Source organism: Stenella coeruleoalba, assembly GCF_951394435.1.
Source record: "Stenella coeruleoalba genome assembly, chromosome: 4".
Lineage (NCBI taxonomy): Eukaryota > Metazoa > Chordata > Mammalia > Artiodactyla > Delphinidae > Stenella > Stenella coeruleoalba.
The window spans coordinates 106,050,954-106,339,311 of NC_137149.1; the positions used below are offsets into that span (position 1 = coordinate 106,050,954).

The following is a 288,358-nucleotide window of genomic DNA, read 5'->3' on the forward strand; positions in this document are numbered from 1 at the left end:
GGTAGTTGTGAGTATTTCTACAGATCTGCTATTTTCTAAGAAGTCTAACTGTTCTTGTTTTCAACTAACAAAAATTGGAAAATAAAGGTTGTGGGAGTATAAAATGAATGCTTGCGATGTTTGTCATTTTTTAAAACCCTAGTTCTGTGGCTCTTGAGTTTTTCTAAGATGACTTCACCTAAAAGCTAAGGCCAAGCCAAAGCCCTTGTAAACAAGTGACAAGGGACATGATAGCTCATAATGAATGCAATCTGGGCTATCCGTGGCATGTTGTGTGGATAAAAAGTAAAAGGCTAATTTTGAACACAAAAGAAAGGAATAAAGCCTCTTGCTACTAAGAAGAGAAGACCGTTGGAAGGCAGAATCATTCTGTGCAGCTGGACCTATATTCTCCCGCAGATTGGCAACCTCGCCATATGGTTAGGAAGTCTGGCTCTTACCCAAGTGGCTCGTATTCAATTCCCCATTTGGGCAAGAGTTGGGAGGAGGTGGAGAAGAGCAGTTAAGACACTGCCTAGATTCAAGTCCTGCCTTTACTACTTATTTGCTATGTGCTTTCTTAATAACCTGAGCACAGAATAACAGTACTTGTCTCATAGGGTTGTTTTAAGATTTAAATGAGATAATCCACATAAAGCATATGGCCTAGCTGGCACATGGTCATCAGTGTGAGATATTATCATGATGAAGATGATGATGATGATGGGTGTCCAGGGAGACACCAGGCCGAATGCACCTGGAATGACCCAGAAGGTTACTGGAAGCCAGGAGTCTGAAATGTGAACCAGGTGACAAGCTTTAGCAGGTGGTTAGAGAATTGAGGGGGTAAGTTGGCAAGGTTATTAAGAACGATATGAGGCAATGCCTGTAAAGTCAAGAGGGGTAAGGGTGCCCTTTTGTCTCCTATGGAACAAAGTGCATCACCTGTCCTAGATCCAAATATTCAAGGGCCTGGACCTCAGCAGAGAAGACATTGAACCCAACTATCATAGATAAGGTCAAATGGGGCAAAGTTATTTTTCTTTTCTGTTTGTCTGGTTTTGAATACTCCTGAAGAGGAATTTTATGGTTTTCACTCTTCTAAGATCGGAATTCTGTATAACGGAAGGAAAACTAGCACTCTAGTAATCCACTCTAAAGCCATACACATACATAATTAAATAAGGAGACCCTGTGTAGGATGATAAGAACGACAGATCTCATCTGACCAAAGCACGAAGGAAATAAATTCCCTTCTAAACATGTTACAGTTATTATATAAGCCATAAAATATATTTCCATAAAATGAGCCATCAATTTGAAAATACCACTACATATAGTTTGCATAATTACTAAACTGGTAATTGAAAAATGTAAAGTTGACAAGACTCAAGAAATAGTTGTGGAGTACCTATTTTGTGCATTATTACATAATGATAGAATCATGCTGTTCTATTGCTTTATGCATTGATTTGCATTGCCTAGTCAATTTCTACCTAATTTCTTCAACCTTCATGAAAAATAATAATCCAGAATCTCCTACTGAGAATACAGTAGCATATATTCATAAATTCATAGCATTTTAGAGCTGGAAGGACTCCCAGAAGAGAATGAAAATCAGTGCCATAGGCTTTCTTCAAAATGCTAGTTAATGTCCCAAGGAGCTTTTGAAATTTTAAAATATTATTTTGAAACCGTCTTATAAAAGAAATTATTTAGTCAAATATGTTAACTCGCTCACTGAATACCCACCTATGATAAGAATTTATTCATCCTAGCAATGTCAATTTTAGGAAGCACAGAATAGAAATTCAGATAACATAAATGATGGATTCAAAGTGAATGGCATGAATCATTCATTAGAGTGAGATGGCAATCAGTAGGGCATCTAGAGAAATAAGGGCTAGCGTTTGACCTGGTTATTTCTGTTCCCAGCTGAAAAATATTTTCTACCTTCTGCCCAGCTCCTCTTGAGGTAGACCAATATTAAAATAGAAAGAAGAGATCATGTGCTTTTGTTTAGTATGGACTCATGGGGAAAGTCCTGTAATATTTACAGCTGGTTGCTACGGAGCCAGCCGACAGCGAGCTCAGCTAATAAATCTGGACTGACATTGTGGGATGGTGCTACAGTGGCATTTAATAGACAACTAAGCATTGGAGTTGTGCCGCAGAGGAAAAGTAAGGCAGGAGGATACTAGCAAAGTTCGCCTAATAGAAAGTCACAAAGTGCACAGAAGAATGGCTGGTTTTCAAACGTCACAAGGTATTTACAAATCCGGGTGAATGAGATAGGCACATTGAGTGCCCATGAACCCTACCGCAAGTAGATATCCCAGGGAGAGAAATTTACCTTCACATTGTAGCCAGGGCACAAGGGGAAGCTGATTAAACTATTTGGGTATTTAGCTGAGCTTTGAAGTAACTTTGAAAACCCATGTTCCAGGCTGGTTGGATTTCTTGAGTTGTCAGGTCTCCACTGCAGAACTTCTGAAAATAATCAGAAGTTCAATTGGAAAGAGTTAAAGAACTAGCTGTCTTCGTTTTGTTTAAATGGGCAATGAAATCACAATGACAGTCATCATTAGCCATTCTCTTCTATGGCTCGGGACAGAACTTTTTTTTCCTGTTCAGCGCTTCGCTTCCTGCTTGGTGTTTGTCTAAGCAGGGAGGAAAGTCATCCTTCAAACTCTGCAGCAACAGATTGCAAGCTAAGGCTTTTCTACACTTTGTTTAATTTTCCTGAAATGTCCTTTTTTCCAGAAATGATTTATTGGTAACCCAGCATGCATTACTTCTTACTCAACACTCCCCTGGGGACATAGTTAAAACACCGCTTAGCTGTAATTCTCCTGGGTGGGGAAGTGGCGGGTGGTGGCAATGAAACCAAAGCCCAGATTTGAGCAACTGTGGGCTGTTGACTTTATGCTAGTCTTTCATGAAGGGAGCCCTCAAAACACCACAGCCATTCAGCAAACAGTGTGCATTTCATCTAAGCCTGGCTAGCTTTGTGCTTGCCTTTCTTTAGGCTAGAATGATCCTAACCAGCAATGTCTTTGTGTCATGATGCAGAAAGTTGGCAAGTGCACACGAGGATAATGCTGAAGTCTAACTTCTGAGTGGGGGAGGGAATCGGAGAGAGAAGTAAGCTCTGCACAATGGCTGGTGGTTCTCTCTCCTGACGTTTGTTCCAAGAGAAGTCAAACATTGTGCATTGTCTTTTTGGAAGTGAATACAGCATATTATTTTTGAGTAAAATTTGAGATTTCTGTTTGTTGTCAAATATATGGAAAATAGAAGCACTCTGTACTTGATTTCTTTCCTTTTATTTAAATGCCTCTTAACGGCATTCTTCTATGTGAAGGAAAATGATGTAATCGGTCTCTAAAGACGAAACTGATTTAACGATAGAAATGTTAAATATTAAATCTACTAGAACTATTAGGATAGGTTACCAAAGTTTTTAAAAAGTTCTCGTATGTAGTGAACTTTGTTGATTGCCTACTCAGCAAAATGTCTTTCCCTTCTTCCCAAAAGAACCTCAATTTTGCTTTCCTCTCATCCAGCCATGTGTCTGGAAGAGATTGATCCCAGCTCCAGAGAGAAGTCTGATTGGTCTGAGTAATGCCAACCCTCTGTCAGTCAACCAATCAGGAGTGGACATGTAATTCAATTCTGGCCAATAAGGTGTAAGCAGAAGTTTACACCTACAGGCGCTGGAAGATTCTGAGAAGTTATCCCTTGCTATTCAGTGAACCATAGGAATCCATCCTTTTCCTCCTTGGATGGAAATAAGAAAGCACATAGGCCCAGTAGGATAGTCATCCTACATCCACAAGAGGAACAAAATTGAGGTCAAAGCTGTGGATGGTCCTTATGACGTCACTGAGCCAGTAGACCAATCAATATACTTCTTTGCTGTTTAAGCCATTCAAGTCAAGCTTATGTTACTGCAGCTGAAGGCATCCTTTGAACACAGAGTGATCTATCTGCCAAACTTCATCCTATGCATCTCTTAGTTTTTTGCTCTCTCTTCTTCTTTCCCTCTCTCTTGTTCACATATGAACCCCAACTTTTGTTTTGACTCACATTATCCCACTCTTCTCTCTATTTTTCTCCCTTTTGCCCTTCTTCCCACTAGTGGTACACATAGGTATGTATTAATCTCATTAGTCCAGGATCAAAGAGTAGAACTACCACTAGGTATAACTCTGGAGCAGGTGGAGTTTTGCTCCTTTTCCTCCTTGTACTTTGGCTATCAACACCCCTCACCTCCCAGTAATTTCCTCCACTGCTCCTTACTTACCTTAACTACCTGTGATGCATTCTGACATTTTCTATTCTCTTGTTTCATTTTTAAAAGTTGCTTGTCTCTACTCGGTAAATTGATTTCATGGGTGGGTTGTAACTACCAAAAACACTGCCTTAACCCACAGCAGAAATTGATGGGCAATATGACAATCTCGCAAGGAAGTCTTTGAGGGTAGTTAAGGTCTTACTCAAACTTGAATAAAATGGCAGCCAACACAAATTGGAAAGGATTCTGTTTATGTGAGCGTCTGTAATATTTTTTTTCCTAAAAAAGCAAAAAGTGAGTAAGACGGTATACAAACGCTGACAACTGATGTGATCCTAGTAATTTGGGGAGCTCTTTCTGAAATGACAAATGTATTTAACAAATACCATCATAGTTATTTCCAAAAGGTAGAGATGTTTTCTTCAAAAGCTGTTGGTGTTCCAGCGTCAACTTACTGATTGCATTTTTATGTGTAACTTCTTAGGGCCTATTAAATACATCTGTTTGTTCATTAATTTGTTGGCATTGCTACTTCTTTAAGAGCTGGGAATTTGATAAAGGAAGATTATCTGTAAGCACCATTTTTATACTGTTGGATTGTGTCCAAACTATGTTGGCTTTCCTGTTGATAACTAGTCGTTATCAGCTGTAACCACTCTTAACAGCCTGTACGTACAAAGGCCGCACATATAGAGTCCATAGAATGCTTGAGGATCTCATGATATCCAGGAAAGCCTTGTTTATAAAGTGCTATGTAAACATAAAATGTGATTATGAATTTTTAAAAGTAAAAAACTCTCTTTGCTTAACAAATCACTCATGAATTTTGATATGGTACTGAGTTCTATGAATTTTTTCCCACAACTCTAATTAATACACACACACATTTGATTTTTAAGCTTATATTCAAAACAATGCATGCTGGTTAATTATCCACAAGCCTTAAGCTCTCCCTTATAGAATATATTAGGAAATAGGTTTTCTTCCATATATAGTTATATTTATAATGTGATACATCCAGAATTGTTAAACGATGTAATGTAGCCTTAATAGTTAAGACAAGGTTTTGGAGACTGAAAGGCTCCAAATGCATATTTATTTCTTACTAACTCTGTGAACTTGGGTGAGTTACTTAACCTCCTAAGGTCTGGAATTTCTCATCTGTAAATTGGGGATAATATAATCCCTTCACAAGGATGTTATGATTGTTCTTATCTCTACCCATTAAATTAATTTCATGATTCTCTAGCGAATCATGACCACCAAAAACACGGCTTTAATCCACAGCATAAACTCTGATATTTAGAATCACGGGCACGTGGTAAATTTGTAGTATGCAGGTGTGTGTGTGTGTGTGTGTCTGTGTGTGTGAGTGTGTGTGTGTGTGTGTGTGTGTGAAGCACTTATCACTGTAATGATACCTAGCAAAAGCTCAGTAAATGGTAGCTTAAGAAATGATATTATTAACAATAATAACTAATGATAATCATGAAATTTTTATCTCATAGCTCCTTTACTATAAGAAATGCAGAAATCTAGAATATGATACTTCTTGCTTTCTCTTTAGTGTTGGGGGTTCTCTCCACTGCTCCCCAATCACCCGTGTGTATAACTAAGGATGTATGTCATGGCCTTTATGCTTGAATTGTGGAAGAATACTGCCATGCACATTTCTAACTCTCCGAGGTGCATGTGTGTGTGTGTGTGTGTGTGTGTGTGTGTGTGTGTGTGTGTGTGTCGGGAGGGACAGGGTGCTGGTCTCAATCTTCTTGCTAAAGGAACTTCCTTGAAAATAAATACGCTGAAAATTAATGACAGGAAACTTCACAAAATCAAAAAGAGGATGTCAGGAAGTACAGGATGTGAGGTTGTTTTCATTTCCTTCAGTGTTTTTCTTATTAATCATATATTTATAACTTTAAAAAGCTGAAAACTTCACTCCTTAAGACCCAGTTTATAAAATTAAAAAGCTGTGATACAAAAAGAACTAGTTTAATACTTCCTGTATTATAAACAGCTTTTAAGTCTCTGATCCTACATTACTGGACATCTGACTAGGGACTTGTCACACTCATTCTCATGCATTTATAAAACCGTTGCACACTCAGGCGCTCCATGCCACTATGGAAAGGGCACAAAAGCAAAGTACTAAATGGTAGAAACTGATAAGGAAAGGTTTGTTTGTTTGTTTCTCTTAAATTCTGATCATTACTTCTTTCCCAGAAGACAACTTTTGAACACAGGGCCCTGGGCAAAGCAACAAATGCTCAAAACTAAAACCTCCTTCTCCCTGTAAGAATCAAGACTACAGAAATATCAGTACTCTCAGTGCTTGAGCGGTCATGTGCCAGATGAGCGTTCTGTGTTTTTCTATATGCAGAGAAAAATGAGCATGTTGCCTGCACATTTTTCTTTATGAAATGAGGATCTGCATCCTGTGGTCGTTACCAAGCAGCACGTTTCCTCTCAGACACTGAAACACAATTTATCTACAAACAAATTTCTTGAGTTCTTATTTGGCTGGAAGCCAAAATAAAAAACAAACAGAAAAAGTTGTTTTACAGCCCTCTGTTTTGCTGAACAGATAGATATGAAGGTTGTAGGTGGGCTTGTCTTTATTATTCTCCTTGACTTATTAACACCTGGGGACTCAAAGCATAAAGTTTAATCCATCTTTTAAAAAATTATGATCTGAGTCAAATAATTCAAAACGTCATAATTTAGCTCCATGCACAGAGTTTAGGTTTGAGAGGCAGAAAGTCTCTTGATAGTAAAAGCAGCCTCTCCTTTACTACTTGATAAAATTCTTGTGACACTGTATGAAGGACATATGTTTCCATCTGCCCAGCATCCCTTGTTCTGGGAAAACACCACTCCCCCTTCCACGTGATTTTAGAGGGGCTGCCAGTAGTGACTGTATCCCACTCCCACAAGTGACACAGATCTGGCCAGTCCTAAAATTTTCATTTCCTGAAATTGAGATATGATGCTGAGGTTGACATGTTTTCTTTCTCCCCGGATGTCAAATTAGGCCAGAGGTCCCAGAGCTACCAGCTGCCAACTTCACCATGCACAGAGGAGATGGAGGGGGCCCAGCTGCAGAGGGAGAGGATGACAGAGACACAGGAGCCAGGAGAGGAGGGGAAGGAGAGGAGAACAGCAAGATAGGGGAGGGGAAGAAGAGACGAAGAAAGAAAGAAGAGAAGAAATTTAATCTAACCTCAATGGAGCTATGATTGAAGCCAGCTGATTCCTGAACTTCCTAGATACTCAACAAATTCCTTCTCTGTTCAAGCCAGTTTAAATGAGGGACCTGCAACTGAGAGAGTCCCACCTGAGACAGTAGCTGATGTTCCATCGTTCATTCATTCAACAAATGTCTATCGCGTGCCTCCTATATGCCAGGTGCTAAACGTGTATGGGGGTGGTGCACACGGTCCTTGCCCCTTTGCCCTCACAGAGCTTATACCCTGGCTGGGGAAATAAACATTACACACATTCCATTTGAATATCTATATTCAATTTTTCATTTTATGGAAGAAAAGAATGGGGTACTGAGAAATAGCACTAGAGGAGAATGAGTTGAAAGTCTACAGTGTTGTTAGAATAATACTTAAAATGGCATGCGTGGATTGAGTTTTGGCAGTGCAGATGAGACAGCTTGGTGGAAATAGAGAAAAATTCATTCATAGTTTGGAGCCCAGGAGCCTCATCCTAGCTCCATCAAAATCTGCCATTTTTGATTTTTTTCATCAGTATTTTATAGTTTTCTGAGTACAGGTATTTTACCTCCTTAGGTAGCTTTATTCCTAGGTATTTTATCCTTTTTGTCATGATGGTCAGTGGGATTGTTTCCTTAATTTCTCTTTCTAATCTTTTGTTGTTAGTGTATAGCAATGCAAGAGACCTAAAGATTGTCATACTGAGTAAAGTAAGTCAGGCAAAGAAAGACAAATATCATATGACATCGCTTATATGTGAAATCTAAAAAAAGGGTACAAATGAACTTATTTACAAAACAGAAATAGAGTCACAGATGTAGAAAACAAACTTATGGTTACCAGGGGAAAAGGCAGGGGAGGGATAAATAGGGAGATTGGGATTGACATATACACACTACTATATATAAAATAGATAACTAATAAGGACCTACTGTATAGAACAGGGAATTCTACTCAATACTCTGTAATGGCCTGTATGGGAAAAGAATCTAAAAAAAAGAGTGAATATATGTATATGTATAACTGATTCACTTTGTTATATCCCTGAATCTAACACAACATTGTAAATCAACTATACTCCAATAAAAATTTAAAAAAAAAAAAACTGCAAGAGCTTTCCTCATCAGCAAAGAGGCAATAACTGTCTTTATTTCTCAAGGATTGTAATGAAAATTGAATGAGAAAACAGCTGACGCACATTTGAAAAGAAGACTGTGGTATAAATCCAGCGTGTGCAGGATAGAAGAATAACAGGACAACCTGGGGCACCTGTTAGGAAGCCTGGGTGTTGTCCTGTCATTGCGGAGGCATTGAAGGGGCCACAGCTGGAAAAATATGTGAAGGTTAGTGGCCCCAAAATGGTCACTAGCAGCATTGTTTGCATACACAAAGGATATGCAACACAATCTTTATTTACTTATTTATTCTAGCCTATGATGTGTTGATGCATATGTTTTAGTTACTAATGTCCAACATTCATTATTGAGCAATATTCTGAGGGAACAGCTCTGAATAATGTTTAACATAATAACAGTTTTTTGAAAACACTTAAGGCATTTCCCAGGTGGCTTTTGTGCTCTCCTTACAAGACGCTTTAGGCCATTTTTTAAAGAAATGCCAAAAACAAAACAGCAAAGAAGGAGTCACCACTATCTCACTAACTATTGAGTTGACTTTTAAAAATCTAATTATTAAAATAACACACTAGTGTTTTGAAAAATTCAAGTACTACAGAAGAACATAAAGTGAAAATTCCCCTTCCCACCCACCCTATTCTCCTTGCCCAGAGGAAGCTAATCTTAACAATTTACTCTGAATCCTTTCACAACTTTCTTTATCTGTATAGTCAGCTGGCTCCGGAAAGCTGAGTAGCAGTCTCCTGGTAGACAAAAAAAGGGAGCTTTTTTCTAGAAGTGGAGAAACAACATGAGCATGCATTGTCATGGGTATGATTGGCTCCCAGTCCACTACTCTTCTAAATTAAGTAGTTCCTTAAAAAACTAAAAATATAATTATCATATGATCCAGCAATCCCACTCCTGGGCGTATATCTGGAGAAAACTCTACTTCGAAAAGATACATGCACCCCAATGTTCATAGCAGCACTGTTCACAATAGCCAAGACATAGAAACAACCTAAATGTCCATTGACAGATGAAGGGACAAAGAAAATGTGGTACACATATACAATAGAATATTACTCAGCCATAAAAAAGAATGAAATAATGCTATTTGCAGCAGCATGAATGGACCTAGGGATTATCATACTAAGTGAAGTCGGTCAGACAAAGACAAATACCGTATGATATCACTTATATTTGGAATCTAAAATATGGCACAAATGAACTTATTTACAAAATAGAAATAGACGCACAGACTTAGAAAACAAACATATCGTTATCAAAGGGGAAAGGGAAGGGGAGGGATAAATTAGGAGGCTGGAGTTAACATTTACACACTACAATATATAAAATAGATAAACAACAAGGACCTACTCTATAGCACAGGGAACTATATTAAATATTTTGTAATGACCTATAATGGAAAAGAATCTGAAAAAGTGTATATATATATATATATATATATATATATATGTGTGTGTGTGTGTGTGTGTGTATGCAGCTGAATCACTTTGCTGTACACCTGAAACTAACACAACATTGTATACTTCAATTAAAAAATTAATTAAGTATAATTTGGCCTGAGATCACCTTGGTAATCAGGCAAAATATTCCATAGTACTCATTTAAGTGACTTTCAGAAATTCATGGGTCTCACTTCGCTATACAGCAGAAACTAACACAACATTGTAAAGCAACTATACTCCAATAAAAATTAAAAAAAAAAAAAGAAAGAAATCCATGGGTCAAAACAAACATCCCAGGAGTATGTTATCCAGAAAAAAATGGGGTTGAGGTGTGAATTTGTGTCTACTTACTACTTACTGCTCTTCAGCATTGGTCCCTGCCCTGTGTGCTATGCTCTGGGCAGGCTCAGTGGTCATCTCCACTGACCACAGGCTGGCCGTGCCTCCATTTATAGCATTCTCCCAGCAGGGTTCTCTTCCTACCATTTGCAAGCTTCAGCCTGAACCTAGGAAGGGCCTTGCCTTCATCCCCTCCCTATCTGGAAGATCCCACAATGCTGGCCTTTTATTTTTTTTTTTTTTGCGGTATGCGGGCCTCTCACCGCTCTGGCCTCTCCCGTTGCAGAGCATAGGCTCCAGACGCACAGGCTCAGCGGCCATGGCTCACGGGCCCAGCCACTCCGCAGCATGTGGGATCTTCCCGGACCGGGGCACGAACCCGCGTCCCCCGCATCAGCAGGCGGACTCCCAACCATTGTGCCACCAGGGAAGCCCGCTGGCCTTTTTTGAGGCAAGATGTTGGTGTGCTAGTCTTTTGTTTTTTAAATTCCTTCATAGGAATTTTGCCTTTATGAAAGGGAAGGCAAAGAGGCAGTAAACAACATCACCCACTGAGAAAACTAGTATTGCAGCGGGCAGAGGGCCCAATGAAGGATGGGAAGCCCAGAAGAGTATGGTTATGGGGGCAGGTGGGGACCTGATTAGAAGTGTCTGTACGGGGGACTTCCCTGGTGGTCCGGTGGGTAAGAATCCACACTCCCAATGCAGGGGCCCGGGGTTCAATCCCTGATCAGGGAACTAGATCCCACATGCTGCAACTAAGAGTTGGCATGCTGCAACTATGAGTCCTCATGGCACACTGAAAGATCCCGCGTGCTGCAACGAAGACCCAGCGCAGCCAACGTAAATAAATAAATAAAATAAATATTAAGAAAACCACAAAATAAAGTTAAAAATGAAATAAAATTCCTTCATCCATTAAAAAAAAAGAAGTGTCTGTACGGTATTCTAATTTGTATTTATATAGGCATTGTGGGGAGGGGATGATGGAAGGCTTTAAACAGAGCAGCAGCAGAAATCAGATTCCCCTTTGAAAAAACAGCTCTGGTGCGAGCAGGAACAGTGGGTTGGAGGGGAACAAGCCTGGAGGCAGTGATACCAGTTCGGGACCATGACAATAGTCAAGAAAAAGATGTTGTGGACACAGCATCTTAATCTCCTCAGGTATCTGAGGGAGTGTCCATTCTATTGGCCTACGATTTGGATCATAGGCCAGTCTCCCGCCATAAAAGACAAGAAAAGCCAGAGGCATGCATTTCTAGCCTTCCTAGAAGCTGGAGGTAGGGCTTCGACAATAATTCACCCTGGTAGTGCTGGTTGAAGAGGCGACAACAGTGATCAGGGCAGCAGTGATAATGGCCAACGTTAAGGCATCCAGCGGCTGCTGGTGGCGGCAGCAGCGTCTTAGCTACAGGGGTTCAGTATAATGATGCTTGGCTGTGGTTCCGGTTGCCTGAACTCCCTACGTTCCCGCCCCTTTTCCAAGCCTGAGATCTCTGAGCAATTTTCATTCGATTTTTAAAATAATCCTCTGAGGCGGTAAGGCAGATGTTATGATTCTCATTAAGGGGAGGAAACAAACTCTGAAAAGATAGGGGATTTGTTTAAGAGCGAAAGCTGGTAAGTGGCATACCGAGGCTCGGATCCAAGTCTTTGCGACGGGGCTCAGTGCTCTCTCCCTTATTTACCCCCTTGCTTATCACACTCGGCAGCTCATAATCCATGGCATATGTGGCAAAGCAAAGGGAAGTGCTAGAAGCTATAGCTTACTCATTGCACAGCTTTCTAGAGTTATGTAGAGGTCTTACTAAAAGTTAAGTTATTTAAGATCATCTATAATGGAGTAAAATGCAAAATCCAAGTACATTTAGCAAATTCAAATAAATTTTACTTTTGTAGGAAATGAGCATCTAGATCCCCCAGAAGTACAAAAGCATTCATCTCTGTGGTGTCTACTTTGGCAGGAATGTATGAGAACTTCTGAAATGAAACATCAGCCAATTCTCAGGCTAGTGTTGCAAATAGCTAAATGTCCCCATTTAACTTAGTAACCACCATATTTAACCCCGCATATCTGATCTATGTGTACATGTATAATATCCTTATTCATACATGTTCTTAAAGCCCAGAAGTCCAGAGCATCTTAATAAGTGTGTGATAAAATTTATTTGACTAAAGATTGGTAGAGATGCAAATGCTAACTAAGCTGCTAAAACTACATGAAACACTCTGGTAAATACCCTACTGAAAGAGAGAGAGAAAATGTCTTTTCCATATCTGCATGTTATACTGAAATGAGTATTTGTCATCTGGAGATAATTATGTGCGATGATTTCATAGTGAGGAAACAAATTCATGTTTCAATGAAAGGGTAAGGCAGATATGAATCATAATCATTCTAAATTATAGTTATTAAAATTCTATAAATTCAAAACATTTCAATTCTATGACTCGGGCAATGAGTCTAGTCCGAGCAGCAGTGACCAAATTTTCAGAAGTTCTAATATATATATATATATATATATATATATATATATATATATATATATATATATATGTTACAGCTGACCACAAAATGTTTCTCTAGATTACTATTACCTGTGCCCATTTACCCATTCTACTATTCATTCAGGCACTGCTATGTCTTAAGGCAAGATAAATCCCACATAAATAAGGAATTATAATATGATGTGATATATAGTAATAGAAGTACATTACAAGGCACAGCATAACCATCAAAGAATAAACTGCCTATTGGCTTCACTGAAGGGCTGACTCACCCTCAGGGTTGGGTCCTAGAGGAAGCATATGAGAACAGCAGTGGACAGCATGCTCAGAGGTGAGAAAGGTGAGCAGACGATAGGATTTCAGACAGAGGGAGTGGCATTCGCAGGGGCGTGGAGATATAAAATAGTTTAATGAGTTCAAAGAATTGCAAGTATTTTGTTGTTTATGGAACCTAACATTGAAAAGCAATGTTGGAAACATTGGCAAACAGGGGACAGCTCATATGAAGTAGCTTAAATAATCATGCTCTATGGGCTTTATTTAATGGACATGAGGCAGATGGTCAGAGTTTCCGGTAAGAGCAGAGCAAGAGAGTATTTACCCTTTGGAAAAATGACTTTGGAGGCACTGTGGAGAAGAGCTTGGAGAGGAAAGAGACAAAGGCAGAGAGTCCAGGTGAAAAGTTATAAAGACCTGTGCAAATACAGATGAAGAAATGAGAAAATATGTGACAGATTTCTATATAACATCAACAGAAATTGATAATAAATTGGATGTGAAGGAAAAAGAGTGGTGAGGACTTAGACACATGGGTTATTATCAAGGCAAGAAACAAAATAGCAAATAGAGAAATAACAGATTTGGTGGATATAAAAAATAAGCTCAGTTTTGGCAAGAATGTGTTCAAGTTGTCTGTGAATTACACAGGTAGACCTATAGGACAGGCAATGGTATACAAGGAAGAGGTCAGGGCTGGTGATACTAATTTAAGTCATTGATCACAAAGGTAGTCATGACAACTATGGGAATGAGATTGCCCAATAGGAAAAAGATGTTCTAAAAAAATATTATGTGTATGCCTGAAGTGTCATTAATGGTTACCACATCTTTGTCAATAACAATTGTTGGAGTGTGTTTTTTCATTCATGCCTAGGAATGTGCACCATGATGTGGTAGAAAGAGTGCAGTACTGGTGAGCAGGAAACTTGGCTCCCAGTCGTGGCTCCCTCAGAAAGTCATTGCATGATGTTGGGCAAGTCACTTAACCATTTCTTTCCTTGGTTTCTTTATCTGTGAGATGAGGCTGAATTCCATGAGCTCTAACACTGTGTAATTCTTTAACCAGCCCTCCAAATCTTGTGATTTTCCCTGATGGGCTCTGATGAAGTTGCCAGTGAGACCTGAAATAACTAAATTATAGACATTGAGGGGGAAATGTGGCCTAGGAAGAGCCACAGACTTTATAATTTTCCCCTGAGTAATGAAAAGCTAACTTTGAAAAAATATTTTTGCTGTAATTTGGGGGCAGTTATTGTAGACTATTATGAAAATGTAGGGCTATTTATTGAAAGGGAATGATATGTGGCCACAGATATTTGGGTTTTGATTGAATGACCTTTTGAGTCCAAGTTTTTCGGAAAATAACTATATAAGATTGTCCCATTTAAAAGCTATCTACTTATAGTTTCATTGCATTAAAGATTGTGTAATAGGTCTGACAATATTTGTCCCTTCTGGCCAATTATGACTGCCTACACGAAATATAGGAATAGAAACCATTTATCGTAATTATACTGCATTAAAATTGTATGTTCGTATGATGGCAGGTGATCGGGCAGAAAGAACTTACTGATAGATGGGCTCATAGGTGCTGAGCTGGCACCCAAACTAAATACATGAAAATCTTTCCCTTTGTGTTCCCCAAAATGTAAGGTACAGCGGATTACAAGCACCGAAGAAACATAGATTGTAGTTCAACTAACAAATCAAACATCTGTGAAGATATTCACTAGCTGTGTTGTGCTATGTGGGTGACAGAGTTTCTGTAAAGTTATTTGTGATTTTGATTGAACTGCAGTCTGGCAGTACCCTTATACTAAGCCTCTGAATTATAATTACTCTCGGAATAGTAGAGGATTATCTTGTATGGAGCCTTGTGCATGCTGTGACTTACAGAAATCATGACACCAAAAACCTCAGAACATAGAGCTTTGCATTGTAAAAGGAAAGTTTATTTGGCTTAATCAGAATTGTGAAAATGTTTAAAAATCAAAGTAGAAGAGTAAAGAGTTAACGAAAGAGGGCTTCCCTGGTGGCGCAGTGGTTGAGAGTCCGCCTGCCGATGCAGGGGACACGGGTTCGTGCCCTGGTCCGGGAGGATCCCACATGCTGCGGAGCGGCTGGGCCCGTGAGCTATGGCCGCTGAGCCTGTGCGTCCGGAGCCTGTGCTCTGCAACGGGAGAGGCCACAGCGGTGAGAGGCCTGCGTACCGCAAAAAAAAAAAAAGAGTTAATGAATGAAAATTAATATATTAAACAAACAAAAACCAGTTGAAAAATGGAAGAGAATACAAAACCAATCCCCAAAAGACATGATACGTAGGAATAAACCTAACAAGAAATGTGCAAGACCTATATGAAGGAAACTTTAAAACACTACTGCATGGTTAATCAACTATCCTCCAATATAAAATAAAAGTTAGGGGCTTCCCTGGTGGTGCAGTGGTTGGGAGTCCGCCTGCCGATGCAGGGGACGCGGGTTCGTGCCCTGGTCCGGGGGGATCCCACATGCTGCGGAGCGGCTGGGCCCGTGAGCCATGGCCGCTGAGCCTGCGCGTCCGGAGCCTGTGCTCTGCAACGGGAGAGGCCACAGCAGTGACAGGCCCGCGTACCGCAAAAAAAAAAATTAAAACAAAACACTACTGCATGATGTCAGAGAAGACTTTGGACAAATGAAAGACTTCTATTTAGAAAGAGATCCCAGGTCCATTATTAGGTAAAATAAACAAGAAGCAGAACAGTAGGTCAAGAATCTTCCTTTTCATATAAAAAAGGAAAAATAAGAACTTACATTTTAATTTACTTGTATATAAAGAAACTCTGAAAAGAGTCATAAAAATGTACCTATGGAGGATATGGAAAATTAGTGGATAAGAGACAAGAGTGGAAGAGAGGATTTTTTTATATCCATTACAGAGCACTTGTTCATTCAATTTTGCAGCTATATAACATTCCATTCTACATTTGTACTATAATTTGTTTTACAGATTTCTGTTGATATTTAAGTTGTTTCCGGTCATTTCCTATTATAATCAATTCTTCAATTCATCATGCAAATGATTACTTTTTCAAAAAAATCAAATTTAAAACCATAAACAAAACTTTCAGCTAAAATATCCAGAAAGAAAAAGCAGACCCCTTCCAATGAAAGCTCTGACTTAAATATAAACAGGGAAGGTCAAAATGGCAGGTCTTAGAAGTGGCCAAGTCCAGGATGAATAGCTAAGCGTCCTCACTCTCCTTTCCTTCTTCCCTTCCCACCACAGACCACACACCCAAACGACAGCAGCTCTCTAGCTTATGATGAAGCAGCGTCCCTGTGTCATCTGTGCATTGGAAAACCTGCTGTGCCCATGAGAAACAAGCCAAGTGATTTCATCCATGCAAGTTGGCACAGGGCTCAAAAGTTGTTCTAGTTCATCAGCTGTCATTATTCTCACCGTGTCTCTTGCCATGGTGGCTACCTTACTAGACTGGTAGGTGTGGCAAGGTGATTTATTACAGTATTAACTTGTGTTGGTTCTCTCTTTAGTTTTCCATCCTGCATTTGAAATAGGTAGCTCAGTTTTTGTTCCCTTGTCTCAGAGGTGTTTTGTAGCTGAATGGAAAGCAGGAGCTTCATGAGAAAAGGCAGCTCCTTTATTTGTAAACACATCAACTCACAGAAGAGAGTATAATAGATGTCCTGAATTGAGGAAAGAGGAAGAGAAGTGTCTTTGACAGTGGCAAGAGGAGAAGAGGGTTAACTTGTCCATCCAGGGCAGGGATAGCAGTCTACAGGTTTGTAAAGTACTATCAGCTCCAGGCTCCCAGTCAGGGCCTCAGGAAGGAGGGCTTTCATGGCTTTGGAGCCCCAGGCACCAGGGTCCCAGCCCGGGTCATTTCCTATGTTCAGAGGCCCAGGAGCAGTTTGTCACTGAATTTCAAGGAACCGTTGGACAATAAATATACCAGCAGCAACCCATGATGGACCGGACAATAGAGATGTTTCCTCTTTGAATCAGTTAGCAATACTTTAAGCTGCAAATAATGAAAAACTCACAATACAGTGGCTTAAACAAGGTGGGTGTTTCTTTTTTCTCTCACAACAAGAAGTTCTGGAAGAAAGTGGATCCTGGAATTGGTTCAGTGGTTCAGTGACATTGGGACCACCAAATCTGCAATTCTCCTGGCCTATTCTTCATGGTTACAAGATGGCTGCTACAATTCCAGATATCACATCCGTATTAACTCAGGAGAAAGAGAGGAAGAGGGAGCCCTAGGATGTTGCATCCATTTTATCAGGAAAGACAAATATATCCTATGCCCCAGCAGAAGTCCCCTTACCTCACATTGGTCAGTACTATCACTTGAATACTTGTCCACCCCTAGCATCAGGAAGGTGGCCCAAGCAGAAGGAGTTTGGAAACATCTGTTGGGTTAGCCAAAACCACACCCAAATTTCTGAGCATTACATAAGCATCCTTGAGTCCTGGGGAGATGAAACCCCAATAATGACAGAGATTCAATTTTCCACCACCCAGAGAATTAGGATGAATTTTAAAGAAACCAATTAAGAAAAAATAAACACATTTTTAAAACAATATCAATAAGAGGTAAAAGGTGATATTTTTTACACATCAGAGTTTGTAGTTGTAAATTTATTACCTTTTATGCAGACACCTGTGATCTTCTCTTTTGATGAGTCATCCTTAAACAAAGTAAAAAGAAAAACCAAAAAACAACCAGTAGTCATAGATGCTTCCTAGCAAGCAGTCACCAAACCTATTCACCATGGACCTGCAAACTCAGCCATGTACATTTGAACACTGGCAATGAATATAAACCTTGCTTATGAGGCACATTTGACTAAAGTCAACATTACTTAAACTTAGTCATAGAGCCTCTAACCTTGGGGGTGCAGGTGGCTGGATATGAACTCTTACCAAATCTCTTAATTGGATAATGCCTATATTTTAAATGTCAGATACTAGTCTTTCTTTATTAAATGTGGTCAGTTTCACTAAAACCTTAATCTTTTTTGGCAGGTGCCCCATATTTCTAAATTTCTGTTCTGTTCTTGCTCTGTGTCCTTTTGGACTTGATTTTCACTTTTTTTTTTTTTTTTTTTTGCGGTACGCGGGCCTCTCACTGTTGTGGCCTCTCCCGTTGCAGAGCACAGGCTCCGGACGCGCAGGCTCAGCGACCATGGCTCAAGGGCCCAACCACTCCGTGGCATGTGGGATCTTCCCGGACCGGGGCACGAACCTGTTTCACCTGCATCGGCAAGCGGACTCCCAACCACTGCGCCACCAGAGAAGCCCTTTCACTTTGTTTTTAACTGACATTAGGCTAGTGAATTCTGTTGTCTCTTAACCCCGGTTCTGGATCCCTCTCTTCTTTCCCTTCTGCACTGTTTATGTTTTCTCTTCTAGTGCTATTCCAAGGAGTATTTGTGTCCTCATCGGCTGTCTTCTCTCCCCAGGGATAGCATAATGGCACTGACTAAGGATAGCATAATGGCACTGGGACCAGGCAAACAAGCTGCTGCTTGTTACAGAGATAGATCATTAACTTCAGATCACTAAATGCAATTCTTCAGCTTATCTCTTGCAAACTTAATATAAGAAAGTCATTTCCCAATGGTAACCACTTGCCAGCTGGAACTTTTACGCATATGATCAGGCTAGATGAAATTGATGGGGACCTTTGAACTCTTCCCAAGGAATTGTCTCTATAATGCGATGGTTTTCTCCATATCACGATCATACTGTTAATATTAACAAGCAGTACTTATAATGGGCTTGGAGTTTCTAAGATGAAAGATGTCACATAAATAGAATGAATCCATCTGGGGAGATAGAATGTGAGTACAAGGAATATCACATACATCATTGAAGGCCTGTGGACTTATTCTCAATGACGTGTAGCTAAGGACAGTGGTCAACATTTGAATGTGGTTTCTCCCATAAGACACAACTTTCCATTTAAAATTTTTAGTTATATCCAGTATTTTGTTGAACATGAACAAGTATATTAGTGACATCATTTAAAATAAATCATTTTATTTGCTTCTCTGGCTTACGGTTAGTTTTGCAGTTAAATCTGGAGGCATTTTAAAATAACCCCTATTGAGGGCAATTCAGCAATAGCTTTAAAAATTATAAATGTATTTGTACAGTTATAAGTTGCCAAATCTACAAAACCATCCAATAGCCAAAGACTGAAAACACCCCAAAAGTTATCAATAAAAAAGACTAGTTAAATAAATTATGGTACATCCATCTGAACACTGTGCAGCTATAAAAAAAAATGAGGAAGTTCTCTATATGCAGATATGGAAAGAGTTCCAAAATATATTGTAAAATAAAGTGTATATATATATATATATATATATATATATATATATATATATATATTGCTGGTTCAGTTCCAGACCACCACAATAAAGCAAATATTGCAATAAAGTGAGTCATATGAATTTTTTGGTTCCCCAGTGCATATAAAAGTTATTTTTACACTATACTGTCATCTATTAAGTGTGCAATAGCGTTATATCTAAAAATACAGTGTACATACTTTAATTAAAAATACTTTATTGCTAAAATAAAGCTAAAGCAATTACAATAGTAACGTCAAAGATCACTGAGCACAGATCACCATAACCAATATAATAATAATAGAAAAGTTTGAAATATTGTGATAATAACAAAAATGTAACACAGAGACACAGTGAGCAAATGCTCTTGGAAAAATGGCACCAATAGACTTGCTTGTTGCAGGGTCGCTACAAACCTTCAATTTGTAAAATACACAGTATCTGAAAAGTGTAATAAAGCAAAGTGAAAAAAAATGAAGTATGCCTGTACATAGTATGCTATATAGTGCAGTAAAAGAGTGGAGGGGGGATAAGAATTTTTATTTACAATTACTTGTATCTGCATAAAGTAATTCTTGACTTTTATATGTTTAAAAATATATTAAAAAAAGAGATTGCCTATGGTAGTGTGAGGTTTGGGAATTGGATAGGTGAGAAATAAGAGTAGAAGTGAGATATTTTACAGTTTTATGTATTCTATATATAATACCATAGGAATGTATTATTCATTCAAAAAGTAAAATCAAGAAAAGAACAAGAAAGTATTTGGATGCTCTGCTCCTGTCTCAGTGTATCTATATTCTTTTAGCCCTCCAGGTATAAGTATCATTATAATGATTTCATGAAGCTTCCCCTGTAGTGGGAATCTTGCCATTCTCTCAACTCCCATGGCACTGTTAGGACAGATCACTCTCCACCATGTGTGATTATCATTTATAGATGTCATTTTCAAGGCTATTCTCTACTTATGTCCTGCCATGCTTACCCCCACCTCTACATGACCTTCACGTTGTCCTTTTCTCGGTTTCTTGAACAGGCTCTGCTCCCTCCCACAGAGAAGCCTCTTCTAATCCCCTTGACTTGGTCAGGTTCCCTTGCTATTCTTTTCTATCCCTGTGCATTCCTTTTCAAAGTACCTGTCTCATTTGTTACTACTTGTCATATCAGTCCTCCCTACCCGAGTCTCGACCAAAAGCTCCATGCAGGACTGGGCTGTATTGTGTCGTTTGCTTCTGTGTCCCTAGTGCTTAATACAGTTCCTAGCAAGGAACTGTATTAAGCAAATATTTGTTGATTGGAAGTGAATGTTATTCCTCCCTTACCAGACAGTGATTTCCTTATGGGTAAGACATGTCATCTTTCTAAAGCCCACATAATATAAAGGACAGCAGGGTGTAGTGGATAAGAGATGGGGGTTCAAATAAGAGCGCTGTTATGCACTCACTCTGGGACCTTAACCTTTTAGCCTCTCTGGGCTTCAGAGTTCTCACCTGTATTAAGTTTTTCATTCATTCTGTCTTTCAATAATATTTACTGATTATCAACATGTGCCAGGCACAGTTCTAGTAACTGTGATACAGTGGTATGCAACACAGAAAAGTGCTGGCTGTCTGCAACACAAATTCTAATTAGGATAGGCAAGGACAGTGTGGAGACAGGCACCAAAAACCCATAAAGCAAATAAAGCCAAATTCCAAGTAGTGACAAAGGCTACCATAGAGCAGCTGACGGTGGCTACTTCAGAGCAGCCAGGGAAGGCCTCGCTGAGCACATAATACTGGAACTGAGTTTTCAAGCAGATTAAATGAGATAGTGTCTGTCAATACCTTAAAATAATGTCTGGCATATAATAAACTTCAATAAATGATAACTCTTAGTATTATTAACAACTTGTCAAAAGAATGAACTGAAAATATGTGAAAATATAAACAGATTGTCTTTAGCATATAAAATACTATAATCACAACATTTATATGTGGATTTATATGTACTTATATAGAGTGTGTGTGTGTGTGTCAGCAAGATCTTTTATGACTGAAAGAATCTCCTTCTTTGATTCTGAATAGTTAATGCTTCCCCCAACCCCCAGAGCAGTACAGTTTATACCCTGGGAGTGATTTAATTACTCACAGCACCTGACTAACAAGGTACTCGGGGAGAAATCCCAGAAACACAAGTAACATTTGTTCTCATAAATGGATTCAATGTTCTCTAAGGTGCCATGAATCTATGACGTTTTCTTTTTTACAGATGTTCGTTACATCTGAGGTGATGAAAAACAATGGTTACAGGTAAAGGTCTGAGAGAGAGAGAGACTATGCATGTGTCAATACAATCCCACTCCAAACTCTAAAAATAATCGCTGACCATTCACATCTTCCTGAGGTGGAAGTAACATCACCGGAGTGTACTGGCTGGTGTGTATCATGGGGTGGCATTGAGAACCTCCTCTGTGTCAGGCGCTGCTCATTTAATCCCCCCAAAACATAGGAAGTTAGTAGCTATCTTAGGCTGGTTCTCAGAAGCTGACCCTTAGATATGGGAAGTGGAAGGGGCTGGGGGGAGTCAGGGTGTGATTTCTAGGTAAAGTCTACTTGGGCTGGAGGTCACAGGGTATTCAGGGGTATGAAATATGTGCCCACTGGAGTTAGGGAGTGGGTGTGTACATGCTCAGAAACAAAAAGTAAGACCCAGGGAATCTGGGTGGAGCTTTGACAGTGTCCTCTAAGGTATTCATATTCCTAATTTACCTAAGAGGAAATGTGGACATTTATGCACTCAGAGAGGTAAATAATTTGCTCAAGGTCACCTACCGGTTAAGTGGCAGAGCTTGGATACAAATTCAGACAGACTTGACCCCATGATTCATGCTTATTCTCCACTACCAAATGTGCTTCCCCTTCTGACCATCCATCAGCCATATATACAGAAACATATTCTGTATTTATATAAACAGATATCCTTACCCAGCTTCCTGAGGCAGAAGTTTATTAGAAATTACCATGAAACATTATATTTAGGAATCTCTAGAAGACCACCGTCCAACAGAAATAGAATGCAAGCCACAGATACAGTTTAAGATTTGCTAGTGTCCACAATAAAAAAGAAACAAGTGAAATGACATTAATAATATACTTTACTTAGCCCAGTATATTAAAAATATCATTATTTTAATATGTAATCAACGTAAAAAATAGATACTTTACATTCTTTTTTCATACAAATTCTTTTTGTATATTTTACACTAAGCTCATCTCAGTTCAGTTGTGAAATGTCATTCGGAAATACTTGATGTGAATTTAGATTTTATAAAATTTACAGTTGAAAAAAGTAGATTCTCGTAGCCAAGTTTAAAGTATTTAAACGTTTTCCACAACAGAATTGAGTATCACTTTTGAATTGAAATCAATTAAAATTCAATGCTAAAAATATTCAGTTCCTCAGTCACACTAGCCACATTTCAAAGGCTAGTAGTTTCATGTGGCTAGAGGCTATCATATTGAACTGGATGGAAAATTTGTCCTATGAGAAGGTACAAGGTCATGAGTCTGTACACCATCAGGAACGGAAACAAATATTGTGTCTGTCATGCTGCACATAGTAGATACAGTGGTAAACAAAACCCCCATGTCCAGGAAGAGTGAACTACAAGGATTTTGCAACTGGAGTTGCTCAAAAGGAGTGAGAATTAGCCCTGTTAATAGTTTGGGATCAGAGCAACTCAGGAAGAAGATGGTGATCTTTGCTAAACCACCTACATGCAACACTTTATTTTCATCTCCAGAGACCTGATTACTCAGTGTCAGTGCATTTTGTAATCTGGTAATCTTCTCTGTGGACAGAGAAGCTCTGCAACAAACCCAAGAGCCCTGACAGGAGGACATTTTGACCCCATAACCTCACCTGTACATGCCAGATGGTGCTGGAAGCACAGCCAGGTGCAAACACATGAAAGTACTAGAAAGACTCAAATCTTTAAATATATGTGAAGATTTATGCTCAAAGGAAATTTCCAAAGGCATGTGCAAAAATGTTCATGGTAGCACTATTCTTAAGCTCCAAAAACTGGAAATTATTCAAACGTACAACAGTAGAATGATTTAATAGATAGTAGAATTTTCTGGAGTATTCATGCAATGAGATACCACATAGCAATGAGAATGAAAAACTTACAGTTATATCCAGTAACACTGATGAATCTTTCAAACATACTGAGTTTGTTTGAGCCAGATAGAAAAAAAGAACAAAATGTAAGATTCCGTTTATACCAAGTTTAAAATTAGGCAAAAGTAATCTATGGTTTCAGAAGTCAGGATAATTATTAAATTTGCTGCAGTGGGGAGGAGGGAGGTTCTGATTAAAAAGTGGCATGAAGGGGGCTACTGGGATACTGGTAAAATTTTGTTTCTTAATCGTAAGCTGGTTATGCAGGTATGTTTGTTTAATGAAAAGACATGGTTGGTACACTTTTCTGTGTATATGTATGCTATAATTTAAATATATATATAATCAATAACTAAATTATTGAAGACCAACAGAGTTTCGTTGCCTACTCTGGAGCTCTAGAGACAAGTTGGGCATGTGTAAAAAAGTCAAAGTTATCATTCCACTCTGTGTTCTACCTTCTTAAAATCACAAATATCTTTCTTGGAGGTAAAGGAAAACCAAGCTGATCATAGGGCCAGGGGAATACAGGAGGATAGAAGGTAACAAAAAAAAGAGAATCTTAGTCCTCGTTGAAGTTCCTCTGCCTGGCATGTCCTTCCCTCACTTCTGCTTAATGAAAACCTAACCTCTTTCAAGTTCCATTTGTGACACCTCCTCCATGAAGGCATCCTTGATTGCCACAAACAAAAAATGATCTCTCTTTCTTCTAAATTTGTAGGGCACTTGTCAGTACTATTCATCATATATTATCATGCATCATAGCAATTTCTAGAAGGAATGCAGTGTAGTGCTTATGAGCTCGTGGGGTGAAGTCAACTAGGCTTCAAGGTCTTCCTCTACCACTTGCTGTGTGAGCTAGAGCAAACTGCCCAATCATCATGCATTTGTTTCCTCAGTTGTAAAATGAAGATGATAAAACTAGAGCCTCCCCAATAGGTTGTTGCGAAGATGAAATGAGATAACGGATGTATAGCTGCTGAAAATCAGTAAGATCTCAGAAAATGTTTATTATTATTATTGAGTATTATCTAATCTAGCGGATAATAGGTTCCTGAAGAATATGGAATATGACTTAGAATATGGAATATGATTTTACAAAGAATAAACTTATTACTCATGAAACCAAGCAGGACCCTGTGGGATCTTCCTGTGGACAGACCTCCACATGTCCCCTGCCTGCCTCTTGTTTGTAGCTTTAGCCTCCTAGTCCTTCCTGAAGTTCCAAAGAGCAAATTGAGTCAGAGAAGTGGGAAAATTCAGAAACAAAGGAAAAGAACCAAGCAAGATGAAATAATAATAGTTTAGCCATAAAACAAACTCAAGGACCTTTTGTTCCTCCTTAAGCGTGATAGATAATATCCTGAGACATATCCTTGTTTTGCAGATACTAAAACCCTCACCAGGAAGACAAAGTTAACTGCATGCTGACCCCAGACTGGTTGGAACCAGAAGGTTGATGACTGAGATTCCTGAAACATCATCCTGTTAACCTCACCACCAGCCAATCAGAAGGATGTACATGAGCTGCTATGCACCCTATGACCCTCTCCCTCACCTTGCCTTAGAAAACCCTCTCCTGAAAGCCATCAGGGACTTAGAACATTTTGAGCATGAGCTGCCCGTTCTCCCTGCTTAGCCTCACGTTGGGCGCCTTGCAATAAATGTTATACTTCCCTTCACCACAATCGGTGTCAGTAGATGGGCATTACTGAGTATTGAGTGAGCAGACCCAACCTTGGTTCAGTAACTCACACAGCCCATGTGGGCTTGCCTTACATGCAGTCATGTTCTTTTCTATGTTTCCCATTAGCATAAGCTCCATAAGAACAGGAACTTATTAATGGTAATATCCTTCGCATTGTATAACTCTGGAATTTAGGCTTTATAGATGCTTGGTAATGGGTTGAATCATCATGCCCTTTCTCATGTGTCAATACTCAAAGCAATCAAAGGAGACTGTCCATAAACTCATACCACAAATCTTCCTATCTCAAGGGTGACCAACTCACTCCCGCTTGCCCTTGGCTGTGCCAGTTTGGGCCCTGAAAGGCTCATAATTGAGGAAACTCCTCAATCCCAGACAAACCAGGAAGGTAGATCCCCCTACCTGAATTTGTGCCCATACATTCGGGCCGGTAGTTGTTTTTATGGATGAACAATATCATGATCCTATCTAAAGCCAAGCCCTCGTTCAGGTCGGCATTTCCTCTGCCTGCTCGAGGACTGGGCTCTTGAAATTCTCCTCTCGCCTTCCTGCATCAGCAATCTTTTCCTCTCCACAGAGCCATTCCCATCAGCATACCAACATGCTGTAATTTTTCCTATTAAAAAAAGTGTTAAAAAATTTAAAAACAGTACCACCACCAACAAAAACCTCAAAACTACATCTCCATCAAGCTACTGCCCATTTCTTGGCTCCTGTTTACAACAAAACTTGAATGAATTGTTTATACACAGTGACCAATTCCAATTCCTCCTTTCCCCAAGGTTTCTGTCCCCAACTCTCCATAGATATATGTCTTATCACAGTTTGCCAACGATTTGAAACCTTCCTAGACCATTGAACTATGAGAAAGAAACTTCTAGTACTGAGCCATTAAATTTTGTCATTTTTTTATTTTACTTTTTTTTTTTAAATTGACGTAGAGTTGATAGTGTCATTTTTTGAAACAGAGGAGTTTATCCTAACTTAAGTAATAATAGAGATTAGAACTTCCATACATATCTTTGGTTTAATATATCTTTGTGTATATCTTCGGTTTAATATATCTTTGGTTTAATATATCTCCTCTGCCCTTCTCACTTGTATATCCAGCTGTCTACTCTGCAACCAACTGAATGCATAGTAAGCATCTCATACTTCATGAGTCAAAACTAGACTTGTAATTTTCCAACCCTAAGCACTCTCCCCCTCTTAGAAAATAACCCTCCATTCTTCTTGCTCAGGCTCCAAACCATGAAGGCATCCCTGACACCTCTTCTTCTCTCCTATTCCACCTCCAGTCCACCAGGAAAGGCCATCATCATCTCTTGCCAGATGACTGCAATAGCTTCCTAACCTGTCTCACTGCTTCCTCCCTGGCCCTGACCCCTCTCAACACAGGAAGCAGAATAATCCTCTAAAAATATAGGGTCAGCGTTAGTCACTCTTCTGCTCAAAGCTTCCCCAAGAGACTTCTCAGCTCATTCAGAATAAAATCCAGGGTCCCCAGCTGGACCTGCAAAGCCAAACGATCTTGTTCGGTTCCCTGTCTGATCTCATCTCCCACCACTGTGTTCTCCATTCCTCTGGCCCACTCACTGGCCGCCTTGCTTTTCCCAAACACCACAGCCATTCCAGCCTCCTGGCTGGCCATGAACTTGCTGCTTCTCCTGTCCAGAAGGCTAATCCCCCAAATAATGGCATGATTCACTCCCACACTTTCTCAGTCTCCCCTCAAATTTTATATTATTTTTTCATCATTTTTATTTTTTAGGCCACAACGTGCACATGTGAGATCTTAATTCCCCGACCAGGGGTCGAACCCGGGCCCCCTGCATTGGAAGCACAGAGTCTTAACCACTGGACTGCCGGGGAAGTCCCTCTCCTCAAATTTTAAACTCTTTCCTTTGCCTGTTAAATCATTCATTTACCAATTTAAGAAATATTTTCCATGCGATAGACACTGTGCTGGGAAGGTGAAGTTGAACATGACATGACCTCTGCCCTTAAGAAACTGCTAAATCAGACTAGAGACTGGGCTTTCCAGGAAGGTTTCCTAGAGGAGGTGGTCCTTAAGATGAATCTTGCAGGAAAAATAGGAGTTGGTGGAGGAAAAGGTGATCAGGCAAGTAAATGCCTTTCAGGGAGGGAGTGTAGCAATTGTTAGCGTGTGTGGGTTTGACATATGCCATATTCAGAGGCTACAGGATCAGCCAGCCTTACCTGTCCCAGAGCCTGGTCATGTGCTATTATGTGAGCATTAGAGATAGCTCAGTTAACTGCAGAGGACGGGAAAGAGAGAAGAAGACCAATACGACCAGCTACTAGGGTGGCCAAGAGCAATGACCAGACACGGGGACTGCAGAGGACTGCCAATGACAAGAGGGGATGTTCAGATGAGCAGTTAGAATGAGCAGAGAGAGGGAGGGATGGCCCAGCATATGGGCAGAATCGAAGAATAGGGATGCCTGCGGCAAGCAACGTTCCAAGATAGTAATAGTGGTGAGAGTCCTTTAAGCTGATGGCTCTCAATGGACCAGTCTCCTGCTATTCATGTCCTCCTCAGCCTCTCCCCTTGAATCTGGACTTGACCTGTGACTCACTGTTAAAGTCTCAACAGGTCTCAACCAGGGGAGATTTTGTTCTCCAGGGGACATCTAACAATGTTTGGAGACAATTTTGTTTGTCACCGGTTAGGGGAATTGGAGGTGCTACTAGCATCTAGTGGGTAGAGGCCAGGGAAGTGTTAAAGGACCAACAATGCACAGTACAGTCCCCACGACAAAGAATTCTCTGGCCCCAAACGTCAATGGTGCCAAGGTTGAAAAACCAATAGAATGCAAGCTAAGTCTTAAGACTTTATTCCTTAAGGACCTAAAGGCTTCCACTTTTGCACCTTTGGAAGCAGGGTAGCCAGTCTTCTTACATGGGCAGCTCAGAAACTCCACCGAGAGACCACGTGAGAGGCCACATGGAGAGGAAGCAGTCCTAACACTGAATGGAGAGCTGACAGCAAGAACCAAGGTCCCAGATATATGACCCCAGGCAAGCTCTTCCAGCCAGCCTCCGACCATCTGAGGAATGTTTGCTAAGATGCCAGACACGTGAGCCAAGATGCTACCGTGGATGTTCCAGCACCAGCAGACATCACAGGGAACAGAGACGAGTTGTCCCCTCCAAGCCCTGCCCAAACTACAGAATCATGAGCAAATAAATAAAATGTCGATTTAAGTCACTAGGTTTGGGGAGAGTTTGTTACACAGCAATAGACGGATGAAACAGCCAACATAATAGGTACTGTGCTAAACGCATTCTGACTACAGCCCTATAAGATGAGACTTGTTATTATCGATACCGCTTTAACTAGGAGGACACCTAAGCACACAGGCATATGTAAGCTAAGTACCCACCCCAAGGTTAACACAACTAGGAGGTAAAAGAGTTGGGCTTTGAACCCAGGTAGCCTGACTCCACAGGCTATATCTTAACTGTCATGTCATACAGCGGGTCTGGTCATTCATTCATTCACTTCTTCAACAAAGACTCATAAAGAACCTACCCTGTGCCAGGCACTACTCTATGCACATAAAATACAACAGAGACCAAAAGAGAAACATTCTGGTCTCACGGAACTTACTTCTAGTAAAGTCTGAGCAGCCACAGAAGTATTGCTTTCAGGTAGTAAGACATCGATTTCTTTCTCGGCTGTCAGGCATCTATTCTAGCACCCCCCATTTCCACTGGAGGACTACCCTTCTTTCTGGATACAGTCTGTTAGGACTGTTACTCAAGGTGGCCAGCCCTTCCCTCACCAAGCGAGGCCACATGTTCCTGTCCTGGCATTTGAATCTTCAGAAAAGTAGCAAAAAGATGGAAACTAGTTGGAACTCATTCATTCCAGGCGTGGCTCTGAGACAGAACTACTGAGAAGCTCTTGGTCCTAGACCTCCAAATCTGCCCTGCGTCCTACCCATTTATAAGCCTTGTTCTAGAAACATCTTGCTGTTCTGTGAGCCATCTGATAACTCCCTAATAAATTCCTATGTTGAGTTAGGCAGAGGCTGGTCCTGATGCTTGTGGTTACAGGACTCTAATTACAAGCCTGGAGTCCAAGAGAAGGTCTCTGGGCCCAGCGGGGAGACTGGCAGGAATAAATAGTAATGATGTTCCCCAATAATCTCCATTAACTTTATCTCTGGTTTCTAGATATGGGCAACTGAGGCTTCCTCCATTTTATGTAAAGTGTTAAGCAAAAACAGTTTCAAGCCTCCTTCTTCAAATCAGATTGCTGTACTGAGACCTTTCTGCGTAGAAATTCTGAAAACACCATTGGAAATAGTTTTTAAGGCAAAGATTCACAGGATACTGGTTAATAGAGCTGTAATAAAGACACAAGACTATTTATAAGTACAACTGGCAGGATTAAGCCTGAGCTCAGAACCAGCGCAGCAGCACATGCCCAAGAAAAAGGAGAGTCCAAGCCCTTATCCCAGACGCCCTAAATCGAATCTCTGGCGTGGGCACTAGGAATTGTCATTTTTGTATCAATTATTCTGTCAACGATTCTGAGGCTTGCTAAGATTTGATAACCACATTGCTCTATGCTGGGCTAGAGCCCCTTAGATTAGTGCTCGTCAAACTTTCACAGGCAGACATGTGGTCTTGCTAAAATGCAGATTCTGATTCAGGAGGTTTGGGGTGGAGCCTGAGATTCTGCGTTTCTAACAGGTGGGCAGATGATGCCCTTGCTGCTCAGATGGGTCATAGTCTAGGTGGGGCAAGGCCTGAAGCTGGGAGGCAAAAGGCACAGACTCAGGAGAGAAGCTGAGAAGTAGACATCCTGGCAGCTTATTCCTTAGCAAACTGACATAAGGGGATCACAGAGCCTGCAAAACCGACTACTAGGTTCTTAGCCCCCGCAGGGCTGCCAATCTGGCTTAACCTGAGCAGCCCCTAAAGCAGCTAGGAGACTCAATCCGTTAATTCAGTCCCTAAACAGCTACTTGGCCTGACTCTTTCTCTCTGATTCCTTGTTCAGCATTACAAGATGAAACAAAAACAGAGATGTGATTCCAAAGTTCGATCTCATGTAATTGGGTGCTTTGTTCTTAGTTAGAGTGCAAAGTACTCCTTTTGCAGGCCACTGTATCTGGGTAAATAATAGTTGCATGTTTACTGTTCTAATAAATACTACTTCTCATTATGATAATAAAAGTGCCTACGCAGCCGACATAGACAGTTTCTAAATGATGGATGAGACAGAATCAAATTATTCTGAAGAGCCTGTGAATATTTAATTACTAGACATGGCCCTTCCCTTTGTTTCACTGATACACTCAACAGCAATCATGGCCCAGGTATTATGCTGAGCATTGACATTGTTATAAGGATTATGTGGTCCCAAAGGCCTGGCCCAAAACTCAGAAATTCAGCCTCTGTATCTTGTTTGATGAAACTCACAGGATCCACTCCATTGTTGGATTTATTTATTAAATGGAAGACTATGTGCAAATCCCTGTTCCATGTCCTCTGGAGGAAACCCAGAAATGAAGGTAGCGTTCCGAATGGTAGGGAATAAACAACAGGTGGTCTGGGCTTTGTTCAAAATGTGAGTCACACTAAAAATGAGTGTGGGGTTTCTTCTTTTAAGAGTCATTTCCACTCTAGATTTCAAAGTGTGATGCTCTACAACATGGGTATTTAATAGCCACCACAGAAGCTGTCTATTAAGGCAAAGCTCTATGGAACTGATATTTTTTTTAAGTGCGAGTAGCATTTGCAGGGCTGAGCAGAGGATCTGAGAAAGGTACTTCTCTTAAAGTCTTTTCTCCCCTATGGACAGAAGGTCATCAAATCAAAAGTTTGAAAACTTCTGGTTTATACTAGAATTATTTCTCAAATAGCAATTTCAAGACAGATGAATAATATTAAAATCATTTAAAAGTAGGTATTAAGCACCCACATGCAAATTCTTTATGACAGGGCTATGCTGTTGAAGGAAACTCCTGGAAATGATTAGGGAGAGAACGTGAGACCGTAGGATGAAGTCCAGAGTGAGGGCAAGCAGAGAAAGCAGGACCATCGTGGGAAGGGCCGAAGGGAAGGATATGTTGACACAAGCTCTAGTTAAGAAGTGTGGTGTAGAGCTTCCCTCGTGGCGCAGTGGTTGAGAGTCCGCCTGCCGATGCAGGGGACACGGGTTCGTGCCCCGGTCCGGGAAGATCCCACATGCCGCGGAGCGGCTGGGCCCGTGAGCCATGGCCGCTGAGCCTGCGCGTCTGGAGCCTGTGCTCCGCAACGGGAGAGGCCACAACAGTGAGAGGCCCCTGTACCGCAAAAATAAATAAATAAAAATTAACAAAGAAGTGTGGTGTAGAATGAGAGGTACAGAAATGGATCACCAGCACCTCGAAAGACTGGAGAAGAAAGTAAAGGCATCACAAGGAGTGTCACCTTATTGGAGAGGCCTTCCGTGACCAATGTGCCCAAAATAAATACTCTCATCTTTATGCATCATTTTCCAACCATTCACACTGCTGTATCTTTTTCCCATGATACTTATTACTACATAACATTGTTTTATGTGCTATGAATATATATTGGTTTGTCTTCTGTTTTCAGTGGCAATGTAAGCCCCATGATGCCAGGAGCCTGGTCTTTTTCACTGCTATATCCCTAAACCTAGAGCAGTGCCTGGCAGTGGCAAGTACTCAACAAAATATGTGTTAAACGAACTAAATGAATGAAAGCAATAAAGGGAGTTGAGGAGGGGAAAAGGCAGAATGCTAGTACAAGTTTTAGAATAGAGATGCAGTGAATCAAGGATGGCAGGGGGAGAGAAAATAAAAGTAGAACAGTTTATTGAAAATTTTAAGATAATAAGATATAGGAGGTCCTAAACGCACCCAAACTCCAGTCTAAGCAGTCTAGAAGCATTGTAAAATAGCTGTGAGCTTTAGAATCGAAGCATCAAATAATTCTCAAGGAGAAAAACTGAGCCCTTGATTCTGGGTAAAATGGCTCATGGACAGCAAAGACCCTCCAACTGCTCCCATCCCAGCAACTTGACTTGCCCCAGGGGTTCAACAAACCCTCCTGGAAAGTCACACTGGAAGGATCATCAGATGTCACTTAGGTGCTGTTCAAGAAAAGAGGAAAGCACAGTTAGTAAGGGGGAGAAATTTTAAAAATCTAGTAACTAGTCAGAAAAGAGAACTCGACTAGCCATCCTCCTGTTCCCCGCAGACAGTGTCTCATTGTTGGGATTATGTTTACTTGAGAAAACACAAAGCCTCAGCTGTGAGTTTGTGGTTGTGCACGCCTAGTACTTATTTTACCAAATGTCTTTGTGCCCGGCAGGAGTGATGCTGAAGGGGCTGGTTCAGGCAAAGGACAAAGGAGCATCTTGTAACTCCACCAAGAAGAGAATGCATTCCAATGCACCTTCTCCATCAGAGCCTTGCATTAATTTGTTCTTGCCTTGTGTGTACTGATTCCCAGCTCTTAATCATCCTCAGACCAACAGGATATACACACAGCAGAATATCTATTCTGTGAAAACAAAATTCAAACACAGGTTGATCTGATAGTGGGGTTTACCTCTGAAGAGTGAAGGGGAAAAGTGAGGGACACTTTATTATTTTATGAAGTCTCAAAAAGTGGTGACATTTGTTGCTTCTTTCCTTGCTTTATTTGTTCCACTTGATATTTTTGAAACTGTAATTTTATTAAGTAAAAAGGGATACATTATGAGTACTTATTTTACTTTCTTTTTTTCCATTTGACATTCCTAATATACATATATTTTTAAGCAAATTAGGTTGTAGGAGAAGATTGTATTAAGAAAAGTTGATGGCCATTCAATTTTAAATGGTTTGAAAATATAACTACTACCACCTCACACCAGTCAGAAAGGCCATCATCAAAAAGTCTACAAATAGGGCTTCCCTGGTGGCGCAGTGGTTGAGAGTCTGCCTGCTAATGCAGGGGACACGGGTTCGAGCCCTGGTCTGGGAGGATCCCACATGCCACGGAGCAACTAGGCCCGTGAGCCACAAGTACTGAGCCTGAACGTCTGGAGCTTGTGCTCCGCAACAAGAGAGGCCGCGACAGTGAGAGGCCCGCGCACCGCGATGAAGAGTGGCCCCTGCTTGCCACAACTAGAGAATGCCCTCGCACAGAAACGAAGACCCAACACAGCAAAAATAAATTAATTTATTAATAAACTCCTACCCCCAACATCTCTTAAAAAAAAAAAAGTCTACAAATAGGGAATTCCCTGATGGTCCCATGGTTAGGACTCAGCGCTTTCACTGCTGGGGCCCAGGCGCAGCCAAAAAAAAAAAAAGTCAATAATAATAAATGCTGAAGAGGGTGTGGAGAAAAGGGAACCCTCCTACACTGTTGGTGGGAAAGTAAATTGGTGCAGCCACTATGGGGGACAGTATGGAGGTTCCCTAAAAATAGAGCTACCATATAATCCTGTGATCCCACTCCTGGACATACAAAACTCTAATTTGAAAAGATACATGCACCCCAATGTTCTTAGCAGCACTATTCACAGTAGCCAAGACATGGAAGCAACGTAAAAGTCCATGGACAGATGAATGGATAAAGATGTAGTATATATAATGTATACAATGGAATACTACTCAGCAGTAAATAAAGAATATAATAATGTCATTTGCAGCGACATGGATGGACCTAGAGATTATCACACTAAGTGAAGTAAGTCAGACAGACAAAGACAAATATCATGATAACACTTATATGTGGAATCTAAAAAATATGATACAAATGAACTTATTTAGAAAACACAGACAGACTCACTGACATAGAAAACAAACTTATGGTTACCAAAGGGGAGGGGAGGGACAAATTAGGAGTTTGAGATGAACATATATGCACTGCTCTATATAAAATAGATAATACCAAGGACCTACTGTATAGCACAGGGAACTATATGCATATCTTGAAATAACCTATAATGGAAGAGAATGTAAAGAAAGAATATATATATATATACACATACATACATATATATATAAATAATTGAATCACTTTGCTGTATACCTGAAACTAACAAACACAACGTTGTAAATCAACTATATTTCAATAAAAATTTTTTAAAAAATACTAAGAACATTGAAGGTATTTGTTTCAAAAAGCAAAGCTGATGTCATGCCTCCTAGTCCCTTTCTAATTTAAGGACCTCGGGAACACAGAGTTTAGTTGATTTTACTCTTTTTTTTTCCATTGCACACTATTTCCACAAGTCCTTGCTAGGCTCCTCTCTAATGAAAAAAATTTTAATGTTTTTCTCCTTTATCCCCCCATTTTCAATCACACTTCTCTTCCTCCTAATATACCTACCCTAGAATATTTAACTGTATAGCACAGGGAACTGTATTCAGTATCTTATATACTTATTTTGAGCTTCTTTCACTCAACATTATGTCTGAGAAAGTCATCTATGTTGTTGTGTGTATTAGTAATTCATTCTTTTTTATTGCTGTATGGTATTCTATTATATGAATATTCTACAATTATCTGTCTATTCTCCTGTTGATGGACTTCTGGGTTGTTTCCAGTTTTTAGTTATTATGAATAAAACTGCTATGAATATTCTTGTTTGTGTTTTTTAAAAATCAAATGCCCTTATTTCTCTTGGGTGTATACTTAAGAGAGCAATTGCTGGCTTATAGAACAGATGTATATTTAGAGTTCATAGATATCGCCAGTTTTCTAAAATGGTTATGCCAGCTTACACTCCCACTAGCAATGCATGAGAGTTCCAGTTGCTCTATATCCTTGCCAACTGTTTGTCATTCTATGGATAGTAGGTGTATAGCGGCATCTCATTGTGGTTTTAATTTGCATTTCCCTGTTAACTAAGAATGTCAAGTGGCTTTTAATATCCTTGTTAGCCATTTGGATATCCGCATATGTAAAGTGCCTTTTAAAATCTTTGCTTATGTTTTTTAATTAGGTGGTTTGTCTTTTTCTCATTGAATTTTAGGAGCTTTTAACACGTTCTTGTTAGGAATCCTTTGTCACATACATGTAATTGGGAATAAATTCTCACAGCCTGGCTTCTCTTTTCATGCTGTTAATGGTGTCTTTTAACACCAAGTCCTTTTCAGGAATTAGGTAATAAATATATTTTATATGACACATATAAAGGAGAGAGTTTATCTTATTAGGTTATCAACATGTACAGGGTAATAAAATTTATGTCAATATCATCAAATAAAATCTATTTTAAATGACCATTTTATTCATTCAAACATACATTTCAATATTCATCCCGAGTTAATTATGTACAAGGCACTGTGTCTTGGGAACACACATGCCTGAGACTCTTCTTGCCCTCAAGGAACTCCATGAGGTTGGCAGAGGATAAACTGCAATAGTGGAATGAGAGAAATGATAATAGATATGTGTACATTTCCATGAGATCAGGCTAGAGTGAATGAATGTACTATAAGGGAGCCCAGTGGGAAGAATATTAAATCAGTTTCACCAAGGGACATTTACCCAGAGCCTTTAATGAAGAGGAAGGAGAAAAACTTTCTGGAAGGGGTATGGAAGGCATGGAGGAGGGGTCAAATGCAAATACTCTGCTCTTGCTAAAGCACTTATTTCTAATATGTGGTTTTCAGACCACCTGAACCAGGTTGACCTGGAGTACTTGTGAAAATTGCGGATTACTTACTGCCTTTTACCCTAGAACTTCTTAATTCAAACCTTTGGATGTAGGACTTGATAATCTGCATTTTAAACACACCCCTTGAGTGGTTGTGGTCTTTTTTACACCCTTATTTTTGAGAACCACTGAACTAGAATGTAGGGGAACCAATATGACACAAGACATGGTGCCTAGAACCAAGTTATGAAGAGCCTTTCCTTGAAGTTCATGCTGAAGAGTTTAGATTAAATCCAAGTGGACAATATGAGGACAATAAAGGAGTTTTTAAAGAGAAGAAATTTAAAAAATCAAGATGAATGATGTTGATAAATTGAGTTCTTTCTACTCCAAGGAGACGGAGAAAATCATCATCAAGGAAATCTGTGTGACCTATCTGATAGTATTTGAACCATGCCTTGACTAAAAGTCAAAGGAGAAAGGAACACTTGTATTTCTTTTTCTAGATCAGGGATCGGCAAATTTATTCTGTAAAAGGCCAGACAGTAAACATTTTATACTTTGCAAGCCACATATTTTCTGTTATACCTACTCAACTCTGCTCTTAGCAGGAAAGCAGCCAAGCAGCCATAGAAAATACATACATGAATGGGCATGACTTGAGTCCCCACAAAACATTATTTACAAAATCAGGCAAGCAAGATTTGGCCCATGAGAATTAGTAGTTTGCCTTCTTTAGTTCTAAATACCTTCACTCGATCTAGTTAAAGGCTTAACATCAAGAAGTTTGACTCGTGGCTCTCTTCTCCCCCAAAATCATGTGCAATACCTGTCGTTTTAAATAAATATAAATCTAAAACAAATCACGATGAAAAAAATTAGCAAAAGCTAGATTGTCATATATTTTACAAGAAAGTGCCCTAAATGCTGAAAATGTAATGAGAAATAAGGGGGAGAAGCAGGAAGACTGTTTTAGTCTAGATTAAATAAAAAAATTGAGACTTTACAACCAAATGTAATGCTTGAAGCTTGATAGGATTCTGGATCAAAAAAGGAAAAAAAAATCTGTAAAGAATATATATATATATGACACCTGGGGAAGTTTGAATATGATCTACATATTAGATGATATTAAATCAATGTTACATTTCTTAGATCAGATAATGATATTGCAGATATGTAGAGAATGTCTTTGTTCGTAGAGATCCAGGCTTATATTTAGGGGTTAGCGTGTTGTGAAAATGGTTCAACAAAAACAGAGAGAGAGGGCTTCCCTGGTGGCGCAGTGGTTGCGAGTCCGCCTGCCGATGCAGGGAACACGGGTTCTGCACCGGTCCGGGAAGATTCCACATGCCGCGTGAGCGGCTGGGCCCATGAGCCATGGCCGCTGAGCCTGCGCGTCCGGAGCCTGTGCTCCGCAACGGGAGAGGCCACAACAGTGAGAGGCCCGCGTACCGCAAAAAAAAGAAACAAAAACAAAAAACAGAGAGAATATGGCAAAATCTTACCAATTGTTAAAGCTAGGTAAAGGGTATATAAATTTCACTGTACTATTATTTCAACTTTTCTGTGGCTTTGGCTTTTTCAAAAAATATAATTGGAGGAAATAAATATTGCAGAGTTCAATATCCAGTACGCTAGTTTCTCCTTTGGAAATGCGAAAGAGGACTGGGCCGCTTCAGAAAAAGTTAATTCCGTATTAGAATTCTATCATAAAGTAATGAAGTCCTCGTAGACACGCTCATTTTCAGGCCTGGAGGTGTCATTTAGAACTTTTGGCTCTGCCTCTCCGCAGACCCACCGCAACCCCATCCGCCGTTGTTTTCTCTTTTTCTTCCCCCAAGTTGCCTGAAGGAGGGATGTGAAAAAAAAAATCCACATTCCACAAGTATATGACATGCCATAAAACTGTGGACTGTGGCCATGCTCAGAGCTCTGCCCCACATCCTTTCTGGCGAGGGTGTCCCATATTGTGGCCCCGACATTGTCGCTGTTGACATGTTGAGTCCCTTCTGTGTGGAGTGTGGGAAGTCGATCAGAAGGGGGTGACAGAGGCAGAGCTGCCAAGGGGACAGAATCATCTGTTTACACAGTTCTCTTCTGTCTCCGGTTTTGAGTCCTCGGCTCTTTTATCGCCCTCTGCTTTCTGGCACAGCCCCGACTCCTCTGGGGGTCATTTCCGGAGTGGAACCCTTGCTCTGTCACTGCGCCTTTCTGTTTCTGTTTCCTTCCCCTTCCCCTGGGCAGTTACAGATCCTTGTGCTTGAAAATCGCTCGAAGGGGGACGGGGTGGTAGGCAGTTGCAAATAACTAAATTTAAATCGTACCAAACATAGCTCTGATTTAGGCTGCAGTATAAATTTATCCTGAAAAAATATATATATATGTATAATATGAAAGGAAAGACAAGTAAGAGTGCTGTTTAAAAAGAACAGAGCTAACAATAACAACCACAAAAGCATCGTACATGTGAAAAAGCATGAGATTTGCCGTTAGGTAGACCTGGACCTGAATCTCTGCAATGCCACTGACTGGCAAATTACTTAACTTCTCTGAACCCCAATTTCCTTATGTCTAAAATGGAACAAGTAACACCTACTTCTTATTAGGATAAAATGTTGCAATATATTCTTTCTTCTTGGCTAAGAAGCTTCTAGATATCTGAACACTGATCTAGTATAACTGCTGGTTCCGCCTAAAGTAATCCTTTATATTCCACAAGGATGATTGAGTACACAGCCAACCTGGGAGAAAGGGGGCAGTTGGATACCTGCCCCTAGGGCAAAGTGGAAAGCCCTTCTTTGAAGTCTTTGCAATTCAAACGCATCCAGATATTATCAGTGTTTCTCAAACCTTTAATGTGAACACAATCACCTGGGGCTCAGGTTAAAATGCAGATTTTTATTCCAAAATCTGGAGTGGGGCCTGAGTTCTGAACTTTTATCACGCTCCCGGAATGCAGCTGCTGCCCTTCCCCAAACCACACGATGATGAGAAGACCCCAGGGTCTGTACTGAATAGGAGATCTCCCAGACTGGGAACTCCTAGGACTTCTTAGCCTCCTTTAATCCATCTTCATTCTCATTTTCATTCTGGGGCAGCAACTCATTTTAATGCCCATATTTTTAGTTTTCTTTCTATTAAATGTGATGTTCCTTCCACCATGTTTTAACGAAGTAAAACTCCTTTTCCAAAATAACTAAAACAGAGTGTGAGCTGCCAGTTGAAGCCTCACTAAGGAATTAAATAAACCATGAGCATCTCCACAAGCATGAAGGAATGAGTTTTGCTGTGGAAAGTTGGGAATGAGAAAGGAAACTTGGCAAACAGCTGCTCAGTGTGCAACCTTGACCCCCGGGGCCCCAAGGGTGGGCAGGAGACCTACAGTCTCTTGCAACTGTGAAAGTGAAAAAAAGGGGAAAGCAAAGCTTTAGAGAGGCGAACCCGTGAACCTGTGCTTTTAGGCTTCTTTCTTCACTTCCCTCTCCAGCCTACAAGTCAGTGCATGCATAGCCCTCCCTCCTGTGGGAGCGACTGGGAGCCCAGGACTTGCCCAGCAGGTTCTGGCCCGTTCAAGACCTCCCTTGGTGAGTCCTGGTGGCTCGCAGGGCCCAGAGATTTTTAAACAGCTTGACTTAGCATATGTTTAATGTCAGTGAGTTGTTAATGTGAAAGAGTTGGCTAAATTTCTCCTCTACAATCACCGAAAGAAGTTTTGAGGTTTTAAAAAAAAATCAACCAAAGCAACAAACACTTACGGAGAGTCCATTAAAAGCTAAGAATTAGGTTAAGGACTGTGGAAAATCAAGTTTAATGAGACACTCCACTGTCTTAAGGAGTTTTCATATTATTAAGGAGATAGACAAGCATTTTAAAAGCCACAAGACATGAATAAATGCTGTAACAGTGAAACGAGTAAGAAGGTACAGCTAATCAGAGATGGAGTCCAGTAAAGTATAGTCTGTTTTTGCCCAGTGAGTGCCACAGGGCTTGTTACGTAAATGCACAACTATTCAGTATAAATGAACAGATGAGTGTGAATAAGTGAATGCAGAACAAGACCTTAATCTCTTAGAAAACTAAACCAGTTTTTTTCCTGTTTCTTTTCTTTTTCTGAACTATCATCTGCTAGCCTCACATGGCATGCAGCCCTCACACTGCGTTCCATCCTCTCCTCTGACAGCAGTTAGGCTTAGAGTACAAATCACCCCTCACTCTGCCTTTAATGGGCTTTGGGGGTGGGGTGCTACTTGTATATTGGTAGCTATATCTGTCAGTCATTTCCCCCGGCTATTAGCAGGTATCCTGAGAGCAGTCCTATAACCCTCGAAACAACTGTTGCCAATTTTCTCATTGAAGAAAACAGGACAAGGAGGAAGAAACAGGAGACAGCATGGGGAAGGTGAACTGACAGTAAAGGACTGAGCTTTTCTGGAAGGACAGTTACCCAGCAACCTGCAGGTGGTCAGTCATGCCTCAGAGCCATGTGGGGCTGAATGAGACCAAAGGCCTGTGCCCTGTTCAAGTGGGAAGGTGCCCTGTTGATTGTGTTTTATTGTGACACTATGTGTGATTAATAACCATCTTTGAGGAAAATTTGCAGAAGACTTTGAAATGGGCAAATTTAAAAAAAAGATTTAGATTTCCAGGTGTCCTTTTAATGCAATACTAGGTGTTGTCGCGTAAGCCCACCTTTCAGGGTTTATCTCATTCTGTAGGGTCTATGCCTTTCATTGTCTTTGAGCTATTTTACAACTCTGTAAGTTGTAGACAACTGACAGCAATGCCAATAATTCCTGTTCATAGAAATGCAACTTTATCAAGGTGAATGTGCTGTTAGTTCCACCATATGGAAGAGGCCAGTTTTGCCTCTATTGGCAAATTTATTTCAGTGCTCCTATTTGCCTGTATATGTATCTGTTCTCTGAAGTCTCCTTTGAACTGGTGTTTACATCTTACTGGTTTCCTCATTAATTGAGTTAAGTAAAATATTTGACACACATCCATTTTATATTTGTATGAAAGTCATGATAACAAGGCATCAGATATTCATACCTCAATGGCAATGGAGAAAATAGATCAGATGCAAGTTTGTAATTATGAAAGATAGTATTTTGTGTACAAAATGAGTATTAAAACTTTATCCACTGGAGCTGATAACTTTAAATACAGCATGTTCAAGTGTGGTAGTTCTAAGAGAACAATTTGACACCTTTACATCTTCTTTTTCTCATTGGTTATCAATGGGAACTCTTTGCAATATCATTGGTGTAGGGGAGGAAAAACTTTTCCTCTACCTTCTTATTGTAAGAGCCTGTGGCCTGCAAACTAAATTGACAAAAGCTAGATTAACCAGAGAAAAGGTTAATTCTGCATGTACACATGGGTTCTACAGAATGAAAAAGTGAAAACCAAAAGAAATGGTTAGGTGAGCAGAAACAGACTCGAAGACTAAGAAAACAAACTTATGGTTACCAAAGAGGAAAGGTGTGGGGGACGGATAAATTAGGAGTTTGAGATTAACATGTACACACGACTATATAAAAAATAGATAATCAACAAGGACCTACAGTATAGCACAGGGAACTCTACTCAGTATTCTGTAATAACCTATAAGAGAAAAGAATCTGAAAAAAAAATAGACATATGTATACGTATAACTGAATCACTTTGCTGTGCATCTGAAACTAACACAACACTGTAAATAAATTATATGCCAATACAAAATAAAAATTAAAAAAAAAGAAAAAGAAGAAATAGTTAGGCCTGGAAAGTTATATACCATATTAATAAAGGGTGTTAAGTTGTGGAGGACTGGTCAACACAAAGTAAAGGAGTTTGGGCTTCTAGGCATGGTAAATTATGGGAAGGTAGATATACGGGGGAGAAAACGAATGGAAGTTAAGGGTTATTTTAGTAAACTTTGTTTATGCAGACTCATCTCAGTTCAGACGTTTTATCTCCTGTGATAAGTGTTGTTTTCCTCCTCCTGGTGCTGGAGAGGGGAGAGGGCCCACCTTCACAAAGGGAATTTAATGCCTTGCTTTAAGTCACAAAGGGGGAGGGCGGAGAGTTCCTGCTGTGTCTATTTCTTAATTGTCATCAGCTCAAAATTATCCTTATGCTAAAGTGGCATATTTTGGCGTGGCGTATTCTGATCCCCCTTCATTGACACAAATTTAATTACTTTATTTATGCCTGCTCCCTGATGTTGCTACAATATGTACATTATTTCTCCTGACGTAATCACTGAAGATCCCCTTTAAAGCTTTCAGAGCCAGGTCTGCACTTCTGCATGGCTGATCTGCCTTACATTATTTTCTCATCACAACTAGTTCCCAAGACTTCTTACCATTAGGGATCCACGAAAGAGAATCTAGATTGGATTGGAACTGTTGCTTTAGCCAAAATAATTAAAGTTATAACCAGTTCAATCTCCAGAGGATTTTGAGAATGATGTAACAACCAACCCTATTTCATTTTCGAAGTATATAGAGCAGTTCTAACATGTAGGTGCTTCACTACTCTTCTAGACTGCACCTTCACGTACTAATATGGAGTGACATATGATATATTAAATGAAAAAAAGCAAAGTGCAGAACAAGGTGTACAATATGCTACCTTTTGTGTAAAAAACGGAGAAAGATCAGAATCTATATTAGAATTTGCTTGTATAGAAAAGATGGGAACAAAACTGGGTATTTTGGAGGCAAAGATAGAAGGGAGATTTTTAGACTATATACCGGTTTATGCTTTATGCTTTTTGAACCTTGTGAGTGTATTATTTATTTTTTTAAAATTAACCATTTTTCAAAAAAATTTTAAGTATAATGTAGCTCATTAGGCTTTTCTTAAGTTCCAGTTTCAACAACATGTTAAAAAATAAAATAAATAGTGAAATAAAATGTGAACTGTAAGATTATGTGTGTATATATTTGCCTGTGCTCTATGTGCCCGAATGATCCATCAGAACAGACTGTGTGCTCCAAACAGATGACCCCTGGCACACCGTGAACACAGTCACTACCGATCAATAACGATATTATGCATAGCCTTTAATTTGCAAGCAAAAGAGGTTTAAAGAATGAGAGATTTGACATATACACACTACTATATATAAAATAGATAACTAATAAGGACCTACTGTATAGCACAGGGAACTCTACTCAATGCTCTATAATGGCCTATATGGGAAAAGAATCTAAAAAAGAGCAGATATATGTGTATGTATAACTGTTTCACTTTCTGTGCAGCAGAAACTAACACAACATTGTAAATCAACTCTACTCCAATAAAAATGTTTTAAAAATTAAAAAAAAAAAAACGAATGAGGGAATTTGTGTTAGGAAAAAAAAAAAGAAAAATTGCAAACATAAGACTAACACCTGACATTCTTCTTCCCTGCTCCCCCATTCTAAATCTCCAAAAGAAAGACCTCAGTTTCCAGGGTACTCAAGCATTTTAGTTACAATTGCAGCTACAATTAAACTATGTTTTAAGATGCTTGGGAGCTTATCAAGTCTTTGGTCTGTATTGGAAGTGCATGGGTCAAATTATTTACACGGGGTTACATAAAGTCTTACAAAAAAGGATACCTCCCACTTTGTAATATTACTGAAATCTTCATTTCACACAGGGCTGGTTAGCACCCATAAAGGAAAGGCCCTAAGCATGGAGCTTCTGACTCTAGGGTCCCTCTAGGGACCTCTAGGGTCCCTCTCCCACATCAATCCAAACAAAAGCAACGCAAATAGAAAATAAATATCAGAAAAGCTGGCAAGTGTTTTATTTTTCCCAAAGTGACCACTCTAGTGCATGTTAAAAATATAAAATGTCTCAAAGCCTTTTCTCTTCTATATTTTGAGGGGGGCGTGCCCTGTTTTGTGAATACCTTCAAGCATGGGCTTCCGTTGCCTGCTGGGTAATCCAACAATAGATTTGCTCTACATCGTTACAGTCAAAACAGTGTTTTCCAGATGTTAAAAGCAGATAAATTTGAATCTTAGCTCCACTATTTACTAATTACACAACCTTGGGCAAGTCAGTTGGCTTTTTTGAATCTCAAGTTCCTCATCTTTTGAAACGTTCAAAATAATACCCACCTCTCAGGCATCTGTGAGAAGTAAGAATAGTTAACACCTATGCTTGCTGTACACCAAGCCCTGCTCTGAGCACTTTAAGTATCACAAGTCATTTAATCATCAAAAAGACTTTAGGAGCTATGTACTCGTGTCAAACCTCAGAGGCCTGAGGGACATTGAATAATTCCCCAAAGTCACACACCTGGCAAGTGTCTGAGCCAGGATTTATACCAAGGCAAGTCTAGATCCAGAATTTATGCTCTTAACCACCACAGAATACTGATAGTGCTTCTGTGATGTGCTGACAGACTAAAGTAATAGTGGATTATATAAGAGAGAATTTCTTTTCTTTCTCAAGCAACAGTCTGTGTATCAGCATTCAAGTCAAGCACCCAGGCTCCTTCTATATTTGTGTTCTTCTGCCTCGACGGAATTGCCTTCATCCATCTGGTCCAGGATGACTCATCATTATACACACATTCCACTCAGTCAGAGGGCTGAAGGGGACAGGCAGGTATGCGTCTTCCCTGCAACAGCATCCCTCTGAAGTTGCACATCTCACCTTAGCAAACTTCCTGTTGCCTAGTATGTGGGCATACAGACACATCTAACTGCAAAAGAGCCTACAAACATAGCTTTCATTCTGAAACAGAGAGGGAGAGGGAAGGTGGTAGAGAGGGAGAGGAAGTAAATGGAGCAAAATGTTTAAAACTTAGACAATCTGGATAAAGGGTGTATGGGTGTTATCTATACTATTCTTGCAATTTTTCTTTTTTAAAACTGAACTGAAAAGTTCAGTTTTAAAGTTTTTAAAAAGTCTATTTATGACAGAGAAAAAAGGCTATATCTACTACTTAGTCAGAACTTAAATTCCAGGCCCTATGCTAAGTACTTGTGGCAAAAACTGCAGTTTTTCCAATCTATTCTTCTTTTCTTCAGAAAGTAATACAACCCTGATCTGGACGGGCGTGTGTGTGTGTGTGTGTGTGTGTGTGTGTGTGTGTGTGTGGCGGGGGGTGGGGGTGGGGGCGGGGGTGGGGGCGGGGGGGGGATTGGCGTATGGGCAAATCCTGCCACCTGTTTTTTAAATGAAGTATTTTGGAGTACAGCCACTTGTTTATATATACATTTTTATGGCTGCTTTTGTGCTACAATGACAGTTAAATAATCTGGCCACAAGGCAGAAAATATTGGCTGTCGGGCCCTTTACAGAAACAGTTTGCTGACTTTTGCTCTAAACCAGTTGGCTTCAAACTTTAATGAGGGGGCTTCCCTCGTGGCGCAATGGTTGAGAGTCCGCCTGCCGATGCAGGGGACGCGGGTTCGTGCCCCGGTCCGGGAAGATCCCACATGCCACGGAGTGGCTGGGCCCGTGAGCCATGGCCGCTGAGCCTGCGCGTCCGGAGCCTGTGCTAAAACTTTAATGAGGATTAGAAACACACACATGCATATACATACAACAGGTATCTTTTCTGAGCCATTTATATCATACTCATTTACCCCTTAATATTTGAGTGTATTTCCCAAGAACATTTCTTGCATAACCACAGTACAGTAATCAAATGCAGGAAATTTAAAATAAATACAATACTTTTTCCAACCAACAGTCTACATTCTGATTTTGTTAATTGTCCCCATAGTGTCCTTTACAGCAAGGGTCCCCAACACCCTTGCCGCGGACCGGTAGCGGTCCCGCCTTTGAGGAACCGGGCCGCACAGCAGGAGGTGAGCGGCGGGCAAGGGAGCGAAGCTTCTCACCGCTTTCCATCGTTTCCCATTGCTTCCCATCGCTCGCATCAACCACCCCGTCCGTGGAAAAATTGTCTTCCACGAAACCGGTCCCTGGTGCCAAAAAGGTTGGGGACCTCTGCTTTACAGCATTTTTCCCCCCTTCCACTGCAGGATCTGATTCAGAATCACATACTGCAGTTTTAAATCTTTTTGGTGAGTTGTTTTTCATGTCTTTCCCCGATTTTCAATAGGCGTAAATTTTTTTCAAAATTCAAAAATTCTTTATTAGAGATATTAACCCTTCATTTCTGATATCCACTGCAAAAATTTTCTTATAATTTGCCATTTGATTTTTGACTCTGCTTATGGTATATTTCTGCCCATGCAACCATGCAAAAGTGTTTCTGTTTTTTAAATGTAATGAAACATCTTTTTGCATCTGGATTTTGAGTCATAGTTAGAAGCTTTTTCCTACACTGAAGTTGAAGGTGGAATTCACCTATGTTTTCTTCCAGTACCTGTATAATTTCATTTTTTACATTTTGATCTCTGATTCATTTGGAGTTTGTTTTCAGGTGAAGTGTGAGGAATGAATCTAATTTCATCTTTTTCCAAATGGCTACCCAGTTGTTTCAACAGCACTTATTAAAAGTCCATCTTTGCCCCAGGGATTTGAGATCCCATAGTTATCATATATGATAACATTCCACATGTAGTTGGGTCTATTTCTGGACTTTTCATTCTATTTCATTGGTCTGTTTGATTACGCATGTGCCGGTATCACACGGTTTTAATTATAGAGGCCTTGCAGTGTAATTCAATAGCAGGCACGCGAGTCCCTCCTTGTAGCTCTTTACTTTGCCATGTTTTCCTAAATATTCCAAAATGTTTATTTTTCCATATGAACTTTATTTCAAATCAACTTGTCTAGCTCCAGAAAAAAAGTGTTGGTGTTTTTGTTGGGATAACATTAAAATTCCGGATTAGGCACAAAACTGATATTTTGAGACTAGAGTAAGGGACTTTTTCCATTTATTTCAATTTTCTTTTGTGTCTTTCAAGAGTGTTTTATGGCTTTCTTTGTATGGGTGTTCAACATTTTTTGTAAAGTCTATTCTAAATATTTTATCTTTTTTGGGTGCCTCTGTAAATAGGCATTAAGAAATTTGAGGTTTAGGAGATTTAAATGTAACATGTTAATTTTATATCCTGTTACCTTACTGAATTACTTCATTGTTATCTAAGTTTTACAATTAATTATCTAGGGCAACACTGTCCAATTGAAATATAATGTAGTCATTCATATAATTTAAAATTTTCTAGTAGCTAAAGTAAAAATTGTTAAAAGAAACAGGTGAAATAAATGTTAAAAATATGCTGTATTTAACTCAAGATATCAAAAATTTAGAACATGTAATCAAGAGTAAAAATAAAATATTTAAAAAATTTTTATATAGGGTCTTCAAAATCCAGTGTGTATTTTATTTATTTACAGAATATTTCAACCTAGACCTTAAACTTTTATCAGAAATATTTTGTGAATTTAGATTTCATAAATTTTACAGTTGGAAGAGTATATTCACATACCCAAATTATTCCAAACATACTTAAAAGTTTTCTTGTGACTGAAGCAAGTACCAAAAAGATCATTTTCTTTTAATATTTGTGTCCACATTGACAAAACTTGTTCTTCTTTAGAAAAACTGACATGACTTTGTAGCAAAAGCATCTATCTGTTAAATAAATTCACTAATTCTTGTGTCAATTCTGTATTACTAACATCAAATTTTAAAAGGTATTTCATAAATTGAAATTCAGCCTTGAAGTGAGGAATTAAAATCTCCCAGGGGTAACTCTCAGCAAATGGGGATAAGAATCTGGATAAATACTCCAGCACACCGTTGTTCAGGTGGGCAATTCTGAAAGCCATTCTGTAGGCTTCGCAGGAGATTACGTGGACCTATCCTCAGGAGTGACCTTGATAATGCACCCTTGCGTCAGCTTTCCCTCCTTCCCCAGCTTATCCCCTCCTGTGTTCACTCTGGCTCCCTGGGACTAGCTTCTCCAAAAGCAGCCTGTACCTAAGTCTTTATCTCAGGCTCTTTTTTTTAAAAGGAAATTCAAGAAAAGACAGAGATCTACCAAGTTTGGAGCATGGGCATGTGTAAATGGTGGAATGCTTGCGGAAAAACAAATTAGAAATATCTGGTGAGTCCTTAAAATATTAATCTGGATTTTGATTGAAAGGTGAGACCTAGAAATATAGATTTAAATGTATTCGTTATTAAATTAAGTAAGGAGAAAGGCAATGTTAAAAACTGTAGTCTGTACTGTGGCTATGTAAGAGAATATTCTTATCTTTAGGCATATACAACTTATTCTTAAAAGTTCAGAAAAATATGTATATGCATATATATGTATCTCCTTATATACATATATGTATACATATATGAAAAGAGAGAGAGAGAGAGGGAAAGAGAGAGAATCTGGGGAAAGAGAGAGAATCTGGGTAAAGAGTATATGTGTGTTCCTTGTACTATTCATGGAGCTTTTCTGTAATAAAATTATTTCCAAATAAAAAGTTAAAAAAAAACTACTATAGAGTTTCTTTTCAAAAACAGCAAACTTCAGTCATATAGCTTCAGGGTCAGCAGCCTTTTATCTTTTTACCACCTACCTATAAAAAAATTTCCTGAAATGCTGACAAGCTAATATTGTCAAAGGCTCCACATTTGGGTTCACTAAGAAAAACAAGGAAACATTCACTCGGAAATGATTATAAACAGTCACACTTTCCCCCACTTGAAAACAAAAGGTAACGTTGGCTATTGCCTTTAAAAACTTGGCTGGCCCTTTCCTTACTGTGATGACCTGGTTTGCAGAGGCACTGAGAAAATTCATTAAAAAATGGTAAAACAGCTGAGATGTTGGATTTGAAGGTCATGTGCTGATGTAATTTCTTCCCTGGATTTCTTGGAAACTTTGCTCAGGAAATCTCTTGCTGAGTTAGTAAATAAAGACAATACAGATATAATGGGGAGAAGGTCTGTTAATGAACCAACAGCACACTGGCCAGCAACTTGAACAAATGCCTGTGAGGCAGCTCTAACATGTCAAGGCTGAAGAACTTTTACAACTGATAGCACACAATTCCTTCACTTGCCAGAGTTTACTATTTGGCAGAGCTCACAACCGTCATCTGTTCTAACTGCTCATCTGCAGTTTTCTGCAGTCTCTAATGGTACCTGTCAGGTCATCATCCGGTCTATGCCTAAATATGTCCATTATGCTTGAAACCGCACTATTATTCTTTCTCCATGTATAAACAATGATGTTCATGGCATTATTTTTAATAGTAATTAACAAATTAGGAAGACCTTAATGTCAGTCAGTAGAAAAACTCATAATTCATTGAAATTCTGAGTATTATTAAAAAGGATCAGTTGGATTTATAGATACTTATTTAGAAGAAAAAAGTTTACAATATATCACTAAGCAAAAAAAAAAAAAAGAGAGATTGTAAAATAGTTTACATAACATCATTCTGATTTTTTTACAAAAAGTTATAAACTTTATCTCCATCTGCCCAAAAAAGTCTGGAAAAATAAATTCCAAACAATTCCAAACCATTAACAATGGTTTCCTGTAGGGAGGATGGTGGAAACAACTTACTCCTACTTCTTGTGTTTCATTGTGGTGAGAGTTTCCCTTACACTTCTGACCTCTTGATTCTTGTTCCTATTCCACTCCTTGGAGGTGTGTGGGCAATATGATGGGATACGCTTATTCTCTCTGACTCTTATTTCCAGGTAAGGAGTAGGCATTAGAGAAATATCACTCCTGGGTGAAGGAGTAGATTGGCAGGTTTGAAGAAGAGCGTTGTCTCTTTCCCTCTGGAATCCGACTCTAGCAGAAACCACCCTTCTGCTCTTTCATCCCATGCTGTAAGTTATGGGGATGGACCCCCCTTAGGTGAGGAGGCCGTGGTTGTAACGGGTTCCCAATAATTCACTGACTTGGGGCAGATAAGTGCTATCCTGGGGTTTGGTATTAGCAAGCCCACTGCTGCCTTCTATCTAGACTGTAGATTATACAGTAGATCTAGCAGTAGCAAATCTGATGTTTTGCTATCTGCCTGATTCCTTATTTCTCATTGGTTCTAAACTTGGATGAGTCATAAGTATCATTCATTGGAAACCCTCAAATGCGAAAACACTATTTTCTTTTTCTTTTTTATGCTTATATATTGTCTGATTTTTTTGTAATGGTGAGCATGTATCAATACTACATAGAGAGATATTGATACCTCTAGATATAGAGGTATAAGATCATAAAATCTATATCCTCAGTTTTTACCTAATATCAGTATTCTTGTTTCCTCTCTGATTTGTATTGTCCTTCATACTTCAGTCGCTTAAAGCAACCACATTGCCTTCCAAGCTTAGGAGGGGTGCTTTTCCTTGATCTACTCTCTACTCCCTTGGTCACTGGACACTAATTCTCTTGTTCCATACATACTTTCCCCTATGATAGAAACCATCTAATTTGGCTTCTCTCAAGAAGATCATTGCCTCTCTATTCCATTAAGTCATTCCTATTCAGACTAGGGAAAAAGCTTTTCCTATTTTTCTAGACCCCCCAGAATAATTTTGCTCTGGTGACAGACTAAGAATGGTCTCCCAAGTATTTATGGAATGTCTCCTTCATTTTCCATATCAAGGACTTCAAATATATAAAATACTATGTCCTCTCAAATCTTTATTTTTCCAGGCAAAATATTTCCACTTTTTTCAGCTATACATCACATGACATGGTTTTGATTCCCTCTAATGTATTGGCCACTCTCCTCTAAATGGCCCCCAGTTTGCTGATAAGCCTCCTAAAAGGCGTTAAGGAATGATACCCACAGAGGAATATAGTTCTCTGGGTGTGATCTGAGCAGTGCTGAACAGAAAAGGGTCACAACCGACTTGTTACAAGGAAGGTACACTCTTAGCACAGTGGGAAGACTGGTGGTATACTTATTGTATGTGCGATATTGGTGATCATGTCAGAGGATCCACTCATATTGGACTTACTGTAATATGAAACACATAAATCACGTTCAGCCATGCTGTTGGTAAAATAGATTCATTCCTCTCAACATACAAACATCTCACGTCACTTCCACACTAAATTATAAACGCCCCCATGTTTTCGACAGTGATCATCTCTTCACAACAAAATATCCTTCCTCCTTTACTGTCTATCACTGCTCAATCCAGGTGATTCTGATCTGAGTACTTTGAAGTTACTCTTATAAATAATGCTAATAAGAAAAATCCAATAGTCTCTTTTCAGGCCCAGTCCTGCCCTCTAGAATGTTGACATTGTTGGCCACTCCCTCATTCTTGGGTTCTAGATTCTACTGCCTTCCAACTCCCATAGCACTTTCAAGGTTCCCTTCCCATTTCAAACAGTTTCTCTTCAGGCTGTCCCACCCATATCTCTGTTATTATCCCACTTAAAACACATCAATGCCTCCTTATAGCAGTTGTTCACAAGCCATTTATATATTGGAACCATCTGGGGAGCTTTTAAACATAGCTAAGTCCAGGCCCCATCCCAGACAAATTGAATCAGAATTAATATAGAGACTCCTGGATTTAAAAACCGTCAGAGATGGCCCCTACTTTTTGGTCCAGCATCACCTCTCATCCCTTACCTAATGATCTAACCATATTAAATAGATTTCTTCAACATGGGCTGTTTTCTCTTTCTAGGTTGTGCACTGTCAGTTTAACTGTCACCTCCTCTGTGAAGCCTTCCCTAGGTCTACATCAACTACACACTATTTTTTCCTTACTATTTAATTCCTTTGACTTGATAGTGAGACAGGGTTTAGGTTGAGTCAAGTTGGTAAAGCTGTAGGTATGCCCAAATCAAGGAGCCAAGAGTAGGGAGGGGTAGAAGGTAGAGTATGAAGAAGGGGTGGTACTCATATCCCTTTCAAAACCTTCACACGCATGTACATAGACACACACACACAGACATACACACACACAGTGAATGAAAGTGGGGTCCTCTTCAAAGACCTTAAATTGCAAAGAAGTGAAAAGAAAGCATTTGGGGAAGAGATAAAGGATGTAGGAGGATTGTTTTATAATTAAAGGATCAAAAGAAAGTAGGATGTAGTCGGCTGGGGATAATAGTGAGGGAGAAGCGATTGTCTTTTGGCAAAGGGCCTTGGGTGACTGGAATGAGAAGTTTGGGGCAGACATGAGGGAGCTTGTGGGATTTACATAGCTGGTGGGGTGAGGGGTGTGTGGTCAGCAGCTGTGGGCAGCTGTCTGCAGCTTCTCAGAACCAGTTTTTGATTCTGAACTAGGATTGATGTAAAGGTCATTGGTCCGTTGTTTGTGGTCAAACTTCTTTCTAGTTTTGAATACTTGTTCTGATTGTTTCAAAAGTTGCCGTCCTGTGATTTCCCTCTTAAACTATCTTAGTATCTTGAAATAGAGAATAATATTGATTGCCTACCCAACACCATTTCCCATTTACTCTTTAAATAACTTCTTTCCCATACAGCTATGTGCTTTAAAGAAACATGATTCCATTCCCACCTCCTTATTATGATTAGTCTAAAGTTTAGAGCAATCTGTGCATGGCGTTTCCCAGGCAACTGTAATTGGTTTGGGGGATGTACCTAACCCCAAATCTAATTGGTTAGGGGATAGGGTTTCTCTTCTTCTGGACACACAGAAGAACTTTTGTAGCCCAGTGACCACTGACAGCCATCTTCCAACAAAGAGAAAAACAAAGGGATAAACCCGCTCCTGAAGACAGCAAAGCAGAGGGATGCAAAGAATCTAAAGCTTTGATGATATCACTGAGCCACTGAATCAGCCAAACTTGGATCCTGCCCTGCCTCTGGACTCTTTGTTATATGAGAAAATAAATGTTATCAGTTAAGCCATTTCTGGTGATGATTTCTGTTATTGTAGCCAAAAGCATCTTAACCTTCATCTGGATATAATTTAAAAAGATTAAATGCCTTAAACTCACATAAATTAAATGATTATCTCCTCAAAATTTCTTCAACCTTCTTGAATCTTGGCCTTAGTTCTCTCTTTCCAATATTGGTTCTAGAACTCTGCATTCAAATATCACTGAGATGCACATACTGCTGCTACCACTCATCTCATAGACCTTCCAGGAAAGCGAGGGAGGACTGAGATGAGAGCTCCTTCCCCTTCCCAAGGCTTGGAAAGGAGTCAGATTGATTTTAACTTACCTAGTACAGGAAGCAAGTTGTTAAAGCTTTTTAAAATTATTATTATAAAATAACATATGCATCTGAGATAGCTCTAGAATGGAATTCCCAAATGATAGGACTGTATGATTTGAAAGAGGAAGAAAAAGTTAATGTGTCATCTGGTGTGTGAATATTTTATTGTCATTGAAAAAAGTTGTAAGTCCATTCATCACACTTGGTTTGCTACTCTATATCCTTTGCTTGTTCTTCAGAGGAAAACAGAATAGTTTTTGTAGCTACAAGAGGCACATCTCTCAGTTCCTGAAAGTTTTGTAGAACAGCAGCAGGAAAGAATTATTTCCAATGATCTCACAATTGACACAAAGTTGTAATTTCATTTCTCTTCAAGAAGGCGGTCTTTCAGATATTGAAATTAGAAGGCTTTTTAAAAAATGATAATACAGAAGAGACAAATTGACACTTTGATGATGATTTTTTGTCTTTCCTGTCACTATTGGCAACACAAGTCACTACTAAGGTGACTTCCAAAAACACTTAACAACTGTAAAAATTACAAATTAATCAAATGAATTAAAACTTAGGAAAGAGAAAGTCCAAGCGATCCTTCTAATTAGGGAATATAGACCAAAAGTAGAATATTTCACAGTCAAATTTAGTATACAAACAATCAAGGAAACATATATTTTGAATTATTTGCATGTCTGCATTAAAAGTTTAAAATATCTTAAAAGTTTAAAATATCTTAAGTGAAAATGATAAAAATACATTCAGAAACTATGGCTTGTGGAATCATTACTTCTCCCTCTTCATAGCAAGAAGACTCTACAATAAGATTAGGCTGTCCCCATCTCCCCGTGTAAATTAAACCTCCCATAATCACTCTCTATCCAATTAACGTTTTATTTTCTTTAGAGCACTTATCGCTCTCCGAAATGTTCTTCTCTATTTGTTGTCTAATTCCACTAGAATGTAAACTCCGCAAAAGCAGAAACCTCATCTAGTGTATTGCTCCTGTGTTCTCAGCAAGGCACTTAGAACATCTAATGCCTTTTAGGGGCTTGGTAAATATCTGTTGCATACATAAATTATGGATAAATAAATCTTGGTGAAAATATGTTTTAATTTACAGGGGAAAAGAAAAGACTCTGTACAGTATATCCTAACTAATTCAATTAATTAAGAAAATTTTCCCCGAGAAGTATTAATAATGTGACATTGTTAACAGATAGGCATGGGCATTTAGAAGCTAGTTATGAAAAAAGAATGCAAATATGTACAGATCCTTTTTAATACAAAAAATATTTACGGAATGATTTGAATTATTTTAAACGTTTCTAAATTTAAATCTTCCCAAGTTGAAAGGTGTTTTACTAAGAAGGACAAATGCCATCTCGAGAATATTTATGATCAGAGATTTCTGACCCAGCCTGAGACCCGGGGCAACAATCACCAAAAGTAATTCTTCTAATTGCCCTAACTAACTAACTACTCTTTCACATGTAGCCAAAATCTCCAAAGATGGTGAAAACTTGCCAAACACAAACTATACTCATTTGTTCAGATTGCTATGACACAGCACCATAAACTGGCTAGCTTATAAACAACAAACATTTATTTTTCACGATTCTGGGAGGATTGGTGAGAGCCCACTTACGACATGGCTGCCCTTCTGCTGTAAACTCACAGCGTGGAAGGGGCGAGAGATCTCTCTGTGGCCTCCCAGATGGGATAAAGGTACCGAACCCATTTATGAGGGCTCTGATCTCATGACATAAGCACCTCCGAAAGACCCCCATCTCCTAATACCCTCACCTTGGTGGCGAGGATTTCAACATATGCATTTTGGGGAGACACAAACATTTGGACCATAGCACAGACAGACAAAAATGGCAGAGCCAAGAGTTGAAATTTCAGGTGTCTAACTTCAAAGCCTGTGCTTTTTTCAATATATAATATTTTCCAGTAAATCAGAGTTTGATGACATGTCAGACATGAAAATGAGATAGAGAGAAGGAACAGTTTAGAATCGTTTGGCATTTACAAAATACCTGCTTTTCATGATCTTAAAATTTTTGTGGTTAATCAAAAAGTGAAGGTCACATTAATAAGGTACTAGATGCGGTCAGACAAAAGTCAGTATCAGGTAATACATACAAACAGCATGTATGACGTTCCATCCAGGGAAGACCATTTCCATCATCATCACCATCAATTATTGAAGAACCTACTGGATGACAAAGCAGGTGTTATACTAAGGAATTAACCCAAGCATTTGAAACAGTAAATTTGATACTCCAAAGATCTTATTTCTTGAGTTAACTACAATTAACTGGAAAGCTCAAATGTGTTGACAGTATGTTAGTGTGAAACAATTAAGATATGCATCTTTGTCAAGCAAATTTCCTCCTCACTTCCATGCATTGGAAGCCAAATGCATGATTAGTACAGATTTGTTCAAAGGATATAAAGTGGCAAAAATGCTGAACTAGTAACTGTATATATTGAAATTAAATGACAAATACTTGCTCTTTCACCTTGAATATTTACAGTAATATTTTGTTTCCTCTATGAGAGTCTTACTGCATGTAATAGAAAAGAAAATAAAAATGTCTTGAAATACAAGAGAATCTGATAAGGTCATTTGTAACATTTCTGAAAAGCTTTGAAATGCGGTCTTTAAAAAAATGCAAGTTTTAAAAAATGTCATCTATCAACATTTATTTCAGATTTATTCCAGCACAGATCAATACCTGATATAACTAAAGCATTGTTTTTCTCAATGCAAATGAAAAAAAAAAAAAAAAAGGAGCTTCAGTTAAAACAAGCCACATAGACCCAAATTTGAGATTCTCATAATTTTTGTCAAGTTCTACTAGAAAGTCTAAAAGTTTTGTTTGGACTTCTAGCTGGACTGGGAGTATAGAGAACTTTGCATTTAGGCACAATATTCCTAGTTACCTTTTTGCCCAAAGCTAAGGTTATCACTTTCGTAATGAGTATTAATACTTCCTGTAAAGCAATCTGCTTTACCACCTGTTGTTGAAAATATTCCATTTTCTTTCACAGTTGCTAGAAGATTCCTCTGCTTACATTTTGATTTCACACAGCTTCTGTGAGCCTTTCATTAGAAAGAAATCAATTCTGTAGCTCAATTAATAGAAAATGTTTGTTTATATTCTAAACAATCTGATCAGGAGTGGTTGAAAGGAGAGCTAAGTGATTCAAAAGAGGGAAATAGAATATGCAGTTTCGAAGCAACCACTGGCCGAAAGCCAAATATATTCCAGGGCTGCTCAGTGACCAGCAAGACACAAATTGATCTTGGTTGTAGTCATAGAGGGCAGGCAGGTGCTTTTGACCCCAAACAGTTGCATTTCTTGGCCTCCTCTGTTCTGGCAGTGTCATCTGTAAGGCCAGGTAGCAGAAGAGCCTGTAGGACTAAACTCTTTGCTGTAACTGACTTGATTCATCTGGTGGGGGAAGCCGGCCCTTTGCTGGATTTCAGCAAACAATTGCTGTGGCACCATCTTTTATAAGCATAACACTCAAGAGAAAATACATATTAAATTTCGAAAGGCTGTTCTTGGGTCTCTAATCTCCATACTTTTCTTTGAAGATCATGCTTTCCATGAATATAATGGAGCATCATGAGAAGTTAAATAATATAAATATTGAATTATAAATTCTTATTAGGAAATGAAATGATGTGACTAAATTTTTAGTTTTGGAGAAATATTTTCTGTTTTAACTGAAAAATAAAAAGTGTACATTTAGGAAAGAGGTATAGAATAGACCCCATCTCAAAATTCATACCAATTTTTAGGAGACACAGAGAAATTAAAACCCACGGCTAAGCCTACATAATTACAAATGCCCATTTAATCACATGAATTCAGCCAACAAAGTAAATTCCATAAAAATCAATAAAAGTCTCTTTAGTTTTCTTTTCAGTCACATAGATGAGATAAACAGTTGACTAGTTGAGGATATTTTTAAATGGCCTTTTAAATAAATATCTGTTGTTCTTTTATTTAATCACAAAAGTAATACATGCTTATTATGGAAATTTTATAAAATATGAAAAGATCCAAAGTACAAAATAAAATTATCCATAAAGCTATTGTTCAAGTATAATCATCATTATGTTTTTATTGTATGTCTTTTGGATTTTTCTATGCATAAATTATATGTATGTTTACAAAAATATTGGGTTAAAATTGTATGCATCATTTTGTGACTTGTTTTCCCCCTCAATATTATACACAGTTTTCCTTTATTCTACTACATTTAATCTCTTATGACTGATATGTAAATTGTTGTCAGTGTTTTGTTAATATAAATACAGCTGCAATAAATGTCTTTGCAAATAAATTTGTATATCTACTTTCCATTATCTCATTAGGGAAATATTAGCACTGGAATTCTAAGATAAACACTTAGCCTTGTAGAAACATTGAAATAAATTATACTCTTACAAATGTGATAATAAGGCTAGTTTGACGATGCCCTAGCTAACACTGGGTGTTATCAACCACCTGTCTTCATATGTAGACAGAGCATAATCTAACAAGTGCAGGAGATGGACAAGTAGATATATTTCCTTGTAAATGGTCCAGAGATTTCCCCTGAGTTTCCTTTATGCTCAATTATAATAAGAGTCAGAACCAAGTCTTCAAAAGCAGGACAAAGGGACTAAATTGACAAGAATTTGGGCCACCATGTCCATAACTTTCCTGTTGACTCATTTGTTCCTGCACACTCATGTGCCTTAGCTCTGAGGCTGCCTTTGTTTCAAGTTACTCAGTAAATCACAAAAGTCAAATCAGCAACAAAAGAAGTGAGTTGGAACACAGTACAGTGGTTGGCACTTTTATCCCTGCAAGTTCAATGTTTTATTAAAGTATATTTGTCTATTTATCCATGAGACTAAAAAGCTGTGATTTGTTCCATCTTTTGTTACCCACAACAAAATCAGTATATTGAAAACAAACAAAACCAAATTAGTTTCCTAAGAAAATTCCAAAGGAATTACACTATCACAGGCATCAACAGTGTTTTCTATAAAGGACCAGATAGTAAATATTTTAGGCCTTGCCAGCCATATGGTCTCTGGCACAATTATTCAACTCTGCCCTTGTAGTATGAAAACAGTAATAGACAATATGTAAGCAGATGAGCGTGTTCCAATAAAACTTTATTTACAAAAATAGGCAGCTGGCTGGATTGGACCCTGAGGCTGTACCCTCAGGCAGACCCTCAGTCTGCCAACCCCTGCTCCATCTTACTATTTGATTGTAAAGAAAAAATACACCAAGGAATGTTTGTATAATTATCTTCCTGAAATGAAATCATTGTTTATATGAAGTGAAATCATTCTTTGCATTAAGATATAATTTTTATTAAACATCTGTTAAGTGTGAGGGATCACATGAGCCCCTGACATTCTAAGAAAGGGCCATAGAAGGGACAAGTCAAAGAAAAGGGCTGAAGGTGAAAGGGTCTCCACAGGGTGCCCTTTGCCTCACCCAAATAAAACTTAATACTGAAACTCTTCTAAAGTATCTTAGAGCTTATAAATCTTCATAGTTAGGAACAATGCTAGACCCCAAAGCAAAAACAGAGCTCTGCTCGGTGAAAAGGGACAGCTGTACCATCACCAGTGAAGAGCGACCATTATCATCTTGATCACTGAGTATTAGTATTGGCAGGTTTGTTGCACATTATCGATTATTTTGGTGCTTATTTGGAGATAATTTTCAAACATTAGCTATCATGGCTAGTAAGAGCAAATAACAAAGGAGTGACGGAACGGCTTGAAAGTGCTTGTGAGAGGCCTGAGATGACAAAAGAAATGTTCAAATGTAAAGTCAGAACTAATACACAGTTCTTTTATAAAACCACTTAATATAGCTGTCAGATTGTATACACTTTTATAGTGTCATTTGGCTCTATGAATAAAAGGACTTATGTATCAATGAGCTAACATGCTCAAAAGTTCAGAAGAGACTTTGTATTCTTTTCCTTCATGACACAAACCTTTCTGCCAAAGAATTTTGGCTTCTGTTGCAGATTAATTATGGCCACAAATCCTTTGACACTTTTACTGAGAGCTGGGCTCTATACTCTCTCAGATTCTCTGACTAAAAGAGTACAATGAAAGCCCCCTTTCTCAGTTTTCAGGCCTAGGTCTCAGGAGCCTACCATTTTCATTTTCTGTTTCTTGTAACACTACACTTGGAACCATGAATGGCTGAGTAAGAAGTCCAGTTACCCTGCTGGAGAGTAGGAAATCCAACTATCTTGGGACACAGAGAGGCCCCAAGACCATATGAAGAGGAATAGGGGCCCAGCTGAGCCCAGCCCTGCAGCCATCCCATCAAGGCATCAGCCATGTAGGCAAAGCCATCTTGGACGCTCAGGACCAATTCAGTGGCCAGAATGTTAGCAGAAGAATCACCCAGCTAAATCTTTTCCAAATTCCTGACTCACAAAATTGTGAGATATAATAAACGTTTTTTGTTGTTTTAATCCACTAAGTTTTGGTGTACTTTGTAATGCAGCAATAGGTAACTTGAGTAGCATACACGAATGACAAACAACAAGAGATACTTATATGCATCCTAGCAATTAATTACTTTGCGTTTCTCTCTTTTATTTTCCGGTTACTTTCAATAAAATACACATCCCCGGTTTTGCACCTCTGGGTGTCGTCATCTGAAAGTTCTGTTTCACTTCCTAAACAATGACCTTCACCAAGAAATATCTAAGATCACTGTTGACACATAATTACCAATAAAAAAATTACTTTTTAAAAATTTAAAATCTGGGGAGATTGGTTCAAGATGGTGGAGTAGAAGGACGTGCTCTCACTCCCTCTTGCAAGAACACTGGAATCACAGCTAACTGCTGAACAATCATTGACAGGAAGACACTGGAACTCACCAAAAAAGATACCCCATATCCAAAGACAAAGGAGAAGCCACAATGAGATGGTAGGAGGGGCGCAATGAAAATAAAATCAAATCCCATAACTGTTGGGTGGGAGACCCACAAACTGGAGAACACTTATACCACAGAAGTCCACCCACTGGAGTGAAGGTTCTGAGCCCCACATCAGGCTTCCCAACCTGGGGGTCCAGCAATGGGAGGAGGAATTCCTAGAGAATCAGATTTTGAAGGCTAGCGGGATTTGATTGCAGGACTTTGACAGGACTGGGGGAAACAGAGACTCCACTCTTGGATGGGCACACACAAAGTAATGTGCGCATCAGGACCCAGGGGAAGGAGCAGTGACCCCATAGAGACTGAACCAGACCTATTTGCTAGTGTTGGGGGGTCTCCTGCAGAGGCGGGGGGTGGCTCTGTCTCACCATGAGGACAAGGACACTGGCAGCAGAAGTTCTGGGAAGTACTCCTTGGCATGAGACCTCCCAGAGTCCACCATTAGCCCCACCAAACAGCCCAGGTAGGCTCTAGTGTTGGGTTGACTCAGGCCAAACAACCAACAGGGCGGGGACACAGCCCCACCCATCAGCAGGCAAGCAGATTAAAGTTTTACTGAGCTCTGCCCACAAGAGCAAAACCAAGGTCTACCCACCACCAGTCCCTCCCATCAGGAAACTGGAACAAGCCTCTTAGATAACCTCACCCACCAGAAGGCAGACAGCAGAAGCAAGAAGAACTGCAATCCTGCAGCCTGTGGAACAAAAACCACATTCACAGAAACATAGACAAGATGAAGAGGCAGAGGGCCATGTACCAGATGAAGGAACAAGATAAAACCCCAGAAAAACAACTAAATGAAGTGGAGATAGGCAACCCTCCAGAAAAAGATTCAGAATAATTATAGTGAAGATGATACAGGAGCTCAGAAAAAGAATGGAGGCAAAGGTCGAGAAGTTGCAAGAAATGTTTCACAAAGATCTAGAAGAATTAAAGAACAAACAAACAGAGATGAACAATACAATAATTGAAATGAAAAATGCACTAGACGGAATCAATAGCAGAAGAACTGAGGCAGTACAACGGATAAGTGGCCTGGAAGACAGAATGGTGGAATTCACTGCTGCAGAACAGAATAAAGAAAAAAGAATGAAAAGAAATGAAGGCAGTCGAAGAGACCTCTGGGACAACATTAAACAAAACAACATTTGCATTATAGGGGTCCCAGAAGGAGAAGAGAGATAGAAAGGACCTGAGAAAATATTTGAAGAGATTATAGTCGAAAACTTCCCTAATATGGGAAAGGAAATAGCCACCCAAGACCAGGAAGTGCAGAGTCCCATACAGGATAAACCCAAGGAGAAACATGCCTAGACACATAGTAATCAAATTGGTAAAAATTAAAGACGAAGAGAATTATTGAAAGCAGCAAGGGAAAAACGACAAATAACATACAAGGGAACTCTCATAAGGTTAACAGCTGATTTCTCAGCAGAAACTCTACAAGCCAGAATGGAGTGGCATGATATACTTATCGTGTTGTAAGGGAAAATCCTATAACCAAGATTACTCTACCCAGCAAGGATCTCATTCAGATTGGATGGAGAAATCAAAAGCTTTGCAGACAAGCAAAAGCTAAGAGAATTCAGCACCACAAAACCAGCTCTGCAACAAATGCTAAAGGAACTTCTCTAAGTCGGAAACACAAGAGAAGAAAAGGACTTACAAAAACAAACCCAAAACAATTAATAAAATGGTAATAGGAACATACATATAGATAATTACCTTAAACGTGAATGGATTAAATGCTCCAAACAAAAGGCACACGCTTGCTGAATGGATACAAAAACAAGACCCATATATATGCTGTCTACAAGAGACCCACTTCAGACCTAGGGACACATACAGACTGAAAGTGAGGGGATGGAAAAATATATTCCATGCAAATGGAAATCAAAAGAAAGCTGGAGTAGCAATTCTCATATCAGATAAAATAGACTTTAAAATAAAGAATGTTACAAGAGACAAGGAAGGACACTACATAATGATCAAGGGATCAATCCAAGAAGAAGACATAACAATTATAAATATATATGCACCCAACATAGGAGCAACTCAGTACATAAGGCAACGGCTAACAGCTATAAAATAGGAAATTGACAGTAACACAATAATAGTGGGGGACTTTAACACCTCACTTACACCAATGAACAGATCATCCAAACAGAAAATTAATAAGGAAACACAAGCTTTAAATGACACAATAGATCAAACAGATTTAATTGATGTTTATAGGACATTCCATCCAAAAACAGCAGATTACACTTCTCAAGTGCACACAGAACATTCTCTAGGATAGATCACATCTTGGATCACAAATCAAGCCTCAGTAAATTTAAGAAAATTGAAATCATATCAAGCATCTTTTCTGACCACAATGCTATAAGATAAGAAATCAATTACAGGGAAAAGAACGTAAAAAAAAACAAACACATGGAGGCTAAACAATATGTTACTAAATAACCAAGAGATACCTGAAGAAATCAAAGAGGAAATCAAAAAATACCTAGAGACAAATGACAATGAAAACATGACAATCCAAAACCTATGAGATGCAGCAAAAGCAGTTCTAAGAGGGAAGTTTATAGTTATACAAGCCTACCTCAAGAAACAAGAAAAATCTCAAATAAACAATCTAGCCTTACACCTAAAGGAACTAGAGAAAGGAGAACAAACAAAACCCAAAGTTAGCAGAAGGAAAGAAATCATAAAGATCAGAGCAGAAATAAATGAAATAGAAACAAAGGAAATGATAGCAAAGATCAATAAAACTAAAGGCTGATTCTTTGAGAAGATAAACAAAATTGATAAACCACTAGCAAGACTCATCAAGAAAAAGAGGGAGAGGACTCAAAATAAATAAAATTAGAAATGAAAAAGGAGAAGTTACAACAGACACTGCAGAAATACAAAGCATCCTAAGAGACTTCTACGAGCAACTCTATGCCAGTAAACTGGACAACCTGGAAGAAATGGACAAATTCTTAGAAAGGTATAACCTCCCAAGACTGAATCAGGAGGAAATAGAAAATATGAACAGACCAATCACATGTAATGAAATTGAAACTGTGATTAAAAATCTTCAAAGAAACAAAAGTCCAGGACCAGATGGCTTCATAGGTGAATTCTATCAAACATTTAGAGAAGAGCTAACACCCATCCTTCTCAAACTCTTCCAAAAAATTGCAGACGAAGGAACACTCCCAAACTCATTCTATGAGGCCACCATCACCCTGATACCAAAACCAGACAAAGATACTACAAAAAAAGAAAATTACAGACCAATATCACTGATGAATATAGATGCAAAAATCCTCAACAAAATACTAGCAAGCAGAAGCCAACAACACATTAAAAGGATCATACACCATGATCAAGTAGGATTCATCCCAGGAATGCAAGAATTCTTCAATATATGCAAATCAATCAATGTGATACACCATATTAACAAATTGAAGAATAAAAACCATGTGATCATCTCAATAGATGCAGAAAAAGCTTTTGACAAAATTCAACACCATTTATGATAAAAACTCTCCAGAAAGTGGTCATAGAGGGAACCGACCTCAAAATAATAATGGCCATTTATGACAAACCCACAGCAAACATCATTCTCAATGGTGAAAAACTGAAAGCATTTCCTCTAAGATCAGGAAATAGACAAGGATGTCCACTCTCACCACTATTATTCAACATAGTTTTGGAAGTCCTAGCCACGGCAATCAGAGAAGAAAAAGAAATAAAAGGAATACAAATTAGAAATGAAGAAGTAAAACTGTCACCGTTTGCAGATGACATGTTACTACACATAGAGAATCCTAAAGATGCCACCAGAAAACTACTAGAGTTAATCAATGAATTTGGTAAGGTTGCAGGATACAAAATTGATGCCCAGAAATCTCTTGCATTCCTATACACCAATGATGAAAAATCTGACAGAGAAATTAAGGAAACACTCCCATTTATCACTGCAACAAAAAGAATAAAATACCTAGGAATAAACCTACCTAGGGAAAAAAAAAAACCTGTATGCAGAAAACTATAAGACACTGATGAAAGAAATTAAAGATGATACCAACAGATAGAGAGATATACCATGTTCTTGGATTGGAAGAATCAATATTGTGAAAATGACTCTATTACCCAAAGCAATCTACAAATTCAATGCAATCCCTATCAAATTACCAATGGCATTTTTTACAGAACTAGAACAAAAAATCTTAAAATTTCTATGGAGACACAAAAGACCCAGAATAGCCAAAGCCGTCTTGAGGGAAAAAAACAGAGCTGGAAGAATCAGGCTCCCTGACTTCAGACTATACTACAAAGCTACAGTAATCAAGACAATATGGTACTGGCAGAAAAACAGAAATGTAGATCAATGGAACAAGGTAGAAAGCCCAGAGATAAACCCACGCACATATGGTCAACTATTCTATGAGAAAGGAGGCAAGGATATACAGTGGAGAAAAGACAGTCTCTTCAATAAGTAGTGTTGGGAAAACTGGACAGCTACATGTTAAAGAATGAAATTAGAACACTCCTTACCACCACACACAAAAAAAAACTCAAAATGGATTAAAGACCTAAGTGTAAGACCAGACACTATAAAACTCTTAGAGGAAAACATAGGAAGAACACTCTTTGACATAAATCACAGCAAGATCTTTTGTGATCCACCTCCTAGAGTAATGGAAATAAAAACAAATGGGACCTAGTGAAACTTAAAAGCTTTTACACAGCAAAGGAACCCATAAACAAGACAAAAAGAGAACCCTCAGAATGGGAGAAAATATTTGCAAACGAATCAAAGGACAAAGGATTAATCTCCAAAATATATAAACAGCTCATGCAGCGCAATATTATAAAAACAAATAACCCAATCCAAAAATGGGCAGAAGACCTAAATAGACATTTCTCCAAAGAAGACATACAGAAGGCCAAGAAGCACATGAAAAGCTGCTCAACATCACTAATTATTAGAGAAATGCAAATCAAAACTACAATGAGGTATCACCTCACACCAGTCAGAATGGGCATCCTCAGAAAATCTACAAGCAACGAATGCTGGAGAGGGTGTGGAGAAAAGGGAACCCTCTTGCACTGTTGGTGGGAATATAAATTGATACATCCACTGTGGAGAACAGAATGGAGGTTCCTTAAAAAACTAAAAATAGAACTACCATATGACCCAGCAATCCCACTACTGGGCATATACCCAGAGAGGACCATAATTCAAAAAGACACATGCACCTCAGTGTTCATTGCAGCACTATTTACAATAGCCAGGTCATGGAAGCAACCTAAATGCCTGACTGATGAATGGGTAAAGAAGATGTGGTACATATACACAATGAAATATTACTCAGCCATAAAAAGGAATGAAATTGGTCATTTGTAGAGACGTGGATGGATCCAGAGACTGTCATACAGAGTGAAGTAAGTTAGAAAGAGAAAAACAAATATTGTATATTAATGCATATATGTGGAACCTAGAAAAATGGTACAGATGAACTGGTTTGCAGGGTAGAAATTGAGACGTAGATGTAGTGTCTTTCCCCCCTTGGTGTCCACAGATGTATGGACACCAAGGGTGGAAAGTGGCGGGGGGATGGGTGTGGTAGTGGGATGAATTGGGAGATTGGGATTGACATGTACACACTGATGTGTATAAAATGGATGACTAATAAGAACCTGCTGTATTAAAAAAATAAATAAAATTAAATTAAAAAAAATTTAAATCTGCCACAGAACCAGTGTGATTTGGCAGACAGATCTTAAAAATAAGCAATGGAGCAAACAGTTTAATATAGTAATTAATTTCATAGCCAAACCCAACTTAATCACCATAGCCAATGATTTCCAATCCTAGTTTTAAAGCATGCCAGCATCATTAATAGATTCAAACAATCACACAATTCTCTTTAATATCTCAAAAAAAATCATTTTCTTTCATTCCCTTTAGAATAAAAATATAAAACATGTCAAACAGCAGGAATCTGGGTAAAGGGTAAATGGTATGATTCATGCATAAATAAACTTCTTCAGAATGTAGAATATGTGCCATAAGAATATGTAAATACTTGTTTATATAAGATTTTTGTATCCCCATTTGGTATTGCCATCTATATAATTCTACAGCAACATTCTATTCTCTTAGGTAAAGAGCCAGGAAGTTTGTTGCATCTCTGTAACCACCTCTCTTATGGTCTCACAAGATGTACCAGTTAACTCATGGGAAAAAAAAAAATTTTTTTATCATGAAGAGAAAGGATAGTTTATGAATGAGAATTCTTTTCTATAGAAATTACTTTCTAACATAGGCTGATGTGGTACGGTATTTCTCAAAGAGGTATATAGGATTTGAACACCTCATGATATTAACATGTATTAATTGAATTAAAAAGTGCCTTTGCAAATAAGGTCAGGAAAATTTAGGAAGGAAATTGTTAAACACGTTTCCTTTTCAGAATTTTCTGGGAAACTTTAATGTACTAAGCTCTATGAACCTCTAAGGGATCCCATGGTGTGCTGAATCAAACATAGATGACTGTGGCATCCTTTTTTGGAAAAGCATTTTGGGGAATGAGTGTGGACTGAAACACACTTTGGGAAATACTGGCAGAGTGGAAAGATCTGGAACTTGGAGCCCAAAGGCCTCGGTTATAATCTTGATCTTCTATTTACTGGCTGAGCAAGTCATTTACCCACTATTAGTGTCAATCTCATCTTATGTAAAAGGATCATTATGCATGCACTTACTGGTACTCCACAGAGTTCTTATGGGAAATAAATGAGAAATTTTAAGTAAAACTTACTAATTCAATGCCTGCCAAAGAGCAGGCCCTCCTGATCAAATGCTGGAGGATGATTGTCTTTGTATGACAACATCTTTAGGTTTTTTAAGGTACTGGTGAGAATTCTGGTGCTGATTTCTTATCAAGTTCAAACATTTACCCTACTTGGATGAGCCTAGATCCAGTTCTCCAAAAATGAACCCCTGCAGCCTCACAACATCTCATGGCAATGACCACAGAACATGATATATTGTCTGCTGAACTGAAGGTCAACTTGGTTTTGTTGTCAAACCCATCTGACAGATAGACAACTAAACTCAGAGATTCTAAGTTAATTTCTCAAGAAAATATAAAATGGAGATGAAACCTATCTTACAGCAGAGGGCTAGTATCAGAAATTCAGAACATGGTCCATCTCTTTGACCCTTTGTTTCCTCACTTATAAATAAAAACAATAATTGCCCCATAGGATTATTTTGAGAAATTTGATATTATGTATGGTAAGTACATTGTGTGGTATAGGATATAATATACAGTTAATAAACTGGCATCAAAAAGATTTTTCATAGAATTATATAATATTGAAATTAAAAGATCGCTTATAGACCACCTAATCCAATTCCTTCCTTTCTAGAATTTAAAAAAAAAAAAAGCTCAGAGGGATGAAGGAATTTAGCCAAAGTCATACTGTTCTTAATGGCAATGCCAGGCAGGAAGTAATAGCTTTCTCCAAATATTCAAAGAAGGAGAATAGATTGGTCCTGTATGACCCCAGGGGATAAAATCGTGTGAAAGCCAGTGCAACATGAAGAAGACATGTCTAAAAATCTCTGTTCCCCTGTTGAAATGGGTTGCCTCGGGCTGTGCTTCCCCCCTATTATGTACTGAAGCTAGCTCTAGGAAGATGAATCAGGCCAGATGTACAGTGATCACTCTCTGGGGTGTATGCATTGGAGATTAATCATATGCATTGTGGCTTGGCCACAATCGTGACTTGGCACATGGTTGACACATTACCTAAGATGGGCCCAGTCCTATGACAGAGCCAGCTCTGGAACTTCTACTTTACAAGAATATAGGAGCCACAATCTCATTGGAAGAAAGGACTCAAAGCTGTAATTTCTCAGCACTTTGCATAAGACTGAGACTATACCAAGTATCCATATCAAAGAGTAGGGTTTCAAGGAGATTAGAGGGAGACTAAATTCCTTTAACCCAGTTGGCATTGCCACTGGGTATATATAGAAGTCTGGTTCGACTCTGCTGGATGATTAACCACAATTTTAGAATCTGTAATTTTCTGTTATCTGTACCAACAGCCTTTTTATGTGGATAATTGAAAATTGGCTGCAATTATGAAATCTGACCACTCAAGACAAACTCGTTGAGCATCACTCTTGAGAAATAATGTGGATTGAGATATTCCACCCACTAGACAACCCAAGTAATGTTTGCTCATGATGAAAGAATGTGCTGTCAATCACAGTACCCCAAACCAAAAACAACAACAAAGAAAGTCCTCTCTTAGAAGCAATCTGAGTGAAACAGGACTGATAGCAGCAACAAAGGAGAAGTGAGAGGTGATTTGAGGAAGTAAGATAAAGTTCAAGTAAAGGCTGGGATATTTCAGTGGAACCTATTAAAAGGGGAACTCCAAGATATGCCTTGCATTTGCTCAGATCTGGACCTGAGTTTGCATATTTTATGATTTCAGAGTGTGTTCTGAATAAAACAGCAAATATACTTAGTATGAGTGGTTAATGAGGCCAGCAGTAAAGTGGGCACATCCTGTTACAGTGCACATAATAATACAAAGCTAACATTAACCAAGCGCTTACCGTGGGCAGGCACTGTGCTAAAACGTTTCACATGAGTTAACTTGTTCAGTCCTCCTAACAGTCTTGTGATGTCAGTACTATTCTTAACCCATTTTCAGGAAACTGAAATTTAGAGAGATTAACTACTTTCCACAGCTGACAAGTGTCTAACCTCAGGTTTGAATCAATGTCTTCTGACCCCAGACCCATACTCTTCACTATTGTACTATAGTGCACTGTAGGCTATACTGTCATTTACCCCTATGACATCTGAAATGAAATCCAGTCTTGTTGCATTAGAGCTGCTGCTTTTGTTCCTGAAGAAGCCCATCATTTACCACCTCGAGTGGCCAGCCTTTGGGGAATGATGTGCCTCATTCATGTCAATCCTTGGAAAAAACCTACCCCAAATAAGTTCTTTTCGCATCAAGGTCATCAGAGATCAAAGATCTACTAAGGATGATAAGCTTGATCAGGAGAAGTGGCATAAATTGAAATATAATCAGGAAAACTTTCTGACCATTATTTCACTTACATTGATAGTTAAGGAGTGGCCCACAGGTGTTGCTGAGGAATCCACTCAAAGGCCCAGCCTATCTGTGGCAGCTCTAACTTTCCTCAACATAAAGAAGGTTGGGTACAAGACCAGCCATATACATGTATAAAGCAGGTGAACTTTCAGGATGCTGAAAAGGGCGCCTGCACCTACATTGTTTTCCTCCAGAATTGCCAACTGGTCTGAAATTCTCACCACTACTATCACTGATTTGGATCAAGCCCCCTGTCTTAGAACATAAATATGTTCTTGAAAAGGTGAATACATTTATACATCAGCATTCACTATAGACCAACCAGTGAGCTGTAGTGATAGGAAAGAGAACTGGGCTTCAAGGGAATGAGACCACGGTAGGTAAATTTTGATGAATAAGACAATTGGAAAGTCACCACGGTGGTTTCCAAACACAGGTCTGCAGATAGAAGTTGGTCCACGGTGAAGTTTTCATTAATTTATGGTGAAACATGAGCAACAAGGACAATGTAGTAACTTTTTAAATTAAAATTGTAAATTCTGAGATGATGTTCTTTTTGGATGGTACTATGTCGTTTCTTTTATAAAGTGATAGTGATAGTAGACGAAGGTTGTGTTTTTTTCCTTAATGTCTTTACTTAGCAAAATAAAAAGCTAGCAACTTTTCGTTCATCTTTAATGTGTACATGCACATGTGCTAAGTACTTCACATTCGATATTTTATTTATCTTCACAATGACCATATGAAGAATATCCTGTGATAATCCCTATTTTATGGATGAGGAATCTCAGGCCTGGAGGATAAATAACTTACCCAATGTAATATAGCTACTGAGTGGCAGAACTGTGATGTATCCTCCTTACTCTTCCAATTTAGGGTAGGGATATTGAGGCCTTTATGGGAGGTATGGGTGCTAAAAACAGAGAGAGAAATGTTAGAGGAACTGAAGTACAGAAGATAAATTTCACCTACTTAATTTTACCATAGGCTCCCTAGAACTTTGCTTCCAAAAATATTTCCCCTTATAGTCAACATTTATAAACTAACATCATAAAATCCTACAGGGCTAAGCAAAAAGAGCCTTAAGGTTTAACTTCTTATTTTTAATAAATGAGGAAACTTAGAGGTAGTGTCTGACTTAAAATTCTAAATACTTGCATTGCACTAGCACTCAGAAGTGTTTATTTAAAGCAAAAGATATAACATAGCTGTTATTGCTACATGTAGAAAAAGAAAATAACAAAAGAAAATGCAGCCTGATCAAATCAGCAAGGTATCTGAATGTGATAAACTCTAGCTCAGCCAACTCAATCATCCATCCCAAATGAAGCGCAGTAAATAGGAAAAAAAGACTCCAAAATACAGCTAATTTCAACTCAGTGCTTTGTACATAGTAAGCACTCAGCAAACAGTCAAGTACTAAAAAGACTGAATGAGTCCCTGATTTTATATTACTCTTCATAACATGGGCAACATGCATCTTTTCTTGTTCTAGAAATGAACATTGAAGACCTGTGAAGACGCTTAACCATGAAATAACTCTTACAAGGCTACGTTTTAATCAACTAAGTCTTGCCACTGACTAGATGTGAAATGAAAATGTGCAAATATGTTAATATAGACATACATAATGCATGCAGTGATTAACTCTTAAGAATGAGTATCATTCATTTGGCATTTTTCCAAACTCTCAACATTTGAAAACATTTTACATTACTGTGCCTTTTTGCCACCAGGGAGCCCAGCTAAGTCCAGAATCGTGCTAACTTCAGGGAGGGAGGTGGAATTCTTAACAACCACAATAACCTTGGCAGGCAGCTCTCTTATGCATGCTCTGGAGCACACTACCAAGAATTAGAATAAAGAATAAAGGATATGCTCAGCATTTCCAAGTACTTATGTACCCCTAATTGGCATCTCCTGTTGACTATGGGACAAATGAGTGAGGAGTCATTTAAATTACTTTTTTGGAGCGTGAGGGTAACTGAAACAGAAGTGTTTTGTGGACTCAGCCCTAAGCTTCAGGAATCCCATTATAACTCATATCTCTAAGCCAAATTGCTAAAGAAGTCCATGTAATGCTTTTGAAAGGCAGGCATTGAGGTGGGGACCCCTCGTCTACCCTGTAGATCAAGATACAACCTATTACAGTGGGAACTCAGGTACCACACTGAGGCACTTCCCACCATGGCTTGGGTTTGTATGAGAAACATGATCAAATGGAATTTGATTCCTGAAAATGTATAGAGACAGGTAATTTTCAAGATGCCTCTTCACTAGGGATGAAACTAGGACTTGGAATTGTGGGTGATGACCAGCATAGTTCACAGGCTCCTCTGAATATGGGGCCAAGGGATTCCTCACTTAAACCCCTGTCCCACATTTCACTCATCCCCTCAAATGGTTGAGGCATTTGGCATCATATTCATTTTTATTGGATTTTTTTTCCTCTTGAAAACTTCTAAGCCAAGATCTAATTACATAATCTCATGATACGTCTATCATATAGGGATATCAAGGCTAACACTGTTGGACTGTATGCTAATCAATAAAAACTAGATCTATTTTAAATAAATAAAAAAATAAAGACCTTGTCTTAATTCTCTCTTTGGCCTCCAGTGCACAGTACATGCTTATTCCATAGTGGACATTTCATAAACGTTTACTGCATTGAAAAGAATTCCTATGGTGAGGAATTTTTACCTTGGTCTTTGTTTGGCTGGATGTAATCATTTCTTGGTATTTTGTCATTTGAAATGTTTTGAACCAGTGAGTAGTAATACTGAGTAGCAACATAATAACAACTGATTTATTTAACTTTTAAGCCAGGAAAATTTGCCCACTCAGGGAGCAAAATTCAGTCATACAATCTACCGAGTATTTGCTTACTTTAATGTCGAATTTCAGCTTCTCTTGAAGTATTCATCAAGGGTGATCATCTGAAACTATTCTGAAACTATCGATTCTATAACTTTTGCCCTTTGATAACAATTGACAATTTGTCAATTAAATTTGTCAATTTAATAACAATTTGATACCAATTGATAACCTTGATAACTCAACTTCCCTGTTATCAATGCCTATTCCCTAGAAATAGGTAGAAGGTTTGTGAGCTACCAGTTAGATATTACTATATACATGCAATTACTATTACTCTCAATGGCAATGATTCAACATGCAAAAGTGTTGAAATAAGTTGTATATTGCAAGCAATAAATGACTAACTTTTAAAAGTGATATACTTTAAACATATTCAAATCTAAGACTATCCCAATAACATATATTCTCACTCATTCTCACTGCCATTTGAGTTGCTTTTCGTTAGTGAGAGAGAACAAGGTGGAATTATAGCCAGGTACCAGGAACTACACATAGCACACAAGGTCTCACTGGTCACTGGTTCACTTATGGGAGTGTGTGACACACGTGAATGCCATCAGCCACATGCATCACAGTGGAGAAAAAATTTGCAAATTCTTGTTCTATAGCCATAGTCTTTTTACGAACCCGTGTCCCCTGCATTGGCAGGTGGACTCTCAACCACTGCACCACCAGGGGAGCCTGCTATAGCCATAGTCTTTTACTGAGAATTAAAATTACCTTTGGAAAATTTACATTTACACATGTTACAGTGTGATTGTTCACCGTTATAAATAAGACAAGAGCTTCCCTGATGAAACTATTTAATAATGCACCTAACTACCTACATTCCTTAGTCTCCTTTTCTGCCTTTATTTTCCTCCATAGGATTTATCTCCATCTGATATACTATATATTTCAATTATCTGTTAATTACCTTCTTTCTAGAATATAAACACTCCTTGAGGACAGGGAGTTTTGTCTTGTTTTCTACTGCTTCTTCCACCTCTAGAATAGTCCATGAAATATAATTGACACTCAGTAAATATTTGTTGCTTTCATTAAAAGAAAATTTGGGAGTTTCCCTGGTGGCACAGTGGTTAAGAATCCACCTGCCAAAACAGGGGACACGGGTTCAATCCCTGGTCCTGGAAGATCCCACATGCCACGGAGCAATTAAGCCCCTGAGCCACAATTACTGAAGCCCGTGCACCTAGAGCCTGTGCTCCACAACAAGAGAAGCCACTGCAATGAGAAGTCCGTGCACCGCAACGAAGACCCAACGCAGCCAAAAATAAATAAATAAATTTAAATGTTTTTTTAAAAAAAAACAAAAAAGGAAATTCAGATGATGAATAAAGTAAAAACAGCCCTAACAGTCTAAAACACAATAGTTAGTCCAAAAGTAAAAGTAGAGCAGTGATGGAAGAGAAACCATCGAATATAGCGGTTCTTTTCTCTGCCTGACAAATTAGAGAAAGATACAACATTTTTCAAAGGCTTGAATAATATATAAATTCCAAGAGCTTGTGAAGAAAGGAATACTTCTCAAATCAACATCTTTTAAAGGAAAACTAACATTAATTGTCAGATTAGACAGTAATATTAGTAAACAATAGAATAGTAATTCTACTAAATGAAAGTAATAAAACATTCATCTGAACTATAGTGCTAAGAAGGATGAAACTAAGATGAATTCATTTTTATTTATCAGCTAGAAGGTAAAGGATTATAAAGTCTCATTTTATTTCACTAAAGAAAACCGTAAACTTGAATAATTCTAATGCTAAACATGAATTGGCTAATATGATATATTTGTTTATTTTTAATTAAACTATTTTGTGTAAGTGTGAATTCACATGCAATGGTAAGAAATAATACTGAGAGATCCCATATGGTAACATCTTACAAAACTATAGTACAATATCACTTACTGACATTGATACAGTCAATACATAAAACATTTTCATCACCACAAGGAATCCTCAGTAGCCGTATCTACTTCCATTCTGCCCCCAACCCTCCCCAACTCCTGGGAATCACTAGTACATTCTACATTTCTATAATTTTGTCATTTCAATACTGTTACACACACACACACACACATTTCTTTTTCCGGCCATGCTGTGTGGCTTGTGGGATCTCAGTTCCCCAACCAGGGCTTGAACCCAGACCGCGGCAGTGAAAGCCCGGAATCCTAACCACTAGGTTACCAAGTAACTCCCAATAATGTTACATAAATGGAATAATTTGTTCTAAGTTCACAGTATGTAATTTTGGGTATCGGCTTTTATTTTCACTCAGCATAATTCTCTGAAGGTTCATATAGGTTGTTGAGTGTATCAGTAGTACCTTCCTTTTTATTTATTTTTTTTAACATCTTTATTGGAGTATAATTGCTTCACAATGGTCTTCCTTTTTATTAAATAATATTCCATGCCATGGATGTACCATAATTTGTTTAACCTTTCACATGTTAAAGGACATCTTTAACATCTAGTTGTTTCCAGTTTTGGATATTATGTATAAAGCTGCTACAGATATTCATGTACAGGTTTTCATATGAACTTAAGTCTTCAATTCTCTGGGATAATTGCTCAGGAGTGCAAATGCTGGGTTGTATAGTAGCTGCATGTTTAGTTTTTAAAGAAATTGCCACACTGTTTTTCAGAGTGGCTATACCATTTCACATTCCCACCAGTAATGTATGAGTAATTTACTTTCCATGCATTCTTGCCACCATTTGGTGTTGTCACTATTTTTTAATTGTAGTCATTCTGATAGGTATGTATTGATATCTCATTGTGGTTTAAAATGTGCACTTCCCTGATGGCTCATAAAATTGTATATCTTTTCATGTGTATGCATTTTTACCATGAAATGTCTGTTTCTATCTTTTGCCCATTTTCCAATTAGACTGTTTTGTTTTTCACTATTGAATTTGTAAAGTTCTTTATGTATTCTAGATACTAGTTCTTTATCACATATGTGGTTTACAAATATTTTCTTCCAGTCTGGAGCTTATATTTTCATACTCTTAACAGGGCTTTCCACAAGCAAAAGTTTTTAATTTTGACAAAATCTGACTCATCAATTTTTCTTTGCTTGATCACGCTTTTGGTGTCAAATCTAAGATCTCTGTGTAGCCCTACATTCCAATTATTTTCTCCTACTTTTTTTCTAAAAGTTTTAGAGTTTTAAGTTTTACATTTGACTACAAGACCATTTTGAGTTAATTGTTGTATATTATGTGAGATTTACCTCCCTGTATGTTCCTTTACTATCCCTTGTTTACAATATAAATGTCTTCAATATTTCCTATGTAAAACCACAACAGACAGTGTTATAACTTTTGGCTTCCACCAACAATCTTAATTTAGAACCAAGAGGAGGAAAAAAAGCCTATTGTATTTACCTATATTTTTGTTTATCATGTTCTTCTGATGTTCTAAGTTTTCTTTTTTATCATTCCCTTTCTGTTTAGAGAACTTCCTTTAATTATTCTGATAGAGTTCGTTTGTTGATGACAAATTCTCTTAGTTTTCCTTCATCTGAGAATTTCTTGATTTCTCCTTAACTCCTGAAGGGCAATTTTTTGCTGGATATAGGATTCTGGACTGACAGTTCTTTTCTTTCAGCACTTGAAAGGTCTTATGCTACTTTCTTCTGGGCTCTTATTGTTTCTGATGAGAAATTTGCTGTCATTTGAATTATTTTTCCCTGTAGGTAAAATGTCATTTTCTCTGGCTGCCTTCAAAATTTTTTTGTTATTAGAAGTTTAATTTTACTGTGCTGTGGTGTGGGTTTCTTTGGGTTTATTTAGTTTGGGGTTTGCCAAGCTTCCGGAATCTATAGATTTCCAAATTTGGGAAGTTTTCATTAATTATTTCTTCAAGTCCTTTTTCAGTCTCACTTTCTCCTCTCCTAACGACACAAATGTTATCTTTTGTTTTGGTCCCACCAGTCCCTGAGACTCTGATCTTTTTTTTTTTAATTTAATTTTCCTGTGCTGTTCAGATTAGTAATTTCACTGTTCTATCTTCCAGATCACTAATTCTCTCCTCTGTACCTTACATTCTCCTGTTGAGCCCACCTACTGAGCTTTTTATTTTGGTTATCGTATTTTCCCACAATTTTCTAAAATTACCAATTGGTTCTTCTTTATATCTTCTATATAATTTCTGAGGCTTTGTACATTTTTTTGTTTGTTTCAAGTGTGTTTCTTTAAATTGCTCATTGATTGCTTTTTATCATGGTTGCTTCAAAATCTCTGACAGATAATTTTAACATCTGTGTCATCTTAGTGTTGGCATCTTTTGTCTTTTTTTTTCATATGAGTTTGAGATGCACTTATTCAACTGAGGTTCATTCATTGTGGAACCTCTGAAAGAACAATATCAGTTTCAGTGCTTCCCACTTCTTGGTGTGACAAATAATTTTTAAAAATGAAACCTGAATATTTTTGTATTCTGGAGCTTATTTAAATCTTCTGTGCTCAATAATAGCCACATGTGTCATAGTGGCTATTATATTGGATACAGAACATCTTGAACATCTCAGAACGTCTACTGGACAAGGGTGAACTAGACACTGAACAAAATGGCTCATGATACTACTAAATGTTGATGTAAAATACAGGGGAAGGAAGAAAAATATGAGGAAGATGGGTGAATAAATGACCCTATGAATTACAGGGATAGAAAAGATGTGGATTTATTCACAAGGCAAATCTGCAAAATGGACACCAACCTACTACCATACCATGGACTGAATTTTTAGTGATTCTAGCTGCAGGGGTCTGTTCCTAAAAAAAAAAAAAGGAATTCCCTTTTTCTATGAGTTGATGTAATTTGGAACAATAAAAGCTAATTGACGTGACAGCTGAGATTAGTGTGTATTTACCCTGACATTGCATGTTATGTTACATTGAGATATATCTGACTTTAGCAAATGTTGGACATATTCATTCAACATCATTTTATTTGATAGAGGAGATACAGCTACATTATAGAATTCAGTTTTTTTAAACAATAAATGAAATGATATAGAGATGACTTTGGCAAGAGAGTACAATTTCAGGGCAGCAAAGCCCAAATAAAGATAAAATATATACAAATAAATGTAAAATGGCTAAAAATCATAAAGATTTCAGAACTAGAGCTTCTTGTTATTTAATTTATTCAACAACTATTTATAAAATGTATGTTATTACAGTTCAAGCATCAGTTTCTCAGCTGAGAAACTGAGCTACAGAGAAGTTGGCTTCATTACTTAATGGGAAAGTAAGGAAAAGAAACCTAGGCCATTTCATACTACATCTAGTTTCTTTCCTATTTATATCATATGGCCATCAAATGTCTTTCATAGTCATACCAGCCACACTGGAGAGTTTTGAAAAAAATATCTTGTACTTTCTGCCTCCATGATTAACTTATAATTTTCCCTCATTAATTCATTCCGCATATATTTACCAAGTGCCTACAATGAGCCAGGAAATTCTAGGCACCAAAGTTCATCAGTGAACCAAACAAAGATCTGTGTTTGAACACTTACATTCTAGTGGAGGTAAATAAATAATAAATTAGAAGATGAATATTATGAAAAAAAAGAAAAAGTACTACAGGTTAAAGCGGGGTGAGACGGGAGGTATGAGGCAGATTAAGTCACTCTTGCAGGATCTATTATAACCATCTGATGGATCTCAGCTCTTCTCCAATATTCATCTCAAGTGCCACCTCCTCTATGAGGCCCTCCTTAATACCTTACTTAAAATTTATCTTTCCGCTCTGTTCCTTTAGCACTTCCTATCTCTATTCCAGCACTTAGCATTCTGCCTTGCGTAAGATATGAATGTATCTGTCTTTTCATTAGACTGTAATTCCTGAATAAAGAGAATGTGCCTTATTAATCATATTATCCCTTAAAGAGTCACACATGATGGTTGGCTTAATAAGCATTTGTTGAATAATGAAGTCTAAATTGAATGAACTGACAAAGACCTGGAATGTTTATAAAAGGTAATCCTGATATTAGAATTCAGGAATATAAATTCAGCATGCAGATTTTAGGGCCAGTTCTCTATCCATTCTAATCTTGTTCTGTTCTGCCCATACCTATGTGGCTAGAGAGATAGTATTTAGTTTTGTTGGAGACAGTCTTTATTTTCTGCTCTTGCTGATTTCTAGTAAAAAATACCACATATTCACAAATACCATTTGATTCACTTAACAAATCAAGCAAAATAGTGGCATCATGAGGAACTTAAATTTGTCTTCAGAGCTGTCATGCATTATCCACACAGCCTATTAAATTAACTGTTACACACCAGAATTTAGGCAACTTAACCAACACTATGACCCTTATATAATATCACACTTTTACCTGAGAAAGTAAGATTTATGTGAAATTGTCAATCTTAATTTCTCTTTTGCCAGTGAATAAAAAACACAGAAATCATCAAGCTATATTCTTCTCTATTTCTTTCATGAAATGTACTGCTTTACATGCTCAAGAACCAGTAGGACTTGTTGGTCAAGAAATGTATTTCTTACAGCATAGTAGCATATTATCTTGAAAGTGCTGTTATAAACAATATTTACTACATTCACAGGTACTGAATAAAGCATAGCTATGAAACTGATTTTGGTTATACATTCTGTAGGTATTCTAATTGGTAGATATGAATAAAAGACTTCCCCTAAGCAATCATATAACTAAAAGTACACAAAGTTTTCGCATCTTAATTCTTTAAAAAAAATCAGTTTTAGAATTTAAAGATTTAGTTAGTGCATAATTATAAAGTATTTATAAATTCTTAGTAATTCCGATATATTGAACTGGTTGAATTAGTGATTAGTGTTGCTTTTTTGAATAGAGATGTGACGACATGAAATATTAATGAAGGTTCTACTGGAATTGCTAATGATGGATTCTTCTTTTGAAGAAGAACTTAAAACAATTCTCTTTGAAATAAGGGAATGTGTTTGTATTTTTGATATTTTTATTAAACTGAAACATTGATGTTTCCCTTAAAGGTACTTATTTTTATCCAAGATGCACATACAGTATACATTTCAATTAAATTTTATCCCTGTTGTGCAGGGCATTTACTATAAAGGATAATCATTAGAGTTCTCATTATTAGAGAAACAGGGATTGATTATACATTATGATTATTATAGGAAAGTTGATGGGTCATAAGTGAGAAAGGTAACAATGGTGAGTGGACAAGAAAATGTGCAGGCCAGAAGCAGAAGAAATGTAAAAAACGTACAGGATGAGCATGAACACAAGAAACCATGTCTATACCTGCTAAATTCAATGTTTGTTTGGCTTAAAGTTTGGATCTTAAGTCTTATTTCTATTTTCCCATGTGAGTAGTAAAAGGCTGCATGCATGTGTATGTATATATAGGCCTGCAATAAGTGCCTATTTAATTAGTTTATTTACACAGGGACAGCCAAGTTGCTAAAGTAACTCTTTGTCTTTGAGACTGTGTGTAAATGCTATCAGAACAAGTGATAAATTCAACAAAATTAAAATTGTTATGTAAAATTATTTCAGACAATTTTAATTGTTTAATTTTTTAAGGTTTTGATCATCTATTTGTTGTCATATCAATACTAAAAAGCTCAAAGTTTAAGTGGGCCAAATCTACAGTTGGTTAATCCTCTCTGGTAAAAATATGAGCATTATTATCTCTTATAAAAACTATTTTGCTTAAAATGTATTGTTAGACACATTTTCAAAGACCAAGTGTATTTATGTATTTGTGCAAAATTTGAATTTCGTATCTGTCAATACTGAATGAACATTTTAGTGCAAAGCTGCCTAAACACACACACACACATCAAATTTATAAGTTTAGAGTTTATAAAAATGTGCTTGTTTATAAAAAGGATATAACATGGGGACTCAACAAACGGTATTTCATTTAGATAAAAATGGCAAGAATTTTAATAAAATGTTAACAATGTATAAATTTCTTTTAGCTTTCCTTTTTTTTTTCACTCCTGAATTAAAGTTCTTACTCAGGAGTGCTAATTCCTCTTGCATCTTGTATATGTTCTGACTTGCTACTAGTTTATCAGTAAGCATTAGCTGGGTGTTGTCATGGTAAATGGGAAAAATGTTTTTAATCTGTCCCCATAAGTAGGTGCAGTGCTGTCAGCAGATAAGAGAGAGAACAGAAACAAGGTATCTGTTGAAGTATGAAAAATTAAAAGTTTAAAAAAAGCATACTTATGTTTAAGAATCATTTCCTTGAATATTATATTTAGAGCAACATGTAAATTATGTAATTGAATAAGGTCAACAAACAGCAACTTACAAATATTATAATTTAAGAAGTGGGTACATAAGTATAATTTTCATGTTAGCTTGAAATATGCACTAAGGTGGTGTTTGATCATCACCATGATGAAAATAAATGATAAAAATCGCTATTATATAATATCTGGTCACATTTCATTAAGATTTTTCTGAGGAAAGATCTATAATAGGAAGCTCTCTTTTACTTTTAAACAAAAGTACATTCAAATTTATCTTTGTTTACCTAGACTCTGATCAATTGTAACTCTCCCCTCATAGCATCTGTCTTTTATTCCTTTCTGTGAATCCAAAATGCCATTAAAAAGCACATTTCAAAATATCAGTTCAAAGTAGCATTTATTTTCCAGGTACTTTGTTTAATTCCATAAGTATTTAACACCTATAATGTGCCCAATATTGGGCTATGTATGCAATGGAATTACTTTAAAATGATAACTATACATTGTGTATTTTGTTTCACAGTTAAGACTTATATACACTCAGCAATTAAAGGACACAATATGCTAGGCTTTGCATGCAGACAAGTGCTACAATGGTTCAGAGAAATGATGGATTACTATGAAGTGGGGAACTTGGGAAAAAACTTTCTGGAGGAGGTAAGTTGGGAAAGCTGTATATGTCTAAAATGGATGACAAGGAGGGACAGACAGTGCTCAGAGTCAGGGAAATAGCAAGTGCAAAAAGACAAAGGTGAGATTTTAGCCAGTGGAAAAGAAATCAGCCTCTTGGGGCAGATTTGTTTGTTTCAAGTGGCAGGAACCAGGCTTTCATTATAGCCTCAGGCTTTGCTTTCAGATTTACTTAAGGTTTCAGAGTTTTTACCTCTCATATGCGTTTGTCTTACTGATGATATTACTTATGGCACTCTCTTGCTTAAGCTATCCTGATTTTACCCTTTTAAGTTTTCCATTCCAGAAGCAGAATTTCCTTTCTTATAGTTCCATAAACTGAGCAGTTTCCCACTTGTTGTTTTTGTTTTGTTTTCAACTACCGGCATTTCTTCTCTTTAAGACTGTCTGCAAAGATCCAGCAAGCCACCTAAGTTTAAGTTGGTCAATGTACCTGAGTTCCACAAATGTTTATTAAGCAATTATTAGGGACCAGGCATGTACGGAGATGAAGAAGCCATGGTTCCTACCCTCCTGAAACTTTCAGCCAGGTAAAGGCTGTTTCTTGCCCCAAGTCTGCCTATATTGTCCTATACTACAATTTGCAGTTTAAAGTCTGCCAAAATAGAAAAACATAAAATAAATGATAAATGCTAAGAAGCCTAAAACTCACTCCAAAGAAGAATCAATAGGTTATACCTGTGAAGCACCTGTGATGAAAGCACCTGTGATGAAACTACAGTAGAGTAGTTTGGGTCCTAGCTCTGTCACATTTAGTACAACTTTGAACAAGATGATATAGAGAAAGGAAAGGGGACATTTCTTCATTGCCTACTGTGTGCTGGCAGTGTGATTGGTATTGGTTGTTCATTATTTAATACTCATAGATCACATCACCTTCCAGCTCCCACTTCAAAAAACAACAGCAAAAAAATTCAACACCACCACAGAAAAACAAAATTTAAAAAACATATTCTTGGGAGTTCCCCGGCGGTCTACTGGTTAGGATTCAGCGCTTTCACTGATGTGGCCTGGGTTCAATCCCTGATCTGGGAACCAAGATTCCCCCAAGCTGCACAGCATGGCCAAAGCCCTCCCCAACAAAAAAAAAACAAACCCATATTCTTCCTATTTTTAAGATAAATGAAAGTCCGGTGTAGAAAAGCTATGAAGCTTGGGATTTCAGACACACCTGAGATTTGAGCCTGGTCTCAACCCCCAACTCTACCACTTACTAGATTTTTGGCAAAGTTATTCACTTATTTATTCAATATTCACTATATGTCAAGCATGTTGCTTGGCACTGGGTTTTAAGAAAACGATGTGGCACAGTCCCTTTCCTTAAACCTCTTAAACTGCAGTCGAGGGAGACAGGCATGGAATGAAGCCCTTGTAATTAAGTGATAGGTGTAGTTCTGGAAGTTGTACAGAGTGGCATGGGGGGCAAATGAGTCCATTCTACCTGGCATTGGCAGATGGGAGAGGACAGGAAAGGTTTCCTGGCGGACGTGGCCCTGGAGTCCCACACAGGCACCCACTGATTCAGATGACTGTGGGAAAGAACAAGACATTCTACCTTGCGTGAGCAGTGGGGCCTGAAACAGCTTGGTAAGGAATGAAAATGGTTCAGGGTGGCTGGAGTGAGAGAGCTGTAAGTCAGAAGTAGTAATACCTACTTCCCTTGTTAGAGGATTAAATATATACAGTGTTAAGCACAATGCCTGAGACATACTAGGTGCTCAAACAATGTTCCTGTTCCTCCTTCAGTTTCCCCAGTAATTATATTGCCTTCCAGCTTGAAATTCCATGACTTTATCACACCGTATGGGTTCTTGTTGTATATTGGTTCATACACTATTTAGCACATCATACAGTTTCAATAAATAGTCTCTACCACAGTTGGCAGAAGTCTGGATAAAACAAGATGTGAATTTTAATAAGGGACTGAAGGAAAAGCTGACTTTAGCTTCAACACTTTCTTTCTCTCTGTCCCTCTACAGTAACTTGAATAGAGTTTTGCTTGAGTATGTGTGAATATTGTGTAAGTAGAGAGATTCAGCGTCAGTTCAACACATGGGAACAGGATTCAATATCTTTCCATGGGAACTGCTCACCCGCTTCCAAACCCAGAAGAGCTGCTTTTCTGTTCCCAGAAGTTGTGACGATCATAACGTCAACCACACTGTCAGGAGATTTGAAGGCAACGTATCATCATTGCATAACCTTAGAGCTCATCATTTCTGGCCAGAGCTTACAGTCAACTCTATCTCCACTTTCAATCTTTCTTCCCTGCCTCTATTATATGGTTGTGTACATGTCTCCCCCACCCCACAAGAGTATAAACTCTGAAATCTTGTCTTATTCAACTTTGCATCTCCTAGTTACCCGCCCCCATCCACAGTGATTTACCCATTGCAGACATTCAGCAAATATTTGTTAAATTTTAAATATACCTGGCTAATCAGAAATTAATCTCACTTATCACAGTAGGGTTCCCTGAACCCTAGCAGCACATTCACATTTGGTGAGTGATGTGACCAGAGAGCATAGGAAGGTACCTTTTCACCTTAAACTGCAGCAATCATATTGTTTATTGTGTGTTTTCAAGGAAAGTCTCCATGGTGTAGTGGGGTAAGAGCATGAGCTATAAAGTTATACTACCTGGTTTTGAAACCTGCTACAAGTCACAAGACAGACCTTGGGTATGTAACCTATCTCTCTGTGAATCAGTATTCTCATCTGCAAAGTGAGAGTAATGGTCTAAAATGTTATTTCATAGTTGTGGTCACGAAGATTTACTGAGTTAATAGCACTGGTACATTGCTATTTTTGAAGAGCACTGGTACATTGCAAGTGCCCAATAAGAATTAGTTCTTATTTTACGCTCTGCTAAGTTTTATATGAATGTAACTGGGAGCAGGGAGTAGCTCGGCCATAGCAGGGAGATGCAAAGGCTAACAAGAAGAGGGAGGGCAGGAACATATCCAGGGATGTGACGGTAATCCCCTTCTAGGAAACATGCTTCTTGAGGCAGGAAGATATTCCTGTCATGAGGTGTGAGGCTAAGGTGCTGTATACCTGGTGGACTCTCCCCCCACCACCAATTCAGCAGGGTAAGGGATCAAAGTACGTCTCTTGGTGGTGAAGTTGCCTACCTCTTGCAGTCTTTTTTTTTTTTTTATATCAAAAGTAGTTTACTAGTTAAACATTGTTTATTATAATATAGCAATATAGACCATGGGTTAAGAATGTGGAGGCAAAAAAAGATCTAATCATGGTTTTGACCTTTATTATCTGATTGATCTTGGGCAGGATCCTTAATTTCTCTATGCTTCTATTTCTTTTTTTTTTTAACATCTTTATTGGAGCATGATTGCTTTACAATGTTGTGTTAGTTTCTGTTGCATAACAAAGTGAATAAGCTATACATATACATATATCCCCATATCCCCTCCCTCTTGCATCTCCCTCCCACCCTCCCTATCCCACCCCTCTAGGTGGTCACAAAGCACCCAGCTGATCTCCCTGTGCTATGCAGCTGCTTCCCACTAGCTATTCTACATTTGGTAGTGTATATGTGTCAATGCTACTCTCTCACTTCATCCCAGCTTACCCTTCCCCCTCCCTGTGTCCTCAAGTCCATTTTCTACGTCTGCGTCTTTATTCCTGTCCTGCCCCTAGGTTCATCAGAACATTTTTTTTTTAAGATATATATGTGTTAGCATACGGTATTTGTTTTTCTCTTTCTGACTTCACTCAGTATGACAGTCTCTAGGTCCATCCACGTCACTACAAATAACTCAATTTCGTTTCTTTTTATGGCTGAGTAATATTCCATTGTATATATGTGCCACATCTTCTTTATCCATTCATCTGTTGATGGACACTTAGGTTGCTTCCATGTCCTGGCTATTATAAGTAGAGCTGCAATGAACATTGTGGTACATGACTATTTTGAATTATGGTTTTCTCAGGGTATGTGCCCAGTAGTGGGATTGCTGGGTCATATGGTAGTTCTATTTTTTGTTTTTTAAGGAACCTCCATACTGTTCTCCATAGTGGTTGTATCAATTTACATTCCCACCAACAGTGCAAGAGGGTTCCCTTTTCTCCATACCCTCTCCAGCATTTATTGTTTGTAGATTTTTTAATGATGGCCATTCGTACAGTCTTTTTTTTTTTTTTTAAAGATGTTGGGGGTAGGAGTTTATTAATTAATTTTTGCTGTGTTGGGTCTTCGTTTCTGTGTGAGGGCTTTCTCTAGTTGTGGCAAGCGGGGGCCACTCTTCATCGCGGTGCGCGGGCCTCTCACTATCGCGGCCTCTCTTGTTGCGGAGCACAGGCTCCAGACGCGCAGGCTCAGTACTTGTGGCTCACGGGCCTAGTTGCTCCGCGGCATGTGGGATCCTCCCAGACCAGGGCTCGAACCCGTGTCCCCTGCATTAGCAGGCAGATTCTCAACCACTGCGCCACCAGGGAAGTCCCTTGCAGTCTTTTTTTAAAAGCATGGTCAAGTTACAGGAAAAATTCTATCACAGAAAAGTATTTTAAGTCAAATGAGTCATTTCTCTTATTAAGAGTATTTTTGAGCATCTTGGCATTTTAAACTATACTATCAGATTGACTTTTCTTTGATGTATATACATTTTTTACAGGCATAGTAATGATGTTGAGTAGTCTTAACAGAGGATTTAAATATCAGTGATGTTTTTTAAAAAAAACGCTTTTTAAATGGATATATATATATATTCTTTTAATGGACTTCAGGACTTTTACTTTTTTGGAAAGCAAAGATATGGGCATTTAACTAGGTATAATGTAATTCTGTTAGGCAGGGAGGATATTTTTTCCTTCTAGTAAAACATATTGAGGCTAATAATGATTGAAGACACATCATCAAAGGAAAACATTGACTCCTGAGGAAAAGTGATCAATCAGGCATTGGAAGAGATGATTTATAAAGGTAATTATGGCACTGGAATAAGCTTTTGGGATAAGCATACTTTGATCCATGTCAGTCATTCTTACTTCACATATGTCTTTGAGAGCCACCTTAGTGCAAAAAAGATGAGGGTCAAAGTAACAAGAAGGTTTATAGCTTTCCAGTGGAAGACAAAAATACAACAATAATCCTCCCTCCTCCTCACCATTGTCAAATTCCTTCCTGTTTGAGGATCTCAGAATCATTTAGTTGGCTACAATGATCTGCTGACTTTATCAGTATATTGTAACATGAAACCTTGTAAACTGAAACAACCTGCTTTAAATAAAAGTATTATGTGGCTAGTTTCCAACTATTTTAATCACAGTACAGCTGTAAACATTAAAAGATTGACATTTATATTGAAAAAAAAACCCCTGAAATGTAATTTTAACTTTTTATCTCTATTAAACTATTCTATATCTGTGTTCTTACTGTAAGTCACCTCAATGACAGTGTTTAAGATAATCAGAATGTACATTATCCATACTTTTTCTTCTAGAGATTTTAATTTCCAACAGGAAACCAAAGTGAAATGAGTGCAAAACTAAAAGACTAGAATTCTCAATAGTTTTTCCACTGATTAGTATCTCATTTTCTGCCTACAAATCGGTTTATGGACACAATTTTGAAAGTTGCTAGGAGGACACAATCTGACAGTTAATATCAACATCTTTTGATAGTGTTTGTAAATGCTTGGCATTCTTCTTATTAGTAATACAATGTTTCTGCATTCTTATTAGTAACATGTTTGTCATAGAATATTGTGGATTTAACATTCTGAGAAGATCAAACAATATTCAAATTTTTGTTATATGCTTGATGAAAAATTAAAGAACACATTGCTTAGTGTTACCCATAATTTTTGAGAGAGGATCTATGCCTTAAATTAATTATCAACTTCCATATATCAGAAGTCAGGTTATTTGGGTACACAGAAGTTTTTTTTTTTTTTAAACCACAGCAATTGTGGTAAATTGGCTCCCAGGAGACTTCATTTACTCTTGTGTTGTCATCAGATGAATATGTATTAGGCCTCAACTTTGTATGTTAGGCTGATTTGCAGTTTAGATTGTATGAAATGGCTAAATTTCTCAGTTATTTGGCTTGAAAAAATATAATTCAAATATTGTAGGAATGAGACTCCACAGTGAATCCCCACAGTAAGGAGAATGGTCCGCTTATTTCTGAATGGAAATCCCCAATTGTCACACCACATCAATGATCTGGTATATCTGACTTCCATTGAGCTGGACTTTTAAAGGTCAGGTCTCTGGACGAAGAATTTTAGCTTAGCGGGTTATGCAGCAAAGATGCCCAAATCCAGAGCACTGTTTTAATGTTGTCAGAAATAGGTTCTCTTGAAATAGCAGAGGGGAAGAAAAAAATGTAAGATTTTAAGCGCAAAGTCTTTTGCCTAAGCACATTTTCTAACGTTTCTGCCCGTATCTCATTAAAAAGCTGGATAAAGAAACAGGGATGGGGATAGAACCACATCATCTACTTTCATAGAAGGTTCAGACTGGAGTCCCGCAGGCACAATTTATTTGGCCTACATTTAAAAAATCTGGAAATGCCATATTAGAAAAAAATCCAGATTTTTGGCTTCTTTTAAGAAACGGAACCTTTGGCCACAGTGGGCCTGTATTCATACGAGGTGTGTGGGGGGAAAGCAGGCTGGATTTGAGAATCGGCTGCTTTCTGTACACATGCTCAATGATTTCCCATTCCCTGCCACCCCGAACGTCTTAACACCACGTTCACTTTGCCTGCCTCACCCCGCAGGCGTTGAGATTCCTGCAGTTTATGAAATGGATGCAAACGGGTCTTTTTTCTTTTTTTTTTTTTTTAAATGGGCAAATCTCTTTGTTAAAGGAGGAAGGGGGAACCAATGGCTGGTTTTGCTTCCAAAGTCCTAAATCTGCCGTTTTTCAACCATCTGATCCTAACCTACTTTTCCCGGATGGCCCAAAGTATGAAACTAAGTATCAAAGGATGGCCCTTGTAGTCACAGTTCTATCACAAGCCAGCCATGTGACCTTGGGCGAGTCCGTTAAGCTCTCTTAGCCAAAGGTGATGAAAAGTCTCTAAACGGGCTTAATACCTGCTCTGAATACTTCACAGGGCTATTGCACAGCACACACGAGATTCTGAAAGTACTCCTAAATCATTTATAAACCGCAAAACGCTCCCTAGCACAAGCGTCTGTTAGAGTGCGATACCACGGCTTTGGAAGTTGGGTTCCTGGAATCCGCTCCAGTTCCGCGCTGCTCCCACCTCCCACGCTCGGGGTGGGCGGGCGGAAGAAGATTCTCAGGGGAGAAGCTCTGGAGAACCAGCTTAGAAATGCAGCGAGAAGTCCGTTAGCGGGGGTAAAGTTGTTGGCATTTTTAAGCCCCCAGAGTAACATACCAACTCCTGGCCGAGATGACAGACACCGCGCAGAGCCAGCGCGAAAACCGGTCCCCGGGCCACCTCCCTGCTCGAAGCCAGGACCCCAGGAGCCAGGCCTGAACCCTCCCGGCCAGGACCCCAGACCCGGGATTCCGGACCTCGTTCTCGTCCCCAACCCCCCCATCTCCTCCCCATCCCCCCTCCACGTGACAAGAGCCGGAACCGTCACTTCCGGCGGCGCAGGCCACGCGCCTGCGCGGGGCGCCTGGCCTCAGTGAACGGTCGGCAGGGGCGCCGCGCCGCCAACGGCCTCGAGTGGCGGGCGGCGCGGGTTCGACTGGGGCGGCAGCGGTGCCGCGGGATGCTGTCCAGAGAGTGTGCGGCCTGAGCGGACCAGCCCACTCCGCGGAGGGGCCGGTCGCCCCGCCCCCTTCGCCATCTCCCTCCATTGCGCCCTCCTCCGGGGCTCGCAGTCCGTCCTGGTGCGGCTGCTAGGGCGCCCGGGACACTGGCGGAGGCGGCCGCGTCGCCCTCGCACTCGGGCCCGCCCCCTCGCGCCCCGCCCTGTCCCCGCCCTCCTCGCCGCCCTCTGCGGGAGCCCGGCAGCTGCAGCGGAGCCGCGGAGCGGGCGGCGGGGCCGGGGCTGTGCGCTCGGCGCGCGCGGAATGTGAGGCTCGGCAGGCCGTAGCGCTCTCGGACGCTCGGACGAGCGAGGGGCGGCGACCCCTCGCGGACGCCCGGCCGCGTGCCGGACCGGGCACCTCACCCTCTCGCTCGCCCTTGCGCGCGCCCCGCGCCCTCCAGCGCGCCGGCGGGACCATGAAGAAGTTCTCTCGAATGCCCAAGTCGGAGGGCGGCGGCGGCGGCGGTGGAGCGGCGGGTGGCGGGGCCGGCGGGGCCGGGGCCGGCTCTGGTAGCTCGTCCATGGGGGTCCGGGTGTTTGCGGTCGGCCGTTACCAGGTCACCCTGGAGGAGTCACTGGCCGAAGGTACGGGCGCCCGGGGAGGCTCGGGCCGGCAGGTGAGGGAGGGCTGGGGTGTGGCGGTAGCTTCTCCAGGTCCTCGCCCGCTTGTCTCCTCGCCTTCCCGGCTCACTCTAACCCCTTCTGCCTCCTCTGCTGGGCCAGCGGGGGCTTTTAGAGTAGCTCGGGCTCTCGCTCGTAAGTCGGCTTTTCTCGCCGCCGGCAACTCTGACCTGTGCACAGTTCTTTCAGTACGAGTTTGTCATTTTCAGTGCTTCTTGACGCAAAGAAATAAATAGGAACCGTCTTAGCGAGTGCTGCGGTGTCATGATTAGACCAGTGACTCATTAAAGGGTCAGATCGAGCAGGATTGGGGCTCTTACCCGCTGTGGCTCAGGGGGGTGTCAAGCGTTGGCCTCACCACTCGCGACGCAGGGCACAGGACTCTGCAGCCCCGAGTGTTCAGCCTGGGTTTGCTGCTGCTCAGTCATCAGTTGAAAAACAATTTATTTCTGTGCGTGCGCGTGATGGAGGTGATACTTTGCCCCAAATTCAGTGAGTAGGTTGCTTTGGGGGAGCAGGTAAACTTGAAGTCCACTTATCTTTGTTTTTTAGAATCTTCTCTATCATGCAGGGTGCTAGTCACACCCTTTCGGTGTGTCTTGTTTGATAAGACTTTAAAAGACGATATGAAAGCAGGTTAACTTTCACTTGAGAAGTTTTGTGTTCGATCCTTCATTATCTTTATCAGACTATGTCAACAGTTGAGAGTCTGCTTACAAAAAAGTTTGCTCCATTGAAAAAAAAATCCTACACTTTTAGTTTTGTATTTCTTGTATAATTGGCTTGTAAGAAATACTCTTGTTTCATTGCATACTTCACTGACTTTTGAGTTTTTAACTGCAGAATGATATTACAAAAATACTTAAAAATTTCTCAAGAAATAATTTGTTGATAATTTGCCCTTCTAAGTTTCAAGATTAAGAGAGAAGAAATCAAAGACAGTAGTTTTGGTTCTCTGAGGGTCAGTTGATGTGGTTTGGAGACAGTAGACTGAGATTCCACTTGTGTTTTTTGAAATGCCATAAACAGTAGCAAATTAGTACAAAAGAAAAACCTGAAGATTTTTGTCTATACAATATTCTAAAGAGAAAGAAATCTTGAATTATTCAGGATGGATGTCATTGTTTTGCAAGCCATTGCCCCCAATAATGAGCCTAGCTGAACCTTAGGTGGGAGGAGGATCTTTAGCTTGTCAAATAATGAATGTATGTATGGTAATTGGTGTTGATAGACGGATTTACCATGCTGTAAAAGTTCCTAGTTCTTTATTATACGTTAACTTCAAGTGTTTGAGTCGTAGATTAAGCTATAGGTTTTAAGAAGACATGGCTGTTAACTCACATGCTGTACTTCTGTTTTTGAATTGTTGTAATAACGGCAGGGTGGCTTGAATAATATTACTCACTTCATTTCACTAAATCCCAGATGGGTGTTTTACTTAATAAGAAATCATTGACATTTCATCAAGTTAGACTTTGGTAGCTTCTACCGCTGCTCCATGCATGTCCTGTCATTACCCTGAGCAAACCATTTTCAATAAAAAAGAAGTAATTTTGGAAGATGCAAATACAAATGAATTTCAAAAGGGGAGTGCTCAAGCACACACACACACACAAATTAAAAAAATGTTTCAGTCACTAATGTCACTGTTAGAGTGTTCCACTTACCTTTGCCATAAATTTGTCATTTCTCTTGGAAAAATCCGTAATCAAGTGCTAGGAGGAAGCAAGCGTTGAACAAACTCTTTTGGAAGATGGCGCTTCCCCAACCCAACACCCCAGAGGGAAGGCTGAGGCCTAGGCTTTGTTCCTTGTGTATTTCTTCTATTTCAGCACGCACACAACCGAAATTATCTATATTCGGTTTACTTTTTGATCCTGGCAACATATTGTTATTTCATATGCTTAATATCATCTCTTCTTTCCAAATAAGTAATGCTACAATTTAGATCAGATGTTTAAGCACAAACGTGGTTTACATTCAAGAATGATCATTCAGTAATTTACAGATACATTTGCCCAATTGTAAGATTAGGGCAAGTGCTTGTGAAAAGGCGTTACTGTAGAGTTTAGAGTACCTGCATTGGGGAGAGGTGTACCATTGAGTGGGAAAAGGGTAGAAGCAAAGACAGATCAAAAAACAAACTTAGTTGATTTTACATTTTTGTTTTGTGTCAGTGTTGTTTAAATAGAGGCAAGACCCTGTAGATGCTGTGTCCTGAGGTGTTTTTGCCATGCTACTGCAAATACAGGCAGCTTGCTCAGAATGACCTCTGCAGTGTCTTTGAGTCTTCAATAAACCTGGTGTGAGTGCTGCCGCCCCCCCTCTTCAAATACATACTTGATTCTCATTATTCACAGTAGTCACGTTCTATAAAGTCGCTGTGACCAGTGATTTAGCAAATACTGAATCATTGTTCCTAGGGGAAATAGTGTCAGGGTACCGCAAGCCTGTGTTTACAGCATTTTTGTCAACCAGTCACTGTATAACCTTGTTTTATGTGTGTTTCTGTTTAAAGACACCTTGTTTAATATATATTGTTGACTTGTTAACATTGAACTAATGGTCAACAGTACTGTAACTCATGCCTAAATGAAGCTTAGTGAATATACAGATTTTCTCTGTAAGGGATATCATAGCCTTCTTGCACTAAGAAACGCTAGATGGACAACACTTTGGCTCTATGCTTGGGGGCTATTTTAAACAACAAAATCACCAATAAAAAACACAAAAATGAGAAAAACATGACACTACATAGACCTTGAAAAGGGCCCTTGTTTATAGCAGTGAGAGCTGAAACAAGGCAGAGCAATACCTTGTTGATTCCAGCTGGCTTACTCAAAATTTTCACCACTATGCGCATGTCTGCAAATAACTATGAAAGTGCCATTGTATTGATATTGGGATATTTTATTGATTTCGGGGATACAAATAAATTTTAGCAAGTAAGCAACTTCACAAATATGAACTCTCCAAATAATGAGGATCATCTGTATATGTATGTATGTATAGGTATGTGTATGTATGTATATATTTACATGCACATACATGTTTTATATATTATATATATTTAAAAAACCCACATCCTCAGGAGTATACTTACGTTGTATGTTATAACTAAACTATTGGTGTAGTTTCCTTTCTGAAATATACACTTTGTATCATAATCTCTTTCTAGTTAAGTATATAGATGTTTGAAAATGCTGACAACTTGCACCTTTTTAGTTCTTGCTCAAAGTTGAGAGGATATCACAATGGGCCATTTTTATGGTTTTCCTCGAAAACAATTTAGTTTCAGGAGTGGAATTTCAGCATCGGGCTGTAGAAATGAGGTAGAGCTATACGTGAATTTTAGCTTGAAACAGTGTCAAATTGTCAAGCACATATAATTCAATGTAACTGTCCCAAGTTTTTACTAAAACGTAGGACTGCTTTTGGATCATATACCTCTGTATACCTTCAGTGCTAGTCAGAAGAATTTAATGTTGATTGATAATGGGAAGAGTGGGTTGTCAAGTAGGAGAGTTTTTCCCCTAAGTGTCTTTGGTGAAAAGTGGACTTATGGGGAGCGTAGAGAGCAGGACACCATCCAAAATTTGTTAACATAGTCTAATCATGAGGTTATGGGACTGGATAGGAGTGGTATTTAAAAAAATTTTTTTTTTTTTTGCGGTACGCGGACCTCTTACCGCTGTGGCCTCTCCCGCTGCGAAGCACAGGCTCCGGAAGCGCAGGCTCAGCGGCCATGGCGCACGGGCCCAGCCGCTCCGCGGCACGTGGGATCCTCCCGGACCGGGGCACGAACCCGCGTCCCCTGCATCGGCAGGTGGACTCTCAACCACTGCGCCGCCAGGGAAGCCCAGGAGTGGTATTTTGAATATGATTGGATGCATAGGACTTTCTGACATGGGCATGGGGGTTGTTGGCACTGTCAGTAATTGGAGGCCAGGAATTTACTAGAGTTCTGTAAAAGTAGCTCAGTAGCTCTCAGAGTTAACTGCTTAGAGTAGGGTGAATTTGGGCTAGGTGTCAATTCTTATTGTTAATTTTACAGGAAGGTAGTAAGGTACATCTGACCTTGCAGGATAAATCAGTAAGAATCTTTAAGCATGGTATCTCATTTGCAGGAATTATCTGTGGCTACCCAGTAATATGGAAGTAAAAGTTCTTGAGAGATAACAAAGCAGAGTGGAGGACTTAGTAAAGATATCAGCAACTGTTACTATTCCCTAACTATTAAATGCCTTTTTTTTTTTTTAAATGCCAGGCTCTGTACTAGGTGCTATTTATACAGCAGAGAACAAAACAGGTGTTTCTCTGGCATTATGGAACTTACAGTCTAGTGTAGAAGATAAATATTAAACAGAATTAATCAGGTTAATGTAGTTAACAATTTTGATAATTGTCATGAGAAGAAAGCATAGGGTTTCATGAGAGAATAACTGATTCAATTTGTATTGGAGGATGAAGGAAGGCTTGTTTTTTTTTTGACATTTTAGCAGAACTCTGAAGTATGAGGAGAGTTAAGTAAAGGCAGAGGCATGAAGGTGGCGTGGTATGGAGTATGTCATGAAGAGAGAAATTCCTATGTGGGGAAGAGTTTCAGGAAGTGAATTGTGTCCAGAGCTATGGACTATCATGAATGAACCACATGGAAGAAGGACCCAAGGTGGTTTTGGAGAGGACCAGGATCCAGGTCTTTGTATGCCATGTTGGGGATTTTAGATTTTGTCTGAAAATGCAATGGGAAGCTACTGAAGGATTTAAATTAGGGCCGTGACATGCTCTGATTTGTATTTTCGTAAGATCATGGTGTTTGCTCTATAGAGACTGTTTAAGAGGTATACAAATTAGGTTAGTTAAGATGATGGCAGTGGGGATGGAGCCTAATGTTACTAATGCTTGAATGGGAAGACCTGGTTGTGGATTGGATGGAGGTGGGTGTTGTAGGAAGTGTGAAGAATGACTTGCTTATGTACTTCTTGGATGAAGGAGGTGCTATTTATTGAGATGGGGAAGAGTAGAGAAGGAACAGGTTTGGGGGTGTTGGGAGGATATCCAGTAATTCCAGACATGTTTAGTTGAGATATCTGAGAGGGGAAGTACATGTCAAGTTAGAAGTTGAATATATTGTCCAGTAGTCAGCAAAGGTGTTTGGACTTAGAGACACGTACTTCTGATTGGTGAGCATTTGGCTGTTATTTTAAGCCCGGGAGAGGATTGCTGTAGGGAGAGGGTGTAGAATGAGAAGGGGAAGGCTCTCATGAAGGACACCTGTGGAACATTGGTCTCAGACATTAGAGTTTACCAGAATCATTTATTTGGAGGGCTTGCTAGGGCTTGGCAAAACACAGATTGCAGAGCCTGACCTCCAAAGTTTGATTTTGTATTTCTGGGCGGAGCCCGTAATTTGCATTTTTACCAACTTGCTCATCAATGCAGATACTGCTGCTCCAGGAACAGTGCCTTGAGAACCCGCGATTTAGAGTAGGCAAAGACTGAAAAGACTAAAAAGGAGCTGCCAGAGAGGCAAAGGAATACCAGGAGAATCCGATGCCTTGAAACTCAGGAGTGAAGGGGAGGGAGGGAACAGTTGTGTTGCTGAGAAGTCATCTTACTTGGTCACTTTTTTTTTTTTTGCGGTACACGGGCCTCTCACTGTTGTGGCCTCTCCCGTTGCGGAGCACAGGCTCCGGACGCACAGGCTCCGGACGCGCAGGCTCAGCGGCCATGGCTCATGGGCCCAGCCGCTCCACGGCATGTGGGATCTTCCTGGACCGGGGCACGAACCCTTGTCCCCTGCATTGGCAGGCGGACTCTCAACGACTGCGCCACCAGGGAAGCCCCGGTCACATTTTTTTTGGTCAGGCATTCATGATTGTCCATGCTCAGTCGTTCACCTACCTTCTGAATCTTAGCTGTGGTTATTTCCTAGTAATGCTTTTTGCTCCAGCCACAGTGTGCTCCTCTCCTCCTTGCTCTGTGATTGAATCTTCTGTTTGCCTTTCACTCTGCTTGTGACTGTCTAATCCTAGCTTCCTAACTGCTGGCTATGATCACTCCCTTCTTCCTGTGGACATTTGTAGCTGTTTGCTTTTTTTCCCCTTATCACATTTAATCTTTTGTCTTGAGATACAATTATGTAAGCACTTGGAAACACTAGGGTGGTTAATTATTGTTCCTGTCTCAAGGCCCCTAGCAGATAGTAAAATTCTTGAGGCTGAAAGGACTCTGTATTAATTGCTTTTTGTGTCATAAAAATTGCCTCACTGTATGATGGACATTCAGATACTTTTCAAAGGAAATGATTTTTGACTTTTTTTTTAACCAGAATTCTTTAATAGGATTTAAGACCTAATTTGCAAATTAAGAAGCACCAGTGGAGGGCTCTTTAGTTCTTGTCCCCTCAAAGGTCTTCTGCTTACGTCTGGGGACGCTGAATTTTCTACTTTGGTGAAGACAAAGTTTCAAGACAAAGTTTGTTTAAGGCAAAGTGTTGTTTAAATTAGCTTTCTTGAAACAACAAAGAAAGAATAATGTGGCTGCCCCCTTAAGTCATCTTTCTCTATTGACATTATATTTTTCTTTATTTAGCAAAGGTGGTGAGTTAAAAGAAAATTATTTTTACGTGCAGTTGTGAAATTGTTTTATATTCTACAGTTGATTTTGACAGCCTTTTTTGGATGGAGAGCTTTTTGAGGACAGGGTCTTATTTATTTATCTCTGTATCCTTACTTCCTGTCCAGGAATTTTTTGTTGTTGTTGAATTAAACTATCAGGAAACGTTGTTTCCTTTTCTGTAATGCGTAGTTAATACCTATTATGAAGATCAATAGGTAATGTGTGATATTGACAAGATAATTTGTGACAGTACCTAACAGTGCATGCCAAATCTCTCAATCAATATGGGTTAGTTTTAGGTTCAGACTTAGTTACAAGCTTTCAGTGAAATCTGATTCTGGCATTGTAGTAACATGCTTTTAGATTAGGTATTACATTTATCCTGAATTAAGTTTCACATTTGTGTTTGTAAAAAATCTGAATCATTTTGATTAGATAATTATTATATGGCATTCAGCCACATGTAATTTTTATGTTTCAATCAGCTGTATAGAATTTTGACCTTGATAGCAGCATATGCTCTCACAATAATATGAAAGTAATTTGCAGCAAAGGATATTACGTAGAATCTTATTAACAGATGCTTCTCTTTTGGGTTGTTTATGTTATCATTGTAGAGATAGCGCCTAAGATGTAAATTTGATTGTCTGCTGATATGTTTTCTCTAGAGGTGGCAGTTTTTTTTTTTTTTTTTTGCGATACGCGAGCCTCTCACTGCTGTGGCCGCTCCCGTTGCGGAGCACAGGCTCCGGACGCCCAAGCTCAGCGGCCATGGCTCACGGGCCCAGCCGCTCCGCGGCATGTGGGATCTTCCCGGACCGGGGCACGAACCCATGTCCCCTGCATCAGCAGGCGGACTCTCAACCACTGCGCCACCAGGGAAGCCCGAGGTGGCAGTTTTATTCAAGGACAAGATACTGACACTAAAATAATTCCCAATTTTCAACACTTCAAAAGTATGTAGTGGAAACTATACATTTATCTCCAATAAAGGGGCTAAATTGCACTGGTATGTCAAATTTCTTTGCTTTTAGCTGTAGTCAACTTTGTGTGGTTAGTGCTGAGCAAATTGGAAAGGTTGTCTTTGGTTATTTTAAAAATAATGGAAATAAATTAATACTTGTTAGTATCTTTCCATTATGGAGTCTGCAGGAGGGATAAAAAGAAAATTGATGTTGTTAGTACTAAGGAACTAATCTTGTGTATTGTCTGGGGTTCTCTTTCACCCCTTATCTCCTTTTTTTTTTTTCGTTTTGGTCAAAGCTTAAAGTAGAACATACACATTTATTAGAACACGTTTGGTAGCTATCAAAATGATTAAAACCTTGATCTGGAATTCTGACATTAAGAGTCTGAATGGCAATTTCAGTGCTGCATAAGGTTTCATCAGCAAAGGCTTGAGACTGCTCATTCCCTGATTTTTTATCCTGCATCCATCTGGTGAACCATTTATGTACCCACAAGCCACTATTTTTAGGGGACTCAGTTGGGACACTGAGTGGTTAATGACTGAGCCATTTTAAATAGTTGGGCACTTAGTTAATTTGGAGATTCTCTGTCTGTGTGTATCATCTTTACAAATGAGCTCAGTCAGCACATTTATGCTAAGTTTCAAAACTCTGGAGGAAAGTGGTTGTTGGGCCTTTCCACAGAGGGATTTTGTTTTTGGAATTTTGGGTTTGTCTTAGAATTCCAGTAACATTAAGGGCATAGTTTGGGACGTAACCTTTGGAGAGGCACTTTGCAATGGATATTATTTTAAAATGTGAAAAAATTGTCGCTACTAGTTTTCCTATTTTAACATTATATTAAATTTTGAAATGATGCTTTCTTGGAGGAAACTATTAAAAAAAAAGGCAAAACTTGGAGTCGGGCCAGCTGCTAATCCCAGTTAATGCCACTAACTCACATTGTGACATTTTTTTTAACTTTTTTGCATTTACTTTATTTTTTAATTAAATTTTTTTTTATTATTATTTTTTTTTATGTTTTTTGGCTGCATTGGGTCTTTGTTGCTGTGTGTGGACTTTCTCTAGTTGCGGCGAGCGGGGGCTACTTTTGTTGTGCACAGGCTTCTCATTGTGGTGGCTTCTGGCTTCTCTTGTTGCCGAGCTCTAGGTGTGCAGGCTTCAGTAGTTGAGGGTGCGTGGGCTCAGTAGTTGTGGTGCACGGGCTTAGTTGCTCTGCTGCATGTGGGATCTTTTTTTTTTTTTTTTTTGTAGTATTGTGAACATTTACATATAATTAAAGTTCTTCAAAATCAGAATTTTTCAGAATCATCAATATACCATAGTCTACCGTTCCAATACAATTTTTTGTTGAACTTATTTCCAGTTTTTGACATTATAAATAGAAAGTAAAGAACATCCCTGTGCAAAAAGCATTGTCCACACATTGTGACATTTTGACCTCAGTTTCCTCAAGGAAAAAAAATGAAGTGGGTAAAGATGAACCTGTAACATCCTTTTCCATTTTAGCATTCTCTGATTCTGTCTATATAACTGAATTTTACTGCTCCTGCTGATAAGAGAGGAGCATGAGAAAGAAGGGATAATGATGAACAGTTTTAGGATTGAGACTGTAATGAAAGGATTGTGTTTGATTATCATGCATTTGAGTTTTTGGGCAAACTTCAATATAGGGTAGCAATTTATTTTTTATTCCACGGTATAAAATTATTTCTTAATCATTGGGAAAAAGTCTTTAATAAGAAGTTGCCTTATGTGGTAGCCTTAAGGTAGGGGATGGGTGCTCAAATAAAATTGTGTGGCATTTCAGAGTACTATTTAATTTCAAAGGACGTACGGCCATAGTTGCTGCTTTTGTCATTTTAGTAACTTGTGTTCTCCAGGTGACTCATTTATAATATATGTATTTTAGGGTATCTGGAAGTAAAGAAACTTTCTTGTTTTTCAAGTTTTTATTTGTAAAGAATATATGAGGAAGGGTATGGTTATACTTTATCTGAGTGAGTTTACGGATAGAAAATTTAACCATGATATGTGTGAGGAACGTTACTTTTGTTTGTAGTGCCGTCAGCTCTAGTTTGGGTCCCTAATACTTCTTAAAGAAGTATGTTCTTGGGCTTCCCTGGTGGCGCAGTGGTTGAGAGTCCGCCTGCCGATGCAGGGGGCACGTGTTCGTGCCCCGGTCCGGGAAGATCCCACATGCTGTGGAGCTGCTGTGCCCTTGAGCCACGGCCGCTGAGCCTGCGCTTCCGGAGCCTGTGCTCCGCAACGGGAGAAAATAAACATAACATTGTAAATCAACTATTCGTCAATAAAATAAATGTTTAAAAAAACAAACAAACAAACAAAAAAAAGAAGTAAGTTCTTATGTGGACTATCCCTCCCTTTTTAGGCTCTTTACTCACCAAATCAACACTTGTATTCCTTTAAATTTATTCTCTCTGAAGTGGACTTCTGATTATGTCACCCTCTTATTTGCCTAACCAAGTGAAATGCAGACTCATTACTCTGGGATTCAAGGTCCTCTGTAATGTGACCCCCAAGCCCCTCTCCAGCCTTAATCTCTCACTCCAACCCTAGGTGTATATCACTATTGCATATGTACTTGATATCTTCTGCACTTCTCTGATGCTTTCTCATGCCTGTTTTTCAGCTTATGTTGTTACATTTGCTTAGAATGCAGACACCTGCCTCCCCAATCCTGTTGAAATCGGATCTTGCAGAATACATTTAAAATACAGTTAGTTATTTGCAATCTTTATTTTTCCATGAAACCCTGTTCGCAACCAAATGAGTGTAATTATGCCTTCCTTTGGTGCCCTGTGTAGCAACTCTTGCTCATATTGCACTTATTTTACACAGCTTTGTTCTATTTCAAGAAAATGTCTAATAAAAAGTTTCCTCTACTGCAAGATTAAAAGCTCCTTTAAGGTTTGGCTTATGTTCATCTTATATCTCTTGCAGTGCTGTACTCATGATAGGTATTCAGTACATTTGTAAGAGATTGAGTTTTTGAACTGAACAGCAGTCAGAAGGCCAGTAAAAATTTACTGTAGGGCTTCCCTGGTGGCGCAGTGGTTGAGAGTCCACCTGCTGATGCAGGGGACATGGGTTCGTGCCCTGGTCCGGGAAGATCCCACGTGCCGCGGAGTGGCTGGGCCCGTGAGCCGTGGCCGCTGAGCCTGCGCGTCTGGAGCCTGTGCTCCGCAACGGGAGAGGCCACAACAGTGAGAGGCCCGCGTAATGCAAAAAAAAAAAAAAAAAAAAAAAAAATTTACTGTAAAACAATTGACATATTTGTCAATTGGATTTGACATATCCTGCTGTTCAGTTGATATTTAGGAGCAGATTGGCCCTGTTTTTCAAGTTGTGTCCCTTTATAGAAATTAAAATAAGTAGATATGTTTGATGATAATGTAGGTACAGTATTATCTAGATGGATGAAAAAAATACAACCAGATTTATTTTTGGATTTCTAGCTTGTTTTATTTTTGTTATGATTACAGGAACAGTACATCTTTGTTTTGTGCGTACTGCATTGCTCTTTTTATTAGGTATGACTAGAAATATTCCAGCCTAAGTTCCCTTGACCCATGGCATCTTTAAGAAAGCTACTAATGTGGGACAGAGAGAGCAAGCTGAAGAGGCCTAAAGTATGTGCTCTGAGTAGCTAATCTTAAGAAAGTAATAATGTTGGAAATGATCAAGTGGCTATGGCTTTCTCTTGAGTGGCTGATAAGTACCAAGGTTTAATGTGACAGCCAGAATCTAAGAGAATGAGAGATTAGCAAGAAGGGAGGGGTCTCATCTCCTTAATGCTCTGTGTGAAGGAACATATGATCATTACTTTGGGAAACCCCTCTGACTAGTCTGTGATATCAGAAGTGATCATTTTCTAGGTAGAGAAACACTGAATTTTTTTTTTTTAGATTAGGAAATTTGTAGCCTTTAGTGTAACAGATCAGAGGGTAGCATGCTACCAAGTCTTTATGCTTTTCTTAGTAACTAATCATTATCACCCTCAGCATTCTTCTATTTCTTCTTTGGTTTCCTGGAAGAGAGGTTTTCAGCACACTCCTTTGCTTGCCTAATTGCTGTATTTACTTATTTTCCTTAATTTTTTTGTGGTTGGGCCATTGTTCAGGCTGGCTGGAGCTTTTTACATACTTAAGTATTGTCTTTTGAATGAGATGGTCAGTGGTTAGTCTAAATTTTAATATTCATTCTGGAATCATTAAGATATTAGTACGAAAATGACTTACACATAATACAGTAAAATATTTTACTTAATGAGTGTTGTCAGGACTATTTTTCTAGGGAGTGGGATTATGCATCACTGGTCATGATCCACTTCTTCATTCTCTGGCCTGCATAACAGAGTCTTTCCTACTGAATGTTAATGGCCTATCTATTCTTTGTGTACAAAAAAATGATGCCACTGAGTCATGATCAGTAGGACGTGTGTTTTGAGTTACTTTTCCAGAAGTAGGATGAGTATGTGCTTAGCTGTGCTTAGGCTTTTTTTTAAAAAAAATTAATTATTTGATTTATGGCTGCGTTGGGTCTTCTTTCTGTGCACGGGCTTTGGTTGCAGCGAGCGGGGGCTACTCTCCATTGTGGTGCACGGGCTTCTCATTGGGTGGCCTCTCTTGTTACGGAGTGTGAGCTCTAGGCATGGAGGCTTCAGTAGTTGTGGCATGCGGGCTCAGTAGTTGTGGCTTGCAGGCTCTAGAGCACAGGCCCAGTAGTTGTGGTGCATGGGCTTAGTTGCTCTGTGGCATGTGGGATCTTCTTGGACCAGGGCTCGATCCCATGTCCCCTGCATTGGCAGGCGGATCCTTAGCCACTGTGCCACCAGGGAAGTCCCTGTGCTTAGGCTTTTAATAGTCTCTTTTGTGATCAATGACAGAAGTTTGTAAGATAGTTAACTAGTGTTGTACTGCAGTAATATAGACCTAAAGAGGTTTTTGTTTGTTTGTTTACCAACTAGCCTAGTTCAAATCCTAGTGAAGAGTTAACCAGATTGTTAAATCTTTGTTAATTTTTCATCTTTTAGCAAAATATTATTTTTACAATTCTAAGGATCTCGATCCAAATTGATAGTTATATATTTTTAAAACCCGGTGAACTAGCTGTTACTGGTTTATGTTTTTCAGCTCACTGAAGTGGGAATTTAAGAAATGTTGCAAATACATGGATTGAACAAACATGTGTTTGTCATTTTGCGCATAGTATCCTGTCTGTAAGGAATGTTAGAAGTGAGTTTGCAAGGTGCTATATGAATCCATCATGTTCAAAGTTGGAAGTAACCATTTTGTTGTCCTATAAATTTCTAGCATGAGAAACTCCTATTTACAGAGTTAAGGTTCAAATTTGTTCTCACTTTAGAATAGTGGCTGTCTTTCTTAATAAAGGCTACGTGTATTTTAAAAGGTTATGGTGGGCCATTATGTGTATTCTGGGACTTCCCTGGTGGCGCAGTGGTTGAGAGTCCGCCTGCTGATGCAGGGGACACGGGTTTGTGCCCCGGTCCGGGAGGATCCCACGTGCTGTGGAGCGGCTGGGCCTGTGAGCCATGGCCGCTGAGCCTGTGCGTCCGAAGCCTGTGCTCCGCAACGGGAGAGGCCACAACAGTGAGAGGGCCGCGTACCGCAAAAAAAAACCCATAAAAAACCTGAGGTCAATTCTATTGAGTTTTGCTTTTTGGAGGACTAAATAAAGGGATAGGGATGGTGGGTGGTGTACAAGAATCTGAGTTAAGGCAAAGACCTTCTCAGCTTCCTTCAGAGAGGATCCCCAGTAGTCTATTAACTGGAGTTGGTGTTGCTGGACTAGCAGTCTTTCTTTTTAAATGCTGCTGCGCCGTTATATCTCCCGTAATTGTAGCAATTATCCAATTTCAGTGCCCTTATTTAACTATGAAAAAATAGAGTAAAGGATGAACCAAAGTTACACTGTTAGTGCTGGTTGTGGAGGGCAGAATTTAGGTCTCAGGACTTTAATTTAGCACTTTTTCTACCATGTGCCCTCCTTAATTGGCTCTTGCGCACATTCAAGCATTGGCCTTTGAGTGGAGTGGGACTTCAAGCAGGCTTAAGGGTCCAGGGGACTTTTAATATTCTGGAAGCAGCTGGAGTATTAATGGGTACCTGAGGAGTCTGAGGTGGACTCAAACATTTTTGAGTTAAAGTTTTTCCACTGTGCTCCTTGCTGAGGCCATCAAACTATGTGTTGCAGTTGTTTAAGATGTCAGGATTAATATGAAAAAGTTTAAAATTGCAACTTCCCCCAAATTAGTTTGTTGTCTCAGTCTAGAAAGATTCAGTCCTAAGTGAAATAATGTGTTTGTGAACTGTGAAGTAAGTAACATAAAATCACATTATTTTAGCTTCTTCATTTGAATCTAGCGTAGCAGTATCTGGGAACTCCTGGTAGGGAGGAAAGTGAAGAGAAGAGAAATAGCTGACTTCTTATCCCCTACTTCCTTCTGTTCCTGGTTCAAGGTTATGGGAACTTTAAAGCTTAGCGTATGATGTGCTGTAATATCAAATCCCCTTTTGTATTTCATTTAACCAGTTTGTGTTACATTTATTCAAAATAAAAAGACACCGGTTCTTTCAAGTTTTGTTTTAGATCATAGCACATATGCATCTGACTTAAGCCTGGAGTACTACACTTCTGAGTTTTTGCAGGAAATAAATTCATGTGACACCATAAAATTTTTCTTAAAAATGACACAACATTACTTCTGTGATATGTGTGGCATATTTTTATACACATGCAAGTGAAAAGTTAGAATGGAATGGTCCTTGATCTATGATTTAAAAATACCAAAAGAAAATTTCTTAATATTTTTTATTAAACTATGGGACTATCACCATCATTATCAAGAAGCATTTATTTAATGTCTATTTTTCTAAGTAGAGAGTTTTTTTTTAAATTGAGATATAGTTGACATATAAGATTATATTAGTTTCAGATATACAACATAATAAGTCCATATTTATATATACTGTGAAATGATCACCACAGTAAGTCTAGTTAACATCACTACACATAGTTACAGAATTTTTTTCTTCTGATGAGACCTTTCAAGATCTACTCTCTTGGCAACTTTCAAATATACATATAGTATTATTAACTGTAGTCACATTATATCCCCAGGACTTAGAGCTTTTTTATAAGCCAAAGTATAACCCCTCCCACCCCTCATCTACCTCTAGTATCTGTCTCTCCTTTACTTCCAACTTTAGAGACTACACCCCCTGATTATCTTTTCCCTCCTCTTTTTTCTCCATTAGTTATCTGATTTTTCTTCTGTGTTCTACTTGTTCCTTATTACTTACTGTATCTATTCAGCATATCAACCTGTTTTTCTCATCTTAAAAGACAAGCAAAAATGAAAATAAAGCTTTTTTTGTGGTCTTTTCATGTCTCTTTCTTTCTGTCATTGACTTTTCTGAAAAAATAGGCTTCAGTAATGGTTCTCAAAGTGTGGTTTGTGGGCCCCAGGGGGAGTGATCCCTCAGACCCTTTGAGGGGGTCTATCAGGTCAAAATTATTTTCGTGGTACTTCTAAGACGTAATTGCCTTTTACACTGTACTGGCATTTGCACTGATGGTTCAAAAGCAGTGGTGGGGGTTAAAGCTGCTTTAAGACAAATCTACGCAGTTGGCACCAAAATGTATTAGTAGTCATTGTATTCTTCACTGTCACATGCACTCATTTTTTTTTGTTGTTGTTGTTTTAAAGCCAGTTTTTCTTAACGTCCTTGGTGAAGCAGTAAAAAGTCTTTTCTCAATCTTGGCTCTTGAGTCCATGTCTTTTTTTTCCCCCTGCTTGTGGTAAAATACACATAACATAAAATTTACCATTTTAACCATTTTTAAGTTTACAGTTCAGTGGCATTAAGTACATTCACATTGTTATGCCACCATCACCACTATCCATCTCCAGAACTTCTTCATCTTCCCAAATTGAAACTCAGTATCCATTAATCACTAACTCCTCATTCCTCCTTTTCCCCAGCCCCTGGTAACCACTATTCTACTTTCTGTCCCTCTGAATTTGACTATTCTAAGTACCTCATATAATTGGAATCTTACAATATTTGTGCATTTGTGATTGGCTTATTTCATTTAGTATAATGTCTTCAAGATTCATCCATGTTGTAGCATGTATCAGAATTTCTTTTTTAAGTCTGAATAATAGTCCTTTGTATGTATATATCGCATTTTGTTTAGTCATCCATCGGTGGACACATTTCGGTTGTTTTTGGCTATTGTGAATAATGCTGCTATGAATGTAAGTGTACAAATATCTACTCAAGTCCTTTCTTTCATTTCTTTTTGGTATGTACCCAGAAGCAGAATTGCTGGATTAGTATGTGAAAAATTCTATGTTTAATTTTTTGAGGAAATGCCATACTGTTTTCATTGTGGCTACACCATTTTAAATTCCCACTAGCAGTGTACAAGGGTTCCGATTTCTCCTCATCCTCACCAACACTTGCTATTTTCTTTTTTAAATTTTATAATGGCCATCCAAATGGATGTGAAGTGGTGTATCATTGCAGTTTTGATTTGCATTTTCCTAAAGATAAGTGATGTTGAACATCTTTTCATGTGGTTATTACTGGTCATTCGTAAGTACGCATCTTTTTTTTTTTTTTTTTTTGGCAGTACGCGGGCCTTTCACTGTCGTGGCCTCTCCCGTTGCGGAGCACAGGCTCCGGACGCTCAGGCTCAGCAGCCATGGCTCACGGGCCCAGCCGCTCCGCGGCATGTGGGATCTGCCCGGACCGGGGCACGAACCCGTGTCCCCTGCATCGGCAGGCGGACTCTCAACCACTGTGCCACCAGGGAAGCCCAGTACGCATCTTTTTAATATGTGAAAAAATGGGAAGTATACATAAAGCACTTGCTGTATAATGAAGTATAGTGGTGTAATTGAGAAAAGCACTTAGGTGATTGAGTTGTGTCCTGAACCTGCTGCTTTTTTCATGGAAGACTCTGTTTATTTGCAAGAATGACTGACAAACTATGGTTATTTATTTAGATTTGGGTATTTGGCAGACATTTTCTCAATTAAGTGAGCCTGTCACTACAAGGAAAACAACTGTTTTTAATGATAGAGTTTGAGCTTTCAAAAGAAAATTAGAATTTTGGAAAACTTATATCTGCCATTGTGAACTTGACAGCTTCCCGTCACTTAAAGGCTTTTCTGAGGAGATAGGTGATAATATTAACAAATATGATTTTTAAAAAAGGGTAATGGGAAATTTGGTGAACTGTTATTTTCCAAATACATGATGTTACAAATACAAGATCGACCATTGGCTTCTAATGTAACAGTGCAAAAAATTCAGTGATGTGGTTTTAGATACCACGTTGCAGTGACCTTTAAGAAACCACTAACTGTTATGTTTTGCTACAATAGCAGAGAAGAATATCCATAGTTATTGTAAAAGACTATCTTAATAGTCTTTTATCTTTTCCTCTTCATGTATGTGTGAGGCTAGATTTTCTTCATATGCTTCATTCAGCCAAAACCACATCACGGAAGATCTACCACAGAAGCAGGTATGAGAATCCAGCAGTCTTCTATCAAGGCAAATATTAAAGAGCTTTGCCAAAATGTAAAGCATTGCCATTCTCCTTTCTAAATTTTTGTTTCGAAAAATACAGCTATTTTTAACAAAATGTCATGTATATTGATGTGTAATATTTTTATTATTATTTTAAATGAATTAATAAACATTAAAAAATTCTGTTTTAATTTCTAATCTGGTAAATGCAAATTGGTATAACTCACATAAACGAAAGCTGTCTGGGGTCTTCCATAATTTTTAAGACTGCAAAGGGATACTGAGCCCAGAGGGCTTGAGAATTGTTGGGTATACACTGTATGGTCTAGCAAAACTGTGTAATACAGTAGCCACGAGCCACATGTGACTGATACTTGAAATACGCCTAGTCTGAATTAAAATGTACCATAAATGTAAAATACACATGGGATTTCAGAGCCTGAATGTGGGAAAAAAAAGAATGCAAAAGATCTCATTAATTTTATGTTGATTGCATGTTGAAATAATCGTATTTTGGGTATTTTTGGTTAAATAAAATGTATCACTAAAATTCACTGGTTTTTACCTTTTTAATGAATGTAGCTACTAGAAAATTTAAAATTACATATGTGGCTCTCGCTATATTGGACATACATTGGACAGTACTGGTCTTTAATGATGTACAGTTCAATGTGTGGACCCTACACTTTGCAGTTGGGGTTCTTTACCTGGGGTTCACAGACATCCATGTGCGTTTTTCTTAGGAGAGGGCTTATGACTCTCATCATATTCTCAAATGGACATGTGACCAAAGAAAAGTTAGGAATGTGTTGTAGAATGTGTAGACAACTTGCTGAGTTACTGCTTGTAGTTACTTGGGCACTGCTTGTGGCTTGGATCTGGGGGAATCTCTTTCTCACACTTTGAATGGCTGGGTGAAACCTGTGGTGCTTGGGTTTTGGTGAGATGTAGTTTTGGCTGCTCAAGTTTGAACCTTGAATGAATGGTCCCACAGAAATTTTTTTTTTTTTAGCGAGACACTAGGTATTATATAGTACTATTAGTACTAGACTGCAGGTAGACCTGAGAAGTTAATTATCACATGTAGGAGTGTTGCTGTGGGAAAAATATTTTGAAACTCAAAGAGTAGTCTTAGGAGCTGTCAGAACACAGTCCACTGCTAAGTCAGGGATTTCATACATTTGATTTTTGGAATCTGACCAAATGAGTGAATTTCTTAACTTGATCATTCATAGAGGTTGAAAATAAGATATTAAGCATGTGTTAAAGTGACAGTACATTCCAAAGATGAAGTTATGGGATGCTTGCAAACCATTAATCGCTAATCATAGCAGGATTATATAAACAAGCCGCTGAATTGGAGGATATGTGAATTAAGTGGTTGCATGTTTAGTTTGAGTTAGGTCCATGATGCTGTTATGTAACAGATTCTTGGCTTATGTTGTTCTCATCAAGAAAGTCTTCCTGAAACAGTGAAATTTCAGGGCCTGCTTCAGTGAAAAGAGAATGCTGGATTGAGCGTATTCTAAACATAATTATTTCATTACAACTCTTTGTACGTTAGTTATATTGCCCATAGCATTCATCACAATATCCCATAATAACTTATTTTTGTCTTTCTCTCTCTGTAGACTTGTAAAATCATGTTTTCCAGAGGCTAGCCCAGCCACATACTAAAATTTGTTGAAAAAAAGAACATAGGAAGAACCCCCGTCTCATGGTTAGTTGATTGCAATTTGGGTGAGATGCATGAATATGGTAATTGGGTGAAGAGAGAGTTGAAGGTAGGCTAAGAAAGCAGATGATGGTTGTAGAAAGCAGATGATGGGTTGTAGAATTGTAGAATTTAACTACAATTAAATACTTAATTGTAGTATTAAGATGTTGAGGGAAACTGGGAAAAGTTGAAGGTGTAGGTTTTTTGTACTTAAGAGTTGTAAGGCCAAGGAGTCCCAAGGAGAGGTTAGCATAATGCTGAATTTGGGAAGAAAAGACAAATTTAACCACAATATATAAGAATTGGCTAAAATTTGATGCTTTTGAAGCCTGATATTCTGGTGAGCAGGAAGTTGTGAAATCAGTGAGAGAGGATTGAGACTTAATACCCAGGCTTCGGATTTGTGAATGGAGGAGTTTTGAGATGTAAGAAAGGGAGAAAACAGTAAGAGTAGTAGAAAACTAAGTTTATATGTAGTCTTTTTAAGTTCTACAAAGCAAAACAAAAAAACATTAATTCTAAAATCTGACTTTTCTGCTGTAGGAGCGAAAATAAGGATAAGGAAGGGGAAAAGATGTGACTAGAAATAACAGAAAGGGAAGTCAAAGATAGTGACTTCATTACAGTCTTACAAATGGGAGTTGTGATGAGATGTCCTAGGGACTGGTGACAGAGCAGGGACGTTCGAGAGGAATATTCCTCTTTACTAGAATAGCTGGTTCATTTTAAATGTATTAATTTTTTAAAAGTAAGTTTGGGGAGTCATTCTCTAATATACTGCTTCTCAAACTCTAAAGTATGTGAATCACTTGGGGATTTATTAAAATACAGCTACTGACTCAGCACATCTGGGGTGGGGCCTGAGGTTCTGCATTACCAGCAAGCTTTTAGGTGATGCCAGTGCTGTTATTTCCACAGGTCACATTCTCCTTTAGCCAGTCTCCTAGGAGAGAGAGAAAAAATACCCTCCGAAGTGTTCAGAGCAGTTCATGATGAACGTCTGCTTTGTTGATGGCCTTCAGATTGATCATTAGTAGATAGCAGGACTAATGTAAGAGTTCTTAAACTTTACTTGGAGTGCTTATTGAACAGATTCCTGGACTTAAATCCCAGAGATTTAATCCTAGGTTTAGAGAACTGTCCAGAAAACTTCAGGTTTCATAAAGCACTCTGTATAATTCATCAGTGTTGGCATTTTGATTGGCATTACACAAAAACTGCATATTAATTTAGGATTTAGCATATTGACAGTATTGAGTATTCCTTTCCAGGAACATAGCATGTCTCTCCATTTTATTGAAGTCATATATGTGAGAATTACTAGAAATCTTGTAAGATTTTGGTTGAAAAACAAAGAAAAAAGGGACATAGTACCTGTTGGGTGCATGTGAGAAACTTGCCTAAACTGTTTCAAAGTCTCTCTCATCTTTATTATGAAGGTCCTTTAAGGTCAAAGGGGACAGTGCATTAAGTAATTTACAGTTTATGGGAAAAATTTTTAGAAATATTGAAATTTTTAGAAATATATATATATACTCACTAGGGGAGGAAATAACTGGTTTTCTTTCTTTCCTTAGCTTTCTTTCTATACCATTTCTATAAATTATTTCACTCTGAAAAGAATTTGTTCTTAGAAAAGCTGTGATCGTGTACTTTCAAAGGTGTGACTTTCTAACAGTTGTCTCTGAACAGATTACTTCAGGTAGGCAGTATTTTTAGGGAAGTTGCAGTGATTATCTGGAATCCTTTACTCAAGAGTTTCACTTTAGTCATTGTTAACCAAATGTACACATAATTACTATTATGCTCTGTCAAATAAAGTATATTCTAATATAAACCTGCATGTCTTAGAGATCTGCAAGCTAAATGAGAGAACTAAAGTCTGGGTATCAGTGCTTTTAAGACAAAACTTGTTTTGATTTTTTAATGCTACTTGTTCTGTCTGAAATTTTAAATATCTTTATAGACCATTCTAACAGATGAAAGTATCAATGATAAACATTATCAAATTACTACATATTGACATATTTTAATAGAGACTTCTAGTTGTCTAGAGAACTTTCTCCTGCGTTGCCAAATTTACTGTGTTCACCAGTTCTTAAGTGGACAGGACAACAGCACCCTTTCCATTTTTACAGAGAAGGAATGTGAGGCCAACAAAGGTCAGGTACCCTTAGAAGCCTGTTCATAGGGGATATATATAGGGCCAGAATTTGGAAAAAGTTATGCTTGCTGCATATGCCAGTAGAAGTAGTAAAAAATAACTTTTTTTGGATTGCATATTTCTTTGAGAATCTAATGAAAGTTATATAGATACTTTCCTCAGGAAAATTTACATACATACAAATCCTGCACAAGATTTCAGAGAGTGTATAGATAGGCAAATTACCGTGTAACATATTTCTTGATTTTCTGTGATTTTTACAATTTAAAAATGATATTCAAACTTTTGTGTTTTAGTAGCTTAGATAATAGTGGCTATAGGTACTTAAAATATACATGAAAATAATGGGAAGTAAAAGCATATAGAGAATTTATGTTTCTAACCTATACACAGATACTTAATTTTGGGGAGGAAATTCTGCTGCTGATTCAGATATGTGTGTGTGTGTGTGTGTGTGTGTGTGTGTGTGTTTGTATTTAAAGAGTTTTATGTACAATTTTTCTCTCAGTATGATTGGCTTTTCTATTAAATTTACATAAAATGTTTGTAAGGCTGTGTCTATTTTTTTAAAAAATTTATTTATTTTTGGCTGTGTTGGGTCTTGGTTGCTGCACACGGGCTTTCTCTAGTTGCGGCGAGCGGGGGCTACTCTTCGTTGTTCGTGGGCTTCTTATTGCGGTGGCTTCTCTTGTTGCGGAGCACGGGCTGTAGGTGCGTGGGCTTCAGTAGTTGTGGCACGTGGGTTCAGTAGTTGTGACTTGCGGGCTCTAGAGCGCAGGCTCAGTAGTTGTGGCGCACGGGCTTAGTTCCTCCACAACATGCGGGATCCTCCCGAACCAGGGCTCGAACCTGTGTCCCCTGCATTGGCAGGGGATTCTTAACCACTGCGCCACCAGGGAGGTGAAGTCCCTGTGTTTAGTCTTATCTCTGACTCACAGAGAGTTTGACCAAATTCTTCCTTACTAATGTGCTGCGGTCATACTAGTATGCATAGATGGGTTGTAGGTGTGCCGAGATGGTTCCCCCTCAGCCCTGAAAGTGGCCCTGTTGTGGTTGGAGGTCCCTGCTGGTCAACTCAGGCCAAAATCAGACTGTCATTTACATCATTTACCCAGGGGGCTGGCCGAGTGGTTGGACAGCACTTAGTTGGGTAATAATACTGGATGGTTTTCTGTTAGTAGGATAAATGCAGATTTAGACAATGGAATATTAAGCCCAGGGGATGATAGAGGCTGGTGAGAAAAAATATGCTCTACTCTGCCTGACAGGCCTAATTAATCAGGAAATAGATTCAAGCTGTCTTTAAAAAGGAGGAATTAAACAAACTATTCTTTCAGTTTGAGTCTTGTGTTAGTAACATCAAGATAAACCAATTTGAAACTTGTAGAGTGGGCTTACACAGAATGTTTAAATATGTATCTGTTTTCTGTGCCAAGGTTTTGCTATCAGGCCTTGAAGTAATAGATACTGGCTCTCTGCTGATACTTTGGCTCTGTGTGGCGATTTTTCTCAGTAGTCCCCTCCTCCCTTTCTGAAGTAATTACAGAAGGCACTGTGTTTACTTGGCACACTTGAGATTGTTAGACAAAGTGCTTGCATAAGCATCAACATGTTAGGGCTAGTGTAGTGATAAAGGATAGTGCCAGGAGGAGTTAACATATCCTGTTCAGTACACTCTATATCTTCTGTGACTTAAAAAAAATGTTTATCTTACTTGTATTGAATGAGGTGGAATTACCGTGCCTCCTAACTTCCTCATGCACATTCAGCAACAGTTTTTTGTGGTTTTTGTTTGCTAACCATAGACTGTAATGTATGATTTTAATTCTACTTTAATGAACCAAATTCTGGAATGTAGTTATGGGTGCAGGTTGTTTAATGTCAAGTTAGCTTAATTTAATTTCTAGGTGTCGAAAAAAATGGGTTTTCCTACTCCTCTGATCATTTCATGTTAATGTTTTAAATTGGAAAGGCTTGAACTACAGCTGTCTTCAGAACTTTGATATAGAGCTATTTTTATTTAATAAAAATATAATTTGTATTATAAAGTAAATATCTAAAATAAAAAATGGAAACAATTCATTTGCTAATGGACTTTAGATTGAATTGCCTTGCTTATATGTAAGAAATATCTAATACATACTAAAACTATAAACAAGATTTTGGAGGATGAATATATTTTAAAAACTTTGTAGACCTTTCATTGTATTTCAAAAGTTTTTAAAAAAGAATTTTCTTTTAGTATTTTTTTTCTAGTAGCAGTTGTCCAAAATATGTTAAGATGGAGTTAGAACATTCCATAGTGCTCAGCGAGCTCGTTTTCCTTTGCCTGGTGTTGATGTTTTATCTGTCCTTTATTCCCCCACAGTCTCTCTATGTGATGAATGTATTCACAAACATAAATTCCCCAAATCTCTATCTCTGTAGTACACACCTCCTTGCCTCTGTTGTAGACATGATATCAAACTATTAAAATATAAAATACCTGAACTTTTCACCAAATCAACTTCTCTGTCTTCATTGGAAGGGAAGGCCAGTCAGTCACCCAAGTGAGAAACTAGAGATGAGTCTGTCATCTCCTTTCTATGAATACAATACCTTTTATTATCTTTTGCCTGGACTCTTAAAGTAGCTGTGTGGGTGTGTGTATTAATATCTCACTAACCTCTTATTAATGGTCTTCCTGTATCCTTTTGAGACCTTCTTCTTCATACTGAAATACCTTTCTAATTTGTCTCCTGCTTCTGCCCTTGACTCCTCTTCAGTCTCTTCAAACAGTGCTTGCTAATTATTATCTTTTTTAAAAATTATTTTTTGCTTTTTTTTGACTGATTAGGTTCTCTTTCCTTTATTTCATTTTTTCCCCCTCTATTAATTGGAAGTTTTATATATATATATATATTCCCCCTGTTTTTTAGTGGTTGTTTAACACAAGACTAAAGTTAGTATCTATTTACTGCACAAATATGAGAACCATAGAATGCTCTAACTCCTATATAACATCACCATTCTCTCCTCCTGATTTGTGATATTATTGTCCAGGATTTTGCATCTCTCTTCACTTTTCTTTAATCTACAAATTAGACATTACACTTATTGTTTTATTAGTCAGTGTTTAATAGTTATCCTCTTTCTTGTATGTCAGGCTTTCCATCTAGGCTCAGCTGCCTTTACTCTGAAACATTCTTCCTTTAAAGTTCCTTTAATAAAGGTCATTTTGTTAGCCTGAAAAGTTTTTATTTCATCCTCATTCTAAAAAGACTTTTGCTTGATACAGAATTCTAGGCAGATAGTTATTTTCTTTCAGCATTTTGGAGATATCATTTCATTGCCTTGCTTTTATTGTTGAGAGGTTGGTAGTCACTCTAATTGCCTTTGTGGGTAATCTGCATTTTCTCACCGGTGGCTTTGATGTTTTCTCTTTGGTGCTGTATTCTTTTACTGTGATGGTATAGGTATGGTTTTCTGTTATTTTATTTTAGTATTTTTGGGTTTTCTGAATCTGCTGATTCGTGTCTTTCATCACTTATGGAGAATTCTCAACCATATCCTTTCTAATAATGCCTCTTAGGTGACAGACGTATATTGAATCTTTTCACCATATCCTCCGAGTCTCATAACCTCTCTTTCCCATAACCTCTCTTTGACCCTTTGTGCTACATTTTAGTATATATCAGCACTCTGTTGCATTTGGATATATCTTCCAGTTTTCCTCCTTCAGGTGTGCTTCATCTACTGTTTACCGTTTTCAGTTATTGTAATTTTCATATTAGAAATTCAATTTGTACAGTGTTATAAAATTGCCTGGCCAATTTTTTTGTCTCTGTCAATTTTGATAACTTCTTAATCCCTTTTTATACGTTCAGTTTCCTATTTTGTTTCTTTAAATATGTGGAACATAGTTATTTTATATTCTGTGTTTGGTAATTCCAGTATTTTTTAATCTTTTCAAGTCTCATTTTGTAGTTTGATTGTTCCTTCTAACTTTTGTTCATGGTGGCTGGTTTCTTGAGTGCTCAGTGATTTCCTTCTTTTAAAAAATATTTGTTGTGTGCTCATATTCCATAGAATCTCAGCGGTTGGAGTTTTTTGAGGTCTGAGTGCCTTCCTCTAGAGAAAATGTGAGTTTATCTCTACTAGACTTCTGGGTATACCCACCTGAGCTACTTTAAGTTGTTGGCTTAGAATTTTTTTGCTTGGAAAGTCTCAGGAGACTCTGCCACTTCATTCAGAGCTGAGGCTAAGGTCGAGGCATATAGCTCTTTAGCATCATTAGCAGGGTGGATTGGTTTCTATTTTACATTGAGGGTGAAGTGCTTTGTGGATCTAGGCTTTATGTGGTGGTCCCATTGTGGCCTTCTGCCTTTCTCAGTGTTGGCCTTTGGCTCCAATGCAGCTTATGGATTCATGCTTTCTTCTTGTTTCCTTTTGTTTCAAGGAATTCTCTTGATCTGCCTCCATGATTATTATATCCAGCATTTTAAGGACTACTGTACTAGGAAGGTAGTCTACCATGAATCTGTAGTCTCCCTCCCATGTTGCTAGAAACAAAAATTGTAATTTAAATTTTAATATGGTCAAATTTATTAGTTTTCATCTTTTTGAGTTTTTAAAATATCTAATGTAAGAAATTCTTCCCTACTTCAAAGACATACATACCTTTTCCTTTTAAAACTTTTAGTGTTTAATTTTTTAATATTTATATCTTTAAGTCATCAAATTTATGTTTGATGTGTTATGGGATAAAGATCTAATTGACTAATTTATCCTTTTCCCAATGATATATATGTAGTGTTTCTGATGTCATTTATCAATTTTTAAAATAACTTTCATATATAAGTTGATTTGTTTCTGAGTTTTCTCTGTTATTCTGTGGTTCTTATGCCATTATATAATCTCATCAGAGTTTATAATCTTGAAAATTGGTAAAGTGACTAACCCCATTCCTTTATCTTATTTCTTTAAAAAATTGTTAGCTATTCTTATTAATTCTCTGTACTTCCATGTGAGCCTTAGAATCAGCATATCCAATTCCATGAAAAACTTAAGAAAAACTTAAGATATTAAGATTTTTATATAAATGACATTGAGTTTATCAAATAATCTATGAGAAATTGGAACCTTTGTAACATGGAGCCTTCTTTTTCATAAATATATAGATATAGAAAACTCCACTTATTTAAGTTTTCTTTGTCTTTTATTAATGTTTTATAATTTACCTTGTACATCTCTCATATATCTTCTGTTTGATTTATTCCTTGGTGCTTTTGTTGATGATATTGTTGCTATCATAAATGATATATTTATATTTTTTCCATTTTTCTCTTGGTTGCTCCTGTATAGGAATACAATTACTAGAGAATTACTTTCTAATGCAAATCTGATGAATATAAACCTTTGCTTAAAATTCTTCTATGGTTTCTTTATCTTATGCAGGACAGGGTTCACGCATCTTAGCACAATGATCTTAGCAGTGATCTTCCATGGTTAGAATTATTTCTGACTCTTTACCATGCCTCATCTCCCATAACTTCATAGTTTGGGACCTGTGCTTCAGCTATAAGGAGCTAATTGTAATTCCTTGGACATACTCTGATTTTTAAAATCTTTATTGAGATATAATTTACATATCATAGAATTCAATTTAAAGTGTACAATTTAATGATTTTTAGTATATTTTAGTATACAGATCTTCCTCGACTTACAACAAGGCTGTGTCCCAGTAAATCCGTTGTAAGTTGAATATATCATAAGTTGAAAGCGCATTTAATACCCTAACCTACCAAACATCATAGCTTAGCCTACCTTACCTTAAACATGCTCAGAACATTTATATTACATCTGCCCACTTACAGTTGGGCAGAAACATCTAACACAAAACCTATTTTATAATAAAGTGTTGAATGTCTCATGTAATTTATTGAATACTGTACAGAAAGTGAGAAACAGAATGGTTGGAAGTGTTTCAGTTGTTCACTTTCGTGATCATTGGGCTGACTGGGAGCTATGACTCGCTGCTGTTGCCCAACATCACAAAAGAATGTCCTACTGTATAACCTTAGCTCGGGAAAAGATCAAAGTTCAATATCTGAAGTATGGTTTTTACTGAATGCCTATTGCTTTTGCACCATCATAAAGTCATAAGTTGAACCATAGTAAGTCGGGGACTGTCTGTATTTAGCGTATTTGAACTACCACCACTGTCTAATTCTATAGACCGTTTTCATCAATCCAAAAGAAGCCCTGTACTCATTAGCAATCACTTCCCACTTTTCTTTTCTTGCCCCAAACCCTTGCAGTCAGCAGTCTGTTTCCTTTCTTTATGGATTTGCCTATTCTGGGCATTTCATGTAAATGGAATAATATGTGGCCTTTATGTCTGACTTCTCTCACTTAGTATATTTTCAAATTTCATCTGTGTTTTAGCATGTATCCTATGTCATTCATTTTTATGATTGAGTCATATTACATTATTTGGGTAATACTACATTTTATCTGTCCATCAGTTGATGGACGTATGGGTTGTTTCCACTTTTTGGCTATCATAAATAATGCTGTTATGAACATTTGTGTACAAGTTTTTTGTGAATGTTCTTCTGGGTATATTTTCAGAAATAGAGTTACTGGGTCATACAGTAACTCCATGTTTAATTTCTTGAGGGACTGCCAAAGTTTTCCACAGTGGCTGTACCATTTTATATTCTCTTGAAATTTATGAGGGTTTCCAGTTTCTCTACATCCTCACCAATACATTGTCTGTCTTTTTGATTATAGCCATCCTAGTGGGTATGAAGAGGTATCTCATTATGGTTTTGATTTGCATTTCCCTAATGATTAATGATGCTGGACATCTTTTCATGTGTTTATTGGTCATTTATATATATTCTTTGGAGAAATTTCAATTAAAGTCTTTTGCTCTTTAAAAAATTGGATTCTTAGTCTTTTCTTGTTCAATGGTAAGAGTTCTTTATAGATTCTGGATACTTGATTTTTATCAGATAAATGATTTCTAAATATCTTTTCCTGTTCTTTGGATTATCTTTTCACTTTTTTTAGGGTTTCAAATTGAATATTTTAAACAGTGCAGCTGTCTTTGTCTTTTTACTTTCTTAATAGCATTCTTTGAAGCACAAAAGTTTAAAATTTTGGTAAATTCCAATTTTCTTTTTCTTTGGTTTATTGTACTTTTGGTGTCATGTGTTAAAAAAGCCATTGCCTAATGCAAGGTCATGATGATTTACACCTATATTTTCTTCTGAGTTATATAATTTTAGCTCTATGTTTAGGTCTTTCATCCATTTTGAGTTAACTTTTTTTTTTTTTCGGTATGCGGGCCTCTCACTGCTGTGGCCTCTCCCGTTGCGGGGCACAGTCTCCGGACGCGCAGGCTCAGCGGCCATGGCTCACGGGCCCAGCCGCTCTGCGGCATGTGGGATCCTCCTGGACCAGGGCACGAACCTGTGTCCCCTGCATCGGCAGGTGGACTCTCAACCACTGCGCCACCAGAGAAGCCCTTGAGTTAACTTTTGTATATGGTGTGAGGTAGAGGCCCATCCAACTTCATTCATTTACATGTGAATATCCAGTTGTCCTAGCACCATTTGTTGAAAAGACTTCATTTCTCATTGTGTTGTCATTCTTGTTGGATATCAATTGACCATAAATGTATGCGCTTATTTTGGACTCTCAATTCTGTTCCATTGAGCTATATGTCTGTCCTTATATTGATTGCTCTAGCTTTGTAGGTAGTTTGAAATTGGAAAGTGTGAGTCCTCCAACTTTTTTCTTTTCAAGATTGTTTTGTTATTTTGAGTCCCTTGAGTTTCTATATAAATTTTAGGATCAGCTTGTCTAGTTCTGCAAAAAAAAAAAAAAAAAAAAAAAAAAAGAAAGATAAAAGGATTTGATAGAGATATTGGGAGTTTATTTATTTTTTTAAAGTGGGTATTTGGGGAGTACTTGGGGAATATTACTGTCTTAACAGTTCATTCTTCCAATCCATGAATGAGGGATGCTTTTATACTTATTTAGATCTTTAATTTCTTTCAGTGATGTTTTGGAGTTTTCAGTATACAAGTCCTTCATCTCTTTTGTTATATTTATGACTTTTTTTTAAGATTATTGATGCTTTTATCAATAGAATTGTTTTCTTAATTTCTTTCGCAGATTGTTCATTGCTGGTGTATAGAAATACAATTGATTTTACAATAATGATCTTGTATTGTGTTACCTGCTGAACTTGTTTATTAGCTCCTTTTTGTGTGGATTTTTCAGGCTTTTCTATGTACAAGATTGTCATTTACAAATAGATATTTTTACTTCTTTTCAATTTGAATGTTTTTATTTATTTTTCTTAGCTAAATTACCCTTCGTAGACTCTCCTGCACAGTACCAAATAGAAGTGGAAAGAGCAGACATTCTTGTCTTGTTGCTGATTGCATGGGGAAAGTTTTCAGTCTTTCACCATTGAGTATGATGTTTTGGTACATGCCCTTTATCACACTGAGAAAGTTCCCTTCTATTCCTGGTTTGTTGAGCACTGTTACCATGAAAGTGGTGGATTTTTTCAAACGTTTTTCTGTTTTTATCGAGATGATCATGTGCTTTTTTATTCTATTAATATGTTTTATTATGTGATTGATTTTTATATGTTAAACCAACCTTGTGCACTCCTGGGGTAAATCCCACTTGGTCACAATGTATAATCTTTTTTTTTTTTTAAATATGTTCCTGGATTTGGTTTGCTATTATTTTGTTGAGAATTTTCACATTTGTAGTATAAGGGACATTGGCCTATAATTTCTCGCAATGTGATTGGTTTAATAGAATGCATTAAAAAGTGTTCCCTCCTCTTGCTTTTTAGAAGAGTTTGTGAAGGATTGGTGTTAATTCATCTTTAAACATTTGATACAATTCACTAGTGAAGTCATTTGGTCTTGGGCTTTTTTGGTTGGACATGTTTTGATTACTAATGCAATATCTTTACTTGCTATAGGTTTATTTAAATCTTCTATTTCTTCTTGAGTCAGTTTGGTAATTTGTATCTTTATAGAAATGTATTGATTTCATCTAGGTTATCTAATTTGCTGACATAAAATTGTTTCCCTTATAATTCTTTTTATTTATGTGATGTTGATAGTAGTATCTCTTCTTTATTCTTTTTTGTTTTTATTATTTTTTATTGGAGTATGGTAGCCTTACAGTGTGTTAATTTCTGCTGTACAGCAAAGTGAATCAGATATATGTATACATATATCCCCTCTTTTTTGGGTTTCTTTGCCATTTAGGTCACCATAAAGCATTGAGTAGAGTTCCCTGTGCTATACAGTAGGTTCTCATAGTTATCTATTCTGTACATAGTAGTGTATATATGTCAATTCCAATGCCCCAACTCATCCTCGCCCCCCCCCCCCATAGCCATACATCTGTGTCTCTATTTCTGCTTTGCAGATAGGTTCATCTGTACCATTTTTCTAGATTCCACATATAAGCGATATATGATATTTGTTTTTCTCTTTCTGACTTACTTCACTCTGTATGACAGTCTCTCGGTCCATCCACATCTCTGCAGATGACACAGTTTCATTCCATTTTATGGCTGAGTAATATTCCATTGTATATATGTACCACATTTTCTTTATCCATTCTTCTGTTGATGGACACTTAGGTTGCTTCCATGTCTGGCTGTTGTAAATAGTGTTGCAGTGAACATTGGGGTGCATGTCTCTTTATGAATTATGGTTTTCCCTGGTTATGTGTCCAGTAGTGGGATTGCTGGGTCATAAGATATTCTATTTTTAGTTTTTTAAGGAACCACCATACTGTTCTATATAGTGGCTGTATCAGTTTACATTCCCACCAACAGTGCAAGAGGGTTCCCTTTTCTCCACACCCTCTCCAGCATTTATTGTTTGTAGATTTTTTTGATGATGGCCATTCTGACCAGTGTGAGGTGATACCTCATTGTAGTTTTGATTTCCATTTCTCTAATAATTAGTGATGTTGAGCATCTTTTCATGTGTTTGTTGGCCATCTGTATGTCTTTGCAAAAATGTCTATATAGGTCTTTTGCCCATTTTTGGATTGGGTTGTTCGTTTTTTTGATATTGAACTGCATGAGCTGTTTGTATATTTTGGAGATTAATCCCTTGTCAGTTGCTTCATTTGCAAATATTTTCTCCCATTCTGAGGGTTGTCTTTTTGTCTTGTTTATGGTTTCCTTTGCTGTGCAAAAGCTTTTAAGTTTCATTAGGTCCTATTCATTTATTTTTATTTTCATTACTTTAGGAGGTGAGTCAAAAAAGATATTGCTGTGATTTATGTCAAAGAGTGTTCTACCTGTGTTTTCCTCCAAGAGTTTTCTCTGGCCTTACATTTAGGTCTTTAATCCATTTTGAGTTTATTTTTGTGTATGCTGTTAGGGAGTGTTCTAATTTCATTCTTTTACATGTAGCTGTCCAGTTTTCCCAGCACCACTTATCGCAGAGACTGTCTTTTCTCCATTGTATATTCTTGTCTCCTTTGTCATAGATTATGTGATCATAGGTGCATGGGTTTATCTCTGGGCTTTCTATCCTGTTCCAGTGATCTATATTCCTGTTTTTCTGCCAGTACCATATTGTCTTGATTACTGTAGCTTTGTAGTATAGTCTGAAGTCAGGGAGCCTGATTTCTCCAGCTCCGTTTTTCTTTCTTTTTTCTTCATTCTTAAAGAAAAAAAATTTGGTTTTGTTGATTTCCTCTATTAGTTTTTCTATTCTCTAGTTAATTTATTTTTACTCTAACTTTTATTATTTCCTTCTTTTTGGTTTGAGTATAACATGTCCACCTTTTCTAGATTTTAACCTGGGGAGTTAGGTTATTGATTTGAGATCTCTCATACTTTTTCAATGCAGTTGTTTACAGCTATAAGTTCTCCTCCAAGAATTACTTTAACTGCATTTCCTAAGTTTTGGTATGCTGTTTTTTTTCATTTTCATTCATCTTGAAGTATTTTCTCATTTCCCTTGTGATTCCTTCTTTGGTCCATTGGTTATTTATAAGTGAAATTTCTCAAATTTATTTTTGTATTTGATTTCCAGTTTTATTCCATTATGGTTGAAGAACATACTTGGTATGATTTCAATCTTTTAAAATGTATTAATTTTTTTTAATGCTCTAGAATATTTTCTATTCTGTAGAGTGTTCCATATGTACTTGGTAAATGTGCTTTCTGCTATTGCTGAGGGGAGTGTTCCATAAATGTCTTCTAGGTCCAGTTGGTGAATAGTGTTCAAGTCTTATTTTCTTGTTGACCTTCTGCCTACTTATTCTGTCCATTTTTGAATGTGGGATTTTTAATTCTCCAACTACTATCGTTTAAACATCTATTTCTTTCTTCATTTCTGTCAGATTTTGCTTCATGTGTTTTGGGGTTTCGTTTTAAAGTATATATATGTTTATAATTATTATATTTTTCTGATAAATTGACCCTTTTCTTGTTACAAAATGCCCTTCCTTGTCTCTGGTAACTATTTTTGTTTTAAAGCCTAATTTACCTAATGTTAGTATAACTATTCTGGCTCATTGTTTGGTTACAAACATTTGTATGGGGCTTCCCTGGTGGCGCAGTGGTTGAGAGTCTGCCTGCCGATGCAGGGGACACGGGTTTGTGCCCCGGTCCGGGAGGATCCCACATGCCGCAGAGCGGCTGGGCCCGTGAGCCATGGCCGCTGAGCCTGCGCGTCCAGAGCCTGTTGCTCCGCAACGGGAGAGGCCACAGCAGTGAGAGGCCCGCGTACTGCAAACAAAACAAAACAAAAAACAAAACAAAAAAACATTTGTATGGCATATATGTTACCATTCTTTCACTTTCAGCCTGTTTGTGTCTTTGAATCCAAAGTTGTTTTTTTTTTTTAAAGTAATTTCTGACTGTTTATTGATAGCCTCTACTTGTAGACATGATTTTTGTACGTTTCTTTAGTTCTCTAGACATGGTTTTCATTAGTCCCTTCAATGTATTTGTAATAGCTGACTTAAAGTATTTGTCTAGTATGTCCAACATCTGGATTTCCTCAGAGGTGGTTTCTCTTGACTGCTTTTTTTCCTCTTCTATATGGACCATAATTTTCTGTTTCTTTTCATGGCTGATAGATTTTTGTTGAAAACTGGGCATTTCAAATAACATTATATGGCAATTCTGGAAATCAGATTCCTCCACTCCTCAGGATTTATTGTTGTTGTTTTTTGTTTAGTGACTTTTCTGGAGTGATTCTGTAAAGTCTGAAATTTTTTTTTTTTAAATGCCCCTGAAGTCTCTGCTTAGTTAGGTTAGTGGTCAGCTAGTGATAAGACATATTTTGTTAAACACCTGAAATCAGTAAGTCTTCCAGCTTTTGCCAAGGGGCTTTATGTGTGTGTTGACAGGAATTCAGTTCTCCAACGCAGTTTACAACTGTGCTTATCCTGCCTTTCCTTCTTTTGCAGAACCTCAATGTCAGCCAGAGATGAGAGGCTAGGGCCTTCTCAGTTCTGCCCTGGGCATGCCATTTTACTCTGTATGTGTGTGTGGCCTTCTCAGTTCCCAGGACTGTGTCATAGCTTTTTTTTTTTTTGCGGTACGTGGGCCTCTCACTGTTGTGGCCTCTCCCGTTGGGGAGCACAGGCTCCGGATGCGCAGGCTCAGCAGCTATGGCTCACGGGCGCAGCCATTCCGCGGCATGTGGGATCTTCCCGGACCGGGGCACGAACCCGTGTCCCCTGCCTTGGAAGGCGGACTCTCAACCACTGTGCCACCAGGGAAGCCTTGTGTCATAGCTTTTCAAAGCTCCCTATAGATATGTTGTTTCCTATTTTTCTATGTAAATTATTTTGGTTAACTTCTTGTTATCCCCACCTTGTGTCACTGCCTAAGACAGCTGCAGTGTTACAGAATTGTTGCTGATTGTGTTCACCAAACACTTTAGTGATAGAGCTTTTTGCAGTGTGAGTTATGAGTTGGGTTAAATAAAGACAAACCCTGAGAATGGAGCTTTTCCAGGGAGCTTTCTGACAGATCTAATAGTGATGAGTCTTGGGCTTTTTGGTAAGTCTGAACCTGTTTTATTTCTTCCATTGTCTGCAGAGCTGCAGTTACTGTGGTTGTGAGCTTTATCTTTTCAAGACTACTGTGGAGCTGGGAGAGAATGATAATAGGACAAGTTAAGATGTCACAGAGCTCACTGTTTTTACTGAGATTGTTATTTTTCTTGAATAAAAAGCTCCTTGAATTATTGCAAGTCTGTGTAATTTCCAGAGTTGTGAAAATAGAGGTTTTGACAATTTTTGCCAGTGTTCTTATTGCTTTTATGGAGGAACAGATTTTTGAAGGTCCTTAATTTTCTATTTTGGAAGTGTCCCACCTCTGATACTTTTACACTTGTTTTTTCCCCCATGCTTTACTTTACCTATTTGGGAACTACTATACATCTTCAACATTCAGCTCATATATTACTTCTTTAGTGAGAGCCTTTCTGATTTTTCTCCATATACTACAACTTTTTTTGTTTTCATATGCTTTGAATATAGCTCTTTTATTCCACTTGTTATGATACTTTGTTTATCCATATTTCCTTTAAGATTGTGGGATATTTGAGACTGCTTTTAATCTCTAGTTCCTGAGAGTTGAAGAATCCCTGGAGATTATCTATAACTGTCAACATAATTTTACAAATGAGACAGGCCTAGAGAGAGTAAAATAGTAAATACTTGACTAAGTATGTTTCTAAAATCCACTTTCTGCTAATCATGTAGTACATAATCATTATGCACTTAATTATTAATATTATATAGAATTATAAAGCTGTGGTTATGTATTGCTATATATTTGCAGGTGAAAAACAAGTCTATTTTATTAGAATTTCATATATACATGTGAAATAAGATCAGGAGATGACAGATATAAAGCTAGTTAATTTTAAACACAATAGGAACTTTTTCCTTTTTGAACTTTATAAAAATAGTTTAAAAAATTGGTATATATGTATATAAGCAGTTTGATCTTTTTGAAAAAAATTACAAATAAATGAGTGTTTTTGCCAAGTAATCTCTATCAAGAAGCTTAATTTTTTCCATTGATAAAGGAATTTTTTTATAACATGTTTTAGAAGTCATTTAAGAAATTTTAGGACCATTTTATAAATTACACAGGTTAATTTATTGACCTTTCATGTACTGGCTTCCACATACTGTTTTTTTTCCCCCAAAACGTTGAAACCCATCAAAACCTTTATCTCAATTTAGTTGACTTGGTTAGGGACAACTTGTAATGCTTTTGAAATTCTGTCAGTCTCAAGAAGTGGGAAATTTCCCACATTGTAGTTATCGAAAACAATTTATGATGGTCTCTGAAGTCTGTTTCAAACAGAAGTGTTAGAGAACTGTGTTAAATTTTAGCAATGATGTGGAAAATCAATGTCAGTAACTTTGGTGACAATATTTATATTTTGAGTCTCTGGGCATATAATGACTATACATGTAAATATATAATTTCTTTTGCATAAGCTGGATCCTAAAGTGACATTTTAAGTATTATAGGGAACAATCTATATATATTAGCCCACTTTATCTTATTGTTACCTAATATCCAAAACATAGGAGTATCATAATTCTGAATTACTGATTTTTGTTTGTAAGCTTCTACCTTGGAAACATTTTATATGGTTCTCAGTTAATGAGAAATACATGATATTTGTATTCCTAAAGAAATAATCTTACAAATGAGGGCTAGCCTCTAAGACTTGATCCAGCTACTAATGTATGTGATGCCCGTCTAGGACTCTCTTAACTGCAAACAAAAGTTTGCAGTTGAATGCATCTCAGCTTAGTGTACTGAAAAAAGAATTGTATTAGTTGAAAGACAAGAGACTCTGTGTCCTGAATGAAGCTGTACCTGAAGTCAACTGAGATTGCTCTGTATATACAGTCGTCCTTTGGTATCCACAGGGGATTGTTTCCAGGACCCCTTGGGGACACCAAAATCTGAGGATGCTCAAGTCCCTTATATAAAATGAGGTAACATTTGCATATAACCTACGTACATCTTGTATACTTTGTCATCTCTAGATTACTTATAATATACAATGTGAATGCTATGTGAATAGTTGTAAATACAATGTAAATGCTATGTAAATAGTTGCCAGCATGTGGCAAATTCAAGTTTTGCCTTTTGGAACTTTCTGGAATTTTTTTTGGAAGGGGGGAAATGCTTTCAATCCGTGGTTGGTTGAATCTGCAAATGTGGAAGCCATGGATATGGAGGGCCCACTGTAGTCTATTATATGTTTAAAATTATATTAGCGTTTTTTAAAGCATTTTTAATGCTTGCACAAAATGCCATCCTATGTGACATATTTACATAATTATTTGCATGTTGCTGGAAGTATAGGTTTCTGTATCTTCACTAGTAATTTCTTTATGGTAGAATTCTCTAAAATAAAATGAGAAGAAGAATATGGATATTTTAAGGCTCTTGATATATGATATGTAATCTTAAAGTATGGTTATGGTGGAAATATTTTACTAATTTCCACATCCACCAAGAGCATATAAAAATTGTTGATTTTAGAACATCCTTGATGACAAGTATAATGAGGCTTTACTTTTAAATAATCATTCTTTTTTCTGGGAAATTTTTTTTAGGATTCAGGCACACAACTACCCTCCTCATGGCTATAACTAATGATAGATGTATTAAAAATTCAGGTATAAATAAGCATAGCTCTTAAATATATCTCTTTCACTTTGATCACTTTTCTGGACTTTATACTTGGAAATCTAATTGCCATTTCCACGTCTCCAACTGAATGTCCAACAGGCATCTCTAACTCAGCATGTCCCAAACTGTGCACTTGATATTCTGTTCCAAACTCTCCCTGTTGTCTGTCAAGAACTGTTAAGATTTTGGGATTTACCCTACTTGTTAAGCTGAGGAGTTAGCCTGCCATAGTTTCATAGATGGTGGCAGAAAACATGAGACAAAGGATTTTATTACAGTAATAGCTATAGCCAGAGTATCAGTGTTTGCTCCACTTCCCAGAGTCTCAGTTCCCAAAGGGCAACGTGAAAGGGCCAGGTGATGCCTGTACATGTAGTGGATTGTACTGTATTACAGGAGAGGAACCCTGAGTTTACGGAACCACAGTGTTTTATAATGGGCATTAAGTTTGCTCCAGGGGAGATGGGGGCAGATGTTATCTTTATTATGCTGGGCTGTAAACGAAACTTCCCTTTGCTCTTGAGGGATACACTGGCTCTGTCTTCTAAGGCTGTTCACTATGCAGACAGTCCTGAAAAGATAGTCCACAACGAAGGCAGTCAGTGCCCTGCTTGCAAGATGGACAGAAATGCGAGAGACCCATGTTAAATTGTTTTCCAGCACAGTCTTCTCCATCTCAGTTAATGGTGACTTCATCCTTCCGGTGTCTCAGACCAAAACCCTTGAAGTCATTTTTAGCTCCCATTTTTCTCACATGCAGTGTTGTCAAGAAATCCTGTCAGCTCTCTCTAAAAAATATATCTAGAATGTTTTAATTTCTCACTATTCCTACTGCCCTGGTCAAAACCACTGTCATCTTTCAACAGAATTATTGCAGTAGCCTACTAACTGACTTCCCTACCTCTAATGTTACCTGCCTTCACTCTGTTCCCCACACAGTGGACAGAGTGGTCATATTAAAATATGAATCCAGTTATGTCCCTCCTGCTCAGAACCATCCATTGGCTTTCCGTTTTACTTAGAGCAAAAGGCAAAGTCCTTACCCTTATCCATACGTAAGAGCCTGTCTGATCTGGCTCCCTTTTAACCATTTGCCCTCTTTTTGTATTATACTCTCCTTTGCTCATTCTGCTCCAGGCTTTCTGGTCCCTTTGCTATTCTTCAGACATATCAGCAGGCTCCTGCCTTAGGGCCTTTGCACACCCTCTTTTATCTACCTGGAATGCACTTGCCCTCACTCCCTCACTTTCCATCTTTACTCAGAGTCACCTCAGGCCTTCCCTAGGCATCTAGCATCCAGATTAAGCATTTCAACCTCATCCCTACACCCAACACAATTTTCCAGTCTACGATCCACCCCCACTTTAATTTTTTTCTCCTCAGAATGTATCATTATCTTCTGTATAGTGCATATTTTACTTGTATATCTTGTTTCAATCTTTCTAGGATGTAAGCTCACAAAGGGCAAGGGTTTCTCTGAATTCCATATAGTTAGTTTTGTTTCTAGCACCTAGAACAGTGCTTGGCACCTTGTGAACAGTTAATATATGTTGTCGAATGAATGAATGAATGATTTACGTGGTAAAGAAGTGAAATTCTGTTTTCCGAATTTGTATTGTGTGTTAAAATTATAGTCAGGGAGGGGATATGGGGATATATGTATACATATAGCTGATTCACTTTGTTATACAGCAGAAACTAACACAACATTGTAAAGCAATTATACTCCAATAAAGATGTTAAAAAAAATGGGGAAAAAAATAGAGTCAGCACCAAGGGAAAATGGTGAATCAGAGGTTAATTGCATTTTATTCACGGAAGATCAAAGTAGTAAGTAGTTTGTGAATTAAAGTACTACCAGCAGAACCAGTTTATTAATGTTAAGTCATTCACTCAATAAATATTTGAATGCCAGGCAAGGTGGTAGGCATTGATGATACTGGGATAAGTGAGGTGTTACATAGTCTCTGTTCTTATAGAGCTTACAACCCAGTTGAAGGGAGAGGCATTGAATAAGTATAATAGGTGCAAATACTGTGGTGGATAAATTTTTGGAAGTTCCTGTTGTAGGGTTGCAAACTCAGATGCCTACACAGGCCAGGCAGGTAATGTAAAAGAGTAAAGTGGGCCAGTGAATCACTGAAACTTCAAGAATAGAGGGAGCTGGGATGAACTGCAGAGCACATGCCCTGTGTAAAGGGGATGGCAGCTGACAGCTCCATCTGATTGATGTCATATAGGAATGAGGACCCTCTCTTTCCTTATTTCCAAGTTTTTCAAGAGAAACTGAAAAATCTAGATTGTCATCTGAAATATACCGATCTTCTGAGGCACTGTGCAGTCCAAATCAAACACGGTCTTGACCTACGAGCCTCTTCTGTATAAGGAATACTGCTTATAAAGTAAGGTTCTATCAAGAAGAAAACTCTGGGGGGTTGGGGGGGCATTGTTTTATCTTGATTATCCCAATTTTCTTTTGTTCTTTCTAAGATTTTATGTTATTCCCAGATCCTACATAGACTTTTCTTCTGGCATAACAAAGACAGGTGTGGATATAAAAATCAGTAGAATGTGAGATTTATGAGGAAAAAAAAACCCTCTGGCTTCATCTTATCAGTGTTGTGTAATTGGACTAGCTGCTTACCTTCTTTCTCAGTGTTTAGTTTATTCCTCATCTGTAGAATGGGAATAACAGTTAAATTGCCTCATAATGTTATGAGAACTAAATAAGGTAATGTGCTTAGCAATGCTTTATGTATTGTCAGGGTTGTATGAATGTTGTGCTCTTGCCTTTTCACTTTTCAACTCCCTCTCCTTTTGTTCTCCACCCAATCAAATGTAACTGATTTATTCTTTCATTGCCTTGTAGTAGATAGAACAAACAGATAAAATAATTTTGGCATGAATTTAAGTTAGTAATTCTTTTTAGGGATATTTTCACTTTTAAAAAAGAAACTTCTGGAGTCATTGCCTTAACCTAGAGTAACGAAACTCTGCTGTATCACAGGCCAGTGGTCATTGGCTCAAATCCTACAGCCAAATAAGTGCCTGTTCCACTTAACTTGAAGATAGTTTCAAGTGACATTGTTTTCATTGGCAATGGTTGGAACCAGAAGTTGCTGAACAGCTTAGTATTTCTTCTATCTTGTTGACTAGCATGATGTCTGATGATATACACAATACAGAAAAACCATGTGTAATTTTATCCGTTCCTCTCATTTCCTTCCATTCCCTAGGGAAATAAACTTGATAGAAGTAAACACTACTAAAGCCCAGTCTTTCATAAACATGAAGTGCTTGTGTGTGTTGGGATATTGGAGCATAAGGTATCTAAGATACCATAAACTTTTTCTGTGGTAAGAGACTTATGGTGCCTTTGGGGAAGTTGTGAGTCTGGATAATCAGCAACATTGTTGTTCTTGTAAAATAATAATTCTCCGTGGTGCTGGTGGGGTTGTTGAATGGCAAGGGAGAGAAGAGTTATCTGGGGAAAAACATCCTAGGTCTTTTGTTCTTTTCTTACAACTTTATTATGAAAAATTTCAAAATATACAGAAAATTTGAAGGAGCAGTACAGTGAATAACCATATGTTCATCATCTAGATTCAACTATTAATAACATTTTACCACTTTTTTCTTAATACATTTAAATAAAAACACATGGATAATTTTGAGTCAGGACTGTGCATTAGAAGAATTATTGTTCATTTTCCTAGGTGGGACAGAGGTACTGTAGTTATATAGGTTAATGTATGCATTTTAAGAATGTATATGTGTTTAAATAGTCATGAATACTAATGAGTAAAATGACATGAATCTACAACTTAGTTTAAAATAATTCACCACCAACAAAAACATGTTTTATGGTTTTTTCAAAAGTAGAATTTAATAAAGAGTTATGTACTGAATTTGATTGTAATGTCATTTAAAATCTAGAATAACCCTACCCCCCTCATTAAAAAAATTTCAATTTATTTAAACTAAAAAAAAAAAAAGAAAGAAAAAGAACAAAAGCAGTTCACCCATTTCTTTCTATCCCCCACCCTTCACTTCTGGCAACCACCAATCTATTCTGCATATGAGCTTAGTTTTTTAAAATATTTATTTTAAAAATACTTTAAGATTCTACATAAAAGAGAGATCATATGGTATTTGTCTTTCTCTGTCTGACTTATTTCACTTAGCATCATGTCCTCGAGGTCCATCCATGTTGTTGCAAATGGCAAGATTTCCTTCTTGTTTTATGGCTGAATAATATTCCTGTGTGTGTGTGTCTGTGTGTGTGTGTATGTATGGCACAGTTTTAAAATCTTTTCATCCATCAATGGCCACTTACGTTGTTTCTATATCTTGGCTATTGTAAATAATGCTACAGTGAACATGGGGGTGCATATATCTTTTCAAATTACTGTTTTTATTTTCTGCTAGTAAGTACCCAGAACTGGAATTGCTGGATCAAATGGTAGTTCTATTTTTTTGTTTGTTTGGTTTTTGTTTTTACGGTACGCGGGCCCCTCACTGCTGTGGCCTCTTCCATTGCAGAGCACAGGCTCCGGACGCACAGGCTCAGCGGCCACGACTCACGGGCCCAGCCGCTCCACGGCATATGGGATCTTCCCAGACTGGGGCACGAGCCCGTGTCCCCTGCATTGGCAGGCGGGCTTTTAACCACTGCGCCACCAGGGAAGCCCGGTAGTTCTATTTTTAATTTTTTAAGGAACCTCCATACTGTTTTCCATAGTGGCTGCCCCCAATTTTTATTCACACCAACAGTGCACAAGGGTTCCCTTTTATCTGCAACTTCTCCAACATTTGCTATTTTTAGTCTTTTTGATAATAGATGTTCTAACAAGTGTGAGCTGATATCTCATTGTGGTTTTTATTTTCATTTCCCTTAAAATTAATGATGTAGAGCATCTTTACATGCACCTGTTGGCCGTATGTGTGTCTTCATTAGAAAAATGTCTATTCAGATCTTCTGCCCATTTTAATATCAGATTTTTTTTTAAAAAAACTATTGAATTGTATGAGTTCTCTATTTTGGACATTAGCTTCTTATCAGATATATGATTTGCAAATATTTTCTCCTGTTCAGTAGGTTGCCTTTTCATTTCGTTGTTAGTTTCCTTTTTTGTGAGAACTTTTTAGTTTGACGTAGTCCCACTTGTTTAGTTTTGCTTTTGTTGTTTTTGCTTTTGGTGTCAGGTTCAAAAAAATCATTGTCAAGACCTATGTCAGGGAGCTTACTGCCTATGTTTTCTTCTAGGAATTTTATGGTTTCAGGTCTTACATTCAAGTCTTTAATCCAGTTTGAGTTAATTTTTGTGTATGGTGTAAGATAGTGGTCCAGTTTCATTCTTTTGCATGTGACTGTTCAATTTTCCCAACACCATTTGTTGAAGAGACTGTCTTTTCCCCATTGTATATTCTTGTTTCCTTTGTCATAAATTAATTGACCATACATATCTGGGCTCTCTATTCCATTGCTCCATTCGTCTTTTCATTCCAGTACCATACTGTTTTAGTTACCATAGCTTTGTAATATAGTTTGAAATCAGGGAGTGTGATGCTTACAGCTTTGTTCTTCTTTCTCAAGACTGCTTTGGCTATGTGGGGTCTTTTATGGTTCCATACAAATTTTGGAATTTTTGGTTCTACTTTTGTGAAAACTGCCATTGGAATCGATAGAGATTGCATTGAACCTGTAGATTGCTTTGGGTAGTATGAACATTTAAACTATATTAATTTTTCCAGTCTAGGAGCATGGATTACCTTTTCAGCAATTTGTGTCTTCTTCAATTACTTTCATTAATGTCTTGTAGTTTTCAATATGGGTCCTTCTCCTTCTTGGCTAAGTTTGTTCCTAGGTATTTTATTCTTTTTGTAAATGGGATTGTTCCCTTAATTTCTCAATTAATTAATTAATTCATTATTAGTATATAGAAATGCAGCATATTTTTTGTGTATTGATTTTGTATCCTACAACTTTACTGAATTCATTTATTCTAACAGTTTTTGAATGGAGTCTTTAGGGTTTTCTATATATATATCATTTGTGAATAGTGACAGTTTTACTTCTTACTTTCCAATCTGTATGCCTATTATTTATTTTTTCTTGCCTAATTGTTCTATCTAGGATTTCCATAAGATGTTATGAAAAGACGTGAACAAAGTTTTTGGCCAACCCAATATTTTGCTGAATAAGTGTGGTGAGAGTGGGTATCCTTGTCTTATTCCTGATCTTCATGGAAGAGCTTTCAGCTTTTCATTTTTGAGTGCAGTGTTAACTGTGGGCTTATATGTCATATATGGCCTTTATTAGGTTGAGGTACGTTGCCTCTGTACCTGCTTTGTTGAGAGTTTCTACCATAAATGGATGTTAAAGTTTGTCAACTTTTTTTCTTCATCTACTGAAATGATCATATGATTTTTATCCTTCATGTTGTTATGGTATATCACATCGACTGTTGTGGATGTTGAACCATCCTTACATCCCTGGAATAAATCCTACTTGATCATGGTGTATAATCCTTTTAATGTATTGTTGAATTCAGTTTGCTAGTGTTTTGTTGGTTATTTTGCATCTGTGTTCATCAGGGATATTGGCCTGTAATTTTCTTGTGATACCCTTGTCTGGCTTTGGTATCAGGGTAATGCTGGCCTTATAAAATGAGTTTGGAAGAATTACCTCCTGTATTTTTTGAAGAGTTTGAGAAGGATTTCTATTAACTTTTCTTTGAATGTTTGGTAGAATTCACCAGTGAAGCCATCTCATCTTGGACTTTTGTTTGTGGGGAGGTTTTTGATTACTGATTCAGTCTCCTTATTAGTAGTAATCAGTCTGTTCAGATTGTCTATTTTTTTTCTTTCTTCTTATTTATTTATTTTTGGCTATTTAGATGCTATTTTTAAAAAAAATTATTTTATATTGGAGCATAGTTGATTATCTATTTCATCATGATTCAGTCTTAGTAGGATTTGTATTTCTAGGAATTTATCCATTTCTCCTAGGTTGTTCAATTTGTTAGTAGTCTCTTATGATCCTTTGTGTTTCTGTGGTATCAGTTGTAAGATCTTCTCTTTCGTTTCTGATTTTATTTATTTGAGTCCTCTATCTTTTTTTCTTGGTGAGTCTTTCTAAAAGTTTGCCAATTTTATTTATCTTTTCAAAGAATCAGCTCTATGTGTCATTGATATTTTCTAGTGTCTTTTTAGTCTCTATTTCATTTATTTCTTCTCTAATCTTTGTTATTTCCTTCCTTCTACTAAATTTGGGCTTTGTTTGTTCTTTTTCTAGTTCCTTGAGGTGTAAAATTAGGTTGTTTATTTGAGACTTTTCCTGTTTCCTGAGGCAGGCATTTATCCCTATGAACTTTCCTCTTAGAAGTGTTTTTGCTGCATCCCATATATTTCGGTATGTTACATTTCATTTTCATTTGTCTCAAGGTTTTAATTTCTCTGTTGATTTCTCTTTAAGCCATTGGTTGCTCAGTAGCGTGTTCTTTAATCTCCATATTATTTGTGAATTTTTCAGTTTCCTTTGTGTAATTTCTAGTTTCATACTATTGTGATCGGCAAAGATGCTTCCTGTGATTCCAGTCTTCTTAAATTTTTTTAGACTTGTTTTGTGGCCTAACATACGATCTGTCTCGGAAAATGTTCCATGTGCACTTGAGAAGAATGTGTATTCTGTCGCTTTTGGGTGAAATGTTCTGTACATATTTGTTAAGTCCATCTGGTCTATGTGTTATTTAAAGCTGATGTTTTCTTATTGATTTTCTGTCTGGGCATCTATCCATTAATGTAAGTAGGGTATAAAAGTCCCGTACTATTATTGTATTACTGTCTATTTCTCCTTTTAGGTCTGTTAATATTTGCTTTATATATTTAGGTTCTTCTATGTTGGGTGCATAAATGTTTACAAATGTAATATCTTCTTGTTGGATTGATCTCTTTATCATGTAACACCCATCTTTGTCTCTTTTTACAGTCTTTGTTTTGAAGTCTGTTTTGTCTAATATAAGTATAGCTACTCCAGCATTCTTTTGGTTTCCATTTACGTGGAATATTTTTTTAATCCCTTCACTTTCATTCTGGGTGTCCTTACATCTAAAGTGAGTCTTTTGTAGACAGTGTATAGATTAGTCTTTTAAAAAATTTATTCAGCCACTCTGTGTTTTTCGATTGGAGAATTTAGTCCATTTATATTTAAAGTAATTACAGTTAGGTATGTGATTATTGCCATTTTACTAATTTTTTTCTGCATGGTTTTGTTGTTTTCTTTCCTGTGTTCTTCTCTGGCTTCTTTTGTGGTTTGATGGTTTTCTTTAATGGTATGCTTATATTTCTCTTTATCTTTTGTATATTTACTACAGGTGTACCTTGTTTTATTGTGCTTTGTTTTATTGCACTTCCCTTTGTTGCACTTCACAGATATTGCATGTTTTACAAATGAAAGGTTTGTGGCAACTCTGAATTGAGCAAGTCTGTCAACACCATTTTTCCAACAGCATTTGCTCACTTGGTGTCTCTGTGTCACATCTTGGTAATTCTTGCAGTATTTTAAACTTTTTCATCATTATTATATTTTTCTTGGTGATTTGTGATCAGTGATCTTTGCTGTTATTGCTATGACTCTCTGAAGGTTCAGATGATAGTATATTTTTGCAATAAAGTATTTTTTAATTAAGGTATGCACATTTTTAAGACATAATGCTATTGTACCATTAATAGACTACAGTTTAGTGTAAACATAACTTTTTATATAATGGGAAGCCAGAAAAATTGTGTGACTAGGTTTATTGCCATATGCTTTATTGCAGTGGTCTGGAACTGAACCTACAATATCTCTGAGGTGTGCCTATATAGGTTTTTGCTTTGTGGTTACCGTGAGTCTTACATATAACAACTTGTATCTATAATAGTCTCTTTTAAGTTGAAAACTTCTCTAGTTTGATCCCATTGTAAAGGTCAACATTATTACTCCCTCCCGTCTACACTTTATATTATTGATATCACAATTTACCTTTTTTTATCTTGTGTATCCCTTAACTAATTATTGTAATCATAGTTATTTTTACTACTTTTGTTTTTGAACCTTCATACTATTTTATAGAAATATAAAACTCTGGCCTGCAAAGTTTCTCCTGAAAAATCTGCTTATAGGCTTATGGGAGTTCCCTTGTATGTAACAAGTTGTTTTTCTCTTGATGCTTTTAATGTTATTTCCTTGTCTTTATCTTTTGACATTTTAATTATAATGTGTCTCGATGTGGGTTTCTTTGGGTTCCTCTTATTTGGAACTCTGGACTTGCTGGAATTGGATGTCTCTTTCCTTCTCAGGTTAAGGAAACTTTCAGCCATTATTTCTTTAAATAAGATTTCTGCTCCTTTCTCTCTCTCTCCTCCTTCTGGGACCCTTATATTGTGAATGTTAGTTCATTTGATGTTGTCCCATAAGCCCCTTAAGCTATCTCTACTCATTTTCATTCTTTTTTCTTTCTGCTGCTCTGATTGGTTGAGTTCCACTGCCTTGTCTTTGAGTTGACTGATTCTTCTACTTCATCCAGTCTGCTGTTGAATCCCTCTAGTGTATTTTTTCGTTCAGTTATTTATTCTTCAGCTCTCTGACTTCTAGTTGTTATTTTTTTTATATTTTTAATCTCTTTTTTGAAGTTCTTACTGTTCATTTATTCTCAATTTGGTGAGCATCTTTATGATCATTACTCTTTATTAGGTAAATTACTTATCTCTTATTCATTAGGGATTTTTATTTTTTTTTCTGAGTTTTTATCTTGTTCTTTCATTTGGAACATATTCCTCTGTTTCTTCATTTTGCTTGACTCTCTGTGTTGGTTTCCATACAGTAGATGAAACAACCACCTCTCACAGTTTTGAAGGAGTGACCCCGTGTAAGAGATGAATCTTGTCATTCAGCCCTGCCTCAGCTTTTGGATGTCTCTTAAACATCTGTGCTTGCCCAAGCAGCCTATTACATTTTTAATACCTCTCAGTAGTTGTGGATGTGCCAAGACTTGTCATTATCCCAAAGGGACCACTTACTTTCAAATAGTTTATCAACAAAAATCATGTTTTACAGTTTCTTTCAAAACTAGTAATTAATCAAGGATTATGTATTACATTTTATTGTAATGTAGCCCTGCTCCCCTCATTTTTGTACTCCACATATGGAACACTGTACAAGAAAGCTTTCCAGAGTTAATCTCTCAGACCTTGAGTGTTTCTTTGTGTTATCATTTTCCATATTCTCCTAGCCCCTGTTTTCTGTAAACTGCAATTTAAGCCATAAGTTTTATTAGGTTAAAAGTTTTTAACAAAGGTACTTCACAGGTGATGCTATTTAATTACTTCATATTCCATCACATCAGGAAGCATATAATGTCAATATTAATGCCAAATTAGTGACCCCCAAATTTCTCCCATGAAAAGGAATGTTTTTCGTTTTGATACTTTGACACCATGCAACTATCCTATTTCTCATAAACCTTTCATCTAGGATTTTGTCATACAATGATGATCCTTGCTGAATCAGTTTCTTAATATCATATTTCTCAACTTTGAGACTTTTCTCCCAGTTCACTGACAGTCTCTATCATTTTGGGGAGTGAGTAGAGTCCTTCATGTTGGGCAAGAAAACGGGTTGAGAACCTCAGTTACAGGAAACATTTAATGGTATCTAATTTTATGTAACTTTTTCCAAGTTGGCTTTTCAGTTCTTTGGAAAGAAAATACTGATTAGGAACTGAGGGACATTCAGAATGCAAATTATGCCTGATGAAATTGATTTCTTGTAGTGATTGGGAAACTTTTTTGCTTATAGTCAGGTTATGTCAAAGAAATTAGTGTATGTTAGGTTTAACAAGGCAAACCTTGTTAAAAAAATACCTTTTTTTTTCTTTCCTCAGAGCAGTTTGGTTAATTCAAAAGTGACTTAACAGTTATGTTCTAAACACATTGATTATTTATTTTCCACTTAATATTGTGTGAGACCCTCATCAAGTTGCTTAACAACTAGTGGAAGAGACAGATTGATAAACAGGATCAAATATGCTATATGGTATGGAACAGAAAGCTGTGAGAATTTTAAAGAGGTGCTGTGCATACAATTAGGAAGCCTAATTGTATGAACAAATACTTATTAAGGACCCAATTTGTAGTGACCTTTTGGATCACTACAAATCCATTTTGAATTATGGTTACATTAAATGTTTCTTGACTGTTGTTTGGTGACATACTTCTCATCTTCCTAAGTAGAAGATAAAATACATCCTTAAGTACAACTACTAGATAAGTGGTTGCATTCCAACAACAATTCTTTGACAGCAACTGGATGTCTGTCAATTCAGTTCAATTCTGACAGTACCTAGAGTAGGTGCAGACCCCACAAGTGGGCCCAGTCCTACAAGATTGCCCCCATTTCAGATGACAGGGAACCACTTCTGATGGACTCGGTTGACTGCATATTTGGGTGTTCCCATGACACCCTCTTCAGGTTTGATAATTTGGTAGAACTACTCACAGAACTTAGGGAAGTGCTGTAGTTATGACTACTATTTTATTATAAAGGATACAAATGAAAAACCCAGATGAACAGGTATAGGATGAGGTCTAGAAGTTTCTCTAGTGCAGGAGCTTTTGTTCCAATGGAGTCAGGATACACCACTCTCCTAGTATGTTAGTATGTTCACCAGCCATGAAGCTCTCTGTACCTTGTTACTTGTAGTTTTTATTGAAGTAGCTTAACATAGGTATGGTTGATTAAATCATTGGTCATGTGATTGAACTCAATCTCTAACCACTCTTTTCTCCTCAGAGATTGGGAGATGGGATAGGAAAAAGTCTGAAAAGTTTCAACCCTCTAATCATACACAGTAGTTGGTTTTTCTGGGACCAGCCTACAACCTGAAGCTATCTAGGGACATCACCAGTAATCACCTCTTTAACATAGCAAAGACCAAATCTGTCATCAATTCTTTTATTTTCATGGGATTTTGAGAACATTTGGAATGTTTTATAGTATTCTTGTAATCCAATATTTGGAAGTATAAATTTAGTATTAATTTAGCAGCCGTGCCTGGAACTGGGCTTGAATTGAACAATATGTTGAATTGGACATAGAAATATATAATAAGTGGAATTTGTGGTTACTGCCATAAATTCTTTTGATTTATGTATAAAATGAGTTAAAAATTGAAGTATGTGATAATATAGTCAAAACTCTATATAGAGGTGCCTGAGGGAGTGAGGAGCATGAATGGGTTCGTCCTGAAAGCCTTCTGTGAAGAATGTGTGTTGGAGAATTTGGTGGATATGGGTTGGTGGCAAGCAGATAATGGTCCTCTCTTGGATTACTATAATGTCTCAACTAGTTACCTCCCACTAAATGCATTCTTCAAACAGAAATAATATTAGCTAACTAATACTTAATCAGAAAATTTTGGAAAATATAGTATTTGGAGAAATATAAACAAATTATTCCATTTCATTCTCAGAGCAGGCACTGCTGACGACCAGTACGGTGTTTACCATGTTTAGGTGTAAATCATAGTTGATGAACACATCATCTCTCTATGTAGAAAACTTAACATTTTGCCAGATCTATGTCTGATATAGGATTGGTGAAATTATCAAACTTTAATTTTTAGAAACAGGGGTTTTATGAACAAAACTTAGTTAACATTTTTCCCCTAATTTTCCTAATTCATAGGGATGAAATTACTTTGTTATATGTATGGTTGAGAATGGATGTATAGTAGGGGTCCCCAGTGCCCAGGCTGCAGACTGCTACTGGTCCGAGGCCTTTTAGGAACTGAGCTGCACAGCAGGAGGTGAGCAGTGGGTGAGGGCACAAAGCTTCCCATCTCTCCCCATCTCTCGCATTACTGCCTGAACCCCCCCACCCCCCACCAGCCCCGTCCATGGAAAGGTTGTCTTCCATGAAACCAGTCCCTGGTGTCAAAAAGGTTGGGGACCGCTGATGTATAGAATCCATGTTTCCTTCAGGAATTTTTTTACTGTGGTTCAGTGTGTACTTAACTAGGTTGTACATCAGAACCATCTGGGGGACTCCCACTGCCGCCTCAGTTAATACTCAGTTTATATTATTATATATTCATAAGAACATATACAAAAGTAGAATAATGAGTAAGGGATGGTTTAGCAAAATGTATGTATTTGGCCTGACTTGAGACCTTCTGATTCAGACTTGTCAGAACCTGGAAACTATTCAAGATAAACACACACACACCAGCTCACCAGGCAATTCTGATGCATAGTTATGCTTGGGAATCATTGCTCTAGGGGAATCTCTAAAATATCTCAAAACAAATGCTATATAAATGGTTTATCTTGACCTGTACCCATACTACTTCTGTATCTAGATATATTCTAAGTTTTAGCATTGTCTTTAATTCTTTAATCAAATAAAATTTGAGCAGTTTAAGTAGCACTTTATTAATGCTACTAATTCGTTAATGTTTGCATATGAAATTAATGTTAAATGAGCATCTTTTAAACAAATGCCCTGAATTGTTAGAGCTTTTACTTAAAGTACCTTTCCCAAACATCATCTTTTTCTCTCCTGGTAACAGCCTTGTGAGTGTTTGATTTGATTTCCCCTACATTATATACATGGAAATCCAGATCTATAAGGTGGGAGTTGTACAGTTCCTTATACGTGCAGTTAGAGGATATGGAGACTCCGGAATGAATCTGTACTGATTCTGGACTGTCATCCTAGGAGCTCTTTTCCCCTGTTGTTTATCCCCAATAGTTTACTTTTCCTTTGAGCATTTTGCACTGAACTGGAGTGCTAGTGCCTTATCATTGCTGAGATTGCTGTGTTAGAAGGACTAACAAATTGATAAAAGTGACATTTTTAAAAAAATTTGATCTTGAAACTTCACTGAATTTATTACTTCTAAATAATAGAAGTGTGTGTGTGTGTGTGTGTGTGTGTGTGTGTGTGTAGGTGCGCGTGTGTATGTGGAGTCTTTAGTGCTTTTTTTGTTTTTGGAATTTTTGAATTTTATTTTTCTATACAGCAGGTTCTTATTAGTAATCAATTTTACACACATCAGTGTGTACATGTCAATCCCAATCTCCCAGTTCATCACACCACCACCCCCAACCCCGCCGCCTTCCCCCTTTGATGTCCATATGTTTGTTCTCTACATCTGTGTCTCAATTTTTGCCCTGCAAACTGGTTCATCTGTACCATTTTTCTAGGTTCCACATATATGTGTTAATATACGATATATTTTTTTCTCTTTCTGACTTACTTCACTCCGTATGACAGTCTCTAGATCCATCCACGCCTCTACAAATGACCCAATACCGTTCCTTTTTATGGCTGAGTAATATTCCATTGTATATATGTACCACATCTTCTTTATCCATTCTTCTGTCAATGGGCATTTAGGTTGCTTCCATGACCTGGCCATGGTAAATAGAGCTGCAATGAACACTGGGGTGCATCTGTCTTTTTGAATTATGGTTTTCTCTGGGTATATGCCCAGTAGTGGGATTGCTGGGTCATATGGTAGTTCTATTTTTCGTGTTTTAAGGGACCTCCATACTGTTCTCCATAGTAGATGTATCAATTTACATTCCCACCAACAGTGCAAGAGGGTTCCCTTTTCTCCACACCCTCTCTAGCATTTGTTGTTTGTAGATTTTCTGATGATGCCCATTCTAATTGGTGTGAGGTGATACCTCATTGTAGTTTTGATTTGCATTTCTCTAATAATTAGTGATGTTGAGCAGCTTTTCATGTGCTTCTTGACCATCTGTATATTGTCTTTGGAGAAATGTCTATTTAGGTTTTCTGCCCAGTTTTGGATTGGGTCTTTTGTTTTTATAATATTGAGCTGCATGAGCTGTTTATATATTTTGGAGATTAATCCTTTGTCCTTTGATTTGTTTGCAAATATTTTCTCCCATTCTGAGGGTTGTCTTTTTTTTTTTTTGCGGCACGTGGGCCTCTCACTGCCGTGGCCTCTCCCGCTGCGGAGCACAGGCTGTGAACGTGCAGGCTCAGCAGCCATGGCTCACGGGCCCAGCTGCTCCGCGGCACGTGGGATTACCCCAGAACGGGGCATGAATCCGCGTCCCCTGCATCGGCAGGTGGACTCCCAACCACTGCACCACCAGGGAAGCCCTGTCTTTTCGTCTTGTTTATGGTTTCCTTTGCTGTGTAAAAGCTTTTAAGTTTCACTAGGTCCCATTTGTTTATTTTTGTTTTTATTTCCATTACTCTAGGAGGTGGGTCACAAAAGATCTTGCTGTGATTTATGTCATAGAGTGTTCTGCCTATGTTTTCCTCTAAGAGTTTTATAGTATCTGGTCTTACATTTAGGTCTTTAATCCATTTTGAGTTTATTTTTATGTATGCTGTTAGGGAGTGTTCTAATTTCATTCTTTTACATGTAGCTGTCTAGTTTTCCCAGCACCACTTATTGAAGAGACTGTCTTTTCTCCATTGTATATCCTTGCCTCCTTTGTCATAGATTAGTTGGCCATAGATCCCACTAGATCTATGTGTGTTTCTCCTTGGATTTATCCTGTATGGGACTCTTTGTGCTTCCTGGACTTGGGTGGCTATTTCCTTTCCCATGTTAGGGAAGTTTTCAAGTATAATCTCTTCAAATATTTTATCAGGTCTTTTCTCTCTCTCTTCTCCTTCTGGGGCCCCTGTAATGTGAATGTTGTTGCATTTAATGTTGTCCCAGAGGTCTCTTAGGTTGTCTTCATTTCTTTTCATTCTTTTTTCTTTATTCTGTTCTGCAGCACTGAATTCCACATTCTGTCTTCCAGGTCACTTATCCGTTCTTCTGCCTCAGTTATTCTGCTATTGATTCCTTCTAGTGTATTTTTCATTTCAATTATTGTATTGTTCATCTCTGTTTGTTTGTTCTTTAATTCTTCTAGATCTTTGTGAAACATTTCTTGCCATCTTGTCGACTTCTGCCTCCATCCTTTTTCTGAGACCCTGCATCATCTTCACTATCATTATTCTGAATTCTTTTCCTGGAAGGTTGCCTATCTGCACTTCATTTAGTTGTTTTTCTGGGGTTGTATCTTGTTCCTTCATCTGGTACATAGCCCTCAGCCCTTTCATCTTGTCTACCTCTTTGTGATGTTGGTTTTTGTTCCACAGGCTGCAGGATTGTAGTTCTTGCTTCTGCTGTCTTCTTGCTTCTGTAGTTTTTCCTGCTTCTATTTTTCTTGCTTCTGCTGTCTTCCCTCTGGTGAATGAGGGTATCGGTAATTTTTTTTGTTTTAAAATTATAATTAAGCTACAAAATATCCTATGCTAAAATGAGTTTTAAAAACTTAAGGTGGAAATCTTTGTTTGTATGTGACAGAAGTAATTGTCCTTTAGCATACCTGGCTATTTGTTTCATATATGATGCTTTCTGGGGTACAGTTAACACATTGTGGCATAAATAATGAGGACATTTATAATCTCACGTGAGAGGTCTGGAAGGCTTGTGTAATTCAGTTGCCAAAGTAATTCAGTGTTTTGGGTCATTTTCTCTCTCATTCTTTTTTCCGTCATGACCACATATGGTTGCCATAGGTCTAAAGAGTATATTCTTATACAACAAAATCCAAAAGCCGGAAGGAAGAGCAGAGCCTCATCATATGAATCTTTTTTTTGTTTTGTTTTGTTTTTTCTGGTTGGAAAATCTTTCCTGCAACCCTCAGCATACTTTTCCTTATGTCCCATATAGCCAAAATTGGTTACATATTCAATCCTAAATCAGCTGCTGACAAGAGGAAATGAGATTCCCATTATTGCCTTAGAACAGTGTTGGTTGATCCCCTGGAACTTTAAGAGGGACCCACCCATCTGATCCCGTTGATGTCTCATATTAAATCACGTCAGTGTTTTGTCATCACTAAGACGGAGAGGCTGATGGGTAGGCAATCACTAGTATTTGCCAAACTATAGTGATATAGTTAAGTTGTTAACATTTTCCACGTCCTATATAAGAAATATTCCCACTCAAATGATATTTGTATATTTTAACTTGAGAAGCATGTTATCCTGTATGTGCTACTTCATGATTGGCATAGGAAGCCAATGATTGGGCTGTTAATTTAGTACAATGTGTTAGTTGTTTACTGTTCTTATTTTTGTCTTGTGTACAATCAGTTTATTTCCCTGTGAGATTAAGCTCCTCAGTGCTGTTACATGATTTTGGCAGGAGCTTCAAATTCTTCTTATTTAGTAGATTCTTGTTCTTCTAGGTGGATTCTCCACAGTTTTCCTGGTGCGGACTCACGGTGGACTCCGCTATGCATTGAAGCGAATGTATGTCAATAACGCGACAGACCTCAACATTTGTAAAAGGGAAATTACAATTATGGTAAGTGAAAGAGTAATTTCCTTTGAAAAATTTGGTGTATCTTCTTTCAGTTTTTCACATAACATTAACCAACCTGTAGGCAAGCTGCTTATTGGCTTGGGCACATCTAGATAACCTTTGAAGTGTACTCTTTATAGCCATACTTAGGGCTAAATAGAAACAACTCCTACCTTTCCTCCCTTCCCTATTACAGTTCAACAGGCAAGCTTCTCTGCTTTCTTTTTTCCTTTTTAAAATAAATTTAAATTATGGAATATTTTGAGAATAGAAGAATGTAGAAAATTAGTGAACACCAGTTTACCCCCTACCCAACTTAAGAATTAAAGGCTTACAGATACAGTTGAAGCCTTCTGTGTATTCCTCTGTAATGTTATCCTTATACTGTTATCCTCATCCAAAAGGAAACCCCTATCCTGAATTTGGTGCTTACGCTTCCCCTGGGTATTTAATACATTCACTTATATGTGTTAGTATTCACAGACCACAGTTAATTTTGCTTTTCATTTTTAAAATCATGCCGTAAAGTTGATTTGTGTGTGTGTGTGTGTGTGAACTCTGTAGTATTGGTAAGGTATGCTTCAGCAAGGAAAAAATTCTTCTTTAATATTAGGAAAAGTGAAAAATATTTTAATACGCCATTAAAGAAAATTTCAGTTACTCAGTTAACTAGATTAAACATTTCGAGAAAATTACAGAATAAAAATTTCCTTTTTTTCTAGAGTTGCTTATTGTCAGTGCTCTGGGTGGTTTCTTATTCTTGTTCTCCCCTCTTTCTCCTGGTCTTCTCTTCTTTTATTCTCTTCCTCTTCCTCCTCCTCATCTACTGTTTATCAAGTGCTAATATATATATTTAACATTTTTGTTTTATTTAGGTGAAATTCACATACTACACATTTTATAATTCACATTGTAAAATGAACAATTCAGTGGTTTTTAGTACATTCACAGTATTGTGCACAGACTGCCTCTACCTTGTTTTAAAACCTTTTCATCACTCCAAAAGGAAACCCCTGCCCATGAAGCAGTTGCTCCCCATTCCACTCTTGTTCCAGGCCCTGGCAACCACCCGTCTACGTTATGTCTCGATAGATTTACCTATTCTGGATATTTCATATACATGGGATCAAGCAATATATGACCTTTTGTGTCTGGCTTCTTTCACTTACCATATTTTTAAGGTTCATCCACATTGTAGTACTTATCAGTACTTCATTCCTTTTTATGAGTGAATAATATTCCATTATATATACTATATATGTATCAAAATTTGTTTATGTGTTCATCTATTGATAGACTTTTTTAAAAAACCATGGATAGACATTTGGGCTATTTCTACCTTTTGGCTATTGTGAGTAGTGTTGCTATGAATATGTGTACATATGTATTGTTTATTTTCAGTTCTTTGGGGTATGTATCTAAGAGTGGAATTGCTGGGTCATATGGTAATTCCACATTTAACTTTTTAAGGAACCATTAATTCCACAGCAGTTGAACCATTTTCTGTTCACACCGGCAGTGTTAGGAGGGTTCTAGTTTATCTACTTCCTTGAAAACACTTGTTACTGTCAAGCTTCCCCAGCTGCTAAGAGGGAGATTTTCTTATTTTGTATCAACATCTTTATCAACACACATATTTTGATCCTTTTTGTTTGAAGATAGACACATTTATACAGTATGACTTATCAGAATTCTGCTTTTATTATCCCTATTCCTTAGCTAGACTAGAGTTGATTAGGCTTTGAGACTTGCTGTTTTTCAGGTAAGGCTGTTAGTCAAAAGGGTGAAAAGATTTACTCCGAGATAATAGGGAATCTTAGACTAAGTTTTCTAACTTAAGCCCAGATATGGTATTGTACTGTAATTCTTCCTTTCAATAGATTTTGTATAATTTTGAGATATATAAAACATAGCATCAACCTCAGCAAAACTCAGATCCTATGCTTTTAAATAAACTATTTTGGGGAGGTGAGCAGTTGTCTTCAAACTGTTTTTTGATGACTAATCCTTCACTATTTATGTTTATTTATGAATAATTCACATGTTCAGCTGCTGTTAGCTAATATCTCAAATTATATTACACACTTAAAACTAGGTTTATTTTAATGATAGTGGATGTAAATTATTTTAAACAGTATTCTTGATAAGAGTTTTTAATTTACAGACAGACCTTATTTAGATCATTATGATTTTTAACCTTATAAATGTTGATGATTGTCAACCTTATAAATGTTAATGATTGTCTTGTACTAGGAGCAAAAGTGTCAGATTTGCCATTTTCTTCTTAGTTTCTTGTACTTGTAATATTAGTGTTATCTTTATGGTTTCTTTACAGAAATCCTTTTTAGCTACTTGTTTATTTTTTTAGGTTATTTAGTTAAAAGTACATACATTCATAAATTCAGTTGACTAGGTGGACATAAATTGCAATATGTTGCAGACAAAACAAACAAGCGCGAGTGTAATTGTTCATAAATATTAGAGCTTAATTTCTTTATCTTTTTAAGATAAAAATAAGTAAAAGTTCTGGTATTTTATTCTTGAGTCCCAAAGGACTATCTTGTACACTCACTTCTGGAAACTTTTTTTTTTTTAATTTATTTATTTTTGGCTGCGTTGGGTCTTTGTTACTGTGTGAGGGCTTTTCTCTAGTTGCGGAGAGCGGCGGCTACTCTTCGTTGCAGTGCGCAGGCTTCTCATTGCGGCTGCTTCTCTTGTTGTGGAGCATGGGCTCTAGGCACGTGGGCTTCAGTAGTTATGGCACTTGGGCTCAGTAGTTGTGGCTTGCGGGCTCTAGAGATCAGGCTCAGTAGTTGTGGCACATGGGCTTTGTTGCTCTGCGATGTGTGGGATCTTCTTGGACCAGGGCTCGAACCCATGTCCCCGCATTGGCAGGCAGGTTGTTAACAGCTGTGCCACCAGGGAAGCCCTGGAAACTGTTACTTTTGAATGAACCATCTCTTTATTCCCCATTGAATTGAAAATAAGTATTCATTAACTATTTGCTTGTTAGGAAATGACAGTCACATATAAATAAACTTTCCATTGAAACTGTAGAAACCTTTTTGAAATGTGTCGGATTCCATACTTACACCTAAATCTTACTTTTTGAAATTCTTTAACTATATTAATTTAGACTTCAAATCATTGTTAATGATAGACCTTTAAAATATGTTTGCCAGTTTTTAAAATTTTGTTTATTTTTTACAGAAAGAGCTGTCTGGTCACAAAAATATCGTGGGTTATTTGGACTGTACTGTTAATTCAGTTAGTGATAATGTATGGGAAGTGCTTATCTTAATGGAATATTGTCGAGGTAAGTATTTTTCTGTGGTTGTTTTTTGCTAAAAAAATTTGCCTATAAAAATGGGTTAGTAGGTGTCTTGGTTTCTCTTAGGGCAGCTGTCATCTAATTCTGGGCATTCATTGCAATCTCAGCTTTAATTATTTGCCTAAATAAGGAATGCTGTTAAAAAGTATTTAAAACCTACTCATAGTTGATGCAATGATGATGTGAGCATATGTTAATGGACAATTAGAAAAGTGCTGTTGGGTTTTAAACAGAAAATCTAAAACGTAAAGAACAGTCACCTTTCCTGATGCCTATACATTTCTTTTATAATCCAACCAAGAAGAGCATACTGTGTCCATATTAGTGTTGCAAGATTTTTTTCCAGCATGCTACCATGTTATCTTTGAACATATTAAATATAATAAATTTCAAGGATGCATTTTGATCTATAATTTTTATAAACTTATATTATGTGGTCTTTTGAAAACATCAGAAGATAGAAAACCACATTTTATTTGGATATAATGTGGTGTTTTCAAAGAAATATTTACTTGTATAGTATGCCTAAATTATTATAATAATAATTTTTAGTCCCTGAAAAGTTTTTTGTTTTTTTTTTTTTTACTTTAATGGGTGTAATGGGGGCAATTAATCCATTTCCTGCAAACTTGCTTTCCCCCCTCCCTCATCAGACTGTATCTGACAGTTTGGATTCTAGGGAGCCCTGGTTTATATATAAATTCTCTTAAGACAGTTATGATTGTTAATTATGGTACCAGGAACTCTTGTCACTTCCTGAAGGTTGGAGGAGAAGGAGGTTGGTGATGATAATGGAGAAAACGTGGTCTCATTTACTCCAGTCTTGTAAGAAGGGGGACGGACAGAGGAAAATGAAATGAATCAATATTATAATATCTATTGTGATATGTTTGTAACTTATTTCCATATATAATGTAAAAAATTAGATATTTTCTTGATTGTTTTTCCTTATTTATATCTCATCTTCTCTACTGTAAAGCATTTGTGATCTCTTTTAAGGAGACGATATTGATTTTCTTTACCCTACTTTCCTGAATTCTAGCATTTAAGGTGCCAATTCTTAGCTGGATGAGAGTTGACTAATAGCCCTTCGCTACTTGTAACTTTTCAAAAATAATTGAATTGAGCATAATCATAACCCTGGATGAGTTTCATTGTCATCCAGAAGACACTTTAAAAGGGGAACTACATGAGCTTCAGTTTTTAGGCAAGTGAGTATTTGGGAGCCAATGGTGCAGTCTACTGCAGATAAAATTAAGTATCTTGTTAAAAAAAAGTCATATCAAAATTTAAATGGGATGGTATAGCATTTTTTTTTTTTTTTTTTTGTGGTACGCGGGCCTCTCACTGCTGTGGCCTCTCCCGTTGTGGAGCACAGGCTCCGGACGTGCAGGCCCAGTGGCCCTGGCTCATGGGACCAGCCGCTCTGCGGCATGCAGGAGGATCCTTCTGGACCGGGGCATGAACCTGTGTCCCCTACATCGACAGGCGGACTCTCAACCACTGCGCCACCAGGGAAGCCCAGTATAGCATTTTAAATTAAGTATAATTGTAATCTCAGAGAGATGAAGATTGTTGAGGCTAGAAAAATGTTGACTTTTTAAATTTTAATAATGAAATCGGGCAGCGTATAAAACTTCTTGTTTAGGAGATGATAACTGTGAAAAATATGTAAAGATTCGGGAGTTACATGCACCTTATCTTAAAAGACCTTCAGTATACGTTGTTTCCTTTCTGAATCTGATTTTAAAATTTTTCATTAGAATAATTTTACTTTAATTTTCAGAAGACTTTGATTTTGAATAATGAAATTTTGTTTGTCTCTGCATTTGAAATGCAGCTCAAATAGAGCTTTTTAGCCTTTTTGGGGGACTGGATTTTGTGTTTCAAGCCCAAAGATCTCTGAAGGGAAGAAAGAAGATCGACTTTTGTTTAAAATTTATTCTACTCATTACAACATTGAAAGTGTGGAAAAGATAGAATGAGTTCAAGGTTATGATTTCTTATCTGTGAAAAGATATTTTAAGAATGTGAATGAACACCAAGAAAGCACTTTTCTTACTGTTTAATTTTTGGATAACATGAGTCAGGGCATCTGACAAACGAGGATGGAGGAAATTGCTGCCTAGTCAGGTGCCTCAATCTTATATGAGACACTTTGAACAAATTACAACCAAATGGACCTGAGTTTTCTGAAAGTTGAGGATTGATAGGCAAAATAATTTTTTTTCCCCCTGCTTTAAAGTTCTAAGAAAAAACACCTATTTCAGAAAATATATGAGAATGCTGTTTAGACAGTAATAATAGAAGGAACAGGTGTGTATGCACCTTCTTACAGATTACACAGTAGCAGACATTCATTTATTCAGACTTGTTACAGGAAAGTTTCAAGTTAACATAAGCTTGCCTTTTTAAATTTCCAAACTTGATTTCTGTTAGAATGCTGTGAATGAATCATGTATTTACTTGCATTGTTAAAATATAATAATAGTAAACTTTCTCTTAGTAATTAAGAATTGTCATTATTAGATTATCAATTATTGTAGTACATTGTAATATTTAATAATTCTCTCGTGGCTCATTGTTGTGGCTATTTGATTTTAGTAAGTTACTCTGCCCACTATCTCTTAACCTGGTTTAGAGCCTTAGCCCCTTAACCTATCTCTCTTTTTCCACTCTTGTGATTCCTCTATCCCCCAATCAAGGAGATCTTCTAAAAGGTCAGATCAGGAAGTTTCCTTGGTTCTCAAGATAAAAATCTCAAGATAAAATCTTGATTTGTTTGTCTTGTCAGCATCATCTGACTTTACTCTCTTCTCTGCTTTCTAGACCATACCCACAGTGGTTCTCTTTTAGTTATTCAAAATCATTAAGCTCTTTCCCAAACTAGAGGCCTTTGTATATGTCACTTGCTATCACTAGTGTGTTCTCCCAGATCTCTACCAGGTTAATTCCTGATTAACCTTCAGTCTCAACATAAATAATCACTTCCTTAGGCCTTCTCTGGCACTCTCTTCTCCCCATCCTCCTTCACTAATTTAAATTTGGGTTTTTCTCATATTATCCTTATTGTACGTAATTATGATAAATATTTGTGTGATTGTTTATCTCTGCCTTTAGACTATAAATTCCATGATAATAGAGACTTTATCTTTGTTCACCACTGTTTACCCGTGCTAACCGTTTCTTCAAATCTGTGATGCCATCAGTTACAAGGTACACTCTGAATTTGGAGATGTTAAAATATGGCCAATAGCATTAGCAGAACGTCACTTATTTTACGATGTTTTCACTTCAGAGATGTAAAATGTGAAAAAAAAAGTATGTCATTAAATCAACACAATATGGTATAATAAGCATCCTTACATGAAAATTACAAAAAAAGCCAATTCTCCATTACCTGAGACCATAGACATTTCTTAATCTCTTTGTTTGTGGTAGTCTTCATTTATTAAAAATATGTCTTCTCAAAATTACTTTTTTGGTTAGCTGGGCAGGTAGTGAATCAGATGAATAAGAAGCTGCAGACAGGTTTTACAGAACCAGAAGTGTTACAGATATTCTGTGATACCTGTGAAGCTGTTGCAAGGTTGCATCAGTGTAAGACTCCAATAATTCACCGGGATCTGAAGGTATGAACTTTAGTCTACGTATGGATTAATGCCTTTTAAACTTTGGAGTTAAAAATGTTCTTGGATTGTCTTCATATAAACCAGTTTTTATTACTAGCACTGAGATTGGTCTCTCTGTCCCCAGCTACATTCCCTGAGGCCATAAAAGACTGACTATAGAATTGAAATTGTGCTTTTCATGACCCTGAGGGTTGCTAGCACTACTGTAGAGGTAGATTTTGTGCTCCCTACTTTGCTTCTGTTTTACAGAGCAGGCTTCTTTAAAAGGTTTCGTATGAACAAAAATATGAACATCACTGACACAGGTTAGATATCCCTCCACACTATTCTTCCCAGTTCAGCACTCCTCCTATTTCTTATAATTCATTTTAAGCATCAGGGTGTTTTCCAGAGATATTGGAGGTGACCGTAAATGGGTCTCTTTACTCATTTATTTATAATTTACTGTAGTTTTAGATAATTTACTATAATTTGGTGGTGATTGCCACTCAAAGGTCACTTTGTCTTACATTTTCATGGAATCTGACCTCTTGTATATGGTACCCACTTGTTAAATTGGAAAAAGTGCCCAAAGGGGATTGAACATTCCTGGTATCATATTGCTTGAGCTATCATTACACATATTGTTTAAAAGCATAGGGGTCCTCTTTGATACCTACAAACACTAAGATTACAAAAATTCCTCTTCCTGAAATGCTTTATGCCCAGATATCCCATGGCTAATCTTTCCCCCACTTCAAATCTGCTCAGATTCACTTTCTCAGTGAGTCCTGTCCTTGCACCACCTTATTTATAATTACAACCTAACCTTGCCATACTCTACTTGTTCTGCCTTTTATTATCACTTGTCACTTTCTCGGATACTATAAAATTTGCTTATGTATTATGTCTGTTGGTTATTTTCTGTCCTCTCCCACTACACTGTAAGCTTCCTGTGGGCAGGGATTTTTCTCTTTCCTACTGATGTATCCAAGCATTTAGAACAGTGCCTGGCACATAGCAGGGTCTCAATAAATATTTAATGAATGAATGAATCCCAATTCTGATTATACAATTCTGATTATACTTATTATACTTATATACTTTGTATACTTATACAAAGTATACAAAGTATACTTTGTATACTTACTATACAAAATTTATGAAAAGTGATAATAAAATGCTCTTAAGATACAAGAGAATAGAAGATGTCACTTAGAATATAGGTTGTTAACCATGAAAGCATCATCCAGGGAAACCTGTGCTGAAAGGATACAAGTCAAGGCAAGATTGAAATACTTGACTACAGACCTCTGTCCCTTAATTTTGATAACCAGTATAGTTCATTTCAGTTCTCTTGAATATGCAGCTTTTACATTTTCCCCAATAATTTGGTCTGACTTTTTTGCACTGTTATAGCTCATTAACTTCTTAAATGTAAAGGTGATGTTTTCAGCTGAGTCCTCTTGATTTTAAAACAAAAAAGACATTGAACTGCATAATTTTATATAGACCATATTTCATATACTTAGTTCTTTTTACATGTGTAAATTTATGCAATCCTGTTTGTTTTAAGTAAGTTTCTTTTTTTTAAGTAGATTTCTTATATAAACATTTTGTGCAAATATTGAATACTTTTAAAAGTAGAGTAAAATGAAATATAGAAGAAAAATTGTAAAGAAACTGTAATGTGAGTATTTTGGTAGAGTGGAGAGAAATTAAATTACTCATTTAAAACTGTATCATAAAAATAAAAAATATTGTGTAAAAATGTTAATAATAGTATCATTTATTGTGTGCTTACCTTATTTCAGTCACTATTCTAAGCCCTTTACATGTTTTAATTCTTTCAGTTTTTACAACAGTCCCCTGTAATAGATATTATTATTTTCCCCATTTTATAGATAAGGAGACTAAAGCACAAGAGTGGTTAAGCAAGTTGTCCAAGGGTACATATGCTAATAAGTAGCAGAGCTGGGCTGTGAACCCACATTCTCCTGTTTTAGAAACTGTGCGCATAATTTCATTTAAGTTACTACAACTCTGATCTCTAAGTTAAGGCATAAAGTAAAATCTGTGTTTTTCAGTGTAGTATTTTAGATAAAAATGGAATTAGGAGTCAATCAAAGGTAGAATTGTAATGTTTTTTGTTACCTTTCTATAGGTAAGCTAAGTGTCAGAAAAGGAGAAAAATGGAGGCATAGTATAGACTCTGACTGCTACTAGTTCTTCTCTTCCATAGAAGCAGTTTTTGAGAGGACTTAGGGTTCCTTGGCCCTTAGCAGAAATCATCCTGGGATGGGAGAAGCACTTTTCTGTTCTTAGTGAGAGAAGCAGTAGATAAAGTAAAGTATATTTTTGTTCTGAATCATTTGTCCTTGCTCACAATTTGAGGTATCCTCTCTCTCTCTCTCTCTCTCTTTCTTTCACTCTCTGTCTCTCTCTGTCTCTGTCTCTCTGTCTCTGTCTCTGTCTCTCTCTATATATTATATATCAGTGTTTAACTGTGTAAAAACATTGTTATAAAAATATAATTTTCACCTTGAAAATACTGTTAATTGCTTTTCTTTTCTGAAGGTGGAAAATATTTTGTTGAATGATGGTGGAAACTATGTACTTTGTGACTTTGGCAGTGCCACAAATAAATTTCTTAATCCTCAGAAAGATGGAGTTAATATAGTAGAAGAAGAAATTAAAAAGTAAGTGTTATCTTTATTGTGTTTTGTCTCATGGGAATTTTAGTTAACTTGAGTCTGTGACCAGCTCTGCTAATATAAATTTTAGGTATTCCATTAATAGATTTCTTGAAGATATTTCTGAGCCATAGACATTGATTAGTTTATGTCTCATCTAGTTCAATAGGAAATACATTTTATGATGGAAACAAAAGTTTCATCTGCATTGTAAACAGATTTATCAAGAAGTTTGTTAAATAAGCTATAGTAATTAGTGGAATCATTAAAGGGGGTTTGAAGTTATTGCTGAATTCAGTTAAACATCTTTGTTTTTATTGATACTGAGGATTTGTGCTTGTTAGGAAAAAATTAAATTATTTGAAAACATTAAACTTTTACTTCATATTTAATGTTAAGAAGATTGACCTAGTAATGCATTGAAAACTATGTGGAAAACTTGTTACTTTATAATATTGTATTGGAAAACTTTCTGGTAGAAATGTAACTCGTATCTGCCTTACGTTTTCTTAATCTTGTACTTTCCATGGTTGCTAGAGTACTATTAGAAGGACCTTTCCCTGACTTCTGTTTTCTAGTTTTAGAAAATAGTACTGCTTGTAAATCTTAGGTTATCTTAATAAAATGATACAGAATGCAGAAAGATCTGTCAGAATAGAAATTTCTAAGTAGCTGCCTTTTCTAAGTTGCTTTTCTTCACTTCCTTACAAATTCTCAGTTGTTTAAGGCTGCCTAGGAGCTTTCGTTTGAACTGCAACATATATTTTGAGATAGCTCAAGTAGAGCTGATCTTACTCTGGACCATTTGTATAAAACTATGGTTTTCTAGACTTACATATTTCTACTCAGGAAACAGCCTATGATGATTATGTTAGATTCCATAAAAACAAACTCCTTAGTAAACATATAAATGTCCTGAAGAAACAGAACAATGAATTATTGAATTAGCTTCTTGTGGATATATGCATATACATATAATTTTAAAAGATTGGGTTGTGATGTATAATGACAGCTGCAGAATTCTGCTCAAGCATCTTTGACTTGCTGGAAGTTTCATTTCTTGCTGTTAAGATCTGAAGTATAGTTAAGGTTCAGCAGAATTGTACACTAGTGATGAATGTAATAAGCTCATGGGTTCTTGTGCTTTGTGGCTCAGTTGAGTTAATGATCTAACCATTTATTCAGTTAACAGGTAATTATTCAGGGCCTACAATGTAGTGGACACTGTTGTTGGTATACAGTATAGCAGTGAACAAAAAAAAAAAAAGTCCCGTCCTCATGTAGTTTATATTCTGGTTTCTTAGATCACTCCTCTGTAGTAGTATCATCAGAATGTATCACCCAGTCAGGGTAATTTGGAAAAAGTAACATGGTAGAATATTGAGCTTTAAGATAATTCATGTAAAATAAAACATAAAAACACTGAAAATGAATCTTAAATTATGCCATACTATAGGAATTCCTTTGATATTCTAATAATTTCTGCACTACTTTATTCTGTTCATTGAGTACTACTTTATTCTGTTCATAATGGATTTGGAGTTTTTATACTGGTAAATATTTATTCACAGTATCTTAATTCCAGATTGCTTATGCTGACAGTTTTAGAACTGTACTTAATTAGTATAAGTAATGATAGTTAATTATGGCAACGAGATTACTCTTAAAACAACAATTATAAAAACAAACCTAAAGGAGATTTACTACCATGTGCAAGGAATTATGTTAGAGTCCATAAAAACAAGCTGCTTAATAAACATAGAAATTAATTTTTTGAGAGGGTGGAAGCTTTACTTTTAAATTAATAGACTAAAATATTTTGATAAGGATATTTTCATAGTCAAATTGTATTATTTCCTATAAGAAATTCAAGGAAAACTACATTTCCCATACATCACCTTTATTTAAAATTTTTCTATTAAAAATTGTTTTTATCATTATAGATGCAATTGCACTTGTTGAATAAAAATGTGTATAGATGCTTTGTATTGTTTAATCCTTGATGGACTTTTAATGAGCTTTTAAAATAGTATTATTTCTTGATAATGTTATCGAACCTAAAAGTTTTTCGTAGTATTTTATGTAGAAACAATGTAGTATCTGTCTTTTTTTTTATATCTCCACTCCATTTTACTTATTTACTGCCAGGTATACAACTCTGTCATACAGAGCCCCTGAAATGATCAACCTTTATGGAGGGAAACCTATCACCACCAAGGCTGATATCTGGGTAAGGCCAAGAAAGGCTGACATTTTCACTAACCAAATTAACAAAATCTGATTATTTTCCCCCTGTCCTCCGCAAGGTATTTCCTAATAAGTAGCAGAGAGTGGTGGACAGTAAAGCTTCTTCTTCAGAAGAAAAATATTAGCACATATTACCTTCTTGATCCTGAGATGGAAAGCTTAGGTATAAAAAGGCAAATAAAGGATTTCCATATAATGTAACTTTTTATCACAGTATTTTTTAGAATTTAAATTATATGTGACTGTTAACAATTTTTTTTGATTTGAGTGCAATTTTGGTTGATCACAGTATGGAAAAGCTAGACCTAATTCTTACGTAATATTGTTGATAATTTTCTGGAGTATTTTAGGATCTTTTTAGTGGAAACTAACGAGTAAAACTTTTTAAAAATTATAAACATACCATTGACTAACCTGTATATATTTAGGTTCTTTATCATTTAGCATCTATATCTGGATTGAATTATTGAGATATATCATGTTTCTATAGAGTTGAACTTTATGTTAGAGTGCCCGCACTTCTTTAGAACTTATTTCAGAAGTAAAATATGTTTGGGCTATATTTAATAAACTAGCAGGAAAATCTATTTTAGATGTGAACTCATTTAAATTTATCACGTATTTAGCCACATCTACCACTAGTGGCTATGTTAGGGATGGAGGAAAAATACTCCTTTGGAAGTAGTTCTAGAATTTCCAAGAAAAGTCATATTTACTTTGTTTTAAAACGTAATGTTTAGAAAGTAGTCGAGTGTAACGTGTGAACCCAAATGAATATCTTCTTGGTGCCCCTCTCCTGGCCTTCTCTTATAGGGGTTGGGATACCAGATATTTTTGCAAGATAATAATAAAAAAAAGAGTATCTATGATTGGTTTTCCTTTGTCTACATAATATACACTCTTTGACCGGTGGTTCTTAAATCTCGTGGTAGTTGACTTTTTAACCATATACATAATTTAATCAAACCATGAATAGGTTTGATTTAGGTAATTTGATACTGCTTACAGATCACCAGCTTGTGTGACTCAAATTCCGTTGCTCTTCTCAGCGTTAACATTTGACTCATTAAATGGTTTATAGTAAATGGCTTGCGGTATAATGTAGAAAGCAAATTCAGCTGGATCTTAATTTATAAAATGAAAGTATTAATTAGAGGAGGTGATTGTGGAAGTCTTTCCTGGCCTAATTTTGTGACTGATGTTGAAATCCACATTACCTAAAAGCGTATTTCAACAGCAGAGGAAACAACAGACATTATAGCTTGACTGCTGTTTTGAAATCATCAAGGGTTGATTAAAAAAAAAAAAAAGTTTCTAAGAACTTGATTGCAGCCCAATATCTTAACAAAAAGGAGGGAATCTTTTTTTGTTGTTTTCATTTTTCACCAGGCTTCGAATGCATGCCAGGCAGCATACTAAATTGTCAGTGATAAGTTTAAAATTTATACCATTTACAGGTTAGTATATGGGACAGTATTTCTATAATGGATAACTTGGTATAGCTGTGGGATGACAAATAGATACTCAAAGATAAAAAAGAAGCCAGAAAAGTAATCAGAAAACAGAATCTGTGTTTATATGCTTGACAGAGTTTTAATTTCCGTGATGCCATTTTAATGCTTGTCTTAGCTCAGATGAAATGCTACACGTCTTAGGTGTGAATTCAAGAATATCCAGAAAAAAAATATTGCTGATTCAGAGGGTTATGATATTGAGGTTAAAGTATTCATTTAGCATATATATTTTGGGAAAAAAATTTTTGTTTTGAAGTTTTCATTGTAGGTTATTTTTATCCTGAGAACTAGGATGCTGATTTTATTGACCAGTAGGAAATTCAGTGACAGATGCTTCATGTTACCTTTTAACGAGGAAAATTAAAGACGGTGATACTCAGCCTTCAAAATAAGGTCATTCGTTCCCTCCTGTTTCTTCAACAGTTCTCATTGTATCAAATGGATAAAGAGGGAAATGCCTTTGGTGTGAAAAAAAATTAGGACACCTCACTGTGCTCACACTCTGTAAAGCAAGAGTGTTTTAGATTTATGTTTTTTAAGTACACTGGCATTGCTATCTAAAATTGTTATCTGGGAACTCCCACAACAAAAGATACGTTATTAAAGGTTTGATTGACAAGATAAAACTGGCTAAAATGCAGATCTTGTTGGCCTAACTATCATTTGGGCAGAAGAAATGTGTAATTTAATGCAGATATTACACAATAAATAATATACTTTTTAGTGCTTTTAAGGAAGGCTTACGCTCAATCTGTTGCATAAAAGCTGAAAATATCTTCCTTATAGAAAAAAAGCATTGTAAATTTTTTTAAAGCCACATTGAACTGGTTATTTCTATTCAGAATCTTAATACTTTTGTTAGTCATATGGTAAATAATCTAGTAATGTTTTTGTACTAATATATTGAAATTTCTAGAGTATTTAAACTTTTTTCATTGGAAGACTGTTATAGTATTGAAAATAATGTGTTGTAAGTTAATATTGTTGAACTCAGAAAGGTATTTCTGTATACTGTGATCTTCATAGTAGTTATAAAGCTAGTGTATTTGTTAATTGGGTTTGCTAAGTTGCTGCGTGGAGAAAATCCAACGAAGGAAAGCTGATTTGCTAATTTTTAGATAGGCCAAATTTCAGTTATTGCTGATGTAATTGTATAGTTACTACTGGGTAATTTTATGTAATCAATTTAGAATTAGAATCACCCCTTACACTCATAAGGCTTATAGGTGACACTCCCTGTGACAGCATAATGATTTATTGAGCAGAAAATCACATTTTATTACTGTGTCTCAGGTGTGAGCTGTTGGCAGTTTAGCTAAAAATTTCCTGTGCTACTTTTCCAGATGCAATTTGTGTTTTAGGGTGTTTTGTCTTCATTGTCAGCAAGTAGATTTATTGGTGCTATGATGTCTGTGAATCCATGCAAGTGAAGCAGACAGAGCCCTTCCTTTTTGAATTTTATATAGATTACCCAGGTGCAAATATGACTAGCGTAATATAGAATTAAAGTTGTAGGATTATATATAGAAGTAGAGAACGAATTTTTATATTATGTGCTCAGTGAATAATATATTATGAAATAATGACGTGCTCAGTGAAATCAGTGAAAATCAGGGAATAATCAGTATTGATGGTTGTATGCTAAGTTTAACTGTGCTGGTTAACTCGTACTTGGAATTTTAAAACAGATATTATAGTGAATTTTTAAAGAATTCTGCTCGGAGGAGCCTTGTGCTTACATCGTTGGTTGTTATATGCTAGTTATGTAGTAGCATATATGTATTATGTATATGTAATATATGTTATGTATTATGTATACAAAAATATATGTGTATGTAATATATGTTATGTATTATGTATACATAAATATATATTTTCCTTGTGAAAGAAATAAAAGTGTAATTTTTCTCCCGAAGGGAACCAGCCACTTATAATTTTAGTTACATCATTCATGATCTAGAGTTCCATGATAACATTAATTCAGCCAGCTAGCCACAGATGTGATAGAAAAATATGGTAATGATGCAGTTAAATGCCTTTTTAAAAATTAAGTGCATTAATTTGTTTAAGTTGTAATTTGTGAAAAGATTGATCCAGTATAGAAACATTAGGCTTTTATTTTTTTTAATAACATATTTAGTTCTTGGTTTGTGGCTACTTTTTTTTTGTCTTGTGGTTAAGTTGATACTTGAGCTCTGATGATATTCATGCTTCTTTGTTTTACAGGCCCTGGGATGTTTGCTGTATAAACTTTGTTTCTTCACTCTTCCTTTTGGTGAGAGTCAGGTTGCTATCTGTGATGGCAGCTTCACCATCCCAGACAATTCCCGTTACTCCCATAACATACATTGTTTAATAAGTAAGTACTTGGAAAATTTATTAAAAAAATTATAAGATAACCGTACTTAGGGCCTGCTGTTTCCATTCCTTTACCTAAACCTAGTCTTTTAATTTCATGTATTATAATTTTATGAAACTATAGTCAAGAAATACATTGAAAAAGATGTTTATAAGACTTCTATAGGAATGAAAGCAGATTAATTAATGATTAGTACATGGATATTTTTAAGCTCTAGATAAGGTTTTATAAAACATAGAGATTATATAATTAAGGAAACTGGAATTTCTGGAAAAACTTACAGCGTAACGTTTAATTATTCAGTCTGAACTTTTGAAATCCAAATATCCAGACCTGTTGCTTCTTTAGATCACAGTATTGCCAATCTTAGATAGTAGTTTATTTGGCCACTCTTTTTAATATTCCTTATTGATTATAAAATTAGAAAGCAACCTAAGTGTATGTCAGAAGGAGAAATCCTGTGGGCCTTTGATTCCAAAAGAATACCTCAGTTTTCATTACAGCCTCTTTTAAGAATTTTTTATTCCTTTTTGACAGGTACTGTAATTTAATATTTTATATACGCACATGGTACAATTTTCTGAAAAAGATGATTTGGGGGAGGAGGAGGATCATCAGATATAAAATATGTTAGGAAGTTGCAATATTTAAACAGCACTGCCCTGCACTGTTTCGATTAAAGTGTTTCTAGCATTTCTACTCTGTTTTTTTCCATTTTAAACATCCTCTGTCATAGCCTCCAGCCACTGAGATCAGTGCAGTAGAAAAGAGGGTCAATGTAAATATATTTGAGGTTTTGTATAATAAAGATAGCAGTTCAACTCAGTGGGGAAAAACAGATGGAAATACAAAACTTTATTATCCACTTGTGGATGAAAAATCAGACTGGATCTCTACTTCAAACATTATGCTAAAATTTCAGATAAATCAAAGACTTAAATGCAAAAAATAAAACATAAATGTACTTGAAGAAAATAGGTCTGAATTTATTTATAACACTGGAGTAGATAATGTGTAAACTAGGCTTTTAATCTCAGGAAATAGAAAAGATGAATCCATTGACATATAAATTTAAACCATTAAAAATTCCCCCAAACCATGAACCCAAGCATAAAGTCAAATGGTAAACTGGAAAAAAAATTTATTACACACTTGACAATTGGCTAACTTTTGTAATTTATGTTACACATTTGACAATTGGCTAACTCATGTAACTCAAAAAGAAAAGGGCAAACACTCCAGAAGAAAAATAATCAAAAGAAAATGGAGGATAGGGAGGGTGGGAGGGAGGGAGACACAAGAGGGAAGAGACATGGGAACATATGTATATGTATAACTGATTCACTTTGTTATAAAGCAGAAACTAACACACCATTGTAAAGCAATTATACTCCAATAAAGATGTAAAAAAAAAAAAAGAACCTTACATTCTAGAGCAAGGGTCAGCAAACTTTTTCTGTAAAAGGCCAGACAGTCAGTAAATAGCTAAGCTTTGCAGACCATAGAGTCTCTGTTACAGTGACTCAACTCTGCTGTTTTACTGAAAGCAGTCACAGACAATATGTAAATGAATGAGTGTGGTCATGTTCCAATGAAACTTTAATTACAAGAACAGGCAGCAGGAAGAGTGTAGGGTCTAATAGGCCATCAAAAGGACCATGGCTTTAATTATGAGATGAGGGGGCCACTGAGCTCTTTGGGTAGAAGAGTAACATTATTTTTGTGAAAAAGCATCATTATTAAAAAGGATCATTTCAGCTACTATGTGAAGAGTAGTCAGTAGAGGGGTAAGGAGGCAAGAAGATGGGAAAGGTATAAGCTCAGCGAGACGTTCAGAAGTTACTCCAAGAAAACAAGAGTGAGATGAATTTGTCTTGCACCAGGATAGTAGCAGTGATGGGGGCAAGATGTCGTATAATTCTGATTATATTTACAAGATATAGTCATCATGATTTGCTAGTGGATTGGATGGGAGGGTGAAAGAGGAAGAGAGGCAAGGATGACTCCAAGGTTTTATGACCTGAGTGAGGAGAAGAATGGAGGTGCCTTTACCGTGATTGGGAAATACATGTGGGACGAGCCAGTTTTGGAAGGAAAATCAGTTTAGTTTTGGACATATTAAGCTCAAGGTGACCATTATATACTAAAGTGGAGATATTAAACAGGCTATCAGTTATATGACTCTGGAGTTCAGGAAAGAAGTTGTGGTTGATATAAATTTAGGTCTTAAGTTAGATAGTACTTAAAACCATGAGACAGGAAGAGGTCACCTTAAGTGCACGTATATAAACAAAAGAAGTTTATAATACAAACCCTGAGTTACTCCAATATTTGGAGGAACCAACAAAGGACACTCAGAAGTAGCAGAAAGAGAGGAAGAAAACCTAAAGAGAGTGGTATCCCCAAAACTAAGTGAAACCAGGCTTTAAGAACAACTGCTTCAAATACTAACAATAGGTCAAGTAAAACGAGGACTGAAAGCTGACCACTGGATCAACAACAGAGAAGTCATCAGTGACTCTTAACAAGAACTGTTTCAATGAAGTGCTGGGGACCAAAGTCTAAGTGGAATGAGTTCAAAAGAGAATATAAATTTCAGAGTCGAGTCATTAAGTATGCACGACTCTTTCCTATAGGAGGATGTGGTGCCAAAGGAGTTTGTTTAGATGGGAGATTTTATAGCATGTTTGTTTGCTGATAGGAATTTACTGTATTCCAAAATGACTAACTATATAGTTACACTATGGATTAAAATCACAGCCCTGAACTATCACACAATGTTATCCTGAGAAAGATAAAAAAAAAAAAAGAAAGAAAAGAAAACGGAGCCTAAAAGGATATCTAGCTTTACTTTGCAAACTTATTTAAAGCATGATCTTTTTGTTTCTTTAATGTGGATTTGCTCATACATGTTGGAAATCAGAGAATTATGTCAGTTGAACACAAAAATTACATTGCTTCACGTGGAATGCTTTTCCTAGGCGAGGGGAGGCAGGGCAGCGGTGGGGGAGCTGGCGTTATAACTTGTAGGGGAAGGAAGTCGCCCTGAGCTTGGCTGCTGCACTGCCAGCTTGTAGACTTTCCACTACAACTGGAGAACATTAATAAGAATGCTTGTACCTGAGGTTTTCTTCCCAGAGAGGTCTACCTCTCAGCTTTTGTGTGACTCTCTACCAATGGATGGCCTCCTGACTAGCACACTCGCTGGCTCGGAACTGCACTTTTATCTTATTGGTTGAGAACCTCCTAGTCCTATTTTGATGTGTTTTTATGTCCTCGTGGCAGCCTTCAGCCAAATTAAGCTACCTGCCTGGTCAGCCCAAGTTACCTTCCCAGATACCAGTTAATGTTTTTGTCAGTGTTCTGGTGACAGAGCTGTATAGTTTTTTTTTTTCAGTGGTTTGTCCCAGCTCTCTTTTCCTCATTAGCCCTGTTATTTTTAGCCTGCCATTTTGCAGAATGTGAATTTTTTTTAGAGCGCAAACATACTTTAGAGTATATTTGAATAAACTTCATACCCATAAGCTGCTCTGTCTTATCCAGTTGCTTTCTTCCTTCATTGTCCAAAAATTAGGGCATCAAAAGCATGGAAAAAACTCATTAATTGGAATGCTCAAAAAATAGATTGAGGAATTTACTTTGGCAGTTGAGTGTTCTGGCTAATTGAAGTTTAACCTTTTGTTGAAGCCCTTGTTGTAAATCATTGTATCTGTGGCACTGTTTTGTTGTTAAGTATAATGCTTTAATCACAACTGGACTGAGGATTTTATTGAGGATCTTGCAGTGTCTTCGCAACTCAGTATTCTCATTGGACAAAACTGTATGAGAGGCTGGACAGTATATACCCTGATTCATGATTTAATTTGCTTATAGTGATGAAATCTTATTTTTTTTTGATAGTTACAAGAAATTTCTGGTTTATTTGCACAGCTATAAATGAGAGATTTTCAACATTTCATTCAGAATGCAACAGTGTAGATTCTAAGAGATCCAGTCGTTTCCAATCTTCCCTCTTGCCACAGCCAGTTTATATCTCAGGTTTACAAGTCCTGCTTAAACTTCAGACACAGGCTCCAGTACACTAACTCTGCAACCTAGGATTAGGTTCTCATTTGAGTAGACTGATAAATCACATACCAGCTACAGCTCCTACAGCCTGTAGGGATGGGATGGGATTCTGTTTCACATGTGAGGCTTCTTTCTATTTGAGATCTTATTTTCTTGTGTTAGGTTTGTTTGTTTTCCTTCTCTATGTATGTGTGTATGGGTATGTGTGTTTGTGTATAGTAGGAAGGTAGAAAAGCTAAACACTGCAGATAATTTTAGGATCTAATTGGACTCTAGTTCATTGATGCTTTACTGGGCATCATATGCTTGCTTTATTTTTCAATAAATGTACAGATTTTAGTTTTTATCAGTGTTAGTATAAATTTGGCCATGTATTAATTTCTTTGAACTGATTTCTCAGAGCTAGGCAGAAATAAAAAAACAAGGTTGAATAAAATAAAAGCACTCAAGTAAATGTTGGTATTTTATCTCCCATCAAAGGGCTTTTGTGGACTTTACTTTTTAAATATTGTCTTGAGTAGTAAAAGCTTAATAACAAAGTAGGGATTTTTTAAAACCCGAACATACTTATCTATAATGCAGTGGTTTTTAGAAAACATTTAGATTCTTTGCAATTTTATTTTATTTATTTATTTATTTTGCGGTATATGGGCCTCTCACTGTTGTGGCCTCTCCTGCTGCGGAGCACAGCCACTCCCCGGCATGTGGGATCCTCCCGGACCGGGGCACGAACCCGTGTCCCCTGCATCGGCAGGCGGACTCCCAACCACTGCGCCACCAGGGAAGCCCTGCAATTTTATTTTTTACGTTTTTCGCATGTGACCATGCCTGTTTCTCACTATCCTATTTAGGTTCCTCTGTCTGCTTTTATAATAAACTAATTGGTGATTTACATTGCTTTCAAGTAAATTCTACCTTCAGAAACAAGAAACTACCTAGCTGTGCTCATAGTTTTTGAAAGTGAAGCTTTTTATTGCCAACTGTCTATTCATACAATGTAGTTGCCCCACATTTATTTATAAGATAAAACATTTAAAAAATATATCTTCTTAGTATGAATAGATTTACTAATGCTGTTTACATCTATTTTATATGATTCAAGATTTTTGAAAATGAAATAGCCATGCTTAATCTTTGTTAAAACTGTATGGTTTGTGGTTATATAAGTATTTGAATATACTTTTGATTATCACCAGTTTGGTCAAGGGTAGTTATTATTATTTATATAGTAATATTTAATATATTAATGATAATAATTGTTAATTATATTAACTACTGTCCACAAAGCTCAGTTTATTAACTTTCTGCAGACTTTACTTCTTAAAAGTAGCAATTATTTAGAATTTTTCTTCTTAGCTTCTGTTAACTTTTCCAGTAGACAAGTAATGGAGATGGATTGCAGGGGGCAATGAGGAGAGAATCACTTTGCATTTTTGGATCTAAGAGTTGAAAAGAACTTAGAGAATATTTAGAGGAGAATGAGAAGCATAACTAACGGGATTACTGAATAGTTTTGATGAGTGAACAGAAGGCTGGTTGCTTCACCTTTCTTTTAGCTTCTGTTATGGTAGTTAAGGAAGTACATTGTGGAGATTAAGAGCAATTTGGCCTCCGGAGCCAAATGGCCTAGGCTTGCATCTGCTCTGTCACCTATTTGGTACAGGATACGGGGCAGCTCCATTTATTTCAGTTTGATTTCTAAAATGAGCATATTAAATGACCTACCTCTTAAGGTTATTGTGAAAATTAAATGAATTATGAGAAGTGCTTCTTAGTATGTGTGAGTACTCAGAAAGAGATGGCCTTTAATACTACTATCATTATTACTACTATAGCTCCCACTACCACTACTACTGACGTCATTATAATTCTTCCTGAGCTAACCTAATTTTTGATTTTCTGGGTGAGGGTCAGGGCATCTGCTGTCAGATACTAAGTAGGATGTACTTTCCCTGCAGAGATTTCTTTGGATGCTTTGAAGCCAAACTTGGTTTTTCAGGTTAAGGTTGGATATCAAACGTTTACCATAATTTATCATATATTCCAGAATATACTGTTAAATGTAACTACTAAGATTAATTTTCTTAACTCTTAACTTTGTGCATGAAATAGTGATATATAATATATAATGAACCAGTCTGTTCTCTGTATCTGTCTTTTTTTTTTTTTTAAGTGAGATCATATGGTATTTGTTGTCTGTCTGACCAATTTCACTTAGCATAATGCCCTCACGTTCATTCATGTTGTTGCAGATGGCAAGATTTCCTTCTCTTTTTTTAGTGACTGAGTAATATTTCCATGGTGTGTGTGTGTGTGTGTGTGTGTGTGTGTGTGTGTATGCCTCTCATTTTCTTTATCCATTCATCCATTGATGGATACTTAGGTTGCTTCCATATCTTGGCTTTTGTAAATAATGCTGCAGTGAACACGGGGGAGCAGATATCTTTTTGAGTTAGTGTTTTTGTTTCCTTCAGATACATACTCAGAAGGAGAATTGATGGATTATATGGTACTCTATTTTCAACTTTTTGAAAGACCTCTGTACTGTTTACCACAGTAGCTGTACCAATTTACATTCCCACCAGCATTGCACAAGGGTTCCCTTTTTTCCACATTCTACCAACACTTGTTATTTCTTGTTGTTTTGATAATAAATACATTTATTTTAATACCTGTTTTCTGTGGGAAACCAGGAACTTGCTTATTTAGATACACTTAAAATTCATTATGGAAGTTAAAAAATACATATAAATATAGGCAGAACAGTGCAGTGGTTTATCATGTACCTGCCACCCAGCTTCAGTGATTATCAACTCATGGCCAATCTTGCTTCATTTATGCTCTTCACCCACTGTCTTCCTATATATTTTTTTGTTGAAAAAAATCTCAGACATTTTAATGTACCTTTGAAAAGAAATCAGAGATTAAGATAGGGTTTCCTTGAAGGTTTTCAGTCATTGGCTCTGGGTTACCATTTGGGGAGATGTAAAGAGAGGGCTGTGATCAATAACTTTTAGGAACAGCTACCAGGGCTATCCCAAATATACTATCCTGGCATATTTATAGTGCCATTAGTCTTTACATTATGATTGAACACATTTATTTAATTAGCTGCTAAATTTGGTTTCATTTCAACAGTCCATAGAATAAGGTTTGTAGAACATCTTTGCCTAACATGTAAGTTTCTATAATACTTTCCATAGGTCAACAGACAAAAATAACAAGTTAATGCTTGAAGTATTTATGATTGCAAAATTAGAGTGGGTATTTCTCTTTTCAGGTAAATTACTATAAGTGTAATAGCTGGAAGTCTGTGGGAGAGAAAAAGTGTCTTTGTGGAAGGAAAAGATATTAACAAATTTTAAGCAGGAACATTCTTTTGAGACCTCTGTCCAAAGTATTTTCCTGTTAAATTTGTTGAGCTGTTAGATTAGAGATGCTGGTTTAACTTTTACTTAGGACCCAGTATGGATCCATCATTTTAGGTAACTTGAATGGAAACTACTTCATTTAATTTTTGGTGTGCGTCCTCGATGTAACCGTAGGGTTAACTTGGCCACTGCTGTGCTGCAGCAGCCACTGCTCCTTTAGCTGCTCTTTTTGCTAGAATATGCATGGATGGTGTACTTTCCTTTGCAAAATTAGAATAAGCATAATTAATTCAGTTGCCTTGGGCAAGTGATTTTTATCAGATAGTCTGATACATCAGTTGGAAATACTGTGGTGGTTTAGTCATATAGTACCTTCAGTGCTGAGACTGTTTTGTGTTCTTAGGTTGAGTTAGTGATATTTGTGTCAATAGAAAGAGTCACACAAGTAAGAGGAGCAGAGAAATATCCTTACATTTCTATTATGGCTTACTTTTTAAAGGTCGATTTTATATTTACAGTAGAAGCAAGGTTAATGGGAATGGTCTTGTGCTGACTCACATGATCATATTAAGTTGGGTAAACAAGGGTGTATTCTAGCTTCTCTGTCTTTTTTAAAAAACTTAATTACTAGGGGGCTTCCCTGGTGGCGCAGTGGTTGACAGTCCGCCTGCCGATGCAGGGGACACGGGTTCGTGCCCCGGTCCGGGAAGATCCCACATGCCGCGGAGCGGCTGGGCCCGTGAGCCATGGCCGCTGAGCCTGCGCGTCTGGAGCCTGTGCTCCGCAACGGGAGAGGCCACAACAGTGAGAGGCCCGCGTACCGCAAAAAAACAAAAACAAAAACAAAACTTAATTACTTGATTCACTTTTGGATGAATTAGACACATGTATTCCTTAATCCACTCCTTCTCCTCAGGAGCATATTTCTATAGATGAAATGGTTTTATTGTCATGAAGTAGGAGTTAATAAAACACTAGACTTGAGGTTTAATTATTGTGAGAGAAAATGGCTTTGGATCAACTACTTAAAAATTGAAATTGTCATTTTTGGTAGATATGCTCCAGTGTTTAGGTGGATTAGAACTGATACCTCTACACTCCAGATTACATCATTCAGTAATCTAGGAGTACATTTTGCAATCCATTCTTTTGGAGAGTTTGAAAAATTACATTATTAAGTGCTTTAACAGTGCCTTATTGAGATTTTTTTCTTTTTTTTTAAATGGCTGATAACCTTCAATATAAAAATATTCAGAGATAAAAATGTAACCATGGTCTACTGTGGGTTTCAGCCTCTTTATACTTTGAATTTAGAACCAAATTAGAGATGGGGCACAGGATCTCATTAGATAAAATGACAAAGCAGATTGCAGAAGGGACTCTGAAGCCAAATGGGCCTATTAATGCATATACAACCCCCAAATATACTCTCACAGAGTCATAGACAATGTTGGAAAACCATGGACTGCTTCCACAGAAGTAGGCCACTTGGCAAAACATGGTTCTGTAGAGAACATACATGTCCTGAGAATAAACTGTTGAAAGAAAGAGCAACAGAGATGGACACGTGTAGGTGCCTATTTCTTTTCTTCTAGTCTAAATTAGACAAATCACTGTCTTTCCCTTGGCGAGGACTGTATTATACTAATAGAGAGAGGTCACTAGCACAGTGGTTTTCAAACCGCTTGACGGTGATCCATGGTAAAAAATACATTTTACATATACATACACATAAAACAAGTTTCTTGAAACATTGCTTACACTTACAGTAATGCACTCTAATGTTTTCTATTCTACTTTACTAAAACAAATGCTAGTCATGACCTTTTAGGCTGATTTTATGTCACATAAATGGTATCAGTACAGTTCGGCAAGCGGAAGTGCCTCCAGAAGATGTATTCCCACATGGAAACATGAGCCAGGGGAGTTAGAGGTCCTTTTGTTTGCTTATGAGATGTTATCAGTTCTACCCACATTGGTAAAAGTCTGTTTAAATTTATCCCCATATCATGTACTGTTGTTACTTTTAAAACATGTAATATCTGTTGGTATCAAGATAAAATATAACTTTGGAGGATGAAATAAACCTTGTAGATTTTTCAGATCTTTTCTGGATTTGAATGAAGTTGAATATGCATTAATAAATATTAGACTTAAATGTTCTGAGTTATTTCTAACAATGGTGATACAATAGTAAAATATCAATTTTGTAAGTGATATCTGTTAGCCTTTTTAAATAAATAAAATCAAGTGATATGCAGAATATAATAAAACCGAGTCCAGAATCTCCCAAATAAATTTTTGTATGTGCTTAGTGTCACTTGCCAAACAACCATGTTTTTAGCAAATAAATTTATCATGCTGTTGGAGATGTATTACACATTGTTTGTTCAAATATTACTTAAGTTTGAAAGGTAGATTTAATTCATTTTGATTTATAATTTTAATTTAGCTGTTTATATACCTTGATATCTCTGTACATAATTTTGTTAGTACATTTTAGAATATTATCTAATTAACGCTGTAAATTTTACATTGCAGATAGGTTTAAAAATTATTTGAATAAGATGAGAACTTAGAGTTAATCAATGAAGCAGCGTTAGAATATGAAGACTGCTTTAACAAAATATGGATTTTTTACATATGTAATTGAGTATAAATGTCAGCCTTCTTGTGAAATTGTAAATTAACAAGTAGTTCAAGAAATTGACAAGTGGTAGTGGTCATTTTGGTTAGAAAAAAGGTCAGGCCTTCCAAGCAATGCTGTAGGGTTGGTGTGAAATCTGTTCATAATAGAACCACGAAATTATGCTTGTACTTCTGAACGTGATGTGGATAGCATGTTGAAATACAGAACTATGATGAATATTGCTATCATCAGCGTGGGAAGAAAGCATGTTTTAGGAAAATTATAGTGCCAACCCTCTACTACTTTGTTAAACAGACTATAATGCATACAAATTCAGTCTTCTCTTAAATGATTTAGGAGCACTTAAAAATTAGTAGAGATATTTTAGATAATAGTGAAAATAAGGACCCCTACTACAGCCCTGGAACTTTTTTGGATAATTCCCCAGTGTTCACTAAACTTACTTTTTCTTTTGCGTTAGGGTCCCAGAAAAATACTCATATTTGTCGTTCATACTTTCAGTACAGAACTGTTCTAGGACTGGTTTGTCTTTAGTTTGGGATATTGTATAAGATAGCAATTCTAATGTTTTCTATATACGTTAACAAAGTTTGGTGGAATCATCACTGCTCTTAGAATGGAAATATATATATATTTATTTTATCCTTTTAATGTACCCCTAATTGCTTCCGTGTTCAATGAAACGTCTTAACATTTTGATCTATTCTTGCAGGGTTCATGCTTGAACCAGATCCAGAACGTAGACCCGATATATTTCAAGTGTCATATTTTGCATTTAAATTTGCCAAAAAGGATTGTCCAGTCTCCAACATCAATGTAAGTAGTTTTGCAAGTAGGATATGAATTTAAAACACATTTTATCTGTGTGGATATATATACTTTCAGAGTTACTTGTTTCAAGACAAGTGGTCTCATGGTATGTTTGTGATTAGTATTTTTGATACAAAGCTACAGTTGCCAAACTATGTACTGTGGTGCTCTGGGGAGCTACAGTGGATTGAGGGCACTGCAGGATGTTTTGCATGTTTGAGGGAAACACAGTGACCTCTGTCTGATACAGCACAAACTACTATTATTAAGTTGTTTGGGCCTAACTGTTGAAAAAACAGGACTGTTAGATTTTTGGGGAGCAGGGTGGGGCCGGGTGTCATGAAAAATTACTGAGACACTAAGCACCCTAAAGTTTGGTTACCTTTGGCATAAAGAGCATAGGCGTTGTAAATGCAGAGAACTGGGTTCAATTCTGTCTTTATCAGTGACTGATTTTGTATATTTTGGGGAGTTACTTAATAGTTTGTTACTTTTTCTGTAAAACAGGGATAGTAATTATGAGGATTAGAAATAATAAATGTAAAACCCAGTGTCTAGTGCAGGGAAGCTGAGTTGGTAATAGCTATTACCATGCAAAGGCTTTGAATTGTATCTGGTGTCTGCATACTTAACTACATCAGATTAACGGTATATGGCGAGTCTGCTAATTTTAATAAAAGTCTAGAATCATCAGTGATTTTTAAGCTGTTCTCAACATTGTGAAGATCATTCTGGCCTGACTTGTTTTATAGGTTTCCTTTGTGTATAACTTAATCCACCCCACTGAGAAAAAAGAAGGAATTTGGTACCTTTTCCTTTTTGTTTTTTGAAGTTCTTACTATGTCAATATAATATATTCTTGGTTGAAGCTGAAAGTCATTACTAACATTCTTGTAATGAAAGTAGCTTTATTTGACATTTGCCTGGATTTTTAGCTTTTCACTCAGCAAACATTTATTGAGTACTTACTATAAGCCAAACATTATAGAGGATAAACAAATGAGTGAAGCCTCTCCTCTTGTTTTCTAGACTTGACAAGCAGTGTCATGAAAATTACCTGCAGTATGTAAAACAACACGGTATTCATGTGCTTGGTGTTTTGCTTCTTCTTCCAAAGAGTGTGAAATAGTCATTGATTTACAAGTGTAATATAATCCTTTATACCCAAGATTTACCCATTTGTAAAGTGGATATAATGATGTTGTTCTGTTTATTTTCCAAGGGTTTCTGTGGAACACAAATATGAAAGTGACATTTGTTTAACATGCACTGATATTTGCAAATATATGTGAACAATTTTGTGGAACACAAATATGAAAATGACATTTGTATAACATGCACTGATATTTGCAAATATATGTGAACAATTTATAGATATCTGAGGTGAAGAGATTGTCTCACAGACAATACTTTTAAAATTTAAGAGTGTATCTGTAGTGTTTAAGTAAAGCTTTCTGCAATTGAAATAAAAACTAAAATGAAAAGTTTTATTTTTTCTTCCAAGAATTCTCCTATTCCTTCAGCTCTTCCTGAACCGATGACTGCTAGTGAAGCAGCTTCTAGGAAAAGCCAAATAAAAGCCAGGTAGGCAAAACTATGCTGAAATTTGAAAAGGCATTTAAGAAAAAAGAGGACAGTTCTTGTTTTTAATCCTAGCAAGTGTCATTCATTAAATATCATCTTCACCCACAAAAAGTGTCGTATTCCTTATTGGAAGTACAGAATAAGCTTTCTTATATAACAGGGTTTGACAGCAGTTGCACTTGAACTGCTACCTCTCAGCAATCACGAAGTGATTGTGTAACTGCTGATGTTACACTGGGTCCTTTTACAGGGGGAAGTTGTCATTTCGTCACATGGCAACTAATTTATGAGATTTTATGTTTTACTTAATAGCTAGTATGATTTTGTTTAATTTACTGAAAGAAAAAATAGCTATGTATATTTTATAATGAGTGGTTATAATGGTAATACTTTTAAGACTGATAAAGAAGTATAATGTTTTAAATAATTTTTTTTTTTTTTTTTGCGGTACGCGGGCCTCTCACTGTTGTGGCCTCTCCCGTTGCGGAGCACAGGCTCCGGACGCGCAGGCCCAGCGGCTATGGCTCACGGGCCCACCCAGCCGCTCCGCGGCATGTGGGATCTTCCTGGACCGGGGCACGAACCCGTGTCCCCTGCATCGGCAGGCGGACTCTCAACCACTGCGCCACCAGGGAAGCCCTTAAATAATTTTTATAGTTCTTTACTACATTAATGTTTGATACGAATTACATAGGTTAAGACCTAAATCTGACTAATGATTGAATTAATGACTGATTTTTTTTTATTTTTCTCGTGCTTTCTTTTTTGAGTTTAAAAGTTAATAAGCAGGACTGTATTTTACATTATCAGACAGGCGTAATATTACATTTGGGGAGATTTCTTGGCCACAGTTTTTTGTATTGTATTTTACTTATGCAAAGTATTTTATTTGACATAAAATACATAAAAAATATTTGTCACGCACTTGTTACATTCAAGATACAGATACTGAGACCACAAAGAAAAAGCAGCAGTGTTTATTTCCAAGGAGCTCTGATCCAAATGAAGATAGACGGGTGAACAGTCACACCTTGATAGATATCGGGCAGCTCTGAGGGTGGAGGAAGGGAAAGAAGACAGGAGCACAGGAAGAATCCGGTGGGAGTTGCTGGACTCTTTTCTTGAAGGATGAATAGTCTAGTCACTTGGAATGATGGGCAGTGAAACCATAGCAGGCAAACATTGCCGATGAGGACAGCCTTTGTGAAACTACAAGGCTGGGGCATAATAAGGGCACATGTACAGGAGTGGTGGGAAATGAAGATGAGGAGGGGGTAGGTAAATATCAGTCATGAGCAACTTTATATGTCATGCTGAGAAATTTGGATTTTGGCCTTTAGACCGGTGAGTTTTCAACTTTGCAGTCAGTTCTACTATTTGGAACTTGGTTGTCAGGTGTGTTATAAATAATCTGTTATTTGTAAATTATTGAAATATCACTTGAGAATGACTTAGTTTTTTTAAAAAAATATGGCATCACTCTAAAAACATTATCTTCATTCACTTAAATTTAAAATACTCTTTTGAGTAAGAGACGAAGGAGTAATGTGATGTCTAACTTGCAGGAATCCAGCATGACTGACTGTCTTACCCATGACATAGCTGTAGTTAGCAACTGCTGTTATAGTTGAGTGGTCATTATGAATTATTGTAGGACTTGTCAGTTGAATTTTATTGTTACTTATATTTTAAAATAATTATTTTGTTAATGATTAAATCTTTAAGAAAGTAGATACAAATTTTTTAAAAAGCATGAGTCAGCTGAACAGTAATGCTTTGAATATCTTTTCACCATGACACGTTACAGCTATACAATTATAAGGAAATGAAATAGTTAATGAAATAGTTAACTAAAATTCACAGTGCTAGTCATAGTATGTTAAATCTATACATTATGTATATTAAAATAAATAGGGTTTATTGGTGCTTATTGGTCAATAATATAAGTTTATTTTTTATTGATAGTATCAGTAAAGAAGTTGAAAAATTCTAAATGTTAAAAAGTTGTAAATCATTTTTTTTTTCCATGTAAAAGGCATATTTCCAGAGAGGGGAGGAGGGGGAATCTTTAAATAGCCAGTATCATTATTTACATGTTTTAAAGCTTTTATGGATATTATCTGCCTGCCCTGCCTTCAGTCAGTGGCACTTTTTGTTTCACTTCTTAAAACCCCCCATCCACCTCCCCAAAATTTGCATCTGCTCTTGGGACTGTTACACATGTGAAACTTATATGATTTATGTCTTAAAGATGGAAGGGTTGAGAATCACTGCCCTGGCAGATGGAAACACTGAGGGATTTTAAGAGAAGAGAGTGTATTTTAGGAAGATTGTTCAGGCTAGTCAGCAGAAAAGAAAAGAAAGGAAGCAAAAAACCAGCTCTTTGTCTGCTACAATAGTGCAAAGGAAGCTGCAGTAGCAGTGTTGATGTCAGTAATTACTCGTTCTTTCATTTTAGTTAAGTTTGTATTTTCACTTTGCTGAATCTGTCCAGGCATTCTCCTCCCATTTCTTCATAGACCGCTTACTTTCTTTTACTGTCTGATGAAATCACATTTATGTTTAACCTCCAGTTCTCACCTGCGCCTTCTCTAGCCAAGTTAGGTTAAAGGTAAAATTACTCCTCCATGAAACTCTTGACAGTATTAGCTTAGCGCTGGTTACTTTTTCTGTCTTATATTTTATTATATTTTCATGAACATGTGCCATATTTTCCTAGGTAGGCTGTAAATTCTTTGAAGACTGAGCCCTATTAGCTGGATATCAGTAATTGTATAATAGATATTGGTACATTAGTGAAATAAGTTAGGAAACACTAGACTAAACAAAGTCTGCAGAACTTTTAATATGCTTTTTAGAGGTTTGCCCTGCTCGTGTGTTGTGAATCCTTTATGGAGCTATTTAGAACAGGAACAAGGCAGGGTGAGGTCTGGCCTATATACTACCCACTTAATGAAGAATGGGTAGGCAAATAGAAAGATTGTATACAATATTTCCCCCAAATTACTTAAGTTTAGGGAGTACAGCATTGGTTTTAGTGCCATATCCATAATTTGAACTCAATAAATAATTAGATTAAATGAGATATAATTGGTTACATGTATACATGATCTTTTTATAGCCTTTTAGTTCTATTTTCGTATGACTTGTACCATCCCCATCCCGTGTAAAACATAAATGTTATTTTTAGAAAACAGCACACATACAGTGCATTTCTATGATTTTCCAAAATCTTTTGATTCAATTTCACATCCTTTCTTTCTGAGAAAGATAGTTGTTGAGAGGGCTCCCTCTTGTGGTATCTCCAGATAGAGGAAAGAACTGTAGAGTCCTGTGCAGTTATGATAGACTGGACTTCCTCTAAATGCCGCAGATGTGTACTTGATAAATCATAAGTATGCAAAACTTTTAAGCGTCAGATCATTTTGAAAATGTGCTAAGGGAACTTGATAAAGAGATTTTATTGCAATCCTTTTGAAAAGTGAGCATAGACCCTATTAAAGTATTCGAGTTTTTTGTTCTGAATTTATAGAAAGCAGAGTTGATAAATACGTAAGTTAAAGATTTTTCCTGGCTATTTTTGAAAGAGAAAAGCAAATGTCTGTGTCTTCTTGAATTATATTTAGTGTCTCTTGCTTTCAAAACTGCTTTCCACTTGACCACTCACATTTGTGGCCTGAACTAAGTCCTAGTGGGAAAACCTTTATATAATTTCCATTCAGTGTTTTAAGTAAAGCAAAGTTAAAGATTTAAGATGCTGAATGTGAGCTGATAGCTCCACCAGTTAAAAGTTTTGGCTTCTTTTGTTTTGCATGCCTTAGGCCCTATTCTTTTTTTTTTTCTTAAGCCAAGAGTCCAAGCTAAAGGAGCCTGTTGTTTGTTGTTTCTTATTTTTGTTTCTCTGACTGGTTTAGAGAGTTGGCTCTGTTTTGTCCAAAACCTTATTGAGAAGACTTCTGTTTGCTTCCTTTATTTTATCTCCTTAAGAGCAATTCTATACTCCTTTTTTGCCAGCTCCGGTGGCAGACTATAAGTGGTAGCAATCTGGCTTGAGGAAATTGGTTAGGTTTATTTTATTTACTTCCTTATCTTCATTAAACATTTAGTACTTGAAAATGAGACTTAGGAAGAAGCCAAGAGGACGAACATGACCATCAGTAATAATAAATATGCATCTGTTGAAATAGATCCTTTATAGAACAAATAGTAAGTTAGAAATGATCCCAGTATTTGGAATGACATGTGTTCTTCTGTTGTAGAATAACAGATACCATTGGACCAACAGAAACCTCAATTGCACCAAGACAGAGACCAAAGGCGAATTCTACTACTGCCACTCCTAGTGTGCTGACCATTCAAAGTTCAGCAATACCTGTTAAAGTCCCAGCTCCTGGTGAATTCAGTAACCACAGACCAAAAGGTGATACAGCTCTGCCAACCTCGTCCCCTTTTTAGTTAATTTACATAAACCTTTTATGGCTCGATTTCCTAGAAATGTAAATTATTGGCAGACTTACTGTTGTGAAGCAGATATGTCACATAGTGCTTTAAGAAACATAAAGCTACTAATGTCTAATAAACCCACCTAATTGTTTTCCTAATGTTGTCAGCAAAAGTAAGGTACGGGTAGTATAAAAGTATGGTATGAAAAGCTCACAACCTGCTTATCTCTAGAGTCATCGACTAGTAGGGTTCGAGGTTGATACTAAAGTTCAAGAGTATAGAAAATTCTATATTGTATTGGAAAGGAGGAATTTGAAACTCTAGGCTTACAAAGCTTTAATGTTAAAGTGTTTTCAACTAGTATGTTTTAAATTAGGATACTCTAATGGTTAAAAGCCTACATGTTGAGTCTTAAGAACCTGGATTTGAGTCCTATTTCTCCTATTTTTTAGTAATATGTGTTATGAAAATACTAGTACCTATCTTATGGGACTGTTGTGAAGACTAAATGACTGCATACTATAATGCCTGCCACATAATATGTCCTTAAGAAATGTTCACTATTAACTACTGTTACTACTATTAGGTAAAGTATATGCTCAAGGAAGACATTTATGTTATCTGATGTAACATAAGCCTGTGGTGATCAGGCATACCCGATGGAGGAATAGGGAAAGGGAAAAGGGAACAAAAGGGGAATTTGAAGTCTTTTATGTCCAATTCCCATTTTACCATTTCTTAGACTCAGTGTTCCCTTCTGTAAAATGGGAAAACAGCCATTCTGCCTATTATAAAGAGTAAATAACAAGGTGTATGGTATCTAGGAAAATTCTGTTTCATGGTAAGCATTCAGTGTTTGGGTTGGAGATGCTATTCGGTTTTATTTTATTTTTTGCGGTACACGGGCCTCTCACTGTTGCGGCCTCTCCCGTTGCGGAGCACAGGCTCCGGACGCGCAGGCTCAGCGGCCATGGCTCACGGGCCCAGCCGCTCTGCGGCATGTGGGATCTTCCCGGACCGGGGCACGAACCCGCGTCCCCTGCATCGGCAGGCGGACTCTCAACCACTGCGCCACCAGGGAAGCCCTGTACATCTCTTAACATTGCTTTTCTCATTAAATCTTATATAAAAAGTACGGAATCTAAAAAAAAAAAAGTCATGAAGAACCTAGGGGCAAGATGGGAATAAAGACGCAGACCTACTAGAGAATGGACTTGAGGGTATGGGGAGGGCGAAGGGTAAGCTGTGACAAAGTGAGAGAGTGGCATGGACATATATACACTACCAAACGTAAAATAGATAGCTAGTGGGAAGCAGCCGCATAGCACAGGGAGATCAGCTCGGTGCTTTGTGACCACCTAGAGGGGTGGGATAGGGAGGGTGGGAGGGAGGGAGACGCAAGAGGAAGGAGATATGGGGATACATGTATATGTAGCGCTGATTCACTTTGTTATAAAGCAGGAACTAACATACCATTGTAAAGCAATTATACTCCAATAAAGATGTTAAAAAAAAAAGTAACACATGAATAAAATTTTAAGATATATTCATACAATACAATAGCATTCAGAACAATGTAGAAGTCCCCATTCTTTTTCTTTCCAGAGTAAACTAGCAGCAGTTAGGTATACACCCTCCTAGTCCTTTTTTATGTTCTTGCATGCATATACACAGATATAAATAATTCACGTTGGGTTAAACACAAATGGATTCGTACTATACATAGTTCTCTACAACTTGATTTTTTTTAAACCTAATATACTTTGGAGAGCTTTGCATATCAGTGCATATAGATCTACCATGTAGTTTTTAATAGGTATGTGATATTCCATCATATGAATGTACGATAGTTTATAAAACTTTTTTGGTTATTTCCAATGTTTGCTATTATTAATAGCGTTGTGGTAAACATCTATATAATGAACACTTGATTTCCATGTCAGCATTCTTCTGAGGAAGCTATTAAAGTACACTCATTTAAAATTATTCAGATACTGCCAAATTACCATCCAAAGAAGACTTCAGAAATTTATGCTACAGCACCAACGAGGTGTGAGTGTCCTTTCACCTTGTCTTTACCAACACTTGATAGTATTGGTTTTTTAAAAATGTTTCCCTATTGACAGGTGAAACATTTTTGATTTTATTTTAATATTCCTGATTAACGGTACTGTTTCACGTTTACTGACCATTTGTTTTCTTCTGTGAATTGTCTTTTGCAATTTTCCATGAGATTGTTTGTTTTTTATTTACTTTTTATTGCTCTGAAGATTTTATCTTTATGTATTCTGAATATTCTTTGCCAAATATATTGTAAATATTTTCTTCCAGTTTATCATTTGTCTTTAACTCATGAACTTACTGAACTTCTCTGAGCCTTCATTTCATCATTTGCAAAATGGGGAATAATAGTATGAGGATTTAATGATGTACTCGGAAGCATGGTTTTCATGTAGGATTGTAGTGTTGTTTTTTGGGAGTTCTCCGGTGCTCTGTGGGCTTGGCTTGAGAAACAAGGAGCTCTATTCAGCTTGATAACACTAAAGAGAAGTCACAGTTTGTGAGGTGAGAGGTGAGTTCCATGAGTTATTGCATGATGCTCATTGGCTTGTGATTGCGCTTCACCTGCAGCTGAAAGTGTTCTCCAGTTAGACATCAGGGCCTTAAAAGATGAATGTATAGCTCAGGAGCTGAACTTTTTAATACTCTTCCAACTGGAAATAAATACACTTAAAAGGCTAATCGTGGTTATGTCTGTGTGGCGGAATTATGGTTTTAATTTTCTTCCTGTACTTTTATAAACATTTTCAAGAATAATTAAAATGAACATGCCATTTTTTTGTAATTGGAAGAATTAGAAATAGTTATAAAACGATTTTCGTAGAGGTGTTGAATTTAAGGCCTGTGGAGTGTTTTTTTTTTTTTTAACATTTTTATTGGAGTATAATTGCTTTACAATGGTATGTTAGTTTCTGCTTTATAACAAAGTGAATCAGTTATACATATACATATATCCCCATATCTCCTCCCTCTTGCATCTCCCTCCCTCCCACCCTCCCTATCCCACCCCTCTAGGTGGTCACAAAGCACCGAGCTGATCTCCCTGTGCTATGCAGCTGCTTCCCACTAGCCATCTATTTCACATTTGGTAGTGTATATATGTCCATATATACACTACCACTCTCTCACTTTGTCCCAGCTTACCCTTCCCCCTCCCCGTATCCTCAAGTCCATTCTCTAGTAGGTCTGCGTCTTTATTCCCATCTTGCCCCTAGGTTCTTCATGACCATTTTTTTTTTTTTTTTAGATTCCATATGTATGTGTTAGCATACGGTATTTTTTTTTCTCTTTCTGACTTACTTCACTCTGTACGACAGACTCTAGGTCCATCCACCTCACTACAAATAACTCAACTTCGTGTCTTTTTATGGCTGAGTAATATTCCATTGTATATATGTGCCACATCTTCTTTCTCCATTCATCTGTCGATGGACACTTAGGTTGCTTCCATGTCCTGGCTATTGTAAATAGAGCTGCAGTGAACATTGTGGTACATGACTCTTTTTGAATTATAGTTTTTTCAGGGTATATGCCCAGTAGTGGGATTGCTGGGTCATATGGTAGTTCTATTTGTAGTTTTTTAAGGAACCTCCATACTGTTCTCCATAGTGGCTGTATCAATTTACATTCCCACCAACAGTGTATGAAGGTTCCCTTTTCTCCACACACTCTCCAGCATTTATTGTTTGTAGATCTGATGATGGCCATTCTGACTGGTGTGAGGTGATATCTCATATTGTAGTTTTGATTTGCATTTCTCTAATGATTAATGATGTTGAGCATTCTTTCATGTGTTTATTGGCAATCTGTATATCTTCTTTGGAGAAATGTCTATTTAGGTCTTCTGCCTGTTTTTGGATTGGATTTTTCGTTTTTTTGATATTGAGCTGCATGAGCTGCTTGTAAATTTTGGAGATTAATCCTTTGTCAGTTGCTTCATTTGCAAATATTTTCTCCCATTCTGAGGGTTGTCTTTTCTTCTTGTTTATGGTTTCCTTTGCTGTGCAAAAGTTTTTAAGTTTCATTAGGTCCATTTGTTTATTTTTGTTTTTATTTCCATTTCTCTAGGAGGTGGGTCAAAAAGGATTGTGCTGTGATTTATGTCATAGAGTGTTCTGCCTATGTTTTCCTCTAAGAGTTTGATAGTTTCTGGCCTTACATTTAGGTCTTGAATCCATTTTGAGTTTATTTTTGTGTATGGTGTTAGGGAGTGTTCTAATTTCATTCTTTTACATGTAGCTGTCCAGTTTTCCCAGCACCACTTATTGAAGAGACTGTCTTTTCTGCACTGTATATTCTTAAGGCCTGTGGAGGTTTGAAGACATTAACATTGATGAAAAAGAATCCTTCTCTCTCTCTTCTTGCACTCTCCGTCCTTTTCTCCCCTTAGGGTTAAAGAGTCATATTTGAATTTATGGTAACTTGTTGGAAGAGAATATAGAAATTATAGTATATTGAATTTCCTCTTTTTGAAGTTGTCTGTCTCATCCTTTTTCGGTTATTTCAAAAGTTTATTCATAGGATTTTCCTATGGTAAAATTTATAAAGCTTATAAAAAAATGCCTGTTTAGGAGACAGTATTAGTAGATTCACTACAGCAGCATTTATTGAACATCTGTTATGTAAAAAGTTCTTTGGGGCACTAAAAGAAATAATAAATAAGTCTTCACCCCATCCTTCAGTTAGGAAATAACCATGTAAACAATTAATATGTGCAAGGCAAAAAGAAACTTTATAAACTGAGTGGAAGCACTAAAGGAAGGAAGAAGGAAGAGAGATTTGAGATAAACTTTAAAGGTAAGAAGAGTTGCAGTGGGTGGAAAGTGGCATTTTAGACAGAGAATCATGTCAGCAAAGATGCAGACTCGTGATGGTGCATGATACAGTTGAGAAATGTGGAGCATTTCAAATTGGCATGGTTGGTGTGTTCATGGAGAGATGAAGTGTGAAAGATTAAGTGTTTCTGAGATGTTGACTTGTTCACGAGTGGTAACTGACAAAATTAACTTTCATGGGTACTTTTATTATAGTAAATAATCCCTTTAGACTATACGCACATGGAAGTTTCTATAAGATGAGGATATGAATGCCTTGGTTAATGATTATTGGAATGCGTGTTTTGAAATGCAGCCATTTTATTGAAGTCATGAGTATGTTAATGTAAGTTTTCGGAAACCTCTTATAGGAGCGCTGAGACCTGGAAATGGCCCTGAGATTTTACTGGGTCAGGGGCCCACTCAGCAGCCTCCACAGCAGCATCGAGTACTTCAGCAGTTACAGCAGGGAGACTGGAGATTGCAGCAGCTTCATCTGCAGCATCGTCATCCTCAGCAGCAGCAGCAGCTACTTCAGGATGCTTATATGCAGCAGGTGATTCTTTCGTTACTTGAGATACAGAAGTACTGTTGTGGAATTCATGCCGCTCTTGAATAGCAGTGAATTCCCTTTTGTATCATGGGTACTTTGAACTGTAGATTGGAGTAAACATTTTGCTCAGTTTCCTGATTATTAAAAGAATATGTAGTTTGGACTTCTGTAGTGGTGCAGTGGTTAAAAGTCAGCCTGCCAATGCAGGGGACACGGGTTCGAGTCCTGGTCCGGGAAGATCCCACATGCCAGGGAGCAGCTAAGCCCGTGTGCCACAACTACTGAGCCCACATGCCACAGCTACTGAAGCCTGCATGCCTAGAGCTTACGCTCCACAACAAGAGAAGCCACTGCAGTGAGAAGCCTGAGCACCACAACGAAGAGCAGCCCCCACTCGACGCAGCTAGAGAAAGCCTTCTCACAGCAGTGAAGACCCAACGCAGCCAAAAATAAATAAATAAAAAATTTAAAAAAAAGAATATATATTTTATTTGCATTCTGTGAGATACTCAAGAATACTCCTGTTGTAATAGGTTGTATCATGGCTTTTTGAAGCAAACAATGTTCACCCAGTCATGTGGCATTGCAAATAAGTACTGCAATTTATGATGAATATTATCTTTTTCAGGTTACATTTTGAGTTCATATATATAGCCTAATAATGTTATTGTTGGAAAGGTGATATTAAGACTTTCAGAAGTAATATTGTCTTGGGTTTTTGTTATTTTTTCTTTTTTTGCCTTTGTTGGGTGTGTGTGTGTGTGTGTGTGTGTAGGGTTGGCATTTACAGTTGGAAGGGACATAGAAAAATATGACCTGAAGTTCTAGTCTGTCCTTTGCCTCATCAGAACCTGCGCATCTCTAGTTAGCACTAAACTATTTTAAATTTAATGACTGTCATCATCATCCTTCCATCATTTTCTGAACTATTTTTGAGCCAGTTTATATGTATCCTACTTCTCATGGGTGTACCCCGTCCTCTGGTCTTGACTGATAGACCCAGAGTGGAGGATAGTTAAATAGGGGTGCCATTGGATGGCCAGAAGATATCATTGAAGGGGAGACAGAGGATCTTGGGAATTTACTGTAACGGTTCCTGGACACAAGTCACTTCAGGGGTCTTCATTAGCTGGTAAACCTGTTTAGGTTTAGGTTTCTTCCAGACATCCTTAAACTGTGCTGGAGATGGTTTTAGTTGAATCTGTTATGTTTCATTGATAATTTTGAAACCAATTCCAATAAGCTGATTTAAGTTATAGTCACTTACTGACTATAGGTATCTTACATTAGTGTTTGGACCATTGAGTACCCAAGTCATTGTTATGGTAAGATCAATACCTAAAAAAAAAGGTTCTCGCACAAAAAAGGCATGAGTAATACTGATGAGTTTGTTTTTCCAATTGTAGTATCAACATGCAGTGCAACAGCAACAGATACTTCAACAACAGTTTTTAATGCATTCAGTATATCAGCCGCAACCTTCTGCATCACAGTATCCTACAATGGTAAGCGTTATGTAATTTCTAGAGATTTCTCTCTGAGTATACATTCCAGTGTTGGAATTCACAGTACGAATTGTATTATTCAGAATTTAATAATTCAGAATCAACTCCTTAGTTTATTAACATGTATTTTATCAAAGCCAGATATGTATTCTCAAGCAGCTTTACATTGGGCTGAACGTGGATCTGGCACATCTTATCTGATAGTATAAGGAGATGATTGGTTACCCAGGATCTCTTGTCATATGTCTCTCTCATTTGGCAAATGTCTGTTGAAGAAAAGAAAAGAAAAGAAACCCAAAGGAAAGTTGCATTTGCTTCAGAGAATAGTTTGACCTGTTTTTACAGCAACTGCTATACCAAGTGACTTTAAACTACCATATCATTTTTTATTAAACTATTTAAAGGAGAATTTTTGAATCCTGCCAGGTGACGCTAACTTTCCAGTTCCTTTTTTTTTTTAATTGAGGTATAATTGACATAAGATTATATTCGTTTACCTGAAACTGTCTACCTGAGATAACGTAATATTTCGATATTTGGATATATTACAAAATGATCACCACAGTAAGTCCAGTTAAACAACTTCTTAAATAGATTTATTTCTGTTTTGGTTTTTTGGCCGCCAGGCATGTGGGATCTTAGTTCCCCCAGGGATCGAACCCGCTCTCCCTGCCCTGGAAGGCAAAGTCTTAACCACTGGACCACCAGGGGAGTCCTTTAGATTTATTTCACCTTGTAGTTTTCTAGTAGCGAGCCGCTCCTTCAGATAAAAATTGTTTTTCATGTTTCTGATTTTGTTGCCAGTGTGAAAAGGAAAGAGCATAGTAAATAGGGGCAATGCTAACAGTGCTTTAGTGACCTTGAGCATTGTTTTGTATAACGGCATTTTTTGTTTCAGATGCAGCAGTATCAGCAGGCTTTCTTGCAGCAGCAAATGCTAGCTCAACATCAGCAGTCTCAACAACAGGCATCACCAGAATATCTCACTTCCCCTCAAGAGTTCTCACCAGCCTTAGTGTCCTACACTTCATCACTTCCAGCTCAGGTTGGAACCATAATGGACTCCTCTTATAGTGCCAATAGGCAAGTATTTTTCCATTGAATACAAAGGAAATTATTGTGGCAGTGGGTGTTATCATGGAGTAGAGTCACTAAGTGGCTCCTGAATTAATTTAGAGCCCATCTTAGAGTTCCCTTTGTTCTCTTACTAGTCCTCTCTCCTGACCCCTTTGCATCTCCATCCTTCTTTCCATTTCCATCAGTTAATTCTGCTAACGGCTATTTGCAAATAAGGCTTAGCAACATCCAGCAGCATTTAAGGCTAAGAAAATTATTAGCTTATATGTTAAGACATTCTTTGTTTGACAAACTTAGTAGTTTAAAACGATGATAAACATTTATTATCTCACACACTTTCTTTGGATCAGGAATTTAGGAGTAGCTTACCTTTATGGTTATGACCAGGGAAGGGTCTCTCATGAGGTTACAGTTAAGATGTTGGCTGGGGCTGCAGTCCACTGAAGGCTTGCCTGGTACTGGTGGATCTGTTTGTAAGGTCACTCACATGGCTTTGGGCAGGAGGCCTCAGTGTTTTGTCACATGGATCTCTCTAAAAGGCTGCTTGAGTATTCTCTTTGGCAAAATCAAAGACTGTTTTGAACAAGGAATTGTTTATTCTGGTTTCTTTCAGAACACGTGGTCCAAAAGAGAGGGCAAGGAGGAACCTTTGATGCCTTTTATGATCTAGTCTCAGAAGTCACACGTTGGCACTTCCACCATATTTCATTTGTTATCTGAGTCACTAGATCTAGCCCACATTCAAGGGCAGGGGAATTTGGTTCCACCCTTTGAAGGGAGGAGTGTCAAAGAACTTGCAGACGTATTTTAACACGTGTTTGAAGTGTAGGTTAAGGTGACACCCTCCCTTGAGTTACAGTCTACGAAGAAGCATCCATAAATTCATTCCAGGAACAGGAGGAAGATGATTCAGATCGGGAATTCTAAAGTTGTAAAAGGATCATTGACAGGCAGGAGGGCCATGCCCATTTCTCTTTGAGTTTTAACCTCTCTTATCTGTGTTTCTAGAACTTGGAAAGTCCTTGAAGGTAGTTTTGGAATTAGAGATGGGATTCCTTCATACGGAGGCAGTTGATGCATTCCTAGAGTGGGTTCTAAACTGAATTACATTTATTATTAAGATACCTAAGTTATATTTACTAGAAAGACTATCTACTAGTTGGCCAATTCTAGCTTTCAGTGAGTGTTCAAACGTTCCATTCTTGGCTCAACTATACTGAAGGGGCTTGGGCTAGGGGATTAAATGGGCAACTTTTGCCCTTTCTTCCCTTTCAAGATCTGTGTGGTGGCAATGGAAGTGAGCTCCCAAGGGGAAGGTGAATTTAAGGGGATGAGTCAAGGCTTGCAAAATTGAGATACTTCTTTAGAAGCACATAGAGATTCTCCCTCCATTACCGGTGTTAGAAGGTCTGGATCTGAATTGTTAAATGAACTTGACAACTTTGTTATACTGCCTCGTGCCTATGCTGTATTTCCAGGCTGGGTTGAGGGAGAGGTACCCAGGTATTCTTAGGTTAAGAAGGCTTTAAACTCTCATCTTCTATTAAAAGCCAAGAGGCCTATTGGATAAATTTCATAGAACCAGTAGTCCTAGGCTCCAGACTATAGATTTTTTTGTTGTTGTTTGTTTGTTTGTTTTTGCGGTATGCGGGCCTCTCACTGTTGTGGCCTCTCCCGTTGCGGAGCACAGGCTCCGGACGCGCAGGCTCAGCGGCCATGGCTCACGGGCCCAGCCGCTCTGCGGCATGTGGGATCTTCCCGGACCGGGGCACGAACCCGTGTCCCCTGCATCCGCAGGCGGACTCTCAACCACTGCGCCACCAGGGAAGACTATAGATATTTTAAACACCATGAATAATTTATTATATAGAAAATAACCCTCCTCTAGTTTTAGGCAATTCATAAAGCAATTCTAGCAGCTCACCTTTTGTTGGTAGCTATGTAGAGAATGTCTTTGTCAAAAGGAAAATTATTGTGATGTCTCTCAGCATAACCAGGACATAAAATCACCTTATTCAGTAGTGATTTTAGAGTGATACTGTTTGATATGGGAACTGATTTTCACTTTAAGGTTTATTCACTATGATAAATAATAGTTAATATTTAATGAGTGCTTATTTATTTATTTATGTTCTCTCTGCTTTACATGTATTAAATCATTTAATCTTCCCAGTAACCCTATGAGGTGGATACTGCTACTCTTGTTTCACAGATAAGGAAGTTGAGACCTAGAGAAGTTAAGGAACTTGCCCAAGGGTACACAGCTAGTGACCTTTATGGAGGTGATTCAAATCCCATGTGGTCTCCTTTCCAATCCATGCCCTTACTGCCACCTCCATCATAATAAAATCATCTGCTTTTCCAAGTGTTTATAAAGTATGAACTAGGAAACTTTAAAATTTTCAATTATAATGTATTTTTTTCCTCTCTTAATTTTTACTCTAGGTCAGTTGCTGATAAAGAGGCAGTTGCAAATATTACAAATCAGAAGAACATCAGTAACCCACCTGATATGTCAGGGTGGAATCCTTTTGGAGAGGATAATTTCTCCAAGTTAACAGAAGAGGAACTGTTGGACAGAGAATTTGACCTTCTAAGATCAAGTAAGGGACACTTGAAGGCTTATTTTGCTTCACAGTAAAATAACAGCTCTATAATTATTCAGCAAGGCCAAAGACTGTTTTGGGATGGTAAAGAGAAAATTCTTTTTGTGCATTTGAGGGCAAAATTCAGGCCATCTTCTTTTACATATACTATCAAACTATATTGTGTGCTTTAGAAATCAATTGCTTGATAGTAGCTGTTAAACCCAAGATTGCTGATAATATGCTAATTCCGAGCACTTAAATACTGCATATCTTTGAATGTTAATTCAGAAATCTCCAAAAAATGGAAAATTAATGCTCAAATAAAAAGGGAGAGATTAGTATCTTGCCTTACTAATCATTTTGCAGCTCTGTTTTCTTGCACACTCAGTAGAAGATATTGTGGGTCTGAGATGCCCTTTGAAAGTGCCTGAAAGAAAACATGGCTACTACATTATGTTAATGTTTTGTAATGTCCCTTTAATGAGTGGTGACATAAACGGGCTGCCTTGTTGTCCTGGTATGGCAAAAGTGAAATAAATTCTTTTCCATTTTAAATCAGATATCTCAATGTTTTTACTTGCAGTCATTGCCTTATCTTAAACTACCTAATATATATGTCAAGTCTCGCTATACATATTTTAGAAGTTATTTTTTGGAAAAGGTATGTATGGAGTATTTTGGGGAGGTTGCAAAACAGTAGCAAAAAGCTCACTCCTGGAGAGTCTATAGATAATTGTCAGGTTTCTGAGTCTTGGGCGTGTGTGTGTGCATGTGTGTGTCCAGTGTGTTTCCCCATTTTGCATGTGAAAAGAGGGTCTTGATGGTCCCTAGGTATAGTTCCTAGTTTCTATTTTATTTTAGGTAACTGGCCTTATGAGAACATTAATTAGATGAAGTACTTTGTTCCAAATTGGTATATATTTTATATAAAGTTTGTAAATGCCCTGAATTCATGTAAGAATAGTTGTTTGGAATTTAAATTGGTATTTTACATATTGGTTATATGATTATGAAAAATTAAATTGATTAAATGCAGATATAAAAATGAGTTCTGAGCCTTTAATAAAGGTTTGTTGACTTTGGTAAAACCAATCTTACTTTTTTTTTTTAATTAAAAAAATTTGTTTTAAACTACAACATTTTTGTTTGGCATTTTTCCTACAATTTATGTTGAGTGGTCCCCAAAGCAAGATATTTAAAAAAGGAAGTAAAATATCTCTTTCCTTTAGGGAGGTGATAGGGAGATACAGGGGGTAACCAATCATTGTAATTTACAGAATTATTTTTAAAGCAAAAGGGAAAATTAAGATATTCATTTTAATGTATTCTGACCAGGATAGTAACTAAGGTTTGCTAAATCAGTGTTTTCTACTCTTTGGGTGAACATTCCCCTCCCCACTGTTTTTAAAAAATAAATCAATTTATGGAATGGGTAAAGTATTCACATTTTTTTGTGCCTTATAAAAATGTTATTCTAAGCTCCCTAGAATTTGTAGTGACACCCAAGTGTTAGTTACTTTGCATAGGCAAGAATGGCATACAAATATTCATGTATACCTAACTTCATAAAAATTGGATTTAGCATGTAAAACTCTTAACCAGCTATTTGCTTTCAAACTTTAAGGTCTGATTACATGTGTAATTTGTGTATGTGTTTGTATACACATGTGTATGCCAAGAGAGTTCAGACTTCATTGCAGCATTAGATATGGAAAGATACTAAGTTCCAGATGTCAGTGCAGGAGGAACTTTATCTGGAGGTCAGACATGGAGCAACTCAGCCATTCGGGAAACTGCCTAGATGGTCCCCGAGCTATTGAAATCACTGTCACAAGGACAGTGTACTGAAATTGGCACATAGCACCAGATAAACGTGAATTCTGATACCTGGCCAAGTCATTTAACTAGGTTTACCTCTGTAAAGTCACCTAACTGCTGTTTCACTTACTTATTTATAAACTGGGTATAATGATGCTTACTTCATAGGGTTGTCAAGAAGATTAAATAATGTCTTTAAAGAGTCTGGGCACTCCATAAATGTCACCTCTGCTTTTCTCACCTTCTGTATAAGTCTTTGGGCTCTGACTCCGGTTATTGCTCTATAACCAGCATTTAAAAATTATATCTAAACTGTCAGGTTTCTCAGCTGGCAATTAAAAAAACCAAATAGAAGGGGCTTTGTGGGCAAACACATCAACAGCAGAAGTGATGTATGACAGCATGGAAAGAGATGGAAAAATGTCTGGTTTTCCCTTAATAATTGATAGTTATAGTAATGGGGTTCAAAAAAGCTGAAATGTCTTTAATAAAGTTTATAAAGAAATCAATAAAGTATAGAATATAGTTTAGAAAGATTTCCTCCCAGATTTGACTTTATTGTAATATTGAGTCATCTTAGCACCCGTTTCACTCACAACCAATAAGGTATCTAATATTTGATCTACTTGATAAGGGTTTAAATTACACCGATGGGCAAAAGACCTCTTCTAGAACCTTAAGAGTTTCAGTAGACTAACGGTGTAATGAAAATTGATTGTTGGTCATTACTGGTTGGTTCCTCTGTCCCTATCAACTTTTTCCAAAATGAATAAATTATCAGTGTGTTTGGAATATCAAATTTATCTTTTTTCTCAGCACAGATATTTATCAACAATTTTTCAAAGTCCTTTCTGAGATTTTTTATATTTGGCTTATGAAAGCTTTCCAGAGAGAAGCTGAATACTTTTATGTATGGTCCTTAAAAATATAGGCATTGCCCATGTAATGATTGTTCAGAATAAAACATTGCCGTTTGAGGTTTTAGTTTTTAAATGGTATGTGGTTATTTATTAAAAAAAAAAAGCAAAAAGATGTGCTGTCTAGGAAATATTTTACTTGTGTGTATTTTCCAGAAGGTAATTTAAAAATTATATTTTGAAATACTAAAATTCCAAGATACCAGTAACTGGTGATAAAAAAAACGGTTTTTTAGTGATCTTTAAGAGAACAGTTGAATCCAGCTGGCAAAGGGATTTAACATATAAAATATAAATCAAATTCTTCTTGCTTTTGCTTTCAGTGTAACAATATTTATGGTTTGGAATTTTTTACCTGTTCCTATTTAAGACTAAAACATTAAATCGAAATTAAGTGTTATTAATAAAGCTAGTCTCAGTATTTTTTACAGTTTAAGCTTGTATTTTTCATGGTCTTTTGTATCAAAGCATCCAGATTAGTACGTAAACTTCAGAAATCTAATTGTCATAATATTTAATACATTAAACACGAATTAGAATACAGGTTTTTGCATTGGGAAAATTTTTAAGTTGCATTTGTTTGAATAGTTGTGTAGCTCTACATGTTAATTAAAAGTAATACTTGATGGAATATTGTTTTCTTGTTGATAGTGGATTTATTGTTTATTTCTGTTTAAAATTGCATCAAAATAACTAAAAGGAAGAAACTAAAGACTGTGGCTGCTTTGCATATTCTACTGAATGTGTTGGGTGTTTTTTTCTGAAGCCACAGTATGAAATAGATATAAACATCTGTATATATAGTTAGTTTGTTGTAAAACAGTAACTCTCACCATTTTAAGCTGATTCAGACCTATCACTGTTCCTTTAGGGCAGAATAACAGAACTTTTCAGGTATATTAGAACAGTGTCAAAAGTATCAGATGAAGACTGTACTTTTAAACCTTATTCTTTAACCTTTTGGCTATTCAAGCCATTATCCATATAAGCTGCTGAATTAACTTTTTAGAGTATATTAATTTTCTGATGATAGTATGAAATACAGTTTGATTTTAGGATTTTAAAATCCTGTATTTTTGCCATCTGTATCCATTATAATTCTTGAAAAGATACTGTCTTTATTCAGCACACAATTCTTTTGGGAAGGCAGGAAGAGGTAAGTTTCTTATATTGGACAAATCAAGCTCAAGTTTTGCTCTAACGAAAAGAAAACCAGTTCTTTGAAAATGGAGCTTAAATACATTTTAGGGGTGACTATGTATTTGAAACTCTACATACCATTTTGTTAGTTTTTATTTATAGGTAATTGATAATTAAAAAAATTAATATGTATGTTTATCTTTTATTTTGTGCCCTGGGACCCAGATTATCATGTAAACTTTAGAAATCTAAATGTTTTTTAAAAAATCTTCCATGGAAGAATTGATCCTGTGTTTTTTGGAACAATGAGAGCATGATTCATTTTATAGTGAGTTTATTCTGCTTCCTGTTGTGAAATAATTGGATAAATGAACTTTGTATGCAACAGTATCTTCATATTTTAACTCATGGGGACCCCATGTATAAAAAATATTTGTTTACCCCTACATGATAGTATTTGTACTCTTGTCATAACTACATGGTGCTGTTTGTACATTTACCATGAATTTACCATAGATAGATGGAGATAATACATCACTGCGTGAGGATTCAAAGAACTTTAGTGGTAACTTTGCATTTTTATATGCTGGGAACCATTGGAACAGTAGTGGTTTATAAACCTGGAGAATATGTTAATATGTAGATTCCCAAGCTTCTACTCAGATAATCTGATTCATTAGGTCTGTGATAGGACCCAGGTTTTATACAGGAGTATAAATACATTTTATACGGGAGTCCTGGCAATTATGATGCAGATGGTTTAGGAAGGAAATCTGGTCCTGATTTTGACCTAAGTACCTATAAACTATATACTTACATGCAAATATATATATATATATATGTATAATTTTATCAGGGCCTGATAAAATTGGTAACCCACAGGTATCCTCTGTGATTCAGTGAATCTTAGGCCTCTCCTTAAAGTTTGATTGTGGCTTCCCACCACAATAAATTAAAGACACCCTTGGTTATATAAGGTGTTCTCCAGCCTTATTTTTTCAGAAAGTTGCTATGAAAGTAACTTCTTTACAAGAAAATATGTTGGACAAGAAAATATGAAAAAGCTTTTTTTCATAGTACAATCAGCATTTGTTACTGATTTCCTGAATTAAGTATGCAGTGAACACCTTGAAAAAGAACATCTAAAATAAATTTTCATTGTTATCCATTTCTGTATTGGATTTGAAAATAACCTCTTAAGTTTTGGAAATTTTATTTGTGCATAAATCAGTTGTCAGATGTGTTGCCTTAAAATATTAACTAGTGCTTCAAACAAAATTTTAAGTAAAAATTTAAACAACCTAAAATTTCGTGTGGATATTGCAGAATTAGTTTTAGCCATAAAAGCTCATAAATGTATCATAAAGGTGTTTAAAGAATCAGTTGTCCATAGCAATAATTGAGTATTTTCAGGATATTGTAGACTCTAGGGCCTTGCCTTCTCAAGCTTGTGCTCCCTGGACCAGCAGTATCATGTCATCTGGAAGCCTGTTGAACTGCAGAATTTCAGGATCCATTGCAGAACCATCCAGTCAGAATCTGCATTTTAACAACTCCCAGGTGATTAGAATGCACATTAAATTTGAGAAGCACTGTCCTAGGAGATTGCTGCTTTAACTTGGGGCTTTTTGTTTCACTCTGCAGTTACGAGTCATTTTTAAAGAATTCTAATTCTATTTGGATTCTCCCTCCCCATCCTGCCATCCCTTAGGACTCAAATGAAACTAGCATAGTTTACCCGTAGAATTCCTTAAACATGAAAAGTATAGTCCTGGGAATGTTTAAAATATCTGTAAGGGCAAAATGGGTCCCTAATAGCATATATTTGATTACCAAGAATCAGAGGATAGGCATTTTATAAAAATCCAGAAGTTCTCAACTGATAAAGTGCCTGCGATGTGCAGAGTTTAAGAGCAGGGAAAAATAATCACTACTAGGGAATTAGGATATATTAAATCTTCTTCAGACATACCAGACCTGCTCCCACCCTCAAGCCTTTGATCTAGCGCTTCCTCTGCCTGTTGTGTTCTTCCCCAGGTATCTACTCCTGCCTCCTTGGAGTCTTTTCTCACCTGGTACCTGTTAGAATCACTCTATTTCACTCTGTTTATTACTGCAACCTGTGTCTGCACCCTTAATTCCTTTTACCCTGCTCTACATTTTTCTCTCTAGCTTTAACAGTCTCTATTTCTCATGCTTGTTGCTTATCAGTCATTTTTCCATGCCAGCATATAAACTCCATGAGGGCAGGAGTCCTCGTTTTGTTTGCTATCGCATGCCTATTGTCTAGAACAGTGCCTGGCACATGCTAGATGCTCAACTATTTGTTGAATGAAAAAATGAATTCTGTTGTTAAGACTTTTAATTTAGTAGAGAAATATCTATATCTTTGCATTTGTATGTATGAGAATGGTTTAACCAAGTAATATGAGAAATGAACAATAACATAAAATGAAGTAACATATAGTGAATTACTTTTTATTGCTATTGAGAAATAGGATTTACCTATTTTATGAATGAATGACCATTTGCAATATTTTTTCCATATGTGCTTTCAGAGAAAGTTTGCCAAATATGTCTCTGTTTAATAATCTGGGTTTAACTTCAGATCCAATATGTCACAAGTTAAAGACAACTGGTATTTAAACAAACCAAATTAAGTTATTAGGTTAATTGTATTTAGTGAAATCTAGCACTGTGATTACATTGTTAAACTTGCCTTTGTAGCAACAAATATGTATTAAACTCAGGACTACCCACTAATACTTAAACAGATGAACTTTGAATCTCATATTTTTCAAGAAGGCTTTGTTTAATTTTCACTTTTATTTATACTGTATGCCACTTTTAAATTTAAAGATCGTTTTGTTTTTATATTATTTTTTGTTTTGTTTCATCTTATTTTTGCAGACAGGCTCGAGGAGAGAGCATCCTCAGATAAGAATGTAGAGCCACTTTCTGCTCCACATAACCATCCTCCAGAAGATCCTTTTGGTTCTGTTCCTTTCATTTCTCACTCAGGCAAGTTACATATGTAACATCATGACTATCAATAAAAAATACACACAAGAACAATAAGAGTAACAAGGGCAAAAACCCTTATTATAAAGCCAAAGTAGGAATCAGGTTTTAGTTACAGCAAATAGAACAGAAAATTATTTTAACCTTTAGCCATCCTAGTTTTCCTAATGTTCTTTCCATTGGGTTATTCAATTTGTGCCTTTTGCAAACACAGAAAAATGCTGATTTGCGTAGTAGAACCATAACTGGTTCTGTCTACCTCGACTGTTGGATAGTATTGAAAAATTTCATGCATGAAAATATCTCTCACTTTTATATACTTAAAATACATTTATAGACATTTTTATTCTTAGCTTTTGCTTAAAAATCCTGTTTTCCTAGTTTATACATGCTCTCTTGTAGCTGTGTTTAAAAAGTATTAGTGACTTTATTACAACTTGTGACAAAGTACCTATTTTCTTCTTACTCCTTGCTTTGATTTCAATCCAGAATTTAATTATTCACCATTTAAGAATATTTGTGATAATATTTTCAAAGTAATTACCTAGCTAATGCTGTCGAAGATACTAGGATGGAATAGGATCCCACTTTGGCATAAATGGATTTTTGAGTTTGTATAGTTAGAGTGGAAAAACTGAGTTTAATCTTAGAAAAGGGAAATGCATTGGAAGAAATTATGCTTTACTAGAAGGTAAAGGTTTTGTTTAATATATTCAAGGTAATTATCAGCTATGTTCTTTGGTTCTGTTTCATTTATTTCTCACTCAGGCAAGTAAAATATGTGACATCATCACTATCATTTAAAAGAACTTCATACAAGAGAGAACAATAACAAAAGAAAAGCATTGTGAATGTAAAGCCAAAATAAGAAATAGGTGTTCAGGATTTCTGATAATACACTGAAGCAATGTTATAGCCTTTCAACATTCAGATTTGGTTATCCAGAACAGTACAGTAACTAAGAGTGTTTCTATATACTTTGATGTTCCATATTTTTGCTCTTTGCCGTTTATTGAATAAGCAATCCATATTTTTGTCATTTTCTGTTAGCTTCCTTCAGATTATCTTTTTCATGAATGATATGAAATCATTAACTGGGGAAGACAATTTAGTGTGTCAGTTTACTTAATATGTATAGATGCACTCCCTCACACCACCAGTACCCTAGGTCAAAAACTGTTACTGTTTTTTTGTTTTTTTTTTAAATAATAGCTCAAATGGTCTTTATAAATTCTCAAGAACATGGTACTCACTGACTTCAGATAGTGATCTGTTTGTGGCAGAAAGCAGTTTCAGTACTAGCTCTTTTTCATACTCTAGAAGGAATTACATAATCCCCTTCAGGTTTGTACATATCTATGCAACTTCTTGTCTGTTCTTTAATAGCTTCTGAAAGAACCCTGGGGAAATGAATAGGAGAATCAGGAACTAGAGTAAGCCTCAGTGATTTGCCCTTTCCTTGGGCACCCTTATTTTGGGGTTGGTCTAGGATTTCTGTAGTTAGAAATAATGCTCACAGATTTGAGCTTGATTGCTGCTGTTGCTATTTTGTTTTTCTTTTTTCCTTTGGGTATTTAACTTCTCTATTAGATTTTAAGCTTGCTGAGGGTTGAAAACATGAATTTTCTGTCTTTGAATCCTTCCCGGTAGCCAACCCAGTAAGTACCTATTAATATTCATTGGCTGTATGAAAAAATTATGACTATTCCTAAAAATTCATACTCCTTGGTGTTAGGACAATGACCATTAAAAATTCCCTTTGATATAAATGCTACTGCTCCCAAAAATATTTTTAGATTTAGTGTTAATAAGAACATTGGAATAGTTTGGTTATGAAAAATTGAGTACATAGACTAGAATAAAGGAGGGAATGGTCATAAGAGAAATGTGCCTCCAGAGAGAAGGCAGTCACTTTGCTATATTAGCTTTGTTAATTTATTTTTACCAGATTCAAAATACATAATCAAAATTTAAAAATCTGAAAATAACTTACTGCCACTGACCTATTCATCATCAAGATTAGAAATACTTTGTTATAAATAATTTTTAGGTAACAGTAAAGTATTTGAAGGCATTCATTTTCCTCTAAGAGTAAAATAATTGAATCTCTGAAGCAAAAACTTTCCTCATAAGCTGTATGAAGAAATTGGAAAAAGAAAAAGGAATTCTACCCATTGAAAATATATTCCACGTGGCACTGTGAGCATCTGGAGATCTATAGGACTAGGACAGAAGAAAGGCAAGAAACTACTTCTAAGTATTGTGTGTGTGCAATACAGGGTGATATGTATATGTGATAAGCCATCTTACTTGAATCTGAGAGTTGACAATTCTGGCACAATTTAATTTTAGGTAAACCATATAGAGAGTGCTAGTTGAGAATAAAATGAATTCAGTCATGAGGCAGAATGCTATAAGAATTGTAGTGGCAAAGTGAATTTAAGAGACACACTGTCTTAAATCTAGTGTTCCTTACACTGGTTTTATTAGGAATTGTGTTCTTTTTATTTGGAAAGAAAAATTGCTGTTAAAACTTTTAATCTTAACTTTGAAATTATAATGAATTAGTTTTTACTTTGCTTTTCTTCAGTTTATCATAATTTTATAAAATTATTTTTAAGCTACATTTTTAAGTTAAAATAACATGTGTATCTACTTTAAAAAGTTGGATTTAACAAGGTTTATAATGAAAAACAGTCACTTCTCTGCTTGCTCCCTCCCTATACCCTTTCCCTGTTCAGACTCCCTGGAGATAATTTTTCACTTCTGGCATTGTAATATGTCATGCTTATTCTTCTATTTCTTACTTTTTGTTTCAATTTTAGATGATGTGTATAGACTTCGTGTTTTGGAAAATGATGATTTAGATTAATTACACTGTTAGCACCCAGCCCCAATCACATGCATGTGTCCTTTCGCTAATTTCCAGTACAGTTTTGACACTGTTGTTGGTTGTCCATGTTGTTCAATGTGTACATTTTACGCATATGTAAGTATTTGTCACTGAGGTCCAGTATACCATTTTTACATTTCCTTCTATAAGGTTTTATTTTTCCTGGAGTTAATTATAATGATGTTTATAAAAATGACTGTGTTTTGTTCCCTGGTTTTTTCTGTACCCTGTCATTGATTCATCTCCATTTGGAAACGTACATTTCCTCCCAATTTAAGGTGGCTGTCATTTTCATTTTTACTTGATTATGTCTCTGGCGGAGCTCCGCAGCCTGAGTCGGTTGCTTCCTGTGCCTGCCACGCACTTATCATCCTAGTATTTTCCTTTGCCCGTCGATCCTCCTGGGAATTCTTGGATCTCTTCTCTTCCTCTTTCTTGGTTAGTAGAGCAACTCCTCTACAAATTTCTTGAGAAAATATATATGCACGGGAGGAAAACTTTTAAACTTTGCTGTCTTTTTTGCCTAACCTGACACTTGACTGATAATTTGGCTGGGTAAATAATTCTTTGTTGGACATAATTTTTCCTTGTGAATCTTCAAGGTACTGCTTCATTGTATTCTAGCTTCAAAAAAAGGGATAGGGGGCTTTTACTAGAGGAATGGCTGCACTCTATGCCCCTAACCCTAGGTCCCATAGCCTCTACTATTTAGAGGCGAAAATACCTGTTTCTTCTCCTTGTTAGCGCACGTATGGCAGATCCGGTACAGTCAGCAGCCCTAGTTTGTCTGTATGGATGCCTGTTGGTTGCCTTGGCTTATGATTATCACTTTTGGGCTTCTTAAGAAACTTAGCTGAAGGTAACATTTTGGTAGACCATGTCTTCAAATGAATCAAATCTAGCTTTCCTCCTTCTTAGCTTTAAACATTTCTTTATGGGCAAGATTAAATTTTGTAATTATTCTTTTACCCAGAAATCAAATAATTATATCAAGAATCTGTTTGGTGCTGTATAGAAAGGGAATATCTTATTCCATAAGCTGATATCTTAATTATAATGGAGTTATATATACCTTTTATGTCAGGTTACTAAACTGATATTAGTAGTGTGGTGTGTCATAAAGAACATTGACTTTAGAATGATAAAGCCCTGGGTATGAATCTTAGTTCTGTCCCAGATTAACCATGTGATACCGGGTGTTGCCTAATTTCTTAGAGGGTTTCTGTATCTTAAATTGGGGATAATATTAGCTAGTTGATGAGATTGTTGAAAGGATTAAATGAGAGCATGTTATACAACACACGAACATCCTCAGTGTTGGTCGCTATTGTGGCTCTCGTAGGTAGTGTTATTAAATAGTAGTTTTACTACTTACCACTAAATTCCAAAATCTTAGTGTTAAATAAGTTTTGAAGCTGCCATCTAGCTTGTAGTAGTACAGAGTTCCAGTAATAATAAGCTAACTACCGAATTACATCTTTTAATGAAGTGTAGAACCTGTCTGTGAAGCTGTTCCCCACCAAGAACTGTTTTAGCAGTGCCGTTTCTATTTTTATTAAAGCATTAACTCCCACTGTTCAGTACAGTGTACACACAAACATCCTGTTAAAAGCATGGTGCTCGTTCCCAGTCCTGAAACGCACCCAGCCTTCCTTCTCCCCGAGGCATCGTGTTGCAGTTAGTTGAATTACAGCGTGGACAACCTAATTTTAATAAACACTCTCAAATTCTGAAACATATAGTATTTGAAGAATTTCATCACTGAAGTTTTAGATTCCTTGTATTGCATTTCATCTTTAATTAGGTTTGGTGAACTTCCCTTACTCTCCCCAACCCCAGACCTACCTCATGGGTCTCATTATCTCACAGGGAGTTAAATTGAATTTAGGGTTGGGAAGGTCACATCATATATAACGAATACTTGTTGGAACATAAATTATTACAGATTGTCAGTCCAATTGCTGGGTCATTTTATAAGCCATGATGAGTGTACTGTTTATAACTTTAGATTCTAGTAATTCTTGAAGATCAAGAATTTTCCTCTTCCAGAATGTCAGTAATAATGGTTACCTTACTGAATTGAATAGTTACCTTATTGAACTGAATGGTTACCTTATTGAATCCTACTGTACACGTACAGTGGAAACAGTCTCAGAGCAGGATCAGTGACTGGCTTAAGGTAAGATAGTTTATAAGCAGGAATCCAGCTCTGTCTGATGCTAAACTCCGTTCTATAAACAGTTGCAAAACAAAAGTGTTAAATGACTTGCTTTACCAGTGTTCAGTGGACGTTCTGTGTGAATTGTTCCACTTGTACATGTGTTTTTGATGTATCTGTGGGACAACGTGAGCTTCACGTCCAACTCCTCCGTCACCTTGATTCTTCAAGTATCAAGGGACTTGTTTTGAATGAAAACCTACAATAATATGAGTGACGTGATAGAAATGTCAGTTTTATGACATTTTTAATCAGAGTGGCAAATACTGCCTTGTCGCTTGGCCTGTCTTGAGAGAAATCGTACAGATTTTGATAAAACCTTCTAATCCAGTAATCCTTGGGTCTGGCATGGTAAATTGCTGAGAAATGATGGCAGGCAGTATGCTTCCAATTCAAAGTGAGCTTTAAAGTCTTACATCCCCTCCCTTATACCCCAAACGATGAGACAACAGAAGGCATGTAATTACAATAGCAGTTTCAAGCTATTCATCCTCTATAATCCGATAGCAAGGAAAAGAACATCAAAACAAAATTTTCTTGAAACTAGAAGCTTCTTATGTGATTAAAAGTGTACCACCTGTTTTATAACTAAAAGAACTGTCCTCTAAAAGATGGAAACCTGATTAGAAGAATGGTAATATGAATAGTATGATGCAGATATGCCCCTCTCCCCACATTGTTTCGGATGTATTCTAAATATTTTGTGTTTTTTGGTATAGTTTATAAAGGTTCATTTATGTGGTTTAAGAACACATTTGCAGTATTTATTTAAAATAGTGTGGCGTTACCCAGGATCTCATTCTTTTCACAAAGTATTTGTTTAAAAGAATACTAAGTATATGAAAGTCTCTGAAAATTGATGATAAATTTTAGCTTTTGAGTTTGGAGTCATCTTTTGGACTGTGTAAAACTATGATGTCTTTGAACTTTTAGCATCTAGAAATAGCTTTTTATGAAAACCCGAGCTTGGAATAGATGAATTCATGTTCTTAGGTTCTTCATTTGGTGGATTCATGTTCTTAAATTCATTTGGTTAGATAAGCTTGTTCTTCAGAACCTCCCAGTTGGTTGTACCTCTGTCAGTCATTTTCCAGATCACTAGAATCAGGATTAGTACATGGGTTTCACAACTGTTAAAGTGAATGATAAGTTTCTTGAAGTCAGGAATTGTCGTATCTTTGTATGCCCCGTACAGTACCTTGATGAATGAATTCATTATCAAAGTATACTTCGGTAAAATCTAATATAAACTTTCTCTCTCTCACACACACCCTAATAGTTAATGAGCTTTCACTAGATAAGATGAATTTTATTAATGTTCAGCTCTATCAGGTAAGTTCCATGATTGTCCTTATTTTACAGATGAGGAAACTGAGGCTTTTTTGGATGTTGATCTTCTGCGGATTTTGTAAAGTTGTGTATGCTTTCATTTGTTGATAAAGCCTTATAGTATTTCCAGAACTTAACCCTACAGGGTTAAAGTATTTATCGTACCGTTCAACAAAACACTGTTTACTGAAATAGAAACAATACTGTGCTCATTCTATTAGTTTTTCGTTTTTTTGTTTTAGTTTTTAAAAATTTTCAGGCATAGCTTTTGTAAATTTTCAGGCAGGATACAAAAGGAACACACGACAAGTCTGTGGTATTTTGCAGGGGGTTGGTGCTAAGCTATACTGAATGTTTGCTGGTGATGATATTCTACTGGTAGTTTAATTGTAGAATTTACAGATGAGAGTTTTAAAACTAGTGTCATCAGCAAAGAAGTCACTATGGCCTTAAACTTGGACAAGTCATTCAGCTTTTCCCTAGTTTCAAATTATTTATGTATATAAAGAGATTGGACTAGGTCTTTAAAAATCTCTTCTTGTTGTTTGCTTTCAAGATATAGTTGAAACTATGAAACAGGATTAAAGTCACTGAAAGAAAGAAATGAGAAGAGAAACCAGAAAGCCAGGGGATGAGCATTGGTTGGTAACACTGCGTATTTTGAAGTGGTAGGAAGTCATCATGATAGTGCTCTGCCATGGAAAGCAAGGGGAACATTTTTGAAGATGTGGTTTAATAAGACTGAAGGGGAAAGATCGTAGCAAACCTTATAGGACATTTTCACCCTAATGTTGTATGGGAGCCTAAATGGTGGGGAGTTAAGAGAGAATGTATGAAAACCCCTTGGCACTGCATTTCACTCAGGACAATATTAGTTACTATCTTCTCTGGTTCATTTCTCAGTACCATTAGAAATGTATAGTAGGTACTCCACAAATAATCATGAAATGATGGTATAATACATTGGCAATAGCAATAATATAGCCCTTGACTGAGTACCTACAATGTGCCAGCACTGTTACAAGCACTTTACCTGAATTCTCACTTTAATCCCCGCTGCATTTCTCTGAGGCAGATATAATTGCCGTGTCCCTACTTTACAGCCGAGGAAACTGAGACACTAAGTAATACCTGACTCCAAATGAGAACACAGGTCATCAAAGGACATTTTGATGAAGTAAGGGAAGTATACTATATATTTTGATATAGACAGTTACCAAGTGGTTAATTTGGTATTTCACTTATTTAGTAAATGCTTGTTATTTTATGGATGGTACTGAATAATTGAAGCACTACTTTGTTAGCTTTGAACTACTATCTTGAAATTCTATATCTGAGGTATATTAAGCCATAAAGCAGTGAGAATATGCAGAATTTATGTGTGTAAATAAGTACTAGTTCTCGAGAGAGGAATTTGTATGCCACACGAGAATTTAAGACTTCATAACATCATTGCTGTTCTTAATAGTTTACCCAAATCTGCATTGTCTAACTTAGTCACTCACCTTATTCTCAGGGTTTGGCTCTGATTCGATTTTGGCTATTTCCTGCAATCAAACCCAACCTCAAAAGATGAGGATTACTCAAAAAGCTGAAATTTTTACAGTTTGTAGTTCCAAGGCACAAAACAGAAATAAAAATATCCTGACAAGAAGCCATCAAAGTATCATTCTACTGTATTTAGTTTAAGGAAAGAAGAATGCCCTACTTAGAGCCAAAAATAAAGATTGGTCAATATATGAAATTTTACAGGGTTTTACCAATATCATTTAATGGAGAAAAATGCAACTGAGGTATGATCCTGGGCACATTCTAGACATTTGTTTATGCTTTAAATACATGTTCCTGGTGCTTACTGTAAATATTACAGCTCCCCTTCTGCCTACCTGAAAACCAGCCATTTTTATGTTAATAACACAAATCTCAGTAGATATAGGGATTATTAGGATTTGGGATATATTGAATTATAAGGCAACATATTTAGGCTATACTTTTGGGAAATTAACTTAAGCAGTGAAATAATCCTGATTTAAATTTCGTGGTAAACCAAATGTGTAATATTTGCTCTAACGGTTTGGAAGAAGCAGTCTAGCACCAAGAGCAAACAGTAGGAATATCTGAATTTTTTTTAATGACAGAAATATGTTTAGCCAAAGAAATAGGTTTTAAAAGTTGATGGCACTCAGCTATGAAGTCACATTTTAAACCACTGTACATTGTACAGTTGGTAACCAACTTTCTAACTTGTAATACTTATTTTGACAGTCTTGTGCCTTTGGAACAGGACTAAAAGTCTTAGAATATATTGAAATAATTAAAAAAAATTTTTATTGGAGTATAGTTGATTTACAATGTTGTGTTAGTTTCTGCTGTACAGCAAAGTGAATAGCTGTACATATACATATATCCACTCTTTATTAGATGCTCTTCCCATATAGGTCATTATGGAGTATTGAGTAGGGTTCCTTGTGCTATACAGTAGGTCCTTATTAGTTATCTGTTTTATATATAGTAGTATATGTTGACCCCGATCTCTCATTTATCCCTCCCCCCCTTTAATTTCCATTTCTTTCTCAGTTTTTTACAGCTTCATAGTGAAGAGAGGAAAATTAAGTGGATGGCTGTTGTCGCAGAAAGTGAGACTTTATCTAGGATGGTTGTAACCTGCAGCTTTGGAGCGTAACTTTTCCCCAGCAGGAGGTGCTACAGAGAGATAACCACTTGTACTTCAGACTGTGCTTCATGGTGCTTCATATTTGAGCTGCTCTTAGTATGCTGGCAGAGAGGCCCATTGCTGCTCTTGATTCTATGTTAGGTTATGAAGGAGTGGAAGGATGGAGAAGTAGAGAAACATTTAAGCAGGGTCAGGGTGGGTAGGTTCTGAGAATATGGGAGAAAAAAGGAATTTGGATAAATATTTTTGATTGCTTGTTTTAGTTTTATGAAGGGGCGGCAATAAAAGAAATAAAACCAGTCTGTATACACCAACCAGAAATTTCCCCAGTTGCCCACAACCATTGGGTCCAGAAAGTAGGTAGGAAGTTGGAGTATGATGTATGAGATAATTGAGTTTGGCCTTGCTCTGGAGATGAGGACAGTTAACTTTACCAAGTGCTTTTGAGTCAGGCACTACTTTAAGTCCTTTCTTTACAACAGTCCTACAAAGTAGAACCTGTTATTATCATATTATTCTCTCATAATACTATATATTCCCTCACGTATGAGGGAGCAGAGTAGAGAGAGGATTTAGCTGTGGTCTTGGTAGAGATTGTTACTAGGTTAACTTGATTAGCTCTGTATTGATTTTGCATAAGGAAGGAATAACAGTAAATCGATAAATTATGATTAGAAAAGGGGTTTTCTTTCTCCTCTCAAAGAAAAAGTGCATGATCATGGTTCTGTTTAAAATACTGAAAAACTAGAAACAACCTAGATGTAAAACAACCTAGAGGTGAATACTTAAATGCTATACATACAATGTTTTATTATGTTTCTATCAGAATTACTAAATGGACTATGTTGATACCTGTAAAAGATGCGTTAAAAATGGTAAGTGAAACCCTACAAATTTATATCCACACTGACAATTTAAAAAGCAGATCTGTATAGCACCTTACAAAAAAGAAATACATATCTGTATTAATACAACTTTGAGAAGCTGACAAAAGGCAGACAGAGCAGGGAGTAGAAAGTGACAGATGTGTTCTGGAAAGCAATGTTGACCATTTGGGTAAAGGAGACAGTTAATTTAGAAGACGAGGATTAATATAAGAATACCAAGAGAAGGTCAAGTGAAGGACTCTTGTCCTATGTTAAATGTTCCAGAAGATTTCTAGGAACAGAACTCTGTGCCCTAGAAATGGAACATTTTCCAGGGAAATTGTCGAGCGGCATTTTCCCTAAGTGCTTTTTACAAAATTGTTTATAAAGGTTAATAGGTGTTACATGTAACAAATAAAAGTGTTTGTAGCGAAGCAAATTTGGGAAACCCTAGGCTTCATTCAGTCAGATTCTTCTGTGTACAATGTGTCAGCACCTTTAGTACGATGAGCATTTTCCAGGTGAGTGGTGGTGGTGAGGGGTACATTGTAAAGTGCAGCATTTCATAAACTCATGCGCCTGAGACCACAGAACTGTTTGGTTCTTGTTACGGGAATAGGCGTTCTGCAGAAGACACTTTAGGAAGCATACTGGAATGTTCCTGGAGGCGTCCATGAGCAGGCAGGAGGGGTGCCCGTGTGGCTCTCTGTGGGTGGGTAAGTGCCTGAAGAGGTACTAAGTTAACGTGTATCTTAGAGGGACTGTCCTAAAGTCAGGGGTGATTGCAAGTCTTTGCCATCGCATTTTTTGCTTTTGGATAAAAATTCATGAAAATAAATGCTCTGGCTAATCTAAAAGTAATCTTTGTTTTTAATATCAGAAGTATGCTGTATGGAGAAGTCAAATGAAAATCTGCATTTGATTTGATTTTAATCTGTTAGGATTTAAGATAAGCTTATTATGAATATGTAAAGATACAGCATATAACTCTTGGCTGGTTTCAGGGAACTGGCAGATGAATAATGGATGAAGATTATATTTGTATTTAAGTATAACTGATAGAAATCTCCACATCTTCTCTCCCCCTCACTCCTCAGCCCCACTAGATTTCCTCCCCACTCCCTGCTTCACGGTTGTCAACAACCTGCATGAGCTGACCGGAGCCAGTGGCCATTTCCGTCGTCAGTTCATTGGACTTCTTTGCATCACCCTGCGCAGTTGTCTACTCCCTCCCCCGGAAACACTCTCCTCTCTTGGCTTCGGCAACATTACACTCACCTGCATTTGGTCTTCCTCTCTGGCACTTCCCTGTTTGCTTTGCAGGTTCCTCTGTTGACTTCTAAATGGTTTATACCTGAGGGCTCAGTGGTGGATCCCCTTTTCCTCAGAGAGACGCTGAAGGGTTTTCAGCAGTAGCCACATGATTAGTGTGTCAGAAGGGTTATTCTGGTGACAGTGTAAAGGAGCAGTTTGAGGGATATGGTACTGGAGGCAGACAGGCAAGTTTAGAGGCTAAGGAGTTGCTGGATGAAGATGAGGGGATGGGATAGACAGCTGGCAGAGGGAGAGGAGGGACCCGATTCCAGAGTTTAAAAACACTATTTGGTGGGAAGAGGGAATATGATTTATAGATTTCTGCTAGTTTTCAGAACTTGGTAGGTAGATGGAAGTGTTGTTCACTAATTTAGAGGGACTGGTGAGGACACATTTTAAGAGAAAAGATGATCTCTTGAAATTACTGAGTTTGAAGTAATGGTAGGAGATACATATTTATGATAAGTATTAGATGAATAGGATATATGAGTATTCATGGTAAGAATCAGAGGTCCACTCATTACTGTGTAAATGCTGATTAACATACAAGTAGTTAGGACCCAGGGCAGGACATGCAGAGGGAGAAAGACAGCCAAGGATAGAACCCTGGGGAGCATACATGTGTAGGGAGATGTTTGTGAAAGAGAAGTCTCTACAAATATGACCAAGAGGGAATAGAGAGGTGGGAAAGACAACAGTGCTGACTTTCAAAGAGAAGGAAATAACTCAGAGGTGTCCTGTGCCATGGAGACCACTTTGTTAATAACGCAAAAGAAATGGTCCTTCCGTCATAAGGTATAATTAGTTTCCATGACTAAAGACTATACTTCCAACCCTAGCTAATTGTTTTGAAAATATCTGATCTTAGAGGGGAAGGGATAAATGGATATGTGGTTGGATCAATTCAAATTGTTTCCTACCTCTGGAAAATCAATTCAGTACACCAGTGTATTGGGAGGGCTGTATGTTTTCATGTAAACTAACATACTGTTTATCTTTACTGTATATCATACAGTGAAATTGTAGAGCACTGTATTTGATACAGTTTTATTACCTATCATACAGTGAACATACTGATAGTTAAGATTTTTATTAAAGTAGCATGCTTTTAATATCATGTCTATTAGTACAGGTATGACAGTTTATGGAAGATGTGGCATCTAGGGAAGGCAGCTATCCTTGGTACCGTCTCAGTTCAGTAGCTGGTCCTTAGTTTTGATCAGGCTCTGGGGATGCACTCATGTTAACCCAACTCATAAGATACTTGTTTACAAAAAAACACCAGAATGCCAATTTAAAAATTACACAGCAAAACATAACTAAGCAGATAAGCTATTCATGCTTGCTGATCTCTGTGGGAAAACTTCATAACAGAGTTGAAATATAAGCAGAAGGCTGTTGGGCAAACATGGGGTCTGAGCAGGGCAACTGACTGGATAATCTTATTTTGAAGGTGGAAGAAGAAAATGTGCTTGTGTACTGTATTCAGAGTCCTATTCTGGGTACTGTAAGTAAGACTTAGCTGTCAGTGAGCACCTGTGGTGAGTAGGTGGTGTGTAGGGTAGAGAGACAAGTAAGTCTGTCTGCACTGAAGGACCTAACCATCGACTATGAGGCCAGGTGCATCCCTGCCCCCCTCAAGCCTAATGATAAAGAACTGCCGTTACATCTTCCTCTAAGGGAACTGCCATGAGTGATCTGTAATGCTTTGTGTTAGTACATAATGTTTACTGCAAATGGTTTTTGAAATGCATTGGAATGATATAATAATTTTTCTTTGAATTTGCAGGTTCTCCTGAAAAGAAAGTTGAACATTCATCCATGAATCAAGAAAATAGCACTGAAAACCCTATCAAGAATACAAAAGCAAGCCCAGTATCTAAAGACCACCGGACTGGAAAGAAAACCTCAGAGAATTCATCAGTACACGGTCAACTGCAAAAGGGGAACGATGAATCTGAGAGTGATTTTGAATCAGATCCCCCTTCTCCTAAGAGCAGCGAAGAGGAAGAGCAAGAGGATGAAGAAGTTCTTCAGGGAGAACAAGGAGATTTTAACGATGACGATACTGAGCCGGAAAATCTGGGTCACAGGCCTCTGCTTATGGATTCTGAAGATGAGGAAGAAGAAGAGAAACACAGCTCCGATTCGGATTACGAGCAGGCCAAAGCCAAGTATAGCGACGCCAGCGCGGTCTACAGAGACACATCTGGCAGCGGAGCGATCCAGGATCCTAGTGCAGCAGTCCTCACGCTCACCCAGTTACCCTCGGACGTCGGGGCGGGGACTCCCAGACCGGAGTTTGATGTCTTTGGCGCCGTCCCCTTCTTTGCTGCACGTGCTCAACAGCCCCGCCAAGGGGAGCCGGAGAAGGACCCCTCCCCCGAGAGCCGGCTTCCCGCCGTGGGGCTGGAGCCCGAGGAGTTCGATGTCTTCACCAAGGCGCCCTTCAGCAAGAAGGTGCCCGTGCCCGACGCGCCTGCGCTCCCCGCTCGTCCGCAGTGTGTGGATATATTTGGCTCCACTCCGTTCCAGCCCTTGCCCACATCAGCAAGTAAAAGCGACAGCAACGAGGACCTTTTTGGGCTGGTGCCCTTTGAGGAGATAACCGGCAGTCAGCAGCAAAAAGTCAAGCAGCGCAGCTTGCAGAAACTGTCCTCCCGCCAGAGGCGCACGAAGCAGGAGGCGGCCAAGAGTAACGGGAAGCGGCACCACGGCACGCCCACCGGTGCCAAAAAGCCGGCCAAACCCGCCTACCGCACCCCAGAGAGGGCCCGCAGGCACAAGAGGGTGGGCCGCCGGGACTCCCAGAGCAGCAATGAATTTCTGACCATCTCGGACTCCAAGGAGAACATCAGCGTTGCCCTGACCGACGGGAAGGACAGAGGGCACGTCCTGCAAGCCGATGAGGGTCTGTTGGACCCCTTTGGGGCCAAGCCGTTCCACCCTCCGGACCTGCCGTGGCACCCCCCGCATCAGGGCCTGAGCGACATCCGTGCCGACCACAACCCTGTCCTGCCCGGGCGGCCCAGGCCGAATTCACTCCACGGGTCGTTCCCCGGGGCAGATGCGTTGAAAATGGATGATTTTGGTGCCGTGCCCTTTACAGAACTCGTGGTGCAAAGCGTCACCTCACATCAGTCCCAACAGGCCCAGCCAGTCGAATTGGACCCATTCGGTGCTGCTCCGTTTCCTTCTAAACAGTAGATAACTTCTGACTCTTGTTATTAACTCCTGTTTCAAAGAAAAAAGTATGAATAGTTTTATGAATTTGAAAGAAAATTTATTTGTATAGCTCTTTATATCATTCATTCTTACAGGTCAATCAGAATAGGTGATTTTTAAATAAACCAAATAGAAAAAGGAAGTATCTGCACAGGGTAGCAACTCCACGTCTCTTCCACGCAGGAGCAAAGGGAGTGAAATGGCAAGCTCTAACCTGGGGTTTCAGCTGCAGACGTGAAGGCACAGAAATCCAGGGAAAGCGTGTGGGCCCTTTCCCGTCGTGTAGTCCCTGAAAAGGGACTGGAAAGCTGCAGCTTTATTTTTATAACAGAATGTCACTTTTGTGTGTGTATCCGAGGCTCATTCCAGAATCCAGCATTTAAAACTAAGGTTGTTTGTACATACACAAGTTGCATTTGTGGATTTTTTTTTTTTTAAGGTCTCTTCTAATTTCCACATTGGGGGAAAAAAATCCACTTCTCATAAAGAATGAGAAAGTTATTATCTGGAGAGTGCAGAGATTTTAGTCCTTACACCTTTCTCTACAAAGCGGAGCCAGAGGTCACTGACTGTTGTGCCTAAAACTGTTTCATTTAAAAAAACAAGTGCCATTAATATGGAATATCTATGTAGACACCTTGAACAAAAACTAAGGATAGATATCTGACAGGTGGAAAAATGTAGAGAAAAAAATGATACAAAGAAAAAACCACTCTACTTCAGGAACACTTTATGTTCTGGTGTTGAATGGCTTCTTGCTCAAAACTTATCATGTCCCTAGTAAAGCAGATTATTGGAAAAACTGGGAATGAGGACAAGGGTCATATAGAAATTTTATTTTAGGGAAAAATATGTAGCTAAAACCCTGAGTTTTTGAGACGTTTACAATGTAAAATCATGTTGCATTTAATAATGTGCTTTATTGAATTACCACCTTCGCCAACTATTCCCCAAGTCGTGAGCAGCAATTTCTGAGTTAGGTCTGGAGGGTGGAGTAGTTTTAATAAAGTGCACAGAACAGCGAAACCCACAAAGCCTTACCGGCAGGACTTGCGCATCCTGCCGCAAATACCTCTGCACTAGTAACACGAGATCTGAGAGTGGCTGTGAGGTGTCAGATGACCAGGGGCTAGCATCTCCACTCTGCTAGTTAGCTGATTGTGTCTTTAGTGAAAAGAACCCAGCTACCAAATTGCCTTTTTTTTTAACATCACAAATCCTAATTAGAAACTTGAGGTTTTATAGAAGTTGTTTAATAAGATAGAAATCACGTCTATGAATTAATGTGAATAGAGTATGTGTGCTTCCTGTGTCTCCAACTATTTTAAGTTATAATTAACTGTCCTTCCCTATCAAATTAACATTTAGAGGTTTCTAGAACCATTAAAGCTATTTACAAAAAAAGGGTGAAAACTCTTTTCAACTGGCACTCACTCTCCTCGATTGCTCTATTTTAAGTTAACTCTCTTTGAGCCCAATTAAAATGTATTTTATGAGTAATCTTAATAGAATCTCTTAATTATAGTGCCCCAGTTGGGTTGAGCTATTTGCCTGTTTTTTCACAGTTCTAAATTTGGGAAGAAGCAAAGTATATGTAACTAAACCATCTATTTTTTTTATTGCTTCTCTCTTTTTTATGTTTTAAATCAGATACAACTTTTGTGGACAAAGGGGGAAGCAGTATGTGAATCAGAGTGAAGCAGAGGCAGACCAAGCATGACATTCATTACTGCTTAAAAGCTGTACTTTTAGAGCCCAAGTGCACCAGTTACTTGTCCTTGTGCCAAAGGCAAATATTATGTTTGCACCTTTTTTTTTTTCTGATTCTCAGGTTGATTAATACTGCTAATGCAAATGCTCAAGTAGATGTGCTTGAAAACTTTACAAAGTAGATTCAAGTGATACTTTCTTTTAAAAGTGAAGAGTTGATGATTACACATAGTAAATTCATGAACTACAGTAGGTTTGTATCAAACAGAATCTGTTTTTTAATGAAATCTGTTGGTTGATGTATACACAGTATGCTTCTTTGACTATTTTAGTCCTTAGCCTTGGTCTCTGCTAGACCTCATGAGTTTCTTAATTTAGAAGGGGTAGAGATGAACTAGTATGGTTTCCTTGGGATGTAAACATGAAATACCTAGAGTCTGTCTGATACCAAGGCCTTGCTTACAGTTGTTTTTCAATACACTGAATAATTTTAAATGATTTAGATACTGATAGACACTTTGGCTTATAATGCTGGATAAATCCTAAGGAAACACTTTGACACTGTTTAAAATATTTACCTTCTTATGTTTATTATATCACAGCCCAGTGACTTTTCTCTTGAGATTATAGCTCAGAAGAGACATTTAGGACTTAATAGGGGACCCAATGGGAGAGAAATGGGGAGATTCCTTTGTGTTGAAGTAGAGGCATTTTCCCAAGGAGTACAGGATTAGGGTTGCTTTCCATTTCCCATCATGTTTTCCCACTACTGTTAGGATGTAAGTCACTCCACACAGCTGATGCCCAGGTAATTCCCTTATGAGAATTATGAGAATAAAGCTCACAAGACGTGTGAAAGAGCTTAACACATACTTGGTACACAGCACTCAGTAAAAGTTTGGCTCTATTGTGGGATGGTCCAATTCTTGCTTAAGGAAGGAAAGTTGAAAAGAAATCATGTTCCTATTAATCAGTTGTCTTCTGTGCTTCTTTAGCATGTAAAGTAGTCATAACTCTAAACCTGTAATACTTGAACATCACTAAGGGAAGTAAAATATTATGAAGCTAGCAAAAGTCTGAGGCCAAAGTTATTTCTGTCCTAACAGCTTTAATAATGCTTATTGATTTTGAATCATCTTTTTAAAAGTGGACCATTTGCTTATTTTAATATTATCACTTCAGCAAAATGTTAGTGTTAAAAAGATCAGTTTTTATGGCACTGAGGAATGTATCTGCTAAGACACAAAAGTTGCTTGGTATAGATATTAGGCAGAGGAGGAGAGGTTTAACTGACTAGAATGTTTATTCAAAAGTATACATCGGGAAAGTGTGATTCTTCCACTGACGCGCCCCATCCCTGTGTGTGTGTGTGTGTGTGTGTGTGTGTGTGTGTACGTGGACACAGTTACGACATTATTTGGAATTGTAGATAGAAGCAGCTTTTGATTCTGCCCTGTTTATTGTTTGACAGTGATAGACTGCTGTCCTCATCTTGCTGGTGGGAAATACTAAGGTGGAGCCCCTCCTCTACTCTGGTGTTCATCAGGCAGAGTAGTCTTCCTACTATCCAGCCTCTCTGCTTGGTTTATTTTAGGTTGTGGTACTTCATATCAGCATTGCTAGAAGGTACACGTGTATTAGTATCACTAGTTCTGAGGAGTTTGGGTACATTTGTTTTAATATATATAGAATGTGCAGTAAACATTTTCTTCCTTTTTTTTTTTCTTTTTTTTTTTAGCAAAATTACGCATCATTTTAGGTCCAATGTTGAGCTGACAGATCTACTGTGAGAATAACATAATGATAGTTTATTTGAAAACTTTTATACACAGTGCTGTTTATATATTAGGGTAAATATATAGACGCACACATGCTTGTACATGTTACACCTCTCTACTGTGGAGTTAATGTGAATTTTTAAATTTTAAATGGAATTGCAACCACAATCATTACTAAAGGAACATTCACTCCTGGTGAGGGTTTACAAAAGCCACTAAAAGAATAAGGTAGACAGATGAAAATGCAAACGGCCATCATTTGGGGTTATTTTTATTTAAAAATTTATTGTACTACTTTTAAAAGAGAATTGTTTTTATTCCTATGCTCTTTTTGTGATTGAAAAGTCATCTAATAGTAAGCAGAATAGTAATAGTAAGCTACTTTTTAATTGCTGGCAAACAGCTTTAAGTGCACTTTCTTTGATTACACTTCCATTTTTTGTTAAACTTGAATTTTCTGAAGCCTTTTATGTACCACTAAGCAAATAACTTTAACTTTTAATAAACCTGATTTACATCTTTATTATATTTCTAATTGTTGAAAACATACTTTCTAAAGTAAGTTAACTTCAGTCCTCACATACAGCTGGAAAACTGTTATGAGACAGAATCAGTTGCTTTTTTTTTTTCTTCCTATATCTAATTAAGCACTAACTGATTTTAGTACTATATTGCCTTTACATTGCTTATTCTTATTGACTGAATCCTGTCCCTCATTCACTTCGTTTTGTTTGAAATTTAAAGTTATTTTCTTACTGTATTTATCATACCTACTGTTTTAATAATCTGCTTTCTTTAAATGCAATAAATCCCAAATGGATTGCATATTCTTTATAATCAGTGACTTCAGAGTTTTTCATTATTTGTCATCTTATTAAAAGTTTTGGATGCAAACTTCTAGTCAGTTCTTTCATTTACACCACAGACATTAAGCACCTATTATGCAGCAGCTAATGGAATAGAAAAATGAGTAAGATTAGATCTCTCTTCTAAGGGGCTCACAGTTTTGGATTTAAGTAAGCAAACACATTTTGACCTAGCAGTTATACTAAAAAAACAATAACACAACTTGTTCAGGGATTACAATTACTGATACTTACAATGATGAAGGTATGGCAAAAACATAAGACTTTGAAGTACCTTTTGAATGTTTGGCATAGTTTTTGCATTACATATAATTTATTTTTTAAACTCTTTCTTTAAAAACTGGTGACATTTTAACTTGTTAAAAAATATTTAGTTTTAAATAAAATACTGTAGTCCTTGATTATGTCAGGAAAGAGGCTTTGGCATGTTAAAGAGAAAACTGTTTATTGGATTGATGGACTAAGTTTGGCGTCAAGATTGCAATATTATCTTATGTATTATTCCACAAACTGGAGTTTTAGATTGGTGGCTTGTGGAAAGATTCAACTTATTTGTTTGTTAGAAATGAACTTTTTTTTTTCCGGAAGTAGTAACATTTACCTAAAGTTATGTGGAAAAATAAGGGCTTTGTTTCTTTTTAATAAATGGTACAAAGGAGCAAAATATCGGATGATAAAGGTTATCTAAAAAGAACAGTGTGGGATGTGCCACTGTTCAGATTCAGTTATAGTTAACTTCTTTCGAGAAGAATATATGCTGCAGTTAGAGCTGTTTATTTTGCGTAAGCACATCCCTTTTTAAGGAAGTCCAGCTCCAGCATCATATGTAAGATGCAGATAATATTCTCCTGTTGAAAGCATGAGCTTTTGAAGTTCTATTTGTTGCACATTTAAAAAGATGATTGATAGTTCACTTTTGCTTTAGATAGTTGGCAGTACTGAATTTACACGTGTGTTCTGCAGTGTTTTTGATCCCGGGTTTGCGGAGCATGACTAGACCTCGGTGGCTATCATTCCTGTCCTCTTAAGGATGGCCGTTTCACTGTTCATAAGAGACCCCCACTGTTGCTACCTCTCCTTTCTAAAAATGTTTTCTCAAAGGTAGTTTCAGTTTTGGATCATTCTCCCGCTATCCTACTAAGGAATTACGGTACAGAATTTCAGGGGATGTTAGTACCCAATAGCATCCGTAGCTCTTTTCAGTGTAAACACAGTTGTTATTGTGAAAATGCATGTAAAAGAAAGACACTTCTGCCCCTCCCCTAACAGCTGAGCTGATTCTTCACTGCACACGCTTCGGCAGGGGTAAAATTACCCGGAACGATGATTACAAGTGAATACAGACCTACTCAGCTCAGCAGGAATCCAGAAATGCAGGCTTTGCCCCTTGATATTTAATGCAGGGCAAAGGATATCTCTAGGTAGGTACCTGCCAAATGGAGAGTTGTACAGCTTTATGCCAGTCAATCACAATCTTCAAATCGGTTACTCTGTCCAGGCGGGATGCCTTTAAGATGTGACACACATTCCCTGAAGCTTCATTCCTGATTCTAAAATATGATTGTGAAGCTGTTATGTATTATAAAGAATGACAAGCAGCACTTAACATATTTAGTAAACCCAGTTTATTTACATAATACATATTTTGCCATGCAGCTCATGAACCGCACTCAGTGTAACAAGAAAGACAAGCACTATCTTGCTATTTGAAAGTGGTTTTATATAGAAAGATAATTCTCTTAGATGAATTAACTACAACCTTACAAATCACTACAGACAATTTAAAACAGCCATGAATAATTTTAAAATGTAAATCTGTAGGTAAAGAGCTTTTATAGTTTACACACTGGTAAAATTAAAACCTGTCTTTTTTAGTACTGTAGCTGAATAGTGTACTTTTAATCTTATTTTAATAAATCTACAAAACAAAAATAAATATACATTATTACAAGGCTCAGATTCATAGGCAATTTTTAAATATTTAATGTTAACAACGTCTTAAAAATTTTGCCAGTAGTGATGTGCACACAGTAGGTGGTCAATAAATGCTGATATACAGAAGTGTTTATAGTTGACAGCAATCCACATTCATTCATTCATTCCCTAATAAGTACATTATAGTAAAGATAAAAAGAACTTTCTTACAATATTTAATATTTTCATAAAAAGATGAAATGTTTACATGGTATAATTTAGTTCTCCTTTACAGTCAGACCTGTATGCTTTTCAAATTCAAGAACAGTCTTAAAGTATGGTCTTTTTATCGATTAATTCAGATGGCAAGTATTAAATAATTCATACACTATAACAAAAAATAAGACTATTTCTAAAAATGAAAAGAAAATGAAATTTAAAGTTCAATATGTTTTTATTTTGAGAAGATTTTATAATAAAAAAATGGCACCAGACCTAAAATAACTAGACTTCTCCTTCTTTTTTATATTAATTATAACTACGCAGTATATTCTGTTTGACCAAAATGACAAAATATCTGTTTAAAAGCAATAATACCATGTAAGCCAATAAGGGATGCTTTAGGGAAAATATATCCTATTATCATTTCACCAAAATCTTCTTTCACTTAACATATGAATCAAATTTCTGGCCCTATGAGGTAAAATGGCCATTTTCAAAGTGGCGTTCCATCATAATAAGGGGTATGATGTGGTGTGCCCTTAGCCTACTGGGGGAGAATTCTCCTTGCTGAGATACTAGAATGGGGAATTCATATTCCAAAAACACTACACTGAAAAGAAATACAAAATTTTACAGATGCATAAACTGAGGCACATTAACTTAACATTCCAAATATCAGATGTATAAATGACATTTTGGGAATAAGCTTCACCATCAGTCAACACCTCCTGATACTTAGAAATTCCAATGTTCTGAAGATACACCAGTATTTAAAGCAGTTCATGTCCACCCATTAAGAAACTTGGGTAATATTTTATATTCCAATAAACAACATGTTTTTATGAATCACTGCTTTATGGGATTTAACTTATGCATATGAAAAGACCAGAGAACAGGAGTGCTATGTTGTATGATGGGGCAGCGAGATCTATTTTTTAAGTATATACAATGCAGTTTCAGGCCCAAATATTAGATAGTGTATATCAATACTGTGAGTTATCAGTGCAATACTAACACATGCATAAACAGAGACAGACCAGAGCACAGGTGAATAATCATGTCATCAACTGGGGCATCTGCATGACTTTGTTCTAAGGCTTAAGGTTCATTTCAGGGTCAAGAACTGGGCCATCTGGATTCTATGCCCTTGAAAGTAGCACCCATGTACCTGGGAACCCCTATCACCAGGAACTTTAAGACTGCAAACTCAAGAGAAGTGAAAAGTCTTCTGTTATAGGAATTTTGGAACCCCAAATCTACCGTCTACTGCCAAGAGCTCAATTATTATATGGATTAAATAATATTTGAAATTGAAAAGCTTAAATGGCTAATAACTTGGTTATTAGACCACAGAATTTGTTGCCTGGTCATGTAATCGGTTCTTAACATGACTTTTACCTGATGGGAAATGACGATGCAAGTTCTTTTCCCTTTCTCAACGCCTCTCTCAACTTAAAGGAGAAGGTGTTTAAAGTTTTTGTTCTAGCAAACTAAAAAATCCAATGTTCCTAGGGAGAAGAGAACCTACAGCTGAAGGAAATACTATCTTAAGTGCCGGTTTCTCACAAACCATCCATTGACAGGCTAGTGATTACTCAAAGTCAATATCAGCTTGTGACAGGCTATCGCAAACCTTGCCTTGATTAGGCACTTAAACTTGATGATCTAGTCTAAGTATCTCCTATTAAAGGAATCACACAAGAGGACTCCATTTTATAATGGAGGTGAGCCCTTCCTAAGGAAGTTAAGCTGGTGTTCAGTAAAAGGAGTACTATTTCTACACTGGCTTCACATTCATTGTCATTCAGATGTTTGTTATGAATGCCAACTAATTTTCACTTTCTGTACAAGCATTAAATTAGTAGTCTTAAGGGCCCATAAAACAGTTACTCTTACAGATCCCCAAGTATATTTTTCCATTTTTATAAAGTATTACTCATGATATATCAAACCAGAGGGAAAAGGAAAAACTAATGGGAATCTTAGAAATAGTGGGGTATACAACTCCCCGTTATATATTGCTTAATAACTGAATACACCAGGTGGCCATACCTGAATTCACAAATGTGAAACATAGTCAGGACAAGGCTTGCTATGTCTGTACTGCATGACATATACTGTTGACTGATGCCACCAATATAACATCACTACTGCAAGTACATGCCATATTTGGTGGCTTGATCCGAGGTAGTTTAGTTGTCCTGGAAGGGAAGGTAGAGAGAAAAGAATATTGACTGTAATTATTTTGATATTAAAATAAAAATATATTTCCATCTCTGGCCCTGGAAATATGACTGAGCAGCAAAAAGATTTTGGCAGTCTCAGAGTATCTGGAGACCGACTGGAGATTAATTCAGACTGAAATGTTTTCTAAAAAAATGTTAATTCATATTTGAGTCTGACTGTAAGGTTTTAAATTCATTAAGTATACTGGTGAACTTTAGAAATACTATTCCAAATGTCTTTTCAAAATCAAGATGTGGTTAATTTTAGGAATTTGACCTTTTGTCTCCCATGTCTCAACTTATATACCTGGGGAAGAAAAGACATTACCTGAGGGAAGCAAAGGATATTAGTGCACAAATCATGGAGTTTATTAGGTATGAAGCAGATACACGGTTGTGTTTGGGTATAAGTCTACTTGAAGCACTTTTTATTTTAAGCAGGTGTGTAAGGAGAAAGCTCAGACCTGAATCTTGTGCTATCAGACTAATGGAACAATTTGCAAAACGTAATTAGTAATGAGTTAATTAACTAAGGCTGATTAGTTCATATACAACTTAGGAAAATTACTTCATTTCTCTTTGTGGTTAAACAAGTTTAAATTCCAAGGAGATTAAATAACTAACATGTGGGAAGCATCTTGGAAAACAACAAAATAAATAACAAAATACAGAGCCATAGACATTTAAATGTAAATAATTTTTTCTTACTCATGGTGCTTCTATGGTCATGTAATGTACTGGGTTGGCCAAAAGGTTCGTTCAGGTTTTTCGTAATATTTTACGGGAAAACTCGAACGAACTTTTTGGCCAACCCTATAAATATTCTCTAACCTTCTCTGTCTTCTCTTACCAAGAATAATAATCAGTATAGTAAGTAGATTTTAAAGTATAAGTCAACAGGATCTTTTCTGTGGAGGTTCTTAGCCACTTTTTGGTGCCATGGAACACTTTGACAGCCTAGTGAAGCTCACAGACTCATTTTTAAAAGCATAAAACACTGAGGATTATAAATAAAACTGATTAGTTTGTAATACAAGTATTACAGATTCACTGAATTCTGTCCATGGACATCTTGGGGATCCCTGACCCCTTAAATACCACTGTGATGTTTATATACTAAAAAAAAAATTAACCTGAGCTGAAAGTAAGTTCTTAGGTTTAAATTTTTTGATTTCACAGTATTTACCCACCATCTCACCACCACTACAACATGTTTCTCTTTAGAGCCAGGTAATAAATGAGGACTGGCCAGACAAGGAATGTTTCATTTTTTATGATCTCTGTATCTCTGCTCAAATGTACCTGTACTTGCACACATTCAGCTACATGGGGCATGTTTTATGTCAAGCTCATCTTGAGAAAAGTTAAGTTACATAACGTTTGACCTTTTATAGATGCCCTATGTTAGACAACTGGGAACTTTAAAAAAAATTTTTTTATAAATTTATTTATTTATTTTTGGCTGCATTGGGTCTTCGTTGCTGCACGCGGGCTTCCTCTAGTTGCGGTGAGCGGGGGCTACTCTTCGCTGTGGTGCGCCAGCTTCTCATTGCGGTGGCTTCTCTTGTTGCGGAGCACAGGCTCTAGGCGCACAGGCTTCAGTAGCTGTAGTTGTGGCGCACGGGCTTAGTTGCTCCGCGGCATGTGGGATCTTCCTGGACCAGGGCTCGAACCTGTGTCCCCTGCATTGGCAGGCGGATTCTCAACCACCGCGCCACCAGGGAAGTCCCCAAGTAGGAACTTCTGATCTGAATATTTTAAGGCCTAAAAACACTATGGCCATAATCACAGAGTGCAGACAACTTTCATTGGTTAATTTTCTACATCTATGATGAATAAATTAATAATAAAATAATTATTAATAAAGTGATACAAAAATGTATTTTACCAAAACTGTTTTTTCTGAGGAGAATTCTGACCCTGCCTGGCAGATGGGTGGTCTTCAGTTCAAGGACATGTCCTAGTTATGTTCCCAAATCCTAATGTTTATATTCAGGTTCTTCGTTGTAGTCCGTCCTTATTTAAAATTCAGTGGAGAAAAGTCAAGTGCAGAGAGGAATGCCTGAGGTTCTGCAGTCTATTCATTCTCTAGTTCGGGGTTTCTCATCCTTTCTTCTTCCCCAACACACATGACGAGCTGCACAATCCTATCTTTGATTCACTGTGGAAGAGGTTCTTAACCCAGGAAGAAGGGAAGACAATTTGCAATTTGAATTTAAACTGCTCCCCTACTTCTAGCCCCCAAACCGAAAGACCACTGCCTTATGTCTCTTGTTATTCTTGACTTGAGCCAAAGGTCACCTGGACTTGCATCATTCTGTCCCTTCCTAAGCCACATATTTCATTTATGAAACTGGGGTTGAGGGGCATCGTAATAACAATTGCTAAGATTTACTGAGTGCTCACTACTCTCGAGGAACCGTGCTAAATGTTTCATGTGCACTTTCTCATCTAATCTGCACAATGACCCCAAGAGAGAAATGTATTATCTTCATGTTTCAGAAGAGAAAACTGGGCTGAGAAAGCTTATGTGACTTATTTAGCTCATGCAGCTAGAAAGTGGCTGACGGGGGATTTGAACCCAAGCAGTCTGACTCCAGAGCTGAAGCTCCTAAACAAGCAAATACATGTTGTGGAGAACATTATTCACTCTACCCAGTGTCCTCTTAGTTATTTTCTATCAGAAGACGTTTTCCTCTGGACTGAAGAAGCAGGGAAATCTGTCCTTCTCTTAAGTTCCTGGATTGTGTGTATCTTGGGGACATGAAGACCCTTAACTTAGGTTAATTTCCTCTTACCACTGGGTGCCAGGAAGCTGAAAGCCAGACTGATGGGCTTTCTTTTATAGAAACTTACGATAGATACATTATGAAGTAATCCTAAACCTGGCTTCTTTTCATTATCCTGTTATTTTCCTTTGCCTCTTGTTTGTTTTATGGATCTCGCACGTATATTGATAAATTAATTTTTAAGCATAAGCTGGTATACAAAGAAGTAAATGGTAATTGCTAACTAGTGCTCCACAAAAAAGCAGTGGCTGGGAGTGCGTAATTGTGAAATGGTGGTGACCCTATCTACTGGACTCAACTCATACTGTGACGGTGAAAGACAAAGTTTGTGAAAGCCATTAGAAAGTTCAAGTTTTAGATAACATTTGAGAAGAGACGAGCCATTCTATAATCAATAATATTGGGGAAAAAAATCTAAGTTTTGATGCTCTGAAACATATACCTCCACTACATATTTAGAATAAAGTTAGACAACCATTATACAAGTGATACGTACCTGGAAAATACCTTTCTGGAACTTTGGAAATGTAGAATAGGAAAGCAAGAAGAGCAATCACATACATCACAATTACACGGGGTGCAAAGTCCTAAAAAGCAAAACATATTTTTTCACAGATCTTGCCTACTGTGATTGAATTCTCAATTTCTTATAAATCTAATTCATAGAATTAGACAACACACAGGAGTAGAATTCATAGGTGGGATTTAAGTGTGTTAAATCTGAATTGCTTTTGCAGACAGTCTCCAATGAGAAAAAGCTTGCTCTCAATACTTCAGGAAGCAGTCCAGAGGACTGGAACACAGAGACAGCCCTAAAGGTCAGGGCACCAGGGCAGCTAAAGCTTCAACATAGTTTAGGTCCTAAGGGCGTCCAACTCCATCTACAACATAGGGTGGAATACATATGGGAATGGAGTTGCCAGCTGAATAAGGAGAGACTAAACAGGGATTTGTGGCTGGAAAAGAGCCAAGAGGCTTGGCCCAACAGTGAAATCTGTTCCACATCCCAGATAAATGGCTCTCTTGAATACTACTCTACAAAGCAGTCCATCTCACAGCTCTCTTGGAAAGCTTTTCCTTGCTCTAAGAAAATCAGCCAGCTCTAATTTATACATGCTGTTCCTAATTCTGGTTATAAACCTAATTTACCAAGAAGCCATTTAAGAAATAAAGACAAATTATTTCTCTTCCCTCTAACAGATATTTGAGAATCGTCATGGGCCCCCTCCCCTAAATCCTATACCCTCAGACTAATCAACCTCAGATTTTCCAAACATTCTAGAACACAGCTTCACCCTGCCTCCCACGATTAGCTCTTTGGAACTTTTCATCTTTGGTTATGTGCCTCTCTTTCCAAATTTTTTTTGCTGAACACAGGATTGTTCCCTTTTTTTTTTTTTTCCCCTTTTCTGAATTTCTTCAAAATCTACTGGCTTAATGGGTCTGGTTCTCTTTCTTTGTCACGATAAGCATAAAAGGATGTGTTTCCCTCATCCCAGAATTTCACTCACTTCTATGTCAGTAATTAGTTATTCATTTGTGGTTAGGATTAAATCTAGAGTGGCACTTCCCCATTCTATTTTCTGGGCATCGAAACTGTCAGAAAAACAATGTTTTCACAGATATCGGAATCACTGAAGTTATTCCTCACTACTATCTCACCTTTCTCCCAATTTCCTAATCTTATAAAGAAAGCATCACCGTCATCCTCAAGTTGGCAAGACAGCCAGATCATATCACTCAATTCACTACACCACAGACTTCCTTTTAGTTTTATATGCAGATGCTTTCCACCATGCTGTTGCCAACAGTACGTAAGCCTACTTTTAGTCCCTCTCTTGTAAAAAAAAAATATATATATAATTCCTTTGAATAAAACCTGCATTTAAATCCCTATATTCCAAAGGTCCCATTGCAACAAGTGTATGCGATTTCTTCTAGATTTCTTGGCACAATTAGTTATGTTAAAAATTCTCAAGTTTACTCTCTAGCACACACTTAAGGCATTTTTATATAAATCTCTAAGAACTTAAGTCTTACTTCTAATTCCCTTCTCAAGCATGCTGAGGAATTCTCACTGAGGTTCTTCCTAATGTACTCCAACTGTTCCCCCCATAATAACTAACTGTCTTTTATTTTTCAGTATATTTTCCTTGCTGGGTGGAATATGCTCCCATGGCTCTAGCTACCAAGACAGTAATGACTGTCAAATCTCCATCACTAGTCTCGAACTCCAAGATAAATCCAGACCCTATCTCCACCTTTACATCCCACGGGAACCTCAAACTCAGGTCCAAGAAGAAATCCTTCCCAACTCCTTTTCCTCCACAAACAACAAACAAATCAACTGCTCCTACTGGCATTATCCCTGCCTCAGATGACAAAGCTGCAAACCTGGGAGTCCTCCTCTACAGTAAGGACTTGGGTATTTACAACCTATGGGTAACAGAAAGAGAATTAAGAATGCATCATCTCATAGAAATACATCTCAGAAGAAAATAGTTAGACTTCTATCACTACAAGGTATGTTTATTTATTTATATAGATGTGAAAAATTATTGCATCATTATACAATTAGAAATGTGCCCTCAAATGACAAAGGTCCACCTTCTTGGCCTGATTACATTACTTTACTGAAAGGAATAAAATTGAAAGGACAAAAAAAAAAAAAGGGAAAAATATTGACCACACTCAACCTACCTGCACAATAGGAGCACCGATTCCTCCATTGAGCCAAACCCAGTGAAGAGTAGGGATCACTCCATATCCCGAAACAGAACAAAAGATGATAGAACGGAGCCTCTGCCACTGCTGTGTGAGGTAATTGGGATGAATCTGAGCAAAGAACACCGCCAGGATCATAGCAAGCACTGTGATCAAGTACACTTGACGCCAGTACTAGAATGAAAGGAAATCACATTTTAATTGTTATTAACAATAAGGGAAGGAAAAGAGTAATTTTCAGTTTGGGCTTCTACATTATACATTCCAAATTCTATTTATTTGGTATTTTCATTTCCAAACGTGATTGCCTTCCTTCCTTAAAACAATGCATGTTGCGTACGACTGCTAGGTTTCTTAGGATGATAAACCAGACCCCAAAGTGAGCTGGTGAAGAACACATTTATTCACACAAAAGCATCTCCTGAGTACCTATTATAGGCCGAGGCAATTTGAGTCTTGTGGAAACAAAGATGACTATGACAGGGGCTCTCTCAGTGGGTGAGCTCATAGGCTATGAGAGGGGCAGACATATAAACAAATGATTATAATCTAATGATAAGTACTGTAACTGAGCTGTGAAGAGAATGTTGTAGAACTACAGAAGAGGGAGCAATTGATACCTGGATTAGCTAAAAAATGCTTCACAGAGGAAATGACATCTCAGCTGGGGCTTGAGGAATACATAAGATTTTCATGAGAAGAGGGAGCTCTCAAGGAAAAGGAACAGCACACAGAGCAAGGAAGTTTTACAAAGGGAGGCTGAAAGGCAGATGTACTGTCAGGCTAAGTATTTGTACTTTATCATGCGGGCACTGAGGAAATAGCAGAGTCCTTGAAGAATGAGATGACATGGTTGTTTTTCCAACTGACTTATTAGAATAACTCTGACATCAGTGAAAAATAGAGATGACAGGAAGCCAGCTAGCCGATATTATTATAGAATAATTGATTCAAGGAGAAAATAGGAGCATGGACTTTTGTTGAACAAGGTAGATGTTAGCACCAGATTCAGGAGACATCTTTGAAATAAACTAGTCTTAATGGTTGACTGGATGCGTGAGAGGGCAGTAGAGGATGGCTCAACTGTTTCTAGTATGAAAGGCCATGCAAATGGCTTGTACTAATAAGCAAATGAACAAAGATGATCCAGAGTGTGTGTGTGTGTGTGTGTGTGTGTGTGTGTGTGTGTGTGTGTGTGTGTGTGTGTGTGTGTGTGTGGTGTGTGTGTGTGTGTGTTGGGGGGAGAAAATGGGGAAGCATGAAAGAATGTTCATTTGAAAATATATCAAGTTTGAAGGACTTATAGAATATTTAGGTATCTAAATGAGCAGTTGAAAAGCTGCTCTTGATGCTCAAAAGTTAGCATCACCTAGGACAGAGTTCTTAACCTGGGCTCCAAGGACTTCTCTGGGACCATTACACTTCTTGCAATTCACACGTCAAAATGACTGGTCAGTCTGTGCCCAAACGCACATTATCCGGGATGGAGGGTCCATAGTTTTCAATCTCATTCTCAAAGCAGTCTGTGTTCCTTAAAAGGTAAAGAGCCACTATAGCAACTGAATATTTGGAAATGATAAGATACCAGAGGGAAGAAAACTTTTCCTTTTAAATGATCATGGACCGTATTAGCTCTAACAGTCTTTTTTTTCTCTTTAATCTACCTTGGACTTCTAGCTCTTCTGAAAAGAGATTTACAAAAAGTGTCCCACTAGTCTCTTTGATGATCGGATATATTTGGGAAGAGGTAAACAAAAAACAGGTTTCAGAGAAATACATAAGAAGCAAAACAATTCTAATATTACATGACTGTACTCACAAGCCTTTTTTTTTTAAAGATACAAATAGTTTCATGCAAAATGAGTAAGTTGTGAAAGGTGAGTAGATATGAATAGTTTACTATTAAAACCAAATCAATTTACAAGGTAAATGGCATGTACACTTAATTTTAAGCTTATGTTCCAACGTAATCAGGCCTAAAAAGCAAATGGCTCACGTATAAGTGGCTACAATTAATAATGTTCTTACATTCAAACCAAATTATGATTTTTCGCTTTGCTAGTTTTACACTCCAGCAGTGTTGACAGTTTTCTATTATTGCGTAGCAACAAAGGTCCTACATAAGAATTCCCAACAGTCAGAGGACCCCTGCGCTGCAGCCAATCCTCCTAGAAAGTGAAGGCTGGGGATATGGCTTGGACCACCTGCTCCATGGGGAGGGCTCGGGCATGACAGGCTCTAGTCCTGTGACTAGTAGGCACACTGCACCGGGGAGAGCGGCTCAGTCTTGGCTCTGAAAGGGAAGGAACTAAAAGGATAAACAGAAAACAAAAAAAACGTATGGTAGGAGAGCAGGAGGAAAAGAGAGTAGGGTCAATGGGGACTTTCTGAATGGGAGGCCTTGAGATGTACTGAGCCCTCAGGAAGATTCAGTTTGCCTTCTTGGCTGGGACATGAGGAGAGGAGGTAGTTTGGTTGGCCAACATATTTAGATCAGTTGCTGTATAATTTGATCACAGTGTTTCAAATGCTGCTTTGCACAAGGCAAAACTGACTTTTGTAACTTTAGGGTCAGAAAGAAGAGTTGATCTAGAACTCACAATAGACACGTGTTTGTTAAAGACACTCACAACCCATCTGGTCTGTCTCTAGACCTGCCTCCAAACATAAGACTAAGGAAAGGAAAACATATTTCTTATATAAGAATATGGGTCAACACACTCGCAGATATACCTTTTGTTTTTTTCTCACTGAGAGAGGAGTAAAGGATAAGAAGGGAAAATGGAAAGCAGCAGCTAACTTCATAATTTTAACAAGTGCTAACTTTACCTTCAACTCTATAAACACAAAAATAAAAGATATATAATGAACATCTGAGGAACCATGTAGCTATATGGGTTTAGTGGGGAAACATTAATAATTTAATGTTTACGTTAAGTTTCAGAAAATAACAACATATATATATTATTTTCCATTCCTTTCCAGGTTAGTGAAGGGAATAGGAACTGATAATAGATGTTAGAAATCACAGGGCCCTTTTGAAAAAGGAGATTATGCCTCCACCAGACTTTCGTTTCTTCTATAAGTTAGTTAACTATGTGCTTATTCAGAAGTTCAAGGGAACCATGGCAAGAACACCCAAGACCTATATAAGAAACGTAGAATGTAAAATGTTTTAAGTTACTTACGTTATTACAATAAAATGCATAAAATACGCCAGAGACATAGCAGCCCAGTATTCCAATAGAAATTCCTGCATAATCTAATGCCATCCATCTACGACAGGTTTTTTCTGATCGATGGCAGGAAAAAAGATGATAGCCCACAGAGCAAAGCATACAGACCTATGGAAAATAAAACAAATCTTAGCAAAGTGAAACAAACAAACAAAAAAACAAAAGCAACTCATGCATGATGTTCATGGAAGTGGTCAGGTCAAGTTCAGGCTTTTCAGCCAAAGAGACCTGGACATGGACCCTAGCTTTGTGCCTGACTACATGTCATTTCCCTAAGCCTCAGTTCCTCATGGGTAAAATGGGGACAACAATCATAAAGAAAGAAATCTATAATGGTAACTACTTTATAACATAAAAAATTTAATGAACAGTGCAGTAGAAGGAAATCTACTGAGGCTTATTTTGATCTATGAATAAGTTTCCTTTCAAAAACTACTTACTACAGAATACATGTCCTTAAAGAAAAATAAACCAAAGAATATGGAATTGTATGAAAGAATATACAATTGTATGAAAGAATATGGAATTGTATGACGTAAAAAAAAATAAATCCCTCCCAGTCAATCTATTCTCCAGTGGGAGCCACTGATAACATCTTTTTTGTGTCCTTTCAGATATTTTCAATAAACATATCAGACACCTATGATATAGAAGTCCACACACACAAGAACACCATATATACTTCTTAATCAAACGGAATCATACAGCCTGTTCTGCTATTTGTTTTTTTCACTTAAGACATTTTATGTCTGTATGAGACTTCATTGTATAGAGTTTACTTCTAAGTTAAACATAGCTTTGCTGCATTCAAGGAAAAATAATTATGACTTATGCTGATTTTATACGTTATCAGATTGAGAGCAAACCTAATGTAATTCTATCAGTTGCTCTGAAGATTGATAAGGTTTCTACAGCTGAACTCCCTCTAGCCATTAAATACCTACTGCGTGTCATACAGTGGGGATACAAAGATGAAACCTCTACTCTCAAAGAGATTTTTCAGAAACAAGTGAACAAATGGTGATATAGGAAGTCCTATAGGAAAAGTCGGTGCAGAGCACAGTTAGAAAATAGAGGAGGAAGAGTACCAGGTCTGTGGGTGCATGTGTGTACTTGTGGGTGGGAGTGGTGGGCAGAAAAGAGCTACATATTTCATAGAAGGGTTGCCACCTGAGCTGCACCTTAAGTTGACCTGGCATTCATCAAGGACATAAATAAAGGTGTGCACAGGTTTACTGGAGGGCCCATAGGAAAAGCAGCATACTGAGAAACACAGCATCATTAAGGAATGCTATGAGGCCTTCTTCATGATATGATTATGACAGAGCCTATACATCAAGGAGTTTTAACTTCAGTATTATGGGCTCTGTGGGATACTTCTGAAAATTTTAAGTGCACCCTTACAGAAAGGCTGAGATGAGAGGTTACAGGCGTAGCCCTAGGAAGCAATGACTAGAGCCTACACTAAGCCAGGGACAGTGGGGGTAGGGAAAATGGGCCAGATAAATGGTCATCTAGCTATTCTGTAGTCTGACCATTAAACCAACCTAAGCCCCCATAGCCTCAGTATCAATATTCAAAACAAGGTTCCTAGCCACAATCTCATTTCTTCATCCACTATCTAAAATCCTTAACAGTCTGTGGCTTTGGCTACTACAAGTCAGAGTTTATTGACCCAATTAAACATAACTCTAAGAAGCTTGGTTATCTGTTTTATCTGATTATCCCTGAGATAAAACACAGTAAATTCAGAGAACATGAAGGTGTATATTCTCACTGACAGGGAAAGATCTCATTATCACAGTGCTGAGTGACACAAAACAGCAAGCACAGAGATGACCACAGCTCAGAAGGAGGTAGATAGGAAAGGAAGGCAGGCAGGTGTGAAGCAGCTGTGATACACAAACGTCTGGAGGAATCTGAACCCAAATGTCAAATGTGGAAGTGGAATTTCAAATGACTTTTACTTTCCTCCAAATACTTTTGTGTTTGCTTGAATTTCTACATGAGTACATGTTATAGTAATAATAACAACAATAAAGCTAATTTCATTGTGAAAAGGTAAATAAAAGTGGAAAGAGAAAAACTACAGTATCAAGAGGAAAGTAAAATATACGGTATTCATAGAGAACATCTGAGTTTTAGAAAAGTTAACCTAGACTTAGTATGTTGTTTTAAAAGGGACATGTTGTTAGAGCTGCTTAAAAAACTGACTGAAAAATTATCTGACATTGAGTATGTCTCCGTTTTCTGGAAAGTTTCCTTCTGTGGAGTATCTCACTCCATCCAGGTGGACAGGTAATTACAGCATGACATCCTACATCTAAGCTCCTTGCCATGATAACCAAATGCCTCGGGATCTGGCTCCTGCCTATCTCTCCAGCCTTACCTTTCTCCATTTTCCTAGGGTTTAACCACAAACACCAGCACCTACAGGTCCAGAAAGTGCTAAGCTGTCTCTTGCTTCTGGGCCTTTAGGCACTCTTTTTTCTGCTTCATTGCCCTGCCTCACTCTCCCTTCTGCTCACCTATCTGGGTGACTTGATCTTTATGACAGGCTGGTTTTGTTCAGCACTGTATTCCCGATGCCTAGCTTAGTGCCTGGATATAGATAAGAGGTATTAGAAAGATATTTCTTGAACTGAATGTTAATGAACTGAATCTAGGGAAAGGTGTTCTCAGATTCTATTCTTCTCTAAGATAGAAAGACTTCAAAGCCCCTAAAATTACATTCTACTATTCAGAATGTACTCTATTAAAAAAATCTGGTTGGTAGTAAGCACTGAGCACGTAAAAAGGGTAGAAGTAAAAAGAGTAAAAATGTTATATCTTTAAAAAATTAAATGTAAATCAATACTAATACATATATTTATGGTTTACCATGCTGCCTGCTAACTCTAAGAATTTGGGGAAATTGGGTGAACAAGTTATAATTTCATAAAAATAAAAATAATAAAAATGGTATCTGCAAGTAGGGAAAATGTGCTCATTTGTCTTTAGAAGCTGTACTGTGTGTAACAGAAAGATCAGTGCACTAGCAGTTAGGAGAAGAGGATTCTACTGCCCTGCTAAACAATCCAAGTCACTCTAACCACTTCGGGTGTTTCTTCACTGGCAGTTGTTTTAATTATTTCGTCTTCTCAGTTTTGCAATGCACTGCTTTCTTAAACCATTATGAAAATGAATGTGTGTTCCCTGAAATAACATCAGCTGTGGCTGGGTGGCTAAAGGGCAAGCCTGGGGTAGAGGAAAACATGTGGGATCCTCAAAGGAAATAATATCTGTATAACAGTAGAGTATAAACCAATTTTTCTTATATTAAGCACATCTTAGTCTATAACATACACCTAAAAATTAAGTATGGAGAAACTGATTCATTTCCATTTTAAAAATTGGGGTAGATTTTAAAGAGCTGTTTAGGCTCCGGTCAGGACAAAAATTAAACCTGAGAAAGAGTATACTTTAAAAAACACTTAAAGAAAAAATAATTTTCTAATAAGAACACAAAAATACAGAGTATTCTTTCCCTCAAAGAAATTTAAAATATGGTTCTAGGAGCTAGAATTAGAAGAAAAGGGGGAGAGAGATGTTCCCAGTGTGTTTCTTGATCATGTAAGTCCGAAGTTTTGAGTCAAATGATGAAGGCCTGAAACTGACTATTAAACAATGAAAGCAACACCTGTGCAGTTTACTTATCGATTCCCCTCTCAGAGTAGCAGCAAGTTAACTGCAGGGAGTGCTGGCCTGCGTTTGGAGGGAGAGGCATGATAGCTTTTTCTTTTCATTTTTATGATTTTTTTGTACTCTCTTCATTTTTTTTTTAAATTAAAAAAATATCAACTGGATTTTGGTCCACGTTAGTTTTCTTTTTCAGAATTACCTGTTTGAAAAATTATTAAACGTAACTTTTAAAGGCACTTTGTTACAGATCCTGGAAGAAAAATTAAAGTGCTGAGGAACACATACAAGAGGCCACAGAGGAGAAGAAACTGAAAGTATCTGAAATCAGGCACGTGCAAAAGGCCCAAAGGAAATTAACATTAAAGTGAGAGAAAAGATTAATACCAACAAAACAAGACATTAAAACTAAGACAGTATGGAAACAACAAATACAAAAGGCATAGACATATAAAAGATGAGAAATCTTCCCAAACAAGTTTTAAGCAGACAACAGAGTTCTACTTCAGTCGGCAAACACAGTACAGAGATTCCTATCTTTGTATTAATCTTAAAGCAGAGGTCTAAAAAAAGGAAGAGAAAAGAAAGAAATTTTCTTAATCTTTAAAACTTACTGGATTTCAAATATACTCTAATAACATCCAAATACACTCTCATAAAAACATACTCTGGATGCTTATATTATGAAAGTGAATAAGCTAAAATCTATATGCTATTTGGGGGCTCTTTAAAGCAAGTTGTGGGTGTGAAGTAAGGTCACCTGCCCAAGCTTGTCTGACTAAAGTTCTCTTTACCAATAATAGTGTTTGTGAAATGACTTACCTGGAAGCAGAAAAGGCAAATAGAACAAATTACAAAGTCTTCTCTGGATGCACTTGCTGAAGGTAACACAGATGTCATGTCATATATTCCCAGTGTGAAGAAGAGAAAGAAACCCAGCAAATGACTCCAGATGTTTACCGTCTCATTAGATAAAATAAACAAACTGGAAAAAACCAAACGTGCAGCTCAGATTCATATCTGTTCGCTCACTGTCAGCATTTAAAAGGTTATGGACAATTTTGGGGATTATCTAATACGTGCTACTTTAAGCCCTTAACCCCATCTTTACCTTTCTAAATTTGATATACCATCTCCATCAATCCTGGGATCTTACAGTTTTTTCTTGCTCACCTCTATTATACTTACCATTTCCTTCCTCAATTAGAGCTATTTATGTATAAATTCCACCTCATCCTCCAGCTTATCAACTCCCTGACGGCTGGCATGATTCATCTTTATGACACTACTGTTCCAAGCACAGTGTCTTGCTTAGATTAGATGCTAAATGTCTACAGAAATGAATGAGCAGATTAAAACTGGGTGCTAGCTACCATACTCTGACACTCAGTAATAGGTATCTGAAAACCCGCTAACTATAAGGTTAGGCACGAACTTAAAATACCTTTTTAGTACTCATTACATGCAAGTGCAAAGTTAAATGGACTTGAGAGAAGCAGGATAAATGCAAATGGATCCACTGGAAATGTCCTTTAAGACAGGCATTCTGCAACAACTTTGCTGTGGTTGTTTTGAAACCAAACTAGTTTCCAGGTGGCATGAGTTTATTCCTTTTTTGGAACGACAAGAGGTTATTTTTACTATCAGTACTAATTGCCCTCTTTCAATACGCCCTAACTGGTTTGAGTTTAAGTAGTCCTGGCAGTGCAGGCCGGTGCAGAGTGTTCCCCGCTGACCAGGAGTCAGGAGGCTCACTGTCCCTTCACTCCCACCCTGGGCAACAAATTAGCTCTGGGATCATGAGCAAGTCACTTAACGTCTCTGGCTTCAATTTCTCCATCTCTAAAACAAGGGAGCTGGATTAGATGCTGCTGCAAGTCCCTTCCAGCTCCTTCCTTAATTTTGTGAAATGTTTCTCCAGCTGTGGATAAGACTCATCAGATTATCAAAAGGTGATGTCATGACTAAAGGTTAAAATCCTCTTGCAAAATCTAATCTTTTGTTTAAACTAAAGTCTTTGATCTTCACTGATTCAGAATCCTTATTGGTAAGCACTAACGTATAACTCTAATACTGAATTTGCAGCAGTCACCATGGTTCATATTTTCCCATGTCATAAACATAGCAGGGTCTCACACAATCAGACGATCACCAAGGATAAAGTGGATCCTGTATCATGGATTTCAGGCTTTATACTGTATAAGCATCTAAAAACTACTTATACTGGGGAGTGGGGGAAGAGATGCAGGGATGTGAGGAGACACATCTAACCCCAGGACTGTTTGACAGCCAATACCACATTCTGCCTGTTGCCTCAGAACTTTTCATTTGGTGAAACCCAGTATAACCTGATTAACTGAGCAGAGAGGCATAATCTTGACATGTTCCTTCCAACTAACAGAGTATTGGCAGAACAGTTGTGACGTACAAAACCTCTCCTTATATCCAAAATGTGTCCTCGTCCCTCTAGACAAAGGGCAAAAGCTGAACCTGGAAAAGACCAAGCTGGTGGGAAGAGCACTTAGCAGAATATCCCCTGTAGGGGATCTACTCTTATTCTATGAGAAGTTAGACCTATACTCTGTTCTGCTTCAAAATCAACAATCAACTTCATCATCATCATCATCTATTTGGCTTCAAATTCAATGACCATGGTGATAACAAGTCACCATTTATTGAGTGCTTATTATGTACCAGGCTCTGTGTAGCATTTTACATACACAATCCCATTTCGTCCTTACTACTTTCTGAGGCACATACTGTAATTACCCTCACTTTTACAAATGGGGAAAATAAGGCTGGGAGAGGTTAACTTTTGTTCAAGATCCCACAGCTGTTAAGTGGCACATCTGCACACCCAAGTCTTTTTTACTCAACAGCCCAAGATCTAAAGCACTATATTTCACTCCTTAATCCATGAAATTTGGACCCTAATATTAGAATGCAGAGGTGGGTATAAAACTATTTAAGGCAACTGACTACCTGCTCTATCCTTATGGAACTCTACATCCACAGCAGGGCCCAGCTCTGATTTCTTGTGTAATAACTTATGCCAAGGAGTCAATGGGGAGGAAAATGGCACTCAGGATTCAAATTGTGAAGTACTGTGGGCCATGCATCGAAGCCAAGTAGGGATGGACAGTGATGTCACCTTGTGACCCTGAGTTAGAGAAGCAATTTAAAGGCAAGCAGGGCAAAGGAACTGGGGTAAGACCATGCCAAAAACAAGATCAAGAATCAAACATGTGGTTGCTGCTTGAACAATTCAATGGCTCACATTCCGGCAGTGGGGTTTGTCACTACAGTGACCTGGAGCTAAGCAACATGGGTATCTTAATTCTCTTAAAGTGGGGTCCTGTAATTAAGTACATATAGGGAGTTTTAACAGAAAGCTAGTCGAAGAACTAGAACACTAATTTTTCAGTTTTGTTTTTTTAAACCCAGGCTTTCAAGGGACTCAATTTTAAGAGTTTAAATGATGACGGAATTCCTTTTTTAAAGACACTTCTATAGTGCTCTAGTGGAGGGCAGTGCCTGTTATAGGCTCTCTTTGCTATAGTGCTTTTCCCACACAGCGTTTTTTCACAATGGTTATTATGTAATAGTATAACTAGCTCTTTAATGTGTGTCACCCAGGCTAGACCTCAGTATTTTCAAGAGAACAAGGGTCATACCTGCTGTTCTTTGCAGGACCTGGTAGGGTGCCTGGCACCTAGCAGGGGTTCCATACTATCTGCTGAATGAATAAACCAGGATTTCTAAATGTATGGCATTGTGAACTTGTTTCCTATTATACAGGCACTTATCTGGCCCCAAACATCTGAATTTCCATAGGGCTGCCTTAAAAATAAACAAAGCTTTGGTATACACAGGGGCAAGTATGGCTCAGTCATTGTCAGTGGGGTCGATTCCAACATGTATCCCAATAAGCACCAAATGGTATAAAGGATGTAAAAATTCCTTTGTAAAGAGCAAAGCCCCACAGGAGTTAGTGATTATGACCATTGTTACTATCATTAGTCCATGGATCAAATAGCCCGGTGCCGGAAGAAGGAAAGACAACGAGAAAGGAGAGGTGGCAGAAAGGGATGAAAAGGTTGGGACAGCTAGGAAATGATGGGCACGGAGAAACGCGGGGAAAGCAGCAGGCGGACCAGACAAAAAGGCTGTAGGTGAGGAGGAGGGGCCGCCGGCGCGCCCCCCAGGCGCACCCAGCGGAGGCGGCCAGACTGTACCTTTTGATACACAGCCTGGAGGGCAGGTAGGCCCGGTAGCCGTCGGTGATGTACGGGTTGTCCTTGAGGGACACGGGGATCTGCTCGTAGGTGTAGAGGCGGATGCCGCGGGGCACCAGGACGGGCCAGTATTGGTAGCTGCCCAGCTCGATATAATGTGCGCTCTTCAGCAGCTTCTGATGCATCCTTCCTGGCCGCTGCCGCTCCCCAAGCGGGGAGCTTGCCCAGGCCCCGCCTCCCCGGGGAGGGGGCTTCGCCCCCGCAGCCCCCGCCCCGGAGCCCGGACGTGGCGCGAGGTCCTACGGCCCTGCCTTTGCCCAGGCCGGGCTCCGCTCACAGGGCGGCCACCGCCGTCAGCACCCCGGCGGACCCGGCGGCGTCGCAGCCCTCCCTGACGTCAGCACGCCGCGGCGGGCCCCGCCCCTCGGACCTGGCTGGGGCCGGCGCGGCTGGGAAGGGGGCGGGGCCGCAGTCCGCGCGTGTGCGCCTGTAAGCAAGGACCTGAGGGATTCGCCCGGGGGGCAGCTCGAGCGCGTATGAGCGGCGGCCGGCCTCCCCTCTTCCGTGAGAAGAGCGCGGTACTGTACAGCGAATTCAAGTGGTTTTTTTTTTCTTATTCTGTTTTTAATTAGAAGCAATATGTGTTACATTTTGAAAATCAAGGGGAAAAGAGTAACTGGAAGAAAAATAGGAACTAGAGCTAACTCTTCACTGGTTACTTTTTATCGTGAAATCTCACACACTTGGGGTCAGAGGGGACCTTCGAGGTTTTCTGGGCTAAGGTCAGTCCTTGCAAGTGGTTGGAAATAGAGGAAAACTGGTGTAGATGGAACTATACCAAAACCGAGCATATGCTGAGTCATAAAGAAAGCCCCAGCACATTTAAAGCACCAAAAAGCATTCAGAGTATTTTCCCTGACCACAACAAACTAGGAATGAACAAGAAAGCCGAAAAGCCCCAAATGATTGGAATTGAAACAAAACCCTTCTAAGTATTTAATGGGTTGATGAAGAAATCACAATGGAAATGAGAAAGTATACCTAACTTAATGATAAAGATGAAATATATCAAAATTTGGGGGACAAGTGTTATAGCTTTGTCTCCGGCTACGAATTATGATGCAAATGCTTATTCATAATGGCAACAGGGCAAAACATCAGTTTTGCATCCATATATGTAGAATCTTTAGCCCATTGTTTGGTTACATGCATGATGAGAATCATTCATGATGCCTATTATTTATGTTTTGTTATTGTGTTAGTAATATTAGTTGCTGTGTGAGAGGCAGTATGGTTTACTGATTAACTTCTGGGCTTTGAAGCCTTGCTACCTGGGTTTGAATTCAACCATTTACTTAGCAAGTATTTAACCTCTTTGTGTCTCAGTTTTCTTACTAGTAAAATAGGGATAATAACAGTACTTTGTGTTGTAAGGATTAAATCAGTGAATCCATGTAACACTCGGAGAAAACTGCCGAGCATATTGTTAGCCCCCCAAAATGTTATCTATTATTAGATTTCAAGGGAAGATATATTAATAGATAAAACTAGACAAATTTAGATAAATCCTAAGCGGACTTAAATGTCATGTAAAAGGAAACACTGAGACTTTTTTTTAAGCCATGAAGCCAAAACTAATATTTAAAAGCTTACTGTGTGTTCAGTACATTAGCTCTGCTTAAGGTTACTGTGTATAGGAATTCTCATTTCCTAGTGGAGGAAGATCATGCCTGAGAATGCCTGCCATGCTCCTAGAAGTCTTCTGGGAAGTTCTTTCAGCATGTATTCACGCTGGTGCCACAGGAATGTGGCCACCACTGACCCAAAGATGGATCAGTGGCCCATGAAATGTCCTAACACAGATGTCCATGCAAGAGCAACGGTAATTAGCTTTCTTCGATCAGTGTCTTTCTTGGGAATTTGGCCTGGAGATGCGGGAAGAGAGCTTGTAACCTGGTATTTGAAACAGAAGTAGAAAGATGCCCAGAGATCATCAGAGACAGAGACCTGAGAACGGCGGCTGCACTGTGATAATGGTGAGACACTAGAGTGAAGAATTAGGAATGGCATCTGCTTTTATTGTCGTGAAACCTGTTGCAAAATGACTTCTGGACTGACTTCAATCATTTATAACCCATGTCAGTTCTCTCTAATTCATTCACGTGGTTTAATTTTTAAAGTAAGCAGTCTTTAAGTACTTAACTCCCACCCGCACTTATGAAATGAATGGACAGATATGAAAACATAGATATAGCAACAATACATGTCTGAATCTAGAGAGAAAAAGAGGTCTATGAGTAAAAAAGTGGAAAGAGCTCTATTTCCTCTTCCACTCAGGCCTGTAAGGCAACGGAAGCAGGAGCCACATTGCTTTGGGGCATCTCTAACAGTGGTAATGTAAAGGGGAGAGGGCACAGTTCCCCACAGATAGCTGTGGGATTTTGTACTTTGAGGGCTCTGGCTGTTTAGTCATGGTGCTTGACAGAAGACATCAGTAGCATGCCTGGTAAAGGAATGCCAGGGGCTCCCCCTCCTGGTGGGGGATCAACAGCTGCATCTAGCAGAAATCTCAGTGCCCTTGAAGTGACAGGATGGGGAACTGAACTGCCCAGTAAGAGTTACTGAGAAAATGGCAGCATCTCATCATAAGCACCTGTGGAGAGACACATCTTGCCTTTAATACACTTGTGGTAGGGGGTAGGAAATTCTCGAGGAGTTGGGAGTCCTACACCTTCACATGGGCCCAAGAGCCAGGAAACTTCAAATTTTTACTGTTGCTGTGATCAGTCTGTGTCCTACAGGGATTTGAGGTTTGGGGACACTCAGATTGTGCCTTGTTTTATAGGATGGCTTTCAGTGATCTGGGATGGAGAGACATGGGGGCTTCATGGAGCATCTGGGCTTCATGGAACATCTGAGATATTTTTCCCTTCCCTCCTTCCTTCTTGTTTATTCTTTTTACATTTTTTAATAGTTCTAAAATGATATTGGAGCGAGACTTGCAGGTATTGGAATGGACGCACCATGGAAGTTTACATTTATTGAATTCCAATTGTGTGCCACACATTTGTCCCAGAAAACAGAGATGAATAAGACATCTTTTAGATAGTCATCTTTACCAATCTGCACAGCAAATTGACATTTTGACTGCCTCCCCTCCGCACCCCCCACCATGAAACTCTCTTTTCTAGACTTTTGAGACAACTCACAACTGGATTTTTTCCTTACCTTTCGGCCTGTCCATTCCAGAGGCCTTTGATAATTGCTGTTTCTCCACCTGAGTATTAAACCAAGGTGTGTTTTAGGATTCTTTCTTCAGTTTTTGAAAAAAATGTATTCTATTTTTACTCTATATATTTCCGTGGCTTCAGTTACTATCTTTAAGCTGATGTCTCACAAATTGGTAGTTTCAGGCCAGATCTCCTTTCTGTACATCTGGATTCACATACAGGACTGGACATGGAAGCCTGAAACAGTGAAAATGAACTCATTATCTTTCCTCCTGAATCTGTTTTTAACCCTGATTCCCTGTTCACTCAGTCTCTTAAGCCTTGGAGTTATCTCCTTCCTTGGCTGCATTTTATCAGCACCTTCTTTTCCTTCCTTCCCCATCACCACAACCAGTTCCTTGCCAATGATTGCAACCCTCCTGTCAAATTAGGCTGATCTGAAGAAACAATAAACCACAAACAGTTCATCAACTTAACTATATCTTCTTTAATTCCATACCCAAGTCGCTGAAGAAGATGACAAAAATGGCGTGGATTGGTATCTCTGCAAATTCAGTTTACAGTTTCTGTGGAACTTTCAACTCCACTTTGGATATTCTAACATTTGCTGGACACCTTCTACTCCCCACCCACCACTTAACATTAGCAGATCAACCCCTTCCCCTTTCACAGAGAAACGAGAGGTCAGAGAGTGGGAACTTCCTCAACTTTCTGCTGCTAACCCTCCCCCTCTAAGCTCACCCCAAGTTAAAGCCCATCCTTTGTTTCCTTTCCTTTGTCTCAGTAGAAATGACCCCTTTGAACCCGCTACTTCAGGTCAATCTGCTACCTGTTTTCTGGATCATGTTCCCTTTAGTCGCCTCATGGATCTTGCTGTGTCACTTACCTTTCTCTCAGATGTATCTCCAACATTCCCCTGTCTGTTTTTACTTTCCCTTTGGCTGTCTCCCGGCCTGAAGTCCTCAGTAAGTTGCCAGATAAAGCTGAAACTCACAGCTCTCATGCTGTGCTTTCTTTTTCAGTTGACACCTTGGATGTGACTTTTATTTGGATAGGATCTTTGCATATATAATTAAGTTTAATATCGCCAGATCATTCTGGATTTAGGGTGGCCCCTAAATCTGATGACTGGTGTCATTGAGAAAGGAGAGGAAGATTTGAGACACAAGCACAGAAGAAGGCCATGTGAAGACAGAAGCAGAGATTGGAGTTATACCGCCACAAGCCACAGAACCCGTGGCCCATGGTGCCACCATATGCTGGAAGAGGCAAGGAAGGATTCCCTCCCAAAGCCGTTAGCGTGAGAGTGGCCTACCCTACAGACTTAGGACTTCTGACCTCAGAACTGAGAGAATAAATTTCTGTTGTTTTAAGCCACCAAGTTTGTGACAGCCCTAAGCAACTGATACAGATTTTGGTGTTGGAAAGAGGGGTGTTGCTGTAACAAAAGCTAAAAATGTGGAAGTGGCTTTGGAATTGGGTAGTTTATAGAAGTTGGAAGAATTTTGAAGTGCGTGATAGAGAAAGCCTAGATTTCCTTGAAGTGGTGGGTGGTTGGTAAAAACGTGGATGTTAAAGGAAATGCTGATGAGATCTCAGAAGGAAGTGAAGAGTGCAGTAGAGAAAGCTTCTATCATCTTAGAGCATACATGTATTGTCATGAACAAAATATTGGTAGAAATGTGAATGTTAAAAGGTTCTTCTGGGGAGGTCTCAGGAGGAAATGAACATAGCATTAGAAAATGAAGGAAAGGAAATCTTTGTTATAAAGTGACAGAAAACTTGGCTGAATTGAGTTCTATTGTTGGGTGAAAGCAGAACTTAAAAGTGATGAACTTGGATATTTAGCTGAGGAGATTTCCAGGGAAAGTGCTAAAAAATCAGCCTGGTTTCTCCTTGCTGCTTATAGTGAAACATGAAGGAAAGAGATAAATGGGAGGAAGGAACTGTTAAGCAAAAAGAAACAAGCATTTGGTGATTTGGGAGATTCTCAAACTGTCTAGATCACAAAGAATGCTAAAATTAGGAAATTCATTGTTGGAAAAGCATGCTCTGGAAAGAGGGTCAAGGATATGGCTGGGCAACCTTTTGCTTAAGCGATTGTCTTGTAACTTACGGATTTACTCAACCAATTCAGCAGAAGCCAGGAATAGATATGGGGCTATCCAGAAAGATCTGTGGGGACCCTTCTGTCTAATGGAGTAGACCTCCATGTCATACAGAGGAGGCACACACAGTTTTTGAGAAAGTTGTATTAGCAGGAACACTGACAGTTTGAACTGAAGGGGACAGAGAGAGGACCAAATGAAGGAAGGCTTGTGGACTTCTGAGATTCTACAGGCAGGAAGCTGGCTGATAGAGTTACTTGTTTGCAAACATGTGTTACCCTTCAAGAAAAAGGAAGAATGTCTTCAAGGGCAGAGCCCCCATGACACAGAGACTGGCAGGGTCCCGTCATAGGCCCAAAGGACAGAGCATCAGGCCACAGAGGATTATTTTCAGGCCTTGAAACCTAAAAGAATTTGTCCTGCTGGATTTGGAGCTTAGTTGGGAATGGAGACCCCTTTATTCCTCTTTTGCAATGGGAATGTCTATCCTGTGCCTGTCCCACCCTTGTATTTGGGAAGCAGATAGCATTTTTTCTGGTTTCACAGACTCTACAGATAGAGAAGAATTTTGTCACAGGATAGATCATACCCAGAGTCTAACCCATACCAGATTTAGACGATTTAGATAAGATTTGAGACTCTTGAGCTGATGACATTTAGATAAGATTTTAGAGTTAATGCTCTAATGGGTTGAGACTTTTGGGGTTGTTGGCCTGGGGTGAAGGCATTTTGCATGTTTGTCACACTGTAGTGTGTTGAATATGCCCCTCTTCCCCCCAAAAAGATATGTCCTCCTGAAACCTGTGAATATGACCTTATTTGGAAAAATGGTCTTTGCAGATGCAATTAAGATTTCAAGATGAGATCAGCCTGGATTGGGCTGGGTCCAAAATCTGTGATGCCACCACCATCACCATCTTCCGTGGGTCTCTGTTAATAAGTTCTTTTTAGTCCTTATTTTACTGATTTATCTGCAGCACTTAATTGCTGACCACTTTCCCTTTCTTTCCTTCCTGAGTTTCAGTAACCATATTCTGATTTTCTTATTTTTCGTAACATACTACCTTAGTCTCTTTTGTGGTCACTTCTTTTGCCTATGACATAAATATCCATGTTCTTAAGGGTTCTGTGCTTGATCTCTTTTTCTTGTCCCTTTACATAGTGTAATTAGACTGTAACTGTCTCGATTCCTAAGGTTTAATTTCCACATATATGCTCCTAGTTCCCAAATTTCCATCCTGAGCTGTACACCTAAATATCCAGTTTCTTATTACGTATTTCCACTTTGATGTCTCTCATGACCTTCAAACTCAGGAACATATTGAAGCAAGTTCAAACTTTTTCTATTCAATTCTTCTTTCACCCATTTTTATGGATAACACCACCATCCATCTATAAATTCAGCAGTTGTCTAACGTAAGAGGTGGAAAATAAATACAACTCATTTGCTAACCCTGATGGATAAGCAGTGGCTCCTGGGAGAGCTGATTTGAGTTGTAAAGAGTATAATATTTTTTTAAAGATTTTTTTGAGGCAGACTATTTTTAAAGTCTTTATTGAATTTGTTACAATGTTGTTTCTGCTTTATGTTTTGGTTTCTTGGCTGCAAGGCATGTGGGATCTTAGCTCCCTGGCCAGGGATCGAACCCACAGCCCCTGCAATGGAAGGCGAAGCCCAGCCACTGGAAAGCCAGGGAAGTCCTATAATTATTATTATTTTTTTACATCTTTATTGGAGTATAATTGCTTTACAATGGTGTGTTAGTTTCTGCTTTATAACAGAGTGAATCAGTTATACATATACATATGTTCCCATACCTCTTCCCTCTTGCGTCTCCCTCCCTCCCACCCTTCCTATCCCACCCCTCTAGGTGATCACAAAGCACCGAGCTGATCTCCCCGTGCTATGCGGCTGCTTCCCACTAGCTATCTATTTTACGTTTGGTAGTGTATATAGGTCCATGCCACTCTCTCACTTTGTCACAACTTACCCTTCCCCCTCCCCATATCCTCAAGTCCATTCTCTAGTAGGTCTGTGTCTTTATTCTGGTCTTACCCCTAGGTTCTTCTTGACATTTTTTTTTTTTCTAAAATTCCATATATATGTGTTAGCATACGGTATTTGTCTTTCTCTTTCTGACTTACTTCACTCTGTATGACAGACTCTAGGTCTATCCACCTCATTACAAATAGCTCAATTTCGTATCTTTTTATGGCTGAGTAATGTTCCATTATATATATGTGCTACATCTTCTTTATCCATTCATCCGATGATGGACACTTAGGTTGTTTCCATCTCCTGGCTATTGTAAATAGAGCTGCAATGAACATTTTGGTACATGACACCTTTTGAATTATGGTTTTTCTCAGGGTATATGCCCAGTAGTGGGATTCCTGGGTCATATGGTAGTTCTATCTGTAGATTTTTAAGGAACCTCCATTCTGTTCTCCATAGTGGCTGTACCAATTCACATTCCCACCAGCAGTGCAAGAGTGTTCCCTTTTCTCCACACCCTCTCCAGCATTTATTGTTTCTAGAGTTTTTGATGATGGCCATTCTGACTGGTGTGAGATGATATCTCATTGTAGTTTTGATTTGCATTTCTCTAATGATTAATGATGTTGAGCATTCTTTCATCTGTTTGTTGGCAGTCTGCATATCTTCTTTGGAGAAATGTCTATTTAGGTCCTCTGCCATTTTTGGATTGGGATGTTTGTTTTTTTGATATTGAGCTTCATGAGCTGCTTATAAATTTTGGAAATTAATCCTTTGTCAGTTGCTTCATTTGCAAATATTTTCTCCCATTTGAGGGTTGTCTTTTGGTCTTGTTTATGGTTTCCATTGCTGTGCAAAAGCTTTGAAGTTTCATTAGGCCGCATTTGTTTATTTTTGTTTTTATTTTCATTTCTCTAGGAGGTGGGTCAAAAAGTATCTTGCTGTGATTTATGTCATAGAGTGTTCTGTGTATGTTTTCCTCTAAGAGTTTGATAGTTTCTGGCCTTACATTTAGGTCTTTAATCCATTTTGAGCTTATTTTTCTCTATGGTGTTAGGGAGTGATCTAATCTCATACTTTTACATGTACCTGTCGAGTTTTCCCAACACCACTTATTGAAGAGGCTGTCCTTTCTCCACTGTACATTCCTGCCTCCTTTATCAAAGACAAAGTGATATATGTGCGTGGGTTTATCTCTGGGCTTTCTATCCTGTTCCATTGATCTTTCTGTTTTTGTGCCAGTACCATACTATCTTGATTACTGTAGCTTTGTAGTGTAGTCTGAAGTCAGGGAGCCTGATTCCTCCAGCTCCGTTTTTCGTTCTCAAGATTGCTTTGGCTATTCGGGGTCTTTTGTGTTTCCATACAAATTGTGAAATTTTTTGTTTAGTTCTCTGAAAAATGCCATTGGTAGTTTGATAGGGATTGCATTGAATCTGTAGATTCCTTTGGGTAGTAGAGTCATTTTCACAATGTTGATTCTTCCAATCCAAGAACATGGTATATCTCTCCATCTATTTGTATCATCTTTAATTTCTTTCATCAGTGTCTTATAATTTTCTGCATACAGGTCTTTTGTCTCCTTAGGTAGGTTTATTCCTAGATATTTTATTCTTTTTTGCAATGGTAAATGGGAGTGTTTTCTTAATTTCACTTTCAGATTTTTCATCATTAGCGTATAGGGATGCCAGAGATTTCTGTGCATTAATTTTTTATCCTGCTACTTTACCAAATTCATTGATTAGCTCTAGTAGTTTTCTGGTAGCATCTTTAGGATTCTCTATGTATAGTATCATGTCATCTGCAAACAGTGACAGCTTTACTTCTTCTTTCCGATTTGGATTCCTTTTATTTCCTTTTCTTCTCTGATTGCTGTGGCTAACGCTTCCAAAACTATGTTGCATAAGAGTGGTGAGAGTGGGCAACCTTGTCTTGTTCCTGATCTTAGTGGAAATGCTTTCAGTTTTTCACCATTGAGGACAATGTTGGCTGTGGGTTTGTCATATATGGCCTTTATTATGTTGAGGAAAGTTCCCTCTATGCCTACTTTCTGCAGGGTTTTTATCATAAATGGGTGTTGAATTTTGTCGAAAGCTTTCTCTGCATCTATTGAGATGATCATATGGTTTTTCTCCTTCAATTTGTTAATATGGTTTATCACGTTGATTGATTTGCATATATTGAAGAATCCTTGCATTCCTGGAATAAACCCCACTTGATCATGGTGTATGATCCTTCTAATGTGCTGTTGGATTCTGTTTGCTAGTATTTTGCTGAGGATTTTTGCATGTATGTTCATCAGTGATATTGACCTGTAGTTTTCTTTCTTTGTGACATCCTTGTCTGGTTTTGGTATCAGGGTGATGGTGGCCTCGTAGAATGAGTTTGGGAGTGTTCCTCCCTCTGCTATATTTTGGAAGAGTTTGAGAAAGACAGGTGTTAGCTCTTCTCTAAATGTTTGATAGAATTTGCCTGTGAAGCCATCTGGTCCTGGGCTTTTGTTTGTTGGAAGATTTTTAATCACAGTTTCAATTTCAGTGCTTGTGATTGGTCTGTTCATATTTTCTATTTCTTCCTGGTTCAGTCTCGGCAGGTTGTGCATTTCCAAGAATTTGTCCATTTCTTCCAGGTTGTCCATTTTATTGGCATAGAGTTGATTGTAGTAATCTCTCATGATCTTTTGTATTTCTGCAGTGTCAGTTGTTACTTCAACTTTTTCATTTCTAATTCTATTGATTTGAGTCTTCTCCCTTTGTTTCGTGATGAGTCTGGCTACTGGTTTATCAATTTTGTTTATCTTCTCAAAGAACCAACTTTTAGTTTTATTGATTTTTGGTATCGTTTCCTTCATTTCTTTTTCATTTGTTTCTGATCTTTATAATTTCTTTCCTTCTGCTAACTTTGGGTTTTTTTTTTTTTGTTCTTCTTTCTCTAATTGCTTTAGGTGCAAGGTTAGGTTGTTTATTTTAAGGTGTTTCCTGTTTCTTAAGGTAGGACTGTATTGCTATAAACTTTCCTCTTAGAACTGTTTTTGCTGCATCCCATGGGTTTTGTGTCATCGTGTCTCCATTGTCATTTGTTTCTAGGTATTTTTTGATTTTCTCTTTGATTTCTTCAGTGATCACTTCGTTATTAAGTAGTGTATTGTTTAGCCTCCATGTGTTTGTATTTTTTACTAGATCTCTTCCTGTAATTGATATCTAGTCTCATAGCATTGTGGTCGGAAAAGATACTTGATAAAACTTCAATTTTCTTAAATTTACCAAGGCTTGATTTGTGACCCAAGATATGATCTATCCTGGAGAATGTTCCATGAGCACTTGAGAAAAATGTGTATTCTGTTGTTTTTGGATGGAATGTCCTATAAATATCAATTAAGTCCATCTTGTTTAATGTATCATTTAAAGCTTGTGTTTCCTTATTTATTTTCATTTTGGATGATCTGTCCATTGGTAAAGTGGGCTGTTAAAGTCCCCTACTATGAATGTGTTACTGTCAATTTTCCCCTTTTATGGCTGTTAGTATTTGCCTTATGTATTGAGGTGCTCCTATGTTGGGTGCATAAATACTTACAATTGTTATGTCTTCTTCTTGGATCGATCCCTTGATCATTATGTAGTGTCCTTCTTTGTTTCTTGTAATAGTCTTTATTTTAAAGTCTATTTTTTCTGATATGAGAATTGCTACTCCAGCTTTCTTTTGGTTTCCATTTGCATGGAATATCTTTTTCCATCCCCTCATTTTCAGTCTGTATGTATCTCTAGGTCTGAAGTGGGTCTCTTGTAGACAGCATATATATGGGTCTTGTTTTTGTATCCATTCAGCCAGTCTGTGTCTTTTGGTGGGAGCATTTAATCCATTTACATTTAAGGTAATTATCAATATGTATGTTCTTATTCCCATTTTCTTAATTGTTTTCGGTTTGTTATTATAGGTCTTTTTCTTCTCTTGTGTTTCTTGCCTAGAGAAGATCCTTTAGCATTTGTTGTAAAGCTGGCTTGGTGGTGCTGAACTCTCTCAGCTTTTGCTTGTCTGTAAAGGTTTTAATTTCTCCATCAAATCTGAATGAGATTCTTGCTGGGTAGAGTAATCTTGATTGTAAGTTTTTTTCCTTCATCACTTTAAATATGTCCTGCCACTCCCTCCTGGCTTGCAGAGTTTCTGCTGAAAGATCAGCTGTTAACCTTATGGGGATTCCCTTGTGTGTTATTTGTTGTTTTTCCCTTGCTGCTTTTAATATGTTTTCTTTGTATTTAATTTTTGACAGTTTGATTAATATGTGTCTTGGTGTGTTTCTCCTTGGATTTATCCTGTATCGGACTCTCTGTGCTTCCTGGACTTGATTAACTATTTCCTTTCCTATATTAGGGAAGTTTTCAACTATAATCTCTTCAAATATTTTCTCATTCCCTTTCTTTTTCTCTTTTTCTGGAACCCCTATAATTCGAATGTTGATGTGTTTAATGTTGTCCCAGAGGTCTCTGAGACTGTCCTCAATTCTTTTCATTCTTTATTCTGCTCTGCAGTAGTTATTTCCAATATTTTATCTTCCAAGTCACTTATCCGTTCTTCTGCCTCAGTTATTCTGCTATTGATACCTTCTAGAGTATTTTTAATTTCATTTATTGTGTTGTTCATCGTTGCTTGTTTCATCTTTAGTTCTTCTAGGTCCTTGTTAAATGTTTCTTGCATTTTGTCTATTCCATTTCCAAGATTTTGGATCATCTTTACTATCATTACTCTGAATTCTTTTTCAGGTATACTGCCTATTTCCTCTTCATTTGTTAGGTCTGGTGGCTTTTTATCTTGTTCCTTCACCTGCTGTGTGTTTTCCTGTCTTCTCATTTTGCTTATCTTACTGTGTTTGGGGTCTCCTTTTTGCAGGCTGCAGGTTCATAGTTCCCGTTGTTTTTGGTGTCTGTCCCCAGTGGCTAAGGTTGGTTCAGTGGGTTTTGTAGGCTTCCTGGTGGAGGGGACTAGTGCCTGTGTTCTGGTGGATGAGGCTGGATCTTGTCTTTCTGGTAGTCAGGTCCACGTCTGGTGCTGTGTTTTGGGGTGCCTGTGGACTTATTATGATTTTAGGCAGCCTCTCTGCTAATGGGTGGGGTTGTGTTCCTGTCTTGATAGTTGTTTGGCATAGGGTGTCCAGCACTGTAGCTTGCTGGTCGTTGAGTGAAGCTGGGTGTTGGTGTTGTGATGAAGATCTCTGGGAGATTTTTGCCGTTAGATATTACGTGTAGCTGGGAGGTCCCTTGTGGACCAGTGTCCTGAAGTTGGCTCTCCCACCTCAGAGGCACAGCACTGACTCCTGGCTGCAGCACCAAGAGCCTTTCATCCACACGGCTCAGAATAAAAGGGAGAAAAAGTAGAAAGAAAGAAAGAAGATAAGATAAAATAAAATAAAGTAAGGTAAAATAAAAGGAAGTTATTAAAGTAAAAAAATAATTATTAAAAAAGAATTTTTTTAAAGGAAAAAGACGGACGGATAGAACCCTAGGACAAATGGTGAAAGCAAATCTATACAGACAAAATCTCACACAGAAGCATACACATACACACTCACAAAAAGAGGAAACGGGGAAAAAATAATAAATCTTGCTCTCAAAGCCCACCTCCTCAATTTGGGATGATTCGTTGTCTATTCAGGTATTCCATAGATGCAGGGTGCATCAAGTTGATTGTGGAGATTTAATCCGCTGCTCCTGAGGCTGGGAGAGATTTCCGTTTCTCTTCTTTGTTCACACAGCTCCCGGGGTTCAGCTTTGGATTTGGCCCCGCCTCTGCCTGTTGGTCGCTGGAGGGCGTCTGTTCTTCGCTCAGACAGGACGGGGTTAAAGGAGCCCCTGATTCGGGGGCTCCAGCTCACTCAGACTGGGGGGAGGGGGGGTGCGGATGCGGGGCGAGCCTGCGGTGGCAGAGGCCGGCATGACGTTGCACCAGCCTGTGGCTCACTGTGCGTTCTCCCGGGGAAGTTGTCCGTGGATCCCGGGACCCTGGCAGTGGCGGGCTGCACAGGCTCCCCGGAAGCGGGGTGTGGAGAGTGAGCTGTGCTCGCACACAGGCTTCTTGGTGGCGGCAGCAGCAGCCTTAGCGTCTCATGTCCGTCTCTGGGGTCCGCGCTTTTAGCCGCGGCTCACACCCGTCTCTGGAGCTCCTTTAAGCAGCGCTCATAATCCCCTCTCCTCGCGCACCAGGAAACAAAGAGGGAAGAAAAAGTCTCTTGCCTCTTCAGCAGCTCCAGACTTTTCCCAGACTCCCTCCCGGATAGCTGTGGCGCACTAGTTCCTTCAGGCTGTGTTCACGCCGCCAGTCCTCTCCCTGCGATAAGACCGAAGCCCGAGCCTCAGCTCCCAGCCCTGCCCGCCCTGGCGGGTGAGCAGACAAGTCTCCCGGGCTGGTGAGTGCCGGTCGGCACCGATCCTCTGTGTGGGAATCTCTCTGCTTTGCCCTCCGCTCCCCTGTTGCTGTGCTGTCCTCCGTGGCTCCGAAGCTCCCCCCTCCGCCACCTGCAGTCTCCGCCTGCGAAGGGGCTTCCTAGTGTGTGGAAACCTTTCCTCCTTCATGGCTCCCTCCCACTTTTGCAGGTCCCGTCCCTATCCTTTTGTCTCTGTTTATTCTTGTTTCTTTTGCCCTACCCAGGTACGTGGGGAGTTTCTTGCCTTTTGGGAGGTCTGAGGTCTTCTGCCAGCGTTCAGTAGGTGTTCTGTAGGAGTTGTTCCCCGTGTAGATGTATTTCTGGTGTATCTGTGGGGAGGAAGGTGATCTCTGCATCTTACTCTTCCACCGTCTTCCCCCTGCCCCCCCTGTAATTATTAATTAGGGATGTCTGCTCTGGGCTGGGGAGCATCATTCTAGTCCTACTCGTTTGTGGTTATGCCCTAGATTCTTCCCTTATCTTCCTATCTTCCTATCTTCCCTTATCTTCCCTTATCTTCCTATCTTCAGATAGTCACCATATACTGTTGGATTCTGTCTCTGTTACGTCTCTCAAATTTATCCCTTTTCTTCATTCCTGTTGTCACTGCTATAATATGTCACTAGCTACCTCTGGTCCCCACCTGCAACTCATAATTCACTCTCCACCTCCATGCTCTTTAAAACCTAAATATTATTTATTGCTATATAAACAGATGGAGAGCCAGTCAAACCTATAATCTCTAGCTATACCCTACAGGATATACTTCAAGCCCTTTACAGTAGTATACCTCAAGACCTAGACCCTGACCTAGGATTGAGATGAGCCTTGTCTCTCCCAGCAGCCTTACCCACCAGACACGTGACATACCGAGCTACTCATAGTTTCCTGAGGGCACCACATTATTTCCAATCTCCTTGCCTTTGCACATGCTGCTCGCTCTGCCTGGAATGCCCTTCACCAATTTTTCCCCTTTCTTTGCCAGAATAGCTCCGATTAATTTTTCAAGTCTCTGCTGCAGCATTACCTTTTCTGGGAAACTTTTCATATACCATTATTCCAGATATAGGCTCAGTGCTTTTCCTCTGTGTTCCCTTGGTGTGTAGGCAAACTGTGGAACTGAATTTACCACACTACAGTGGAATTACCTTCTTTCTTGTAGGCATTTAGTGTCCTTTGAGGAATCTTTATTCTGTTTGCAGTTCCAGTGCCTTAGGTGTTCAGTATCTTTTTTTTTGACCATGCAGTGCAGCATGCAGGATCTTAGTTCCCCAACCAGGGATCAAAGCTGTGCCCCCTGCATTGGGAGCATGGAGTCTTAACCACTGCACCGCCAGGGAAGTCCCAATATCATTTTTTTTTAAATTAACTTTTTTGTGAGGAGGTAATTGTAGGCTCACATGTAATTGTAAGAAATAATAGAGTTGTACCCTCACCCAGTTTCCCCCAGTGGTAACACTATAGTACAGTATCACAGCCATGATATTGACACAGACACGGTCCAGGTACAGAATGTTTTCATCACCACAAGGATCTCTCCTGTTGTTTTTTATAGTCACACCTACTTCACTCTTACTCTCATCCCCTCCTTAACCTCTGACAACCACTGATCTGTTCTCCATTTCTACAATTGTGTCGTTTTAAGAATATTATGTAAATGGAATCATACAGTATGTAACCTTTTGGAGTTGGCTTTTTCCACTCAGGATAATTCCCTGGCAGTTCATTCAGGTTGTTTCATGTATCAATAATTTGTTCCTTTTTAGGGCTGAATAGTACTCCATAGTATGGATGTACCACCATTTGTTTAACCAACCACCTGTTGAAGGACTTCTGGGTTATTTCCGGTTTGGGGCTATTACAGATATAGCTGTAATGAACAATAGTGTACAGATTTTTATATAAACATAATTTTTCATTTATTGGGGATAAATGCCCCCAAATGCAATTGTTCAGTCATGGTCATATGGCAATTGCATGCTTAGTTTTATATGGAACACCAAACTGTTTTACAATAAATTTTTAATGAATAAAGGAATGAGCAAATAGCATTGTTCAAAATCTTTAGAGTGAATATTAGGATCAAATAAATCTGTTTCTACTAATTGCATAGTCAATCACGTTAGCCACAAGAATGATATTCTAAATACATTGAAACATACTGCAGAGCAGAAATCAATAAAGCTTAAATGTGATAAGCTTCTTCATTACTCTAGGAGTCAGGGTTTTTATCCTAAACTGTTTATAGCAATAGTGAGGTTAGATTTCTCACAAATGATGTGCAGACACTGCACTATAATGTTTAATCTCTAAATGGCTGCACTTTGAAAATTACATCGAAAAGCCTCCATAAATGGTAAACATAGTTTGTTAATCACTAACGTAACATTAAACATGTAAACACAAATCCCTTGAAAATTTTTTTCTATTTTTATAGTGTTCCACTGGACACCATAAAGGTGCTACAACCTTGATAGCATTCTCACTTCATACCAAGTCTATCTTTTTATTTGAAATTCATACCCAGCACTTAGAATAAGGTTCTTCAGTTATCATGGAAGGAGCATGTGCTCTAGACCCAGATGGACACGAGGCTGAATCTGAACAATATCGCTTACTGGCAAGTTACAGAATCTCTCCTGGCTTTTATTTTCTCGTCTGTTAGGTGAGGATCCTTCTAAACAACCTACATGACATGGCATGACAGAGCTCTCAAGAGAAACAGATGAAATAACATGTACAAAGTGTACGAAAGGCATCAATAATGTTCAGTTCCTTTCTCCTATGGCATTTTTATAAATTTTAAATTTGGATTTATCTTTTTAAAAAATGTATTTTATTGAAGTATAGTTGATTTACAATGTCATGTTAATTTCTTCTGTATAGCAAAGTGATTCAGTATGTGTATACACACACAAACACACACACATTCTTTTTCATATTCTTTCCCATTATGGTTTATCACAGGATATTGAATACAGTTCTCTGTGCTATACAGTAGGACCTTGTTGTTTATCCATTCCATGTATAATACTTTGCATCTGCTAATCCCAAACTCTTCTATGCCATTTTTAATTTCCTGAGGAATAAACTTCTAAGTCTTATTTATATACTTTGTCATGTTGTCCAGGAGATTTAAAGAATAACTTTAAAAAAACCCAATCAGCTCCAAGGAAATATTCAAGGGTACTTGTTATAATCTACCAATGAGGCTTCTTAACATTAGAGATAGATATTAATATAAAGAAAAACAATTTATGCCCCATTGAAAAAGTTAACATCTTGGGACACAAACCTTATATTTCTTGACTTCTTTTTTCTTGGTAATGAATATACATTCACTACAGTTCAGTTCAACTAAGTGAAGGAATTGTCTTTCTTAATGTGGACTAATATATTTTGATTTTTAATAATTAAATGCTATCAGAAACAAGATCACCACTGACAGAGCCCAGAATTTTAAACAAACACCCACTTGGAGAACGGCCAAGAGCACAGATCAAGAACTACTTAGATCACCATTTACAGCAAGTAGGAATAGTAGCTTACTAATCATCTTGTATCTGATTAGAATTTATAAATTTGAGAAGTGGTAGCCTTTCCACCTGACTACTTGCTCTGCAAAATTTAGGAAGATAAGTGTAATTGACGAAAAATGCAAGTTGACCTAATTTTGCATTTTTCAATGTTATTTTTGGATTACTATGGGGAACCTCTGTATGTCGGAAAGAAGAAGGAAAAGAGACATTTACCAGGAATATAAAGGAGCTACTCTACAGTAAAAAGTGATTGGGTATATGTTTCAACTCTATTGAGGCTCATAAGAAGATAGGTTTAAACAGTGGCGTTAAACCAAAAAATCAAGGTTTGGTTCTGTTCTCTGGAGGCTAGGTACCACATGGGCAAGGTAGGGCTGCACCACAAGGCCATGCTTAACTCTGAATATCATCTCCATCAGTCCAACACAAAGGTCTGAATGATTTTGATTAGTCTTCTTCAGGAAGACCCCATTAAAATGCGTTCAAATTACCTTGGTGATATGATCCATTAGCCCTTAGCATGGAATAGTTTACCAGATCAGCTAGTTGCTACCTAGACTGGAACTCCGCGAAAATGAAGCACAGGCAGTTTAGTTTTGTTGGGAGTGTGGAAGATTATGGGAAGTTCCTGGCATCAAGTGTTTATAAGGAGGAATAAATGAGGAGCTGAAAACGAGGTTGAGGGCAGAGAAAAGGAAGCAGGAGCACCCTGGAGTGTTGCAGGATCAGCAGACTGGAAACTTTTCAAGAACAGGAAACATGTCTAGTTCGCCATTGCGCACCATTGTTCACAGGTTAGATACCACAGTGCCTGGAACATAGTAGCTGAACAAAAATGTTTATTGAACAGGTGGTCTAAATTGGGAGGTGGTGTCTATTCTAAAAGGAGAGATAGAGCTCCTTAAATTAAATTTATATACCTAACGGAGTTTGCCTAAGCCTGGCCTTGCTGAAGGCTGTAGAGCCACAATGTGGATGGGGGAGGCTATAGAATTTCTTTCTGTAAGGTTTTTAAAAAACAAGACAGACTGTTATCTGTCTGCAACTGTTTCTATGCAAAACAGAAGAATGATCTGAATAATTTGAATAGCCTCTGACCCTTTTCATCCTTGGGCTTTTTTTTTTTTAATTTCAAGAAATGCATTGCAAAAGCATGTACAGCCACCATTCACCATCAAGTAAGAACAGTCATCATTTGTTGAGAGGCTGTTGTATGCCAGGCAATATGCTGAGTGTGTAACCCGTGCATTGCCGAATTGTTTGATTTTTTGAGAATTCCTGTGGATTTTACCATGTAGTGACACAGTCCTCCTGCAGGTGTCAGTCTTTCCCTGCAGAATGTTACCCATTGAGTCGACTTCCGCCTTACACTGAAATAGGGCTGAGAAACCAGTGATTTTTAAAGTTGGTAACACTAAGGTTAAACAAAAAGATCGATTTATTACCTATGTCTGAAATGAACTTCCTAAATATCAGCCTGACCGTTAGAAAGTTAAATTCAAAAAACTTTTTTAAAAATAGAAACCTTGGTGATTAAGTTCACACACTTTTTGAATGGCTTTGCAGTTTTACCTTATCTTTAGCCTAAAAGAAGATAATTTGTCCTATTTTCTTCAGGGAAACTGAAACAAGACTCGTTTTTGCAAGGCAAGCTCAGAAGATGGATGAAAAGCTTCTGGCCTCCACTTATGCCCCGTTTTGAACCGCCCTGTCTCCCTCATTTCTGACGACTTTTCCCTTTTCTCAGAGGGGTTAGTGTGACTGAGCTTGGGGAAATGACTGGTCAGATCTGACTGGTTCCTGGCAGAGGCAGAGTTCATCAGCCTCCCTTCCCTCCACCTGGGCCTCAGCTTGTCCTTCAGGCGTGTGGCCATAGCTGGTGCTGAGAGTACAGCCCTGCAGGAACATGCCAGGACAAGATGGAAGAGTAAAGCAGAATTAGCAATATGCCCAGAAATAGCAAATTTTAAATTGTTATCCCATGGTTTTTGCAAAAACACTCTTCGAGGCTTGCTTCACTTTCTTGATGCTTCTGGGCAAATGCATAAAATATTTTCACCCCTGTAGCTTCTGTATGTGGCTCTGGTGAGTCAGTATGTCATACAGTGACAGCATCTGATTTTCGGATATATACTCTTGAAACATTTAGGGTTTCGCATCTCAGAGCTGTGGAATTTTTATCTCTTCCATCAGACCCCTGGGTCCAGCTTGAAGGCAGTACTTCTTAGAGTGCGGTCTGTTGATCATCTGCATCTCAATCGAGGGGGTGTTTGTTAAGGGAAAAAAAAGGCAAAATCTTAGACCTACCTGTCTTCAGAACCATAGAACCAGATTCTCTGGAGGATTTACAAGAAACAACATTGATTCTTTCCCTCGCTGAAGTTTGAGAAGTACTGAAAAACAGTGCTCCCAGGAGCCATCAGTTCCCTGAGCACAGATTGCAAGTCTGATTTGGTCCTAGCTGCCAGTTGCTATCCCTGTTCACATGGGGTATCTTCAGGGCTCTTCCCCATTCCTTATTCTCAGTTGAAGTTTATGCCCAGAACCTTTATTCACTAAAGATGATCTGAGAATCTCCCAGAGTTCAGTGCATTTTAATAAAGTCCCCACTGATAATGTCAGGGGACCCTAAATTCCAGCACATTTATTCTGGATTAAGCCTGGCATAGTCAGGACCCCCTGCTTACCTTTCTCCTTTTCTCCCCGCATCTGTCGAGTGGTATTCCTGGCCACCTCCCTTCTCTTCTGTTCTTTACCTAGCAAGAAATGATCTCTTAAGATCTGATCCTGGGTCCTTCCTCAGGGACAAACTCCTCAAGTCCTCCAGGGAAAGATGGTTGATTAGTCACTGTGCAGGGTACTCACTGCCTCGCTCTCTAATTTGTTTCCTATCAGCTTCTTGGAAGTAGTTTTCACCTTTTTTGTATCCCTGGCACCGAGCCTAGTGACTAGGACGTAGTAAATGTTTACTGTGTGCTGACTCACAGAAGGATTTTCAAAAATCCTACCTCCCTCTTCTATTTCTGTAAATCAGTGTAAAGCGAATATTAATAAGTAAGCTCCTTGAGGATAAGGCCCAGGGCTTCTTCATCTTTAACATGAAGAAATGAACCTATGCATGAAAATGTGTATCTCTCACTTCTGTTTCCATGTACCAATTTGAGATACTATTATATGGAACACTAAGGGGAGGGGCCATATCTCCCTCATATCCAGCTCTTGACATAGTATCTAGCACATACTAGCACTTGCTAAATGTTTACTGAAATAAAATTCAAGAAGCTACCAAGAAATCACTCTCCGTGAACTCATGTAGTACGGCAAGAAAAGACAGCCTAACTTTTACATATGCACCTGGAATGTTCTCCCAGACAGAGAGTTAAAGAACTTGTCCTGGGTGCTGCACTGGGTAGAGATGGATGCAAGACTAAAACCCAGGGTTGCTCAGGTCTGGAGGAGCCATTCAGCAGAACAGAAAGATGGGGTGCTTTCCCGGGTCACTGGCTGGGGAGCCCCCCAGTGAGGGTTGTAGGTAGTCCTCATTTTCCAGAGACGACCATTCAGTACATACATGTCATCTTCCACCAAGCAGTTTTGCTTGTCCATCCTCTAAGTGTAGTCTAGGGGAAGAATCTAGGAGGCCTTGTAAGGATTAAAGTCCATTATATGATAGTTTTAGTATGTGCATTTCTCCATCACAGGTGGGAAAAAATCCATCTTTTTGAGCCCATTGTAATGCAGCATATAGAAGGTAGGGGGCAGTGCTGGAATACAATATATATGACAGAGGCAGAATTATAGAGGAGGTGACTTAGGCAAACTTAAGGGTCCTTTGGAGTCAGTTCGTTGAATTTTCTTGCTTTAACAGCATCCACTACCAGCACCAGCAAAAATATTAGTGATCATGTATTTCATGGCTGGGGAGTGGCAGCGTTGATCTTTTGAACCCAAGTCTACAGATTTTTAGTTCACAATGTTTTTTATTACACTGTAATGTGATTTCTTTCAGTAGGTTTTTTTGTTTGTTAAAAATAACTACCTATTTTTCCAGATTATAAGAATAGTAAATTATCCTTATAAAATTCAAACTTAGAGACATGGATGTCTAAGAAGGTAAAAGTTTCCATTTTCCCAACTCCCTTCCATTTATAAGTAATGTTAACAGCTCAGTATATATGCTTATACTTTTTCTTATATATAAACATATCTTTTTAATAGAAGTAGAAACATATTATGGATACTTTTTTCCATTGGAAGCTTTATGCAAAGTGCACCAAGACTTGTTCAACGCACATATGGACTAATAGGTTTATGCACAGCTTTTTTGAGCTAATATATGTGGTTACTTTTGAATGTTGGTCCTGCAGCTCCTAACAATTGTTCTTCTCCTGTTGTTTTCCAGATTAGCGTTATTGTGATTTTAGCCCTTTTAATTTGTAACACATGGTGTGATTCAAACCACTGAGTCTTAGCATCTGTCAATGATAAGATCATTCTTTTTAGTGATATAAGGATGGTTGCCCATAATGTGGCAGAATTTGGCTTTTCATTTTTTGTTATGTTATTAATCACTGTAAAAAGGAACTTGTGGTAATTTTTTCTTCTTCTTAAGCTTCAGTGAGTATCCTGAAGTCTCTTTTAAATTTCCACACAAAATGAAAACTAAGGTGGTTTTGGATTTTCCAAAGCAAAACTATTTTTCTCTGTCCCCCAGATTTGTCTTCTAAGTCATTTATGTAGCACTAGCTGACACTGCTCTCTCACACCTGGGAATCTTGTATGCTGCAGTCATAATGATGGAATAGGGCAGTCTGGCGTGAGCAGTGGATGGGACTAACGTAATGGAGCCACATTGAGGCCACTGATGTGCTTAGAAGAGCTCACATTAGGACTACCTGTGACCTGTCTTCTTCAATACTGTCCCTGATGTTACTGATTTAAGGGTCTGGTTTTTTCCTTTGAACTCTTTCTCTTACTCTGTTTAGAACTATTTATTTCTCATTTCATTCCTTTTAACTTCAATTTTAGTATGTATTTCTTCTGATATAATTTCTCTATCTACATATATATACTTTATGAATATAGTAGTAGTATTATATATTATATATACATACACTTTATTAGTACAGTATTACTTGCTTAACATATAAAGAAATATACATTTTTGGTATTGGGTGTATGTGCTCAAATTTTTTTTCCTGATGGTGGTGTATGATAAAAAATATTTGAGATCACTGTACAATATTATGAATTTCTTGTGGACTTGGATCATTTATTTTCTTCTTGATATCCCTAATTGCTTAGCACAATGTCTGGCCTATAATAGGGAATTAATAAGTATTGTTGGCTGGCTGGCTGGCTTGCTGGATAGATGGATAAATTAATAAATCATGTGACTGTGTTTCTCCTTTTGAGTAGGAGGTCATCTTAAGTTACCATTTAGTAAATACTTCAGGTACTAAGGACACATCGGGGTGATCAAACAACTAGACTCTGATAAGTGATCTAGATGCTATGTTTGGATGAATTAAAAACTGATTCAGCTTGCCACATTTTCCAACAGTCCACCAGATTGATGGATTACCACAAAATAAATGGTGAATATGATTGAGAAATTTTATGTAACCCTGCTCCCCAGGATCCATTTGTCTTAAATATTATCAGAATCCTATCTAGGGTTTAGCAAATGACATGATCTCCACAAATGTTTATGTTTAGATTTCTTTATATTTCTTCTCCCTTTGGCAAAAAGGTCATGTGGTCAGAGCAATACAATGACATGATCAGGGATGAAGAAACAGGGAGAAAAGAAAAGTCCTGAAAAAGGTTTGTATGGCTCATATTCAACTGAAATGTTGACCCCCCCCCCAACATTAGTCTTCTCACCCCCAACTCTTTAAGGTGACAGTGAGGAGACTGAGGGTCATTGCCAAGCAACAGCGCCTCTGACTCAGTCTTCACGTCACCTCTCCTGTGGCTGATTCTTTCCTACGTTACTGCCATTCTTGATATTCCCTTCTACAACTACGTAAAACAGGACCTAGTACATAGTAGGAACTTGAAAACTGTTTGTGTATGAAACATGTCTTCTCTGTATAATCTGAGCTCACGTACCTGCAAACGTACATGTCTTTGGTTGTGGAGGTGGTAGTCACGTGCCGGCCAGGGCAGGGCTGGGGCGCGTGGCACAGCATCAGCACACTCCTCACCCAGCGTGGCTTGGTCAGGCGGTTCTGCTCAGCACCACCTGTCTGCCTGTTGGTGAGGGAATGGCTGTTATCTCCTTCAGTTTTATCTTCTTTGGGATCCTCTTCCCCTGTGCAAATAGATAAATAGACAAAAAGGCAGGTTGGACACTATAATAAACCCTGTGCTCTTTCCATCAGAATTTTCCACATCAGATTCAGCTTGGTGCATTGCTGATGTTCTCTTAATTTTGCATGGTTGTTTTAACGATGTGGGCAAAATAGAAGGAAATGTGAATTTCTATAAATGAGGGCATAGTTTGGAGTCCAGCTGTGAATTATACGAGTGTGTAGTTGTTGTTGATAAGACCATTTTCTGCCTCTCGCTCTTCTATTTTTGCCTTGCTCAAAATCACATATTAGACATGAATGCCCTCTCTTAGTGCTGGTACCATGATATTCCTGACCAATTTTACAAGAGAAGAAAAGCGCACTGAGGCAGAATGGTTTCTACTAGCCAGTGAGGTGAAAGTTATTCATATACTCTTCTTTTTATTTTAATTCAAGTTAACCTTTCAAAAAAGATTTTAAGGGCCAATTATATGTGTCAGTGATTTTCCTTTATAGTGGGTGATTTAACACATGTTACAATATAGCTGTCTTTTATGCTGGAAGAAGAATCTGAATCTTCCTCAGAACCATAGTGGAGAAATTGTTTATTACTCAAGATCTAGAACATACAATTTTTAGCCATTATTGGTAGAGTTACACTTTTTTCTTTATTGTCTGTGATAGGTACAAAGTGTAAGCCACAAACTCAGGCAGGCAAAAGGTATAATTTTATTTTTCTAAAGCTTGCTTAACTTCTATTGTAACCCGTAACTGAGCTGAATAATGCCCCTCCCCAAATTCATGTTCAGGGACTTCCCTGGCCGTCCAGTGGTTAAGAGTCCACGTTTCTGCTGTGCGGTGCGTGGGTTCAACCCCTAGTCAGGGAATTAAGATCCCAAATGCCGCATGCGTGGCTCAGCAAAAAAAAAAAAAAAGAATAAACAAATTTGTGTTCACCGGGAGTCTGTGGGTGTAATGGTATTTTAAGATAGGGTTTTGGCACATATAATCAACTTAACATGAGGTCATGCTGGATCAGGGTGGGCCCTAATAAGAAAAGTGGAACACGTGAACATAGGGCGAAATGTGCAGGTGGGGTCAGAGATTGGAGAGATGCATCTACAAGTCAAAGAAGGATAAGGATTGCTGGCAACCATCAGAATCTGGAAGAGGCAAAGAGAGATTCTTCCCTAGAGACTTCAGCCCTGCTGACATCTTAATTTCAGAATTTTAGCCTCCAGAACTATGAGAAAATGAATTTCTGTTGTCTTAAGCTACTCAATTTTTGGTAATTTGTTATGGAAGCCCTGGGAAACTAATATTCAGCCTCTTTTTAAGTTGGAGTAGCAGAAAATTAACTTATTAAATTTGGGGAATCCTTCCTCTTTCTCTGGAGTTACTTTAAGTAGCAGCAAGATGTGATGTTGAAGTGGGGAGCATCAGATCCTTGACATCACCAAGCCACACTGGTGTCCCTGATCCCTAAGCTGTCTCCCAGTTGGCCTGCACCTATTTCTTCTCTGAGATATTGACATCTCCCAGGACTTTAAACTAGGACAATAGTTTGCAAATCCCCTCTCTTCTTGAACTCCACAAACCTATTTGGTGGTGTTGCCACCTCTCCAGAACTTGGCCTAAGGAATGGCTCAGAGTTTATTACTGATGCATGTTCTCATTATTGAGGATTATTTTTCTAGCTCTTTATTTTTCTTCCCCCTTGTGGTGGAAAGGAGGTGGCAAATTCTTGCTCATTCATGTAACTTTCTCTGAGATCTTTTTTCCATGTCTTAATTATTTTTTTTCCCCTAACAGTGTAAATTAGTGACTTTCAACTGGAGGTAATTTCCTCCCTAGTGGTCATTTAGAGATGTCTGGAGACATTTTTACTTGTCACAGCTGGGGAGTGGGAGGGTTGCTACTGGCATCTGGTGGGTAGAGGCCAAGGATGCTGCTAAATGCACAGCCCCCAATACTTCCCAATTCCTCTTTGATGTAAATAAATTATTTACATTAAAATATAAAATAGAGCATAGCATTTATTGGGGCTTCTGAATTGGCTAGATAGCTAAACCACCTAATTTAGGAGGAGGAAAAAACCTCCTTTGGAGCCCAACCTTTTTCGGTTTATTGGAGGTGTTCGGATGACTTAGGCAAGTGCATATTTTAGCTAATTCATGCCAGGCTGTGAAGAATGTTGGGCTGAGAATGTATACACATTCCTGCTTTTCTTATCAGCTGTTTAAGCAGGCAACTTCACACCTCTGGGCCTTGGTTTTCTCATGTGTTAGAGGCTTAAACTAGGTTATCTCTGAAATTCCTTCCATTGAATTTTCTCCTGTGATTTAGGAACAGATTGTGAACAGAAATAATTTTTATGTACAGATTCTTAAAGGTACTAATAAAAATCATCTTTTTTTCATGGCATTCTTTGGGAATATGGAGATTGCTAGTTGTTCAATAAAATTTTTTCTCTTCTTTCATGTGCCCATAAATTAGAGTAAAAGGATAAGCTTCTATAATAAAGAGACCCACCAATATAGTGACTTTAAAAAAACAAGACCAGACCACATTTCCCATATTCCTTTGCGTTTGGATGTGCTTAAGTTCTCTCCAATAGGTGAGGGGAGGTGAGGTGTCTAAACTCTGACCCTAGTCCTGAAGGCAGTGGGTGTGCCTCCTTCATGCCTTCCATTTTCCTCCAGCTGGAATCCCTGGTCATCCATTTTCAACCATCTAGGTGACAGTGATGCCCTGGAACCTCAAATGATGGAACAGAGCAGAACTGTCCCACCAAATTGCATTGCTGTCCTCAGAGCTGTTTGGTGTAAGACACAAAATGGTTTTTTTAAGTCACTATATTGTTAGGTGTTTTAATTATAGCAGCATAGCTTTTTACCATAATAAGTAGAGGAATTCTCTACATAAAGACTAAAACAGGAAATTTTTAAAAAGGTGCATGCTGTTATATCCAGTATGAGGTGCTAGTGTTGACTCAATATTTCATCACCAAAATATAAGTGAAACATTTTAAAGCAAGGAGAGGATATAGAAGAGATTAGGTCTATCTTGTTCATAATCTCTTTTTTTGTCACCTGGCTCTGTACCATTTTCTCTTGTAAATTCTGTACCAAATAATAATCCTCATAATCTACTTTGAGTTGACCTGTTTTGTTTTAGGCATGACCTCTGCGATCAGAGAATTATGAGTTTCTCTATCTGCAGTTGCTCAAGTTTAGACTTAGTGTATTTTCTTTCCTACCATACTATTCCTCTTCTGGCTCTCTCTCTTTCTGGACTTAATGCATGGCTGGAACATAGGGCATGTGGCTATCAGCCCTGTGTCTATGCACAATTGTCTACTATAGCCATTTGGAAAGAACACCTGGGAGAGATTTCTTCCCTTTATGCTGCAGGAAGGTAGAGGCAGAGGTAAAGGGGACTGGTGGTTTAGATCATCTTGGCTTTTATTGGAAAGGCAACAACTTCTTTCCAGTATTCTATAAAAATCACTACTGTGTGGCAAATGTTCTCTTTGGCTATTTTTATTATGACTCATCTGTAAATTATAATAGTAGTAATTATTAAGTATTAGTTCAAATATTATCCTAACTCTGAACTGTCGTCATGTTAAATGAGAATTTCATGTTTTAACTATGCAAATAGAAACTATTTTGTTGGGATAGATATTAATTGAATTACAAGATCATGAATAGGAGAAAGACTATACATTGAATATTTAATTTTATATATGTTCAAATGTGGACAAATAGGTTAATCTTTCTCCTATTTATTTTGTTCTGTCTTAAAGGCAAAGTTGATTAGCTGAACTGTGACCTGAATGAAAGTGGCAATGATCATCTTATCAGTCTCTCCTCTTAGCTTTCTTTATACGGACCCATCTTATGTGCTTGGCGTAGGATAGCTTGCAATATGGCTGCTGTTTGAAATGAAAATCCTTCCTAGGTTAGTAAGGTGATTTGGGTTAGAATTAGTTCAGTGACTTTGTTTCTTTAATGAACTTGGAATATAACTTCTGCTGATAATTTTAAATTGGTTTTTTGGCAAGAAAACTTTTTGCAAGCTTTAACTTGATATTAGTTCATGCGGGCCTACATAATTGATTTTTGTTTTTCAAGTGACAAGATGAGAGTTTAAGTCCATACTTGCTTGCTGTGACTTCCTTTGGACTTGACAAGGAGACCCACCTTTCTTCTGCTGTTCTGAGTAAGCAGCTGTGGATAGTTTCACAGGAAGCAAATCCCCAATAGGGAACTTTTTGGAGTTGTTGCATTTGCTCTTTATGCTCTCTGTGTTTTGATACACTGAACAAGGAATGTTGATGAGACATGAGGCAGAACAGCTTGTTCCTCCACAGCTATTTTGACTTTGCAATGCTGGCAATAGTAAAAAGAAAAAAAAAAAAGTTTAGTGTGTTAACTAAGCAAACACATGGCGCTTGGAAGAAGGCTACGGAACAGCTAGGTTATTCTTGGTATCAAGAACCCTATTGCCTAGGGACTTTGAATTGCAGTTCATGAATGCATAGTACTTGGAGTTCTACATTTCTCTAGGTGTCCTTTGTCTCTGGGTGTGTTAATAGGAGCAAAGGGTGTTGCTAATGACGTAAAATCCAAGTTGTGTTCAATAATCAAATTTTAGTACAAAGAAGATGCCTTAGAAAAAGTGACACCTCAAAGGATTCAGAATGTGATTATGGAAACAAAATTTGTTAAAATAAATACTCATGCTACTTTGGCTATTAATAAATATAGATTATCCTGAAGAAATAGAAAATATCGATACTGGGGATTGGTTTGATTAGTGGCACGGCTAGGGATTTTAGAACAATGTGGATTATAAGCTTGATTTTGTGAGTTATTGCTGCTGTTTTTCACAGAAGTGATAGTGTGCCAGCTTTGAGCCAAGGCTTAAAGAGGCACAGCAAGCTTCCATCTGCCTCCTTTAAGCACCTACAATCTGCCATGAGAAGAACATGCCATAGGTAGCCACAGTTCCTTTTGCCAGGGTCCCAGAATCAGAGATGCAAGGAACCAGCCTGAACGTTGGCCAAGCTGAGCCTAATTGAGCTCAGCCAATCCACTGCCAGCCTGCAGACCTGTGAGGGAAAAATAAATATTTTGTTGGTTTTAAACTCTTGAAATTTGGTGGTTGTTTCTTATGCAGCATTATTATAGCAAAACCCGACTAATACACTTTTATGAGAGGTCTCTAATTTCAGGCTGTTGGTATGTGAGAACCAGAGCATATCTGACACAGTTTTTATGTACTATTTCAGATAGAAACCACTGTTACTCTCTGTGGTTTCTGCAGTGTAGTCAGGTTTACTGACTAGAACTCACAGTTTCTGACTCCTCTCATCTCTTTAGACTTGAACGAATCCCAGTCCTGGGTGTGGCATCTGGCATCTTAAGTGGCCACCTGAAGAGCTGGATGACACAGTCCAGAAGTCTGGTGTGCTAATTCCCATGGAACAAACTTTGATCACTGGGAAACTGAAGATGGGAGGGAGAAAGTAAGTATCCCTGACCCCTTCTTCCTCTTTTCCATGGACAATTCCAACCACACAGCCACATGGCTCATCTGAAGAAGCCCTGTATGGCCAAGCAGATGCTTCTGCTGAAGGATTTCCTCTGTCTTTTTACGACTCATCATGAAGCTGTGGCCAGCATGTTAATAAGTCATTTTGCATGGCTTTCCATCCTTTCTTGCCTCATTTCCCTTTTTTCTCACTTTCATTGCCCTGGTTTTCACATCCCAAAGAAAGCACCACCACTTAATCTTGATCCAGGCTGTGTTTTCTAGAGACCCAAACTAACACATAGACCTAGACCATCATGTCAAGAAGAAGATGATAAAAATGGTGATTATGATGATGTCACCCAATATGTATTGATGACCACTTACTGTGTGTCAAGCAATATGATGACTGCTTCGAATTCATTTCATTTAATACTCACTACAACTCATAAACTGGGCAATATTATTACTTCATTTTGTAGAGGAAGAAATCAAAGCTTAAAAAGGTTTGATTATTTGGCCAAAATCTCATAGCAAGGAAGTGGAGCCAGCGTATAAACCCAGATATTTCCGATGTCATATCTTATGAGTTAAACCACTAAGTAGCACAAATAAACTGCAGGGTAGGTAATGGGTGCCAAATTGCAATGTCTGTGTGCTCCAGAGCACCCAATACAGTACTGCATATAGTGTACATTTAATATGTAATTTATTGATTTTATAAATAATTTATTAAGCTTCTACTTATTAATAGTATTCTGATAAATATAGACTCATTCTACTAGCATTCGTAGATTGTCAATTTTAAAAAATTAAACTCTAAGAGCCATGTTTAATAGTAAAACATATTTTAAATCAGAAGATCTTTTAGAATTTTATAGGGCTAGAGAGAGACCATAACAATTATCTTTGTATGTTTTATGAAAGTAGTAGTATTTATTTGAACCTGATGAATTTGGAATAAAACGATATTTATGACAGTAGGAGTACTCTTTTTTTTTTTTTTAAACCCTCCTTGTTGCTTTATGGAGGCAGCTCATTGTAGTATAAAAATAGTGAACTGAAAATAAGTGGACCTGAATTCTTCCCTTGAGGTTTTCACTAACAAGCTTATAGTTTTGGGAAAATCAGTTTGGACTAGAGCTTCAGATGCATCGTATGTAAAATGCAAAATTGATTGAAGGCTATTTCTACCTCTGATAACATTTGTGATTTTCCTGAGGTTATTGGGGAAACTATTCCAGATGGCATCTGAAGACAGAGTTAAAGGCACTCTTTTCATGATATGTACTGTGGACATTTTCAAAACCACAACTAAACATTTACTATACTTTAAGAAGGGAATCAATTGCAGTGGTATTACAGAAGCCACATCTTTTTTTTTTTTCCCCCTAAATGCCTTATGTACCCATCGACTTTAATTAGGTATAAGCAGTTTGAGAACATTTTTTGTGATCACCAAATTCCACTTTTGTAAAGATATACTAGCTCAAATGCACAAGGAAACATGTACAAGGCTTTTTATTGTATCCTGTTTGCAATAATAAGAAACTGGAAATATTCATATTTGTCTTTTAGTAGAGGAACAGCTAAATTCTCCTCCTGTTCTCTTTCTCTTCCTCCTCTCTCTCCTCCTGTACTAGTTCTCTACTAGTACTCCTTTCTTCTCTACCACTAGTGCTACAACCACCACCAATAACACAATATTGATGCCACTACCAACAATAATTAATTATAAAGAACTTATTGTATTGAAGAAGGGAGTGGGGAGACAGTATTGTGGATGGTAGTAAAGGGACTTTTTAAATAATATTTCATATTTTAAAAGGACAAGACATTCTTTTTTATGGCTACCAGTTTAATCTGTTCTTTCTATGAAATCCTTACCAAGTCTAAGATTATGAAAATATTGTCCTATGCTTTTTCCTAGATGCTTCATGGTTCCAGCATTTGTTTGAGGATCTATGTCCCATCTCACATCAATTTTTGTTCATGGAGTGAGGTAGGAGTTGAGGTTTACCTTTTTTCTTCATAAGGGTATCTAATCATTCCAGAATCATTTGCAAAAAGATTTTCTTTCCCCAATAAATTTACATGGCACCTTGGTTGATAATCAAGTGACCATATATGCTGTGGGTATATTTCTGAACTGTCTGTTCTATTTGTTCATGTTATTTTTAAGCCAATACCACACTGTCTTGATAGCTTTATCAGCTAGTTTTAAGTCCTCCAACTTTGTCCTTTTAAAATAATATGTTGTATAATCTAGGTCATTTGCATTTCCATATGAATTTTATAATTGATTTGTCAATTTCTTTGAAAAAGATCACTGAGATTTTATTGGGTTTGTGTTGAATGTATACATCTATTTGGGCAGAATAGATAACAACAATATTGAAAATTCAAATTTATGCATGTGGTTTCTCTTTCCATTTATTCAAATCTTTAATTTTTGTCAGAAATGTTTTATAGTTTTCAGGGAAGTGGTCTTGCATTACAATAACGTTCTTAGGTATTTTTGTGATGTTATTGTAAATGATACTGCTTTCTTTCTTTCACTTTTCAGTTGTTTGTTGCTAATATATAGAAATACATTGTCCCCAAAGGTTTTCCATTGCACCTTCCTTTAACCCTTTCATACCTTTGTCATCCCTATGCAATCATTAATTTGCTTTTGGTCACTGTACCTTAGTTTGCACTTTCTAGAATTTTATATAAATAGAACTATATAGATTATACTCATTTTGTCATTTATCATAAATATTTTGAGATTCAGTCATGATGTATCATGTATCAATAGTTTATTCATTTTTGTTGCCAAGTAGTATTCCATTGTGTAAATATGCCATAATTCGTTTATCCATTCACCTGTTGATGGACATTTGGATTTTTCCCAGTTTGGGCCATTATAAATAAAGCTCACATGACCATTTGTGTACAGATCTTTATAATGGACACTTTTTTTCTATTTACCTTGGGGTAAGTACCTAAGAGTGAAATGGCTGGATTTCATGGTAATCTTTTTAAAAAACTGATAACCATTTTTCAAAGTTGTTATACTATTTTGTAGTTCTGCCATCAGTGTGTGAGAGTTCCAGTTCCTCTATATCTTCACCAACACTTGGTATCACCAACCTCTACTGATTTGTTTTTTAATCTTGATTTTAGCCATTCAAATAGGTGCATAGGAGTATCTCGTTGTGGTTTTAATTTGCATTTCTCTAATTACTAACCATGTTAAGCATCTTTTCATATGCTTATTTGCATTCATATATATATATTGTTTTTGCTTAAGCGTCTGTTCAAATCTTTAGTTCTTTTAAAAATTATGTTAAATTTTTTCTGAATTTTGAGAATCTTTATGTATTCTAGATACAAATTTTTTAATCATGTATATTGTTTGGAAATATATTTTCCCAGCCTGTGGCTTATTGTCTCATTCTCTTAACAGTATCTTTAGAAGAGCAGAAAATTTTGATAAAGTCCAATTTTTCATTTTGTTTTTTCATAGACTGTGCTTTTGTTGTATCTAAATAACCTTTGCCTATCACAGGGTTATAAAAATTATTCTTCCATGTTTTCTTCTAGAAATTTTATAACTTTAGGTTTTTACAGTTAGGTCAATGATCCATTTCTAGTTAATTTTTGCATGTGGTACAAGGTATGGATTGAAGTTTACTTTTTGATTATAGGTACCCAGTTCTAGCATCACTGTTGAAAAGACTATTCTTTCTCCGTTGGATTTCCTTTGCACCAATGTGGAAAACAGTTGTCCATATAGGTGTGGGTTTGGAAACATATATGTGTGTTTCTTCACTGATCTATTGGTATATATTTATACAATTGTCACATTCTCTTCATTACTTTGATTATAAGAAGTCTTAAAATCAGATGGTGTTAACTCTCCAACTCTGTCTTTTCTAGGGTTGTTTTTGACTATTTTAGGTTCTTTGCATTTGCATATGTGTTTTCTGAATTTCAGTTTTTCAGTTTCTGCAAAAAGCCTGCTGGCATTTTGATTGGAGTCGGCTTGAATCTGTAGATCAATTTGGGGATAAATAACATCTTAACAATATTGAGTCTTTTGATTAATGCATATTTTATCTCTTTCTATTTATTTTGTTTTTCTTTAATTCTGTTAACAATGTTTTGAGGGTTTCAGTGGTCAGGTTTTCTATATTTTTGTGTGATTTATTCCTAAGTATTTTGTATTTTTTGATGCTATTATAAGTGGCATTTTAAATATTCCATTTCCAATTACTTGTTGCTGGTATACAGTAATTGAATCGATTTTTATGTGTTGATCTTAAATCCTAAAACTTTGATAAGTTCACTTATTAATAGCTTTTACTCTAGGTTTCATCAAATTTTTACACAGATGATCATGTTTTCTGTGAATAGAGACAGTTTTATATGCTATTTATTACTTTAAATTTCCCCCAAGTTCTGCTTTAACAAAATCATATAGTTGGTACTCTTTTTTTGGTCTGGCTTCTTTGAAACAGTATAATTATTTTGAAATTCATTCATGATCAAACTTCCTCTATATTTGTCCTGATTTTCTGTATAATTTTCCTCTCTATTATTAAGAGTGGAGTGTTTATCTATAAATGTGTATTTGTCTAATTCTCCTTGTACTTCTATCAGTTTGCTTTATGTACTTTGGCCTCTGTTATTAGGTCTGTAAACATTAGGATTGTTATGTCCTTTTGATGATTGGACCCCCTTATCATTGCAAAATAACTCTATTTCTGATAATTTTCTTCTCTCTGGATCCTATTTTGTCTGATATAAATGTATTCACTCAACTTTTATTTTTATTAGTAAGTTTTATCTTTTTACATTTTTTGACTTTTAGCTTATTCAAGTCTTTATATTTAACAAATGCTTTTTTGTAGGCAATGTTTTAGTTTGGACTTGCTTTTTTAAAAAATTCAGTTTGACAAACTCTAGAGAGTTGAGACCATTTATTTTCAGTAAGATTGTTGATATGATTAGGTTTAAGCCATATTGATATTTGTTTTCTATTTGTCCCACCTGTTCTTTGTTCTGCTCTCTTTTTCTACCTTCTTTTGAATTAATTGAACATTTTTTCATAATTCTATTTTATCTCCTTATGTTTTGGCTTAAGGCTATAACTCTTTCTTTTGTTATTTTAGTTTTGCTTTAGGGCTTATAGTACACATCTTTAACTTATAAAAAAGACTACCTTCAGCCATTTCACATATAGTGTAAGAACCATTTCACATATAGTATAAGACCTTGAAAATAGTATATTTCTATTTCTTTTCCCCAACTTTTATGCTATTTCACATGCAGTATAAGACACATGGGAAAACTACCCAAGTCCAGGGTAAGAATCACCCTGAGGTAAGGGCGCCTGGCACCCAGGCAGGCCTGTAAGTAAAAATGCCATTTCACATTTCACATTTAGTATAAGACCATTTCACATATAGTATAAGAACTTGAAAATAGTATATTTCTATTTCTTTCCCCCAATCTTTATGCTATTGCTATCATACATCTTGTTTTCATGTATGCTCTAAACTGTGCACTACATTGCTATTATTTTTAACAATTATCTTTCAAGAAGATTTAGATAAGAAAAATATCTAATATTTTCAATCAAGTAGTTACCTTTCTTGTGCTAATCATTACCTTATGTAGACCCATACTTCCATATTGTATCATTTTCCTTCTTCCTGAAGGACTTTCTTTAACATTTCTTGTGGTGTGAGTTTGCTGTTGATGAATTCTTTCAGCTTTTCTGTGTCTGAAAAAGTCTATTTCACTCTTGTTTTTGAAAGATATTTTCACTGGATGCAGAATTTTAGATTGACAGTTTTCTTTCATACTTTAAAGATGTTGCTTCATTGTTTTCGTGCTTGCACTGTTTCCCACGGAAAATCTGCCATCATTTATGTTTGTACCTCTCTTTGTAATGTGTGTGTGTTTGCATGTGTATGCCTTTACTCTCTTCGTTTTTTAATATTTTCTCTATAAAACCAGTTTTGACCAGTGAGATTATGGTATGCCTTGGTGTAGTTTTTCATGTTTCTAATGCCTGAGTTTGTTCATGTTTCTTGAGCTGCTTGGATCTATAAGGTTATAGTTTTTATCAAATCTGGAAAATTTTTGCCATAATTTCTTTAAACTATTTCTTTGTCCCATGCCTCTCTCCTCTCCTTTGTGAACCCCAGTTTCACATATCCTGGACTGCGTGAAGGTGTTCCACAGCTCGCTATTGCTCTACTTGTATCTTTTAAAATTCTCTTTTCTCTCTGTTTCCATTTTGTATAGTTTCTATAGCTTCAAGTTCACTAATCTTATTTTCCCCTGTTATGTTTAATCTGCAGTTAATCCGATCCAGTGTATTTTTTACTCCACACATTGTATTTTTCATCTCTAAAAGTTTGATTTGGTTCTTTTCTATATTTTCCATGTCTCTATTGAACTTTTTCAACATATGGAATGCATTTAAAATAACTCTTGTAATGTCCTTGTCTGTTAATTCTATGATCTGTGTCATTTTTTATTAAGTTTCAATTAGCTATTTCCTCATTATGGGATATATTTTCCTACTTTTTCATATGCCTGGAAATTTTAAATTTCATATGGGTTTTATCCTGTTGCATCCTGGGTATTTTTATATTCCTCTAAATATACCCAAGTGTTGTTCTGGGATGCTATTAAATTACTTGGAAACTGTTTGATTCTTTGGGTCTTGCTTTTAAGATTTTTTTAGATGTGAGCTTGAACAGTGTCCCTTCTAGGGTTGTTTTCCACTGCTTCAGTAAAACCTTCTATATACTCAAAGCCCCATGAAGTTTTCCAGTCTGGCTGGTGAGAATAGGCATTTTTACTTACAGGTACTCTTACCTCAGGGTGATTCTTACCCTGGACTTGGGTAGTTTTCCCATGTGTCTGTGCTGATCAGTACTTTGATAAATACATAAGGGTGGGCTCATTGTAGATCTCTTAGGTTTTCTCTTTGTGCAGCTCGTTCCTCTGTGGTATTCTGTAATAAACTCTTGCTGCCTTGGGAGTCTTGGACCCTCATCACTATCTTCCTAACTCAGTGTGTCTCTTAGTCTCTCTTTCTGAAGACTCTCAGAGTCTTAAGACATAGTCCCAAACTAGGGCTTGCCTCGTTTCCCCCACCCCCATCTTTAAGAATCCCTATTCTTTATTGTCTGATGTCCAGTGTCTTTCAAACCATTGTTTCATATATTTTGTCTGTAATTCGTTTCAGGCAGCAGGATAAATCTAGTCCTTGTTACTCCATCATGGCCAGAAGCAGATGCACATTGATATATTTCTTTAAATTTAAAACCAACCTTGATTTTCTTGGATATACCCTACTTGACCATGTTTTTTTTTTTTTTAAATACTGGTTTCAGGTTTTTTAAAAAAATTTAGTTTATGAAGGGTCTAGTCCTTCAGTTTTCTTTTCCTGTAATATCTTTGTCAGGTTTTTTTTTTTTAAACATCTTTATTGGAGTATAATTGCTTTACAATGGTGTTAGTTTCTGCTTTATAACAAAGTGAATCAGCTATACGTATGCATATATCCCCATATCTCCTCCCTCTTGTGTATCCCTCCCACCCTCCCTATCCCGCCCCTCTAGGTGGTCACAAAGCACTGAGCTGATCCCCCTGTGCTATGCAGCAGCTTCCCAGTAGCTATCTATTTTACATTTGGTAGTATATATAAGTCCATGCCACTCTCTCACTTCATCCCAGCTTACCCTTCCCTCTCCTCATGTCCTTAAGTCCATTCTCTACGTCTGTGTCTCTATTTCTGTCCTGCCCCTAGGTTCTTCATAACCATTCCAGAGTTATGCTGGCCTCATAAAATGAGTTGGGAAGTGTTACCTCTATTTTCTGAGTTTGTGTGTTTGTATTTTTTCTTTCTTGAATATTTAGTAGAATTCACCTGTCAAGCAAATTTTGCTTAGAGTTTTCTTTGTGGAAAGTTTTTGAGTACATATTTAATTTCTTTAACAGATAAAGACCTGTTTAGATGTTCAGTTTCTTCCAGTGTAAATTTTGTTTTGAAGAAATGTGTTCATTTCACCAAAGATATAACATATGTTGACATAAGTGTTTTCGTAATATTCCAGTAGCATTCTTTTAAAATCTGGAGAATCTGTCCTGATAGTCCTTCTTTAATTCCTAGTAGTAATAATTTATGTTGTCTCCTTTTCACTTGATAAGACTTGCTAAGCATATATCAATTGAATTAATCTCTTCAAAGAACCAACTTTGACTTTATTTTTAATAGTTTTTTAAATTTTTAAATAGTTTCCCCTTTCCCCCTCTATGATGCATCCTGCCTCCTGCTACTTCACCAGAGATGAAAGCCCTCACTCGTCTCCTCTCTCTTAGAATGGGATCATAACTATGTAGATTTTAATTAATTTAGCTTTATTTATGTTTCCAGTTCTCTTGATAGGTTAAAAAAAGCTATGATTTTTGTGTATTATCTGGCTTTTCCCTTAGTCTTAGGTTTGAGCAATCATGTCCATGATTTCTGAATTCCGATCTTTTTGATTAATTAAAAAATTTATTTTAAAGCAAGCATCTTATTAAAGTCAGAAGAATGGGTTTTCAGGCAGAGTTCTACTTTTTACTGTCTGTGTAGCCTTGGATAAACTACTCTCTAGACCTGCTTTGCCCACTTCACGAAGTAAACTTTTAGCTACACATGGGCAAAGACTGGATCTATATTTGATTATCATTGCATCCTCAGTGCCTGGCAAAGTATCTAGTATGTACTAGGCGCTAAATGGATAGTTATTGAACTAGTGAAAGAGATTTGAAAGAGAAAATTGGATCTGATTTTATACATTTTAATTAGCTCTAATTTTTAAACCGAGTTGAGTTTTTTCTCACAAGTTTAAAGATTGAAATATGGCTCTTAAACAGGAAATCCATAGAAATCTGTAGATCTGAAGAGGTATTCAAGTTTGATAAATACTGGGTTAGACGATGGTTAAAAGACTGGTATTTGTGTGTTTATTAAAAAATATGGCTAGGAAGCTCCTATTCTCACAGGAAAGCCTCAGCTGAGAGGGAAAGCTGAGGCTGCAGGTCCATATTCTGCATTGAAAACATGGTAGTGATGCCTCGCTTGATACAAGATGCCTGCCTTGTATCTGACAGGGGACTGCTTCAGTAAAACCTTTTTCCACTGCTTCAGTAAAACAGGTCAAACCCTTGGATTTGTACCAGAGCCCCAGGAAAAGAACTGAAAGAGTGTGTACTTACTATCTAAAAGTGTAGTGATAATGTGAGGTGGGGGAAAAATGATCATGATATGTGTGTGTGTAGGTGTGAACACAACATATGTATGGAGAACCCTCTTTACAGGTCCTTTAAAGTAATGTTCGTGAAAAGTCTCTGTCCGGACTTTAGCTAAGCTACTCCATTGTATTGCTGCCTCGGCATCCGTTTTGTTTGGCCAAGCAACCTGTGGGGGACTTAAACTGATACTTAGTTCCCTCATGCAAGGGCATGCCCTGGACAACAGCCTGCAGAGTCACAAGCAAATTAAGTCCCTGACGTGACTTCTCCAACAGCCTTATGATCGTGCTTCCCCTGCCTCCCAGGGTCTTCACTTGTGCTCCCCTAGGTAAGACCCCTGTGGAGCCGACCAAAGCTCTACTCTTTTTGGTTTCAATTGACTAATCCAGACTTAGCCCAGGAAGCCCAAAGCACTCTACCCACGACCCTCATAAGGGCCTGTGCCCCAGGTCCTGTTGTTCTCTCTGTGTCTGCACCCTGCCTTGACTTTGTGGTGTGGTCCCTTGAGGCATGTTGTGTACTTCCTCTAGGACCTGTGAGTGATCAACTTCTCCCTTTCAATTTCTATTGTGGTCTTTTGTTGACTACCATATGGCACCCTGTGTCCCACTTAACAAAAGTTAACGAAGTCCTAACATTCTTTGATTTAACAAAAATAACCAACATTTATTGAATAGTCTATGTGCCACTCTCTGTTCCAAGTTCTTCACAAAAAGTTTAATCCTTATAGTAACACTGGGAGACTGGTACTATTTCTGTCCTCATTAGTCAGATAAGGAAGTTGAAACACATAAAAGTTAAACTTGTCAGCATTTCACAGCTAGTAAGTGATAGAGCTGGGCTTGGACCCCAGATAGTCAGGATCTAGATCTTGTGCTCGTGACACCTCTGCTATGGTGCCTCCCTGGAAAGCATCTTAGTATTTTCATTGTTGTTTCTGCTAATATTGTTCTTATTATTCTGTACCTTGTTGGTAGATACTCGCTATGAATTTGTTCTTGTTGGATTTCTACAGTCTTTGTTTCTTACAAAGCTTAAACTCCTGCCTTCTCTTTTTTACCATTCTTTTTTCTTTTCTTTTAGAGACCTTAGTTTTTTGACAAATGAAAAATTTATATATTTAAGGTATACAACATAATATTTTGATTTATGTGTACATTGTGAGATGATTACCACAATCAAGCTAATTAATATATTCATTACTTCACATATTTACTTTTTTTTGCAATGAAAACACTTAAGATCTAATTTTTTTGTTATTTTTTTCATTGCCTCCTTTTTATTGAAATATGGTTGATATACAATATTGTTTTAGTTTTAGGTATACAGCAAAGTGACTCAGTCATGTTATTATTTTCCACTTTAAGTTATTGAATATAGTTCCCTGTGCTATACAGTGAAGGATCTACTTTTTTAAAGCAAATTTTAAGTATGTAATATAGTATTATTAACTGTAGTCATCATGCTATACATTAGATCCTAGAACTTATTCATCCCGCATAACTGAAACATTGTCTCCCCATTTCCCCCCACTTCCCTGGCATCCACCACTCTACTCTCTGTTTCTGAGTTCAGCTATTTTAGCTTCTGCCTTTATTATCCCAAAGCTTAGCCAGGGCTTTTTGTTACCCTTGAAATGAAAGCTAAATCAACAAACATCTGTTACAGCACTGCTACTAGAATGACTATATTTTAGAACTGCAACTCTTTTTTTCTGAATCTGGTGCCATAACTATTTGAACTAAAGATATTTGAAAGTATCAGTCAAGGTGCTAGAGCAGCAGTGGTGATAGCAGCTCCAGCTGTAGTGACAACAGTGAATGTGGCTGGGTCCATGGATGAGATAGACAGATTTAATGGTGGCAGAGGAAATGCTGGGATTTCACATCTTTGTGTCTTCAAAATTGACTTACTGAACACAGATTCTGGAAGTACAGTGGGGAAAAATATGGAAACAGCTCTCTCCCTCATGTACCTTATAGCCTATTGAAGGGAGATCAATAGCTCATGGATAATAAAAGCAAACACTTGAATAGAGCTTACTATGTACTGGACACCTTTCCAATTGCCTTACATGCACTATTTCATGTATTCCACCCAATAATCCTAGGAGGTGGGTACTCTGATCTCCAGTTTGCAGATGAGCAAACTGAGGCACCAAAGGTTAAGAAACTCGCTCAAGATCCCACAGCTCATAAACGACAGAGCTGATATTTGAACCCAGGAAGACTGGCTCCAGAACCTGGTCCCAAACACCATCCTAGTCTACTAACAAGTGGTGAGTCAACTAACAACTGTGAGAAGAGCTACAGAGACAATGAGAGGATGAGTATTTTAGTATTTTCAAAATTTACGAAATAATGTAAATTATTTTTACATTTTTGGACATCTGTGGAGTGGTAAATGTGTTCCTAAATATTAGATATAATTACAAGGAAATATGTTTATATAAATCTATTTGGTAATAGGTTCTGAAGAGTTTTGTTTTAATCGGGATTTTGGATTATACATGACTTTGAACCTAGTCTGGAGGGTCTCAGAAGCCTTGCCTGATGAAGTGATGAGGGGGGGTGAAAAGACTCAGCCAGGAAAAGCTGTGTGTGTGTGTGTGTGTGTGTGTGTGTGTGTGTGTGTGTGTGTGAGGGGTGGAGTGGCTGGCGGAGAAGCTGGAGGAATGTTCCAGGCCCAGGGAGAAGCTCATTCACAGGGCTTGTTGTAGAAACATCTCTGTAAATACCTTCAAAGTCAGGGGCAACTTGTGATTCTTTAAAATGCAAATTCACTTCATGTACAACTTTCAGGTCCTATTTTGTAGCATAATGCAAAATGATGCTGGGTTTGTATATGCCTTTAAGCTAACTGTTGAGCACGTATCTCTTATGCTTCCCGCTTTTTAGGCAGTGAATGGCAAGAAGAAAAGGCTTGGGAATCCTGGAAAGCTAAGGTTACGTCTCAACTTCTTAGTCACAGTCATTTCTCAATTATTTGGGGTTGTGCTCTCTGTTTTTGTTTGTTTTTGTTTTTTTATTAATAGAAAATGTCTTAAAAGTGCCTATCTGAAGGCTTTCATTGCTTGTAGCTGTCTGGTAACCATCAAACACCCCCCAAGCTAGACAATCAGGTTAGTTCTGAGCCTTATACCTGAGCCAATGGGTCCTTAAAGAGGAAGCTATAGTTTAAACAAAGGCAAAAGGAATTTGGAGGGCTGTGGATTCAAGTACTACAAAGACAGAGTAGAGGAATGTGAGAAAGGGAAGAGGAAGAGGAAGACTGAAGCACTGAGACTACTTCTTTGTTCAATTTGGTTCTCTTCTAATATGTAGAAAAAAGAGATTAACTAGGAAGCAAATAGAAATTAGATTTTTAGCAAGCTTGTAGTGATTTCTCATTAAGTGACACGTGGTGTTTAGTGTTCCTAATGAGTTGCACTAAAATCATTTTTACATTTTTGGACATCTGTGGAGTGGTAAATGTGTTCCTAAATATTAGATATAATTACAAGGAAATATGTTTATATAAATCTATTTGGTAACAGGTTCTGAAGCGTTTTGTTTTAATCGGGATTTTGGATTATACATGACTTTGATTTGTCTCCTCCTTTATCCCCATTGATCGAGAGCTGACTGTATTAGGTGTCTGAACTTGAGTGGACACACCAGATCTCTTTGAACCTTGGTTTCTTGATCTATAAAAAATGAAGCCACTCCCTGGTGGCACAGTGGTTAAGAATCCGCCTGCCAGTGCAGGGGACACGGGTTCGAGCCCTGGTCCGGGAAGATCCCACATGCCGCGGAGCAACTAAGCCTGTGGGCCACAACTACTGAGCCCACAAGCCACAGCTACTGAGCCCGCGTGCCGCAACTACTGAAGCCCGTGCGCCTAGAGCCCGTGCTCCGCAACAAGAGAAGCCACCGCAATGAGAAGCCCACGCATCACAATGAAGAGTAGCCCCCACTTGCCGCACCTAGAGAAAGCCCGCGGGCAGCAACAAAGACACAACACAGCCAAAAAAAAAAAAAAAATGAAGCCAATATCTCTATTACTCAGGATATTTGTAAGGATGGCATAGATAATATGCAGCAAAGTGTCTTGTGTAAAGTCTGGTACAGGCTAGATGCCCGAACCATTTAAATTCCCTTCTTTCCCTCCTTCCTTCCTTCCTTCCGGCCTGTCTGCCTTTTTTCCCCTGTCTTCCTCCCTTCATCCCCTCCTGGCAGTGGAGTAGAATGTACAGAGGCCATGTCTTAGGTTTGCTACTCAGAGGCTGGTGAGCTTGACTTAATCTCTCTGCTCCTTAGTTTTCCCATTGGTAAAATGAAAGAATCTATTCAATAAGCCCCCTAGGAGTCCAGCAAGTTATCAAATTCTACAATCCATTTTTTTGATTCTTGAGTTATGCATGAAAATATTTGAGTGTACTTTCAGTCACAAAGTTGTTCCAATTTCTGCCTGTCCAAAAGAAGATTTTGATCCTAGCTTCCCCCCGCTGTAAACCTGGGGAAAATTTCTACAAAAACAGCTTGACTAAATTTATAGGCCCCCAGCTGACTTAGCAGAATCCAGGCAGCTGAATGGTTGAGTTTCTCTTAGCACAATGATGTTTGGTTACACAGCTGCAGCACTGGGGAGAAGAGACTGAACCAATATTTATGACATGAGACTGTGACTTGAACTTTAAAACTAGTTCTTCTGCAGGATTTAGATCATGCTTTTTCATTTCCTTGGAAATATGAATAGCCGTGTATGGTAGGCCACATAATGCCCTTCCTCCCACAAGATGTCCATTTTCTAATGCCTGGAACCTGTGAATATGTCAATTTACAGGACAAGAGGGATTTCGTGTGTGATAAAGTTACGGATTTTGAGATAGGGAGATTATCCTGGATTATCTGCTGACCCTAATGGAATCACAAGGGGCTTCGTAGGGAGCCAGGAGGGTCAGAGGAAGAAAATAGTGATATAATGAAGTGAGGATGGGGGGGTTGAAGAGGCTATGCTGGTGCCTTTGAAGATGGAGGGTGGGTCCACAAACCAAGGAATGTAGGCAGCTTTTAGAAGCTGGAAAGGTAAGGAAATGGACTCTCTCCTAGAACCTCCAGAAGGAATACAGCCCTGCCAACACCTTGATTTTAGCCTGTAAGACCAATTTCAGACTTCTGAACTACAGAATGGCAAGATAATAATTTTCCCTTGTTTCAAGTAACCATGTTTGTAATTTGGTAAATCAGTAATAGGAAACTAATATACCATGACTACCAAAACAAAAACTCTACATTTTGAGTCATTTATTCTTCCCCAAATAAATCTGGATGAACAATTCTAAGGATGGGAGAAAATTTTTACCTGCTACAAATTGGTAGTTGGAGAAAAGCCTTGGTGAGTGGAGGTGGCCTGCACCTTCTAACACTTTGAGGTAGGAAAGGTTTGAAATTTCCATTCACTGGGGGGTTCAGGTGGGCTACAGAAAAAAGCTCCATTTAAGGGAGCTACTAATTTACCGAGGTGGAAATTGGTTGGAATGGGTCTGTCTCCTGTTGGGAATCTTCACAAGCTATTCAATTTCAGCTCTATTTCCTCTTCCTGTTCCAGGAATATGAACAAGATTGCCCCAGAAAGGCCACTGAGTATTGAATAAGATGATATTGAGACATTTACTGTTCTTCTGAATTATTCCATATCTGCTTTCCCCAATCTAACTTTTCTATAAAGTTCAATATGATTTCTTTCCCTTGCTAAAGGTAGGTGGCTGTTAGCAAGAGGGTGCCTCTCAGGTGGAGCAATAGGGAGGGGTCATGAACAGAAAAGCAGCCATAGATGGACATTGGGTGGTTCTCAATGAGGTTTTTTCCTCTCTAGGTTTCAGTCCAGCTTTGCTATAAGTTAAGAGGGACCCATCTGTAGGTCAGGTTCTGGGGAGTTGACTCTGAGCCAGAGATTTGTGTGCAGGAAATTTCTTAAAGAGTCTTTTAGGAACACTTGTTTGGGAAGCAGAGTTGGACAGAAGGAGAACTGAACTGTGATTCAGTTGCAACAGAGCCCTCAGCTGATCTCACAGGAAGCTCTGAAGCTTGAAAAGCCCTTCAGAGATGTCCTAAGTTTAGGTGAGGGGAGTGGGTCTTTGTACCCCCATATTGACTAGTCATTGGATATGTGGCTGCCCCAGGGGAGTTGGCTTGATTTGGGGTGAGGCATCTCCCTTCTGCCGAGGGCAGTACCCCAGGTGGGACTCAGCTGTGACCCACAAGCAGCCGGCACATCCAGGTAGCAGGGGAAATGGGTGCCTGCATCCTGAAGCAAGGAGCTGGGTGGTGTACCCGAGCTACCCTACACCAGTGAGTGAGTGTGGAGAAAGGGAAAGCAGAGGAGTGAGATCAGCACCAAATTCATCGCTCAGTTGGATTCCGGAAAGATGATTTATAGGCTCTATGCCATTGGCTTAGCGAAAGTTGCTTGCTTAATTACTTAGCTCCACTTTCCAGGAGTAACCCTTTTCATTGCTTCTACATCCCCGTGAGGGTGAAGAATAGAGAATTAAAGTAGTTGAAAGTCAAAGATAAGCCTGCCTTTAAATCTCACATTTCAACCTTGTTGAAAAAGAAAATTTCCATGTGTCTTGTCACGTTTACCCTCTGAACGTTTTCATCTCTGCCTTTTTTTGTCTACCCTGAAGGAAATAGCATTAAGCAAAATAATTATACAAAGTTGGGGAGCAGAAAGGAAATCAGTGCAATTTAAGGACTTGGATTCAGTGTGACATGTGTTTATGGAACTCCTACTGGGTCCAGACCAGATATATCATCAAATATTTATTTTAGGTAATAGAAAATCCATAGATAAGTACTTTTTTAAAGCATAAGCAGGCGGCAGTGTTGGACTGATGGCACATTAAGAAAGTCAGGAGTCTCTGGAAATTATTTTTTACAAATTATTCTTAGTTTGTTGCTGTTAAGTTGATGAAAACTCTATTTTCCTCTATAACTTAAGTAACATTGTGAGAACTACTGAAGGTAGAGTCTAGCTTAATGACATAAAGTTTCCAGTCTTTCTAATTGTTTATTCAGCCCTTGTCACCTCAGTTATTAATTTTCCTTTTTTTCTCATCTCACTTCTATATTTTACAAATATCAGCCCCACCCTGTGTATCTTTATTATTAATTCATTCAACTTCTGTTACAAAGAGATCAAACATTTATTCCTTTTTGAACATTTACTTCCCTACAAGCTTAGAAATATTTGACAGCAATAGCTACCCGCATGGAGCCTGTGTAAACATGGGTTTATGGGCTGCTATGCAGGCCCCTTTGGTGATTTACTTTCTGGTCATTGGGATTTATTTATTTTTTGATGGAGTGGTAAATTGTGAGGCTGTAGACCTTGCCAGGTTTCCAGGTATCAACTCAAAAAGCCTTGCTGGAAAAACTGTGGTTGGCATTGCAACACAGAGAATGACCAATGATGCATCATATATTTTTAATAGATATAATGTTTTAATAAACATTCTCCTCTAAAGCAATGGATTTTAAAATAGGCTTTTGCCTTGATGTAGCCACCCAGCTGTGAGTTTTATAAGGCAACAATCTCCACATCATTAGATGTTATGACTAATATTCCAGCAACTGAAATAGTAGCTATTTACATGCACATAAAAAGTTAAAATGACATTTAAAGTGCACCTACACTCAGAAAAGTGTGCTTGTGAAAGTGATATCACAAGTTCTTCATTCATTTTTCCCATATTGACTTATCTTGTAAAGATCTCTTGCAAACCAAAAAGGTAGCTTAGGAAACTTATCCCCACAGTGACACCTGGGACCTCTCCAATCTTGAAAGCAATGTAGACTTGCCTTCCACCTTCAATCCCACTGCCCCTTAGAGTTCAGGCTTCCTGAAGATATCTGCTAATTTCATTGGCTCGTGGGTGTGTGGTCAGTTCCCATCTTTGCCTTCAATGTTCTTATAAAGGAGACCTGAGAGAGCTTCCTTGCCCCTTTCCCATATGATGACATAGCGAGAAGTCTGCAACCTGAAAGAGGACCTCACCTGACCATGCTGGTACCCTGATCTTGGACTTCCAGTCTCCAGAATAGTGAGAAATAAATTTCTGTTGTTTGTAAGCTATCTAGTCTGTATTTTGTTATAGCAGCCTGAATGGACTAAGACACATCTCCTAAGTGATTTATGTTATTAGAAGAATAACCTGAGCATATTTGGCTCAGCTTCTGCTATTTCCTCTAAATAAAATATTCAAATATAGCATGAGCATCTGCTTGGATTATGATGGTGTCAAGGATAATTTATTTCTTAAACTTAATCTAGTTTTAGTTATATAAAGTCGAAGACTGTACTTGATGTGAAGGAACTGAATTTTATTCAACCAAGTTTTAAAAATAACTTAGACTTCAGTGGATCCTCCCATGATAATTTCTTTTCTTTTTCATATTATTTAAAAGATGCTGCTATATTTCCCATTCCTGAATAAGGTGGAATAAGTATCAGTGACTATCTCAAGCTTCTTCAAAGCTTTTCTTTACCTTAAACTATAATTTTGGGTGTTTGCAGGATCACGTTTTCAGGGTCCTTGTAAATGAAATGAATCTGACTGTATCATTTTCCATCTTGTTCTACATTCTAATTTTGAGCTAAATATAACATTCCTTTAAGTGGTCCAACCCCCACCCCCATGATATGCATAAACTTCTTGAGTATTTGAGACTGAGTCTCCTTTATGCCCTTTCCCTCTTGTAACCTTGCCTATAATAGGTGATCAGTTCTCTCTGTAGAGTGAGTTCTTTTTTTTTTAACATCTTTATTGGAGTATAATTGCTTTACAATGTTGTGTTAGTTTCTGCTGTATAACAAAGTGAATCAGCTATACATAGACGTATATCCCCATATCTCCTCCCTCTTGCATCTCCCTCCCACCCTCCCTATCCCACCCCTCTAGGTGGTCACAAAGCACCCAGCTGATCTCCCTGTGCTATGCAGCTGTTTCCCACTAGCTATCTGTTTTACATTTGGTAGTGTATATATGTCCATGCTACTCTCTCACTTCGTCCCACCTTACCCTTCCCCCTCCCTGTGTCCTCAAGTCCATTCTCTACATCTGTGTCTTTATTCCTGTCCTGCTCCTAGGTTCATCAGAACCATTTCTTTTTTTTAGATTCCATATATATATGTTAGCATATGGTATTTGTTTTTCTCTTTCTGGCTTACTTCACTCTGTATGACAGACTCTAGGTCCATCCACCTCACTACAAATAACTTTATTTCATTTCTTTTTATGGCTGCGTAATATTCCATTGTATATATGTACCACATCTTCTTTATCCATTCATCTGTCGATGGACACTTAGGTTGCTTCCATGTCCTGGCTATTGTAAATAGTGCTGCAAAAAACATTGTGGTACATGTCCCTTTTTGAATTATGGTTTTCTCAGACTATATGCCCAGTAGTGGGATTGCTGGGTCATATGGTAGTTCTATTTTTAGTTTTTTAAGGAACCTCCATACTGTTCTCCATAGTGGCTGTATCAACTTACATTCCCACTGACAGTGCAAGAGGGTTCCCTTTTCTCCACACCCTCTCCAGCATTTATTGTTTGTAGATTTTTTGAGGATGGCCATTCTGACCAGTGTGAGGTGATACCTCATTGTGGTTTTGATTTGCATTTCTCTAATGATTAGTAATGTTGAGCATCTTTTCATGTGTTTGTTGGCCATCTGTATGTCTTCTTTGGTGAAATGTCTGTTTAGGTCTTCTGCCCATTTTTGGACTGGATTGTATGTTTTTGTGATATTGAGCTGCATGAGCTGCTTGTAAATTTTGGAGATTAATCCTTTGTCAGTTGCTTCATTTGTAAATATTTTCTCCCATTCTGAGGATTGTCTTTTGGTCTTGTTTATGGTTTCCTTTCCTGTGCAAAAGCCTTTAAGTTTCATTAGGTACCATTTGGTTATTTTTGTTTTTATTTCCATTTCTCTAGGAGGTGGGTCAAAAAGGATCTTGCTGTGCTTTATGTCATAGACTGTTCTGCCTATGTTTTCCTCTAAGAGTTTTATAATGTCTGGCCTTACATTTAGGTCTTTAATCCATTTTGAGTTTATTTTTGTGTATGGTGTTAGGAAGTGTTCTAATTTCATTCTTTTACATGGAGCTGTCCAGTTTTCCCAGCACCACTTATTGAAGAGGGTGTCTTTTCTCCATTGTATATTCTTGTCTCCTTTATCAAAGATAAGGTGACCATATGTGTGTGGGTTTATCTCTGGGCTTTGTATCCTGTTCCATTGATCTATATTTCTCTTTTTGTGCCAATACTATACTGTCTTGATGACTGTAGCTTTGTAGTATAGTCTGAAGTCTGGGAACCTGATTCCTCCAGCTCTGTTTTTCTTTCTCAGGATTGCTTTGGCTATTTGGGGTCTTTTGTGTTTCCATAGAAATTGTAAAATTTTTGTTCTAGTTCTGTGAAAATGCCATTGGTAGTTTGATAGGGATTGCATCAAATGTGTCAATTGCTTTGGGTAGTACAGTCATTTTCACAATGTTGATTCTTCCAATCCAGGAACATGGTATATCTCTCCATCTGTTTGTATCGTCTTAATTTCTTTCATCAGTGTCTTATAGTTTTTCTGCATACAGGTCTTTTGTCTCCTTAGGTAGGTTTACTCCTAGGTATTTATTCTTTTTGTTGCAATGGTAAATGGGAGTATTTCTTTAATTTCTCTTTCAGATTTTTCATTGTTAGTGTATAGGAATGCAAAAGATTTCTGTGCATTAATTTGTATCCTGCTACTTTACCAAATTCATTGATTAGCTCTAGTAGTTTTCTGGGAGCATCTTTAGGATTCTCTGTGTATAATACCATGTCATCTGCACAAAGTGACAGTTTTACTTCTTTTCTGATTTGTTTTATTTCTTTTTCTTTTCTGATTGCCATAGCTAAAACTTCCAAAACTATGTTGAATAATAGTGGTGAGAGTAGGCAACCTTGTCTTGTTCCTGATCTTAGAGGAAATGCTTTCAGTTTTTCACCATTGAGAACGATGTTGGCTGTGGGTTTGTCATATACTGCCCTTATTATGTTGAGGTAGGTTCCCTCTATGCCTACTTTCTGGAGAGTTTTTATCATAAATGGGTGTTGAGTTTTGTCGAAAGCTGTAGAGTGAGTTCTTCCTCTCTTAGTTTAGTAAGGGAGCGTTAGCCTGTGAAACTGTTTCGCTTGTTGGTTAGTACAGAAGAAAATATGGATTGATCTCCAAATCTCCATACTCTTATACCGAAACCATCTTTGATCAGGCATCCAAGAATTTTTGACTACTTTTACTTAATTATAACAGTGATTATCGCTGCACACCTCCCTTACTCCTTAGTCATTTAAAAGTGTTGCGGCATTTTATAAAGAATGGGAAAAAAATCAGAGACCTTTTTCTTAATCTCTATAGTGTTTATTAATATTAATGAAACAGCATGAGAAACTTGCTTGAAGAAAAAAAACAAGAAAATGAGCACTGGGTACCAAGAAAATAGAGTTGCCTTCTTGTCAGGAAGTAACTCTCCTATGACTAAATCCAATTGCTTCAAAAATGAGGAGTCTTATTTCTTGTGATTTGAATGCCTCTCTCATCTTATCTGTAGGGATCCCAGGTTTCACAGTAGAATCATCCTGACGTATGCTTTCTTTTTCAGTTTTGATACTGAAAAAGGAATACTGCATTGCCTAGCACAATATTTGAACAGCATGCCCACGGCTGCAGCTGAATCTTGAAAGACTTTGCGGGTTATGACATTCCCCTAAATGTGCTGAGCTTTCTTTAACCTTTCATAAAACATTGTGATCTTTATGGACTGTATCATATTGTGCAGTAATGTGCTTTATTGTCCACAGAATAAGCTTTTCTTAAAGATAATTGGAAAGCTGGAAATGGCTGCTATCGGCTGATTTTTTAAAAATACATTATTTCTGAAATGGGGCTGGTGTAATAATGACCCTATCTGTTCAAGATTTAAGATTTGTCTTGGCAGAGAAAATTGATCCATTTCACCTTTGTCTAATGGAAATTTTTATCTAGGATTATCTGTTTATGTTAATGAATGTTCCTCTGAAAAGGGAACTTGAGGGGCTGTAAATCTTGGTGACACTTCAGTTTCATAGGGGAGAAATTGGAAAGGATTCTAGTATTTATCTGCCTGAAATTGGTTATAAAAACAAAATTATCTTCGTGTACCTCCAGCATCTGATGTTTCTTGGAATTTCATTATATTTTTGAATAATCCAGTGCAATAGTAAGAATGGTGTTTCTATGTTACCTCATTCAGAAGTTGTTTTTACTTTTTCTGTTTTCCAGTTGGTTTCTGATGCTGATATTAAAAAGGAAGTGAAGCCTTTTGCTTACTCACTCTTTTAGGGATGAAATTTTTTTTTTCTGCATAATCTTAATAGTCTTCCGCTATTTTAGGTTCGTTATCTGAGGTTATGTGAAGTGTGTTAGCAGGACAGCCATCATTTCCCTTTTTAAAAAACTATGGCTTTAGAGAACAAACGTATGGACACCGAGTGGGGAAAGAAGGGGTGGTGGTGTTGGTGGGATGAATTGGGAGATTGGGATTGACATGTATACACTAATATGTATAAAATAGATAACTAATAAGACACTGCTATATAAAAAATACATATATAAATGGCTTATGAATTCTGATCGGTTGACTAAATTCTGAGGTTAGTTTCAGAATTGCTCTACATTAAACAAACTATTTTGGTTCTTCAAAGTAGTTTTTGCACCAAGCATACTCTATCTATAGTATTTGGAAGTTGTAAGGTGATAACTTTGAAAAGTCATCACTGTTATTACAAATTCTTTTTCCTCACGTTTGAAGGAAAATTGGAGAGTGAGATCAATTCATTTAAATGTCAGCTCATCAGAGAAAAATGGAGGTTAAAATTTTAATTGCATTAAATTTTTAAAAGAAATGAATTATTTCTTTATAGAGACTACTAACTATTACTATCTGGTAGTTATCAGGATTACACTGTTTTTATGTTTGTCTTGTAGCTACTTGCTTGGAAGTTTTTCTCCTTTAGAAAATATTTGAGTTATTTCCCCAGGATTTGAAAAAGAAAAATATATTGGCAACATTTTGCATTCCAAAGATGATATGAATGTAATTATTTAGCTATGTGACATTAGGACTAAAAATTGGTAGGAAATTTTAGTTTTTTAGTATGAGCCCATTTATGACAAAGGGTAGAAAGGCAGCAAGCAGGAGTAGTGTTTGCTGCCGGGAATATTCTAACAAATCATATTTTGACATCCATATTCACATTAATCATTGCAGCTGCCTTTCAGTACTAAACGGACATGAACAACAAGTAGGGTACAAAAATCATCCTTATTTTTCTGGAAATTGAAGGAAAATCTGGCATTATGGGATAGAAAACAGAGCAGTAGGCTGGGAATCAGGAGAACAGATCTGGCTGGCTAAAGAATTGTGTGACTGTGGAAAGGCCATTGCAGCTTTCTAAATCCTAGTTTCCTCAACTTTAAGATGAAAATTGAAAACCTGTGCCAAAACACAGCTGCGCTGTGAGGAGTCAGAACAGTGGTTACTTTGGTGGGGAAGTGTTGGGAGGGACTTCAGTTGCTGTGGGGTTTCTGGGATGCTGCCAATGGTCTCTTTCTTGAACTGGGCATAATTTACACAGTTGTGTTTACTTTGGGAAAATTCCTTAGGCAGCAAGATGGCCCAATGATCCAGGTACTTTTCTGGTTGTATATGTAGTTCAATTAAAAAGTTTCCTCAAATACCTGCTATTTCACAAGATCACTGGGGGGACTGTAATTGAAAACATTTGGAAAATGGTAATGTACATTCCAATTTTAGATTTAAGTCTTTGCAAAAATGTACAGCTTTTTTGGTATAGATCACATGTATTGCTTTCCATATACCTCTAACCTGACCTCTTCTTATTTATTTATTTTTACTATGTGTTTCAGTACCATTATGAAGGTCCAATAAGTTTATTTTCTGATAAACTTTATCTTAGAGCATTAGTTAAGAAAAAAGGCCAGCAAATGCTATCATAGGCAGAAACAATGCCATTATCACAATCTGAGACTCTTTAAATATTTCCTTTTACCTGGAAGATGCCTTGAACCCCCAATCATTCATCCTGGTATCTACTCAGCAGCTTTTAAGAACAAAGATAGAAAACAAACTTTAATTGCACCTCTACTGACTTGCAGGCTACTCCCTGTATTTCTTACTCAGAGCCCTGGATGTTCTCATGTGCTTCTTACTTTCTCCCAGCATCCCTCAGGCTTCTTAGGCTCTTCACTCCTTCCTCCCTCTGCACAGAATGGCTTGGGACTGCACTTTGGAGAAGATGTACATAGAACCTTGTCTGCAGGTGTCTGTATAGGAGGAAGGTAGGGGTAGGGCATCAGGGCAGGTGGTGCAAATTATTGGGCCCTCGACCTGATGAGGTTGAGCATCAATCCACATCCTGCTTCATGTTTTTGTTTTCAGCCTTTTCCTCCTGTTAAGGAGTCGTCCCCTCTCCCCACCAACCCCGCACGCCACACTTTTTCTTTTTCACTAGAGGAAACTCTCTTGGCAGCCCTGACTATTGACTGTCTAATCTTAGTATCTAAGTTGATTGCAAGCACTAAATACTGGTAAAGGTACATTTCCTCGACTGCTGAAGGAGGACTATGTCTCTGTATAGACCGAGAATTCAAGACATACATTTCCATGTGGTGGAAAGACGTGGGGCTAGGAGCTAGAAATCCTGGGCTCCAGGCTCCCCTATGCTGCAATCCAAGCCACATTGCAAAGTGGGTTGAAGCATGTTTTCTCATCAGCAACGTGGAGATAATAACTGCTCTCTGCCTAATCAGGCTTATTGTCAGGATTTAATGAGAGAATGCATTCTAAAATGTTTCAACAACTGTAAACTGCTTTGCAGAGTTCAGAAATTAATAAATAGGATTTTCATGCTGGATGCAACCTTTTAAAACATCTAGTTCAAGTCCAACCTTCTAATTTTAAAGATGAGAGAAGTATAACGCTGTTAAGTTTTTCATATCAATGTTAAAAATAGCTCTATGATAAAAATAGTTACAAAATTGATATGTTCTAATGAACAAATCCTCCATTGAAACATTGAAGTTTATAAAAACATAAGGGATAAATATTTGAACCACTGAAGAATTCTTTGCTTTACAAAATCTTTCTTTTAAGTAGCAAGCCTTCTCTTTCAGGACCTTAAAATGTTCCAGTACATATCTCTTGTATGAGGCTAGGAGTAGACATTTAGATTATGAAGAAATATGAAGTCAAGATGCTTCCAAGGAATATTCCAGAAATGCCAGGCCATTGGAAGGCAGATTAAAATGTCAAGGTTGTGGTAGAAAGCAGGAGGTGTTTGGGGGACCCAAGAGCAGGACTGGCCTTTCCATCTAAGCTGGAGCTCCTCAAGGACACTTCACTGGTTATATTTGTGAGGTATGAGGTAACCTCATGCAGAGGAGACAAGAGTTTCTGCAGTGGGTCAACCTGGGGTTGATTCTGGCTTCACCGCTTGTTAGCTGGGTGGCTTTGGGGGCATGACTAAATGACTAAGCTTCACTTTCTATAGCAAGAAATATGCATGGAGCACTTACTATCAGAGTTGCAGTCACCCACTGAGAAGACCTTGGTAAAGAGACAGTCATCATGCATGACACAGTGAGTTCCCTTCTCCCTGTTGCAATCTCGGAGTCTCACACTGAGGTCTGAAGGGGTCCAATAAATAATACCACCTTGCCCTGCCTGAGGACCAGTTCAGAGCCAATTGCATGATGGATGTAATATATATATTACAATGATACAAATATTTACCTATGTATCTGTGTTTCTATCTATGTGTCTATGTTTCTATCTATCAACATCCAATGTGAAATATACGTACCAATATCAGCTTTATTGCTGGTAAAAGCTGGCTGGGAGGAATAGCTTACATATGCAGCAATAATGAACTTCTTGATACAGCATCCCAGAACTAGACCACACACTCTGTCAGAGACAGCATGAACCAGCCATGGGCCTTACCACGTGGATGCCTGCCCCTGTGGACTCAGGGTGTTGAGATGAAGACAAGGGTGTTTGCTTTCCTTGGGCCAGTCTTGCCCTCAGGAAGAAGGAGAGTGGAAG

General features: G+C 37.6%; 2 protein-coding genes and 1 long non-coding RNA gene across 5 annotated transcripts; 1 reads left to right on the forward strand and 2 right to left on the reverse strand.

Moving 5' to 3' along the window:
* Positions 1-15,111: 15,111 nt before the first annotated feature.
* LOC307185898 lies at positions 15,112-88,632 on the reverse strand. The gene is made up of 5 exons (XR_013828202.1): positions 88,486-88,632; positions 70,108-70,207; positions 55,303-55,375; positions 17,857-17,899; positions 15,112-15,412 (listed from the first exon to the last, which is right to left on the reverse strand). It is a non-coding gene; the product is annotated as an uncharacterized lncRNA (long non-coding RNA).
* A 145-nt stretch (positions 88,633-88,777) lies between these two features.
* Positions 88,778-211,809, forward strand: BMP2K (BMP2 inducible kinase). Of its 2 annotated transcripts, XM_079919775.1 has the most exons (16): positions 88,778-89,455; positions 143,556-143,674; positions 146,882-146,987; positions 150,492-150,634; positions 153,191-153,312; positions 155,455-155,536; positions 159,294-159,426; positions 170,228-170,331; positions 171,830-171,909; positions 176,169-176,329; positions 181,598-181,782; positions 183,186-183,284; positions 184,183-184,367; positions 186,807-186,964; positions 193,735-193,845; positions 206,929-211,809. In XM_079919775.1, exons 1-16 carry the CDS (start codon positions 89,287-89,289, stop codon positions 208,344-208,346), a joined length of 3,375 nt encoding a protein of 1,124 aa, XP_079775901.1. In that variant the 5' UTR covers positions 88,778-89,286; the 3' UTR covers positions 208,347-211,809. The 2 variants fall into 2 exon arrangements, with proteins under 2 accessions (XP_079775901.1, XP_079775902.1); XM_079919776.1 differs by lacking the exon at positions 193,735-193,845.
* A 2,372-nt stretch (positions 211,810-214,181) lies between these two features.
* Positions 214,182-234,447, reverse strand: PAQR3 (progestin and adipoQ receptor family member 3). 2 transcript variants are annotated; one of them, XM_079919180.1, is made up of 7 exons: positions 233,742-234,447; positions 230,329-230,491; positions 225,781-225,936; positions 222,569-222,766; positions 220,365-220,455; positions 216,907-217,055; positions 214,182-214,268 (listed from the first exon to the last, which is right to left on the reverse strand). In XM_079919180.1, exons 1-6 carry the CDS (start codon positions 233,924-233,926, stop codon positions 216,913-216,915), a joined length of 936 nt encoding a protein of 311 aa, XP_079775306.1. In that variant the 5' UTR covers positions 233,927-234,447; the 3' UTR covers positions 214,182-214,268; positions 216,907-216,912. The 2 variants fall into 2 exon arrangements, with proteins under 2 accessions (XP_079775306.1, XP_079775305.1); XM_079919179.1 differs by lacking the exon at positions 214,182-214,268 and having other exon boundaries at positions 214,343-217,055.
* Positions 234,448-288,358: the final 53,911 nt, after the last annotated feature.

What these genes read in the sequence shown, in the direction of transcription:
- BMP2K (XM_079919775.1), top strand. Translation starts at nt 89,287, where the DNA reads ATGAAGAAGTTCTCTCGAATGCCCAAGTCGGAGGGCGGCGGCGGCGGC. An exon ending in CATCACAGTATCCTACAATG is followed by an intron (nt 183,285 to 184,182) that starts GTAAGCGTTATG and finishes TTTTTGTTTCAG; the next exon opens with ATGCAGCAGTATCAGCAGGC. An exon ending in TCCTTTCATTTCTCACTCAG is followed by an intron (nt 193,846 to 206,928) that starts GCAAGTTACATA and finishes TTGAATTTGCAG; the next exon opens with GTTCTCCTGAAAAGAAAGTT.
- PAQR3 (XM_079919180.1), bottom strand. Translation starts at nt 233,926, where the DNA reads ATGCATCAGAAGCTGCTGAAGAGCGCACATTATATCGAGCTGGGCAGC. An exon ending in TTTGCCTTTTCTGCTTCCAG is followed by an intron (nt 225,937 to 230,328) that starts GTAAGTCATTTC and finishes TATTTTCCATAG; the next exon opens with GTCTGTATGCTTTGCTCTGT. An exon ending in TCGGTGCTCCTATTGTGCAG is followed by an intron (nt 220,456 to 222,568) that starts GTAGGTTGAGTG and finishes TTTGCTTTTTAG; the next exon opens with GACTTTGCACCCCGTGTAAT.